At 38.0% G+C, this 288358-nt stretch overlaps 7 protein-coding genes and 2 non-coding genes across 13 annotated transcripts; 5 read left to right on the forward strand and 4 right to left on the reverse strand.

Annotated features, from left to right (window-relative positions):
* Positions 1-1779: 1779 nt before the first annotated feature.
* LOC117303350 (epidermal growth factor-like protein 7) lies at positions 1780-33003 on the reverse strand. 3 transcript variants are annotated; one of them, XR_004520501.1, is made up of 12 exons: positions 32288-33003; positions 20388-20519; positions 18731-18849; positions 18227-18322; positions 14416-14511; positions 13856-13951; positions 12504-12626; positions 10067-10128; positions 5636-5683; positions 4385-4535; positions 2255-3890; positions 1780-2222 (listed from the first exon to the last, which is right to left on the reverse strand). XR_004520501.1 is itself a non-coding variant. In XM_033787518.1 (11 exons), exons 1-11 carry the CDS (start codon positions 32404-32406, stop codon positions 3778-3780), a joined length of 1155 nt encoding a protein of 384 aa, XP_033643409.1. In that variant the 5' UTR covers positions 32407-33003; the 3' UTR covers positions 1780-3777. The 3 variants fall into 3 exon arrangements, 2 of the variants coding, with proteins under 2 accessions (XP_033643409.1, XP_033643410.1); XM_033787518.1 differs by having other exon boundaries at positions 1780-3890; XM_033787519.1 differs by lacking the exon at positions 5636-5683 and having other exon boundaries at positions 1780-3890; positions 32288-33000.
* Positions 33004-45197: 12194 nt separating this feature from the next.
* LOC117303239 (lysine-specific demethylase 8-like) lies at positions 45198-97997 on the reverse strand. The gene is made up of 9 exons (XM_033787388.1): positions 97464-97997; positions 95924-96178; positions 94697-94840; positions 93740-93927; positions 92560-92692; positions 91404-91463; positions 71116-71424; positions 58244-58459; positions 45198-45218 (listed from the first exon to the last, which is right to left on the reverse strand). Exons 1-8 carry the CDS (start codon positions 97536-97538, stop codon positions 58295-58297), a joined length of 1329 nt encoding a protein of 442 aa, XP_033643279.1. The 5' UTR covers positions 97539-97997; the 3' UTR covers positions 45198-45218; positions 58244-58294.
* A 3250-nt stretch (positions 97998-101247) lies between these two features.
* On the forward strand, positions 101248-125325 carry LOC117303185 (carboxypeptidase E-like). Its single transcript, XM_033787314.1, has 7 exons — positions 101248-102211; positions 116996-117204; positions 117414-117563; positions 121487-121781; positions 122112-122251; positions 123438-123543; positions 123845-125325. The coding sequence occupies exons 1-7, from the start codon at positions 101947-101949 to the stop codon at positions 124144-124146; spliced, it is 1467 nt and encodes a 488-aa protein (XP_033643205.1). The 5' UTR covers positions 101248-101946; the 3' UTR covers positions 124147-125325.
* On the forward strand, positions 118138-118237 carry Trnai-uau. Its single transcript has 2 exons — positions 118138-118175; positions 118202-118237. It is a non-coding gene; the product is annotated as a tRNA-Ile (tRNA).
* Positions 119530-119629, forward strand: Trnai-uau. Its single transcript has 2 exons — positions 119530-119567; positions 119594-119629. It is a non-coding gene; the product is annotated as a tRNA-Ile (tRNA).
* Positions 125326-127160: 1835 nt separating the features above from the next.
* LOC117302959 (multidrug resistance-associated protein 4-like) lies at positions 127161-176475 on the reverse strand. The gene is made up of 33 exons (XM_033786958.1): positions 172477-176475; positions 153487-153568; positions 152839-153046; positions 152157-152270; positions 151570-151687; positions 151000-151215; positions 150409-150498; positions 149490-149653; positions 148849-148974; positions 148154-148403; positions 147596-147706; positions 144150-144239; positions 143459-143650; positions 142328-142509; positions 141361-141457; positions 140606-140782; positions 140011-140169; positions 139224-139307; positions 138368-138617; positions 137509-137588; positions 136941-137091; positions 136447-136677; positions 135685-135785; positions 135035-135229; positions 134310-134465; positions 133745-133834; positions 132902-133074; positions 132500-132605; positions 131856-132067; positions 131277-131358; positions 129041-129193; positions 128465-128656; positions 127161-128036 (listed from the first exon to the last, which is right to left on the reverse strand). Exons 3-33 carry the CDS (start codon positions 152919-152921, stop codon positions 127809-127811), a joined length of 4653 nt encoding a protein of 1550 aa, XP_033642849.1. The 5' UTR covers positions 152922-153046; positions 153487-153568; positions 172477-176475; the 3' UTR covers positions 127161-127808.
* On the forward strand, positions 157728-171801 carry LOC117302958 (highly reducing polyketide synthase easB-like). Its single transcript, XM_033786957.1, has 4 exons — positions 157728-157757; positions 163239-163379; positions 163753-170603; positions 171208-171801. Exons 2-4 carry the CDS (start codon positions 163349-163351, stop codon positions 171535-171537), a joined length of 7212 nt encoding a protein of 2403 aa, XP_033642848.1. The 5' UTR covers positions 157728-157757; positions 163239-163348; the 3' UTR covers positions 171538-171801.
* Positions 176476-177208: 733 nt separating the features above from the next.
* On the reverse strand, positions 177209-205873 carry LOC117302961 (stomatin-4-like). 3 transcript variants are annotated; one of them, XM_033786961.1, is made up of 6 exons: positions 205567-205873; positions 189183-189280; positions 182537-182692; positions 180574-180833; positions 179458-179536; positions 177209-178689 (listed from the first exon to the last, which is right to left on the reverse strand). In XM_033786961.1, exons 1-6 carry the CDS (start codon positions 205643-205645, stop codon positions 178423-178425), a joined length of 939 nt encoding a protein of 312 aa, XP_033642852.1. In that variant the 5' UTR covers positions 205646-205873; the 3' UTR covers positions 177209-178422. The 3 variants fall into 3 exon arrangements, with proteins under 3 accessions (XP_033642852.1, XP_033642850.1, XP_033642851.1); XM_033786959.1 differs by having other exon boundaries at positions 205561-205873; XM_033786960.1 differs by lacking the exon at positions 205567-205873 and adding an exon at positions 194570-194780.
* Positions 205874-242741: 36868 nt separating this feature from the next.
* On the forward strand, positions 242742-261046 carry LOC117303314. Its single transcript, XM_033787481.1, has 5 exons — positions 242742-243202; positions 252672-252793; positions 254398-254596; positions 257751-257927; positions 260862-261046. Exons 1-5 carry the CDS (start codon positions 243115-243117, stop codon positions 261044-261046), a joined length of 771 nt encoding a protein of 256 aa, XP_033643372.1. The 5' UTR covers positions 242742-243114.
* Positions 261047-288358: the final 27312 nt, after the last annotated feature.

The raw sequence follows: 288358 nt of genomic DNA on the forward strand, positions 1-288358 counted from the left end.
TTCTAAGTATGATAATAGGGTAATTTTAATAGATTAAAAGCCGTTTTTCATGTTAAAACATTCGAAATGGAAGCGCATAGCTTACGCTTTGTTCTTTTCGTCATAACATTTCAATTGAGTGAGTCATTTTTTGTGTGCAATTACTAGGCCTATAAATTCCTCATTTGCGTTTGGGGTTCGATTAGTTTTTCCAAGCGGAAGTGGTCTCATTAATTAATATAATTTTTTCGAATATTTGGAGAATGTGGATGGATAAACCACAGAGCAAGGAATGGATAAACAAACAAAAAATCTCATAAACGGAAAAACGTTCATTGAGATGGGAAAAAGTAAGTGGCTCCACTTTTGTCAAACTCTTCTGTCGGCGAAATGGAGAGTTGTTTGTCTATCTTTATAATTTTGTTTATTAGGGCCGGCAGTATGAAGCTAAAGGTACTAAAGTTGGGAATAATATTTAATGCCTAGATCGATCAAATTACACAAGAGTCTATGAGCGCTGTCTGTACAGCGGAGTGGATGAGTTCCTTTTTATAAAGTGGTTTATATCATCAAAGATCGTATAGCGCAGCGTAGCGCGCGGCGCGGCGCTATACGATCTTTGGTTTATATCCTGTATCCCCCACAGAAATAACTAGCGCCCTCATGAACAAAACACCGCAAAATTTTCATATTGAGGGCGGTATAAAAGATTTACGGCTGGAAACTTATTTATTTCTGTACGAAAATTCTCAAACAGGTGCACCAGTGTTTGAATTGATGTTTACAAATTATTTCTTACAGGACGCCCTCTTGTGGTTCGGTAAAAACATGAAACCACTTTCAATTGGCACTTTTTCTGGCGAAATAATACTTTTAGTAGGCCTCAAAATAGAAAAAAATTTCCGACCGGATGCACTTTTATTAGGAATAAAAATGTCATTAAGAAAAACGCCAAACTGAAGAAATATCATAGGGCAATACTGACAACTAATTGATACCATATCACACTAAAGGCAATCATCACACTAAATTACCAAAAACTTTGTATTCTCCATCGTGTTTTGAAGAAGGCACAGAATCATTATGCACATTTATTTAGCGAAAAGAATAGTCTCCCTTCAAGGAAATCTTTACACATTGTATGTACAGCAAACAAATTAATTAAACTTGATGGCTTATTACCATATAACATGGTTTGTTCTAAAAAATACTACAACATTTATCTTGTTCAACTCCAATAATTTAACAGTCCAGTAAATAAGGCACTAATCTAAAAATCACAAAGTTGGAAGACAATTGGAAGACTTGTTCAGCTTAAAAAGAAGATATATACCTTTGGTAATTTTGCCACAATTAATTACAGTAACAAAGTTACTTGGTAAGAAAAACTGCAGCCGTTTTAAAATGAAAACATTGAGAAAACGATTCCCTTGAAAGGAAGGTGGCTTTAAAGACAGTGGACACTTTTGGTAATTGTCAAAGTCTTCTCACTTCTTTGAGTATCTAAACATATGCATAAAATAACACACCTGTGAAAATTTGAGCTCAATTGGTCGTCGAAGTTGCGAGTTATGAATGAAATAAAAAACACCCTTGTCACACGAAGTTGTGTGCTTTCTGGTGCTTGATTTCGAGACCTCAAATTCTAAATCCAAGGTCTCGAAATCAAATTCGTGGAAAATTACTTCTTTCTCGAAAACTATGTCACTTCAGAGGGAGCTGTTTCTCACAATGGTTTATATTATCAACCTCTCCCCATTACTCTTTACCAAGTGAGGTTTTATGCTGATAATTATTTTGAGTAATTACCAATAGTGTCCACTGCCTTTACAAAGAGGGATCCAAAAACATTTTAAGATGAAAAAACAAAACTTCTCTCAGACTGTGTTCCAATTTCAGATTATTCTTCCAGCTGAATTTGTTTGCGATATCTCAAAAACACTACCACCTTTTGATATGAAATTTTCACAGGTTAGTTTTATTGTACATTATCTACATTTATCTAGGATTAAATCAATCAAACAATTCCTAAAACCAAAGTAACACTTTGCCTTTCACGACAACTAAATATCTTTTAACTTTCACAATTATTGAATAAAAGAAATGCATTTTCCCCCATGGTGAATTCACCAATCCATTCACAATTTATAAACAATGAACACAAATCCTTCCTTTCCCCATACTTACATAATATCATCTGAAAAATACTTACGTATCAATGTTAGACTTAAATAATTTAAAACCTTGCTTCTGTGCTTTGGTGACTCCCTTAAACCTTGCTTCTGTGCTTTGGTGACTCCCTTAAACCTTGCTTCTGTGCTTTGGTGACTCCCTTAAACCTTGCTTCTGTGCTCTGGTGACTCCCTTAAACCTTGCTTCTGTGCTTTGGTGACTCCCTTAAACCTTGCTTCTGTGCTTTGGTGACTCCCTTAAACCTTGCTTCTGTGCTTTGGCGACTCCCTTAATCAGGCAAACACATTCAACCAAAACTTTTAAACTAAACTAGTTTTTTTAACAAAAATTATTATTTATTATTATTAGTTCAAAATTATTTGTACAAGTTACTAATTAAGTGATCCCTTTATACAACGCTCTTCAACCACTTAGGTAGAGCCCCAACATTCAAATAAACTTTGAAGCTTTAAAATCCTTTTGTACAAAGTTTTGAAATTGGCCATCAAATAGTAAACCTGGTAGTATTATTAAGCACAACACAATAAATTATGCTTTCCAGAATAAGGTTACCAGCCAATATTGTATAGTCTGTGACTGGTATCCTGCTATACTTGCTAAGAAGAAAAGATTTTAGCAATATTTTCTGCTTAAGCAACTCTATGAAATCAGTTCCTGGCCATAAAACTTAAAAAACACATTTTATTTACATTCAAAATTGCATAGTAACCCATTTATGTACAGTACATTCCTTCCACATAATACTGTCCTCTTACCGGTTGAACTCTTTCACATTTCAGTAAAAACTTTTACTGACAAAGTACGGATTGAAAATTGAGGAAAAAACCCAACATAACCAATCTGAAATTTGACTCAAACAGTACCAATCCACAAGAGAAAGTTTTCCATCTGCTTACTTCCAAAGCCTAGAAAATAGAATTTGAAAAAACTGTTGGCAGTTGCTTATTTCTATCTATGCAGTCCTACAGTGCACACAATTTTGAAAAACATTTAACAAAAATGTGTTGGTTAATTAAGTGTATACTATATTTACATATTTTTGTTTTTGTATGTCCTCCTGTTAGATAGAAGACTGTCAATGAAATAAATTTGAAATCTAATATTTGTTTACCTAAAACAAGTTCACATTTGGAGCGCATTTTTGCAATAAAGAATAGAAACCCAAATAAATATCAGTGATTTCTACCTCCATGATTTAACCAATAAGAAGTTGATATTCAAATCTTCATTTATTGACCAATTAGAATTAGTCAAGGCAATATGAAATTGTCCAATGCACATACCTGTTAATTGGTTATTACGATATTAAGGCTATGTTTGGTTCCTGTGATACAATTTACCAGAGCACCAGCCTGAACTCGTCTTAAACCCCACTTGCGAATCAGACTTTGAATAACGTTTGGTACCTTGACTTCTTAAGTCACAAATTGGCTTATTGTATTGGCTTATTGTACAAGAGTCCTTTAATGTTTGCAAACAAACAATCATTCATTTCATCTCAAAAACTTATAAGGCCAGTTGATAAAATGATAAAGGTTTAGACCCTGTGTGCAACAGCTTTGAAAGAAATGAAAACAGAAATAAAAGAAACAACAAATGATTCCATTAGATATTTGTATTCTCTGATTGTTTCCTTCGTCCTTCATCTGATCTTCTCTCTCTGTTTATTCTTCGTCTTGGGATCTGTCTTAGACCACTCCGGTAATCCTTACAAGTACCTGGAAGGATACAAATATAAACTAAGATAAAGATTTGCAGATATGAGGAGCTTCAGACAGGCGTTTGTAGGGTGAAGTTGTGGGGGTGGAGATGTGGGACGTTCAAGGTTTATTTAGTTTCCACAATATCAAATATTATACAGGCAATAATATGTGCGACATGTTTCAACAATAATACAGTTTAGCCAGGTAAATAAAACACTTTTGGGATACTGCAGGGGAGCTCACTAAGAGCCAAAGCTTATAAGCGTGAGCCCCAAACAGGTATGCTCATTGAGCCCAAACTAAGCACCCATGTTACTTCAAAAGTTGAACTGAAGGTTGAAACAACTTACACAGAATGTGCACAATATCATTGTAAGGTAGGTAAACTGGAATGTCATATTCACATTAAATATTTTCAATTCAGCTTAACTGTACGTTGGGTTGGCATATTTACAAAACTGTGCTATTTTCAGGCACAACTTGTTAACCTTTGACCTGTAGCTACTTACAGTCATCTAGTCTCTCTTCAAGCATTGATATCTGTTCACTGAGTGATGTGATGAGCTCAAGCTGTGATAACTGCATATCATTGAGTGGAAGACTACCTTGATCTGCTTGAGACGGTTGGCTCACATTCTTAGCCTGCATCACTCCCATGTCCTGAAGAAACCAAATTAAGAAGACAAGAATATTAACTTCGTTTATTAAATACTTTTATGAAATATAACACGTTTCTCTGTTGCAGTGATTTATTCCTAGCCATTTCAGGACAATCTAAATGACACTGGCTGATGCACAGCCACTTGGCCTACTGGTAACACAGAATTTTACATTCTCATATACCCCAGTATCTTTTGAAACCATGATCTTCCACGAGATGAAATTTTCATCCTGTTTTAAGACTGGTTTCATACAGGTATGTATCGACAAATTTGAAGCCAATATAATTAGAGGCAGTTAAAGCAGAAGCTCTAAGCAGAGGAGTTTAAAAGAATCTAAACATTTCCCACCATGGGGATACTCTTGGCTCAATCTAACAAAACTGTTAAGCAAAACAACAATGCAAAGCATCAAACTATACAGGACACCAGCTAAAACAGAGCGCCTGAAACGCGTTTTGCCTAGTTAACCATTTCTGCAAAGCAAGATGTATTGGTGCTAAGCAAGTTTCTGTGATCATCACCTTTGTGCCATTGGGATCAAGCTGGATTTATAAAGCAAGAAATGTGACACCAACTTCTGATTCACGGGTATGATCATTTTTCTGCATGTCCAAACACCTTTTACATTTTGATACAAAGCCCTGGCAGATTCCTTTTCATTATCTGTTATATAAAGCACCTCTTTCCCAGTATGAAATGTTAGTTCTATCATAAAGACCATTCTACTACAAAATCACAAACTCTGTGTGACATCTTTGCTAAAAAAAACCCTAAACATTTGCTTGGGTGCATTCATATTTCATGCATTGCCAACTTTCATGCATCCTACTTCACGGTTCAATGTGTTTGGAATGTTGGGTATATTTCCAACAAAAGTAAACATATGTTTCTATGGCGATGTATTTTGATTCGAGGTAAAACTTGAGTGAAATGAGCACAATGACCTGAAGGGAATTCATTTAATCATAATTCCTGAACAAAGCAAAGGTTGGAGTGTCATTTTGACACATTTTTTTCTACTTCTATCATAGCGATTTTGCAAGAGCTGTAATTTTCAAGACATTTTCAGCGTTTTTGAAATAAAACTGACTTACGTACAGTGTTTCTAAGAACCCTTTCATGGTAAGGAATCCCTGCATGTAATGCCTTCATATTGAGACACAAGTTTCAAGTTAGATCCAATTTTTAAACATTTGATTGAAAAGCTACTCAACTGCCACTATTGAATTTTCTTTAAACCCGACAAAATAAATGGTTACATCCTGATCAGCTCATAATCTCTTGAAGTTCAAAGAATTGTCATTGACCAGTTCTAAGTCTGGCAATCTTTCAAAATTACCCAATGAAGCACATTTTGTTGTAAAGTACGGTGAACCAGGCCTGATACTTCAACGATTGCCTCAATGCCTCCAGGGCCCAATTCGATGGCTCTGCTTGCCGCCGAATTCTGCGCTTACGATCCCGATCCCCCACTTACGTGCAAGCGCCAAATTTCTGCGCTAGCCTTGTAAGCGTAGAATGCCTAGTGATGTGGAGTATGCACGCGCAGAAGTAAAAAAATCGCTGCTAACTCGTGAAATACGCTTGCCGTAAGCACAGAATTCCCTCGTTCCGTTAGCGCCGATTCTGTGCTTACGGTAAGCTGAGCCATGAAATTGGGCCCTGATCATTGCCTTGGTGCCCTTGAAATGCTCCAGTAGAAATGTTCAATCTCCTCATAAGGTTTCTTTAAAGGAGAAAATGCCTTGGTGCCCCTGCCCTTTGAAAAATGGAGCACACAGGCTTTGTGTTCATTTTGAGGCAGAAGGGGTCAACAAGTACAGATTTATAGGTATCTATAACAAATGTCATCTTCATTAGCAAACAATAAGGACCAGGTAGGTTCCTTACTCAGTACTTCCTTAACCCAGTTACATAAATATCAGGGGTCTCCACCCAACAAGTTCGCACTTTGGAGACTCCCACTACTCAATCTTTGCATTGTATCTAAAGTACCGATGGCAACCCTAAACAAAAATATTTATTAACAGGGAAACCGAAAACGCTCTAATAATAGTAGTGATAATGAACAGTTTTTATATAGCGCAAAATAACAGCGAAGTCTAAAAATGCTTTTGGAGAGTCAATTTTGCTTTGTTTGAACCAACACAATGTATTATTGTAAAAGCAAACAGATTTGGGTGGAAATAAATTGAACTGAACAGGCAATTATAAATTGATCTTATCTTCAATTGCAGTAGTTTGATGACAGTTCATTCAGTTCAGGGTACAGCATACATCAAGAATGTTAATTGGTTTAGGTTTATAAGATAAAAACACTTGATCACATTTGTTTTTGATGAATTGTTTTGATCATTACATCTTAAGGATCACAGAGTGAGACCCCCTTTATACAAGGAATGTTGAAAGCTACATGAGGGAATGCGACAATAATAACATTGGTAACCCTTGTCCCTCATTAGTTGTTTGTATAAAAAGCACCGGTATGTAATTGTCCAGATTGATAAGTTTCAATCTGAAAGCTCAATGATTATTAAAAGTATTAAAGGGACACGTTGCCTTGGATCGGTCGCTTTGGTCCATGGTCCATGAAAAGCGTTTGAAACTTTTTTGTTATAAATATCGATATGATTGGAAAGATGTGTCAAAACTAGAATATAAATGATCCACACAAACATGCCACGAAATTGCGTTGTTTTCCTTTCACTTTGCGACATAACAAGGTCGGCCATTTTATGCAGTCAAAAAATTGACTCCACAAAATGGTGTGCCGTGTTAGTTTACGGTGTATAAGGAAAACCTTGCAATTTCGAGGCATATTTGTGTGGATCGTTCTATTCTACTTTTAAAACATCTTTCTAACCATATGCATTTTATTAAAAACGGTTTCAAACGCTTTGCAAGGCAATGTCCCTTTAAACAGGCGGTGAGGATAAAATATCATTGTTTACTTTGAGTCTGAAAGCTTTCTGATTATGACACTTTATACTAGAACAATGTATTTTGTGATGGTTTTTCCCACTGCAAAAAAACTGTATCTGCAAACCTAAACAAATGCTGTTGCTTATTTCGGTAGTTTCAAAATTGAAGGACAATTTCTTATGGTCTTTACATGCTGAAAATTGTGCATATTTTCTCACTATCATCTGCCGACTCACAAAATGGATTTGAGCCCCCAAGTTTTCACAGGTTTGAAGCATTAAAAAATCTGGGGCAATGGCTTTATGTTCGATCCCCCTCCCCAAGGCCCAAATTTAAATTTATTGTTTACAGGTTGGGGGTTGTGTTTATTGAAGTTTGAACACCAGAGGGAGGGGATGGATGTTGCATTAATATATCCAACATGTTTGTTTCTTAATGGTTTAACCTTGGTTTGTCTTGTGATGTGAATGACACATATCTGCCTGACTGGAGATGCCACTCCAGTTTACACATATCCAACTAGGGAATGTTCACTTCAATACAGTATTTACTCTATGGTCATCTTGACAGCTCAAGTCTTGAAGTAAAGATATTAGATAGACCATGGAGCAAGGATAGACAGGGATTGCGTTGGGTGTGCTGACCACAATACCAAATTTTAAACAGGTAGATTAGTCTTGCGAGTATTCAAACAACTCTGGGAGTACTTTTCTTAAGTTATGTCACTGTATAATACAAGCATGTGAGAAAATATCCATGAAAAAAAAGAGGAAAAGAGTAAACCGGGCAAGTAAAAACGAGGAAAAGATTATATTCCTATACTTTTGTACACAGAAAGTAAAGTAAAAAAAAGAGGAAAATCAAAACCAAAAAAGAGGAACTTAGCTGAAAAGAGGAAATCTCACATGCCTGATTATACATGTATGTAGATATTTTGCTCATAGAGAGGGGTGATTCAAGGCTTTTTCTTGAGTTATTTCAATGACTTTTAGAGCTTGAGGATTCCACTTTATTCATACTTTTAAATTCACTAAGTAAAATTGTTCCAGAAGAATAGTGAAAACACAGTTTACACCACAAGTTACCATGTAAATACAGTCCTAAAATATATGTTTTCCCCAAGCTACCTACCCTCTATCTTCCCTGCATGTAACGAAACAAACATATTTCTTTGGCTGATACCTTTGCACAAATTGAAGCGAAAATGATTGACGGCCACAGTAATTGATGATAATGATGACTGTTGTTGAAGAGACACAAAACTGACAAAAATCAGTTTGTTTTTTACCCACTCCACTCCTCATAATTGGTGCCGACTTGCCTCAGGGAATGCGGGCGAGTTATTCATTGCCCGTTATAAATTATTTCCCTTGAAAGGCTCAAGGAGTTCCTTGAAAATCCCTTTGTATTGTGTATGATTCTCTTTTACCTCTTGCAAATGATTGAGTAAGTATTCTGAGATACATACATAAAGTATATAACTTTTATTCTTGATAAAGAAATGCCATGAGAATTGGGAAAAGAAAAACGATGATTTCATCATAGATTCTGAAGAATGATAATTTACAATCACTTTGTAATGTTTCTTATTCCTTCCAGATGATTTTAATAAAGCATATAGAGGAAGGTATGCACCAGAAATGGGAAAAAAAAGAAAAAAATGATTTCATCACAGAACAGACTGGACAAACCGGCATGATGATTTTAAAGAAGGGTCAGTTACAGTCACTTTGTAACTTTCTAATTTCTTCCAGATGATTTAGCCCCAGGATTGGAACAAATTTCAGTCCAAGAAAACACACTCAGGCTACAAGATTTGGGGGGAACGGGATTGAGTTGAGGAGGTTTAAGCTAAAGTGGCCTTCAATTTAGCCATCAATAGAATAATTGGATGTCTGGTGAGAATGGACAAATTAGATGGCCCTGAGACATTGTTGTACAGTCAGTAATTGATCATCAATGACCATTGGTTGCCTTTAAGTGATTCCAGATTCAAGAATGTACCATATGAGGAATTTGTATCAGTTTCTCAGCAGTGTGTGGGAGAACATTCTTTCTTTTATAGAGAATCATTTCAGTCCTTTATCCTAATCAGATACATGTAGTCACAGCACTTTCCAGTTCTTTTATTAAAGTGTTTTTGAACTTTTACACAATTTCATACAAGAAATGCAAAATCTTTTAAAACCACTCTAGAAGAACTGCTTAGCTTTTAGACTTAAGCCGAACAACTGCTAGTTGCTATGTTCTTTTTCTTTGCTTACCCAAAAACTTATTAAAACTTTATTCTTTCTGATGCATTTGGTTTGTGCTATATCAAGGCATGATGTTTGGCTCTTGGGCAAAAACTAAAACACTTTGTACAAGGGCTGAACAAATGGTGTAGGCTTTTTATAGACCTTAAAGGCCATTTAATAAAATATTTTGCTGATTTTTCCAAGGGCAAACAAGTTGGAAATCAGATTTAAAAAAAAAAACATAAGAGGGAAATAGGAATATAAAAGCAATCAATCAAAAGAAATTGCCACAGCCAAAATAAAAAGAGTTGCTGTAAGGAACCGGAGGCAGAAAATAAAGATTAAGGTGAGAATCTAAGATATTACTAACCTGTTCAATTCGATTGACTTTATCTTGGAGTGCGACGTACTCAGGACTGCAGGCCAGACAAACTAGGAAGAGACATTAACAATACCATCAAAACTTCCCATAATAGTCCAATTAACTTATATCCTTCCCACCATGGTCTGAAACAGTGTTCCTGTCTTTCCTGTATTACTACATGTCTGTTACAATAACATGCATTATTGACTGCCTTGGAAATAGTCAGAAGGTGAACAATTCTGAAAATGGCTTTCTGGCCTGGGTTCCCCCTAGTTCTAGACCCAGAACCTCCCCGACATTACACTTCAGGAGGCTAAAAAGAATACGTGTCTCACTACAAACCTACAGGTTCGGACACAAAGTACACTGTTTCTTTCTCCCTTTGGTGACTGTTTAACTTCGTTCAAGAAAATTGGAAGGCTCAAAGAGATTAAAAGAAAATCCCCAAAACATGAAAATCCTGAGAAATCACGCGCCTGATGATCTTTTGCATTAATTTGATACACATTATGCTAAGTTCCTGTTCATCTACATGTTTCCTCATAATAAATAATTTACTTTGTGTGTGTGTTCAACAGAAAATCCCATAGGGTAAAACACTAGTGCAATTTCCTCAAGCAATTCAGTAGAAAATTTTCAAGCCACTTTAAGACAAAACACTTCCCCTTTTCATGGTCGGGAAGATTATGTCTCCATTATTAACTTTGTCATGAACAAACCTAAGACCAAAAGCCATAATCCAAAAGGATTATGTGCCTAGTAACCTTATCAGTACATCAGTGTTTGGTAATTTCTAATTTTTCATCCTGTCTCTTATCCCCCAGTGGAATGATTCAAACTTTAAATTTCTTAAGAAGTTTCTATTCCTTCATGAAAACATACTTATAGTTCTTTTAATTTACTTCTAGTATTTCTTGAGAAGTCTCTTGTGTTTAAACAAAATAAATAAAAAGTTCCTTGTATTTATTGACAACCTTTTTATAGCTTTTGAAAATTGTCTTTCTTAAGAACTTTTTTTGTATTTCTGAGGAATATTCTTGTATTTTTGGGCAACTTTCTTGTCTTTCTTGGGAACTTCCTTGGTTGTTCGGGGGAACTTATTTTGTCTTGTGACTCTCTTGTCTTCTTGTTATAATGTCTTCAGTACTTTCTTACATTGCTTCTACCTCTTATTACTTCTCTCTGGGTACGTTCAGACGTGGGGTTAAACTAGTCCTTAATCCAAAAGTGCTAAACTAACCCTGCGTGGGAACGCAATATTCTGGTCCCCGAGGGTTAATTTGACCCACTGAGCTGGGCTAAACTTAACCCCAAAAATTGGTGGACTAGCCTAACTTAGCCCAGGTTTTACGACCAACCCCCCGCTGCGAGGCCCAGTAAACCATCGTTGGAACGCAACTGACCTGCTACTTCCGGTCTATTTTAGCCCAAATGACCGCGGCAACAAAGGTGACGTCATTCCACGTGTATGGATGGATCGGCAGCGATCGGTGGTGTCTTCATGAATCTATGGAGCTATACTATAATATCTCCTTGCGTCTCTCCGCTGCCTTCCCTTTATGTTACCATTAAGTGTTGGGGTCCCGGTATTCACCTTCGCCGAAAATGTTTGAAATGGACGTCGCACAAAAACAAGTTCTCATTTTTAGTAGCACTATTTAGTTTTTAAATTCACTTCTTCTGTGTGCAACGCTACTTTATGATAACGAACGGGTTTTGCTTTGAAGAAAGTGGCATCTAATCACAGCTAAGCTACACACACGGGATCGACAATTAAGACCAAAGTTTGGGTTCGAAAACTGGGTTGTATCTGGTTCCTGCCCTCAACAACTTTACGTAACAGTTATACGAGTAGCAGACTAATGTTGAATTGAAAAACAATTTTTAACGTAACACATGAGAATGTGTGTAGGCTACGACTTCTCAATGACTAAGTTGTGATATATTTACAAAAGTTCACACTCGAAAATAATTTGAAGCTTTCAACAACAACGTGTAAATGTTTCGTTCATCGAGGGCAGTGCGGAACGGAAACTTCAGCGGGCACAATAGAATTGCGTTTGTGCTGGGGCCAAGCAAGGATATGAAGTGATTTAGCCGTCTTTAATGATGGAATACATGATGACCATGAGGTTCGTAGAGACGATAGCGGATCGAAACCCTGTGGAAAACGCATGGACAATGTAACAAACCGGAACCAGCAATGGTAAGGTTCGCCGATGCATGACCCAATAATCAACATCGTGGGCTAGTTTAGTCCGCTTGACCAGAATAAACTCACTGTGTGAACGCAAGCCAATTTTGGACTAAGTCATGTTTATCTTTTGGACACCCGCGGTGCTCGGATTAAGGACTAGTTTAACCTCACGTCTGAACGTACCCTCTGTATCACAACAATAACATCTCTTTCCTAATCCCTTTCTTAGGATAAAACAAGACTTACTTGAGCAGGATAATCCATCCGCATCGAGAGTAAATCCCGGATGGCATGAGCATGTATAAGAACCCTCAGCGTTCTTACAACGATGATGGCATCCATGAGCATCCGTCTGACATTCATTCACATCTAGGAATCACAAACCAAGATCACAATCAATTGTATAATTAAAGGAACACGTTGCCTTGGATCGGACGAGTTGGTCTACAAAAAGCGTTTGAAACCGTTTGTTATAAAATGCATATGATTAGCAAGATATTTTAAAAGTAGAATACAATGATCCACACAAGTATCACTCGAACACTGTTGGCCATATAATTGGCCGACCATGTTAGTTCGCAAAGTAAAAGGAAAACCACGCAATTTCAAGGCAAATATGTGTGGATCATTGTATTCTACTTTTAAAGCATCTTTCTAACCTTATGCATTTCATAACAAAAAGTTATAAACGCTTTTCAAAGAACAGCTCGACCGATCCAAGGCAATGTGTTCCTTTAAGTATTAAATATGATGTTTGAAATGCCTCTTTGGAAGTACAGTTTTGTAGTTTTAATGAGGTGATCCCCCGGCTACTGCTTCCCAGTAGTATCGTAAACTTGGGAGTGAGTGACCAATGGCTCCAGTTGCAAAATGTGTTAGATTTTCAAATTTTCCATCTGTAAAAGTTGAAGTTTTCTCTCAGATCTCAAAACTGAACATTTTAATTTGATGCCATCCTGTTATTGGTGATTGCATAAAATTGCTGGTGGATGTGTAATGAAATACATAAATAAATAAATAAATAAATAAATAAATAAATAAATAAATAAATAAATAAATAAATAAATAAATAAATAAATAAATAAATAAATAAATAAATAAATAAATAAATAAATAAATAAATAAATAAATAAATAAATAAATAAATAAATAAATAAATAAATAAATAAACAAATAAATAAATAAAATTCTTCACTTTCAAGGGAAAATTGAGGGGAATATTTGGTAAAATTTACAATAAGTTTTGAAATTATTTGTTGCTATTGAGGAATCCTTAGACGTACTGTAAGAGACATTTAAATGAAACAATAAAATAAAATAAAACAAACAAAGAGAAAAATCATTTGCAATGAATTTGAGTGTAAAATGTAAATGAACATATTCTAAATCTGAGTAGCTGCCAAAGAGACTTGGCATTAAAGTTTTATCTATTTGTCAATCACTGAGGATTCTTAAAAAATTTTTGGCAACAAATCCCTTAGGTATAAACCTAAGAATTCAATCAACAAGCTTTCCTTTGCATTAAAAGGGTCCCCCCTTGCTTAATCTCAGGACTAGGATTATCTTTAAGCTGGATTAGGGATGGATAAGAGTCTTACCATCTTGACAATACTGTCCGGACCATCCATTGGGGCAAGCACAGGAGTCTGGAGACACACATCTACCTCCATTCTCACACGGACGAAGACATAAGGCTAAAATAAATGGGGAAAAAGGGTCACAAACAGGTCAAAAATACTGTAGGAAAAGACAACATAGAATCTCAACTGCAAAATTTATTTTGAAAAGGAAAACAAGAGAGATCTGGAGTCTGGAGGGACACTACCGCCATTCTCACATGGACGAAGACATAAGGCTAATATAACGGGATGAAAAGGGTCATTAACTGGTCAGATATATCTTAGGAAAAGACCTAACAGAATATCAACTACAAAATGTATTTTGAAAGAGAGCACAAGGGCATACTTGACCCATTCAACATCATTATTTATTATTATTATTACTATATATTTCTGGTAAAGAAACCAAGGATGCCTCATAAGTGAACTTAATCACTCGCAAACCTGAAGCCTGTAAACAACACGGAAGATCTAAAACCCAACTCATTTGTGGAAAAGGACTTTTAATTTGTCCATGCATCTGCCGATCTTTGACTTACGTTCTTCGCATGTATCTCCCTGCCATCCTCCCGAACATGTACATGTATCTGGTGTTCGGCAGTATCCATCATTAGCGCATTCCACTGAACAACTAACTGAAATTGACACAAGAACAAATGATTGTTGGTATTTGATGTTGTAGTGAAATGTTGATTAAAGCGAATGGGTTTGTTTGGGTGGGGTAGGGAGGAGTTCTGCCCAATGCATGAGTGCTTTCAGTGGCTGATCTAAAGAATGAGTTATTACACCACCAGCTTTGATAAGAACCTTCATAATTACAGAGAGCGATCTTTATATTGTGTGACAGCAAGAATTGATTCGCCAACAAATCTTCTGAAAATCCAGGTCATGACAGGGCAGTCATCTCTCCCTGATTCTGCAGAAAGTTCCCCGAAAATAAACCAATTTTTCTGATGAATACAGATTATGGAAACTTTGTCCTTTTATTTATGTTGAATGTAACTCTAAATATCTCCCTTCCTTGATTGCTAACTACATGTAAATCCCCAATTTCAAGAACTGACTCCGCGATAATGCAGTTAATTACGATCCTATAAGCTAAAGTGTAGTAGTCTCAGCCAATTTTCTATACCTTCTGCCCGGGTAGTAGTTAAAAAGCAGGACAGTTCTTTTCAGAAGTCTCCCAAACATCCGACAAATCTACTCCGCGGTAGTAGAATACAGAAAGACAGTTCTCTAAGAACAAACTCTACCTGGCAAGTAGATACACACATGGTGTTACCGCAAACCATATATCAACTAAATCTCCCTGAATGCAAGATGCAAATGTTGGAAAGATGCAAATGTTGGAAAGATGCATTTGTTAAAGGAACACGTTGCCTTAGATCGGACGAGTTGGTCTTTGAAAGCATTTGGCCATTTATGGGAGTCAAAAATTGGACTCCCCTAAATGGCCGCTTGGCCGACCGGGTTTGTCGACGAGGTAACTAAAAGGAAAACCATGCAATTTCGAGGCATATTTGTGTGGATCATTGTATTCTACTTTTACAACATCTTTCCACCCATATGCATTTTATAACAAACGTTTACAAACGCTTTGAATAGACCAACTCTTCCGATCCAAGGCAACGTGTTCCTTTAACATCCCTGTCGTGACTTCGCATTTCACCCAGGCGGTCTCCACTGTACTATGACCATTCCGGCAGGCAAATCACCATGTACCTAGTGTGTACCTGGGACAACATGCTTCCTCTGATAACCCCCTTCACTCCCAATCCCCAATGGGAACCACTGACCCTAGAACTCTGCTACCATTGACTGGAAAACCACCACGTCTTATCTCTCTCAAGCTTGACTTATCCCCTGTCCCAAGTTATCTACCGATTACAACGACATCACCGACCAAAAATAGAAATGTAGACAATTGATGTGGAGCCTGAATTTATCTAAGAATCAGTGCAGAGTTTCAGTCGGTTAAGGTGACTGCGTGAATGAAACAAACAGTCTACTCCTGTCCAATGAATCGGTAAGAAGCCAAACATGTGGGGGAAATTAAGGCTAAGGGTAAAAATATAGTGACATGACAGACTTATATATGCCATAGGGACTGCACTGGAGGAGAGTTAAGGGGGGGGGGACTGGTTACTGGCACCAGGTACACAACAAAGAACTGAAAGTTACTAAGACTTCTCAGGTTTAATAGACCTTTATCATGTGAGGCCATCTTGATTTTCTCCCATTCAAATCAGCGTCACCAAACTGAGGCTTGAAGAATAAATAGTCTGGTTCCTTTTTGTAATTTGCATCCGTTGCCTTTACTGGATACAGGGAAAAAGACCAAGATGGTGGCAGTGTAATAAAGGTCTATTTGCCTGCATATTCATGATAATGTTTATCGTACAGCCACCACAATAATATCTAGTTCACTATCTTGGTCGTGTTCCCTTTTACAGTCCTAATGATAGATTCTCACTCTACCAAAATGACATCATACTATTTTCAGACTAATTAATAAACTTTGGGTTGAACAAAGAAAAACTAACCTTTCTCCCAATTTTGTCCGTATCTTCGCTCAGGATGACATACTCAACTAGCTTAGGATTTGAAACTTTGCATGGTGGAAATAGGATATGGAAAGGTTTGCTTTCTCGGGAAGACGATCAGAGCAAGTACTGATCGAAATGTCGAGTTGAAACCAACGGTTCTTTTCAGAACCACCCCAACTCATTTAGAGATAGTCAGACATAATTTGGTTACTTTGACTTAAATGGTAAAACAAAATGTCTGAACTCTGATAAAAAAAAAAAAAAATGGAATGTGACTTCCCTTGACCCCGGCTACTCTCAAACCTGTCTCTCTACCAGAAACTTAAAAATCCCCCAGTCCACATTCTTAATCCTTTATTGCTCCTACAGTAAGTCAAGTTGACAGTCACTCTGACAGATCTTTAAGAGCAATTGATAAGACCCGTCAACTCCCCTTACAGTTTCCCCTCCACTGGATAATACAAGGAAATCAGCGATTGAAAACTAAATGGATTGATGAAGGGAACTTGTAGTTGATGTTTCTGGAACAGTTTAAGGAGAGCACTTAAAAGGGGAAAGCGCTTCACCAGCCTGTAATTACACTGAGGCTACAGAGGCAGCGTGCCCCTTCAAAAGTTTCCAATAGACTTTCGAATGAAAGTACCCTATGCAAAATCAACAAAAACCTTGGCCCTATTAAAGATGAAATTCCATGCCTTGTAAGACAAATCAAAGTATATGAGAAACTTTTTAGTTTATTTTATTGTACAGATATAAAATAGGAGCAGCATTTCCAAAGGTTCTGCTTTGCAACTTTACAAACTAAGCAAGTATATATGCTAAGCAAATTTTAGCCTTTACAAAGAGGACCTCATTAATCCAGAAAGTCTTGGAAAAACTTCCAATATTTTGGGCCAGAATACCCCAGTTTTGGCAAAACCTGGGGAGAGCCCTGCCCGCAGCCTATTTCACGTAGTGCTAGGATTAAGCCTAGTTTGAGTTACAACGGTAACCCGTCCTAACTCAGGACGGGATCATTGCGTCGTAATGTCTTCGGATACGGAATTTAACTCATCCTAAGTCCTAAGATTAATCCTAAGTTAGGAAGAGTTTGTTGAAATCGACGGCTGGTCCTTTAATAGCTGAGTACATTTAGGCTTTCAAAGCTTCTTGTGCACTTTGAGATAAAACATGATCACAACAGCAATCTGCGCTAAGTGCAGACAGACATTCTTGGGAGGCATGAGGCCGGGGGAAAACAAAGTCAAGGAAAACAAGAATCGGTGAAGGGAGGGTTGGGGAGAGGAAATGTTTTGGAATGTTTAGTCTTTCAGTGGCCTGGATCTGGATGGCTTAATTGCATTAAGAAATAATGAATCGTTCAATCATTCTAGATTCACTCACAAATATTGAAATTCAATCGCAAATAATTGTTGAGCTTTTAAATTGTTGCTGTACCCTCTGTTTGCCTCTAGCTACAAGCAATCGCGGTGGTCTAGTGGTTACAGACATCTGCTCTTCAATGGCAAAGGTCGAGGGTTCCAATCACACCCGAGTAATATGCCTGCGGCTACAGTGCTGAGTAAACAGTGTTTATATTTACAAGATTGTACTCGGAATATCTTTTAGGATAGCGCCTATTGCCAGCCTGTTAGTTCACTAGTCCATCAGCTTTTTCAATAGTCTATTTGTTAAAATAAATATGGCTTTTCAACACTGAACTAGCCAGCGGGACTAGTCAATTAGAAAAGTCCTGTAGTGTTTGAACTGGTGTTTTAGCAGCTGAACAGTGTGGAAGGGTGAATGCAACTTTTTGGTTACTCACCTTTTTGGCAATATTGACCACTGTAACCACTTGGGCAGGCGCATGACTCTGGTGCTACACAACGTCCATTGTTACGGCAATCTATAGTGCAGACGGCTGTAAATAACAACAACAACGACAACAACAACAATAAATAACAATAACAACAATATTATAAAGAGACGTTCCAGTGTTCCTTTTCACAATGAAGCAGATACTTAAGAGAAATGTTTACAGTTTTCATCAACTTTTCAAAAAGTTTAAATTTTCAGCTAACTCCTTGACAGTAGAAGAGTTTTATATTGCTGTGATTAATTTCTCAGCTTTACAAAATTGAATTTTAAAAATTAATATTTGTTTTTTAATGCTTACTGTAATTGAACAATATTAAAATTAAGCTAAGAACAATCATCAAAAATGCAATGCAGTTATTGTACCATCTAAAGCTAACATAAAAAATTAATGTGTGTTGAGCTCACACAGATTGGTTTGGGTAGGGGTGTGGTTCAGGGGTGGGGCACTTACGTTCATTGCAAGATGTTGCTTGTTGGTTATGTTGCCTCCACCCTGGGCAGCATGTGTAGGCAGGGCCTGCATTTTCTTGAACCACATTTCTTGTTCGGTAAGCCATGCGGTAAAGAGTTCTGAAAAATAGAAGCAAAAATATTCAAGCTGTATGTATTCCCAAAAAGCTGTATGCCTTCCAATGGAATATGTAAATTGCTGTTTCAATCGGTCGAACACAGGGCAAAATTTTACATTATTATGCCTACAAGAATAAAGTCACCAGCTAAAATATCATTCACCTGTACCATTTGTGACTGGTGTCCTACCTATTTAATGTGTATCTAGTTGAGAAGAAATGTAAGCAATAGTTTCTGTAGTCTTGGTGCAAGACGTTTCTCGTTTTCCTTTTATGCACACCACCGCAACGACTCACCTGACTTAGTCCACACAATGCCCCGCTGTTGGTGAATTGGTCGCTGTATGCGTGAAAGGAAAACGAGAAACGTCTTGCACCAAGACTACAGTTTCTGCTGAAGCAACTTGATGATATTGGGCCTAGGGACCAATGGGTTTGTATCCAGGGATATGCCAAAATAATAATAATAATAATAACTTTCGATTTATATAGCGCCTAATAATTAACACTTAATTCTCTAAGCGCTTTACAAAGAAGTACACTATACAATCTACAACAACATAAATATAACACCACTACAAATAACACCACTACAGCATAACGACACAACAATACAAGAATGGTTAACTATTGTAAGAAAAGGTGTAGCTTTAAGGCACTCTTGAAATCATCAAGGGAAAAATACTTTTTTTTTTTCAAGTTCTCGAGGCTTATTTTTTGAAAGTTAGTCATGTGGATCTGGTATACCATCACCCTTCAAAACACAATGCTTGCCCAATTGGGACAGGTCTGACATTTTAAATAAAATCATTTCTCACTATGAATGCTAACTTGACATAATCAAACAGTTACTGAACTTCCTCTAAAAGGTCAAAATGTCTCGAGTTCAATACCACAGTTGCAGTGAGCCAGACAAGATTGAGATATGGGCCATTTCTTAAAATATACAGACCCAGACTAAGTCTTGTGTCTTTGCTTATTAAGGATAAGAATATAGACGAAAACTGAGTGGCATGGTGAAGAGAAAATACTTCAACCTTTAAACAGAGAAAAACTGCAATTTGTTTATAAAAATCACGATAAAATACAAGGCTTTGTATACACCCAGCTCCAGTAGTATGAACTTGTCTGTTACAAGGCTCAATACAAGGCTCAAATTGGTAACTGGAACACTAGTCACAATTTCATTTCACATGGTGATAGCAAAAAAAAAAACAGAGCGGTCACGCAGGAAGAATAATCCGTAGCTGAAATATATTGAATTTGTTTGAAAAACCCTTTTCTTAAACCACATTCCTTAGAAGGGAATAGTTTCTCAAAATGCTATATATTATCAAAAGCTGCAGTGCTTCGTACCGAGTAAGTTTTTAGTAGGAACATTTGATCGAGTACAAGGACTGACCTATCGCCTATATGCACATTTGGTGTAGCTTTTAAAAGAAATTTCAGGCTATTTAATAATATTTTTCAACTATTTCCATGGGCAAAGAAGAAATCATTAATAAGCTTTAAGTAGGAAAAATATAATGCCTGTCTTACGAGTATTTGGTGCAGAGGTAGCCCTGAGGCTGACATCTTGTGAAGAATGGTTTGAAGTACGGCTGGCAATATGACTCCATTCTGACACCACTAGTTGCATCGTTGGATGAACTCGAGCTACAAACATGACGTCTGTAAATTAAGAAAACAAATTTACAAAACAACCAATTATCTTTCAAGAAAAATACACGCTGTAAGAGTTATTTCATTCCTACTGAGTTGAACAATCAATTTGTGAAAGAAAATGACATCAACTTCCATCAGTCACTCTGTGGACATTTCTTTGTTTTGAACATTTAAAAACATCCTATTCCTCAACACTGTAAAAAAATAGTGTCCCTGTTCTTAAGTTTATAATCAGTGAACTTTCAATTCAAATTTAATATAATAAGGTTTATGAAATCATTATAACCAATCCCACACTTTGTCTTTTAAAACTTCTTTTTACAAATTGCAAAGAAAAAATAATTATTGATGTAAATGCAGTCAACCTTGACCCGATTTGATGTTGCCACAAAAAAAAAAAATTTGACCATGAAGAGATTGAAGTGTTAGACATCACTTCAAAAATGTAGTTTTATGTTTAAATCACTTGCTACATATTTGATTGCATGGTTACCACACTTGGCATGAACCAAGGTTTGTTGATTGAATACATGATGTGTTACCATGGGAACGGATAAAACTCAAGTACCCCAAACTGTTTAGCTTGTGAATAAACACAAATTAATGTTTGAATGTTCATGCATTTCGGAGTTAATGCATATTTGCATTGGGACAGTGGATAGAGGTAAAATGAATTTATAAACATTAATTATGAAGCTTATCTTGACATATTTATCTTACAAAGGAATGCTGTTTATCTTAAGGCCATTGAAGCTGATGGGGGTCACAAGGGCATACTCTGTGTTTCTTAAATTGATTAGTGGCCTAGCAGATATTCAATTGAGAAAACCATTACAAAAGACAGTGGGACTTGTCCGATTTTGACTTTTGTGGTGAAAAGCTTAAATCATTGGCTTACGATCCCGGCCAAATGCTTTAGGCAACCCATTCAACGTTGCATAAAACCATTTCCTGTACACTTCCCACTGACATTGACAATAATTATTCTCTCCCCAGTCCCGATACCCCCCGCTCATTGTTGACTATTACAGAGAAAACCGTGCAATCAGAACCAACATTGAAGTGGGGCAGGGGGCCAAACGAGATATGGCCTGGCCGGGATTGTAAGCCTGCAGTCCAGAGTTACTTCCGAGCCCATAGTAATACTGGATCAATTTGTCCATTCCAGAACACAATCACACCGAGTGTAAAATGTAAATAAGGAGCACAAACATTTGCCAGGATTTTCTTATAGACGTCTTGTGTTTGGGCAAGATTTACCAACAAAACCTACTAGTACTACATCCAGGAGCATGTGATGATAAAAGAACACTCCGGTCAAGCAACCCTAAATCCTCAGCAAACTTGAAGCCAACTACATTCATGGTACTAAAACTACATGAACCATCAAACTAAACGCTCCACACAAATGAAAACTGACTGTTGTAAACTTGATAACATTTCCCAAGTTAGCCCCCTCCCTTACAATGTCAAAACTCGGATTGATATAACCTCAGATTCAACCCTGAATAAAAACCACAAAGCAAACGGATGATTATATTTGGTGACAACCCCTAACTGGGAGGTTTAGTCCCCCCAGATGGTTGTGGTTATCTTGGTATGAGACCTCTGGGGAAGAAGGGTTTGGCAGGCAGATCTTCTCCATGAAGGTCAAATTAAGTTGTGCCATCTAATTGTTATTACCAAATGTGTTCTTGCCAACTGTGATTTGCCATTTCTTTATTTTTTTGCCATGTAGCGACTCCTAGTCTCATAAGTAATCATTGCTGTAACTTTAATGACAATTATATTGGTTTTTCTAAGTGAGCGATGGTTGGTTTTCTAATCTTATCAAATTGTTTTTGTGCTCTTTTTAAGTTTATACATTAATATTTTTAATAGTAATGTTTTTCAATGACTTTTTTGTAAACTGTGCATTTCGGCTTTTTAGCCGCTGTATTGCAGTGTTTTAATAAATAAACCATGAATAATAATACTCATTTGCCAATAAGTCCTTACGAAAATGAAAATCACATTACGAGTTTCTAAAGTGTAAAAATTAAGTATGGACAAGTGAAAAGAGTTTTGGGACGAGTGAAATGACAAGCTTACTGGTCCTGCCTGATAAAGAAAAGCTCTCCAGGGCATTTCCTGCTGGACATCCACCAGAAACACAAGCCATTTTATGAACTTAATTTTTGAGAGGTCAGAGAGGTTTTAAACAGGAATACTTATCAGTGGAGCTGAGAAACCTGCCACGAGGAACCTCCCCAAAGATTGGCCTACCTCATTTTCCATTAAGACACAAAGAGCAGTTTTGCAAAAGTAAGATAGCGAAACAGTGATATCTTAACACCGGAAACTCAGAATGTTTTTGTTCGTTAGATATTTTTTGTCAACCAATTTTACAAAACCTTGTTTATCTTAAAACATGAAAAATATCTCAACTTATATATATTTGTTATTTGAAGCCTGGCAGAGAAACCTATGAACTACCATGACTGATGAGTTGTGTGACCTTCAAGACACTTCATTGTCTCACTTGTAGATAATCAGGGTAGACAAGACAAAGTTTGCTCAACCAACCATGCTAAATAGCTTCCTTTTTACATAAATAGCACCCAGTGCTGATAACAATACCTGAATATAGCCATTAGGAAAAGGGACTCTATCCACAATGATATTATACCCTGCTTTAAAATGAAAGATAAACAACATGTCCTCCGAGAAACAAATTCTAAGCAGTGTTGATTGCCAACTGAAGTAAGGAAAACACTTTTTTTTCCGAAAAGAAACAATAGCAAAACTGTTTTGACTTCTTGTTGGTATAAATATGCATCAAACAACAAACAAGTCTATAAAAATAACATAGACCGCTTGAAAAACCTTTGCAAGCTACAGAAGCAAGGAAAACACTTTTTCAGGAAAGAAACAAAAACAAAACTGTTTTGACTCCTTGATTGTACACATCAGTAACTGCATCCTCCTCCAAAATACATCCACAAACAACAAACAAGCCCTTACACAAACCCAACCAGCCTGAAAAAACTAATAGGAAAACACAAACACACTGCAACCTCCCCCAAAATACACCCACAGTCAACAAACAAGCCTTTACACCCACCCAACCACCCTGAAAAGCACTGACCGCTTGAAAAAACTAATAGGAAAACACTTTTTCAGAAAGCAGAACTATTTTGACTCGATGTTGGTATCATCAGGAACTGCAACCTACTTAAAAATACATCCACAAACAAGCCTTTACACCCCCCTAAAAAAAACAAAAAAACACTGACAGCTTAAAAAATCCAAGCAAGCTACGGAAGTAAGGAAAAGAAACACACGCAAAACTATCTTGACTCCTTGTTGGTACACATCAGGAACTGCAACCATCCACAAACAACAAAAAAGCATTTACCCCCCCCCCCCCCCCAAAAAAAAAAAGCACCTGCAGCTTGAAAACTCTAAGCAAGCTATGGAAGTAAGGAAAAGAAACAAAAGCAAAACTCTTTTGACTCCTTGTTGTACACATCAGGTAAACTGCACCCTCCTTAATATACATCCACAAACACTAAACAACCAATGACACCCCCCCCCAAAAAAAAAAAAAAAAACCCAAACCCAACCCCCCCCCCCAAAAAAAAAAAAAAAACCCGAAACAAAACCAACCCCTTGAAAAAACCTGAGCAATCAAGGGACCACCATAAAGTCCCTTGCTTTTCACTTGTCATTCCAAGTTGACAAGTCCATCATTTTTGTTGAAGTGGACAACATGCAGCTTCCAAAACAAAACTCTCTGACAGGAAAAAATTACTGAGAATTCCAAAAAATTCTACCTCAAAAAGATCATGACCTCGTTTTTAATCTGGGTTATAGATTTGGCTATTGGTACCAAAACACGAGGTAAGAGCTCATTTGGACTAAAGAATTGACGGAAATGGTGGCTTGTGTGATACAAAAGAGGGCACAATTGCTGATGGATTGACCATAGGACCAACCCTGAAACAAGATATATAGGAATTAAAAAGGTGAAAAGGATACCATGTTAAATAAAATGATCGTTATGTTTGTATGGGGTTTGTGACTTGTGGTTTGTGCAATTTGGGCAAGGTGTTTGCAATTACCACCACAAGAATATGACTTGTTATCCTTTTATTGACCGTAACGTAGAAGAACTCGGTCACTATTTTTTAATATTATGGATAACAGTAGAATAGACGACGCAAACTTTTGAAAGAAAAATGAGATTTGGAGAAAAAAAATCATGAGATGAAAATGAATAGACGGTAGACATTTGTAGTTATATTTTCTGAGAAATCAACACAGACTAAAAACAATAATTGTGTTGTTACATTACAACACAAATAGGGTGGGTAACGAAGATCTGTGACTCTACCACCACTTAATAGCTGACTTTATCAACATCTCATCACATGTGGGTAAAAAGCACTTTACGATCTGGTGCAAAAACATTTTACGATCGTTATGCATGACGTGCGGGTTGTTGACACCGAAAATTGTTTTTTAATGACCATAAACAAAGAGCTTCTTCCGTGAAAAGAAAGAAAGAAGGAAAAAAAAAAAAAAAAAAAAAAAAAACTGCGTCCGGAAACTGGGCAACCTGCAATACGTTGTGGCACTCAACGTGAATTATTAAAACGTGAAATCTATAAAACGGGTGTTAAACGGTCGTAAAATAATGTAAAGAAGAGCCGCGAAATGTAAACTGTGTACACAAGAAAATGTGTGACTGACACGCGACAGCATTCAGCTGTTCTCATTACTCAGAAAACACCGCTCGTCTGACGGAAGTTTTGAATACTTCGGTCACTTTGAAATAAACAAATTAGTGTTGCTCGGAAGATGTGTATACTTTTGTGGAAACATTTATTTGAAGAGCAGACCCTATTTGATGACAGATGGTTTTTACTATTTAAAACTGAAACGACTTTCTATACGTGATCAAACTGAAGGTAAGCTCAAACCTATTCCAATTATCAGGCGATACCTTTTGAGTTCGACAAGTTCCAAGATTTCAAAAGGATTTCAAAAGGGTAATTCAATCTACAACTTTCCAAGGCAAACAATCTTAACATCGATCGTTTTGTTATAATTTAATGACAAAACTTATGCTTTCTTTTGAATTGATGTAAATAATTATCATTGTCCTGATTCTCATTATAGACCCATTTCTCATACCTTTTGAGGTCAACATCGCATGTTCAACCCACTCAAAGTTTCTGCGAGGACAACAGAATTTACAACCACGTGTCCAGGCAACAGAAAGCTCCGCAAAACATGTTGCAAAAATGTCAAGAGTAGAAATTCGAAGACTTGAAACAACCCACTAAGCTCTTGACAAGTTGTCCCCACCCCTTAAAAAAGGGTTTCCTGCTGCACGCACAGCATCCTCTTTATAAACAAATACCGCGCGGTATGGTGTAACCATGTTTACGTCCAACAGTTTAACTGTCAGAAATGGCGCGTAAATTATTAAGAAAACAACATGGGCCGTGCGGAATGTCTGACACCGACTCTCTTTTTGATGAGCTGCGTCACTGTGTGTTTGCTACCGGGTGAGCGCACCGACCGACACCCTGTATTGGCCAAAAAGTGGATGTCATAATTCATTTAGTGATAATGGAAAGTGATGTGGTGATAATAGGGTCCTTGCTGTCCTTGATAGGTTAATGCGTACCCCCTTCCACTTCTGATTGGATGACCTACTGGACGGTAAATTGAAACTTGTCGTCCGGCTTGCATTTTTTGTTGTACATGTACAGTATATAAGAAATTGCTGCTTTTTAAAATCGATCCAACAATGGAAATCCTGAAAAAAATATCAGGAAAATTGTTGAGGATTGCATTTCTTTACCACCGGATAAAATTTGCGTCAGTCTCAGTGGACAGTCGGATATGTATTCACGTCAGGACAATTTCAGTTCGGACTCAATCCGAATTTGTATTTTTAAACGAAAACGAGTCATACACAATGAGCGGGAATTTGAAATGATTTGAAATTCTTTTGAGACACGTGCTTACAATATCAACCTGATATTTAAAATAATGATGTTTAATCGTGAGGTTTTCAAGACCTAGCCATTATTTACCATAAATATATAATGAAAATCGTTAAGATTTGTTTACTCTAATCGAACAATTTGTCAGAACTTGGTGGAATCTTTACAATTTTCCTGAATTCCCGACAACGAAACTGTGGCTTTAATGAAATCGAAAGGGGATTCTTGTAAGACTCAAACTGCCGACCAAACTCATAATCGTATTCAAAATAATCCTCCAATAGTGGAAACCACGTGTCGACACAGAAACACGGTTCCCTTATGAGGTTCGGTCTATTGAAGAACTAATACCCCAAAATACAGAATGTCTGAAACAGATGTTGAAGTTGCCCCCGAAGAGAAACTTAACACGTCCCTCCGACCCGCGGGACTTTGAGCCTTCACCAGCTGATAACCTTGCCCGTGAAACTGAGCGATTCGACGGCCAAAACCCACATGGTAGATTCATCATTCTTAAAACCCCTATTCACTTCCCAACAACACCAATCATTGAAAGTAAATTATTTCTTGTCTGGAGGTCTGTGATTCCTGTATGAAAAGTTTACATGGCGCGGTCGGTGTTTTGTTTGAAGTAACGTTGCTTTATTGTCAATTTTTAGGGATACCAAAGTCATATTAAATGGTTGTCCCCTGGTGGTACGATGGCAATCGGTCGTTAACCACTAAAATTGGTTTTCAATCAATACGGCACTTCTGTCGATAAGATGCGATCAAACGTCGTTTTCTGACAGGCCTGTATGCTTCGTTTTTGAAAGGACAAGGGCACCAAGACATTTTCTTTTTGGTAAAGGGCTTACTATTACGAAATTCTAATTTCCAACTGGAATATTTCAAGGGCACCAGGGCAATGACCAGGGGGCACGGAGGCTATTGTCGTTGCTTCCGTGAAAATATCACCATGGGTTTTCTCCTTTGCTGATGGAATTTTGTCCGGCAAATTTGGCGCGAAGACCAACTCAACCGAAGAAAATTACCTATTAAACCCATCCAGACAAAACGTTTTTCACTGACGGCTAGTCTGGAGTCCCTTTACATACTTGGGTTATTTGCTTGTTTACCCATTAGTCACCTGATTAACGCAATGGTAGAAGTTAAATTGGATGCAGAGAAACACTAAGGGCACTAGGAGTCAACCCCGGCGGGCCATTCACCAAGAGAGGTTCCTTTGTAAGCCGTGATTGAATGCTTGAAAACCGAACATTCCTGGTTTTCTTTATAATTATAGGAACACGAATACTGAATTGTGATCTGAATTCGTTCATGACATCTGTTGACGTGTCTGAGATTCGAGGTGCTAACATTCTCAGCTAGAACATACCAATGTGTGTGTCTACAAACGACCTCTCTTGTTGTCAATATTTACCTTCTCGCACCCAATTTGTTAGGGCACCTCTTGTTATACACTTTCCTCTAAACGTCTGATGGTCTAAGGAATGTATTCTAACGGGTAAACAAACAAGACTGACTTCTTCGATGACACACTTTTGGCCCAACATGATGCACAAACCCCCATTGAGTTTCGAAAGCCATTATGGAAAATGCCAAACCCACGTCGGTTCCTATTTTCATTGGAGAGAACGATGGAATGCTTTCCTAGAAAATTGTACAGAGAAGCAAATATTCTGCATAGTTTCTTGTGATTATTCCCGATCAAAAAATCAAAAAAATTTGTTCAAGTCGTCATCGATCTTTCCCGTGATCAGTTGATATGCTCTTGTGTGTGTTTATATACGAAGACAAAAAAATCAACAGCAAACAAAGAATTGGAAAGCGATTGATAAACAAATTGTCAACACAAAACTAAGAACTGGAAAGTGATCGATAAACAAATTATCAACACAAAACATAGAACTGGTAAGTGATTGATAGACAAATTATCAACACAAAACAAAGAACTGGAAAGCTAATGGTTAACAAATTATCAACACAAAACTAAGAACTAGTAAACAATTGATAAACAAATTATCAACAAGAAACTAAGAACTTGAAAGCGATTGATAAACAAAAATAAATCCCAAGGTGTCTTAAATCATCAACATACCTATGGAAGGTCCATCTCTTATTAGAGAGGCATTTGGAAGTTTCTTAAACACTAACAGTCGCCTTGGGGAGTGTAAGATTTTTAACAACTCCCATATTTCAAGAAGTTCCATCCATATGGTAACTATACAATTTACTGATGCTCTGAGAACCTGGAATCACTGAATAGGTTTGGTTTGTGTGTTTATCATTTGCAATTTAACATTACCCAATATATATATCGGGTACGGCTATAAACACTCTTGTGAAGAGGTAATTGTTGAAATGGAAATTGAATGAAAGTTTATGTTCAGCAACCGATCCATCTTTATATGAATAACCGATAGAGATATTAATGATTGAATAACACTATCAAGCAGTTCTAGCAGGCGTTTGAATGCCTGGTGGAACCCTCAGTGCGCGTGCTCCTCATCCCACGGCGCGTTACAAGACCGTAGCGATACCAGGCACTTATTGGCGTAAGTATTTTGACTTCGAGAACTGTTGTATAAAGACCTCACCGACGCAACGAGTGATGAATTTTGCTACTGTCTGGTGCACACCACCAGTCAGGGATTATTTGTTAAGTACAAACATCTGTTTTGATAATCAAGAGAGATTTGGCAAATTTAGTCTCATTATTTGTGTTGTTTATGATTTTCTCGATATGAATCACCAGCTGAATCTATATAGGTCAGAATTGATTCGAATTTATTTTAAAGGTCCTCGAGGAAATGGGTCAATGGGACTTGGGTGAATGTCGTAAAGCATTGCTTATAGTAAGACATTATAGAAATAAATTTTCTCTATGGTGGTAAGACAAAAACCGATAGGAGGGGGGAATCCCGGTATTCCTGTTTTTAAAACTAGCATGCTAAACAGCCATTTTCCTGCTTACCAGTGCCCAATTTCATGGCGCTGCTGTGCTTACAGTTAAATCACCATGTAAAGCACACAATGCACCGTAAGCACATAATGCAGCGCTAAGCTGCAGTTTGCACCATGAAGTTGGGCCAAGCTTCAATTCTTTCGGAGTTGACTCTTTCCATATCATTGAAGTCTACATTATTTTCAGACCAAGGAGGGATTTCTGCTTGTGAGGTTTTGTGGCTCATCCATATTATTATTATAGCGCCACACCAACTGAATATCAGGTGGCATATCCCCTTCGCGGGGGTGCAAACAACAAGACCAATGCGACATCGACTGTCAGAACTGTCAATAAAGAGCTGAAAAGATGCTCCAGGCCTTAAGTGGTTCTTCAGAACATAATGTCAGTGAACTTTGTATGTATTTATTGACGCAGTGTCTATCGCATTACCGTGTATGTTCAATGCGTTGACATAATACTCATCTGACCCGATGGTGTTAGGCTACCAGTCAAGTAGCAAATGCATAACGGATCTCTTTTGCGTAAAAGCCATGGGGGAAGATCCGGTTTATTTTTATTGACCGCTTTTTTTATCTGAGACTTTACAAATTAACGACGTAATGAGAAAAGGAAATGTCCATTAGTTGTTACGCGCCCTACCTTTGCGTTGGGTACTATTTATTATTTTTATTTCAATTTAATAAGCAGTGGGTCTTAGTTTGCTCTATTTGTCAATGGAGAGCGGCGGGGGTATTGACTGAAAAGGTTGTTAATGTTGGGTGCCCCGCTAACCGAACACCAGGGGGTAGTATTATTTAACATTAATAAGAGATAAGGAGCATGACTGACGTGAGGTATCCTTGTTGATTTCTTTAATGGTTTTCAGATACGGGGCAGGAGCCAAGGACGACCTCGCGTAAAATGAAAACAAAAGTTCAGATTCAATGAGCCACAGTATAAGCAACAGTTTTGCTCATAACATAAAACTTGTCAACCTCTCAAAACATACAGTTACTGTATGTTTTCAGAAGGTTCCCCGTTACTTTCTGTAAACAAAAAATATATATTTGCCAAGAAATATGTAACAAAAATATTCTTCAACAGCTCGATAAAACTGAGAATATTGGTCTGTTATATTGGCAATCTTGTTATAGATGTATTCCATCCTAAAGTACAAGAACCAGTAGTAAGATTCAAATATCTTTTTTAATCTTCTTCAATCAGCGGCCATTTTGAATTTTACCAACTCAAGCAACCCATCCATGTATTAAATGCATTCAAGGAGGCCCATTATGAATTTAGAACAAATTGTAAGTTTTGACGGAAGCCCAGCTGCAAGGGTTCAATCATAAAACTTACCCCCATTTTGCGGAAATATTTACGTCTAACGGACAGTCCTGCTAATGATCTTCCGTTCCCAGCATGGATAGGACCCGTGTTTGAACTCTTTGGTCCCGGTAAAAAAGGGGGCACCAGGTCGCGTGTGTCATCTGGGTGGTCTATATAATGGGAAAAGACATTGTGGTATCACAATGAAGGGGGTATTAAATGGCACCGGAAACAGGGGAGGTAACGTCCGATGGTTCGAAACACTACGACAGGTGGATTGGCGTTCTGAAACAAATTGGGTTATGCCATAAGAGCTCCGTTCCACAGTTACGGCGTAATTACGTTGGGCGTAAATACGTTGGTCCGGAGCACTTGCCTCACCTCATTTTCTTAGGCAGAGAACACCCTACCTTTATAGAGCACATACATATGACAACTTGGTATAAACAATTACTCCACCGTTTTCACTTATTCAAAACAACTTTTAAAACGATGCAAAATAAATGACAACACAAATGAACAAGAAAACTACCCAAAGTGAGCAGGTAAAAAGGCTAGCGGTACCAGACCAGACGACCATTTTCACGGTACACTTTCTGGGACACAAAGAGCCCCGGACAATGAATTCCCTGGAAGTCAATGTGATGAAGTGCTGTTTTCTTTGTCAAGTCACCTGTACTTAAAGCAAATATCTTTGTATCATGCAAGCCTCACTGACCAGATCTGATAGGGTATGAGGGTCGAGGCAAGGCCAAATAAATATTAGTCAAAGTCTGCTGCTGATCGAGCGAGACTCGTCGTCCAGTTGCCCGATGAGAAAGTAACTCTGTTCAGCCAATGCAGATTCATTATCTAATATGCCCCAATGAATTCATTCAATGGGAAAGATAGGTAAAACCCATTCAGTCATGAAACACTTTTCTATTTCATTTCAGTGCGTCGTGTTGCCCTAATGTCGATCGTTTTGGCTGTTCACTCCAAGTTTTCATTGGAACTTCAGAAACCTAACTATTAGAAACCTAACTAACTGCAAATAATATCCAATTAAAAACAGAGTGTACTGAAATAAAAGTTCCAACAAAGCAATACAAATTCAAATAAAATTTAGAAAGTGTCCACAATGCTTTGTGTTCAATTCGATTCTTATACTATAGTGAATTCAACTTAAACTCAAGTTTATGTGTTTAATGTTCAAAATCTCTAAAAAGCTGTATTACAAAATCATCTCGATCTCCCCGGTCTATAAACAATCTTTTACTTCCCATTTTGGGGGAACGAGGTAGACAAGTTTAAGAAATGCAAATTGCACCTCAAAACAATTATTGCCAATACTGGATGACTACACCTTAGGTGAAGACAAAACAGGCATAATCGAAACGTCAACTTCTCTGATTTCACCTTCCATGCTGTTCCTTATGCCGGGTTTTCTGTTATCATAACCCGTTCCAATACACACACACACCCCCACATGTTCTAGATTTTATGAATGGACTTACCCATAGCGGTGAAGGTATGCATCCACACTGCACGGCCCAGCACACAGTTGGAGAGATATCAAGAGCCATGTAACCAGCATGGCATATCCTAAAGACTGAACTTGCATCAAACTTGTCATCTTGTCAGCGGTCTTCCAGTTATCTCTAATAAATAATGATCTTGTAGTAGCCAAGAGATGTCCAATAGCTCAAGTACAGTAGCTCTGAAGAGGCTCTGGAGAGAGAGAGAGAGAGGGGGAATGTTGAACTTTTTACGTCAGATCGGCGTAATTCAGTACGGATTACGGAAATTAACAACGGGGACCGCGTAAATGCTGACAGCCTTGCATGCTAACGTTTAAAATTCTTGCTTCTGGAAAGTATTGAGTAGGAATTTAAGATGCAACTCGAGGGAACCGGTTTGTAGGCTCCAAATTAACACATCATTGTTGGGTTCAAGTTGTATGTACGAGAAGCTTCCGAGTGAAAAAAATCCAGATCCAGTGTTTAGCTACAAGCGCTCTCCACTGACTTATTCAAATAATCTAAGCTCAATATTCCTCACTGCGATCGTTGAATGTACTGTTTACAAAAACTGGTTTTGTCAACGTAAAGGCAATGCTTCAACTTCAGACAATCTGGAGTTTATAAAGCCCAAGCAGACAGTGTTAAAGTCCTCGATCACGCTGCAGCTAAAGACTCGATGGGAAATTACAGTGACCCGTCTACCGTTGAATGACTATGTATAGCAGTCAGCCAATAAGAATTGATCCGTTTGACAGGCACTACATCAACTCAGTGGTTTACTTTTTTTTAATCTCTAGACCACTGTGTACGTGGTCCAGCGCGCTGAGCAACACATCCTAACTTCTTTTGATAGATTTTGCCATCCAGGCTTGTCATGAGATAGGGGTGCTGCTTTGTGAGCGGAGAAACCATACAGGTCCTTTCTCTATGGGGGGATGAATGGGTGGGTGCATTTTTTACTTTTCCAATGAAGAGAGAATTATGCACGCCGCAACAGAATTGATATCAGTGAATGGATATACCAAAATAATGGTTACTTATCCTCACTTCAATTATTGTATCATTGTGAACTTTCACAAAGACATGGTTGCTTTGGCCAAGCATATACAATTATACACCAAGCGAAGAAATATTTTGTCTTTGTTCACCATGGTTCACAAACTTACCCATTCAGTTTCCCTTGTGGTTTAATACTTGAATATTCATTTTGAAAGGGTGGTTCTTGTCAATTGCATTGATTTACCGAACTGTTAAGATTGAATGCGAGATTGAAGTGCACCTAAAACAGGGGATAACATTAAGGTTAACTTTGAAGGAAGTTATACTTTACGTTGTCAAGGTAACGATAGATGACAAATGCTAACATGTGGTTTATGAACGTTCACAGCTCTGTACTTCGAAATGATCGATCTGTGAGTTGTGTTCTAGGCTGGTGCACAAATCGGCGCTGTCTGGACGCTATAGCAGTCTAATATAATAAGGAAGTCTGGGTGAATAATGTCTTCATTAGTTACCAATCTTTTTGCACGTGTTCTTACTGATTTGTCTCGGCAGATTTCTCAAGTTGTTGTTTACAAAGGAGCAATCACTTTTTGCTTTTTCCAACCACAAAAGGTGTTTTTCCCAGCATGGAAATACTGACGTTTACGGTCTGAAATATTGTAATCTGATATTATTGTCGCAGTAATGGTTACTTTAGTACGGAGAATGGCAACTCTTATCTTCGATCGAGAATTAGTGGTCTGAGAGGGGGGGGGGGCCTATGAGTGGGCCAGTCGAACGGTCAAGGATGGGATCCAAACAATTGGTAAAGCCAATAAGCTGACAAGAGGTTAACTGATGGGGGGTATTGTGTTAAGCTATTGTTTGCATTGTTATGATACGGAGGTATTGTACTGATACCATACAATGTGTTGCTGCATGACTAACCTTCTTGACGTGTTTTATTACCAGAGGGGAGGAAAGTTACAACACCACCAAAAAGGTAAAAGGAATAAATCATTTTTGGAGGTGATCATATTTCTACTCTTTGGCTATCTTTGTATTCTGGTAATGTTTGGTTAGTATAAAAAAAAGAAGCAACAGGTAGTTTATAAGTTTTTGAAGGGATTTTGTGCAGGTTAATTAATGTAGATATTTCGATTGCATTGATCTAGAATGAGAAATTGGCGAAAGGATCTTGCTATTTTCTTGACTATGATTAGTATTTCGAACGGAATTCTCCCTTTAGGAAATTGGTAATGGTTGGTAGGCCAAATCAGTGAGCTTTCACAGTGGAACTATGACTAAAGAGTCCTGTGTCTTTTTTTCTGGTTCAATTGTGTTTACGTTCTGGCGCTACCGCCAGGTACCTTTGAAAACCACACAGCGTTCGAAACACCCAGCGATCTGTGAGACATACGCAAACATTCCCATGTTGTGTATATTGTGTTTTTATATTCGCATTATGTGCAGTTCCGGAGTTTGAAAACGTTTGCAATTGTCGGCAAGGTCCAAAAATCAACAACAAAAGTGCCACCCACAGCTCCTTGTAAAAGCAATTAAATTCTATTGTACCGATCAAGGTCTCCAAAATGTGTGCGTACGTAAACGCTGCAGTACAATAGAATCTTTACATTCAACAGACAGACCTAAGCCTAGACCACCCTCTCTCTCACCACCGAATTGTAAAGAGAAGAAGACATTGTAGCAAATCAAACTGCCTTTTCCTTTCACAGGGGTCCTTAATGCTTCCTTGATGTCCCTGTGTTTAACTAAAGACACTGGACACAATTGGTAATTGTCAAGGACCAGCTTCTCACTTGGTGTATCTCAACATTTGCATAAAATAACAAACCTGTGGAAATTTGAGCTTAGTTGGTCGTCTAAGTTGCGAGATAATAATGAAAGAAGAAAAAAACACCCTGTCACACAAAGTTGTGTGCCCTTATTAATAGATGCTTGATTTCGGGACCTCGGAATCTAACTCTGAGGTCTCGAAATCAAATTCGTGGAAAATTACTTCTTTCGCGAAAACTACGTTACTTCAGAGGGAGCTGCTTCTTACAATGTTTAATACTATCAACAACTCTCCATTGCTCGTTACCAAGTAAGTTTTTTATGCTAACAACTATTTTGAGTAACCTGTAAGGACACTATCCAAATGGTTTAATTTCTAGCAAGAAATCTCTCAAAGGAAAATGTTCAGGACTTAATGCAAACAATCTAAACATGAGTGTATACCAGTTGAACCATGTTAACATTTGCTAAAGTAAACATAAAAGTTTGACCTTTTTTTTGTCCGGTCCCAGTGTATATTCATTCTAAAAATACATCATGACATACAGGGAAATATTTAATTACAGGGGGGGTGGGGTGGGGGAAGGATATATAGTCGAACGGCTGACAAAGAAACCTAAACATCGAGAACAATCGTCTAATCATGATACAGGGATCTAAACTGACCTGCAAATGCATCGCAGATGCACTTTAGAAGTACTTTTAAAATCAAATTCAATAGTTTCAATATTGGTAACTGTTCTTTGAGCGTGATTTGGGGGCATTGCATGATGAGGTATCAATGCATTTGGTTTGAGTTGATATATCTATACAATTTGGTTTTTACCCATGCACCAATGTGTGTTAGCACTGTATACTCAGTACTTTCCCGAGTCATGTGAACAAAATATCACATGCATATTACTCGGGTGGGATTCGAACCCACGACCTTTGCAATTCTTGAGCAGTGTCATACACCAGCTATATAGACTACCGAGATTGCCCGGTAGCTGAGGCAGTTTGAATCTAAGGGGGTACCGCAACGACATAATATATTGCATCAGGGATAAGAAATATATATGTATATCTGCTTTGCTGTAGATTATGTTCTTCGAGAACTTTTCTTGATATTTATTCAACTGCGACGGAGTATACTTGTGGAATTCGGGAAACGTCTCAGTTCTGAAAAGAAACTTATCTGTTCTTAGTATTCTCATTTCGTGTGACATAAAACCATAAAATAAAACTTTTATTTTTGGGTTAATCCGGAGGTCGTTGGTTCGAATCCCACTCTAGTCAATTCTTTGTTCAACCCCAAAAATCATTTCAAAATTTACCCAGTCAGTTTTCACTGTGGTTTATATTGATAAAATAAAACTTTGTAACAATCATGACTATATGTTCCCAGACTGGTTCATATTGATCCTCCAGGTATACCGCCTGTCGGGTTATTTGACGGTTCAACACGGCCCTGGCAGGTGAACAAAGTAAACGGTATAAAAACATCAACGGAAACAGAGACTTGGTGGTTTCCGGTTTCTCCTTTGAAGAGCTTTCAAAGAAGACGGGGTTTTTGACGGACGAGCAGACACAATTGGAGAATGCTGACGTTCTTGGCTTGTTTTGAGGGAGGTCGACTCTGTGAATGGGCTGTATGAAGCATCCTAACATTTAATGGGTAATTGTGTTATTATTTCATGTTAGCTCAAGGTTCAAGTCTGCCAGTGGCATAGCCGATTGTGAGTCCATGGTCCATGAAACTATGAGTCACAATGTTTAAATAGAATTATAGCATGTATAGAGATGATGAATATTTTGCAAAAGGGAACGTGTATTATCACGACAGCCAGCTGTACTATACATGTTTCAAACGCATACAAATAATAGAAGTATCAAAGATGACAACAAAAAAGTGACTTTTTTTGTCATATTTTATACTTTTATTTTTTAAGAGTAACAAAAATAATTAAAACAGGGAACAACCCATAATATTGCTCTACTCTTTTTTTCTTCCTGTCATGAAATTGTTTAGTATATTTTCGAAGGCTGACCAGAATCAGATAGTACAAACGCAATATAATTTTTAACATGTGTTTATAGTGGTAAGGTATCAGCTCTATAATTAGTTATCAAAGTTGACACTGATTCGTATATTATTTGTTGACTCAGTTCAGATCCAGAGAATGTTCACGATCAATGGTCCTTGCTCTATGACCGAACCAACATATTTTAAATATCAACGAATTCCATTCAAAATCTCATATCTTCACGAAGTTACACCCTTATCTTTATAATAAGGCTTCAACAACATTGATACTACCCCTACCAGGGACTCCAGCATGAGGCAATGAGTGGCACCTGTTACCTTAAATTCGTTTGAAATTAACCCCATGTCCTACACCCCTGGCACCAAGCCCTCTGGCAGCCCCGAGGCAATCAAGACATGGACCACCGTTTACTGGGGAAGTGAGATAAAAGTAGAGAATGGGGAGACCAGTGGGCTAGAGGTGAGGGATCCAAGACAGGGATCCACGACGGGGAACAAGGCAACAGGTGTTGCGTCCAACAGCTTGATGGGGTTATTAGATAAAGCTTATCCAATTATTGCGACGCTCTTATCAATAACGAAATCATGGAGTCCATAGGTGGTATGAAGAGTGTGACGTCATCACAAAAGTTATAGATGGGATCTCATGAAAAAATACTTCAAAAGGTCTTTGATGCAACTCTTTCAATACTAAACCAATGACGTGACTGGTTTTACCATATAGAGCAAGGTTTAACTGTCATCTTTTACTCAGTTTTTAAGACACAATATGCAGCTTCGTAAAAGTAATACACAACAAATGTTTTGCTGGTGAAAGCCATGTGAATTGGAAAAAGTTTTGATTCGGAAAAAAAAACGAGAGCTGAGAAAAATGCCGAGTCGCCAAAATGGACACTTTGTTATAAGGACACATTGTGATACACAGCGACCGAAATAACACATCTCCTTTCATGGGTTTCTTTCGTTTGATAAAATCTTATTATTAATTTTTATCCCATACTCATCGCCAAAAAAAAAAAACATTTAAAGGTTAGCGTCAATTTTTATTTACCCGGTATCAGGTCTTGCTTGGAGATTTGTTTTCTTAGCCATTGTATTTCTTGGTGTTGGACTTAATTAGGGTAGTAAGCCTTTTCTCAGAAGAGATGAATTAAGAACGGATACCATCACCGCTAAGATAAAGAAATCGTCTCAGCATTTTGCACGAATTCACACCGTATAAAAATAGAAATATCCAAGCATCATTTCCGGAACCAATTTCCAGCTAGACAACCGCACGAGCCACTGTAGTTTTAAAAGAAAAACAGTTTCTACTCTCAAAGAGGAGAAAAATCTGTGCATTTCATCGTGATAATCCTCACGAGTCCCGACGGACGATCTTTACCTCATGCGAGACCCTTAATTTACTAATTGAGGGGTACAACAGGTGCATGTAGCAATGGGAACAACTTTCCCTCTTACGATGTCCTAAAGGTATTAATCAATTACATTGTGTGTTTATCCCATTTCAGGCAAAATGAAAACCTTCCAAGGGAAAGTCAAATCTCAAAGATTTGCCAATTTATTCATAATCCCTTTAAGTGGAGTCTGATTAAAATCAGAATCGCCAAAACATGATAAGGAGCAATTCAATTAAATGCACTTTTGAAATTATGAAATTAAACTTATAAAAGTTCACCACGGTGCACCCTGCGTAGAACCTTTGAATACAAACTATACTTTGGGTCAGAATTGACCCAGATTCCCAGGTCACAGGGCCTGTTCCATTTCTGGGTCAGGCTGACACGAAAATGGTTTTAAAGGCAGTGGACACTATCAGTAATTGTCGAATAGACAAGCCCTCACAGTTGATGTTACTCAACATATGCATAAAATAACAAACCTGTGAAAAGTTGAGCTCAATCGGTCATCGAACTTGAGAGATAATAACGAAAGAAAAAACACCCTAGTCACACGAGTTGTGTGCGTTAAGATGGTTGATTTCGAGACCTCAAGTTCTAAATCTGAGGTCTCGAAATCAAATTCGTGGAAAATTACTTCTTTCTCGCAAACTATGGCACTTCAGAGGGAGCCGTTTCTCACAATGTTTTATACCATTAACCTCTCCCATTACCCGTCCCCAAGAAAGGTTCTATGCTAATTATTATTTTGAGTAATTACCAATAGTGTCCACTGCCTTTAAAGTAAATTTAGATTCTGCGATATTTTGTCGTGTTTCTTGTGTCGCTTTTGCAGTGACAAGATGCCTCGTTGTAAATCCATCGCGCTAGAAATGCGTTGTGAAATCTTCTGAAGTATCTTGTAAAAAACAAGTTAAAATTGCTTTTTACGATTTGTCAAAAATGGCCGATCGAGTGGCTGAATCATGCAAGGAAAACACATCAGTTCTATCATTTTCCATAGAAAGATTTTCTTATCGTTAAAAATCCCTCAGAGCATTGAGATTCACCCAATAACACACCGTGCACCCGAATGTCACCGAAAAAGAAAAGAAGAAAAAAAACCACAAAAAAACAGCGGCTTTGCTGAAAGACTAACCCGGTATTATGAGTTGGCTAATGTTTGTTTTTATGGCTTAAGATGATTGGTTAGAATGAGGTGTAAATTATGCCAGGTATTTAGGCCTTCAAGGCTACCGTCACTACAGGTGCCAATTTGACATGAGATGACAAGTACAGACTCCCCATGCTAAGCGAGAATAGATCTGCTTTCTAGCAGACAAGGACAGGTGTCAATTGAGTTAGCTATGAGAATATAGAGTTTAATATAAAAAGCAGGGCAAACTACCTAACAGAAACAGAGTTGTAATTATTACATTCTTCCATCGTTTAAAGGCACTGTACACTATTGGTAATTACTCAAAATACATGTTAGCATAGAAACTTACTTGGTATAGCCTAAACAAGCAATGGAGAGATGTCGATAGTTTACAACGTTGTGAGAAACAGCTCCCTCTGAAGTAACATTTTGAAAAAAACTTTAAAGAGGTAATTTCTCACTCAAGTAATAAGATACCCCCGTAATTTCAGCTGAAACCTTTTATTATGCATCTAAAAGCATACAAAGTATGCAACAAGGGTGTTTTTTTTTCTTTAATTATGCTCTCGCAACTTCGATGACCAAACGAGCCCAAACTTTCACTAGTTTGGTTTCTTTTGGGATACACCAAGTGAGAATCCTGGTCTTTGACAAGCAAAGGTGTCCAGTGCGAGAACCGTGGCAAAACACACAACTTTCCCCCAAATCGCAATGCAAAAAGACTTGCTCTCAAGTGATGATGACCACTGATAAGAATGTGATATTGTTTTGATGTAAGTTGATATTTAACATAAATACATCAAGGCCTCCATGCAACCTTCCTGGAACGCCCAACCACAACACATTACAGTAAATGTAATTTAACATAAACAAAAGACAGCAAACACACACTGGAGACCAATCAGTTATCACCACTGGAGTACTTCTGCTGTTAACCATTAGTGAGATAAAACTGGGTCAACAAACTGGGTCGAGGGGCTTTCAAATATTACCTTTAAAGGCATGGAAACGATTTGTAAATACTCAAAATAATTGTTAGCACGCAAAAACTTAACGAGCAATGGAGAGCTCTTTATAGTATGAAACATCGTAAGAAAATGTTTCATCTGAAGTATGTAGTTTTTGAGAAAGAGGTAATTTCTCGCTCAAATATTAAAAGACTTCGGGACTTAAGCTTTGTTGGGACATCTGAAAGCACACAAACTTGTGCAACAAGGTTTTTTTTTCTCTTCGTTATTCTCTTGCGACTTCGATGACTGCCAATTGAGGTCAAATTTTCACAGATTTGTTATTTTATGCATATGTTGGGATATACCACGTGAGAGTACTGGTCTTTGAGAATATTACCAAAGGTCCAGTGCCTTTATACCTTTAAAGGCAGTGGTCACTATTGGTAATTGTCAAAGACTAGCCTTCACAGTTGGTGTATCTCAACATATGCATAAAATAACAAACCTGTGAAAGTTTGAGCTCAATCGGTCATGGAACTTGCGAGAAAATAATGAAAGAAAAAAACACCCTTGTCCCACGAAGTTGTGTGCGTTTACATGGTTGATTTCAAGACCTCAAGTTCTAAATTTGAGGTCTCGAAATCAAATTCGTGGAAAATTACTTCTTTCTCGAAAACTATGGCACTTCAGAGGGAGCCGTTTCTCACAATGTTTTATACCATCAACCTCTCCCCATTACCCGCCACCAAGAAAGGTTTTATGCCAATAATTATTTTGAGTAATTATCAATAGTGTCCACTGCCTTTAAATGCACATAAAGCACGGTACCAACTCACAGCTTTCCCCGATACCTCGTGACCCACATCAACCCCAGAACAAACAGTTTAGGCTTTTAAATTGCTGGCTGGGAGGGATCTGTAGTGACATCTTACAAGAAACAGAAAACAGAGTTGTTTTTGGTGAAGAAGTGTTTCTGGATTTTAAGCGATGGTAAAAGTGATTGGGAGCGGGTGGTGAGGAGTTTGTCAAAGTGAAAGAAATTCAAAGATAAAAGTGGCATTTGTTATAAGGCATACAGTGAGGAGTCTGCCGTATTCACCAGTCGTGACTTTATTAAACAACAAACTTAGTTAGTATCTTACATTAGAATGATCACAATCCGTATTCCAATTTTTATTTTTAGACGGTACATTTTGAGTTCAAGTTGTAATGCAAAGTTCACAAGTAAATTTTGTTCAAAATTCAAGTCTTCAATATACTCACATGTCCAATCATGTACCTCCACTTTCGTTTCAACAAACTCGGATAATTGCATACATTTGTATAGATCATTTAGGCCTACATTTTGAGATTAATTTTTAATGCAACAAGTCTAATTTTCACTCATCAAAACTTTCAACCAACTGTCAAAATTACATAGAAAGGTAACAAGTAGACCTATATCCCATTTTACGTGCTTAATTCAATTACCAGTTACGGCAATCGAAATAACCAAGAGTTATTTGGGGCCTTCAAATGCTATTTTCTCAAACTTTGGCAAACTTTTCTACCATATAGGAAATTTATAACATTTTGAACTGCATAATGGTGAGCTCCCTGATTGATGAAACGAAGAGCACTTTTATATTAACCTTTGAACAACTTAAGTCACCCTAGAAATTACTTTAAAAGTTATAAATCATAATTAAAGACCATGGCGCCATAAAAATTGATATTGATTTTTTGTTCTGAAAATATCGCGGAGTGAGGAGTGAAAATTGGCACATGTTGCAAAACAATGGGGGCAATGACACATGTAGCAGGTAAAGTACACATACTGTCATATCCGAAATACCGGCAGTTCCTTTAGTGCAACAAATGTTTCACTTCCTTCACTCCCCGAGGAAATAAAACCTCACCGATATACCACCAAAGTAAAAAAATCCTGGCGCCATGTTCCTCTTACAAAGCATGGATTTCCATAATATTTATATTTGATTAGAGTTTCTATTTGTATGTTTTCCCAGCAGATTGCCACTTAAGGTATGTACACAAAATAAGGAAACAAGGTTAATTTTAACCCTTCAGGCAGGATGTAAATGTGAAAGGCTTGATAAATACTCCAATAATTCTTGGCTAGACTCTGGAAAAAATTCTTGTTAACCGTGACCCGTTATTATTATTCATAATAATAGATTTGTAACTCAATTTTAGGGGTACTTCTAAAAGGTATATTGTGGCCCACATGATTATTCTTGGATTAAATGGGTTGAGTTTTATCCTTGAAATGGGTTTTATCCCCTCCAGGTATGGACTGGATCAAGTTGCTGAAAACTTTTCATCGGGACTTTTCAGTCAAGGGCTTAACATTCTTAAAGAAACAAGCAATTTACCTAGCTGTAGAAATCTTTGAAAACTTTGCTATTGTATCTAAGCTTCACCAATAAACAAAAATATCTTTAAAACAATATTCAAAATTTGCTTTTGTGAAGACTGTTTTTCTTCTCAATCATATAAAATTCAAGCTACAGAAGTGTTTGTACTTTTGTAGTTTCAGCAACACCACATGTCAGATGAAACAACAGTTTGTCGAAGAACAAAATCAACTCCCAATCCCCTCATCAAAGAAGTTTAAACTTTTACAACGGTGACTGCTCTAGATTCCGGCACCCCTATAGTTCAGAGAACCCCATGTACCAAAAACACCCATGTGATTTTCGCTAGGGTTAAATACGGTTATTTTTAGGGAAAAAAGGACAAAAAGATTATCGGAACATATAAGGGGTGTCTGAACAGAGGGCTGTAACTTTTACAACAGCAAGTAACGCCTGTATGGTTGCTCTTAAATCCAACAAATTATTGCGATATTTTCAAACCTTTTCATAATATTGCTTCTATAGTCTCTTCCATTTTATTGACAAGCTATCTCAAATTAAAATGGTGTGGTTTTCACTGTCTACAGTTGTGCTTTGGTTATTATTAGTAACAATGCTTTGCTGAATTGTATTGAAACAATTCTAAGGAAATGAGCGATCTTTACTCATTTGAAACTGAAAATGGTGTGACTGGTCAAACGGATTCTTTAAGGAAGTTCAGGGGTTGAGTTATCAAGAAAAGAAACAGAGGATGTCAAGGTCAAGGAATCCTTCTTTTCTACAGAAACAATGACTTTCTTATCTTAATGGTCTCGATTAATAGTCTTATAAGTGTATTGTCCATCCGAGGAATATAAACAAACGGGTCAATTCTCTGACAGAACACAATGGGCTGAAACACAAAACATGACTGTATGTTTTATTTTATTTATAAATAAGCTAAATAAGTGTGAGACCACAACTCAAAGACATACTTTGTTGAGAGGGGTTTGGGTTTAGGGGGTTTTGAGGTGTTGGACTGGATTGGTGAGGGGGTGTGGTGGGAAGTTGAGGGGTGTTGACGAGGGATTGTTAAGGGTGTTGACGAGGGGTTGTTAAGGGTTTGGTGAGGTTTTGTTTAAGGGGGTTGGTGAGGGTTGGTAGGGATTGGGAGTGTTTGTTATGGGGGGGGGGGGTTATGGAGGGGGTTGGTTTGGTTGGTGAGGGGTTAGCGAGGTGGTTGGTTAGCGGTTCGGGGTTGGGGGGGGGGGGGGGGTTGAAGAGGGATGGGTTGTCCCAAGACGTGCATTTGTGATTCCTTCATGGGTCAAGTTTTAGAGTGAGTTCCCCTTCTAGGATGTTGAGGGGTGTTGGCGAGGGGTTGTTAAGAGTTTGGTGAGAGGTTGGTAAGGGAATTGGTGAGGGGTTGGTGGGGATTGGGAGGGACTTGGAGTGTTTATTATGGGGGGTGGGGTTGTAGAGGGGATTGATTTGGCGAGGGATTTGCGAGAGGTTGGGGGTTTGCGGGGTAGGGGGGTGGGGTTGACAAGGGAAGGGATGTCCCAAGATGTCAAGATGTGCATTTGTGTTCCTTCATGGGTCAAGTTTGGAGGAGTCCCCCTCGCCGCTCCTAAGTACCTCCCAGTCTATGCCAAGCTCATAATGTTGCAGTTTATTTGGCATTAAATGCGGGTGAAACACTCAATTTGTTCTCACATAAGTTGCATAAAAGGTATTTCGATATTTAGCCTGACCCCATAAATAAACCTACCTGTCAGAATACATTAAATGTTCCCCAGATGGTACCAATGAATGACAGGAGGCAGATCACATTTACAGAAACAAAACGTCCATCGGGAATTTATTTTATTGTTTTACGAGAGCAGAGTTTTATATTGCCAAGTTTATGTTTGTTAATCATTTAAAGATGTAGTAACTACTGACTTATAAAGTCTCAAAGATTGCATGTGCATCACATGAGATTTTGGATGGCAAGCTCGGCACAATGCTGTCCTGATCATGGGAGTTGTTGACCATAGACAAGGAACATGAGATGAGGGTACATACCATGGTCTGAGCATAGACTGAAAGACCATTCTGAGATGGTCAACCCAAAATGATCATGCTGGGATGGTCAGCCTGAGATGGTCGTTCAAAGATGGTCAGTATAAGAGGGTCAGAATGAGTGGGTACAAGGTTGTTCTTCGACGGTCAGCTCCCTCTAGCCTTTCTGAGATGGTCAGCATGAGATGATTATTCTGAGAGGGACGATTAGAGAAGGTCAACTTGAGAGCTTCACTCTGAGATGGTCAGAAGGAGAGGGTAGATGGTCAATCATTCTGAGATGGTCAGCTCAGAATACCCATGCTGAGATGGTCAGCATAAGATGATTATTTATTCTGAGAATGACATTCAGAGATGGTCTACCTGAGAGTACCACTCTTAGTTGGTCAGAATCAGATGGTCAATGGTCAGCCTGAGATGATTATTCTGAGTTGGTCAGAATCAGATGGTCATTCCGAGATGGTCAGCCTGGGAAAATCTTTCCAAGATGGTCATTCTGAGATGATCATCCTATAATTGTAATTTTTAAATGACCAGCTTGAGAGGACCATTCTGAGCTGGTCAGCCCGGAATGGTTAGCCCAGGATGGTCAGCCCGTGAGGATCATTCCAAAAGGTCAGCCTATAACAGTCCTTCTAGGATGGCCAGATTGAAAGGACCACTCTGAGCTGGTCAGCCTGTGAGGGTCATTCTAAGATTGTCAGCCTAGAAGGGAGAGACAATCCCTTTAAACATCTGGGAATCCTAGAAGAATGTTCCACCTGTAGCGCCCATACACACTCCGGTAAGATAATAGCACTATACCAGACACCAAGGCGGCACCACCAACACACCTTTACAACTCCTCCAAGTCATTTCTACATATTTGCAACATGTGAAGGATATCAGTTCAGTACCAGAGGGTATCATAAAGATTTGGGTTTCTAGGATTGTTTTCAGAGAGGTCCTCTGGGAGGTATGGGGACGTTGGACGATGGGGTATGTTTGGGGTCCTTGGGGCTAGCAAGGGGAGGGACAGGGGAGGTACTTCTTGATGTGTGAGTTATGCTTGGGGTAGTTGAAAATGATTTAAAGATCTTGGAATTAAAAGATGAGGTATTTGGGTGATATTTCTTATAAGGAAAATATATGTGTTAAAAAGGAAAGTAGGAAGTGGCATGATATATGGTGTGGGGAGGTACTTCTTGAACTTCAAGATAAATTATGTGGAGTAAAAAGTGTCAGAGCTATAAAACTATTGGATCTTGTAATCAGGGAGATTTTGTACATAAAGGTTGCAGAGACTTATCATTGCATAGACTGGGTTGACATCACAGTCTCCAAGGTAGAAATCAAAAACCAATTGTATGGGAACAGGTTGAAGTACTTAATAATATACTCTAGCATTAACAGTCTTTAGTTCATTATTGAGCTCATGGTCACGACCTTAAAGTAAAACTGGCACACCCCCATCAACAATTGGCTTTTGTGAAATTGTTACGGAAATCTCGAACAGATTTGTTTGCAGCCTTGCCCTTTTTCAGAATAGTTGAATCAACTTCTAAATAATGAGTAAAGAAGTAGGTTAGTGGGGACATAAGTGGGTTGTATAATGACTAGGAAAAAGGCCATGTGATGCATGGCTGATTTGGTTAAATCGACTAGGTGTAGAATTGAATGGCAGACGAACCAGTAAATAGAAGGGATGAGATTTGGTTAAATTGACTATGTGTAAAATTGAATGGCAGACGAACCAGTAAATAGAAGGGATGAGATTTGGTTAAATTGACTATGTGTAAAATAGAATGGCAGACGAACCAGTAAATAGAAGGGGTGAGATTTGGTTAAATCGACTATGTGTAAAATAGAATGGCAGACGAACCAGTAAATAGAAGGGATGAGATTCGGTGAATGTGAAAGTTTTCACTGAATTCTTCCCTCTCTACAGACCAAGAACCTCCCAACGGTTTACAACTAAGTGTAACACGTATAGAATACACAACTAAGCTCAATTTCATTGCCCTGCTTACCATAGTGCAATTATGTGAGCTGTAAGCGCAATGTTCTGCAGTAAGCGAGCCATGAAATTGAGCCCAGGTTTTGACACAATGATGTGGGCTCTTACTTCATCCCTTGGTGAATGCTTTAGTTCTATCAAAATAATTTAAAGGCTCAAGGAGATTTGAACAAAATCTTGAAATCAGGAAAAATTCTGAGAAATAACATGCCTACAATAGTAAAGGGCATTATCATTTAAGTTTCTCAAGTGGATTACACATACCGACAAGAGAAGCAGTCAGATTATTTGGTGGAGTTAAATTAAAAGATATTATAATCAAGTTAAAGACATAATATTATTTTTTAAAGTTTACTTCACAAACTGTTTTTAACTGAATGGAGACTCTTGCACGAGACGTTCAGTGCAAACAGGGGTCAGGACCCTTTAGTTTTATAATGGACGACCAACAAACCAGACTGATGGGAGAGAATGTGTATAAATAGGTTAATAATCACAAACAGGGAGAGATGTCTGTGGAAAGAGCTCAAGTTAGGATGTGGAACTATATGTAGGGTACTTGGGGGTAAAAAGGGGTCAGACGCTGGTAAACAGGGGGAAAAGGGGTATGGGGGGGGGGGTTAGGACCTCTGTGGAAAGAGAGCACTTGTTAGGATATAAAAAGTAGGGTACTTGAAGTAAAGCAGTCAGAAGCTGAACAGGATGAAAGGGGTAAGGTGGGGATAGGAACTCTATAGACAGAGCACCCGTAAGGATGTAGGGTATTTTGGGGTAAAGCAGGGTCAGAAGCTGGTGAAAGGGGTAAGGTGGGGGATCGGAACTCTGTAGACAGAGCACCAGTAAGGATATATAGGGTACTTTGGGGTAAAGCAGGGTCAGAAGCTGGTGTAAACAGAATGAAAGGGGTAAGGTGGGGATAGGAACTCTGTAGACAGAGCACCGGTAAGGATATACAGGGTACTTTGGGGGTAAAGCAGGGTCAGAAGCTGGTGTAAACAGGATGAAAGGGGTAAGGTGGGGATAGTAGGAACTCTGTAGACAGAGCACCGGTAAGGATATACAGGGTACTTTGGGGGTAAAGCAGGGTCAGAAGCTGGTGTAAACAGAATGAAAGGGGTAAGGTGGGGGATCGGAACTCTGTAGACAGAGCACCGGTAAGGATATAGGGTACTTTGGGGGTAAAGCAGGGTTAGAAGCTGGTGTAAACAGGATGAAAGGGGGTAAGGTGGGGATAGGAACTCTGTAGACGGAGCACCGGTAAGGGGGGATGGTACTTTTGGGGTAAAGCAGGGTCAGAAGCTGGTGTAAACAGGATGAAAGGGGGTAAGGTGGGGATAGGAACTCTGTAGACAGAGCACCGGTAAGGGGGGATGGTACTTTGGGGGTAAAGCAGGGTCAGAAGCTGGTGTAAACAGAATGAAAGGGGTATGGTGGGGATAGGAACTCTGTAGACGGAGCACCGGTAAGGGGGGGGGGATGGTACTTTGGGGGTAAAGCAGGGTCAGAAGCTGGTGTAAACAGAATGAAAGGGGTATGGTGGGGATAGGAACTCTGTAGACAGAGCACCGGTAAGGGGGGGATGGTACTTTGGGGGTAAAGCAGGGTCAGAAGCTGGTGTAAACAGGATGAAAGGGGTCAGGTGGGGATAGGAACTCTGTAGACACAGCACCTGTAAGGATATATAGGGTACTTTGGGGGTAAAGCAGGGTCAGAAGCTGGTGTAAACAGAATGAAAGGGGTATGGTGGGGATAGGAACTCTGTAGACAGAGCACCTGTAAGGATATATAGGGTACTTTGGGGGTAAAGCAGGGTCAGAAGCTGGTGTAAACAGGATGAAAGGGGTAAGGTGGGGATAGGAACTCTGTAGACAGAGCACCGGTAAGGATATAGGGTACTTTGGGGGTAAAGCAGGGTTAGAAGCTGGTGTAAACAGGATGAAAGGGGGTAAGGTGGGGATAGGAACTCTGTAGACGGAGCACCGGTAAGGGGGGATGGTACTTTTGGGGTAAAGCAGGGTCAGAAGCTGGTGTAAACAGGATGAAAGGGGGTAAGGTGGGGATAGGAACTCTGTAGACAGAGCACCGGTAAGGATATAGGGTACTTTGGGGGTAAAGCAGGGTTAGAAGCTGGTGTAAACAGGATGAAAGGGGGTAAGGTGGGGATAGGAACTCTGTAGACGGAGCACCGGTAAGGGGGGATGGTACTTTTGGGGTAAAGCAGGGTCAGAAGCTGGTGTAAACAGGATGAAAGGGGGTAAGGTGGGGATAGGAACTCTGTAGACAGAGCACCGGTAAGGGGGGGATGGTACTTTGGGGGTAAAGCAGGGTCAGAAGCTGGTGTAAACAGAATGAAAGGGGTATGGTGGGGATAGGAACTCTGTAGACGGAGCACCGGTAAGGGGGGGATGGTACTTTGGGGGTAAAGCAGGGTCAGAAGCTGGTGTAAACAGAATGAAAGGGGTATGGTGGGGATAGGAACTCTGTAGACAGAGCACCGGTAAGGGGGGGATTGTACTTTGGGGGTAAAGCAGGGTCAGAAGCTGGTGTAAACAGGATGAAAGGGGTCAGGTGGGGATAGGAACTCTGTAGACACAGCACCTGTAAGGATATATAGGGTACTTTGGGGGTAAAGCAGGGTCAGAAGCTGGTGTAAACAGAATGAAAGGGGTATGGTGGGGATAGGAACTCTGTAGACAGAGCACCTGTAAGGATATATAGGGTACTTTGGGGGTAAAGCAGGGTCAGAAGCTGGTGTAAACAGAATGAAAGGGGTATTGTGGGGATAGGAACTCTGTAGACAGAGCACCTGTAAGGATATATAGGGTACTTTGGGGGTAAAGCAGGGTCAGAAGCTGGTGTAAACAGAATGAAAGGGGTATGGTGGGGATAGGAACTCTGTAGACGGAGCACCGGTAAGGATATATAGGGTACTTTGGGGGTAAAGCAGGGTCAGAAGCTGGTGTAAACAGAATGAAAGGGGTATGGTGGGGATAGGAACTCTGTAGACAGAGCACCTGTAAGGATATATAGGGTACTTTGGGGGTAAAGCAGGGTCAGAAGCTGGTGTAAACAGGATGAAAGGGGTAAGGTGGGGATAGGAACTCTGTAGACAGAGCACCGGTAAGGATATATAGGGTACTTTGGGGGTAAAGCAGGGTCAGAAGCTGGTGTTAACAGAATGAAAGGGGTAAGGTGGGGATAGGCACTCTGTAGACAGAGCACCTGTAAGGATATCCAGGGTACTTTGGGGGTAAAGCAGGGTTAGAAGCTGGTGTAAACAGGATGAAAGGGGTAAGGTGGGGATAGGAACTCTGTAGACAGAGCACCTGTAAGGATATCCAGGGTACTTTGGGGGTAAAGCAGGGTTAGAAGCTGGTGTAAACAGGATGAAAGGGGTATGGGGATAGGAACTCTGTAGACAGAGCACCAATAAGAATAGAGGGTACTTTGGGGGTAAAGCGGGGTCAGAAGCAGGTGTAAACAGGGGGAAAAGTTGGACAGAGCACCTAATAGAGGATATAGGGTACTAGGATTTGGGGTTAAAAGGGGTCAGAAGCCACTGATGGTGACATCTCACCATTCATGTGTGAATATAATTACGCAAACCTTTCAGAAGGACATAGGACTGACACAGGAGCAGGCAGGGTGCTACAATATAAGACAAGAAGCTGCTCAATACAAAAGCAAACAATTTAAAGAGGAGTTATTGTGTTGCCCTTGTCTTGACCGTGGTGCCCCATCAAAAGTTTCCAACAGACTTTAAGTTGTTCTCAACGGAAGTGCCTTTTTAAAAATGAAAATGGCTTTGCCCTTCTCAAAGATGAAATTCAACTTCTGTTAAACAACTATGAGAAACACTGTTTTACGTTAAATGTGCTTCTATTAAGTGATACAGGAAGATGTTGGACATGCTTGACCTTCGCTCAATCGACTGAAACATGAAATTGAAGACTGAAAGGAAGAGGGTGGTGTTCTAAGACATGTGATGTTGAGGATGTTATCGCTTATAAAGATTCGAAACAACAACTGAAGGAGGCAGGCTTAGTTGATAGAGCTTCCTGTTTTTATGTTCTTCCTCTAACATCAAATTAGGAATCGTTTAAACCCACGCAGATTACAAAATTATAACAAAGCTTATGACTTTTAAAAGAGTTTAATATTGTTAGGAAAATTATTTTGTGTGACTACTTTGGTTGACTCCATCCTCGGGTAAATTTGAATACAATTTTGTCTTTTTCTAGAAAATGAGAAAGGGGTGGTAATATATATATTTTTTTTTTTTTTTTTTTTATTAGGTTTGAAATTAAATATTCCATCTTTGATACGGCAAGGCCACACTTTGCAAAAGGTACTTGAACTTTGTTGATGGGTGCTAAGGCCAATACCAGGGGAAGTCAGGGCTCCACGAAATTCTAGGCCTGAAAATCTAAAAAATTCCAGATGTGAACATTTTTAATTTGAAAAGTAAAATCTGCCCCAACAACCTCTTTAAAAGACACTGAACACCTTTGGTAATTGTCAAAGACCAGTCTTCTCACGTGGTGTATCCCAACATATGCACACAATAACAAACTTGTGAACAATTGGACGACGAAGTTGCGAGATAATAATGGAAGAAAAAACACCCTTGTCACACAAACTCGTTTGATTTCGAGACCTCAGGCGTGAGGTCTACAACTCAAAAGAAATATTTTACTGAGAAACTACTTCCTTCTCAACAGCTCAACAGCAATGCCAATCCATTCTGACAATTGACAGGCAAGGTTCCATAAAGGCTTCACATCCGATCAAATCTAAGCATATCCAATGATTTCCCTACAGGTTCTTGATGTGACTCAACGATTCCTTCCTTCTTCTGTCCATCTACATTTCTGGATCATAGTAACTACTGCAAGAAAACATCAAGTGTTTTTTTTTAAGACATCTGCTGGAAGAGGAAGCACCATCATGGAGTCTTAATTCTTGGATAATGTTTTGCTATTGTTTGGGATCAATCGACTGCCTGCCTGGGACTAGTGAAGATTGGGTTACATAGTTTTAAAGTGAAGATACAACAGTCGCTTCTTTTAAATCTTAACACTCTTCTCAAGTTCTGTTGATATCACAGATTTAAATATCTGAAACTTGTATCTTTAGTTTTTTTCCTACAGCCCCTATAACTTGAAAAAAAAAAAACTTGATATACTCTGGTCTAACAATTCTTAAAATGTGTTTTGACTTGGCATTAATAAATTACTAAGAGAGTTTATGCACTCTAAAAGGGGGATTACTGGTCACATGGGGTGTTTTAAGATGTGGTATAAAGACGGCTCCGTGAAGTAGCGAATAAATGGGCCCTATAAAGCATTTTGTTGTGGAAAAGTTCTATAAAATGCACACTGAACTTTAGACCTTGGCTTTGTTAGCAGCTTTAGACCTTGGCTTTGGTTTGGTCCATTTACAGCGGCCAGCCACCCAGTCAATACCACCCAATGAAGACTGGCTGCTCACACTGTTATTTCCTAAGTTATACTGAAGTGAATGTTTTCCCCTTTTTGGTGGGACAGGGGCACTATAAAGTATCATATTTCACGGGTTGCAAGAATTGAAGAAACAAACATTCCAAGCAGTAATTCCCATTGACAGTTGTTTTTAGTGAGAAAACGTGGCGAGTTGGCAACATCTGATATGAATCTGGTGAATGCTGATCACGAATGGAAACAAAATATATCCAAAATGTAAACAGACCCTCCCTTTTCTCTTTAATGATACACCAAAACAATCTAGAACAGTTGCAACTGGGATGCTCTCTGTGTCTTGCATACCACTACATTAACATTTTAAGACATTTTTTTACAAACAAGTCTGCAAAACTGGAATGAGTGATAAAGTTTTAAGTCGGTCCAGAGATGGGAATAGAAGAAAATATCCATCAAAATTAGTTTAATCTGAAGAATATCCTGAAATCATAAGAAAGGGGTCACTGGGGATGACTCCACACAGTCCCATGTGAAGGGGAATAATTTGGAGTTCGGAAGTTCAATATTATTAAGAGGGTGAAGCTGCTTCGCTTGAACACATGTACAAGGGGCTTTACTCTTTATTGTCAGTCTCCTGACGATGACTAGAGCAAGCTAGTCGAAACGTTGAGACCAATTCAGAACTGACTCCGTGGCAGTACAGTTAATTACGATCCTATAAGCTAAAGTAGTAGTCCAGTCTATTTTCTATACCATCCGCCCTGGTAACAGTTAAAAAGCAGGACAGTTCTTTTCAGAACTGAGAAGTCTCCCGAGAAGTCTCCCGGATCTCCTGGCAAGTAGATACACACATGGTGTTACCGCAAACTAAATGCAATGCCTCAAATCATGGCTTTACTCTTCAACAAGAAAAGTTCTAAATTGAGCCCTGGGACTAATTTCATAGAGCTGCTTGAGCAGAAAATATTTTGCCTTTTTTTTTTTGCTAAGTAGAAATAAGCAGGATACCAGTGAAAAATGTGCATGATACATAGTGTTTTGGCTGGTAATTTTAACTGGTAAGTATGATGTTGATGTGCTTGGCTACTTTTTGAGCTTAAACTGCTCTATAAAATTGGGCCCAGTTATTGGCTCAGGATACACTGTAACTTGCAGTATTTTTTACTGAAGAGATAATATGTTAAATTGGACCCAGGTTGGAGGGCTTTCTTGCTCCAGACTTGGATTTAGCATCAAAGCTTGATTAAATTGAAGTTAGTGATTTGCAAAGCTGTCTTGGAAACACAATCAGAAGAAAAACTTGCTTTTAAAAACTCTTCTCAAACGCTGTACGATCATGAATTGGAGAATTGAACAAATTCCGAGTGTGTACAAATGTGCTTAAAGAAATACCGATGCTCCACTAGGGATGTATACAATGCAAAGAATGACGCTACCGCTGCATTTAAATTAGGACTAGGGTTTACTTGGGATTATCCGTCAAGGTAGCTCAGCGACCGCCTCAAGGGTCTCAAAATGATTCCCAGTTAACAACACAGAGGACCAGTTTGTTCCAAGATGCTCCGAGGTATGAAGGAGGCAAACAAAGAAGGAACTCTGAGGATCCATCAATCTTGAGGATTATTAGATGCCTTCAAGGGTACGGTAGGGACTAACAGGGGTTAGCTAGCTAACTAGATCAATATTTTGATGAGAGGGGAAACGGGTTGGAAGTGGGGCGTCAAGTAGGTCCTGTGAACCACTTTTCCAAAAATCAAGCCGAAAAGCTAATAGGAGTTGAAACCACAGCCTTTGTGTGTACGGCCATTGAAAGTCTTCTTTCAATTTTCAAAGGGTAAATTTACAGTTGATGACTTCTTGGGTCACTACTTTAAGGCTACCAAGTTTGTTCTGTAAAGGCAGACATGGTTTGTGTGACTAGTATCTTTGTGAATGGAGCTTTTATGTTTCTTACAAATATACAAGTCCACTGAAGAGTGTTGGATTAGCAACTCCCAAATTCAACGAGTTATATTAACCTGGGCCAGTGGTACTCTTGAGCCTTGAGGTTGTGTTCAAAAGAATAATATGTCCTGTTTCTTTCTTGACATTGAATCCTCAAAAGCTGAAAGACACTGGACACTATTGGTAATTGTCAAAGACCAGTCTTCTCACTTGATGTATCTCAACATATACATACAAAAACAAACCTGTGAAAATTTGAGCTCAGTCGGTCGTCGAAGTTGTGAGATATAATGAAAGAAAAAACTAGCTTGTCACACAAAGTTGTGTGCTTTCAGTTGCTTGATTTCGAGACCTCAAATTCTAAATCTGAGGACTAGTGAAGACTAGTCTTTGACAATTACCAATAGTGTCCTTTGCCTTTAAACAGCCTGGGCCAATCTAACTGCTGTTAAAAATCCCGCCATTCTTTTTCAGAATCAACACTACTCAAAAGAAATTACACATGGGGCTAGCGCAAACCTCACCTAATAATATTCTACTTTCGCTTCTTGAAATTGAAATCTAAAAAACTTAAGCGGCAGGTGCTCTGTGAAATATGATGCGGCTGATTACCTTGGATCAGTTTGTGTCGTGGCACATTTCACTAACCTTCTTTCAACATGGTTGAGTATTTCTAAATGTACATCAAATCCTGGTTGATTTAATTTGAAAATAGCGACAAAAATTGTCAGAAATAACTTGACACGTCCTACGAATGGAATACTAATCAAAAGAGAGTGTAATATCAAACGTCATAAAATTAATTGAATTGGCCAGTGTCTGTATTAATCTTATTCAACTGTCATCACTTTATGTCTAAAATCACGAGCAAAAACTAGTATAAAACACAGCATAAGACTTTTCTACAAGGAGGGTAAAGGCCCGGTCACACAGGCCCCGATAACGAGAACGATAACGAGAACGATAAAAATGCACGCCCTCGATTGGTTGAAATGCTCCACTCAGAATACGTCCACGCTCATTCAACCAATCGAGGGCGTGCATTTGTATCGTTCTCGTTATAGTTCTCGTTATCGGGGCCTGTGTGACCGGGCCTTTAGGCTTTCCACAATCAATTTCATCACAACCTAAAGAAAATAAAACCTTTAGAAAGAGTTCAACTTAAAGGCCATTTTAAAAGGTCTCCTCTTCTATATTTGGACAAAAACAAAAACTAAAATAACCTCCGGCATGAACTCTTGCCAATTGTTTTTCAACACAATATAAAATTATTTTATTTTCAAGCCAGCCGAACCCTTTTTAGAAACTCACCTAGGACTTGGCCAAAGAAAGATAACATGTTTCCCCTTCTGATTAAAGCTTTCAAATAAAAGTAAAATGACAGGCCTCTTTTTTGTTGGTGTTATGTTTATGAAATAAGTCTTCAACTTCCATGTGGGTGTTGCCTCAGGGATTCTACGCGGAACTAAACCATGTAAATAGAATCTGGTATCTCATGGGATTGTCAGCAGACATTACTTCCGACAGATTTCTGCTCCCAAGGAGCTGAGATTTTTCTTCAAGATTTTAAAGAAGCAGATCATGAAAACATGGAGCAGCGTCCGGGACCTGGGGGCCAAGGATGAGGATTCTGAGAGTTGGGTCCAAGGGTCAAGCTTGAGGGAGTTCATTTAGGATTTTAAAGATTGGAAACAGGTTTGAGTGTTGTCTTTTGAGCCTCACCCATTCCTTCAAATGGACTCAAATGGACAGATAAGGTGCTGAAACAGCTGAAAAATATAAAACTACAACTGATGTTGATGTTCCGTTGGAATATGGAAACTATCCAATTCCAAATGACGCACTTACACAACTTCATAATGAGGCCTTCTTTTAATCTTTAAATTTGTCTCTCTAGTAGTCATATGCATTTTCCCCTGGTCTCCTCCTCAAATTGCCCCCTGCCTGAATGCTCCCACCCCCAGCCTGTCTTTCAAGTGCTGCTTCTTGAAGATCCATGGTTTCACAAACTGACCATAAATATTATCCTATAATAATAAAGACATTTTTCAAAGAATGCAAGGAAACGTCAAATCTATAGGAGTCAAGGACATGCATCAATCAGCCAATTACCCAGGCAGTAAAATCAAACAGCCTTCAAATCACAGGTTTTTGTCTTCTCTGAATCCAGCGAGGTGTTAGAGGAAGTAGGTCATCACATCAAACCGTTCAAGGTGCACATAAATCAAGCAGCAGGACAAGACGATTCCCAACGCTACTTATTTACACCTCTTCAAGACTTAGATCAAGACACAAGAGGATCGTAAATTGGAACTTTCAAACACAGATTGAATCCTTTCAAATTAGGCACAACCCCCAGCTCAACAACCATCCCCCTCCCAAGTTCAACTCCATCTAGGGAGCTAGATCCAGCAGGGGAACAACGGATCAATTTAACACCCCTCACACTGCATGCCTACATCAAGATAAGAGAACCTGACTATCTTATCTGCTATGTAAGTCAGTTTGCTCTGAGAGGGAAGCCAGACTTCTTTCATGTTAGCCCCTAAGCTCCCGGGATCAAAATAAGGAGCTGCGGAGATTAGATGTTTTAAGAGGGACCAGAAGTGAATGGGAGGTGTTTGATCCTGGATGAGGAGAAAAACAGGAAGTATGGACTTCTTGGCGGTCGGGCGAAGGAAATGAAGTAAATAAAACATAACATGTGTTTTGTATATTGGCTGATTTTGAAATTGATATTTCAGTCTTGCCAACGGCATAGGACTGGGCAATTATTTAACCTTACATTGGTAATTTGTAAATAGGCATAATTTCTTTTCCGTTTGATCAGACACAAAAGTTTTACATGGTAAACATCTCATGAGAAAGGAGTAAGAAAAAGGATTTCAGCTAACTAGTGGTAGGTTGGCACATTAGACGTAGCAACTTTTCAATAATCCTTACACACCCCTGAGAGGAAAATGGAAGAGCCTGAGGTCAATGCCACTTTGTATTCATTGATTGCTTGGCCTGTATACAAAATCCAAACTGATGGCCATTTTAGATCCATCAATTATATAAATCAGGGCCATTTGTTACTGTACATTGTCCACATAATACATCTACCATGTACATCTTCTAAGGCTGTTTCACAAAATTTGAAGGGCGTGTGATCTGAAGGTTTTGTATTTCCTATGGTGGTTCAAGCCATCTTCAGTGACCGCATTGCTTAAGAAATCAAGGCAACATCCCTAGGGGTAATTTTAACAGTGGGTTCTCACAGTGTCCTTGTCAATGGGTTTGTTGTCATGACCTTGGTCAACCCTGCCAATAGTGACATAACACCTTTCATGCTTGACCCTAACCCCTGGTTTCTGGATGGGGATGTAAAGAATCAAGACTGAACCGCCTCTAAGATGGAATACCCGGGAGGATTTCTGAGGGGATTTGAACAGGAAGAAAGCGTTGAGAGGGTTCTACAGAGCGTGGACAATGTTAGGGTTTGTCTGCTTGTGCAGGGATTTGATCTTGGTCAATATTTGTATACTTGACATTCTCTGGGTTGACCTATCAGCTAGTCGGCCGTCTGTGACCGCAAAAGTTAGGATATTGACCAATGTTGAGTGACACATTCAAGTGGGCCTGGGACAGTACCAATCAAATAGTATTACTCTAATATTATGTCACCATTCATTGTCTTAATCACGTTTTGTTTAAACTGTTCACATTCCACAACTTACAAAAACAATTTTCAGAGATTTTAGTCCATTATGGATTTCTCCATTATTCTGCATATAAATCAGCTTTACGCTGATAAAAACCAAATTATGACATTTTAGTTTTAAGAAAATAAAATCCCTACATAAAGAAAAAAAAAACTTACCGTTTGTCATGAAGAGCACCTTATCCTGTGTCCTACAGTTCCTTGAAGCAGCTACATCCACCAGAAGCTAACAGAGAAACTTGTGCTGAGTGAGCGGACATAGTGCCAGCACCCACGAGGAATATATAACATCTCCCCAGGTCTTAGGATGGCTTCTTGATAGATGGCGGAGGGGAAGAGAGGAAATCTTAAGACGTCAGGGTTCTCTACATCCACCTGTCACGGAGGAACACAAAGATAGCAGTGTTAAATGTGGTTATGGGGTGAGAGGACTTATGCTCAACTTTGACTCAAGTTCAACATTGTTGTTTGACAAGGCAAAACGTATTCCCATTCAACGGTTTTCTCTGTGAAGACTTCATCAAATTTGGGAGGCCACAAGTACAAAGTTTGAAATATGCCTAATAGAAATAAATCAATATGTTTAGTAGAATCTTTCTCAAACTGAAATATGGTTGAATCCCTCTGACTCTAAAACTACATTCCTTTGAAGGGAATGTTTTTTAAAAGCTTTCACTTTGTGAAAAGCTGCAGTGCCTTACCAAGTAAGTTTTTATGGTCATACGATTGTTGGAGTAATTACCAAAGGTACATCTATAGGCAAGCTCTCCCTTAAAGCCATTGGACCCTTTCGGTTCAGAAAAAAAAATAAAAAGTTCACAGATTTACAAATAACTTGCAGGGTTTACAGAAGGCAATGGTGAAAGACTTCTCTTAAAATATTATTCCATGAAATGCTTTGCTTTTTGAGAAAACAGCAAAACAATATCAATTCTTGATATCGAGAATTACGGATTTATTTTAAACACATGTCATGACACGGCGAAACGCGCGGAAACAAGGGATGGGATTTTCCGTTGTTTTCTCCCGACTCCGATGACCGATTGAGCCTAAATTTTCACAGGTTTGTTATTTTGATATAGAAGTTGTGGTACACAAAGTGTGGGCCTTGGACAACACTGTTTACCGCAAGGGTCCAATGGCTTTAACAGACAGTGGACACTATTGGTAATTATCAAAGACTAGTCTTTAACAGTTTGTGTATCTCAACATGTGCATGAAATAACCAACCTGTGAAAATTTGAGCTCAATCGGTCGTCAAAGTTGTGAGATAACAATGAAAGAAAAAAAACACCCTTGTCACACGAAGTTGTGTGCTTTCAGATCGATACCTAAAATTCTAAACTTGAGGTCTCGAAAATCAAATTCAATGAAAATTACGTCACTTCAGAGGGAGCTGTTTCTCACATTGTTTTGTACTATCAACCTATACCCATTACTCATAATCAAGAAAGGTTTTATGATTATAATTATTTTGAGTAATTACCAATAGTGTCCACTGCCAAGGTTCAACTTGGATTTTGACCATCTCAGTGGAAAGTGAGAAGGTAGCCAGTCAATAACCTGCTTACAAGTGCTACTTATGGTTAGCAGCTTCAGAAATGTTAACATATCTGGTAAAATTCTCTACACCCTGATGGAGTGTAAAAAATATTGCTTAGCAATCAGTCTCGAAAACCCTTCTTAAACTCTGAGTAACCTTTTACTAAATTCTGGCTAGACCCTAGCTGGGTGGGCTCTGAGAATTCTTTCTCACTTCTCTGCACTATTCAAGAAACACACTTATGTCTGTCAGCAATAAATAACCACTCTTAATTTATGTAGGTGTCAGGACACTACTTTTTGACACCCTTGTCCCAGGGCAGTCTGTCTCCAGGACAACTGAATACAACCAAAAATGACCCTTGAAATTTGGAATCAAATGGTTCATTTCCTGAGATGAGATTTCCTGTTCTGGTGGATAGACTTTTACAATCAAGAGAGTCAAATCTCTTGTGGCAATTTTAGTTTCACAACCTGGAAATGAAATATAAATGACCATTCTGAAACTAAGTGTACTATTCTTGAGGTGGTTTAGATGAGAGTAGAAATTGCCTGGTGATGAAGAATAAGAGGGTCTCAGGATAACCATTAACTTTACAGCAGAGAAAATGCTTTGTTAAAAACGATTTCCTGAGGTGATAAATTAGAAAGCTTGAAAATGGTCCAACAGTTCTGAGGATTTACAGACTTTTTACGCCACAACAGTTTAGTTTGAACAATGTCTAGCACAAGTACTTTCTCACAATGTTTTATACTACCAACCTCTCCCCATTACTCGTTACCAAGTGAGGTTTTATGCTAATAATTATTTTGAGTAATTACCAATAGTGTCCACTGCCTTTAAATTTGAATTCCACAGACTTCAGAGACAGTTGCTATGTCACATGGGTTGGGGCAAGCTTCTGCGAAGTTATGTAAGAGACGGCAAACACTCAGTATATGATATGATATCGAAGTCTTATAAAAATAGCACACATATCTACCAAACAAGGTACTCAAGGCGCTGATTATATACAACCTTCCAGAAAGATAGGTTATTACAGTGATGAATTCTGAGACCCAATTATTTAGCACCTTCTAAGCACCTAACATTGTTCTACGGCGCATATAGCAGCCACAGCCAGGAACACCGGGGCGAACCCCTTCTGTTTTTGATAAGTGTACTGGGTTCTTTTACATGCACTACACAACACATGGGACCAGCGGCTTTACATCCCATCCGAAGGACGAAGCAATGTAAAAGTGTCTTGCTTTTAAAAGGACACAAGTGTCTCCGCCGGGGATTCGAACCCACACTCTGCTGATCAGAAACACCAGAGTTTAAATTCGATGCTCTTAACTGCTCAGCACCGACACTTCCACAGTGCACACTTTTAAATGAATGTGTATGGCACATAAGTAACAGGCTTTGCCTAGCAGGAGGTTGCTATACAAAAGCATGCCTGAACCATGTGACATAGCAACAATACTCTGATGAATGCTGTTTGATTATCATATATTTTTACTGTGTACAATAACTTTCTGTAATATAAGTGTGACATTTCCAGACTGGTTCCATTTAACTTATTGCCAGATCAATCCGACTGTTGGTTGAAATTCAAGCCAGATGTATGGTAAGTGTATGGACACACCATTGGGAGTTGACCACTACTCTGGACAACTACTGGATTACAACTAGTAGCACCTTTGGGAGCATCCGTTGACCTCAAAGACCTCAGGAGAGTAACAGTGTATAGAACAATAATCCTTACTCGCCGTCGCTTAAAGGCATTGGACACCTTTGGTAAATTGTCAAAGACCAGTATTCTCACTTTGTGTAGCTCAACATTTTGCATAAAATAACAAATCTTGGAAAAATTTGACTCAATAGCTCGGATATCAAAGTTGTAAAAGAACAATGAAAGAAAAAACAGCCTTGTTGCATTAGTTTGTGTGCTTTCAGATGCATAATAAAAGTCTTTAGCAAGAAATTTCCTCTTTCTCAAAAAATACATTACCACCGGAGCCGTTTCTCACATCGTTTGATACTGTCAACAATGCTCTCCATTGCGCGTTACAAAGTTTGCCAACAATTATTTTTAGCAGTTACCTAATGGGATCTTTGGTTTAATTCTGTACTGACAACAGTTCTATTATTATTAACTTGTTCTGGACAGCATAACAGCTGCGCAAGCACCACGGGGGAAATGAGTTTTGCAATTTGGATAAAAGACCTGAACTTTTTAGATGAAAGTTTTGACAGGTTTGGAAATTTGACTTGGTGCAGATGAATACACTGGTAGTAAAAACTGCATGCATGGTGGCTCACAGAAGAGCGCTTTTGCTGCTTTATAATAGTAATTCTTACAAATAAATTTCAGCATCAGCTTTCTTTGTGGATAAATTTGTTAAGTGTGAAAAGAGGAAAAGGGTGTTTTGGGTACCTTAAGAAGACTCAATTGTGAAGAACCATTTGCTGGAAATTTTCATTGAACTAAATACACCTGTAATATTTATAACCAATCAATCAGCCTTCGAGAATCTAATTTATATGAAGACAGGTCTTCCTCTAAGGGCCAGTATCCCATTCAAATTAACTGCAATACTTTTCAATGAATTATCATCCGGCGTGAATTTAAAAAAATCAGTGACAAAAGTAAACAACCTGGGATGTTATCAATCTTTGAGGGCTGTAAGTTTGAAGGAGTATGATCAACTCAAAACCATTTTGAAAATCCTCACAAAACAAACAATTTCCAATCACCCTTTCTGAAAAAAATCCCTAACAAAACCATCCACCCACTTCATCAAACTTTTCAACTTTTTGACAAAGCCATTCAAAAAAGTTGCTACCTGTAAGCCTAAAAAAAAATCTGTCTTTTCTGTCTGTATACAAAAGCGGAATTACCAAGTACAAAGTAAAACTGCCCACGGGCTTTGATGTTTTAACCATATTAAATAAAGTGCAGATCCCCAAACACACAAAAGTATTTGCAGAGTTGGACAGGTTTTTGGAATCGGAGCTTGACAAAAGTTTTTTTTGATACAGGGTTCAGAGACATTGAAAGGGTGTCAGGAACGTGAGTTATGGGATGTTTTTCTTGTCCAGTCTTGACAAGTCAGAGAAGGATTGTAGTTTTGGTTCGATTTATATGATCTGTGTTGAACCAAGAAGGAAAAGTAGGTTTAAGGTAAAACAAATAATACATTTTATTGTACTTGAACAGCTGTCTAAATATGTACTGCAGAGCTTAAACCTCAATTTTTGAGACAGAAGTTGTTTGGTTTAACCAGAAATTATGTAGACTACAAATGGCTGGGCTTGGGATTGGATGGGAGGGGGCATGTTTAACCCCCATATTTTGGCCAGGTGAGGGGTAGCCCATGGGATCCTTAGAATGTGACCAAACTATAACTGCCTCTAGCTACTGACTGGGATGGCTTCAGTGGTCTAGTGGTAAGAAATCTGTACGAGCATGGCAAAGGTCAGGGGTTCGAATACCAACCCGAGTAATATGTGAATTTTTGTCCACAGGTCTCAGGAAAGTAAGGTGCAACGTTCAATACGGTTCACTTTGATGATAAGGTTGCACCTGTGTCTACTTTTGTGTCTAGGAATCCGAACTGTGTACACTGTAACTATGTACAAGTACAGTACAGGTGTAGGCCTATATTACACACAGAAGGTAAACTTATGATTTACAGGTAACCTGGCCACTGTTGTGTCATATTCTCTTTGAATAAAAAAGGGTGAAAAAGGGCATTCGTCTGAAAGGGAAGAGGGGTATAGAATGAGTGATAAAAAAATTGTGCTAATAAATGAATGGTGATTTGTGTTTAGATTTGTCAAGCATACATGATGTACAAAAGTTTGTGTGAGGGACAGGGAGAAGAAGGGGGTAAAGAAAGGGGAGGAAGCCCCACCCCACTTATAAAACCTCCCAAATAACTGTTCATGTAGTAGGCCTATGTCTTTTAGGCGCTACATTACTGTTTTTCTGGGGCATTATTGGTTGTCAGGGATTTCAGTGCAACTACTGAATTTAACAAGAACATTGTGACTCTATTGTATTGCCCATTTCTAAAACTACAAGATTAACATTGTCAGCACACTTGTGAATTTAAAGCTAACACAAGTGTCAAAGATTTACATTACAAATCCCAGCACTTTACAGCATTCTTCCTGTAAAACCATTCACAATGTAACAACACCTCCCTTCAGGAATAACATGTTAATGTAGCAAAGTACATAACAGTCACTAACTTGCTGAACGTGCCAATGACAAGAAACTATGACGCATCCATTGTAAAACCAGCCACTGGAACTATAGTACTAAAGCAGACTTGTCATCGGGTCACAGCGCCCCTAGTTATACTTTGTCTCTATACCAAGTCTATACAACCACCATTTATTCCAGGTGTAACTATTGTGTCTGACTATCATCGGCCGACTGCGGACACGTTTTCTTTTCAGCGACAAAGCAAAGTCAATCTATACTCTGAAAACCACCCCCCTAAGTCAGACTTTACGTCCTCAGGATTTCAAACACTGCTTAATATAATTCTCACTTTCCAAAAAAGCAGGGGTTAAACTGTTCAAGAAATGGAAAGTAATTTGTTTTTTTGCTATGAGGTCGTCTCATGCGGTTGATCTGAACAAAGTGTTCAGTTGCCGTTTGGTAAATGTAGCAAACACACGGAATAATCCTGTTTGATCCAGGGATCAGTTTGCCATTAATATGTTGATTCCAACAACAAATATTCCAAAGAAACCTTTTCAGCTTTTGTTCAACTTGGCGATGATCACTGGAGGGGGGAATTTCTGACATTGTTGGGTGATGGCTTTTTGATGTGAGCTGGTGTTGTAACCCGAAGCGGAGCTCAAGAACTTGTTGTTATGGAAGCTGGAATAAGTTCTCGGATGTTTAAAGTTTACAGTGCTGTGTAGAGTTTCAAACATACTCTCAACATAGTATTTATTTATTTCTTAAGTATCAAACAGAACAATAAGCGGTGAAATGATTGTGAAACGAGAAGAAACATTCAGTTTACATGTTGGAGGAAAGCCCCAAATTGGGAAAACACATGAAATTGTAAAACCTGAAATGAAATTTAAACTGAAGGTAAAGAACTTTGTTTAAATTATATTGTTTTATTTTTTCGTTTCCAATTCTAATTTCTCGACAATGGTTTGCAATATTGGTGAACCGGTTGAAGTTTTCTAACTATTTAATTAATTAAACAAGTGACTCGTGACTCGGACCAAGTGACTCGGGACTCCCCCTCGGACTCGACCCAAGTGACTCGACTATAACACTGCATGAAGGTACTATTTGAAACTTTGCACGGTGGCAGTATTAACTAAGGGGGGTTTACTCATGGGAGATTTCACATAGCGTACTGCAAACATCTCTTAGTTTAAAAACCCATGCAACCAGTCAGTGACGACCAAATCCATATATGCAAGGCTTTGGTCTGAGATGGGATTCGAACGGGGGTCCACAGAAGTGAAAGGCAGGGACAGAAACCACTCAGCCCGTTGGTTTCTCTATCATGTATTTTATCACCATGCTGTTCCAACCCTCTCCAATCTGTGGTAAGGAAATAGGAGACTTTCCAACGCTAGGTGGCAGCAGACATACCGGGTAAATTTCAATTGTTTACGTAGTTCTGAACATGCGCATAATTCTGAGAACAATGGATTTACCCGGTAAGTCTGCTGCCCTCTATCGTCCCAGAAAGTCTCCCATTTGCCAATCAGGTCAAAGGGTGACTCAGAGAGAGAGAGCGAGACCAAGAGAGCAAGAAAGGGAAAGCGTCTTCTGAGAAACTTGCCGCCACTTCAGTCAGATGGTGGTCTGTAATCTGAAGTGACTTGAGATGCATCATTGAGGGTGTTTTTTATCTAAGATTGGATCAAGTAAAGAGGTATAATAACTGAGACATCAAAGCTGCTTCCAGAAATGATTTCAAAATCCCGGGGGGTCACTGACGAGTCAATAAACTTTCCCCCTCAGTCGTTACCAATGACCCGTTTGAAATAAATAATCTCAGTTAAATTTGCTGGCATCGGTCCGTCTCGAGAGACAATTGAATTGAATGCGCTAGTTGGGTTTTAGAGGTGCAGCGCCTTCTACGGCTGAACAATCCAATCCTGGAAAGGCATGTCTTGTTACAGTTGATGCAGATATATGTCACGTACTCATAATTTAGTTAAATTAATCACTTTGTAATCGTCTATTACGAACAAAGGGGATGGTTGACTGTATGTCAGAGATTTAATTAATAATGGTCAATGACTGTATCGTTTCTTTCTTCCCTGGATTTGGGTGATGAAAGTTTGACAAAGGGTCATAATTAAGAAAGTGACTTGCAAGATCTTAGTGGTTGGAAGCTAAGATTGACTTTTTGTAGAGTACTATTCTTTTATAGAATTTGGAAGAGTTCATTCATAACAGGTGGTAAACTATGGCCGGCCAAAAGGGCCAAAAGCTAAATAAAATAAAAACAAAAATATATTTTTGAAAACTAACATAACAAAAAAAACTCAAAGAACAATTACAAATATTAAAGATAAAAAATAAAACAAATAATAAATTAACAAAATATATGTGTTGTTCGTAAACACAGAGCATCAACAGTTTAAAATGAATAACATAACAAACAAAAACAGTATACTGTAAATTTAGACGAAAGGGAAAAGCTAAAGAATTAGTCAAAACTGGAAATATTGATCCATTAGAAAAAAATTACACTAAATAAAATAAAAATTTAACAATAAAAAAAATGTTTATCCCTTAAAATAATCCATTGGAAAGAAGATTACACTAAATTCAAAACAAGGTTATAATAAAAAAAAATGTCGTCCCTTAAAAATACATACACGAAATGTTTTTAAATTAACAATAAAAAAAAACAATAAAAATAAAATCCAATAAAATAATCCTTTAGAAAAAAAATACACTAAATAAAATAAAAAAAAAATAAAAAAATGTTTGTCCCTTAAAAATAATTACACGAAATTTAACAATTAAAAAAACCATATCCAATAAAATAATCCATTAGAAAAAAAAAATACTAAAAAAATGAAAAAAAATAAAAAGGTTTGTCCCTTAAAAATAATTACACGAAATGTTTTAAAATTAACATTAAAAAAAAACTATCCTTAAAAAAATTACATTAATTTACATAACAAATAAATTACATTAATTTTTTTAAAGTAACTCCACCTGAAAACCAACAACGTCAACTAAAATGCACAAGCTACGTTTAAAAATTTAAACAAACATTGAGGGGTTCAAACTAAAGACAAATTTTGTAAAGGACAAATTGTGTAAAGGACAAAAACAAATTGTGTAAAGGACAAATTTCAGAATTAACGAACAAAAGTTTTTACGAACTGACCATAAATGAACATAGAGGGCGCGTATAATGGCGAGTTGCGAATTTATTTCCCAGTGGTAAGGCCAAGATTTCCCATTGGCTGCAAGACAGCATCTTCATCGTACATCACTTCTCGCCGGTCCAGTGTTCCCCTATTATTAAAGCTATTATCATATAATTAGAACAGCTGTATGGGTTGAAACATGTGATTTCATGGAGCCATAATAATAAAAAACAATTTTATTTCACAGTTGACCGCCCCGCCTTTGCTTGCAGTGCATGGGTCCATGCATGATGGGTTCATGTACATGTATATGTACAGTCCATGCATGGTGGCGATCATTGATAAAAACCTGTGCTTTCATGGCTGATCATGTGTGTGCTATGGACCTGCAAAAAATGTTATAATGGGGGTTTTCATGTACACATCAGAGCACTGGAGCCCGCCCCCAATTCCATGGCTCTGTGTACTGTGCGTATCGACGCTTTCGGAAGCAGGGAATTCTGCACTATGTCAAGCGTGTATTCACAAGATAGCGGGGAATTTCGGCTCTTGCGCATTCGTACTCTACGTTAGCAGCTCCTCACCGTAAGCAAAGAATCAACACTTTGGAAAGCAGGAAATTCTTTGCTTACGTCAACATTTTCACAGGTTAGCGGGGGATTTTGTTGTGCCCGTGCGCACTTCACGAATTTGATCGCGACTACTTTCATAGTACGGTCTTAGTCGCACGACTAACCAAGTGGGTTGAATACCAATAGTCGCGACTCGACTAAGCAATCAAAATCCGCAATTTCCCATGAGTTGTTCCAAAAGATATGGTTAAGACTACGTTCCAAAAGATATTATGTATTATAGTGTTGTGATAATACTTACGAAGGACTTGTACAAGTCTACACTCATGCTTTTAATCTTTTGCTAGTAAGCCCATTGTATGTCACACAACCAGATCTACAGTTGCTCAATAAACCTTTGTGTTTCAACTTATAACAAAAAGTCTCCAACCTTATAACCATGGTTGTTCCTTGGCTACGCAGCTACTCAGATACGCTTACGTTCCAAGATACGCTTACTTTCCTTCAAGTTACGCTATACTATCAAAACGGTATACATTTTCAAGCCTGAGTCAAGCTACGCTTACGTTCCAAAATAGTAGCTACGTTTACGTTCCAAGATACCCAGCTATGCTTTACAAGCTACCCAGCTACGCTTTACATTCCAAGACACATTTAATGTAGGTTCCAAGTTACGCTATATTGTATCAAAAGGTCTCTTTCAATCCCTAGTCGATAGGCTCACGTTTCAAGATTTGCAGCATCACTTACGTTTCAAAAACCAAGGACGCTTTCGAATCCCTCAAGATTCCCTTCCCCCAAGATTAAAAAATCTTTCACTGTGAATACTAACAGGGCCCACCAGTTTCATTTGTTTAGCAAATCATACTGCTAACAAAATTTCTTCACTACCAAAAAATTTAATCGGGCACCAGCCAAAAGTCCAAAATTTCAACTGGTTTTCAGAGCAGACTGTATCACTGATTTTAATTTATTTTCATGTTATCCCTGATCGTAAGCCACCAGAGTAGGCCAGCTTTCAGCTGCTTATGGCAAAATGCTCCATATGGATCCTACCTCCATGGATACCAAACAATAGTTTTTAACTTTTAAGTCGTCTTGCAATTTCATGACCAGCATCTGAGACCATAGAGGAAATTATAGCTTTAATAATAGGGGAACACTGGCCCGGCGCGAAGTGATGTACGATGAAGATGCTGTCTTGCAGCCAATTGGAAAATCTTGGCCTTAACCTTAAAAACAACCAGGAAAATAAATTCGCGAGTCGCCATTATACGCGCCCTCTATGTTCATTTATGGTCAGTTCGTAAAAACTTTTGTTCGTTGATTCTGAAATTTGTCCTTTACACAATTTGTCCTTTACACAATTATTTTGTCCTTTACAAAATTTGTCTTTAGTTTGCGCCCTCAGTGTTTGTTTTAATTTTTCAACGTAGTTTGTGCACTTTAGTTTACATTGTTGGTTTTTAGGTAAGAATTAATTTTAAAAAAAGATTTTTTTTTTTTTACGGATAGTTTTTTTTATTGTTAATTTGAAAAACATTTCGTGTACTTATTTTTAAGGGACAAACATTTTTTTATTATAAATTTTTATTTTATTTAGTGTATTTTTTTTCTAATGAATTATTTTATTGGATAGTTTTTTTTATTGTTAATTTAGACACATATTTGGGACAAACGTTTTTTATTATAACCTTTTTTTTTTTTAATTAGTGTGTTTTTTTTCCAATGGATTATATTAAGGGATAAACATTTTTTTATTGTTAATTTTGTTTTCATTTAGTGTAATTTTTTCTAATGGATTAATATTTCCAGTTTTGATTAATTCTTCAACTTTTCCCTTTAGTCTAAATGTACAGTATACTGTTTTTTTTGTTTTTTTTAAACGATATTCATTATAACTTTTTGGTGCTCTGTGTTTACGATCAACACATATATTTCGTTAATTTATTATTCGTTTTATTTTATTTTATTTGATTTTCGTTTTTTATGTTAGTTTTCAAAAATATAGTTAGTTTTTATTTTATTTAGCTTTTGGCCCTTTTGGCCGCCCATAGTAAACGTGGTTGTAATAATGCAGGCTTAGAATAACTTGGAGGCCAAGGAGGCCCTGTTGCCCGATGTCTTTACCTTGGTGCCCCTTCAGTTTCCCATATACTTTAACATTTTCCACTGGAAGTGCCCCTTGCAAACTAGAAATGGCCTTGTACTCTTAAAGATTATCCAGGCCAGTAATGCTCGTCAGATTTGGGTCAAGAATTGAGTAAATGAGGGCTGGCATGGGACTGTGACTGGGATCAGTCACTGAGGGATGGGGTTGAAAGGGTGAGGAACCAGTACCAGACTAAAATGCCCATCAAGTCCAGAAGTGCCACAATCTAATAATTTAGTTATCTCAAAAACCTTGTTCTTATACTTTTCCTGTAACTTAATTTGCTTTTTAGAAATGTCTGTGAACTGTCAGGAAACCAATGGAAACAGTTCAACTCAGCCGTAGTCACTTCTCTGTAGGCACTTCCTTTAATAGGGTGTCAGATTTTACTTCAAGAAATCAGTGCAGACACTGGTTAGAGGGACAGAGGGAGTCATAAAACAGTCACCTGGTCATCACTCAGCTTGGGAACTGAGGAAGGGAAGGGGACATAAAACAGTCACCTGCACCAATGACATGTTTCCATCACACATTGAATTTACAAAGCCTCCTGAATCAAACTTTCAAAACTTCCAACACTACAGTTATCACAGAACTTACACGTACTCTTCAGACTAAGACTAGCCTGGTTAACGTCGTCTGGTAAAACATTTACAATGTATGGGCTAGTAAATGCCACTTCTCCATTTGCCACATGGTCTACTAAAAACTGTGCAACCTACTTGTTTAAAATTATCATAGTTCCTCCTTTTCAGATCAGAGGATGTGAATGTTAATAGATTGAAGATACCTTTATGGCAAAACATGCTTCTAAAATCTAGGCTACCCAAATTTCCTAGGGGAAGTAAAAAGTGCTTTGTTATTATCCCTGTTCATCAGGCATACTTTTAGAACATTCCTCTAACTTTCTACAACCTCAAGCTGCTTAAACTAGTGCTAATAATAATAATATGGATTTATAATGCGTACTTTTCCAGAAACCGATCAAGGCGCCTACACAAAATGCTAAGAAGTTAGTGCCATCACAGTACTGTCTCAGCCCTCACAGGTTCCCATTAATACACCTGGGTTAAGAGAAGCAATCATGGTTAAGTCCCTCGCTCAAGGACAAAAAATGTCATGACTAGGAATTGAACCCGGTCCCTGATGATCCAGCAATCAGAACATTTCGCCAGCAATTCCCTACGAGACACCACACCAGCCCTGTATGCTTAATTTTTGGTAGGGCAAGGGCACCAAGTATTTTTCTCCTTGGTAAAGGGCACCTTAAGGAAGTTGTAAGTTTCTACTGGATCATTTCAAAGGCACCAAGGTAATGATCGGGGGCATGAAGGCAATCGCCTTTGATGCATCTGTGAAGTATCAGGCCTGCCACAATACAAATTTGTGAAAGTCTTACCTGGCTAGTATTATGCAGAAGATGGCTTTGATGTGGGTAGACGCTAGGTGTCATATCTTCTCCATAAAGACGAATGTATTTCTCTCCAACCACCTGAGATAGACAGTTGTGTTTAGGGTCAGTGTGTAGAGGGGAGACGGTGCCAGCTGGTCCGAACCAAGCATTGATGTCTACTTCATCATCAAGATTCTCATCATCACTAGTGGCATCTTCAAGGTCATCTTCAGCAGAGATGGGGTTGGGATTGTCAGTGTTGTCATGGATACAGCAGTAATCTGGGACGCAGATGTCGTCTCGGAGCTCAGGGATCTGAAGATGATGAAACAGAAAAGTGTATTAATTCTTAGATTCTTGTGTTAAGAATATTGGTTTACATCACTGTAGAAATCAATTTGAGTATCATTCCAGTATCTTGTTATTAATGACAAAAGCAATAATGCAAACTAGTGCCCACATTAAAAATGGGCAACCTGCAGTTGTCATCCTATTGAAAAGATTCATATGTTCACTCACATTTCTTGAACATTGAGGCTTATTTCTGTATGCCTTTGATTTTATTGGTCTTTAAAGTTCTCTTTGGTGAAATAGTACACACTTTGTTTTCAATTTGTTTCAAAACATCAAAACAAATTGCACCGACTTGTCCAGAACATAAAGTTGCACTCATTCACGAGACCTCTCACCATATATGGCCATGAAATAAACCTCTTATGTAGAGCACACCTGTGATGTTCTTGTGCCTGTCAACCTGGTACAATTATCCAGTATTGAAGCCAAGGTTAAATCATTTTGAAGATTCAGAAGTCAATCTGTGCCCCTAGGCTTCATCGTGTTGATGGATCACTTTGACATCCAAACTATCCATCTGTCACCTTGGACAATGTTTTGATGGTTTGGCCATATTTTTGAATCCATTATAACTATAAGTTTTTCCCACTGATATTAGGATTCGCACCAGGATTTTTTGGGCAAAACTGTCCTGCATTCTGGACCAAATCTGGCCATAGCCAATGAACTGAAACTAGGTCCCCAGAACGTTTTCTACATGGTGTTTTTCTTTGGTTTAAAAAGCCCTTACTGTACAATGAGAGGGCATTCTAAATTGTTATGATTTTTTTTTTAATTTGATCTGAGATAAACAAATTTATTCATTTATGTTTCGAATCAACCACAGTTCCTGCAAATTGACCAATTATGCTAGCTTACGCAATAAAAACAAAATTCAAAAATAAAAATTTTAAATTTAAAAACGTTACTCAATCTAAGGCCCCCTAAATTGAGTATTTGCTTTGAGACAAGAAATAAACTACATAAAAATCCCCCTTTAAATCTCTTAAAAACATTGACCCCTTGAGGTCATAGTCTGGTGTTAAGTTAATTGGACAGACAAAGAAAACAAAACAAAAAAACATGTCACATGTTTATCGAGCCAATCAGAACAGGTCACAACCCAATTAGGATATTCCAATTAATCCAGCTTGTCTTCCCACTAATTGATCGTTAGTCCCTCTAACCACCCCTTGTCCACTATCTCAGGAACTTCTTGCTGTTCACAAGACGTTCAAGCCGAGGAGAGTCTTCATTAGGCGTAGTTGTTTCCCCGAGCATGCAGAAACTATGCAGCTTTTACCAGATATTGGTAATTAGATTAAGAAGTTTATAACACAATGATGCATCATCTAGATTCACAATCCCCTTTATTTTTTATTTTTTAAATTCTGTTTTTAAAATGTGTTGTTCAATGTCTGCAGACAAAATTTAAAGAGGTGCAGAGTTTGAGCATGGTTGGAGCAACTGCTAGAATGTTTTGACTTTTTATCAGATATCCACCAAAAATAAATCTTGCGACATGAGCTGAATGAAACCTTCCTATCAGCTGTTCGCTCTCAGACTTGGAGGAAGGGGGAGGGTCCCCCTGTACCCCCCCCCCACACACACACACTCTAATGTTGAATGATATGACTAATGGGGGTAAGGCCTACGTGTTGTTTGGACAGTCTGGTTTTACTACAGGTGTGTCAGGTAACATGGGGTAAGAGTTAATACAGAGGGTAAGAAAGTCTTCACTTGCAACCACTCCTCTCCCCTATTGAGGAATGGTATGACTCATTCTGACTGCCGGAGTTAATAAATTTCTGCTAAGCACACAAAACAAAACAGGAAACCAGAGGGTATGTGTGATTTGGTATTAATTTGGCTGTTTTATACCTCAGCCTGGTAAGCAATATTGTTTTTTAAGAGCACCGAATTTAAGCTCTGGTGATTCTGTTCAGCAGAGTGTGGGTTCGAATCCTGGTCGTGACACTTGGGTCCCTGAGCAAGACACTTAACTATAATTTTTTCTCTCCACCAAGGGGTAAATGGGTACCTGTGAGGGCAGAGTTGGTTCTTGTGATTGATTAACCTTGATTGCGCAACATATTTGGCAGGGAGCTGAGATGGTTTAAGGAATGATTTACATGTAAGGCCCAGTGACCAGGGGTAATAATGTTGAAGCGCCATGAGCGTCACTGCAAGACGGACCTGAGCGCTATAAAAGAAGCTCCACTATTATTCATATTTTTATATTTTATTATTAATTTGCATTGCAGAAAAAGAATATTATTTGGTCTTACCATGGTTTTACCCTGACACCGATGGCTGTGTGTAAGCACTGAATCTCAGTACTTTAAGAGTTATGTGACAAAAATTACATGCATATTCACTCAGGTAATTGTTTCGAGCTTAGCTACTTTTTGTGCCCGAGCAGCTCTATGAAATAAGACCCCGAGGGTCGACAACTTTTTATTGTCACTGTTCTTAAGTTCCCAAGCCCCCACAGAATCGGCAAATCTATTATTGATTTGGCTTGATGCTCCAGGGTTGGGTATCAATTTCAGATGATTTCATTATTTTCCAGTTCTAGAAATCATCTAAACGAAAATAATGCTTGTCATATTTATAAGTTGTGATTTACCCATTAAAAACAGATTCATTTTCACCTTTTATGTGATTTATTTTCAGATTAGTGCCAGTTAACTTCATATGAATTTAATATTTGACATTATTTTGTCAAGTTCACTTTATAAACCTGTCGAATTTCTAAACATTTAAATAATTCTCATAGTTGCCCCTCAGCAAAGTTGGACAAAAAGGTCCTTAGATATTCGAACTGAAACTCTTGTTAAATATCCCTTGATTGATGTATCCCTATTGTCAGCAACTATCTTTTTCTTGATCCCTGTGTCCAGCAGTAATAATGAATAATGATAATTTTTCTACCCCAAAGGGCACTTAAATATTTGGGCAGGCCTGGAATATGTATTAAGGTTTGAAAGGGCAAGGCCATTTCCATTTTGCAAAGAGAATTTCCAGTGTATTGGAATGCCTTGAAACGGCAACAAGGCAAAGACCAGGGCAACATATGCCATTGTCGCGGTGCATTTTTAGTCACATTACAGGCTGCTACATTCTTTGAATAAAAACCTTTTTACCTTAACTTTTTCATAAGAATACTTCGCTGTACCCAGTTATATACACTGCTTATTAACCACTGACTTCAGCGCATACGGCATCGGATTCTATAGGCCTAGCCCACCTTGTTGAGATGTTAATGGCTCCGCTTTTAACATCGGTCTCATCACTGTCGCCATTACAATAACATTGTAATGGCGACAGTGATGAGAGCGATGTTAAAAGCGGAGCCATTAACAGCTCAACAAGGTGGGCTACTATAGACCCTACCTAAGCAAAGAATTCTGCGGTTGGCAAGACTGGGATCTATCCTCAATCTGTACAGATAAATCTGATAAATGCTGGCTCAATTTATGACACTAATTACCACTGAATTCTGCGCTTACAACGCCCGCAGGATTCTATGGGCGCTAGGAGTAGAATTCCGTGCTAAGCGGCGCCAGGAAATTAGGCCATAATCTGTACAGACGAATCTGCTGAATTATTTGAATTCAGCGGTCAGCATCGCAATGACATTACATTCTAAGCACACATATTGTCAGGGGTATGACAGGGGAATGACCTGAGAAGAAAGGCGATAAAGGAAACCTGTTCTACTTCTCCGACTTGACCAGGTGTATCTTTTCACACATGGGTTAAGAATGTAAACCTCAATTCTTCTGGGACACTTGATGTAGTTTTTTTCTTGTTAGACTGAATTCAAGCTTACTGAATTATGGAATTCAAACCCTCCAAGTGGGGCAGGATCACAGAAATAAGGCCAGCAATTTTCCGTTTCAGCAAAATGCAAACCTTACTCATCCTCAGAGACCAACAGGCCTGGGAATTACCATGGCCTCAATTGCCCTGGTATTGGCCTTGGTGCCCCTTCAAATGTTACCCAAACGTAATGTGCCCTGCCTTCTGCAATATGAAAGTCCACGCCTGAGCAGAACCACTCTTTTTATATTGGTGGTACTAATGAGAAATTAATAAACAGTCTAACACCTTATTTCCAAAATAAGATGACAGACTTTTTAAATTGAAAAGACCTGAATATCTGCCAATTGGAGAAAAACCTATATATTCAGGGAGTTCAACAAAATGCATACAATTTGAAGGAGCTTAATTTTGACCTATTTCTCAGAGTGAAATTTGAATCTTCAGCAGATTCTAGAGCTCTAGTTTGGAGGCATTTTTCAAGTGTGTGTTACACTACAAAGCAAGCCGTAGCTTAAAAGTAAACATGTTCAAAGGTTTGTAACTCTGTAATAAGGTCTGTTGGGAATTAACATAGTGTTAGTGTCGGTGTACTGTGAACCTTCCATATCATCAACTAATTGGTCATTTTCAGTGCAGATTGGATACGCTAGAATCTGCTGAAGAGTGTGTGAAACCCTTCTATATTTGGTCTTTTTTTGTCAGTTTTTAAAATTTGTTTTAATGCACCAGGACAACAATTGCAAAAGTCAAAGGGGGACCCATGTTGTACCCAACGTGATACATTACAATAACAAACCTATGCAAGTTTAATCTCAATCAGACATCAGAGTCAAACTAAAAGGTTTTAACAAACCTATGAAAGTTTAATCTCAATCAGACATCAGAGTCAAACGAAAAGGTTTTAACAAACCTATGAAAGTTTAATCTCAATCAGACAACAGAGTCAAAAGAAAAAGTTATAACACATGATAATTTTTCACTTTTTTTTATTGTTATTTTTATTTAATAATATTGCTTTTGGACAAGATCTCACTTCTCAAAAACTGTAGCATTTCAGGCAACATTGTTTTGGACTCCATGTAGGGTATAGGCTAGGGTTAGGGTTAAGGAAAATTAAAAAATTTCTAGGATGGCCCTAACAAATTTAGATTGAGGTTTATTTACAATTTATAAATTGAATTGTATTTACCACATTACAAAAACCTGTAATATTGTGCAATTTTGCCACCATCTGTCATTCGTCTCACCAAAAAATGACTAGGAATTCCCGAGATAATAGGCACTTTCCGACTGTTTTGTTCAACGAACACTGATCAGGAAATTTAATCTTGCCACTGGGTCAATGTCTGGGGGCTATAGTCTGGTCTGGCAGCTTCTACTGGGGTTTGTTTCAATCATTGTCATGGGAACACGATGATGAAGTCACGTAATAATGTTACAACTGGTATTGTTTGAGAGAGTTACTGGGAAAAGTATCTCTTGCTTGACACCACTAAAACTAAAAGCAACTTGATGTCTTAGAGAGCCTCTTTAGATTCAAGTGTTAAATAGTCCATTGTGCGGGGAAATTGTGTCTTACTAAAGATAAGACACCTACAAATGAAACAATCCATTAGTGTGTTTCTTTGAAAAGAGATATAAAACACATTTCTTTTATCAATATTTGTTTTCAACAATTTAATTATTAAGTTGAAATTGTTATTAAAAGTCAATTGAACTTAAAGGAAAATATAAGAAAAACTAATAAAATAACAGTGTGTGCTTCAGATGCTTGATTTCGAGACCTCAAATTCTAAATCTGAGGTCTCGAAATCAAATTCGTGGAAAATTACTTCTTTTTTCAAAAATTACGTTACTTCAGAGGGAGCCGTTTCTCACAATGTTTAAACTATCAACCTCTCCCCCAATACTCGATACTAAGTAAGGTTTTATGCTGATAATTATTTTGAGTAATAACCAATAGTGTCCACTGCCTTTAAACCAATGGGAGTTAAAACAATGTTAGTTTAAGTAATGTAATTGGCTAATTTGTACCAGGGTGTTGTTTTGTTTTTGAGGTCGACAATCCTGTACCTCCAGCATGATTTGGGTGTAACCTTTACGGATAATTCATTTAAACAGGGAGATATATACCTAAAGACAAAATATTGTTTTAAACTTAGGGTCTTACATTGGTTATGGCCCCAGAAAGCTTATTTACAGATGGTAACAGTAGTAAGCATCCAGCAAAATTATCTTGTCTAAAGCCAATAAGTGACAAATACTTCAAAGCTTTCGGAAAGTTCTATCACAATGTTAGCCACAAGTAAAGGCTACACCTCCCTTTAAAGCATGCGTAATGCGTGTATGTCAGCTGCATGATCCATCTCAATTCATCTTATTTACCACACATGTTAAGATCCCTCTTACACTTGAGCATTAAAAGCTTACACATAAAGACCTGCCAGTCTCCGGTAAGCCAATAACAAATTCAGAGACACTTGTCACAACCGAAGAAACAACAACAATAAGACTTGGCTCATCTTTCTAGTAATATCATTAGAACATCTGTCAGGAATTCAACACTGAGAAGAGGATTAGTGGTCTACTTCAACAGCTGTAAAAATAGACTGGGAGGGACAGACGTATGGGACTTGGAGCAGCATGGAGTAAGGTTTGGGGACCCCCCTTTCTCTATGGGGCCCCCCTACACCAGTTCCAAACCCCATAGGGTGAGGGAAAGGGAGACAGTTTAAGGGGTTTTAAAGGTCTACTCTGCGACTCAAAAAACATCTGTGGAGAGAGTCATTTCCAGAGTTGACTTCATTCAGACTATTGTAAAAAAAAAAAAAAAAAAATAGAGTAGAGGGTTACAGATAGACAAATGGGGGGGGGGGGGGGGGGCGTGGGGGGGGGCCTTCCCATACCCAGCCCTGTAAGGGGAAGGGAAGGGGGCAGTTGAGGGTTGCAAATACTGAGTGCAGGAGTGAGGGGAACGCATTAGTTCGGAGTGGGGGAAGGTTTTAAGAATACTGATGTTTCAATTTAGAGGTATTTTCTTCAGACATAGGTTTGCAGTGCGGACGGAAAAGTTGTATCAGATTAAAAATAATCAGATTTTCTTTCAAAAGAATTGTAACGGAGTAGAAGGTTAAAGCACATAGCAGCTTGTGGACAGTCACACCAAGGCAGGAATGAAAAAGAAAAGGGGTCGGTTTCAGGTTTTCAACTTGTACGTATAGGCCTACACATCCGCTCCGACAAACATTTACAAAAATAACTCCTGGGACTACGGAGGGGAGGGGGGGCATTTGAATAAATCATTAGGCATATCCTGTGTTGTTGTATTTGTATAGCGTGTGAAGACTCGTTCCCTCAACGCATTGGGGTAAATTAAGATAATCAGACAAGGCTGTCGTCTCTCTTTCTGGCTACAGAGAGACAGAAGTTGTTTAAGTTTTAATGAAAACCAACACGGAAGATGCTTTTGACATGAGAAAGGTGATGATTAAATCACCAAAAGCCTGCAGAAATAGAATTGTAGAATTCAATAGTATCAATTTATTCAATCAGTGTTGACAGTTTTGTTGTGAGAGCGGAAGTATGCTGGTTGCGTGGCCTCTTTTTATGTCTCAAGGGCAGAAACTGACTCTTTGAGATCGAGAAAAAGGTGTCTTGACTTTTGTCAATGTAGAAAAGAAAGTTTGAACAAAAGGTGTTTTGACTTTTGTCAAAGAAATGAAAGTGTCTTGAGTTTTGTGAAAGAAGTAAAAGTGTCTTGACTTCTGTCAAAGTAGAAAAGAAAGTTTGACGATAAATTATCTTGACTTTTGTCACAGAAGAAAATGTGTCTTGACTCTTGCCAAAGAAGTAAATGTGTCATGACTTTTGTCAAAGAAGTAAAAGCATCTTGACTTTTGTCAAAGAAGAAGAGAAAGTTTAAAGAAAAAGTGTCTTTACTTTTGTCAAAGAAGGAAAGAAAGTTTGATAAAAAAAGTGTCTTGACTTTTGTCAAAGAAGTAAAGTGTCTTGACTTTTGTCAAAGAAGTAAAAGAGTGTTTTGACTCATGTCAAAGAAGAAGAAAAGAAAGTTTGATGAAAAAGTGTCTTTACTTTTGTCATAGGAGAAACAGTGTGCTTACATTTTTCAAAGAAGGAAAGAAAGTTTGATGAAAAAGTGCTTGACTTTTGTCAAAGGAGAAAAGGCTTCTCGACATCTGTCTAGGAAGAAAGGGAAGTTTGAAGTGCCGCAATAGAATTTGTGATTGATGAAGTGGTCACCATTAAAATTATTTTCAATACCCACTCCATAATTTCTGCTTATGGCTCGGGTTATTGTTATATCAGATGTTATTCAGTTTACCACATTCCAGTCTGTCTGAAGTGGAGGTACCAGGCCTAGCAAGGGACCAAAGTGCTCAAAGTTCGGTAATTTGTACTCAAATGTGTCTGATTTTCAATTAGACTAACCTGAGTCACAAACATTGGTTTTGTTTTGGGGGTCTCCCTCAAGGGAACTTCGGGATAATATCTTGGAAAGTTTTCGAAATGCCTCTGAGATTTGCCATTCGCACTTTTTAAGATGAAATGCATGCTGGCTCGTTGAACAAAACATTGCAAATTGATTACCATCATCAGCATCAACATTTCATTTCACTTCAACAGTCAACTTGTTGTATCAAATAAGTGATACTTTATACATAATTTGAAAATTTAACATCTATTACACCATTTTAACAAGAAATAGAAATTTGCAAATGGAGATGTGAAATGGAGATTTGCAATTTTTTCCTGTCATTCATGAGAACTCAATCTATTGAAAACTAAGTGCACCACAAAACTCAATTTGACCTTGAAGCCCCTCCCTAAATATCACACCAGGCACACCACAACCATCTTCAAAGTTTCCAAAACTCAAATCAATATTTTTAAGTTTCTTTCACAACTTTAAAACTAGGTGCGTGGTCCAAGAAATGAGGGGATTTGAGAGAGCACAGGGTGAAGCTTTGGAATTGAGTCCAATTTTGCCTCAAGCAAAATCAAACCCACTTGTTTTGAGAAACCTTTACAAATTTGTTCCTTATTATGTTCAAAATTGGGGTCTACAAGGTGATGTTTTGATCTCCATAAAGAGGCAGCGGTAAAGGAAACAAGCTCACATCTTAATCAATCTTTAATTGACTTTTCAGGAACTTCTTTACATCTGAAAGGGGAGTTGTACCCCAGGGGGGCTGGTGGGGGGAAATGGCCAATCCCCATGTCCTGATTCCAGTAATTGAATTAAATAGAAACAAAACAGACATACGTTGATGACTGAGTAAAATAAGAGGAATTCCTTCACATTGATTCGTGTCTGGACAAATTGTACCCAAGTTATTAAATGATTACAAAACAAATACTGGAAACTACTGGCTTTCTGGGCTTCAAATATTGTGGGGGTTTTTTCCTGTTACAATTTGTTGTTTTCTTTTCCTTTTTGAGCAAGAACTGGGCAAAATGTTTGTTAAAAAATAATCTCGGTAGTCAATTTAAAACAAAAATAGAATGACACATTCATATCTGACATCAATTTTAATCTTTGGTTAGACAAGTAAGACAATGAAAGTTTTGAGGGAAGGGAAACTATAACCACGGGAATTAGAGATTCCTTGTGATACTTAGTAATAGGAAACCTTGATAGGTTTGTAATTGGGATTTATAGTGTGCAACACTCCACATAATAGCACTGTCTGGTTTGTATTAAAATAAGACACAAGCACAGGCTGTTCTTATTTCATGTCTTTTGTTTGAAATTGAAGAAGGAAGGAGTGTGGAATTAAGGAGAAATTCTTGTGTTCTGGTTTCAGTTTAAAGATTTACATTTAAGACAGAGGCTTCGAGGATGTTCTGGTTTTAGTTTAAAGATTTACAAAGAAACTGTGGGGTAAAAACTGACGTGACTGACAAGTCTGACAAGTTAATATTTCTGCGTATTTCAGATTTAGGTTGCATTTTAAAGGACACATTTAAAGGCAGTGGACACAATTGGTTATTACTCAAAATAATTGTAGCATAAAACCTTACATTGTAACGAGTAATGGGGAGAGTTTGATAGTATAAAAACATTGTGAGAAACGGCTCCCTCTGAAGTAACAAAGTTTTTGAGAAAGAAGTAATTTTTCATTATTTTGATTTCAAGACCTCGGATTTAGAATTTGATGTGTCGAAATCAAGCATCTGAAAGAACACATTTCGTGTGACAAGGGTGTGTTTTCTTTCATTATTATCCTGCAACTTTGACGACTGATTGAGCTCAAATTTTCACAGGTTTGTTATTTTATGTACATGTTGAGATACACCAAGTGAGAAGACTGGTCTTTGACAATTACCAATAGTGTCCAGTGTCTTTAAGACTGGTTGATGGGTTCATCACTGACATGACTGAAAACTTAATTTCTCTGACAGATTTCAGAATTATGCTACATAAGGGAAAGATTGAAAGAAATTTGCATTTCATTTTAAAGATTTACATTTAAGACAGAGACTTTGTGGATGTTCTGGTTTTAGTTTAAAGATTTACAAAGACACAGACTATGTGGTAAAGACTGACAGATGGTTTCATCACTGACGTGACTGACAAGTCTGACAAGTTAACTTCTCTGACAGACTGGGGTCACAATCACATATTAGGAAAGATTAAACATGCCATCAAATTGAATTTGGCTTCCAATTATGACAATTGATGTCTAGTTTCCTGACACCAATAAAATGTAACCATTAAACAAAGTCAGTTTCTGATATGGGCAAGTTAAGCTCCAGGCTAAGTCATGGGATGGGAGCAGACTATCAAAGTGTAACCCAGGCCTGGAATTTTATCCAGAGCCTAATGGCATGGCCTCTGTTGGACTGGTCTTGGCCTTGGTGCCCCTTCAACAGTTTCCCATCAACAAGTTTAAGATTTTCAAATAGAAGCACCCTTTGCAAAATGTGGCCTTGCCTCTGTCATGTCATAGATGAAATTCTAAGCCTGGTAATCCCCTTTAAACTGTTTTTAATCACATCTCATTTGCAATCAAGGTAAAAGTGTTTTACCTTTTGTTAGGCTAAGTAAGTTGTCAGTCCCATGGTCATCTAGGGTGCTATCACTTTCAGATAATTATAGCTAATTTTGCTAAGCAAACTGTGGAGGGTTGGTGAGCAAACAAATTTTCAGGGATGTTATCTGGAACCCTGTCCCATGACAATTGAGAAGGAACAAGATAACCAGCTGGGGACCAGCTGAATGGCTAGCCAGAGGATGAACCAATCAATCAAAGAGTAAGTTATAAGAGAAAGGACATCCAACCACTTCCAAGACGAGAGTATCTAGCCCACAGGGAAGGAACCTGTCTGACCACTGACCACTGGACAGAGACACTACAAGGACATAAGGAGTGACCATGAGAGACTGGATAACCTGTTAGGTAAGTAGAGACATCTGGAGTTCTGGCAACCTCTTGACCAACACCTGATGGGTAAAATCATAGAGTAAGGACAGACCTTACTCTATGGTAAAATGTACTTTTTTTTTTTGCTGAACCGAAAGGGTCCAATGGCTTTGACTGCATTTGTCCCACAACGTAAAAATATAACAAAGATGGGGAGGTCGGACATTTGTAAAAAAAATGTTTCTACCTTGAATGCCGGCAATACTAAAAGACGGAATATGACTTTCTTCAAAGTCTCAAAGGCCCTAAAGAATTTCTTTGTGTACAATTATTCAGGCCGCCTTCCCTACTATCATTGAAGGTATTCATGCTAACCCATGCGTGAAGTTATTACACTACTTGTTGCGGGGACCTTCGTGTGGCCCCGCAAAACTTGCCATGGCATTTACCACCGCTCGCGTGGACCCCCTTCCGTCCCCGCAAAATCCCCGCGGGGGTGCGGGGGGGGGGGGGGTCCCCGTACCTGCCATGCAATTTACTCGCGGGTACCCGTTCCGTACTCGCTGAGGTTTGGAATTACTTACAGCTGGTACTGTACCATGTCCAAAAAAAAAATTGATCTTGGTGTCTTGCTCATTTCTGCTATAAAGCAGGAAATTCTAAAGCAACATTTTCTGAAAACACTATTTTATTAATCAAAATCTTCTAAAAACTCTTCACAAAATAAAACCTGCACACATGCCACCCGGTGCATTTTCATAAAGCTGATCTTTAAAGACACCGGACACTGTTGGTAAATGTCAAAGACTAGTCTTCTCACTAGGTGTATCCCAAAATATGCGGAGTTGCGAGATAACTATGAAAAAAAAAACCACTAAGATGTGTGCTTTCAGATGCTTGATTTCGAGACCTCAAATTCTAAACTTGAGGTCTCGAAATCAAATTCGTGGAAAATTACTTCTTTCTCAAAAACTTCATCACTTCAGAGGGAGTCGTTTCTCACAATGTTTTATACCATCAACCTCTCCCCATTACTCGATACCAAGTAAGGTTTTATGCTAATAATTATTCTGAGTAATTACCAATTTAGTGTCCACTGCCTTTAAAGCAGAAATAATAAAAGTTTTGTTAATAAAAAATTACCAGTAGTTTATCATTTTTACTTCTTGTTTAATACAGTCTTCTTTAACATCCCAACACTATTTCACTACAAATTAATTGAATCATGAGAAGATTCAGTCTTAATAAAGAACTTCCTCGCTCTTGTGGGAATTAACAAGGACGTTGATGTAAATAGCACGCAAAGAAGTTGAAAGAAGAGTAATCTTAACCCACATCTCACTGTGGTGATTCAGTACTAAGCCTTGGGACAGGCGTCTTACAATCATTGCAGCATTCTCTCCATGTTAACCTGGGCCCAATTTCATAGAGCTGCTTAAGCACAAAATTTTGCTTAAGCAAAAAATTCATTGCTTATTAAAATCAGATTACCGGCCAAGACTCCACTCAATTGTTAAATGCTAAGTAAACAACAGCTAAATACTAGTCATAAGCAATGTATATGGCATGACATTTTGGCCAGTAACATGTGTAAAATAAGCGAGCTATTTTCGTGCTTAAGCAAATCTTTTGCTTAAGCAGCTCTATGAAATTGGCCCCCTGTAGTCCGCTGGCAAAATGCCACTTGAAACACCCGAGGACCAGTCAGAATTCTCTCCAAGTGGTCCTGTCGGTACCGTGGCAGAGTGGATAAGAGCACCAAACTCAAGCTCTGATGCTTCTGTTCAGCAGAGTGTGGGTTCGAATCCCGGTCGTGACACTTGAGTAAGACACTTAACTATTACTGCTTCTCTCCACCCAGGGGTAAATGGGTACTTGTGAGGGCAGAGATGGTTCTTGTGATTGGTTTAGCCGAGTAGCGCATATTGTCACACAGGCTGTATACTCCCCAGGGAGTTGAGATTGTTTAAGGAATGATTTAAGGCCCAGTGACCAGGGGTAATAATGTCGGAAGCGTTTTGAGACACCCCTCGGACGTGAAAAGCGCTATATAAAAACAGGTTATTATTATTATTATTAATAATATTTTGTTTAGGGCAAACCGTGAATTGCACTTGAGAATCAAGCAATTAAAGAAAAGAGCTGTTTTGGTGACAGAAACTTATGAGCGTAACAACAAACACATAGGATCTGTTGGTAATCATTCACAAACTCATGGATAAATAAATCAGCACCATTAAGGTACATCAACATTTGACCATGGGTCCCAACTGGATAGGGCCTTCTGATAACAACCAAGTAAAAAGAGATTTGGATTAAGAAAAAAACAAAAACACACTTCTCTACTGAAGCGGAGCAGAGTAGGCTATACTGTTCGAAACGTTGAGACCTAACCCGCTATTTTCAGAGCCAACACACTCCAATACATGGTTGTTCACACAAGTTTTCTACTTATTTATGGTTAATTCTTAATAGTACAACACAGGATCTTAAGTGAGATGTAGATTGTCTTGATCCTGAACCTGACCTTGAACTTGAAGTCTTTTCCTGGGATTTCAAGATTTTATCTTCTAATCTTAAGACTTTACTGAAGATCCTTGACCGTGATTTATGATACAACATTAGCAGAAACAAACAGCTGCTTAAATCATTCCCTGAGAGCTAGTACATGGAACTCTTAGGAACTTAACAATTACCAACTCAACAGGTTTTCATTTAAATGAAAAAAAAACATGGGGGATTAATAGCTAGATTTTGTGGATAAAAAACACAGATAAGAAAAAGTAAAATTTTACAAAATACTGGGAAATAACAACCTATTCTGTTAAAGGCACTGTACATGTTTGGTAATTGTCAAAGACCAGTGCTCTCACGTGGTGTATCCCATCATATGCATAAAATAACAAGCATGTGAAAATTTGGGCTCAATTGGTCATTGAAGTTGAGAGAAAATGATGAAAGAAAAAACACCCTTGTTGAGAATTTCTGTGCTTTCAGATAGGAATGATTTTAGAGAGAAATTACCTCTTCCTCAAAAACTACAATACTCCAGAGGGAGTCGTTTCCCACAATGTTTTATACTATCAACAGCTCTCCAATGCTCGTTACCAAGTCAGTCTTTAAGTGAATATTTGTTTTGAGTAATTACCAAATGTGTACCTTCCCTTTAATCCCAAGGGTTCAAATGCAGATGGAGATGTTAAAAAGAGAGGCAAACTTCTCTTTCTGTATGATTTTAAGAAATCTTAAATCAGAATGTTATATGTGATGCAACCACAGTAGAGTCTTTCTTGAAGGCTAAATGATGTCATCAAAAGCCTTACCATGTATTCTTCCTATGAAACAGTATTCTTAGTTTTAAAACAAGATAAAAGGAGAAGTTCTCAATGAAATGGAGTAGGCCTATTACATGTCACAAGAAAACAGGGAAGTATAGACTCCCAGATGAACATTTTGCAAATTATCTTCTTACAAAAATGACACAAGTACTGTATAAAGGAAGTGATAAATTTGCCCGGTTTTTGTAAGTGTGCCTAACATGTATTGGAAGACATCCAACATTCACAAAGGGATGTACATATTTAAAGATATCAAGTTTGATGGGTTTCTGCCAAAAGGTGTGTGACTGATAACATCCATTAGGCAGAAGTAAAGACTTTAAAGGAAGGGTCGTATTGGCAACGACCCCAAAACAAAATTGTGTTTAACTTTTATTGTAGGCCTATCTGTCTTGATAATTTTGCCAAATAAGCTTTCTGTTGATGAAACCAATCTATGACCTTACCTTTACTAAGGATACTTTGCCTTGGCTTATGAAACATGTTACTCCGCCAGGCCCAGCAAGATTTGTAAAACACAACAATAAATGCCCAGGTAAATGCCCAGGTCAACAAAGAATTGACTAGGGTGGGATTCAAACCAACCTCCAGATTAGCGGGCCAGGTTTTAAGGGGAAGGTACACGTTTGGTAATTACTTAAAACAAATATTAACTTAAGAACTGACTTGGTAATGAGCATTGTAAAGCTGTTGATAGTATAAAACATTGTGAGAAACGGCTCCCTCTGAAGTAGTATAGATTTTGAGAAAGAGGTAATTTCTCACTAAAATAATAAAAGACTTCTAGCTAGAAGTCTTTTATTCCTATCTGAAAGCACACAAATTTGTCCAACAAGGGTGTTTTTTCTTTCATAATTTTCTCGCAACTTCGATGACCAATTGAGCCCAAATTTTCACAGGCTTGTTATTTTATGGTTATGATGGGATACACCAAGTGAGAACACTGGTCTTTAACAATTACCAAAAGTGTACAGTGCCTTTAAGGTTAGTTTTATGATACCGGATTGAAACAAGCAGTGGGTTCCAATTACCAAACCTGTACAATCCATTTAAATACAATGGACACTATTGGTAATTGTGAAAGACCAGTCTTCTCAATTGGTGTATCTCAACATGCATAAAATAACAAACCTGTGAAAAATTGAGCTCAATTGGCCGTCGAAAGTGCGAGATAATAATGAAAGAAAAAACACCCTTGTCACACAAAGTTGTGTGCTTTCAGATGATTGATTTCGAGACCTTAAATTCTAAATCTGAGGTCTCGAAATCAAATTTGTGAAAAAATACTTCTTTCTCGAAAACTACGTTACTTCAGAGGGAGCCGTTTCTCACAATGTTTTATACTATCAACAGCTCCCCATTACTCGTCACCAAGTAAGGTTTTATGCTAATAATTATTTTGAGTAATTACCAATAGTGTCCACTGCCTTTAAGAACACATGCATATTTGAGAACTCAGTATTTCTTTGCAATGATTTCATAGACAGATCTATCAGGCCACCCGGGATGTTGTTTATAACGGCTTCAATGATTGATTTTTATTCTTTTCCCAGTTTAACTTTTACAACTCTTGTTGATGTCATAGTGGAGGAATAGCACAAATGGATTACATCATCTTGGGCAAGTTGTCAAAATAAATTACAACAAATTTGTTTGACATTGAACAGAAGTCAAGTTTGGCGGCAATTTGGGGCTTTGATGTGAGCAGAAAGATCACGCCTTCGATATTTACAGACTAAAACAATTGCTGTCTGAGTTCTTGACAATGTCAGTGAGAAATAAACACTTGAAGCCCACAACGAGGAACTCAGGACATTCACTCTGTGACTAAGTAGGATTTGAAACTTTGCATGGTGGAAATACGATAGGTTTGCAGTAACACCATGTAATGACTACATGTATCTCTATTGAGTTGGGGTGGTTCTGAAAAGACCCGCTGGTTTCAACTCGACGTTTTTGATCAGTATGCTCTGATCAGCTTCTGGAAAGCAGAAGATGATCATAGCATACTGATCGAAACGTCGAGCAGAAGATTATCATAGCATACTGATCGAAACGTCGAGTTGAAACCAACGGTTCTTTTCAGAACCACCCCAACTCATTAGAGATAGTCATGGTGTTACCGCAAACCTTTCCACACTCATTGACTGTTATTTTTTTTTACAACAAGAAATTTTTGAATAAGGGAAAAAAAATAATCAAGTGTGTGTATTCATATACAATAGGATTATTGGTTCAATCAAGCGAAACATTTTCTTTAGTTAAAGACAGTAAACAGACTATTGGTAATTGTCAAAGACCAGTCTTCTCACTTGCTGTATGCATAAAATAACAAACCTGTGAAAATTTGAGCTAAATTGGTCGTTGAAGTTGCGAGATAATAATGAAAAAAAATAAACACTCTTGTCACACAAAGTTGTGTGCTTTCAGATGCTTGATTTCGAAACCTCAAATTCTAAATCTGAGGTCTCGAAATCAAATTCATGGTAAATTACTTCTTTCTCGAAAACTACGTTACTTCAGAGGGAGCCGTTTCTCAGAATGTTTTATACTATCAACCTCTCCCCATTACTTGTTACCAAGTAAGGTTTTATGCTAATAATTATTTTGAGTAATTACCAATAGTGTCCACTGCCTTTTAGGTGAGGTTTGCAGTAGCACCATGGTTAAATCTCTTTTCTGTGAATTTTGATATTCTCATTATCAACACTCTTATAATATTAGAGCCAAACGAGAAGAGAGAAGACAATAAAAACATTTTAGTTTTAGATGTGGGAGGAAAACCCAAGAGAATTATTCCAAGGAAAACCCTTGCAGTCAAGTAGGGACTGAAAACCCAAATCCACTTAAAGCCCCATGTGGGATTCGAACCGGGGTCCCAGAGGTGAAAGGCGAGACAAGACACCACTAAACCAACCTGACTGACAACTTTTTAGTTGTTTTTGCTCCGAAAAAAACCGGTGGTTGACAATTCAACGTTTTGATCAGTATGCTCGAATCATGCGCCTTTGCAGGAGAAGTTTTTGTATTTCCATGTAGTTAAAGGGAAGGTACACGTTTGGTAATTGTCAAAGACCAGTCTTCTCACTTGGTGTATCCCAACATAAGCATAAAATAACAAGCCTGTGAAAATTTGAGCTAAATTGCGAGAAAATGATGAGAGAAAAAACACCCTGGTTGAATGAATTTGTGTGCTTTCAGATAGGAATAAAAGACTTCCAGCTAGAAGTCTTTTGCTATTTTAGTGAGAAACTACCTCTTTCTCAAAATCTATGCTACTTCAGAGGGAGCCGTTTCTTACAATGTTTTATACTATCAATAGCTCTCCAATGCTCATTACCAAGTCAGTTCTTAAGTTAATATTTGTTTTGAGTAATTACCAAATGTGTACCTTCCCTTTAAGGAAAAGAAAGTTCATGGTTTTATACAGATTGGGAGTCTGTATCTGTATTTTAAATGTTTTGTGTCAGTAAAAAGATTGTTTAGGCCGACTACAACAAAATTCCCTATTGCATAAATCCAACAAGCTTTTCATTCAATCAGTTTGAACTAGGTCTACTTGTGTCAATGTAATTCCCTGTAACTCGACTCACAATAAAATGTAGAATCAAAGAGAAATCAGCGACCATTCAGTGTAGACCACAAAAAGAATTATAAATTTTCAAATTTGTGCATGCAACGCATGAGTGAAAGTCTAAATGCCTTTCTTCTGCCTTTTGTTGGGGGCAGTCGGTACAAGTCAGGAGGGCTTTACTTGTATTTAACAAAGCAAATTTTGGGGCTATTTATTGGTTTTTGTGGCATTTGAAAAGAGAAAAATTTGATTGATTATTGTGTAGACGAACACAGAGGCACCTTTGGTGCATAGTTGGACTTAGGGAAGGTACCCACTGCCTCAAAACCCCCTTTTGTTGAGTTGTAGGTGATTATGAATGGAGATTTCAGAAAGGACTTGTTTTTATAATATTTGGTAGGTAGAAACCTCTTCCTCCATGGTAGGACTAACTAAATAAAAAACTATAATGGCTGGAACGATAACATGGATTGTTTGTACTTCTGCAAGAGTTTGAAATGGGTAGGCCTACCCAAAGTCTCACATTTCCTTCAAAATCTAACAAAATCTTTACAATGTAATGAAACTTTAATTTCAATGTCAAATAGCACAGTTAAAAAAACAACAGCACAGGTAAAAAAAAACCCAGCAGCACACGTAAAAAAACAGCAGCACACGTAAAAAAAACAGATGCTCAGTGCGGCAAATGAAATGTAACTACCAATGTCTGTTCATGGTCTGTTGTTGACAAATATATTGCTTCACCATTCACTACATAACATCCCACCAAAATGTAGACAATCTACCCAGTATCAACATAATTACAACGTCATGCCTGGGGCTGTTGCCCATAATAATCAAGGTAATGTACCAATGCGCCAATGACCCAATGTACTGTTGATCAGAAACACCTCAGCTCGAGTCCAGTGCTCTTCTTATCGTTATGACCGCGAAACTCTAGCCACGTATATATTTTTTTTCACTGAGCAGTTTCATGAAACTTTCATCATTATAAACTGCTTCAGACACACAAGTGGCTGCAGAGCTGCTCACTACATTTTTATCCGTACAAGAAAGTACCCCCCTCTATTGTTGAAATCAGTTCAATCTTAGTTTAGTGCCATAACAGTCGAACCAAATGGCGCCCTCATGTAGTGTTCTTAGCTCTACTAACATTAATTACTGACGTGGCTTAAAGACAAAAATGTTTGATCAGGGCCCAATTTCATAGAGCTGCTAAGCACACAAATTTTCTAAGCATGAAATTTCTTCCTAGATAAAAAAAAGATTACCATCACAATTTCCATGTGATTTTCAGGATAAACAAACAACAGCTAAACACCAGTAACAAGCAATATATATACAACAAACTGACAAATGGAAATTTGGTAGGTAATCCTGTTTTTATCAAGGAAGACATTTCATGCTTAGCAAATTTTTGTGCTTAGCAGCTCTATGAACTTGGGCCCTGGAGAGGGCTATGTTGAAGCCTTAGTATACAAGACCTCAAAAAAACCAACGGCACCGAAAGCAGTTGCCGTTGTGCCCTGCAATTTTGCTCTAATACAAGCCGACATTTTTCCTAAGTGCCCCCAACCAGAGGAAAATTGACGTGCCCCTTTAAGAGTGGAGTTCAAGGCCTGGCACATGGACATGTACACTTAGAAGCTATAATGCTGGCTAACGCAGCAAGAAAAATGTGGACATTTTCATCATCAATAAAGAAACCTTTCAAGTACAAGTTGATATAAAAATATAAACGCTGAAAGATTGTTTCTAAGTAGTTGTCAACTTTGAGAAAAATTGAAATCACATTTAAAGTACGTCTTGAGGAAAGATAAGAAAAAGAACACTTACCTGATGGAAGAGTTGGTGTTGTGCCAAGTATCCAACTTTATCCTTCCCTTGGGTTAGTGCCTGGCAAAATAGAAATGCACAAGTACTTGGATGATAACTTAAAGGTAGGGTCATACATTGGTAACGTGTAAATTGTTTCCAAACGCTTACTTGTTATACAGATGATTTGGGGTTGAACAAAGAAGAATGAATGGGACTCGAACCAATGACCTCTGGATTAGCATGCCGGAGCTCTACCAACTGAGCTGTCTAGCCCTATGTTGGCGGTCTCCCTATTTTGTCAATATCTTTGTTTAGGTATGCCAGTCGGAAGCCATACAACTTTTAACTTGTGTAGGCAGGGATCACACCCAAATGATAAATATGGTAGAGGTTGTAAGCATCTGAAGTGCACCAATTGGACAGAAATCAATAAAAAGAACATAAAAGAATTCAAATCTCCAAAACTCACCTCAAGGCAAGTTTTGGAGGTCAAGTTTCAGTGGTGTCCGTTCGTGAATGCTGTGGCCAGAGATGTGGTTGATACTCACTGTAGCTGTACCGTCCCTTGATGTATGGATTGTATGCTCTTTATGAAAATACCGCACACAGTTTTTTCTTCTTCTGTTTTCTTATCAAATTAACTGTATTTATCCACCCAACCACTCAACCACAGGGACTTTTATTCCTCATATTGACTCTGGTCTTTAAAGGCAGTGGACACTATTGGTAATTACTCAAATTAATTATTAGCACTATACCTTACTTGGTAACGTGTAATGGGGAGAGGTTGACAGTATAAAACAATGTGAGAAACGGCTCCCTCTGAAGTGACGTAGTTTTCGAGAAGAAGTAATTTTCCCCGAATTTGATTTTGAGACCTCAGATTTAGAATTTGAGGTCTCGAAATCAAGCATCTGAAAGCACACAACTTCGTCTGACAAGGGTTTTTGTTTTTTCATAGTTACTCAAAACTTCGACGACCAATAGAGCTCAAATTTTCACAGGTTTGTTGATTTATACATATGTTGAGATACACCGAGGTGAGAAGACTGGTCTTCAGACTGGTGTCCAGTGTCTTTAAAAAAGAATTATGGCCCAGTGGATATTTTTAGCAACAAGCCCCAGGGGTCTTGTGGATTTCCCCCAAAAATTCAATCCTTGCTCAAACACGTACCTTTTCCTGGATGTACTTGGTGATAAAGTTTGACAACGTCATCAGAGATTGTGACCATGACTCGTCGGTGTATTTGGCTCCAAGCTCAATAGGGATAGTCCGCTGACCTGCCACTTCATGAAGATACCTCAAACTACAAGAAGATACAAAAGAAAGTAACCTCAGTTTCAATTAATGTAGTATTTTTGGGACACTAGGTGGCGGCAGACTAACGTGGTTGATCCACTATCTGAACTTTTGAAATGTACCTGGCATATCTGCTACCAACTAGCATTCTAAAGATTACCAATGTTTTCAAAGAACCTTTTTTAGAAATAAAGTGTTGACAAGTGTTCTCATGATGGATCAAGAGAATGATGATGATGATGATGATGATGAAGTGTTCTCATAAGATTTGTTTTCCTGTCTTAATGACAAGACTTTGATAAAATAATAATAGCAAAACTTTTGGAACAAGGCTCAATTGAGAAACCAAAGTGCTATTTATTTTCCTGAAAGCAAGTGTTAAATTAAAATATGATTTTTGGGGTTGAACAAAGAATTGACTAGAGTGGGATTCGAACCATTGACCTCCGGATTAACGTGCCGGCGCTCTACCAACTGAGCTATCTAGCCATACATTGGCAGTGTCCCTATTTTGTCAATATCTTTGTTCGGGGGGTGCCAGTCAGAAGCCATACAACCACACAACCGTTAACTGCCGTGTAGCCAGGGATAATAATAATAATAATAATAATGAAAGCATTTATATAGCGCCCCACAAAGAACGGAGCGCTTTACAATATACAAAGAAACAAACAATGCAAAGACAAAGATACAAACAAAAAACAGTACAAGCAAAAACAAAAAATGGCCAGATTAAACAAATAAATGGGTTTTGAGCATATTTTTGAACCGTTCCAGTGTGTTGGCTTCCCGGATGTTACGGGGAAGGGAATTCCAGAGCCGGGGAGCAGCGGCTTGAAAGGCATGATCTCCTGCGCGTGATCTAGTTTTGGTGATGTGAAAAAGTGTTTTCTCGTACGATGAGCGGGTGGCATAGGGGGATGATTTGAACGAAATGAGTTCTTGAAGATATGAAGGTGCTGTAGAGTGGATACATTTGGTGTTGATAGTAACATGGATCAAGGAAAAAAGCATTCGGAGATGGAACATGTGGCCTTACTGTCTCAATCCTTACCTCCACTGTCTGGCCCCCATCGCTGGCCAGTGGTCCATGGCTCCCTGGATGATAACAGGTGTCTTAGTCTCCATGAATTGGGAATAGAAGTGAAGTAGAGATGGACAGGTCACTCTGGGGATCTCATGCTGTTTTGAGATCACTGGGGCTTGGAGGAGAGATGGAAGCTCAACTGGTGCTTCTTGTAGCTAGAGAGAATAAAACCAACACTTCTTATAAGGAACAATAATATAAAGAAATTCTGCTTAAAGACAGTTATTGGTAATTTATTGGTAATTTGTCAAAGACCAGTCTCCTCACTTGGTGTATCTCAACATACATGTATGCATAAAATAACAAACCTGTGAAAATTTGAGCTCAATTGGTCGTCGAAGTTGCGAGATAATAATGAAAGAAAAAACACCCCTGTCACACGAAGTTGTGTGCATTCGGATACTTGATTTCGTGACCTCAAATTCTAAGTCTGAGGTCTCGAAATCAAATTCGTGGACTCTGACCGCAAATCAAGAAAGAGCACTAGACGGCGTATATACAAGAATGCTATGGATGGCCCTTGATGTGCACTGGAAGATCATATGCCAAACTCCCAGCTCTACGCTACCCTACCAAGGGTAACTGTTAAGATCAGGGAGTGAAGGATGAGGCTTGCTGGCCACTGTGTAGGCCATCCAGAGCTAGCTGTGAGCCCCCTAGTTCTCTGGGAACCCATTGACGGAATCAGAAATAAGGGCAGGAGAAGAACTTCATTCGTAGAACAGCTGAAGGAAGGACGCTACACAACAGGAAACATCTGAGCTTAGGACGCTGATGCTGGACCTCGATGCTTGGAAGACGACCATCAGAGTTTCCCGAGAAGGCATCGGCTGAAGACATCCTCTCGCTCAACTGATAATTCATCTTGGATATTTTACTCAGGGGACATTCTTTTTAATTGGAAGATAAATGGGAGTTACTTACAAGACATTTAGGATGAACTTCTCGATGATCAGTGGATGAAGTTGCTTTGAAGGATTTCTGTAAGGCTCTTGCTAAGTGGCTTAAGATGTTGTCAAGGATGGGAGCTCCCATGAGTAATCCCATGTCACATGCTTCCAGAGCTCTCTAGACCAAAAAGTAGATATTCAATTCATGAGGTTTAGTTAGTAATAAATAATACGTATGCAGTACTGAGTAATAGGTTGAGTGAACTGGAATTTGCAAAACAATTTTTTTTTAATTTGTTTAAATTTCCTTCCTCCAATGTTTGGTGAGTTATAAAAGACTTTTTACTGTCTTTGAATCTTTCTTTTATAACGGAACATTACAGAATTGGTTTTGCTAACAAAACTGTTGCTGGCAGTGTAAACATTTTATGTAATCCATCATAAACATAAACTGACAAACCTGTAGAAATATAGAAAGGTTTGCGATAACACCATGTAATGACTATCTCTAATGAGTTGGGGTGGTTCTGAAAAGAACCGTTGGTTTCAACTCGACAGTTCGATCAGTATGCTCTGATCGTCTTCTTCTACAGCTATCTCCAAAGACGCTCAGAGCATACTGATCGAAACGTTGAGTTGAAACCAACGGTTCTTTTCAGAACCACCCCACCCCAACTCATTAGAGATAGTCATTACATGGTGTTACCACAAACCTTTGTATATCGTATTTCCACCATGCAAAGTTTCAAATCCTACAAACCTGTAGAAGTTTGAGATCAATCGGCCAGCTGGGTCTCAAGAGAATAATGAAAAAACAGTTAAAAATTTTGCATTGCATCGATGCCAAAACAAAAATGAGTAAATGCTCACTGAGCGATAAACTCCACACGCGAAATTAGATTATTTATTTCTCATCAAATATGACATTTCAGACACAAATATTTCAAGGGATGTTTTCTCTTATCATCATTATTAGAGCGTGTAAGTTTTATAGTAAGTCTGTGATCTTCACGATTTATGTTTCTTACCAACTCCGTAACGTTCCTTAAAAAAAATACTAACGCTAGCTGCAGCAAAAATAAGTTCTGTAAAATAAAGAACGAGAAAGGTTTTGATTTTTGCTTGTTTTAGGCTTGCCTTTTGTTACTCCTAGAACTATGAGGTTGGTTCCGCTATCTTCTCATTGAGATCATAGCAGAACGTCGTAACAAACCTCATTGTTCTAGGAGTACATGGAGCAGTATGAGATCTACTATTTTACCTCTACTAATTGTGCCTGCAGTCCATCCCTGTCTTCATCCAGTTCACCATAAATGCTCATAACTTTGAGAAGAGATGCGTATGAATAGACATGTCTCCAGGCTATGTTGACATCCTTCCAGTGACCCGTGTTGAGCTTCTCCCAGCTGAAGTTCAGAAGATCCTCTGATTTAGCAGAGCTTTGTTGAAGATCACTTTGGAAGACATCTTCTGCACAGTCTTGGAGTAGAGAGTGGACATCATGACCAACTGTCTCCTGTTTATTAGGTTAGAGGAAATAAATTCAACTTTAGTAGGATTTGAAACGTTGCATGGTGGAAATATGATATGGAAAGGTTTGCTGTAACACATTGGCATGACTATCTCTACTAAATGAGTTGGGGTGGTTCTAAAAGAACTTTTCGATCAGTACGCTCCGAGTCTGATCGTCTTCTGGAGAAAGCTCAGGAGACGACTACTTAGTTAGAGCATACTGATTGAAACGTCCAGTAGAAACCAACGGTTCTTTTCAAAACCACCCCAACTCATAGAGATAGTCATTATGGTGTTGCCGCAAAATTCAACTTAGTAGCCTAAGTAACACTAACAATAATGGTAATTTATTCTTATTTAGCGTTTCACAATAAAAAATCTCAAAACGATGTACACTGGAGACAGTTTAAATATATTATTATTAACATTCAAGGAACACGTTGCCTTGGATCGGACGAGTTGGTCTATGAAAAGCGTTTGAAACCGTTTGTTATGAAATGCATATGGTTAGAAAGATGTTTTAAAAGTAGAATATAATGATCCACACAAGTATCACTCAAAATTGCACGGTTTTCATTTTACGTCGCAAACTAACATGGTCGGCCATTTTTTTATGGGAGTCAAAGTTTTGACGGACTCCCATAAATGGCCGACCATGTTTGTCAACGAGGTAAAACGAAAACCATGCCATTTCGAGGCATATTTGTGTAGATCATTGTATTCTACTTTTAAAACATCTTTCTAACCATATCGATGTTATAACAAACGGTTACAGGACGCTTTTCAAAGACCAACTCGACCGACCCAAGGCAACGTGTTCCTAAAAGCTAAAGAGAGATTAAGCAAAAATACAGCAAGAATCCAGACACAATTTGCACAGGAAAAATCAACACAAATTCACAATGTAATAAAAACCACAAGGGAAACTTGTGGAGGTCGTTGGTTCGAATCCCACTCCAGTCAATTCTTTGTTCTTTGTAATTTTGACAATTACAATTGTAATTATTAAAGTACTAACTAAGTAGGCCCAACCATCTCCATTTATGGCCCCACTTGTGTGGCCAAGGAAGAAGGATCTAGCTGACTCCTTAAGGATTCAGCTATCCTTGGCCACACAAGCGGGGCTACTCCCATGGCCTAACATAACATGTTTTCCAATAATATAATAATTAATAATTGAATTGAAGAAGAAAGGTAATTGAAATTTTGAAAATTAGTGAATACAAACATTATTAAAACAAAGTCGCTATAAATAATTAATAATGATGTCAATGAATTCGAACGTCTACCTTCAAAATGTCTTCCAAATGTAGTTCATTTATGTTTTTTGGGAGCAATGTTCTTACATGTGGTAATCTCTCCATTGCATCGTTTGTGGTTTAATAGACAAAACGTGTTGTTACCGTTTATTTTAAGACGACATTATTTTGTACCCCTGACTGCGCGCCGACATGTTTAACTCAAGTGCCAGCAAGAGAGGGCGCACTTTAAGAATAACCATAGAATTAGAAGAGAACACCCTTTCTATTTCTTCGCACTTGAATAACCATAGAATTAGAAGAGAACAACCTTTCTATTTCTATGAGAAAGTACTTTCTGCCAACAAAATAAAAGTAATTATTTAGAAAAGATTGTGTAAAATGTATTTTGCCAACCTACATAGTGAGATAATCAACTTCGGTAGCTCAGACGTCAGTAGGGACTTTTCGTTTTCGACGATGGATGGTTCTGCGACGGTTGTTCAGCTAAACGTTGTCGTTTTCAGCACAACGAAGATTCATCCCAAGTACTATCGTAGAAATTGAGACTTTTATTCAGCCATGGGTCAGGCCACAAGATTAGGGTTCGTTTTCGACGACGGATGGTTCTGCGACGGTAAAGATGACATTTGGCATCATCTGCGCATGCGTCGGCTTTGAGGACGGTCGTCCCTCAATTTCTACGACAGTACTATGAATCTTCGTTGTGCTGAAAACGACGTTTAGCTGAACAACCGTCGCAGAACCATCCGTCGTCGAAAACGAAAAGTCCCTATTGACGTAGACTGTGCGTGTATACAACGTATACAAAGACACGGCGCAGTCAGGATTCCAACCAACAATAAAGGGGTCATTCAAAAAATAGGCCCGGACAATTAAAAACTTTCAGCAACGCTCTGGAATAACTCTGGAACTAAAAAAGCTAGAGAGTTGCAGTTTGTACCTTAGTCATCCTGTCATGTCCCTGCATCCATTTTTTAAAGGTTTAGGGCGACTTGCACACTTCTTGATAGAAAAAAGCTCAAGTAAGCGGGGTTGCTCAGAAACGATTTCAACAGCCTCCACAACGAGAGTTTTGTGCACAGAGCTGTCGGAGAGAAAAACAAAATGTACAACGGGTAATTTCGATCCCAGTATCATGCTCAATCTTCAAAATTTTACCACCACAGGATTGCCATGTTCAAGGGCGATCCTCTCGTACAAAACTTAATGCTCTGACGATTTTTAAGGCGGGGCTAGATGCGACGGCGCGAGCAGGCACCCATTAGAAATTGACGTGGACTGTGCGTGTATACAACGTATACAAAGACACGGCGCAGTCAGGATTCCAACCAACAATAAAGGGGTCATTCAAAAAATAGGCCCGGACAATTAAAAACTTTCAGCAACGCTCTGGAATAACTCTGGAACAAAAAATGCTAGGGAGATGCAGTTTGTACCTTAGTCATTCTGGCATGTTCCTGCGTCCATTTTTTAAAGGTTTAGGGCGACTTGCACACTTCTTGATAGAAAAAAGCTCAAGTAGGCGGGGTTGCTCAGAAACGATTTCAACAACCTCCACTATGGGAGTTTGGTGCACAGAGCTGTCGGACAGAAATACAAAATGTACAACAGGTAATTTCGAACCCAGTATCATGCTCAATCTTCAACATTTTACCAACACAGGATTGCCATGTTCAAGGACTTTCCTCTCGTACAAAACTTAATGCTCTGACGATTTTTAAGGCGGGGCTAGATGCGACGGCGTGAGCAGGCGCCCATTAAAAATTGACGTACACTGTGCGTGTATACAATGTACACAACCACACGGCGCAGTCAGGAACTCAACCAAAAATCAAAGTCATTCAAAAAATACGCCCAGACAATTACAAAATTTCAGCAATGCTCTGGAATAACTCTGGAACTAAAAAAGCTAGAGAGTTGCAGTTTGTACCTTAGTCATCCTGTCATGTCCCTGCATCCATTTTTTAAAGGTTTAGGGCGACTTGCACACTTCTTGATAGAAAAAAGCTCAAGTAAGCGGGGTTGCTCAGAAACGATTTCAACAGCCTCCACAACGAGAGTTTTGTGCACAGAGCTGTCGGAGAGAAAAACAAAATGTACAACGGGTAATTTCGATCCCAGTATCATGCTCAATCTTCACCACAGGATTGCCATGTTCAAGGGCGATCCTCTCGTACAAAACTTAATGCTCTGACGATTTTTAAGGCGGGGCTAGATGCGACGGAGTGGGCTAGATGCGACGGAGTGAGCAGGCACACATTACACTGTGCGTGTATACAATGTACACAAACAGACGGCGCAGTCAGGAATCCAACCAAAAATAAAGGTCGCTCAAAAATAGGCCCGTACAATTAAAAATTTTCAGCAATGCTCTGGAATAACTCTGGGACTAAAAATGCTAGAGAGATGCAAAAACAACATTAGATCAAACATAACTATACTCGTTCTATTTCCAACCCCGGAGAATGTTAAGACTGCTAGACCAGAAAAGCAAAAAAATAAAATTAAAAAAATCTAGAATATTTATTTAATGTTCGTTTTTGCTATTTAATAGGAGTGTTTAGTATGCTTCTTTATTAATGTGGATTAAGTGATGTATGTTGTCGTTTGTATAATAAACGGAGTAGAATAACTCCAATCGAAAGAAGAAAAAAAACAATCTTAAAATTAATTACGTCATGTTCGTCAGGCTCCGTGAACCATGATGCGTCAGGGTCACCAAACCTTGACATAATGTTGTCCAAACATTGGTGTAACATCATCTAACTCTGACACACAGCCCATGACCTTGTCATCTCACCGTCATAACATCGACACGTGTCAAACACGACCACTGAAATGATCTCCCCCTCTCTCTGCCGTGCTTCGTTTGTATCCATGTATTTGATACCAACCTAAGTAAACAGACATTTCGATGGAGGGCAGAGGAGTTAGCTGAAACAACAACATTGGACTCCGTGCTTTGCTTGTGTAGTGCTGCGAGTGGTGATCGTCATGGGTAGGAAACCGACAACTATTTACTAAATTTTGTCAAAATTGATGTCAGGGTTGTGAAATCTGAAGCCCTGGGTTATTTTTGAAGAAATATACACCACTGGAATTTTCAAGCAAAAATGCCATTCACTTAAGATCACTGGACAATTATCGAGAACAAAAACCGAGCAGTGAATATTTCCTACAAGTTTCCAGTCAACAATGTTGAGTCTTTAACTTGTGCCTAAATTGCATACAAAATTCAAATGTTTTTTATAGGCTGGCTCCTTTCTCTCCCTTTCTCTGGAATAGCAGCGCTTGTTATTCCCATCGTTATTGACGGTCCTTCCTGGACTAGTATTGGTGTTTTATTAGTGGCAATAACTATTCTGTCAATCCATTCTCCACTAGCCGTAGGGGGCGTGTTTCCCCTCTGTCGTCACAGCAGTTACATCAACCTTGACTTCGTCAAATGGCCAATTACTACAGTGACATAAGGGGGAATAACTTCCACAATTATACCTCCAATAACAATCGACATCCGATATGAATTTGAAGATTATTCTAGTAAGATAAAAAAAAGCGACCACGCCCGAGCGACCAGCAAACACGTCTTTCCAGTTCCTAAACCCGAATTCTCAAGGGAGAAAAGTCTATCAACGTCTGGGGGTATTAAGGTTAATCCAGGGACCAGGTGAAGGTAACAGTTACAGTGTGTCCCAGGTAAGCCCTAGTTTCAAATGGTCTCATTGACACACGCGGAATCCAGTCACCAACAACCCGCATGGAGACTACACGCGCACTGAGCACCATTGAAAAGCTACCACTAGTCTCTGAATCGTTCACACAACAGTCACGAAGCAGAAACTGAAACATCAGACGCATGGAGACTACGTGAACCTCGCATGACCTGATCGTCGCGAGGTGTGGGTTCATATAAAACAACCCCTTGTAGAAAGTCTGCAGTGAGTTAAAGGAGGAGCTTCAATGACTCCACATTGGTCTCTGTCGATACCTCTGGTCATGCCATCCCCTCGACAGCTCACGGGGAAATCAGATGAAATCCACGGTATGGTATTTATTTCCAGCTAAGCCGTCCCCCTTAGTGGATATCACCCACTCATCATACCTCACACCACTTTAAAATATCAATGACTGTTCTGAGAAATCCGAAGAGAGTATATTTGTTTCTTGCCGAAGTTTCTTGAGTTTGCGGTTAACCAGCGGATGTCCCGTGTGATATAACAGCGTGTCATCATCATCAGATCTCTCGGGAAAGTCAATGGAACTAGACCGGGAATCGTCGGGAGTGAGAGGAACTTCCAACCTGGGATAACTAGCGAGTAGTGAGGACCAGAACCTGATATCAAGTTTATGTGTGATCTAAGACCTTCAAGTATTAACCTCATTGAGTTTAACTTTTCTTCGACACCTGTATTTGCTGCACCTGTTTTATAATTGAAGGGGAACTTCTCTACATATACTCTCAGGCAGGTGTTTTTGATTAAGTAAGGAGTAGTGGAATTTGTGGTGCATCATGTCATCTCACCGGTCCACCCTACCATCTTTGGTAGTCAGTCTAACTTTACTGACTCTATTCTGGAGCGTTGCTACGGATTCACAACAGCATGGAGACGAAATCAACTTTGTCTACCACAATCATAATCAAATGGTTGTTCACCTGCACAGCATAGCCTGGAAATGCCGAAACATCATGAGATTGTATGACATCGGCAAGAGCGTTCGAGATCGTACGCTGTACGTGCTTGAGATATCTGATAACCCAGGGGTACACGAAGTAGGTAAGAACCAGGTTTGATTTATGATGGTACTTTTATTACATTGGTACAAAAAGTTAACCCCACATCTACCCCTGCGTTATAATTATCGTCAAAATAAAAAACTGGGGGTCAGTGGAGTTAACTATGCGGAAAACCCCACGTGGACAGAGTTTCTATTTCAATACAGAGACGGTAAAGACTGATTTGTGGTGTTTTTTTGGTAGAAGTAAACATGAATTCTCAAAGGTCTAGTTAAAATGAAAATTGCTTTCGCGGCATCCCAGTGAGACACCTTGATCCAGCATCAAGGTGTAAGTAATTTCACTCTAAGAAGTGCAACTTTTATTTGAGTTGTCTCAACACGTCTAGAAGAGTCAATGGCGACTCGTCATCACCACAAGGGGCACAATGTCATATAATCGGTATAAACTTGCAAATTTTGGCGAGACAGGGATGTGATTATATTTAAATTGCCATTTGATATTGGCTGTTTCTGATATTCTTGATTAAAGGCACGTATTGGTAACTACTCAAAACAACTGATTTGTGTTAGCATAATAACAAAACGTAATGTAGGACTGTCGAGTTCAAATTGTCACAGATTTGTTATTCTATGCATGTTCCGAGCTGTTACTTGTTATTATAGGCATTTCATTCTCGTTTGACAGCCTTAATATGCTTTCCTTTGAGGGTCCCCGACCGGCGAGTCGTGGGGCGCGCGGAATGGGTGAGTTGGGTGGGGTGGGCGAGGGTCGGTATAGGCACACGTGCGTTTAATAAGGAAATCATTTCGTATACTTGCCGTTCCCATGTCTGTTTATCATTTCTCATAAAGCATTCAACGCCCGTTTTTCTAGAAGTTGGCCCTTGCTTCCTTCAATGTCAATGATTGAACGGTTCACTACGTGTAACCACTTGACCTTCAGGTCATAATAAATCAAATCACAATTTCGAATCGATAAAACCTTAATTATATGGGATTTGAGACATTGCATGGCCATGTATATGTATCAACCCGAGTATATAGTGCTAACACACATCGGTGTATGGGTAAAAAAAAAATAATAATAACAATAATAATAATAATATCGATATATTATTTTTTTTGGGTTAGCGGTAACACCATATGTGTATCTACTTGTCAGGTAGAATTTGTTCTTTTGAGAACCGTCTACCAAGGAGTATACCTTAAGGGGAAGGTACACGTTTGGTAATTACTCGAAGAAGAAAAAAACTTACTTAGTAGCGAGCATTGGAGAGCTAGTGATAGTATAAAACATTTTGGGAAACGACTCCCGCTGAAGTATTGTTGTTTTTGAGAAAGAGGTAACTTCTCACTAAAATATAAAAAGACTTATAGCCAGAAGTCTTTTATTCCATCTGAATGCACACAAATTCGTCCAACAAAGGTGTTTTTTCTTTCATCATTTTCTTGCCACTTTGATGACCAATTGAGCCCTAATTTTCACAGGTTTGTTATTGTATGCTTATGTTGGGATACACTAAGTGAGAACACTGGTCTTTGACAATTACCAAACATGTTCAATGCCTTTTAATTGTACTTTCAATTTTTCAACCGAAAACTTCCCGACAGAAATCTTTATCACTAACCAACATGACGAGACGTGCAGAGGGTTAATACCAGGTCGTTAAGTGTCTGTCAGAAAAATTTCGGGGTCACTGTGGTTATTGAACGACGTATGTTGAGCAGGGACAGTCACATGGATGATGTGACACATGACATCTATGGTAACCCTTTGAGCTTTTCGGGTCACGCCGTGTCATCAAAAACTGCAGTGTAGTCAGTTGTATACTTTCCAATTTATATGGAATGTCAACGAAACATATTTTTTATGAATTTAAGGGTCCATTGTTCATTATTTAGGTCAGCATTTTTGCGGTATCGAAGATGTAGAGTTAATAACTAAAAAATCAAAACATTTTACTTTCAACCTGCAGCTTAAGGTAAACAGTGCTACACGGGGTTGGTAGAGCTAACACAATAGTGTCAGGCTGTGTCCATATGTGATCAACAATATATCGTGAACAAAAACTGTGGAAATTCGTTGTGCGATTCAGAAGATAACAGTGAAAAACTCTGCACAATTTTCAGCATGTCAAACACATTAATGTCCTTAATTTGGGGGTAACAACCGAAATTAGTTGTGTGTGTTTAGGCTTTTAGATGCAGTTTTATTTCAGGGGGAAATATTTCACAGAAAACACATTAATGTCCTTAATTTGGGGGCAACAACCGAAATTAGTTGTGTGTGTTTAGGCTTTTAGATGCAGTTTTATTTCAGGGGGAAATATTTCACAGAAAAAAACGGTTCTAGTAGGAGTTTTATTATCCGTAAGCTTGCAGACTAAAGTTGGCTATCCTTACCATTCATGTATAGACCTTTCAACGCAAGATTAGAAATGGAATGATGTATCAATTTTCAAGGGAAGAACTTGGTCTTGTAGATAACCAAAATGTTAAAACCAGGCGACATCTGACATACTTTCTTCCATTTCCTTCTTATTTTGAGACAAGTCAACTTTCCCTGCTCTGGGATTTAAAGAGTAACTCTCAATAATGTGAATTAGGAAAAAATGGAGTCTGTTGGGTGTAAAATAAATAAATAATGCACTTACAGATGGCAGACTGTTTGCTGTCATAACTCGTAGAGAGACGTGAAGGCTGGTCAGAGTGGCCATTGGTTGATCAAATCTATCAGACAAAAATGGAACAACAAACATAATATGAGAAGAATCTTTACGGTGCTCCAAAAAAATGTTTTTGGAAACGAAACAATATATTGATATTAAAAATTAAAGTGCAAGGCAAAGCTAATAAAAAAAGTAACAGTGTTGACATCATGATGAGTAAACAAAACATCATAAACATTATTCAGATTTAATTAACTGAAACGCAAAATGTAATTTGATACATATGGAAGTGTTAGTCAAGATAAATATTAAACAAGGAACAGGGCGCCGCAAGAGGCGTATACTCTGTAAACAATTGTGGGTCATAACATTGTCCCGGATCCGGAATCACCGCAACATAACTGGTTAAATTGAAGCAGAGTTCATGTTGAAATCCTATCCTTTAACTACTTTCTTGGTCAGCCTGACCCGAAATGGATAAGGCCCCCTCGGATCAGGATACTGGATCAATGTTGACCTTGAAGTGTTTCCAAGAGAAAGGACTCTTCTCTGATCTAATCGGACATGTTTGCACATCACCGCCCCTTGAAAGACAAGTGGATCTCTGGTTTGCAGACAGAGAGAGGAACCCGTAGGAAATCTGCTTTGCACAATGAAGACAGACTCGAGTGGGAAAAACACCTCCGGTTACTTTGGCGAGAGAGGTCGAGAATCAGGAATGCGTAAATTAACAAATAATCTCTGAAGGTCTTTCTGATTATTTCTTGATAACAATTTGTTTTAAATGACTTTGTATTGTGGTCAAACAGTGGTACCGTTTGGTGACACCGAAGGTGATAATACAATGGAGGTAAAGAATGATTACATCAAACTATAACGGAACCACCGTTACAGAAACAAATCTTCTATGAAAAATTACCAAAAGAAGAAGTTGTAATGGCAGGTAAAAATATAAAAAATGTATACAACCTAGTGCAACATTAGCACGTGTATTGCTGATTTGCATGACGCGCGGGGGGGGGGGGGTGTTTCTGTGCATCAAAATTGCCACAGTCGTAGTGCTGTCCGCGTCATAACGTTCAATATAGGAGAGCCCACATGTTAACCCACCCCCTATCCCAGCGCATACGATAGGGCCCCCTCTCTCTAGCCCCCCTCTCCCCACGTCAATTGAGTATGAAGCAATCTTAACTGAACATCTGTCGAAGATTTGTTTACCACGCAGGTTACTTGAACTCCTTTAATTGGGAAAAAAAGTTCTTCCCTCAATTGGAACGGAGGCGTTAATGGGTTGTTTTGGGTGAAAAGATGTCCGTGTAACCATGATGTAACCTTGCCAACGGACACTTTAAAAGCAGCAGGTGACTGTCACATTGCGATCAACAAGAGTTTGTTTTGGTTACCATTCAGCAATCTTATGAATCGTTAAGCCGTAACACTCAATCAACTGGGTATTTGCGTTTTTACTGCTGCAGTATGACGTCATGCTACGGTATGTGGGAGGTTAATCCATGGCTTGAACATAGAAACTCTTGTTGACAAAAATAGTGACTTTGTACTCTCCGTGGCCTTTCTGGCAGGCAAGATATTACACTGGACATGGGAATTGTACGTTTCATGTCTTGATTCCCACATAGCGTGTATTAATTACAGCTGAATTAGTTTCAATACGTAATTACGGATAATTTGTAAAGAACATGAAATCGTAAATAAAAAAATTATAAACCCATTATCCGATCTCGAAATAATGTATTTTTAATACCCTTCTGCCGTACTTGCAGCAGTAAAACGACGTTACCAACTGCGTATCCGATTTACGATAATATGTACGAACAGAACAATGTAATATTTTACGTGTAATAATGTGCGAGAAGCAGTAATGCTTTGTGACACTGAATGACTGAACGAATTTCCAGTATGTTACTGAACCCAGCGTGAGTAGGTTAAACGAAGGGCATGATCGATGTGTGAACTTATGAGGGCAAAACCCCCCTGAGCATTCTTCATCAATGTTGGACGATAACCAATACTTTCTTATCCATGATTGTGATCAATTTGCTGAGGTACGGAAGCAAGCTGAGTGGATAATTCAAGCATCAATAATGGAATGTTTGACGAGAAGAGAGTCATTGGAACATGAACATGTGTAAATGCATAGAACATTCGAGCTATTTTCAAGATGAAAGTAAATTCTTCATAAATTTATTTGATAAATCAAATTTATGATTTGGGCGAAAAAATAACAATAAAAACGGTACAAAATCCTTACATCAAAGAATTAAACATATTGTGTTTAGCTGAAGCTTTTACAGGTGACTTTTTAACAATCTTTTTTGATGATTTGGTTTATAGATCAGCAACGTTGACAAAACGTTGACAACAAAAACACTCTCTAACATTACAGGGCTTAACTTGGCGCATCCAATTTTTCTTTTTACCGATTCTCCTCAGGAAAATCTGTTAAACTTCTTTAAAGTTAACTCCCTGATTATAAATCATAGTTCTGTAATGTGTCAAATCTTTCAATGAAGTCATATATTGCGGGTCCAGTGTTATATAATAATAATTATATTGCTGACTAGTTAAACGATTTGGAATATGGTTTCAAAAATTCCAATACCATAAGACGGCGCGCCGTGGCCGTCTGGCCTTCATCATTTTCCCTATGTTTCTCCTTTCGGGCTTGTGTACAGTGGCGACTTTTTTAGCAGGCGTCTAGACTTGTGTCAAGCCTGGTCTCACGTTAATGATCCCGTGCGTACGCTACAAAGGTTTTGACATGGGAAGTCCGACTTGAATCAAGTTAACGAGGCACCCCTCTCCGTCAGCCCTGGAGGGATCCCGCGGGCTGGGCTTAAGGAATTAGATTTCATTCACACACATTCGCTATTTCTCATATTGAGAGAGTATAATGTTTACGGTAGCGACTGATCCATCCCAACAAAACCCAAGAAAGCTGCTGAATCAGCATTTTTTGTAGCTGTCAAAACAGGTGACTGTGTCAAGATTTATAATCTGGGATTGGTGGTGGAATTTTCTTAAGACTACCGATGACGAGAGCCTTGTTTACCCCTGGAACAAATTCTACTTATCTGCTCTTTAGCACCTTAGCTGAGGAGTTTAAAGACCTTTTGAATCATTCATTAGCGAAATTTGCGTCAGGAAACTGCCCGGGGTGGGGTAAATGAAGGTGGGTCATATTTTAAAGACCCTCTTCCACGAACGTAGTTCCCTTCTTTATTGATGGAAATTGGAGAAAATGTCACCAGCGTTAGGATGGCGACAGGAAGGGTAAATGAGGATTGGGCGTCTCTTTAAAAGATTACATATTTACCTTTAAGTTCACAGCCCAAGATGGGGGATACATCTCAAGAGGAATAAGGAAGCTTTAAAATCGTAAAGTGAAACTTTTAAAACGACAAATCAATAAAGTAGCGTCAAAAGTGGCAATAGAGTCAAGTATCTTGGAAAATTGCAAAGGGAACTGGACCCGAACATCACAGTTTTCATCCCTTCTACAACATATTCATTATTTTTTCAGCCACAAAACAGAGTTGACACATCATTAATCATCTTTCAAAACAAACAATCAGGAACATACGCGTGCTACTTGAGATTGCATAAATATTTATTTGAAAAGATAAATGTGGAATGTTAATTTGTATTAATGGTGATTGAAGCATAGATTATAAGGTCCTTGATGTATGATTCGAGCTCGTGTTTGTGTTAAGTAAAGGTGCCATTCAACTCAAACATCCCTTGTACCCAGTCAGTGCCCCCTATATCATTAATGTTAGGACACGTATGATTTATGTACGGTTTGAATGGTAGGCTTAAGCAAACCCGGGAGAGATGAGGGTCACGCTTCCCCTACCCTTCCTGAACAAACCATTCTCTGGGGTGCATCTCACAATCAAATTGCATCAGAACCACGTGTAAATGAGAAAACCCCTAAAAACCCTGCTATCTGAGTTCAATACAAAAAAGCTGCGTAACTTTAAAAAAAAATGGCGGTCCTTGTTGTACGTGCCCACCCCCCCCCAAAAAAAAAACACTTGATGTTCTCCCTATTTTAAATCTGGAATTTCGGGATTAAACAGTTATCATAGAAAAAGGTTACATATCTTTAGAACCTTCAATTTGATAATTTCAATGCTTTTTAAGTACTTGTCAATCTTTACGTCAGATTATCTTATTTTAGTCGGCCAGAAGTGCCCAACACCATACAAAATGGTGCACCCCTTGTGCCACTTAAAATGTCGCCCTAGTATCGACACTGAATCCCTATAGGAGACCATTCTTACTATAAATGTTGATGCTACCAAAATGATTGAAGATTTTACTCATATTTTATAAAGCTTCAAGGTTGTACTTGCATTAAAATAATTTACATGAGACCAACACATAATAGTGAATCATGATTCAAGTATAATAACATCGTTAAGGGATTCAAGGTTTAAAGGGAATTGGCTCACAAACAAGATATTATTTAATACTACTGAAGTAGGCGATAGTGTCCATCCTCTTTAAAGGTGGTTAGATAGACGGTAACAGGCGGGCCGGATAAAGCAATTAAATATTGAATGATTCAAAACCCATTCACCAATGCACAACTTGAAGATACAAATCTGCAATGTTCTTTTTGTACTATTTTGTAAAAATAAGCTGCACTTTTTCCCCAAAAGAAACTTACATTAGAGGGAGCCCCTCCCTATATAACTCTCCGCAGCTCTAGGCTTCAACGCACTCCTTTCCTCCTGAGCTGAAGTATAAATCTCCATTGTTAAAAACTGGATCACTTCTACTATAGTGCACAATTTAAAGATACAAATCTTCGATGGGATTTTTAGCGTTGTTGAAATGTGCTTCACTCTTACAACAGAAACTTTGTTTGGAAGGTACCTCAAAATGTCCGCCAGCTCTGTGCCTTAACATATGCCGTATGCTCTGTGCCTTACGTAACGCTATAGCATACCATCTATACATTGAATACCTGTGATAAAACAACAAGGGTTTAGCGCCTAAAATGTCAACTTCAAAAGAACTAATAGCACAATGCTGTGCATGAACCATGCAGGCAAAAGTCAGCTCTTTTTCTCTTAAACAGATGTGCCCAATCGAAATCTTTAAAAGAATTCCTGAGATTCCAAGAGCACAATGAAGTCACAAAAGGAGGGGGTACACCAAATGCACCAAATGGAAACTTGAGCGAGTAAAATCATGTACAGCGTTTCAACTCTTTCCGGTACTTGCTCTCACAGGCACTGTACACATATTGGTAATTGTCAAAGACCAGTGTTCTCACTTGGTGTATCCCATCATAACCATAAAGTAACAAGCCTGTGAAAATTTGGGCTCAATTTATTGGTCATCGAAGTTGCGAGCAAATGATGAAAGAAAAAACATCCTTATTGGACGAATTTGTGTGCTTTCAGATAGGAATAAAAGACTTCTAGCTAGAAGTCTTTTTATATTTTAGTGAGAAATTACCTCTTTCTCAAAAACTACGTTGCGTCAGAGGGAGCTGTTTCTCACAATGTTTTACACTATCAACAGCTCTCCAATACTCCTTACCAAATCAGTTTTCAAGTTAATACTTGTTTTGAGTAATTACCAAACGTGTACCATCCCTTTAAAACATTCATGATCATAAATGCTTCATGACTCCACAACTTATCGCCAATAATTCATTGCCTTCAGACTACATCATTATTGAATCAAATATGATTTCATGGGCTTGGCCAAGATAAACCGCTTTGTGACATTAATTTGATAAGAAGTGTGTTTGGAAATGTGTCAGACTGTGATATTTAAAGACCATTGCGGTGGAGAACTCTGGAGGTTCGCTGGGGTCCCTATGGGTACCTGAAATATGTCTTAGAATAAGACTCCTCCTGAATACCGCAATTTGCCCGTCTTTATGACCTTCTTTATCAGGTGTTTGGAGCAGAACACCAATCAAATTACACTTAGAAACTTTATATTCTAGTCAATTACCGCTCATGAGAGTCATTCAATCATATGTGAATTATAATCCGATCACTAAATATTATATACGCGACCTCCAGTCGTAATGAAGCTTTGTTTTAAGAATGTTACTTTTAACTTTTAATATATATTTCGCCATTCGGACAGCCAGCCGCCAGCTGACTTTACCCAACCAAACCCCAGTAGATTTCAAGAGTCTATAAATGTCAACAGTTATCATGTTATTTATATCCTAAATATTTGACCTTGCGTGTTTGATCACGTGTTCCAAACTAAGTCTCTCGTCTAAAGCAATAGTATGATTGGGGGAAAAACACGTTTGTTTTTTCGTTTAATGAATAAAAACATGAAAACTCGCGGAATAATGGACCTGAATAACTTTAACTTTGTTGTTATACTTTCCGATTTACAAAGTTAAAAACTGCTTGACAATTTCTTTTTTTCGAAACTATCGACAAATTAATGGGAAATTGACAACATTATGACTAGGTAGCCATCATAAGTCTACGTTAATCTGCAATTCATAGGTTCGAATCTCGTTCTTGTCCATTTTCTCGGTCCAACTAAGTTTTGGTTTCTTTGGCGAATTTTGTTCATTTTCTATTTCCATTTATGTGGCATTGAGGCACTGTACCTGTTGTTATCGTCACAGTTACGTATCTTGATTGTTGTTGACTGTCGTATGATCGTTTTAACACACAGGGGGCGAATGTTAGTGAACGCTTACCACATCGCCTTCACATCCAATTAGAGTCCGACTCAAAAGTTACAAACCCCAGGGAATGTTGCTAACCAAATATATTATTGTGGTTTGAAAAACTTTTCTTTTGCGAAAAATTTCTGGAATCTATATTAAAATTAATAAGTCTGGCAAAGGATATCTTTTGGGATTGGGGGGGGGGGGCTTTTAAATTGGTAGTGGCAAACCTCATGACACACACCCAGGGGTTCAAATAGTGTCTTGATCGTTTCAATGAAGAAGTTCGAGACAACATCTGGCGTTATGGAAAGAACATTTCCCAATAAAGATGTTAAGCAGAAAATATATTTATTTTATATTAGTGTTTATTAAATATTTCTGGTGTTAAATGAAACCAGAGAGTCATCCAAAGTGCTTTGATCTGTGATCCGTAGACCATGATGATACCTGTGAAGAGGAGATGATGAAGAAATATCATCAGTTTTAGATGTGGGAGGAAACTCTCAACTGAAGAAAACGTACGCAATTAGGAAGAGACAGAAACCCTGCCTAATCAGGTACAGACACTGAAAACCTGCCAAACTAGGTAGACCTGCCCAATAGGGAATGTAAACCTGCCCATATAAGTTTAGTAAACAGAAAACCTGCCAAAATCAGTTAAGGACTGGAAAACCTAACCAACTAAGTAGAGACTGAAAACATAAACCTGCCCAATCAGGTATGGGACTGAAAACCTGCCCATCATATATAAGTTTAGAGACAAAAAACTGGCCCAATCAGGTATATGGACTGAAAACATGCCCAATCAGAATAGGGACTGAAAGCCTGCCCAAGTAGTTAGGGACGTAAACCTGCCCGATTAGGAATAGACCTGCACAATCATAAAGGGCCGAAAACCTGCCCAATCGGAATAGAGTAAAAAATCTGCCCGATCAGGTATATAGGGACTGAAAACCTGCCCAATCTGTTAGGGACTGAAAATATGCCCAATTAGGTATAGAATGAAAATCGGCCAAATCAGGTATAAGGACTGAAAGCCACAACTGAGGAAACCCCGCGCAGTTCATAAACTCTGTGGCCTCTTTGTGATTCCTTGCCTGAAACACATGTCTAAATTTTGATTTAAATCAAGGTGACTGGTAGGGAGAAATTAAATGAAACTGTCACTTTGGTAAGCTGTAACTCAATCGGTAAAATTACAACCAAAATATTTGTCTACCTCCAGGTGCAACGTTGCAGGGCCCGGAAAGGTAAACTCATGAAGGAGGATTAGAATATACTCGGAAAAATAATTCCGGTGATCGGGTTCCAGATATATCTGACTCATACTATTATGAGGAGGTAATATGTTATTGAAAGGGGGAAATATGGTTTAGATACCACTGTTGATGGACAAATTTCATTAAATATTTTCTGAAGATTAAGAATATGGCACTATGAATAGTTGGTAATTGGGCAGCAAGATTAAATATTAAAGACACTGGAAACTATTGGTAATTGTGTCAAAGACCACTATTTTTCTCACTTGGTGGATCTCTGCATAAAATAACAAACCTGTGAAAACTTGAACTTGACATAATAATGAAAGAAAAAGCATCCCGGTCTCACGAAGTTGTGTGCATTCAGATGCTTGATTTCGAAATATGAGGTCTCTAAATCAAATTCGTGGAAAATTGCTTTTTCTCGAAAACTGCGCCACTTCAGAGGGAGCCGTTTCTCACAATGTTTTATACTATCAACCTCTCCCCATTACTCGATACCAAGTGAGGTTTTATGCTAATTATTATTTTGAGTAATTACCAATAGTGTCCACTGCCTTTAAAGGGTTGCTGTAAATAAGTCACACACCTGCAATAGTGGCCGGCAAGCATGCCTAAACATTCTGATGTATAAAGGGCACGGGCAAGAATGAAGCCTTTTACTCAGAAGAATGTAGTGGGCGAAATTCAGATGGAAGGTTTTTTTTTCTTCTGCATGAAGCACAAAAAAAGTTACTAAGAACACACAACATGGAATAGGCTACATCATGCCCCTTAATATGAAGCACAAAATTTAGTATAATCCTTTGTAGCCTGATCCCTGCAGTACAAATCCCAAATGGTTTAAATCTATAGGTCCGCCCCCTCCCCTTCCTTCCAGGCCCCCTCATTTGCCACAAACATCCATAACCATAAAGCACAAGTTATGATGGCTCATTCATAGCATAAGTTACGGCTTCCACATTTTTTAAATTCTAGTGTAAATTGATTGTCCTATGAGACAGAACGTAGACCTTGGTGTTCATTAAAAGCAATATAATTTGCTCTGCTGCTGACCTGGCTAAAAGTTTGCCGGACATCGGACTGTCGCTGGGTAGCGTGAGTGTTCATGTCAACCCCAATCAAAATAGTCGTCAAATTATTAGATATAAGGAGCCAGAAAGTCTTGAACAACAACATGTTCAGTTACTAAGATGGGGAAAGAAATTCCCAGATGGTGCAACCACGTTGACCAGTACTGGAACTGGCTTGTCGCTGAGTGTGCGTGAGTGTTCACATCAGTCAACCCCCATACAAAATAGTCATCAAATTAGATAATAATATCAGTAGCCGGTTAGTCTTGAACAACACCATGTTCAGTCACTAAATAAATTCCTAGTTGGGGCAACCACGTTGACCAGATACGAACTGGGTCTCTGGTTCCGGTTTGAGTCAGAGTACGAACCAGGGTACGTGTATAAGACTGGTCCCCTGTACATATATTGGTTAGTATGTAAACTCATGTACGTCGGATTTAACTGCAAATCTCCACAACCATGAAGGCCATGTGAAATTATGCGAGGTCAAAGGTGATTAATGACGCGGGCTCAACAGCATACTATGTAGGGTAATTCTTAAGCCTCAAGTTTGACATTAAATGTTCGGGCCGGAACAGGGCCCAATTTCATAGAGCTGCTTAACGGCTGATGTTGTGCTTATTGTGAACTATATCCATTTTATCTAGCGCTGGTAACCGTAAGCACACGAAAATGCATCTCCTGGTGCTTTACTGCACAAAAATGAATGACGTAACAATGGAAATCCGTGATGAACGCACAAGATGGCCGTCTAATTTTGTTGCTAACCTGTAAAATACGTTTACACCTTAGCAAAATTGTCTCCTACAGTAAGCAGGGCCTATTAGGTCCACAGAAAAGGTGATCGGCAGGGCAAGTGTCACTGTATTGCAACCTGATCCGACCCAAGTCAGCCATTCACACCTCGCCCCCTCCCCGTCACTCCGTGGGTTCTTCCTCCATGGTGATATAGTGCGCCGCATGCCAGAATGTGTCCGTGGAAGTCATGTTCAAGCGCCGACACAGGAAGCTCGGTGTCATGCCCCCTCGCGGACCTCGAGACCAAGGCGCGGATTGCATGGTTCCGGTGTCATTAATCCCGGTCTCAGTGATCACGTCCCATGTCTTAGCAACGCATCCTCTCATTTTCCAGGGTTTCCTTTCGATTCCTGCAGGAGCAAATCTTCAGACACTGATGATTCACTGCCTCTGGTGAGGACGATGCTTCAAGTTCTCAAGAGATTACGCTTAAAGCTGGCCGATAGCCAGATAAGACCAAGCCCAATGACCAAGCCCATGGTCCAAGACCAAGCCCAAATCACAGATAAATCCTCATGGATGACCCAAATAAGACCATGACCAAGCCCAGGTGCAAGACCAAGCCCAAATCACAGATAAATCTTCATGGATGACCCAAATAAGACCAAGTGTCGAGCACATCCTCTCGATATACAGATTTTCTGTCTTCTTTATAATATGATTGATCACAGAAATTCTGAAATTTCATGGCGCGAACGGTTAGGGCGCGATACTTATAAACAGTGCACCGAGGCAGTTGAAGTCATGGTCGAGGTTGTGAGGATGACATTTATTGTTCTAGTTCATCAAGAGATTATATTTTTAAAACGGCTAATGCATGAAATACGTTCTGGAAGGTGGATTACGAAAAAATTTGTGCTCGACATTAATCTCAGCGTTGATTTCAATGGAAAACGTATTTGGCTTTTTGGCTGTAATTTTAGAATGATGATTCTGAGAGCTGTTGGCGTTTCTAATTGTTGGAGAAGATATTTAATTTAGATATTAATAATGATTTCAATAGTCTTTATGGCAATTGCAACAATGAAAAACACAAAATTTACCCAGCATCTTTAAGGAATAAAAGGATAAGTCTGAATTCTGGAGATTTGAGAAGGTCACCACTGACAAATGTCTACCTTCGCAACCGAGCAGAGGAAGCTGCTGTCTCGTCTGATAATGAAATTACGTCATCCCCTTACGTCATCACCTTGGTCATTCCCTTACTTTGGCACAATTTCTTGCAGCAGACGAGACATATGCCTAAAATGATTTTTCCTTGAACGAAATTGGACATACAAAAATGTTCAAACCGGAAAACAAGAAATACCTCAGAATCGGATCCCGCCAAAAATTAAGCCATGAATTGGCTCGGGAAGTATTCAACTAAAGAAGATAATTTGTTGACCTCTCTAAAATTGGTGCGAAATGCAGTCACAACGCAGGTTGAGTGTGTTATGTGACAGTTACAGACTTGGTTATTTACCATTTTTCTGACTACAGTACAAGAAATTTGAACTCACCCTCGGATGCAGCTGACCAGATGTTACGGTTCTTGTAATTGAATAACATCTGGAAGGACGATGTTGTTGTGTGTTAATCTTGGGAACGAGTTTGTACGATGTTCTGGAAAAAAAACCAGGACATTAACACATATTTTCAAAACTTGGTCCTTTTCCAACAAAAATATGTTAAGAATAATTGGGAGATTTCTCCACCATTTCCTGGCACCGTGTGGGTGGTTATGCGATCTGATCTTGTACAGTTATTCAATTGGCAAGAGACGCCTGAAAAATTAACGTCAAATCCAGCAGTTAGTAGGAAATATTTCACCGGCAGGTGACATTTTGGAGATATGTTGGTATCCATTTGTCACCCTAAATCCCGCCCAACCCCCCTCTCCTTGGGAGAGATACCCTGGTACGGTGGACCCCAGGAGTGTGAATCGATGTGAAGGCATCATGGACAATTTATGCATGTGTTTTTTCCTATGGTTTGACTTGATCACATTTAGTTGTATAGTGGAGTTGTCGAGTGGTTTCATCGGCCAGGTGATGTACAAAAAAGAAGTGACCCCTGTCCTTCATGCATTATTTCATATGTTGTCATAAAGCCAATGTCCCTGCGTATATGTCCATATGGGTCTGGTCGATCATTGACACGGGAAGGGGTGGGGCGGCAAACGTTATTGAATGATTTTTCCTCCACGTTTGAACGTCTCAATTTCATTTCAAACTGTTCAAAAAAATGTCTACAAATGTGATGTGAAAGTCTTTAATTTTAATTGTGCCTACTTTAAAGAAGACAATGAAACAAACAATCACCAAAACTTTGCTATTTCTCATGTATCCAGGTGAGCCAGAATTCAAATATGTAGCCAACATGCATGGCAACGAGGTCACAGGTCGTCAGCTCCTACTCTACCTTGCACAATACCTCTGCGATGAGTACAAAAAGAAGAACAAACGAATCCAACGGTTAATTAACGAGACCCGGATTCACCTGTTACCAACCTTGAACCCAGATGGATTCGAACTCGCCTATCAAAGATACCTTCTTCAGGTAAGGTACCTAGGATGGTGCTCTCGAGGATCAATGTGGCTGTTTCAAATTTTTGTCTCAAACGTAAAAATCCTAAAGAACCGAACTAAAAAAAATCAGATTCTGAAAGAACTTATCCCATAAGACCATTACGTTTTCAATTTATCTTGGTTAGGAATAGGAAACGAAATTAATGATTTTATTTGCATGTCTTCATTTTATTTTACCAGGGACGTGTACCATCTGGATACGGTCGTGGCAACGCCAACAATGTGGATCTAAACCGCGATTTCCCAGACCTGAGCGGAATCATGTACGAGCATGAGCAAACAGGCGGACCAAACAATCACCTCCTACGGGCAGTACAGGAGAGTAGAGAGGTAGGTTGACTGGGCCTGGAATAAGTCCAAGCATAGAGCATTGGGGAACCTCCCAAAGGCAATTAGGACCAATCGTCGAGCATTGGGGAACCTCAAGGGCCTAAAATAAGACCAAGAACCTCCCTCCCAATGGACTTAAACAGCCCAAAGCATCTAACACTGGGGAACCTCTCGACAGTGTAACGATTTCTTTCTTCTTTATTGATTTATTGGCCAAAGAAGCTCTGAAGTTCATGGGAAAACTTTCCCATTAGTTGCGCAATCGTTTAGTGAGAGCGCGGGACTTCAAAGTACACCGAGGTTGTTCAAGATATGTTGAGGTTGTGAGTTCACATCTTAAATGAAAAAGCCAAAATAGTCCTGAAACACGGGTTATCTGCTGAGGAGAATGCATGTTTCGTTTCTTCTGGTAAAACAGAACACTTCTTCTAAAAGGGGTCACAACAGACAGTCAAGAAATACCTTTTAAGGTATCCATAACTCGTTGGGTCTTTCATCTTCAGTTTGGCAAAGTGAGAAAAGAATGAAAGGATTTTGATGCACTTTGAGAGAGTTTAAATACTAAAAGCCAAGATCCCCAGTGGCGCAATTGGTTAGCGCGCGGTACTTATGAACAGTGCGCTGAGGCTGTTCGAGGCATGCCGAGGTTGTGAGTTCGAGCCTCACCTGGGGGAATCAAATTTGTTTTGTCAAATCTTATAAGGTTCTAAAAGTAACATCATTTGTATTTACAAATCGTGAGTGTTCAGTAATGAAGTGTCTGGTCCAATCGAATATTTTGATAATGTTGTTGAAAAATTAATTTTACATGTTCAGGAATGATATAGGCTACACATCAGTATAAGGGTAAAACCAATAGAATTCTTTTTCCCCGATGCAAATTTTCATCTATATATTAGGGGCCTATGTTATATATTTGCATTCCGCAGACAAAATTAAGAATTGCAAGTGACTCGCACTGGTGGTTTGTCATAGTTGGAAACAGATTTCTGCTTAGCGAGAGTTTTGCTAAGCAGGACAAATTCTGCTAAAAGCTTCGATGGAATTGGGTAGGCCCTGATCGATCTGCCTGTTCGTGTACACAGGGAACATGACTTGCTCTTCGCAATTTATTCTCCAAGGGTCTATTATAGCAATCTTCTGTTTTATCTTTAGTAACTTTAAGGATGACAAATGATGAGAATACAGTGTCTTGAGACTCCTACCTGTCCCTTAAGGGGGTTCCATCTTGCCCCATCTTGTACCGTCACGAAGCGACCCCTTTCACTCTCAAGACTTTGATTGATTCTCCGAGATTGATGTTGTAGTTTCTGAAACAATAATTGAGGAGAGTCAAGTATACATCATTCCACAGTGGCCTTCTCCGTTAACATACGGTACTTAAGAATTGTATCTTGAGGATATTCTAGAAAAGGTTGTAAGATCGAGCTTCACCTGTGCAAGTCAATTTCGTCTCTTCCTAACACCGTCAACGTTTCATATATAAGATCACTGGTCGAGGTCTTCAGCAAAAGGCAATCGTAACATCTACAAAATTATCAACGGTGAAGTGCACACTGCAATAATTGCTTTGCTTCAGCCGTGTTATCATTAATGCCATTCCGTCTTCCATCTTTAAGATGGTTTTCAGAAAAAGGCAATTTTAACAAAATACAACTCAGGTAACATCCTATTTTACTTTAAATTGAAGATCGATGAAGAAGTGCGCACTGCAAGAAAGTGATCACTTTGGGTATACCAAAGGTATTGCGTTCCCTTAGCCATGTTATACCAAATAATGCTATTGCTAAATCTCTTGTTTTCAACAATAAGAACTTTACAATCTGTCATTCAATGGCCCGGTATACGGGGACACCTTCACTACATTCCAATGGTTGATTTATTTGGATAACACAACTGGAATTTTTGTTTCCCCAAGTGTTACTTTTGCGTTTGTGATTTTTCATTTGGGGAAAGTGAGCAGAGTTCCCCAGTGGCGCAATTGGTTAGCGCGCGGTACTTATAAACAGTACACTGAGGCTGTTCAAGGCATGCCGAGGTTGTGAGTTCGAGCCTCACCTGGGGAAACAGAGTTTTAGGCTTAAGTTTTCTAAAAACCTTCCTCATGTTTTTTTTTTTTGTCATATAGGCCTAATGTACGGCAGGAGTATTGTGAGCCTTTTGTGATATATGGCACACTATCGGAGTTTGCCATGAGCCAGATATTTTTTCTATAGGGCCGTTGTATATTTGTTCTTTGAACGGTAGCCATTTTGCAATTTTTTAAATGTTGCTTTCTTACTTCCAAATTGTTGTCAAAAGTCACATCTGCAATGGCACTTCAGCCAAATATCTTTGAGTTTCTGACGATATTATCAGACTGTGTGTGAAATTTCGTTAATGTTTCATCATGGGCACAACTTCCTAAAACTTTCCCTATGTGCCCGGCCCCAGACCAGCTATTAATCAAATTGTGATTTATTGCATAAATATGAAATGGAAATAATGCTTTTGAACAACTTGCTTGTGCGGAACAAATAGAGAACGAGAGAAAAAATCGACCTCAGGTCAATTTGGTATCCGTTTTTAATTACATCATTTTCGTCAGTCCAATTTAAACTGAGTCATGGCACATTTAACTTTCTTTCAAAATGCAAGTTGAAATGGAATGAAAAACGACAGCATGACATTCAGTTTTACTTGAAGCACTTTGTCAAACATTGGAACAATTTGGTTCTTATCCAGACCATCGTGTTCAAATCTAAAAAGACAACTTAGGGTCATTCATAAGTCTTTCTTCAACAGTCAGCAAAGCGCCAGAGAGTCACGCAAATGGCAAATAAATCAAGAGTTGACACAGAGAATGGGATTTATCCTTTTCCCTGTAGGTAGTTAGACATTTATAAGTAATAGCATTATTAAAGAGGTCAACGATAGTGTAGAGCTGACAGTGACCTGAGATTTCTCATACCTCCATAGGCATGTAGAATCCCCTTGAAGGAAATAATTCGATGATTAAAGAAAAAAAGGAGGGTGATCGAGTGATTTGTTCCTGTTAATAGTGAAGAGTAAAAAGTATACCTGTGGCCCAAATTGGATAAAAATGCTGGACTTACCCCTTGTGTTTTTCTTAGTTTTTGGCCTAAACTTGATAACAAATGTTGGACTTACCCCTTGTAAATGTTAAAAATGTTGGCCTAAATTGGGGAAAATGTTTCCCCTTTTGATTTTGTCAATTCGGGTTCAAATTAACTTCTAAATTCACCCTGATGACTCTCGGGTCAGAATTGGATCAGTATTACCCCCAAATTAGTTCGTGAAAGAGAAGGGCTTCGTAGAATCAGGAAGGAAAACCTTTTCAGGCGGTCGACTTTGGTTTCTGTGCATGCTCTTAATTGGCGAAAATGAAATTGTTACTTAAAACATATTTCATGGCCATTACCTTCAAGCTGGCTCCAGAACCCCTGGAGCGGTCTGTTTTTGGTAATTTACTTATAAGGGAGTGAAGGAACTGACTGAGTGTTTGTTTCAGAAAATGGACTCTTTTAAATCATCTCTGACAGGCTAACCCATAATGCAGTTCACAAATATTTTCCCCTAAAGGACTGAGGGAGGGGATTAAGAAAGGTGTGGTTGAAAGATTGCGAGTTGGGCTTTTTTGATTTTCTTCCACTTGAATTTTTTTAACATGTCTGCCAATGTGAATTCTCCAGTTTCCAATGCTAGCCTATAGCAGTCTACGATATTGTTCGTATAGCGGACATGCTCCATATACAGCTTTAAAGCTATTAAGTGCAACACAATAAAGCATAATCATCACTTATGCACATGCTACATATTTGAAGGGTAGAGGATGGGCTCGAAAGAAGAATTCCTGCGACAAACCTTCATTTAAATAAGAAACTGTTCATAATGTGATGTCAATCTTGTCCGTTTCATTTTAGAATCGCCAGCCAGAGACCCAAGCCGCCATGAAATGGATGGCCGAGTACTCGTTCGTTCTATCGGCCAACATGCACGACGGAGACCTGGTGGCCAACTACCCTTACGATAAATCCCGTAACAATCGTAAGATGTATACAGCTACTCCAGATGACGTCTTGTTCAGAGAGCTGGCTCTCACCTACTCATTAAACCATATGAGCATGGCAACGAGGTGGCAACCATGCAGGTTCCAGGGAGCCAAACTATTTCGAGATGGCGTGACCAATGGGGCTGATTGGTACATTGTGTCCGGAGGTAAACAGAGAACGCATTGTACTTGCGTAGAAAGTAGACCAAACATGGAGCAATGGGGAACCTCCCAAGGGTCTCAAATTAGACCGAGCACAGATCACTGGGGAACCTCCCATAAAGGGCTTATGCTCTATGGAAAAAAAAGCTAAACTTGAAAGTATAGTCAGTATTGTCACCTTATCGAGAAAATCATCCGTACATTTTGTTTTTCAAACTTATGTATCGTGGGTTCATTTCAGGGAAGCAGGGGCTTGCAGCGCTCTTGTAGACCTGTTTTATAAGAATTAAAAATCAATTAATATTATTTAAATAATATTGTTATTTATTGTTTAGGAATGCAAGATTATAGCTACCTCTCCAGTAACTGCTTCGATATCACCTTGGAGCTTGGGTGCGAGAAGTTTCCTCGAGAATCGGAGCTGAAGAGAAAGTGGGAATCTAATAAAGAATCACTCATCGCTTATATGGAACTGGTAGGCCTTATGCTCTTAAACATGACTACAGATCGTGCACGCTTATTAAAGTGCGCAAGTTTGTGACTACAGATCGTGGCGCTTATCAAAGTGCGCAAGTCTGTGACTACAGATCGTGCACGCTTGTTATAGTGCGCACTGTTCCCTTTGCGCATTGTAAATGTAGGGTCAACTTGGACCTAAATTGAAATATTTACAAACATTAACGAACATGTTTGAATACGCACAATACTTTCTGCATGGTCTAGAACCACTAATGGTCGCGAAACAATCTGGCCGGGACTGGGGCAGTGGTGCTTTGGAGTTCAGATTATTAAACTTAGTGATGGACCAAGTTTGTATGTTAAAAGTAACGATTTTTGGAAGTTAACGTGAGACAGGAAATCTGCAGCAATCAGGCTAGAGCGTCTAACAGAAGTTCATGGATGATTAATATTTCCAGACACCAAAGATTTATTTTAAGCGCCAAGACTCGTGACAAGGTCACATTTCATTGAGCAGAACTATGACAGCCCCATTACTCTAGATGTGCATTAATAATATTAACAATGATAGTAAAATATTTATAGAGCGCCTTATGCAAGGGCCTTAAGGCGCTCCACATGTTATAAAGAAAAAAGAAGCAAAAGCTAAGTTAGCAGCAAAGGGTATATAAGCCAAACAACGAGTCACAAGAGACAAGTCAGTAAAAATCTAAAAGTAAAAAAAAAAGTACTTGAAACAATTTGTTAACTAAGCCAAGAGACAATTAGCGACAGAATACAACAGTCAATATAATGTGTATGAGTAAGGTCATAGGATACCAGCATGTACACCATCGGCATACGATCTTCAGCATCTGGCCGTTATAGTAAAACGATAGCATTACGTCATCACAGGAAAAACAGAAAGATTAAGCTATGACCCTTTTTGAAACCACGGCTTCGGCTTTGGATTCGGCTCAGGCTAGCTTTGCCCCGCGGTTGTTTAAACAATTGCACATGATTTGCGTACGCGCTAGCGTCTTCATGCGGGAGGACGGAGCCTGCAGCCGAATCCAATGCCGAAGCCATGGTTTCGAAAAGGGCCTATGTATTCGCAGCACATGGAGAATTTTTTGTTTTGGTAAAACCTCTATGAGGGCGCCCTTCTCCAGTGACGTAACATGCAGAATTTGATATTGGTATTTCTTTGATTTTATTACTAGGTACATATAGGAATCAGAGGTCAAGTCACTGACATTGATAAGAACCCTATACCCGATGCAGTCATCCGGATTACAGGGCCAAGTATAGCACATGACGTCACTTCGGGTAAGAAAGAAGATATAATAACATGAGGAAATGTTGAATTTATTGTCTTAATCATATAGTCGGTCCCTCGGTAGTTAAAAAAGACAGTCTGCCTAGGAAGGTTAAATTTAAAATGTACCAAAGAAAATCAACGTCAACAAGATAACAACAACAAGATAATAAACAACGAAATAATTGTTAGTTAAGATTTGGAAGAAAGTAACAACTTGAAAAACAAACAAGAACAACATGCTAAATCATTCGCAAGGAAAATTTATTTGAGGAAAAATCATTAATCAAAATAATTTCTTTTAAATTGAAGCACCTGACGGCGACTACTGGAGGCTTCTTATGCCAGGAGTGTACACTGTCACCGTCCACGCCCATGGGTACAAGTCTAAAACAATGGTCATCTCGGTCCGAAGACACCGTCCATCAAGGGTCAACTTCGTTCTCAAACGGAGCACTGATATACCCGGAGAGTTGGAGGAAGAGGGTTACCTCATAGGAGGAGTTCGTGCTGCTTTGAGACAGTTTGGGATCCTTGGAGAATGCGAGACCCTTATGAAGAACCGAGATTTCCTACCGCAAGGAAACAGAGATGACATCAGAGCTTTCCCTTGAACTACACACGTACACCTTAAATCATTGTATGTCTTGACCTCATTTAAGCATCTTTCTTCAAAGAAGGAAGTTTATTCTCCATATTTTAAGTGTTGTAAATTTGTGACCTCATTCTTCCAAGGAGGAACAATAAGGTTATTTGAGGTCAGAGGTCAGAAGGAAATGTATTCACCATTTTAATTGTGTAAAATTTTGACCTCATTCTTTGAAGGACCAAAGTGTTCTCTTTGGGTCAGCATTCTCAAGTTTTGATGTTGCAAGTTGGGACCTCTTTCTTCTAAGGAGGAACCATATGTTCTATTGGGGTCAGAGATCAAATAGGTCATGACCTCAGTTGATTGTTTAGACGGCAGTCATTGGCTGAGAGGGGAGATTGCGAGAAATGGACACGGATCAAAGGTGATCTGTCAGGTCATTTTGTTGCGCTACTCTGATTTATGTGTGTAAAATTGTTCATGTAAAAACTGTTAAGTCACCCACTCCCTTTGTACTCTGACCTTAATTTCATAAAGTAAAGAGTTACCGCCTCTTGTCAAAAAAACAATTGTATTAGATTTGTCTGGAAATCACACCACTCAAAAGTAGTCTCTCTTGACAAATTGTTCTCAAATGATATCGAAACATCCCTTTCTAACTTAACATTTTGGTCCTACGTTTTTTATGAGAGAAATAAACACCAACAAATTCTGTAAAAACAATAATTATTTATTGTATCAAAATTGCTTTCATCTATTAATTCTATCAACAATATGCATAGATATGTTGGTTACTTAAAATTGTCACAGAAAACTGTAGGCAGTTTTTCACTTAGGTTAATTTACAAGATGTCATAGGAAACTAAATATTTCTCTTTTACAAGAACTGAATTTTCTGTGATTTTATGAAACTGTTTACCTCAGTTTTTGAGTTGGTTTTGTACAATAGACGTTTTCACAAGGTATTCGATACAAATATTTGAGTTGATTAGTCTTTTTAAGATGAGTCATGTTTAAAAGAAAACTCTTTCAGTTTGAAGTAATAAATATTAAAAGTTCCACTCCACCATTTAAACAAATTGCAGTAGTCATCTTTAAACAAGACAATCAGTCTGATCTAATACTTAAAAATTTATAAAAAGAAATGCATACAACTATATTATGTCATATCCTAACCATATCTATTAAATATATTGTCAAACCACATTTTTATGTTTATTGGACAAATCTAAGTAGTTAAAACTAAATAATTTAATACTTTTTTTCTGAAGGAAAAACTGTGTAAACACAAGGTGGTCATTCTGAACCAACAGGTGATGAAACAATTGCATCAGGTTAAATAATTGGTTTTTTTTTTATCCCGCACCAATGTGTGATAAGCACTGTACTCGTCCTTCCCGAATTCTGGGATAAAAATAATGTCATCTGACTGAAGTTGGATTCGAACCCATCAACCCTGCGTTTTAGACTTAATATAACCAAGCTTTCCTTTGATGGCGAAGCATACCTTTGGTTTTTGAAACCGTTCGACTGTTTCAATCTTTCACAAAATGTAAAATATACAATAAGACTAACTTGTGAAAATTTAATTTCAATAGTGGTAGTGTCTTTCAGATATCGCCGCGAATCTGAAAGTTGTTACGTCCATGCACAAAGAATAGTCCGAAATTGGAAAACATAATTGGAGAAACATTTTATGCATAAAACATTTCTCAGATAGTCAGTTTTTTAAAAATCCCTTTCTCTAAAACCACATTCCCTCAAAGGGAATCTTTTCACAAAACATTTTTATTAACAGATGCAGTGCTTCTTACGAAGGTTTAATGGTTAAGTTTTGGAGTCATTACCAAAGGTATTGACCCCTTGCACGCGCGTCACACGCGTCGACTGATGCTACGCTCTCCATGTTGGTGGGCAATTAGGTTTACGTGTATTAACGCCGCGTCGCCTTAAACGCACACTTCACTGCATATCGCACGGCATAGAGTTATATATGAAAACGCACAGTGAAATTTCCCACCACTATGGCGCATTCAAGATTTTTCTGATTATGACGTCAGGTGAAATGGGTCAATACCCTAGTTTTAAACATGTCAAGTTCACTGCAATGTGTTACTAAATAAGAAAAGCAAGTGATTTAATACGTTATTAAGCACAGCCTTCAGCTCTTGCACACTAATATAACAAGCACTCTCTAAAATCAGCTTGCAAAATTTAAGAAAGTTTATGACATACTACATTTTCGTTGGTACCAAATATTATGAGATGTTCCCTCAAGAAATTTTCAAGAATTGTTTTCGTAAAGTTTCCTTTGTAAGGTAAACGAACAAACTTACTATCACATAAATGTAGAGAAAGTTATGTTTGTTTACAATCTTCTTAATTATTGGAACTTCTATTATAATTTAGGATCATGTGAAATTTATCAAAGAATTAACAAATTATTTCAGAGATTGAAATTCAAGAAACTTCAACTCAATAGAAATATCAACATAACTTTGTATTTAAATTAGTACAAAATGAACAATAACAAAACACTTCTCTTATAATGAAATACAATATGAGCCTCAAAAACAAGTCAGCAAAATATGGGATGTTTTGAAAAAGTAGGCATGCATTTTAAAAACACTAAAACCTAACTTGAACAAAGAACAAAGAATAACATGAATGGCAAACTATGGCACTGCTTACCAAATGAAGAAAAATCAACGCCAAACGAACTTGAAAACTTTCTGCTTAAAGGGAAGGTACACGTTTGGTAATTTTCAAAGACCAGTGTCCTCACTTGGTGTATCCCATTATAAGCATAAAATAACAAACTTGTGAAAATTTGAGCTCAATTGGTCATCGGAGTTGCGAGAAAATGATGAAAGAAAAAACACCCTTGTTGGAAAATTTGTGTGCTTTCAGATAGGAATAAAAGACATCTAGCTAGAAGTCTTTTTCTATTTAAGTGAGAAATTACCTCTTTCTCAAAAACTACGTTACTTCAGAGGGAGTCGTTTCCCACAATGTTTTATACTACCAACAGCTCCCCAATGCTCGTTACCAAGTCAGTTTTTAAGTTAATATTTGTTTTGAGTAATGACCAAACGTGTACCTTCCCTTTAAAAGCATGTTTTATGGGCTAATGCTTAAAGTAATTTCTTGTACAGAATCGCTTTGACTTTGCAGGCCTGGAATTATATATACTTCAAAGATGGGTGTGAGATTCACTTCTGACGAAAAATGTCTAGAAGTTAGAGTTTAAATTTTCCACATTTTTGTAACCCTTGGAGTTATAGATTTCAAGGAGCTTCTGGGAAGTTCCTTTAAAAAAGAGAGCGGTATTTCTTTAAATCTGGAGAAAGTACCACCTTGTTTCAGTACACAGGAACTCAACAAGTCTGAACTCAAATTTAAGTCCATTTTAACTTTCACAATGTCTATGGGAATCTGTGTAATTCCAGACCTGGGGTGATTTCACAAAGAGTTAAGACTAGTCAAATCTCAAGTTAGGACGAGTTACTCATCCCAAGGTAAGACTAGCCTTTAGGTTTTTAATATCTACTAAGACTAGTCCTAAGTTAGAACTAGTCCTAAGTTCTTTGTGAAATTGACCCCTGATTTCATTTAGTAAATAAGTGCCATGAGTTGAAGTCCTTATTATTGCAACAAACATGAATTAAAAAAACTGAACAAAAGTCTTCACAGCTTTGTATCAAAATCAACACTTGAAGAGTCAACTGACGTGGGTCTTACTTGAATATCAGAGGGACTGATATTGTCTGTTGACTCCCCTACTGCTGAAAGTGATGTCCCCTCAAATCCCTCATTGACAAATGCCATAGAGGATCTACCACTGGAAGCTGAGTCATTGGGTTGTTCCATCTTATCTTGGGTGGGGCTGTGTTTCCTTTGAGAAGGGGGACTTCCCTAGGGTGTAAAAAGAGGCAATAAGTTAGTTTCTACAAAACACACACATTTGTTCGTCCTATAAAACTATTGATATAAGAAACCCTCCAAACTCTGAAACTTCTCATTGCATTGCCTATCAAGAGAGAGTTTTGTTGGAGATGATTTCATTGGCACTTCAATCATACAAAGGGGAATCCCCTGTTAAAAAAGAAGAAGATAAAATCAAACATCAATTTTTTGTTATACTTTAAAGAGAGGCTCTAATTCAGATTTGTGATTCACTCATTTTCCAATAGAGAGAGTCCTCGTGAAGGTGTAAAAACAGTTACACGTTTGATGAAAAAAACAAAAAAACACTGAATTTGACCCTAGAGCCAATCTATCAATTAAGTTCCATTAAGATTTCAGTAGATATATTAGAAAGCCTCCATTAACAAATTACTTACTTCAAATCCGTTGTTGTCCAATCCATTACTTTCACCGTCTCCCTTCTCCTCTTTCTGGGAGGGTGCGGCACTTTTACGTCGTCTGACCAGTAGCTGGACTCTGTCCTTACTGTCTTTTATCATCTGGCAGACTTCTGCATAGGTCAGCTTGGCTCGATCCTCACCGTTAACTGCCAAAATTTCATCATTAACCTGAAGTGAAAATCAAATGACAAAATTCAGTTAAAGTTCACTTATGGATCGTCAAGCAGTTCGTCAGAATTTTGTATCTTTAAAACATGAGTTTAAAATGCTAACACCAACTCAAAATGTCTAATTTGATCACATTAAAATCATTAAACTAATATTCCTGGTGTAAGCAATAACATTTCCATTGGCGCTCCATTTTATATATTTATGATTATTAATTTACCCTTTTCTTTATGTTATCCTTCATATTGAACAATTTCAGAAATAGTCCAGCGCGTTTATGACTGCATGAGATTCAAATTCACTTTTGAAAAAGACCCCCTAAGCAATGAAGTTTATGTTGCAAAACACCACACGTGATACAGTAAGTACATTGGTCCACCTTACCTGAAGAGCATAAGGAAAGCTGGCTGGGGAGTCCGGTACAACCTGAGCAACAATAATAGGCATGTTAGGCTTGTCTGTACTTCCTGCAACTGAGAAGCCAAAACCTTCGGCCGTGATTGGAAGAAGAACCACATGATGCTCACAGGAATCAGTCTGCAAGATGAAAAAAAATCAATTATTAATTGACAGTGGACACTATTGGTAATTACTCAAACAAATTATTAGCATTAAACCTTTCTTGGTAACGAGTAACGGGGAGAGGTTGATGGTATAAAACATTGTGAGAAACGGCTCCCTCTGAAATAATGTAGTTTTCGAGAAAGAAGTAAGTTCCAAGAATTTGATTTCGAGACCTCAGATTTAGAACTTGAAGTCTCGAAATGAACCATCTAAACGCACAAAACTTCGTGTGACAAGGGTGTTTTTTTCTTTCATTATTATCTCGCAAGTTTGATGACCGATTGAGCTCAAATTTAAACAGGTTTGTTATTTTATGCATATGTTGAGATGCACCAACTGTGAAGGCTAGTCTTTGACAATTACAAATAGTGTCCACTGCCTTTAATTGACAGTTAAATAGTTGACTATTACTTTTAAAGCACATTATAACAGTGCGCTTTACAGTGTCCTGGGGTGGATTTCACCAGGACTACTAAGAGTAACTATAAATATAAATATGAATAGTAAACTGGCGGGTACAACCATGAGAACAATCTCTTTTGAAGGAGTGATGGCTCTGAAAAGAGCCGGTTTGGTCTTGACGTTTCCAACAGTATACTCTGCTCATCTACAGAAAGAAAAGACTAGTCTAATCTCGAATTAGGACGAGTTACTCATCCTAACTTAGGACTAGCGTTACGGTTTTAATAAAGTTACTAAGGAGTCCTAGAACTAGTTCTAAGGTAAATCTTTGTAAAATCCACCCCTGGTCGTTGGTCCATTAACAGTCCTTCAATTCTCAGCTCCCTGAGAGTATACACAACCCTGGGCTACTGTGGCGCTCCAAAAGCTTTTTCAGACACAATATCAACCTCTACCCTCGCAGGTACCAATTTGTACCCTTGCGTGAAGAGAAGCAATTATAGTAAAGCCTCTTGCTCAAGTAGACGAGTCATGACTGGGGTACTAACCTCCGATGACTAAACCACCTGATGCTCTAAACTGCTCGGCCATGACAACCCATACAAAAATATAACATCAGTTGAGGGTAGACAGCAAATAAGCTCCATGAAATATCCCAAAATGACAGACTAAAGCTATATTTATTGAGCTTTAATTGTCTGGGACAAATCCTTAAAATGACTTGTATATATATTAAATAAATGTTTTCAAAACATTAACTTGACAGATCAAAATGTGATGTTCAACAATCCATCATCACATGATGAACTCCGTCGTTTCTTAAAAAAAACTCCACAATCAAACATCCCTGCCCTTTTCCTACCCTATAAAAATATCCCCAAACCACAAAAATAGCACAACTACACACCACATAATCACTCTGTAATTTAACATGACCTTTCCTCACATATTGGTGTCAGAGATTTCTTTACTCGTTTCTAAAACATTTCCCACTGGCCCTTAAAGGCTCAACACTTCCCTCCAGTTCCAGCGTATGTTGTTTCCTTATCATCCATCATTGGCTGCATTGAATTTCCTTTTTTCTTTCCTTTCATCCATCAAGGAACTCAAGCAGAAAATTATGCTTAACATATTTCTGCTAAGCCAAAATAAGCAGAATACCAGTAACAGATTCTACATGTGACACTACACTTTGACTGGTAACCTTGTTCTGATAAGCATAGTTTTGTTGTGCTAAGCTACTCTTTGTGCTTAAAGACAATGGACACTATTGGTAATTGTCAAAGACCAGTCTTCTCAACATATGCATAGTATAACAAACCTGTGAAAATTTTAACTCAATCGATCGTCGAAGTTGCAAGATAATAATGGAAAAAACACCTTTGTCACACAAAGTTGTGTGCTTTCAGATGCTTGATTTTGGGACCTCAAAATCCAATTCTCAGGTCTCGAAATCAAATTCGTGAAAAATTACTTCTTTCTTGACAACTACTTTACTTCAGAGGGAGCCTTTTCTCACAATCAACAGCTCTCCATTGCTCGTGACCAAGTAAGTTTTTATGCTAATGATTATTTTTGAGTAATTACCAGTAGTGTCCACTGCCCTTAAGCACTTCTAAGAAATTGGGCAGATGTTTCCCTAAGATGTACTAACCTGTATTCCTTTGGATTCGGTAGATATGGCTGATGCACCTGCTGCTCCTGTCAGACCCCACTGCTGAATCTGTTGCTGATATCTTTAATTGACAAGGAAATAACGAACATGAGAAAGTGCATTCTAATGACAAATTGTGTGTTACGTTGATGTCATAAGATTGTAATTAACAGAATGTAGGTTCAAGTCCTGGCCTAGCCAAACATGACACTTGTTTCTAATTAATTAAGTGCTCCACTCCCAACTGAAGGCTGTACCTACATGTATCTCCTTGCCTAGCAAGTCGTTCTGGTAAATGTGACATTTTTGTATTATTCTACACAAAATATATATTTTTTTACTGTAGATGCTGGTGTAGAGGCTATAACATACCATAGCATAACATAACAAACAACATTTATAAGGGGCTATTCCATCAAGATCACAGCAGAATAGGTTTATACCCCTACCCCCCCCCCCCCCACCCCTTATATTCATTCAATAAGGAACAACACACTTTGCCTGTGCAACAATGTTTGCTTGCAAATGAAAATAAAACCAAAATGAACTTTAAAGAAAATGTCGAAATAACTCTCTTACCCATCCACAGTTAACTCCTCTGGGCTAGCGAATGTCACATGACCATCGGCACCAGATATTCGTCTCTGCTTGAAGTGTTTCTTGGCAATCTCAATCAGTTGTGCTGCTTCAGTCTTTCCTGTTTGCTCAACTAGCTTACTCAGCATGCCCTCAGGTCTCTGCAGTAAGGCATGGGGTTGATCAAATTCAAGCAACTCTCCAGAATCCAGAACCTGGAATAAGAAAAATACAACAAGACCCTGCGTTAACTTTGGGGCAGTCAAGTTGGTTGACGTAGTGGTTTCTTCCCTCACATTCAATCTTTTGGACCCTGGTTTGAATCCCACCAGGGTCACTACGTAGATTGGGTTTCAGTCTCTACCTGACTGCAAGTGTTTTCCCGTGAACTATCCTCTAGGCTTTTCCTCCCACACCTAAAATAACAGTTCATTCCTTGTCTTCTGTTCATGAGGGGTTCTTGGCTAGTAGTATAATGATCAGACCCCCGTGCAACAGTAAACATAAAACACTGACAATGACTTGGGCATTTGTATGCAGTATTTTCTTGAAATTTGACACTAGTTTACAAAATGCCAGTTTCTGTGTCACTGTGTATCACTACGTCTGTCACTGTATGTTTCAGTATATTTCACTGCTAGACTTACCATGATGCGGTCGCTGTCCATGATTGTGTTGAGTCGATGCGCTATTGTTAACACTGTGCAGTCCTGGAATTTAGTACGAATCGTCTTCTGAATCAAAGCATCAGTCCTGTCAAATAAAACAAAGTGTTTAAGACTTTTACAAAGGTGATAGGTAATTTAACAGGAATTCATAAATACCTCAGACAGTTTCCCTATTACTACATGTATTGGTGGAGAGCGCGTAACGTGGGGGTGTTTAAACGGCTGATATTAACCAGCTGGAGCTTGGTTTATAACTGGTTGTTTTCGGATACTACGCGCTAGTCTTGGTGCAAGACGTTTCTGGTTACGGCGATGTCATTCAGCAATTTGTTTATTCGGCACCCAGAATGAAAACTGAGTGATTTTGTTTCGCTAGCTCACCTTGGGTCTACATTAGCTGTAGCCTCATCCATGATAAGAACACGGTTTTGTCTTAGTATAGCCCTTGCAAGACAGATGAGCTGTCGTTGACCAACGCTGAAGTTGGATCCTGACTCCCCAACCTCCATGTTGAGTTTATCTGGTGAATCCTGCACAACAGATCGCAACTGGACCTACACGATAAAACAAATAACGTCAAATCACTCAATCACTAAACTGTCTAATTGACTCTCTCTCTCTCTTTAGTTCATTAGGGCAACCGCCGACCTGTTGTGGTACGAGAAACAAACTCCCTCCAAGCCTTCCTGTCCAGAGCTGATATTGTTAACTCATGTATGCTACTTGTCTTAAGTTGTTATTAGTCCATCTGGCTTTCGGTCTTCCTCTTCCAGCGCGATCAGCAATTCACCTTCCATGCACTACCATCTCAAGATTTCCCCCCCGTCTCTCCTTGCAATATGCCCAAAATACTCCAGCTTCTTCTTTAGTATGATGTTAACTAAGCTTTTGACACGATAAATGTTTGGGTTGGCAAGCAATATGTATCAGCTAATTTTTGATTTTGTTCAAGCAGTATACAAGTTACAATTGACAAAGATCAGCAATTCACCTTCCATGCACTACCATCTCAAGATTTCCCCCCCCCCCCGTCTCTCCTTGCAATATGCCCAAAATACTCCAGCTTCTTCTTTAGTATGATGTTAACTAAGCTTTTGACACGATAAATGTTTGGGTTGGCAAGCAATATGTATCAGCTAATTTTTGATTTTGTTCAAGCAGTATACAAGTTACAATTGACAAAATTGAAACACAAATCGTGAAGGAGATAATATTCTGACTTACATCGTCTAAGGAATTCCACAGTTCCACGTCCGAGTGACGACTGAAAGGGTCAAGATTATAACGAAGATTTCCCGTGAAGAGAACAGGATCCTGAGGTGGTAAAAAAAAACATAGATTTTTTCATAATTAATTACCGGGGTAATTTTATCAAACTCAAATAACCAAACCTTGATTCTAAATTTACTTACAAATTAACTTCAAAAATGAAATCTTCACAAGACTAGAATAATAACTACACCCACCAGAGTAAGAATAAAAATATTTGCACTTCAAAATTCTGATTGGTCTAAGTGATATAGGCCACACCCACCAGAGTAAAAATGTAAATATTTAAGCATTTCAAGCTTCTGATTGGCCTCAAGTAGTCTAAGCCACACCCACCAGAGTAAGAATTAAAATGTTTAAGCATTTCATACTTCTGATTGGCCTAAATTAGTCAAGGCCACACCCACCAGGTTCGGTTGCTGACTGAACATGTGGCGATTGTCTATTAATTATTCAAGCCACACGTACCATCGGATGTGAGATGTTGTGATTGGCTGATAGTTATTAAGACCACACCCACCTGAGGAATGATTGACAGTTTCGTCCTGAGGTCATGGAGACCCAGTTCCGTTGTCGTTATTCCATCCAGCATTATGATGCCGCTAGGTTCAGTAAGTCTGAAGAGGGCTGTGATTAACGAGCTTTTACCTGCACCTGTCCGCCCAACGATACCAACCTGTCAAAAGAAATTCAAAAACTTGTTGAAATCATCGTTTGTTTCAAAAAACGTAACAAAAAGATGTCCTTTCTACAATTTTTACATCTGAAATAAAGTAGATTAAAATTCATTTGATTTGATCACCTTGATTGTTCTTTTAAACTGATTACCATATTTATGTGCTTTGTATTGATTTGCTTGGATATAAATGATTAATCGATTATTGTTTGATTGACTTTTGTTTACTTTTCAAAATAAACTCTTTATTCATTCACAAAATGTACAGAATTTTACAAAAACATCAAAAGCAAAAAAGTTACATTAATAGACGATAAATATCTGTTACAAACAATAGTTGGTAGCTGGGATTGAAATTACATCCAAATTGATTGATTGATTGATTGATTGACTGCTTAATTTATTGAATAATTGATAATTGAACCCATCTTGAAAAGCCTCCAAGGCCAGATCTGACTGGCTTTTGGCGTAAAGTTAGAACAAATATGGTTTTAAAAACTGACCTTAAAATACAATTTTAATCAAAGGTAAATGAAGGGTGAAGTTTTTCCTCAATGAATATTAATTACCTTCTCCTTCGGCATGATGTTGCAGGATAAATTCTTCAAAACTCTTGGGCTCTCAGTTGAGTAATTCAATGACAAACTGTTGAAGGTGAGTGCACCAAACTGAGGCCATGTTGGTGGCGGCTTTTTCTTTGGGTTTGTTAGCGGAGCTTCAGATTCAAGTTTTGTGTACTCAATCACCCTTTCCACAGATGTCATCTATACAGAAAAAAAAGGCACATTATTTAAGCGATATTACCTGAGTGATATTTTATTTGGATTTGTTTTCACAGGACTCTTGGAAGTAGACAATGCTTTATAACCAAATAATATTCTTTATCCCTAGCAAAATGAAAACTTACTAAAAAAAAAATTTCTCCAGAATCTATGTCAGCATTATCAACCGCTAGAAAGTTAAGAACAAACATCTTCTGTTAGCCCCAGGTATCACAAATACTTCCTATTTTGCATCTTTGAAAGAGTTTAACACACAATGTTAAACAGGCTCAAACTACTGATCGATTTAAAACCCGGTTAAAACACAATGTTATCACAGTTAGTTTTATTCTTTTCTGCCTTTTCCAAAAGATTTCTTTCTCTCTTTGAAACGCATAGGGACCTTACGGTGATATGCGCTGTACAAAAACTGTCTATGAATTATCATTTTTGTTTACCTGGTTCTCTACTAATGCACTTTGTCTGACGACGAACTGGAAGATAGTTGTAAGAGACAGGGCGTTGCTGAGAATCAAAGCAATCAGACCTGGGTCTGTAGCTAGAAAGTCAAACATAATCAATTAAACTGTTACTATAGCTGATGGATATAAAGGAACCGCAAAATAAATTAAGAACTATTTATTTACTGGGTTTTTTGTAATGAAAAAAATAAAATTGTCATCATAGTATTTCTAATCCAAAAGAAATATAATAAAATACAGCAGCTGATTGAGCCAAATAATAACTTAATTTTTTTTTTTTTAATCAAGTCAAAGACCAGGGCAACAGATACCATAGCCTCTGTAGTATCTGGGTAATTCCAGGCCGGTATGGTTATCAGAATGAGGTTAATAATTACCAGCCAAAATACCAAGTCATATGACTGGTAGCCAGCTTACTTTTACTTAGCAGATAATTGCCAAGCAATATTTTCTGCTTAAATGGCTCTATGAATTTAGGCACAGGGCCCAATTCCATAGAGCTGATCAAGCAGAAAATATTCCCTAAATTTGGAGCAGAATACCAGTCACATATTGTACGTACATGTGACATGGTATTTTGTCTGGTAACCTTATTCTGGTAAGCACAATTTTGTTGTGCTAAGCTACTTTTTGTACTCAAGTAGCTCTATGAAAATGGGCCCTTGTCTTGTTCTCAGACTCTCAAGTCTTGACTACTACAATTAAGGAAGATTAAAAAAAGGTGAAGTGTTTTCTTACTATTTACGAGGGGAACGGACACAAATGTAACTCCAGCTGTAAACACGACCATGATGAGATCAAGCCGTAGACCAAACCATCGATTAGCTGCAAGGAACGCAAACCATGCCGCTGAATGCTGGTCTTGGCGTCGGTTGAAATCTTCAATGAATTGTTTCTGTTTGTTGTAGGCTCGGATTGTTACGAGACCCTGGAAGGAAGTGGTGTTGTGGGAGAAGATTGGACTTCGAGCTGCAGAGATGAAATAAAAAGGGGTCAGTGGAGGAAAATAATTATATACGAAAACAAAAATTATTTTTTCAATTACACTACAAGATCATATACTGTATATTCAGAGATTTGGGTTAATATAACATTTTTCCCCCGCCTTTTATTATTCGTGGGCTGTCCGAAGAACAATGCAAATATAGTAAAGCATCTTGCTCAAGGACACAACTGCCACAACCAGGATTTGAATCCACACTCTGTGTGGTGCTCTTTCAATATCTACTCACTGATTCCATCAAGACGTTTGATTGCCCTCGTCGCTGACAAGGCGTACCTCCTCAGAAAGACGAAGATAACACTTAGAGGTGCAACAAGGATGAAGACGTACACATTCACAATGATAGTTAAGATGACAGTGCCCAGAATATGAAGTGAGATCTAGGAAAAGACACAAAGGAGGTTAAAATTGATACCAACTATCAGCTGTCTTCTGTTAAACTATATTTTCAAAAAGTGTTTTTAAAAAATGGCCTCTGCATAGTTTTAAAATCCAATTTATGTCTCATTCCATTGATTTACCAAACTTATCTTGAAAAGAACTTGTACACAAAAACTTTGGTGGAAACCCTATTTTTTATACTTACTGTTGTCATCTGTCTCCAGTAGGTACTAAATATGAGGACCTCACAAACCATCATTAATGGCTACTTCTGCCTTATGCCACCCTAATCCCCACCCCCTGTAATTCCTCTTATTGGAGTGAAATTATGTGGGTTTGGTGGTTTGTGGTAAGGTCAGGAGTTTACAGCCAACTGAAATTGTCTTAATAAATAAAAAGTAAATATTAAGGTTTACCTGTAGGAAGTCAAAGAATGTTTGAGGGAGTTGGTCATCCATTGTACCGATATCTTTGGTGAATCGATTCAAGATGCGACCTGTTTAAAAAGGAAAACACAATTAAAGTTTACAAAAATCTAGGAACCACAATTTCATAGGAATAGATCAACAAGAAAATAACAGAATTACTGTCAAAAAAGTTTATAAATTAGAAGTCTGAATAATCTGTAATAGTTTTTCAATTATACCACAAAGCTAATTCTATTTTGAAATATAAACCTGAGAAATCTTTACTTCACGGGCCATTTAAAAAAGGCAGACCTTAGAATATTATATTCTGAGTAACAATTCCTATTTGAAGGCAGTGGACACTATCGGTAATTACTCAAAATAATTATTAGCATAAAACCTTTCTTGGTGACGACTAATGGGGAGAGGTTGATAGTATAAAACATTGTGAGAAACGGCCCCCTCTGAAGTGCCATAGTTTTTGAGAAAGAAGTAATTTTGAGACCTCAGATTTAGAACTTGAGGTCTCGAAATCAACCATAGAGACAAACAACTTCGTGTAACAAGGGTGTTTATTCTTTCATTATTATCTCGCAAGTTCGATGACCGATTGAGCTCAAATTTTCACAGGTTTGTTATTTTATGCATATGTTGAGATATACCAACTGTGAAGGCTAGTCTTTGACAGTTACCAATAGTGTCCACTGCCTTTAAGCAGGAGACCCTGGTGTCTTTCCTTTTAAATTTTGTTGGTGGTGTAAGATGTATTAATTGGGTTTTTTTTTTAAGTACAATTTTTGTATTGAGGGCCATCATGGAAGGTAGTGCTGGGCGCCGATTGAGAGAAGGACCCATCTTTAAAACTCACCTGCCGGGTTGGTATCAAAGAAAATCGTGGGCGACTTGATGATAGTCCTGAACATCCGATCATGGAGATTACGCGATGATTTGATCATAATTTTGAAGGATAGAATTGAGCGACAAATGGCCATTAGGAAGAGGATGATTACAAGTCCTCCATAGATGTATGCACTCTCGATTGTTGTGAAGGTAAGACTGAAATTTAATAAACTACTTCTGAAGTCATCTTCGTCATGGTCTGTTAATTCCTGTATTGGCTGTTCAAGATACAAACAAGAAAAAAAGTTCTATTCAATTCAACTCAATAAACATTTATTTCATGATGGCAGTTACAAAGACAAGTACAGGTTAATTGCAAGTACATTATTGTGTAGGTGTGAATAATTAATGTTACATAATTAACAGGGTAACAAAACGCACATGTTTGAAAATATCAAGAACCATTAAATAATACCGCATTACACAATCATAGCCAACATGTAGGACAACATTTGAAGGATTGGTGATAAAAAATATCAAGCATTATGCAGTTTTTTCCAAATATACACAGAACTGTTTGCTTGTTGTTTCAGACAGTGATCAAATTCTTAGTTTTGGTGGTAATAAGATCAAACACTATGAGGTTTTTGTCCATATGTGTTGAAAACTTTTCGCTTCGTAGATTCAGACAGGAATCAAATATTAAGGTTTGGTGGTTTAAAGATTATGATTTGCAAAGATTTTTACAGATATAAAAAAATGTTTGTTTGTGGTTTCAAATGTTAAGGTATGGCAGTAACAAGATCTTGCATTGTAAGGTTTTTTCAGAAATACATTGTTTTCGGTTTTGGGTCTAGCTTGACAAGATCCTTGCTCAAACTTACCATATCGGTTAAATTCATGAATTGTTTCTTCTCTTCTTCTTCAGTCCAATAAGCAAGCCAAAGGTCGGTAAAGATGTACGCTACCTATAAGTGAAAAAGATAAACAGTCGTATTGTGTTTGTGGCAACACCATGTGTGTGTCTACTTTCCAGGTAGATTTTGTTCTTTTGAGAACTGTCATGCTATATATATTACTGATTTCGGGAGACTTCTCAGTTCTAAAAAGAACTGTCCTGCTTTTTAACTACTACCTGGGCGGATGGTAAAAAAATTGACTGGGACTAATACTTTTGCTTGTAGAGGATTGATTAACTTCACTTCGACGAAGTAAGTTCTAATTAATCGGTCTTAACGTTTCGGCTAGCTTGCTCTAGTCATCCTCAGGATTTTTATTTGCTATTCTTTTTGCAAACATCGGGAAATACTTCCTTGTTAGTTTTGCTTTTATTCACTTCCGAAACAAACATCTTTTTCCTGTTACCCATGAAGGATTATTTTCAGTCAAAAATCAAGTGAGCTTTCTAGCCCCATAGGGATACTGCCAACATTAGGGCTCAGCTGATAGAGTAGCGGCACATTAATCCAGAGGTCCCAGGTTCAATCCTTGGGTTGATTTCATAAAGCACTAAGATTTATCTTAAGATGAGTTTGCCATTATCACCATAGTGATTTGTTTTGTGACATCACACATTGCTTAGCAAGATTGACTCGTACTTAAGATCAATCTATGTCAAATCGACCACAGGTCTAGTTTTCGTTCAAACCCAAAATTACATTTTTTGTGTACCTGTGTTCCGATTAAAAATAGCAAGAGGAGGAGCAATAAGCAACAGTTAGCTCCTGACTTGAAGTACTTGAAGTAAACTCGTAGTGAGACATCTCCTTTCTTACTCTTCTCATCCTTGAAGGCTTTTGGTGGACCTGACTTGTTCTCTTTGATGAAGCTCTAAAGTAAAAAGAAAATAACAAATTAAGGATTGGTTTAGCTGACAAAAATACTGACAGTGTTCATGTTTTTGTGATCAACCATAATTTATTTATAAATGAATCTGTGAAAATTTTGACTTGGTCCGCTGTAAAATACTTTGCACAACTTTCTGCTTGTAAACACATTATCCTTACACTCCCTCAAAGGAGAAATATTACATGGCTGTACCTACAAATTTTCTATTATTTATAGGTAATCCTACACAACATGCAAAGCCTCAAACATCACTAATATCAATACTTGCTAAAATAAAACATACCGTGAACAAAACAATTTAAGAAAATATTGACATTACATAGAACCAACCTACAATTACAGGTAAATTTTTTTTCTTTTACAAAGTTTAAATCAGTAATTTAAAAGTATCCACAACAAGGTTTCTGAATAGACTTACTCTCTGTGTCTTAAGACTCTTCCTTGTGCTGGATCGTTTCCTCAGACCAGGATGTTCAGCAACTGCTCCTTCTTCAAGTTCTTCATCCTCTTCCTCCTCTTCCACTTTCATCAATGAGGCAAAGTCAATGTTCTTCTCATGCAGCTCATTCAGAGGACCTACGGCTTCCATGTTACCCTAAAGAGGCAAACATTCAGCAAAACTCTGTAGCCGATTTCACATAACAGTGGGATAAGGACGAGTAACTCATCCTAACTTAGGATGGGATTAATGGTTACAGAACTAAACTCGTTTTAAGTCCTTAGATGAATCCTAAGTTAAGAAAAGTTTGGTACTGCTTGTTTTTTTTAATAAAGAATCTACATGTAGTTGAGCACTTAGTAACACCAAACTTAAGCTCTGGTGTGTCTGATCAGCAAAGTGTGGGTTCGAGTCCCAGTCTTGATACTTGTGCTTTTAAGAAAGACACTATACCTTCCTTAGGATGGGAAGTAAAGCTGTTGGTCCTATGTGTGTTGTGTAATGCACGCAAAAGTACCAAGTTACACTAAGGAGAAGCGGTTTGCACCTGTGTTTCAGTGGTTGCCAAGTGCACCGCAGCACCTGGTAAACCGTTCTAAGGTGCTACATAAATGGTTCTCATATAATTCAAAACAATTTGTTAAAGCGCATTGATGAGCACCTCATAGGTGCAATAAGTTAGATTAAAAATTACTTCTGAGATAAAAGGGAAGATAAATAATTCAGATACTTACCTCTTTCAGAACAAGGATTTTGTTGGCAGTATTCAAGAACTGTAGCTGATGGGTGATTAGAATACGAGGTTTATCTGCAAGGTACTGCATGATGCACCTGTTAAAAGTCAATCAAAAGAAAACACTCAATTACAAATCATTGGGGTTTAACAAAACAAGTGCATTTCAATATTTTTGAATATGACCTGCTAGACTTAATCACAGCCCAATTTTATAAAGCTGTTGTGGAGGAATACTTGCTTCTGAATTTCGCTTATTTTGAAAAAATTATCCCAGAATCCTTCTCAAAAGGCAACATTTGGTTGTTTGTCGCATTCAGGAAGCTTGAATATCACCACATTTTATTTATAAAACTTAAAACTTTAAGACGGTGGACACTATTGGTAATTGTCAAAGACCAGTCTTCTCACTTAGTGTATCTCAACATATGCATAAAATAACAAACCTGTGAAAATTTTAGCTCAATCGGTCGCCGAAGATGCGAGATAATAATGGAAGAAAAAAACACCCTTGTCTCACAAAGTTGTGCGCTTTCATATGCTTGATTTCGAGACCTCAAATTCTAAATCTGAGGTCTCGAAATCAAATTGGTGGAAAATTACTTCTTTCTTGAAAACTACATCACTTCAGAGAGAGCTGTTTCTCACAATGTTTTATACTATCCGTCTCTTTCCCATTACTCGTAACCAAGTAAGAAATCATGCTTATTAAATGTGAAATATTGTAGACTGTCATGGCCTTGTCACATGAGGCAACTTTAACAGGCAATTTGAAGGCAACCAACTACAGTGCATGATTCAGGACCACTTCAGTAGCACATGACTAATTTGTTAACAAAATATTGTTTTCATTCCATAAGAAAAATCATTCAAATGTGGATGCCTTTTCTTCTTGGAGTTTGCCTGGAACTGGCTGACTGTAAGTTGCCTCGTGTGACATGGCCCTTAAGATTTAAACATTTCCTTACTCATCAAAGATATGTCTCCCCACTTCGCTATCAACAGCGCTCAATGGATCGTCCAAAATGTAGATATCTGCATCATCGTATAAAGATCGAGCCAAATTGACCCTTGCCTTTTGACCTCCGCTTAAGGTCACTCCTCGTTCACCAACTATGGTCAGGTCACCATTTGAAAAGCTTTTTATATCCTGTGAAAACAAAGTATGTTTTATTTAGTGATTTCTTAACAAGTAAGTAGACTTTTTTGTTGATGCAAAATTATCAGTCAAGACATCAGCTACTCTAATATAACTAGTTCTTATAAAGTGGATTTCATGTTTCCGTGCGCTTTACATAAGTGCCCTGGACATTGGGCCAATAACATTCCTTTAATCTCTCTCAGCTCCCTGGGGAGTACAACACCTTGGCAACCTAGAGCTCTAAAGTTTATTCAACCACAATAATAACCTCTAAACTAGCACGTATCCCCATTCATAGCCCCTGTGTGAAGAGAAGGCTTTATAATAAAGTGTCACAACGGGAACCCAATCCCACACTCTGGTAACTTAAAGGAACACGTTGCCTTGAATCAGTCGAGTTGGTCTTTGAAAAGCGTTCTAAACCATTAGTTAATACATGCATCCATGGGTTAGAAATAGGAGTAAAATACAACGATTCACACGAGTATCACTCGAAATTGCGTGATTTTCATTTTACCTCGTTGACTAACACGGTCAGCCATTTATGAAAATGGCCGACTGTCTTAGTTTGCAAAGTAAAAGAAAAACCACGTACTTTTGAGGCGAATTTGTGTGGATCATTGTATTCTACTTTAAAAACATCTTTCCAACCATGTGCATTATACAACAAACTATTACAAATGCTTTTCAAAGACCAACTCACCAATCCAAGGCAACGTGTTCCTTTAACCACCATAACTTGAATTCGATACTCTAAGCCACTCGGTCATGACACCCCTCTAGAAGGCAAAGGCCATGGTTTCAAATGCCATCAAAGTAATAAACATGTGAATTGTTCACTAGGATTTGAACAGGTACTGAGTATTCAGTCTTTAACACACATAAAAGTATGGGTACTCACAAATTTAATCGCTATCCCTTTTTTTTCAATCCCGAAATATAAACTTAACCAACCTACCTTGTCCAAGGAACACACGTTGAGAATTTTATCAAATTTTCTTTGGTTAAACTCTTTGCCGAATGTGATGTTTTGGCGTATAGTACCACTGAACACCCAGGGTTCTTGGCTGGCATAAGAAATCCGTCCATTAATGTTAATATCTCCAGAGATTGTGGGTAGCTCCTTCAGAAGAGCCATAAGGAGCGTTGACTGCAGGGAAAACAATGAAAATATATTTAAGGCAAGGATTTGGATTTCTACAATTGACTAAAATGAGCTCAGAATTCAGAGAAATTTTAACTGTAGATGCAGTGATTGTAATATCTTTAGCCCACAAAGTTACCACTATTGAACCACGTTGTCTTTGACAAAGACTCTGCTAGGCCGGAAATATAAGAACATTAACTGTTTTTTTTGCATTTATACCATAGGTCCTTCTTGGTTGGTAAGCAGTTTGCAACGGCTAGTTATGTTTTCTGGCAATGTAGCTACAATCCTAAATTCATTGTGCTTGTTAATTGATTGGGCACCTGTTTTGTGGTGTCTTTACATAGTACTGTAGTTATACTTAATCATATTGATCTGAACTTAATTATCGTAAATATATCAATGTTTGGCTGCAGTTGTGTTTCTCAGATTTAAAAAATATCTCAAAACACTTTTGAGCTTACAAATTCAGTTTTGAATAATCCTGAGATATTTGACTAACCTTGCCTGACCCCACGGGACCAATCACAGCGAGCAGTTCATCTTGTCCAACATCAAAGGTTACATTTGTAAGAGCTGGGTTAGTCAGATTCTGTCCACAAATTAAATCAAATACAATTTAAAACTCAGGGATAGAGCACAAATTGATGTACCCTCCAGTGATTAAGTCATGATAAACACTACACATTATGTGTATTATTTATTTGTTTGTATTTATATTAAACAGTCGGAACAATACAAATTTTCCAACCCACATTTAATACTTCAGGGGAATCCTTTTTCAATATTGACTATACTGCTGCAGCTGCAAGAAAGTTTTTATGGTGATACTTTTTGGAGTATTTACCTTTAAGATGTTTTTCAGTTTTTTTATGGGCATGGGCTGGTTTTCAAAAAGGTCAGTTTTTCAAACAGACAGAAAAAAAAAAACATATCAGACTTTGAGACTCTGCGACCTTTAGCTGTTTTTTTCCCGCTTTTTATGGTTGGTTTGTATATAGAAAAAGTTTTCCAAACAGACAGAAACAGGATTTTGTCATACTAGACTTTGACCTTGAGCTGTTTTTTTGTTTTTTCTATGGTTGGTTTGTGTATAAAAAAAAGGTTTTCCAAAAAGACAGAAACAGGATTTAAGCTATGTTTTTGCTTTGACCACTACAGTCATTGTGGGTTGGTTTACAAAAGGATAAGTTTTCCGAACAAACAATCATGGACAGAAATATGATTGTGTCAGACTAGACTCAGCGTGAAGTCTTCTTGGAATAAAGGATCTCAATCGTGAACTAGGTTATGCGTATCAAATGACAAATCACCCAAAAGGTACCAAATACCATGTGATGGAAGCTGTATGTCTTCATACCCCAAGTAAGCCTACACAATAATTCAAGCAGCTTTACAACAATTTTGAATTTTAAAGCTTGACGCAGAAAAACAAATTTGGACTCTGTGCCTTTCTGATTACATTCTTTATACATTTCCCTGAGTATCAACAAAAAAAGGACCCCAAAAGCATCAAATACCATAGAAGATTTACTCCCAAGTATATAATATATCAGGCAACTTTTTAAAACATTAAAGGCACTGTACACTATTGATTATTATAAGAAATGGCTCCCTCTGAAGTAACATAGTTTTTGAGAAAGGGATTATTTTTCACTCAAATATATGTTTACTTATAAAAAATACCAGTTGATCGTCCCCGCCCGCATCCCTTTTTTTATATTTGTTTTATCCATATTTTCCAAAGGACTGGCCTAGGAGCTTTTCCCGAATCTAACATTAAGCTCTCGAACACTTGTAACCGTCTGTTTCATAAAACAATATTACTGAATGCCTAACAGCAAATCTTTTTAATGATATGAACACCCAGCAGGGTGGATATGTGCGCATTACAAGTCTTATTATTATAATTATTATTTTTATTATTATCCGACCCTGTTTAGGTGTTAGTGTTATTAAACACAGGTCCTCATGCAACTAATAAAGGTATAAAATAAGTTTTCGGTGTATTCAAACTAAAGAATTGGTGGCCTGTTTGATTTTAAATACTAAGCGTCCATCTTGAAAAAAAATAGTAAATAGTAAATAATCAGGCCCTCATCCTCCTCTTTTTTTGAAAAATCCGGACAATAAACTGGGTGTTTTTTTTGGGGGGGCCCAATATAGGTATCTAAAAGCACACAAATGTGTGCACCAATTTAGTGTTTCTTGCAAATTTGATGACCAATAAGCCCAAATTTGCACAAATTTGTTGGTTATTGTATGCAAATGCTGGAATACACCAAGTGAGACTACTGGTGTTTGATATTAATTTTTACCAAAGGTGTCCAGTGCCCTTTAAACAGTCTAGGCCAACATGGCAAAATGGAGAGAAAAAAACGTTGGACTCTGACCCCAACTGATTACATTACTTATGGCCACATCACCACTGGCAGGTAAACCAGCATGTGATCCAGAGCCCCTTTTGTGAACAGTCTGTTAAAATCAATCAATTTCTATGAATAGGATTGTTTGCACACTGGTAACAACATGACCAGGATATGACCTACATGGGGAATTCCCTTTTGTTATAGCCTAAAAGCCACAAAGACCACAGTATGGAATTCATTTCACATAAGGGCATGGAGACAACAATAGGGGCTACTTGTACTTATACAGTGCACTTATCCTGTCCCCTCAAGGTGCTTTAACCATTATAAAGTATTTTCCTGCATGATGTGGGACTATGTTCGACATAGTGAGATCTACATGTACTCCTTTTACAATGACAAGCAGCCAGGGGGATTTCACAAATTTCACAATGAATGTATAACACCACTATGTTGCAAATAACCCACGTAGGCCCTAGTTTTAGGCCTACACCATTATGTCATTGCTTCAAACCCTTGCTCTCGTTGTTGCTTCAAATTTATTTTTTCTTATTAGATATTTATTATTTACTATTGGTTGTATAATTATCTGCTTTTATTATTGCTTTGTGTACTAATTATATTAAATCTATATTAACTTTATTGTGTACCCCGGATGTGGGGCAACAGATCTACGGATCATAGTATGTATTTGCTTTTGTTGTCCCTTGCCAATCTCGGGGTATATTGTCAATGTATTTTGTTTTGTACTGTTATGGCAAATAAAATAATAATAATAATAAAAAACCCGGGCTCTATGTTTAAACTAAGAATTTAAATTTATAATTGTTAACAACTTCGAACAATGAAAGTTCCTCACAGTGGCACTTTGTTTATTTTGAAAATCAGTTCGTTTAGTTTGACATATAAATGAACAAAATAAACAATCTTATGTATGGTAATTAAGCTTTTGAGAAAGAATCCACTGAGGTTGAAATGTTAGGACATATACTATTTTTTTTTTCAATAGATAACATTTCCACTAGATAAGTCTGACGTATTTAACCAAAGGCCACTCCAGCATTTCACATCAAATCCAAACTAGACCACAAATTCATATTTACAGAGAGACACACTTCTTGTTCGAAAAAAATACAATTATTTGTCCGACAAGAAGACAGTCAAAGCACACTGACCGAAACATCAAGCAGTACAAGTCGGCTCTTCTCTTCCTCCATGCTCGGGTGGATTTCACAAAGAGTTAGGACTAGTCCTAACTTAGGACTAGTCCAAAGCAAAGATATATCAAAAACGTACAGCTAGTCCTTAGTTAGGACTAGTAACTCGTCCTAACTCAAGATAAGACTAGTCCTAACTCTTTGTGAAATCCACCCCAGAGCCACCATTAATCACAAATCGCTTTGACATGGTGGCACTACAAACCCTCTACCCACTTTGCTGATCTATTGTTCTTCGTATTTGGTGCTGTTGACCTGGTTTACTACAGTTTTCAAGGACACCACCATGCGCTTATAAATTTAAGTTATGTAGCATTATTATTAAAAATCAAACCAAAACATGAATTCCTGAGGATACTCACATTATCCCAAGAGCCACTCATTCCTTTGACATGGATACCTGGGTTGACAACAAGACCATCGTCTGAAGGCTGAACTGAAGGTGCAGATATCTCATCTAGTAACAAGAACTCCTTCATTGAGAGTTACAGAAAAACGTGTTTATCTTGGGGGAAACATTGTTTTTTAAAGGCACAAAACAATAACAGACATTCAATTGTAAACAACAACAAAACTGTACTGTATGGGAGAAATTGTACAAAGGTTTACAGAGAATAAAAAAAACCAGAAAGTAAGGCAAGGTTGATACTGGGCCAGCACGGAGAGTTAAATTGGCAAGCCAAGTAAAAAAGTGTCAAACAGGGTGCAAAATTCAACAATATATTTTAAACATCATAGCACTATACCATAATATTGAAACTAGGTATCGTGCTTAAAGTATAAGATTTACTTTCTTCAAACCCCTCCTCCTTCAAAAAAATAAGTAATAAAGAAAAAAAGAAAAAAATGTTTTTCAAGAATACAAAATATACGACACAAATTTTAAAATCTTTGATTTGCTATGATTTTTTGTTATTTACCTGTATTCTTTTGATTGACACCAGACACTCTGAGCGTAGTTGAATTCCTCGTGGAAAGAACCTCATGAAGGAGGACCTGAGGGTCAGACAGTAAGTCACCACTACAAATATTGTTGAGACTCGGATCTCAGTTGCGATGAATGCATAGGTGACGATCATACAAACATCGATCAGGCGATTTCCATAGACGGACAGCATTAGGTTAACTCCGAGGGGGTACGAAGCTTGAATTATTTTGCGCACCTCAGACCTTAGTGGAATCAAAGAGAACAAAAACTGTCAATAGTTCAAAATGTTTTTCCTAATTTTGTACAAAGAAAAATTAACAACTGGCAATGGATAATTCTTACGATGGCCAAGGCTTTGACTAAAGCTGTCGATATGGCTTAATTTTGTTTACACATTTTTTGGGGGAAAAAGAAAAATTTACAATAACAGGGTGTGGATATTTGCTTACTATGGTCAAAACTTTGGCCTCGGATGTCGCTATTAATTTGCCTTATGGCTAGCCGTTGAAATAGCCATAGCCAAATAATATACTACTTAGATGACTCAGCTTTTAGGGCCATCAACATGATCAAGATGCCAAATATTCTCAAATGAAAACTCCATAAGAGTAATTGGCACATTGAAAATGTTTGGAATAAATTATAATATCAACTTCTAAAAAGTTTTCAAAAATGAGATGAACTTACTTTCTTATTTTCTGGATGACATCTCCGAAGGGATGTTCCCATGCGTACATCTTAATGACTCTTATAGCATTGATGATCTCAGTCATAGTACCGACTCGTTTATCTGTAAAGGATGCAGTCTTTCTCCTACAGTAAGAACAAGAAACACCCAAATATTGTGAACAAATAATTTTATTACATTAACTTTTAACATGTTATAGATTTTAAGAATAGCACTAAGGTTGAAGTATCTGCTACAAACATTACAAACAAACAGCAGCCACTTATTGCAGGGTTTTCAAAAGACAGATTATTTTTGCTCAGGAAGAGGTTAAGTCAATCAAACCATGGAGGAAGAAAATAGATCAAACAAATCAATTCAAACAAGCTGAAGATAACTTGACATGAAACACAGGAAATGAATTCCTGTTACTTTGTCTGCCAAGGTTTGACAGGAAGTTAAACGAAGAAAGCTCTTCCTGTCTTAGTCTATGAAACCTCAAAATAGTTACAAACGCATGGATAAACATTTTTGTCTTTAGCATTGCAAAATATTTTTACTTTACAATTGATAATATTTTTCATACCCTAACATTGGGTTTTGTAAGGCAAGACCATACATTTTTTTGTAGAAAAGACAAAAAATAACGAAACTGTTTTACCTGAGACTACCAAAGAGCTTGCTCAAGACGGCTTGGAGTGGCATAAGGAGGAACAGAACAATGTATCCTGGGACGCAAGCCCAACCAATCTCAAACCACAGAAGCACAAAGACTGCAGACGCTTGTAGTGGACCCAACCACAGATAATGTAAAAAGATAAAGACCTGTAAGCAAGGAGGAAATAATATAAGCGAGGACTATATTTTTTCTAAACTTAGTAGCCTAAACTTGGTCCGAATAATTTGGAGATTAGTGGAGTTTAGAAGATCATTTTTGTCTTGTAACCAAACACAGCACAGTCTTAAGTAGTTTGTCAATTAAAATAAGAGGTGGGCTACTACCTCAAGAATTTGGCAGCTAATTTCTTGCCATAAATACTTTCTAGACGGAGGCACTTTTTATAAGTAGATAAGGTATGCAGGGGAGTGTGTTTCCAGTAGATTTGACCATTTATAGGATAAAATGAGCCTGTTTGAAGTATAGGTGGTCTTGGAAGGCCATGAGTTGACATCTTGACAAACTTAGCTTAGGGTACTCTTAAGATCACGAGGCCCTGCTACGAGAGGGAGTTAGTTTGTTCTCAGAAGTTCATGTTCTCTTTTTTTCACATTTTGTTTAAAGTTTTGTTTCACCTCTCGAGAAAAAAACAGCCCTGCTTTTTCTGTGTGTTTTCTACCTCTCTCCATTTTCATCTCTTGCCATTTTATTACCTTATTTATGTGTTGTGTTAGCCTTTGAGAAAGACTCTGCTAGGCTCGAAAATGTCAGGCTACTGAAAAATTTTGTAGGTTTTAATACACAACCTATAAACATTTTTGTTTAATTTTGAAAACCTTTTACCACCTAATCCCTTAACGGAACTGAGCTGATGAATTTGTTTGATGACTTTAAAGTAAGAACATATTAATGTGAAACCAACCTGCTCAAATCTGCTGACATCATTCGTCATAAGGTTATTCACTTTCCCGCTTGAAGACTTACGCATCGAGATGTTATCAAGACACAACATCTACAGGAATTAAAAACAATATGTCATGGTCAAGGGCATGAGTCTTGAGACCCTTAAGGGGTATCAAGTCAAGGAAGGGAGGAAGTAACAAACACCTCTGTTTCTTCTCCGACATTACTTGCATATAAAGAGTAAAAAATAAGACTAGGGAGGTACTAAAAAAAGAATCAGCTATGATTACAACACGGACCCACAAGCACAATAAAAGTATGGTTACCAAAATATGGTTACCAGCTAAAATTAAATTACCTATGCACAGACTGTAACAGGTATCCTGCTCTTAAAACTGTTAAGTAACATTTTCTGCTTAAGCAGCTCAACGAAATTGGGCAATGGTTACATTTTTTTTTGTGGATCAACTTGACCAAATTGAAACATTCTCAAATGGCTTTGAACCAATATAAAAAAAGCATACTCCTTTGGAACTTTTAATTTTGAAATAAGAAACAGAAATGAATTCAATTTGTCGGAAATGAATATCTAAAAATCAATTGTTCTTACCTTGTGGTAAACTAGCGTACACAAGGATACACGAACCCTCATGCCTATGCACTGAATCTGGAAGAAGTAAGGGCTATGCACAAAAGCAAGAAGGATAGAAGACAATGTAATTGCGCCTGCATATGTGTAGGCCTGCCATGTCGGAACATTGAGTGTGGGGGAGAAGTAGTCTATGAGACGGCCCAAGATGAAGGGTTGAACGATGCGTAGAGCTTCCTATGGATTCAAGAAATTGCACGTTTATTTATCACTTATATAAATTAAAATTAAGACTTATGAAAATTACACTGTTTTTGAAAGGAAAGTGTTACATTTAGTTCTTACAAGTTAAAGTCAATATATCTCTTACATTTATTCAAACACTTTAAAAAAAACAAAAAAAACAATGATTTCATTATAATGATCTCGAAAGTTCCTCCATGTATGTTGAGTCAGTGATAGCAGCCAAACTTTCTTTTTGCTCGCAAAACAACAACTAAGATCAGGTGACCGAAGCTTCCTCTGCGGTTAGAGAGTATATTTGATTCTACATTAAGAAGAATGCAACAATGTTGGACTAGGTTTTCTTACCTCCGTAAAAGCACAAATGCCAAAGAGTGCGTAAGTTGGCCCAAATACTCTCGTCAAAGCTGCAGTGAGACTAGCCTTCTTTCCCAATTTGACTTTCTCTAATTCTTTACTCCACTCTCTGATGGTAATGTCAAACAAAATTTTAAATAAACAACTTGAAAACTATTCAAGATACAAAACAACAATCAAAAGTATGGTCTGTTTGTTTTAAGAAAATAACTATAACTATCACAATATTCAGGCGAAAAATGAAAGAACCTTAAAGTAAACTTGATACAAAACAATATCATAACAATAACAATACAATGTATTCATATAGCGCTCTAACCAACAAAGGAAAGTACCACAGCACTGTAGGCCTACACACAATTAACAAAAAGCAAAGATAAATAAACAAGCAAGCAAACAATTGAACAAGTGGGTTTTTATAGATTTATTGAAGACTACTAGTGAGTTAGAGTGGCAGATGCTGTATGGTAAACAGTTCCAGAGTTTGGGGGCAGCAGATAGCAGAGAATATAGCATTTGGTTGGAACTTTTACTAATGGTTTTTGAGATTATGTTTTGTTAGATTATACATTGCCTACCTTTCCAGTTTGTCTCCCAAATGGCAGGATTCGTCTGATGGTACTACATCATCCAAATCTTTTGGGGAAAGTTTCTTCTCTTTGTTAGCAAGACTAAAAAGAGCCCCAATCCAGCTGGGAAAAAAATTGAATTTTCATAAATATCAACATAAATACCAAATTTCACACATTTATTGTCAATATTTGATTACTTTTTCACTAACTACTTCTAGAGCATAACTTATTTTCACATTGATTCTAAAGGAAGTACTTTTCAAATTTAATTTAATTAAAATTTTAATTTATTTTCAGGGGGAAAAACAAAATACTAAATTGCTGGTGAAAGTATTAATTTTCTAATCCAAATCTTTTGGGGAAAGTTTCTTCTCTTTGTTAGCAAGACTAAAAAGAGCCCCAATCCAGCTGGAAAAAAATTGAATTTTCATAAATATCAACATAAATAACAAATTTCACACATTTATTGTCAATATTTGATTACTTTTTCACTAACTACTTTCAGAGCATAACTTATTTTCACATTGATTCTAAAGGAAGTACTTTTCAAATTTAATTCAATAAAAATTTTAATTTATTTTCGGGGGGAAAACAAAATACTAAATTGCTGGTGAAAGTATTGATTTTCTAATCTCTTTTGAAGAATTCCTAAACATACAAAAAGAACATAAAAATGACAAATTCTTACGTGAAAAACAGTTTGGAAAGAGGATTTGCTGTGAGATAGGGGCTTGGCTTCTTCTGCGCTTCACCTGTACCCATGGCAACCATTTTGATTGCCAATGCTCAATGGAATCCTGGTGGTAAACTTCGCTGAGCAAATGTCTTTGAATCTTTAATCCTTTTTTGTTGGTCCTCCACTTTGTAACAACTTACTTTCAAATACTTATACTTTCCTGTTAAAGAAAATATAGAAATAGCTATAAAAGCCTGTATGACAAAACTTGCAACCAATTAAATATTAATTAAAAAGCACTTAACTCTCTACCTAGTCATTAAACTCACCAATATGGCAATTCCCTCAAATCCCATACATTAAGAAACAATGTTTAGTTTAGTAAGAAAGATTTGTCTACACTTTAGAATATTAGAACTACAGAGGCAAAAGTAAGTATTCACAATTATTTACAAAAGTCAAGTAAATTTGTCTCATTTAAAAAACAACATTCATTTCCACACCTGCATTTCATAGCCGGCCCTAGAGCATGCCCCATGCAGCATGCCCTAACATTTCCAGTGTTGTTGTATTGTTTGATACTCATATACATTATTTTATAAATAAGACGATGATAATTTGATAAACTTATTGTTCTAAATATTAATTTGTCAAACTTACAATGTTGTTGCACACACAAAGTTCGCCTCTTCTTCGGTCTTTGAATTGCCGTTCCACCAGTCGTTTTTCGGGAGTTGCTACCCTAAAGTCGCAAACAGAAATGATTCTTTAACTTGCAAATTCGTTCCAGGATCTCCCATTGTTTACTGTTGTACAATAAAAGCTACTCGCATCCGTTTGTACAGTACGGCAGCATTCTGCGAAACACTGCGTGGGCCGGGTGCGGTGGTGGTGCGTGCAGTAGAGAACGTTGCTATATTTACACAACTACGTAATTGATAAGACTGGGTCAAAGTGCACCATACACTTTTGGGGGAATCCAAGATGATCCCGGATGCTGCCCCGTTGTGGTTATAGTGTGGTCGTGGTGCGGCGTGCTTCGTAAAACCATAGAGTAAGGACAAAAACCCGGATATAGCTAGATCATAGGGAAAGATACAACGACAGTGGATTCAAAGTCAACGGTTGAATAGTTATTCTTTCCAGTTGGTTTCCCAGCCGTATATCCTGTTAACTAACAGTATTTCGTAAGGGTCGAAGGTCGCGGCTTGCAAATAGACCTAGGCCTATTTAATTACAAGTATTTGGCAAACAATTGTCGTTATACTTTTCTCTACGACCACACGGTTATGATTGTTTCCAGGGAAAATCATGGGGCTGGCTATACCCAAACCATTTCTTGAACACTGATGGGGATGTGCCAATAATTGGAACATGAATATTTATGAAATTGAAGTTTCGTAGTGTTCATGTCAACACGGACCCACTCTCTGGTGTATCCTCCAAAATTATTCATAATGTAATAATTCTGTGAATATTGTATTTTGGTCATCGAAGTTGCAGGGGTAGTATTGAAAGAAGAAAAAACCTTGCTGCATAATGTGCGCTTCAATATGCAAGGGACAGGCCTCATGGAGTATTTAACAATATTAGAGTGAACAATTAGCCCTTTCTTAAAAACTGCATTAATTCAGAGCATGGATGAATTTTATTTATTCCTCCAGGTTCAGAGGTAGCCGTTTATCACAATGTTTTAAACTATCAACAGCTCCCCAATTGCTCTACGTTACAAAGTTTTATGCAAACAATTATTTTTAGTAATTACCCATACAGTCAAGTAGCGGTTCACTCACAATATTTTTATTTGCATTCTTTTCAACAACATGATGGTAGCTGAGTTTAAAACATATACAAATATGTCTTCCCTAACTGGGCTTTCACTCAAGCACTCATCCTTTCTCTATGCTCCGATCCAACAATTCAGTGGGGTGGGGGGGGGGGGGAGGCGAACTTCTCCATCAGTAACAACAGAGGGCGCAGTGTCGTATTATTGTAATGCGGGTGACAAGGACTCGGAGACCCTTTTCCAAACCACGGCTTCGGCTTTGGATTCGGCTTCAAACTCCATCCTCGCGTCTCAAGCCCTCAGCGAGTAGGGAAAAACAAGTGCAATTGTCAAAACGACCGCGGGGTCAAACTGGACTGAGTCGAATCCATAGCCGAAGCATTCGAAAGGGTTGCAGAGGCGCCATAAGAACACAAAGTTATACAGCTTACCGTTATAAAGTTACCAGCCAAAATAAATATCATTATTCCATATGTAACTGGGTTCCTTAGCAGGCAAAAATGTTTAACAATATTTCTGCATATATCCAGCACCATGAAAGTTATCAGATCATTCACGTCATTTTACGACTAACGCATGTGAACAAAATGTGTTTCGGAGTCAAATTTTGTTCCACCAAATGGCGAACCTAGTAATAGATTCACCAAGTGATAAGAAAACCATATAAATCTCGAGGGATATTTGAGTGAATCATTACACTATTACAATATCTTTCAAACCATTACTCGTCCTATATCAAACGCTTTGTATCGGAGGGAACGTGTCCTTTTTGGCAACAAACAGTGGAACTGTGCCGAGGTGACTCCTGGAACTGCGCCCATGCAAACTTCGCATTTATATATAGGATCAGCCACGATTATTAAAAAAAACGGAATCTGCAAAATGAAATGAAGGACAGGTCACTAGAGGAAGCAGACCTTGCCCAAGGCAATTTGTTACACCTCTGAAGGTTGACCAAGCAGAAACTTGTGACCACGAAAATATAATCGCTGTAAACAGGGGGCGGGAGTTTACACTGAGTGACACATGTCTAAATCTCGAGGGATATTTGAGTGAATCATTACACTATTACAATATCTTTCAAACCATTACTCGTCCTATATCAAACGCTTTGTATCGGAGGGAACGTGTCCTTTTTGGCAACAAACAGTGGAACTGTGCCGAGGTGACTCCTGGAACTGCGCCCATGCAAACTTCGCATTTATATATAGGATCAGCCACGATTATTAAAAAAAACGGAATCTGCAAAATGAAATGAAGGACAGGTCACTAGAGGAAGCAGACCTTGCCCAAGGCAATTTGTTACACCTCTGAAGGTTGACCAAGCAGAAACTTGTGACCACGAAAATATAATCGCTGTAAACAGGGGGCGGGAGTTTACACTGAGTGACACATGTCTAAACATTTGAAGAGAGTGCACTTCAGAGAGAGCGGATTATTAACAAAGTAAAAGATGAACGCTTTTGAACGTTGGGTGGCAGCAAACACACTTTCCCTTAAAAGTACTGTTTAAAGCTTTGCGTTGTGTGGATACTGGATAAATAGGTAGAAACTTAAAATAAATAATAAACTTGCGGGTACATGAGATCTCTTAAGTGAGAGTGTTGGCTTTGAAAGAGCCGGTGTTTCCAATCGTTAATGAGCCAATAAAGTAAAACAAAAATGCCGTATACCATGCCAGAGAAGGGTTATCAAACATAGTAACATCCTTTAACATGTAGCATTTGTTACTACATCCTGCCCTTGCTCATTTATCCTGTTGCTAGCAAAATAAGTGTAAGCAATAGTTTCTGCTTGAGCAGCTCTTATGAAACTTCACCCAGGTCTTTGCTCAACCGTGGTGGTAGAAATAGCTACCTCCGTGGCTCAACCACACCGGTCTCAGCACCCTTTGGAACCTTGGGCATTTTGGGCAAAGCCATTCGCCTGGATCCGATGCAGCCCCATTATGCCCATACTGAAGACGTGCTTGAGCTATCGAGGCTGATTGTGGCCAGGATTCAATCAATAGGCATTACATTCCAAAGATTGATTGATAATATGGGTCAATATCTTAAAAGACACCAGCTGAATTACACGTATAGGATGCCTCATTATCTTACTATTGTGTTTCATTATTTTTCTGTATTGCTTATTCTCTGCTGGTCAAACCTTCCTTATAATTATTTATAAAAATATAAAAAAATAAGTTATTGACCAATCCCTATAACAAAATACTAAGAACTTCACAATAAAGTCCTGCAACCCACCCGTTCAGAAGAGCCTAAATGCCAAAGCACGATTTAACACCTCCAACCCCAACGAGACACGGCATGGGCGGTACGTGATATTCCACAAGGCTTATTTCACGTTCCGATTGCTCCACGCCGTGGGGCCATACAAGCGTCCGTTACACGGACTCTCTGAATGCTAATCTTACGTTCGATTTTTGACCATTATTTACGATTTCAAATCGTCACGTATCCATAATCTGAATAGGTAGTCTATACTTAAAATTTCACTGTTTTCCTTTTAATAGGCCTATAATGACCACGGAATTACTCTTTGAGCAAAGATTATAAAATAGAGCGCCGATCATATTGACTTTTGACTCGATCTAGTTTGAATAGTCATCTTCAATTCGTCACGTGATATGAATATTGCATACATTAAAAGTAATTTACATATTCTGGCCACGCCTTCAAATGCAAATGTCCTAGACCTTGGTGAGCACAGGACATGGTGAGATCCGGAAATCTCCGCCCACCGCACACGTGAGCAAGAAACGTGTACGAACACTACCAATGACATGCTGCACGATTCCGCCGCGTGACAAATATACGCGCACGCATGACCGAGTTTGTCCGACCACAATCATTGCTGTGATTGGTCAAATGGGTGAACGCGCACAGTTTGATTGATAGGCCGATGTACCCTACATCCTTAAGACCGGTTTATAGTTGGTCGCGCGATGGAAATCTTGACGCGCAATCGTAAAAAGACACAGTTTTTAGGCCTCAGTCTTAGGATTGCGCGCAAGATTTCCATCGCGCGACCATCACGCGACCGACTATAAACCGGCCTTTAGGGTGTACATTAAGCCGCTACGACCAACGAACCATTTCAAAAGAGGTACGCAGCCCCCAGATCAACACGTAGGCACTTGGTAAGACCTTTTTTGAATTTTTTCAATTTTCTACAAATTTTAGACTCTTTTGTTTTGCAGGCGTTTTCCTTGAGTCTTACAAGCCTCGTGCTTTCACGGGAGTCGCAACTTTTATTTAATTTTCATTCATAATGCATTTGCCTGCAGATCACAACTAATATTCAATCCCAATCCGAAGTACTACTCTCTAAAAAGTATATTAGTCAAAACAACGCTAATTAGTCGTATAAGACATGATTTTGACTATTAAACTTGCATCAAAATCATGCCCCTTATGACCAATTAGCGTTGTTTTGACTAATATATTTTTACAGTGTATTTTACTGTTGACTATGATTATACAAAATAGGTAGCTCCGTTTGACGTCACACATTGTAATACTGGTCATCTTTACAAGAACATTTTGTTTTAACTATGAGTATATGCATCGCGTGAAGAGAGTTTATGACGCAGCTCAAAGCTGAAACACAAGTAGTCCGTACAAATAGCGTCTTAGGAACTATATCCTGAAGGTCGAAGATACAACACTTGACTTTCTTACTTTCTTAAAGGCAGTGGACACTATTGGTAATTACTCAAAACAATTATTAGCATAAAACCTTACTTGGTGACGAGTAATGGGGAGAGGTTGATGGTATAAAACATTGTGAGAAACGGCTCCCTCTGAAGTGCCATAGTTTTCGAGAAAGAAGTAATTTTCGAATTTGATTTCGAGACCTCAGATTTAGAACTTGAGGTCTCGAAATCAACCATCTAAACGCACACAACTTTGTGTGACAAGGGTGTTTTTTCTTCCATTATTATCACGCAACTTCGATGACCGATTGAGCTAAAAATTTTCACAGGTTAGTTATTTTTTGCATGTTGAGATACACCAACTGTGAAGGCTAGTCGTTGACAATTACCAATAGTGTCCACTGCCTTTAACTTCCATTTGTAATTTTGCCTTAAAAATAACACCAGAGGAATCATAATAGATGTTAAGTTTGCATCGGGGTAAAGAGTATATAAAAACAATTCTTACTACCGAGATTGCGCGGTAGCCGATGTCAAAAAATAGTTGGTGAGACACTGCCCTAGAATTCCAAGGTTCGAATCCCATCCGAGTATAAATTTGTCACAGGACTCAGGAAAGTACTATAGTATACAGTGCTAACACACAACGGTGTAGGCCTATGGGTAAACAAAATAACCAGACAAACTATTTCATATAAACAAATCTGTCCCGAAAGTTGTTTTCCCACATCGTTTCAAAAGGCATTAGACCCCAATGAAAACATAACATTAGTATAGTATTTTAATCTTCAACATTGAGGTAGAATGTTTGAACCGATGATTGTTTGTATATAAAGTTCTCCAACCACGAATTGTGCGGTCATATGTTGTTGAAAATTAAGTTCCATAGTTCATAATATTACATCATGTTTACTTTTCTTCTCTATGTGAACCCAAACTAATCTAAAGCTCTAACTCAACGGGATCAACAAAGCGTACGATACCATAACTTTATAAAGAAGAATTTACAGGGAACCAGTCAGAAAATATCATTGTAGACTTTACCATTTAATTGGTGTCCTGTTTCGCGCTCAACTTAGCAATTTCGCTCGCCTGATAAGTTTCTTTGACTTTTGTGGTATTACTGAACCAGTTTTGTCCAAGGTGTCAAAAAAGCCAATAATTTTCTTCTATTTATCAAAGAGACAATCGGCTTATAATAACACGCATGATGAAGCAAGCCCCGACCATTAGAATGCTGTCAGTAACCCCCTTTTTGTGACTCAGAATAACCGGGGTTAACAAACTGAGAAGTACAACCCTTTTCGTACCGTATTTTTTACTGAATTTTCACATTTAAGTCAGAATACTGACTTACAATTACTGACAAATTGAATCCGTTGGATTAATTTAGAATCAGTAAATCAGTAAATCAAAATACAAATAAATACATGAATGAATAAACAAATAAGTAAAAAAATATATATATATATATATATATATCAAATAATAAACCACAAGGGAAACTGACTGGGAACATTTTTAAATGATTTTGGATTGAACAAAGAAAAATTGACTAGAGCGGGATTTGAACCAACGACCTCCGGTTTAACGTGCCGGCGCTCTACCAACTGAGCTATCTAGCCCTATGTTGGTGGTCTCCCAATTTTGTCAATATCTTTGTTCGTGGGTGCCTGTCAGAAGCCATTAAACCGCAAACTGCCGTGTAGCCAGGGATCACACCCGGGTAACGATACAACCTGGGAAGCGGCAATAAACTGCGCCAATAAAGTATCTAAACACTTACATTTGGTCAGATTTATCGGAACCTGAAATAGTATACAAAAATTTAATTGTTCGTTTCTATTCACCGTTAATTTCTGCACGTTTTGACACATCTTGTGTTGCGCTACGATGTTGTTTGGTGGATTTAAGGACACTTGAGTGGCTTAAGGTCGAATTTCAAAAGTTGCAAAAGCCCCTATTCACCCCAATTCCAAAAGGGAACTCACATAAGCATCACACTCAGACAAAATCAAGACAAAAGACACAAACTCGTTTCGTTTACATGACCATGAAATTAATTGCCGTATCTTTAACTCTAAAACTGTTGTTATCCTGTCCTCCATTCTTGGTGTGTCCTCCATCATTGTCCTGAACGGCAAAGGGTCGTCGTTTGAATTACGAACGAGACTTGCACGGTCTATGCACAAATAATGCAGAAATGCAACCCATAATAGGCTATCTGGCTCTGTTGTGAACATAGGTCAGCCGTCGATTTCACAAAACTCTTCCTATAACTTAAGACTAATCTTAGAACTTAGGCCGAGTCCCAGAATACTCGTCCTAACTCGAGATAAGACGAATCTTAACTCTTTGTGAAATCGACCCCAGAGGTTATAAGTTGTTCAAATAACTAGTTTTGTATAATGACTCCTTGCACTTAAATCACATGTGGGCTACTTTCGACCAATGGTCTGCCATTTTGGGAGTCAAAAGTTAATACTTAATTGCATTTAAAAATAAACGCCAGTGACGTGTCCTGGCCGAGCGGTTAAGGTTGTCAGAGCAGAATGTGGATCATCGGGCACTTTTGCCCTTGAGCAAGGCACTATAACCATAATTGCTTCTCCCAAAAAACATTCATACGTGCTCTGCCGTAATAGCTATGCTCCTAAGTGGATGATACCCATGTCTATCCAAACGGACTGTGAAGTGGGTAACCCTGTTTCATACCCTGGAGTATGTGGCAATGTGCCCATGTTGACGTTGATTTGGGTCGGGAGTAGTGTGTTACCCTCATCATGAAAGAGCTGTCCATTCTTGTGATATTTAGGAGATATCTCATTAAAAAAACTCATAAAATTCTCAAATCACCTGCTATACCTCTATACTCATTATATACCAACAATGTGTGGCGATCTATAATTTAAAAAAAAACATAAAACCGCCTGAAATACGCACAGGATCACAATATGTTCTAATTGCGGTGATGACGTCAGATGAAAAGGACCCAAATATAATGGCATGCGTTGAATGCAAATCTTATAAGAGATCACCTCTTAATGTGCTCCAATAACCAATTTAGGTTAACAGTTTAAATCAGGATATGACGACTTGGGAATTCTGTTCATATTGTCAGGCAGTATGACATGTCTCACTTCATTTTCGCCACAGGGTATCCAACCCGAAAGAAAATGGAAGCTACATCACGTTTTTCCTACAACAGAATTCTTGGCGCTTTTATTCAGAATTATGTTTTCAATAGAGAGCGGATCGTGCTTTTGGACGCACATTATTGCGCAGTAAAACTTTTCATTTGAATTGAACACTACGGGACGCCACAACCAACCATGACAAAAAACACAATTTCGCTCACAACCGACTAATATACAAATAAACAAGACTTTCTATCAAAATAAATATTCAGAGTCCCATGTGCCTTTACTCACGAACCGGGTTTTCAACCAAGTGGTTTACGTGCATACCTGAGTATTATTTCACACTTTTGACTTGATTGTATAGTTGTCACTTCTTACATTTTCAATGGGGACACACCGCAGGGATCCTCTGCACCCGTGGTTACAAAGCAAGAAAACCAAGAGTATTTTCACTTCTACCCTTTCATTTTATCAACGCATGGTTGGATGAAAATATTTACAGACACTAAAAAGTGGCTAAAGGGATTGTGTCTTGCAAAATATTACAACTGTGCGTTTTTTTATTTGAAAGATCAATTTGTGAGGTTTCTTAAGTGTCAATCATCCACAAGAAGTTTCAACTTCACCACCTCTTCAGAATATATTAAAAAAGGATACCACACTTCTTGATCCTTGTGATTGGTGCAACACGCATCAAGTGCACAATTATACCATGACACGTGTACACAATAAAGGCTGTCATTGGCTGAAAGTCTTGCCCAGCGCGTACATGCGTGCATTTTTCCATTATTTGTCATCAAATATGGCGGTCAATGACGTCATGACTAATGTTTTGAGCCATTAACACGTTGGCACGAACGCCCCGAACGCCGTTTAAGCCAAACTTCCAAGTGTGTTCACAGACACGACGAAAGTAAAAAGGTTAAGTACCTTTAGTTGGGCTAAACTACCACAGCCTAGTTTCAGCGACAAAAGAGGTCAACATGACCATTATTTATGCACATTATGAAAGGACTTGTTTAACCTCAGCTCGGGTTGCACCAAGACTGGATGTCACAGAAGAATAACTTTGAAACATGAGGTTGGAATTCTGAGCAGTATGCTGAATCAATGATAATTTCTTTTTCAGCTTGAAAACTACAGCAAACATTTACAGAATTTTCACTTCATTTCATTTTATACTGTCTATCTCTTCAATGATCGGCCCAATTTATACCATTCATTACTTTCAGCTAAGATGTTTGATATAATTCATTTTCAGCTTTGTGGGTGTGTAACTATAATGTGTGTTTAAAATTATGCAAGGAAATTGACCTGCATGATAGGACCAATACAATTGATTGATAGATTTAGTTTTAACTATTACTTCTAGTTGTGAAGCCAATTAGTTAGGACTGCCAAAACAGCGGATCCTTGTAAGCCTTTCTAGCCAAGAACCCTGTGGACAGAAGACCTAAAAATATTAAGCAATAAGGCGTTGTCTGTTTTGGGTGAACAATACTCATGGCCAACCCATACTTAGACATTTGACCTCACATTCCAGAGCTTTTTGTACTTGCTCCGTAAGTTATGATTTGTTGGGTAGTAAGCCTTGGTTTTCTTAGTTGAAATATTGAATAATGATAAAATATGCAAGGATTTCTGTCTACTTTTGCATTTGTCAAAAGAAACCGCACCCTTGACGGCAACAAACAACTAGTCACTTCTCCTGAGGGACAATAGTGTTCGAAACAGGTCTCCGATAAGGGAAGAAATTTAAGGCATCTTATCACTATATGCCAAAAATTTATGTTTTGCGTTGGTCGTATTGTTTTAATTTCTAAAGGAGCATTGTGATTGATAAATGAAGGCGCTGTTCAATTCGGTTACACTCCAAGACTGTTGAAACGACACAAGGAATAATCGACAAGTTTGACACGACGTTGGGAAGTCGCCATGCACAAGCCCATTGCAATCGTGGGAATTGGTAAGTTAATAACGCGTTTCGGAAGGATAAACGATACAACATTTCCGGTAAATGAGATTCATTTGTATACAACAACAGTGATCGCCCCCCCCCCCCAAAAAAAAAAAACCATTGTGAATAACATTGTGATGATTTATCTGTTCAAATTTATATGCATGTTCATCATTGCAGATATGAAATTTCCTATAATCGTGACCTATAGTTTCTGAGCAGATAAAGTTGTCCTCCTGTTCTTAATAATTGCAATGCAATATTTTATCTTTTAACTTGTACTTTGAATCCACTTTCACCCATGGGCACCTGTTTCAGTTCTAATGTATTGATATAAATATACCAGAAATATTAATGACAATTCCTCGATCGTTTTCTTTAGGTTGTCGCATGCCAGGTGGTGTCAGATCAACTGATGATTTCTGGCAGGTCATTCGAGATGGCAAAGACACAATCACCGATGTCCCTGCGGAAAGATGGTCCAATGAACACTTCTACCACCCGGATAAATCAATACAAGGTAGGATCGTATCTAAGAGGGGAGGATTCATTGACGATGTGGATGTGTTTGATAATACTTTCTTTAGGATATCACCCAAGGAGGCTTCATCTATGGACCCCCAACAGCGCCACCTCTTGGAGGTGGTACACGAAGCTTTTGAAGATGCTGGGATTCTTACAGCTGAGGTTGGTGAAGACACTGGGGTCTATGTAGGTATCGGGTTGTCAGATTACCGCTTTCAGTCAACGGAGAGGTCTCTGATTGATGCATATACCCTGACAGGCAGTTCACATAGTGTGGCAGCAAATAGGATATCCTACGTCTTTGATTTGAAGGGACCGAGTTGTGCTGTTGATACGGCTTGTGCATCATCCATCACAGCTATGCATTTTGCTTGTTGTGGGCTCACACAAGACGAGTGTAAAGTCGCTGTGGTTGCTGGATGCAACAACATCCTCATGCCAGAGATGAGCATTGGATTCAGCGCATTAGGTGTGATGTCATCGGATGGGAGATGCTGCCCTTTCTCAAGCTCTGCTAAGGGGTACGTAAGAAGCGAAGGGTGTGGTGCCCTCATCCTCAAGACTCTCTCAAGTGCGCTCAAAGATGGCGATCATGTCTACGCTGTTATCAGAAGTACTGCTATCGCAGCTAATGGTTCATTCAGAAGTCTTACAATGCCTTCAGGTGAAGCTCAAGAGAACGTCATCAGAAAGGCATATTCTCGCTGTGAGATATCCATGACGGATGTACAATATGTTGAGGCTCATGGTACTGGCACACCTGTTGGGGATCCGATCGAAGCTGAAGCAATTGGGAAAGCCTTTGCTCCTTCTCGCCAGTCAGCACTCAAAATAGGTTCGGTTAAGGGGAACTTTGGTCACAACGAGTACGCCGCTGGGGTTACTGCGAGTATCAAAGTGGCTTTGATGTTACATAGAAGAGAACTTTGTGCGAATATCAACTACATCGATCCAAATCCAGCGATTGATATGAAGAAATGGAAACTTGAAGTCCAAACAAAATCCGAACCCCTAACCACCGAAAGAAAGGCCGTCTTTGGTTTGAATAGCTTCGGTTTTGGAGGCGCAGTTGCTCACGCCATTTTTGAAGAATCCCCAAGAATAGTTACTTCTATCTCAATGAATGACTTAAACGCAAGCTGGAAGTTTAGCTCAGATGACCAGGGAGAAAATATCATAATCCCGCTTTCAGCTCACACAACGAAGGCTCTTGTTTCCGTCGTGGATGACTGGAAGATGTTTAAGTGCGACAAAGATGCACAGGTTGTTGTTTCTTGGCTTGCCTCTCGTCGTGTACATCATGACTGTAGACTTGCTGTCATTGCTAGCTCTGGGAAAGAGTTCACAGAAAAGCTGATTAAGTTTTCAGAAGAAGACTGTGACGATGAAATGCTTATGACAGGAACTGCTCGTTCAAAACAACCGAAAGTGTGTATGGTGTTTCCAGGTCAGGGTCAGCAGTGGAAAGACATGGGTCGCAAGTTGTACGCTACAGAAGACGTTTTCAAAAGCACCGTTAACTCATGTGACGTCATATTTCAGAAGCTCAGTGGTTGGTCACTTCTCCATAGGACGTTGCTCTTTGTCGATCTTGATCTGTACGCAAACGATGACGCACCGAATGTAGACATCAACGACACGCTGATATCCCAACCCGCCATTTTGTTTTTCCAGATTGCGTTATATCACTTATGGTGTCACTGGGGCGTTACTCCTGCAGTCGTTGTTGGTCATAGCCTTGGAGAGGTTGCTGCTGCGTACGCATGTGGCGGTCTTTCACTTGAAGAAGCTGTTCAAGTTATTTACCACCGAAGCAACGAGCAGACCAAGTTGAAAGGAAACGGGAGTATGGTCGCCGTCAGATTGTCGTTGTTAGCCGCAAAGGAGCTTTGCTCAAGCCAGGACAATCTCCACGTTGCTGCTGTTAATTCACCAACGGCAATAACCATCGCTGGGTCGACTGGAAGCATTGAGAATATATCAGACTTTACCAATCATGGAGTAAGTGTTGTAAAGCGGCTGCGAGTGGAGAGTGCGTACCATACACCAAACATGGACACTATCAGGGAGCCCTTTAAAGCCGCTATGGCAGGAGTTATCAAGAGTGAATCTCGTCACCAGGATATCAAGTTGTACTCTACCGTCACTGGACAACTGTACACGGGTAATTTTGACACCGAGTACTGGTGGGACAACATTAGAAACCCAGTTGACTTCCAGACAGCTGTAGAGGAAATCTTGCAGGATGAGCAACCGGATGTTTTTCTTGAGTGTGGGGCATCTGTAACTCTGCTTTCTCCCATAAAGCAGATAGCAAAGAAGATGGAAAAAGAATCTTCCGTCGTCACAATACCGAGTGGAATGAGAAAACAAGATGCCCGAGTCTCGGTCCTTCGTGCTCTTGGTGTTCTCTACACGGTCGGCCTCGATGTCAACTGGCGAAATATTACCAAGGATTGCGCCGAGTGGGTTTCCATGCCGACTTACCCCTGGCAACACCAACCATTTTGGGTCGAATCTAACACAAGACGGAACCAGAGGCTAGGACGAGACGATCGCACTTTTCATAGCCAGGGAGGCAGAATTTCAGTTGATGTTTTCCCCTTCCTTGCAGATCATGTTCTTGAAGGAAATATTGTGTTTCCAGGAGCTGGTTACGTTGAGTACGTAATCGAGACAAGCATACCGTTGACGAAAAACCCATGTATTAAACTCATCACCTTTAAGAAGATGCTTCTTTTGTCGATAGGCGTGACGGGAAATACTTCAAACACAAACCAGCTCCACCTTGCTTGTGATAAAGACGGTCCAAAGATCAACATCACTGCTGAGAACACGGTGTACAGCTCGGCATTGCTGGACGAGTCGATAGTCAACTCCACATGCAAACCGATCTCGCTTGACGCCATTTTGTCCAGATGCAGGAACAAAATCTCCTCCGATGTCTTTTATGAAGATCTATCGACTGTTGGTCTTCAGTACGGACCAACCTTCCAAGTGGTTGAGGAGGCTTTTCTAGGAGACGGTGAGATTGTTGGTTTCCTTCGCCCAACACCAGCTAACAAACAGCGTCTTCAAATCACCCATCTTGATGGCTGCTTCCAGCTGCTCCTCACTGCCACCAGATCCCATTTGAGTCTGTTCGCCCCCGTTGCTATTGAGTGTATTCGTATGCATGTAGCATCTGTACCTTCAGGAGAATATCTTGTAGCTCATGCAACAATCACAGACTACGAGATGCAGATGCTGAAAGGAGATATTGTTCTCGCCACGAGGGACGGTAAGGTGTTGGTAGATCTAAAAGGATGCCAGTGTGCAGCCATAGGCATAAAGAGGGCAAAATGCCACCCGGATCAGTGGCTGTATACGACAAAATACCAAGGTATCAACTCAGGTCTTCCAAGTACACAGGTTGTGGCAGAAATCTTCAGCGAGGAAAAGTTACTGAAATCTACCCTTGAAGATGTAGATGTAGTTATGAGAGCCGGCTCTGCCTTTCCAGTTCTTAAGACAATCTTGTCTTCTTACGTCTTGGATGCACTTAACACCGTCCCTCAGCACGAACGAGATCTATCAAGACAACGATATCTGGGCCGTCTTGAAAAGATTGCTCAAGATGAGAGCATTCCTACAATACCTCCTGAAGATATCATCGCCACGGCTCTAAATCTCAAGGCAGGAAACCCTGATCTTAGAACAGAAATAAGATTGGTTGAAAAATTTGGAAAAAGCCTTCCAGAAACACTTCGAGGACAGTCATCTGCAAAATTGAGTGAATATGGATTTTTAGACTACATCTCAGAATCTAAAATTATGCAGTTGTTCTGCAAGGCTGGCTCAGAGGCTATAGTAAACGCCATTTTGGAAGCCTCCAAACGTCAGCATGTAGTACGTGTGCTGGAAATAGGAAGTAGAAATGGTGTATTTACAAAGGATGTTGCTGGACATCTTCAAGATCTGGGACAGCAGGGTCGGCTGGAATACACATGTTTGGAGAGCGACTTGTCTGTTTCTTCACATCCTCGTCTGAATCTTGAGATGTTTCCTTTTCTCAAGTTCAAACAGTTTGACATTGAAAAAGATCCTGAAGCATTTGGACTTGTGCATGATTCTACTGATTTCATCATCTGTGTAGATGTCCTCCAAAAGGTTGTTGACTTGGAGAGAAAGATAAGCAAACTCAGAAACCTCTTATGCCAAGATGGTTGGCTTCTTATTGTTGGGATAACGGGCATGCACTGTGTCGCAGAGGTGATGCTGGGAACTCAAGTTGGAAATACGAGTCAAGACACCTGCTGGCTTTCACACAGTGATTTGGTAATCATGATGAGAAATCAGGGGTTCCAAGACGTCAGAGCAGTCTCAATTCCAAAGGAGTTTTGGTGCAGCATCATTGTTGGTCGCAAGACACAAAGTGTTGAACAAAAACATAAAATTCTCCAAACCCTATCTCCAGTCTCAAAACCCAAATGGATTTTGATCTCAGAGAATGAAATAACTGGTCTTAAAGAAAACCTTCTCAGTAATAATCTTGACGCAATGACATACACTCCTTTCAAGTTCCATGAAGTGATACCCGACAACGATACACCCAAGACGGCAGATAAGAAAGTCGTGTACGTGTGGGACAAGAGTGATGTAAATGCAAACATGCTGGTTCGATTCCTTCAAGATGTCCTATCTACAGAAGTTGGGGTTTATACAAGAGTTTTCATCATTTTAAGAGGGAGTGGAGTCGAAGTTGCGGCAGCAGGAGGAGTTATCAGCACAGTTAGCAATAAGAGCAGGACACCAATCGTCTCAATCCACTTGGAAGACACTACAGAAGAATCCACAGATGCACTCTTGGGATTATTGACAACATCTTCTGAGACTCCAGACAGAGAACTCTTGATTACATCTGGAAAAGTTTGCGCACCGAGAGTGTTGAGACTTGGTGTTCAAGAAATTCGAGCCGAACCCTCTGATTATTGGCAGCTAGTTTCAAGCCGTGATCCGACCAAAAAGCCATCTCTTAATGACCTCGTTTTCACCCGTACTCCTGAAGTGGTACCTCATGACAATGATGTGGTAGTGAGTGTTCGAGCAGCATCCATCAACTTTAAAGACATTATGCTTGCTCTTGGTATGCTGGATGGACTACAAGATGACGATGAGGGGGTACACTTAGGCTTAGAGTGTAGCGGTGTCGTCGTTAAAACAGGTGCACGGGTGACGACGTTGCATGTAGATGATGAAGTGATTGGTTTCGGACAACATTGCTTCGCGTCTCACACTACAGCTCACGCAGAGTTACTTGTTTCAAAGCCCAAAGAACTCAGCTGGACCGATTGCGCTGGAATTAGTGTTACATTCTCCACTGCGTATTACAGCCTCGTCGAGAGGGCGAACCTACAAAGTGGCGAAACTGTTTTGATTCATTCAGCTTGTGGTGGGGTTGGATTAGCAGCGATCCAAGTTGCTAGAATGATCGGCTGTAAAATAATCTGCAGCGCTGGGACTGAGGAGAAGCGACAATTTCTTGTAGAGGAAATGAGAGTAGAGATGGTCACAGATTCCCGCTCGGGAAAATTTTACGATGATGTCATGGCCTGGACTGAGAAGAGAGGAGTAGATGTTGTGCTTAACTCGTTGCACGGTGAGCTGTTGGTGAAAGGTATTGAACTTCTTGCACCAGGAGGAAGATTCTGTGAGATTGGAAAGCGAGACATTCTTGAAAATTCTCATCTTCAAATGAATCTTTGGCTGGAAAACAAGTCCCTCCTGTCTTGCCAGATTGATCGATTAATGAAGCTAAAACCCCAAAAGGCTCGTGATTTACTACAAAAAGTTGTCTCCTTATTTGAAAAGGGTATCCTACGACCAACAATCACCACAGTCTGCTCCATTGAAAACTACCAGGTAGCGTTTCCAACAGTAGCAAAAGGAAATCAAATTGGAAAAATTGTCTTTGAGATTCCTAGTGGCTTCAAGCCATCAGCAGTTGAACCGTCCCCTGTCCTCTTCAATGAAAGTGCTACCTATATTATCACAGGAGGACATGGTGGTTTAGGACTTGTGCTAGCCCGATGGTTGTGTGATAAGGGTGCTCGACATATAGCCCTCGTGTCCCGCAGTGGTTGCGAGTCTGCGTCGGCTAAGCGCACTGTATCCCATCTGAGGAAGAACAACACCAAGGTGTATAACTTTGCCATTGATATATCAGAAGAAGTCAAAGTGAAGAAGATGTTCGATGATCTGAGAAGTGAGTTCCAGGCTCCAGCTTGTTACGGAATATTTCATCTAGCTGGTGTGATCGCTGACGAATCCTTACAAAGCCTCAACCCTGACTTGATGGAGCGATTCATGGGAGCAAAGGCGAGAGGGGCACATCATCTGCACACTCGATCTCTTCAAGAACCTATCGATGTCTTCTTCATGATGTCTTCGTCAGCGGCACTATGGAGCAACTCTGCCCAGCCGGGGTATGTTGCGGCTAACAGGTACCTGGATGCCCTTGCTGAAGAACGAAGAGCTATGGGTCTCCCTGCATTGAGTCTACAAATGGGATCTGTGACAGGTGCCGGTTATTTGGAGAGGAACTCTGCAACGTTGAGGGCGCTAGAGAAGAAAGGACAACTTCACCTCAACATTGATGAGATTTTACGATGCTTGACACATCTTATGCAGAGGAAGTGGCTACCACCTGTGGTCTGCCTAACAAACCAGGTAATTTCAACATGCCAAAGACAGTTATAAACTTCGATTTACAGTAGCTTCAAAATGTGTTCATATTACATTTTAAATTTGGCAAAATGATCTTTCTTCTCTCAAAAAGCACCACAAGAAGTGTAAACTAATTTGTTGAGATAAACTGATAGTCACAAACTAAATTTGTTAAAGCAGTAAGGTCACCACAAAAAAAATCATGCAGTTACATCAAACAGTGAAAGCCTGAGTAATGTCAAAAGCTCGGTTTACAAAAACAGTTTTTCATTAAAAAGTGTACAGATTGTTAAAGTGTATAAAAAGTAATTGATTATCACAAATTTATTCAAGAAAACAGATAAAAGTTTCACCTCCCATAGAAATAAATATATAAAATAAAGTGGGTGAAACACCCTAACATTTTAATACATTACACTTAGTTTAAATCAGTGAAAATGGTGTCAACAGCTCAATAACAAAAAGTGTTTTTAACAGTACAGATTGGTGCATAAGAATAATCTTCAGAGGCACCAAGTTGCGCATTCACAATTATTCCTTTTAAAAAACCTATGAATCTGCTTCTTGCTGTGACTAAATGCAGCAATGAATTTTTGTCACCATGTAGGACTGGGACTTGAATCTTAAATTCTGCTACCCCAACTCCTTAAAGTTTCGACACCTGACCATCGGCGACAGAGCCATGAGTCGACAAACAACCAAGATGACCACCTCATCAGAGGATAAAGAGCGCCAGATAAGAAGGAAGATGGGAGAAATTCTCAGTATGAACCCTCAAGACATCAACCTCAAGAAGCCAATGGTTAACTACGGAGTCGATTCAATGATGGCTGTTGAGATGGTTTCTTGGGCCTCGAACGAACTTGGGTTGGCTATTACGCAAATGGAGGTTTTCAGTGGGATAACGGCAGAGGGCGTTTTAGAAAGAGCGACCTAAAAAGTTCTCACTATTTCCGTCTCCAAAGCTGACAGTGTATTTTTACAAAAACTTGCTCATTCCATCTCACTGAATTTTTTTTGACAAGACCCCTAACTCTTTTGAAATTAATAATGTAAAAGCCAAGCCCGACAAATAACTTCTCATTTGTAAATCCATATACATTAAAACTAGCTCAAGGGGTAACGATACTTTGATAGGGCACACGCCTGTGCATAGACCTTATCGCAAATACCAATGCGCAAGCGCAGACTGTTGAATGAGGTGCATTGTGGGATAGATATGGATCAAATTTGGATACCAGCAAGACCACAATGCACCTAATTCCAAGCTTTACGCGCGCGCCCCGGTATTTGCGAAAAGGTCTATTGTGCTTCTGATAGCGCCCTCTTTTGAATCTACTTCCTTTTATTTTTACATGTCATACGATGTAAACATTGCATCTGCAACGGTATGCGATATCTTCACCGGAAAAAAAACGGCCCAGTTTGAACCTAAAATGCCGGCTCTTCTGTTCACAAATGGGCTCAATTAGAGCAAATCATTGCTCATTTTGAGCAAATCTTTTGAGCAATTTTGGCGACTGTGGTAAGACGGAAGATCACAGCCCGACAAGGATCATGGGCTAGGATGGGGCAGGGGTCGGCATTTTTTATTGAGCCGGTTTGTCCAGTGAACAATGGAGGTAGGAAAAAGTATTTGTAATGTAGCTTTAGATAACCTTGTAAACAAAATAAGTGTCAAAAAGACAGTGAAATGAAGAATGGACAAAATACACAATGTCACAAACGGTACCGAGCTCGAGCGACCGAAGCCCGTGCATTCGTCGGCCATCCTCCACACTGCAAGAGTTAGGGATTTAACACACACTACGGATTATAGTCTGACATTTTCACATTATACTTGCAGTTCGTTGATAATAAATGTTGTTTCACTTACCAACATTAATTCTTCTCTCACATGAGAGAACCCAACATGTTTTCCCGTCCAACTGTGGAAGCCAAGTTTACGCAGACGACTTTCTCCATTTTATGTGAAAGTTTCGTTTCGAGCATGCCGCTCAGCCTCGTTCAAGATTTGACAATTTCAAAATCGTCAAACATAAACTTAAAAAATCTATTTACTTTTCTGGTTGAATAAAATCTTTAAAACGTCACTGTATTTATTGTGTACGATGTTATACTCAGTTTCTTGTAAAATATACAAAAATGCCGAGATAATAACCCTTTTGTTATGCAAATTAGGACACTTTAATAACCGGCTTTATGTTGTGTTGTATACGAGATATCTGCCGATACAACTAAAATAGCTGTATCTTATTTTGATTTCTAAGACAAAGCTTACTTTGTGGCAGGTTTTACGATCTTTCTAATTGTTCTTTTCTGTATTAGAAACTTTATTAGCAACCCTTATAATACGTAGTTGAAAAATCATTTGTAATCAATTGTAACATTTGCAATGTAATTTTTTGTTAAAGTGGCTTTAAACATTCTTTTTTAATGGATACCTTTGCTTTATTTCTGATTATGATTGATTGATTGAGTGATTGATTGATTTATTGGTTTTGAGTGATTGATTGATTGAAAGAAAACCTTACAGTTGAGGGCAGCAAACATTTTTGGGTTTTTTTTAAATAAAATTTAATAACATTCTTTTTGTGCAGCGAAGTGCACATTTAAAATTTCAATACACAGTGAAACCAAACAAATACACATCACCAAGAAGCAATGTTTACGATTAATATATTTAATAAATTAATCAATCAATTACGGCCAAACTAAATCATTCTTTATGACATGTCAATATTAACTCTTAACACTACAGTCTAATTCTACTTTCGTACAAATACATAAATTATATTTACAGTATTATGTCATCAATATTTGGAATTGTCATTTCTACCAGAAAGTACACATTAATTGTTTTAAAATTAAAAATGATTTACATGATATGTTGATGCGATTAGATTTGACGATGCCTTAGGAGAGAAAAAATTGTTACAAATTTCAACTTAAATAATAATATGATCAGATCTTGCATTTAATTGAATTGTATTTAGTACAAGTGAAACTAAACTTTGAAACCAGAACAAATATCATTACCTAAGAAAGGGTCAATTTATTGAAATATTCAATCAGTAGAGACATGTCAAGATACTTTCAAATTTTTTTTAATTCTTGAAATATTACAAGGGAAATTTTTTTTTTGTTTTTAAACAATTGCACATAACCGCACAGACACTTATGAACAGTGAACTTAATAGCATTTGACCTCAAATGAGGAAATTAGATTTGTGAAAGTAAAAAAAAAAGAAGAGTAAAAAGATGATTCCCTTTTGATAATTTGTTTTGTAATATTCATTGGCAATTTCTTGTTAAATATCTATTCCCTAAATATATTAATCGTTTTAAGCACAAAATTAATATTTAAACACATATAATAGTGAAGTATAAAGTATACATAGACGATGAACTAAAATAAGTTTTTTTAAAGGTTTCGCATATATTTTAAATATTCTTTAAAAACTACAACCTTACCTTATTGTACTATCTCGTTTTTTCTTTCAAAGATTTACCTTTGACCATGGCCCAGTGTCATAAAGTGTTTACGCAGAAAATACTGCTAAGCAAAGCAATTGTTGGGAACCGGTGACAATATTGTCAACTCTACAAAATGTTGGCTGGTAACCCAATTCAGCTAATAAAGCATGGTTTGTTTGTGCTTAGCAAAGTTGTATGCTTTCAGGCTTTGTAATGACATTGGGTCCACGACTTTACATGCAGCTTGACTCCTAAGATGACAAGTCATATGGAGATAGTGATATGTGACACCATTGTAAGGTGGAATAAATCTTAATTCACAAGAAAATCAAAAGATTTGGTTTTAAACACAAATTTATCAAGGAGGGTAAAACCAGAAAGCACCATAACTGGTTCTGAAACACTAGGAGCAACTTAATTTAGGTTCGCTTAAAGCTAGACACATTGCACTTAAAATGTAAGAATAATTCTAGAAAATAGGAGTTAGAAATATACAAAATATACCCATCCATATATTAATCCATATATCTCTAATTGAAATTATAACCAAACTATTCAACGATTTCTTATTTATGCGACTGAAAATGTACTCATTAAGCTGATTGTGGGTTTTTTTGGCGGCAACAGTTACAAGCAAAAGGGATGGGATCCTTAAATCAAATATTTAAAACATATATTTGAGTTGATGGAAGCTTCACTCCAGATTAAGTGTTGCCGAGATCCGACAAGTTATGTGAACCAATATTTGGATACCACCCAAAACACAAGAGGTCTGTAGACTAGACATAAAAATGTACAATTAATAATATTTGCTTAAAAAGGTATATTCTGAAGATAAATCTGATTAGAGACAAGTAAACTCAAATAAACTTTCAAATGTACGCGACTTACTTTTAAAGTGTGAACCTCACCTTAATAAATAATAAATTGAGTGAATACTCTACTTTTTGTGTAATAATTATTCACATATTGCTTTGAATTTAATAGACTCATGTTATAGAACAGTGGGGCGGCCATTTTGCTTTCCCGAAAATGAGAAAAAGGTTGGAAGGGAAACAGCATGGCGCTTTGTATGCATTATAATTCAGTATTCATGATTGGGATAGTAGACAGCGAACAAGACATACATGTTGGCATGATAAATGATAGAGGTCTACTGTTCCCATGGAAACAACCAATCAGGAGAACGCTGTGCTTGGTACGCCATCTAGGTTGCATCGAACAGATATTATAAAAGCATATTGCAAACTGTGCCAGACAGACCAATTAGAAAGTGGATACACGCAATACAGCCAAAATGTGGGCATGAATTCAAATTCCCAAATGACAGCTTTCTCCAACGAAGGCTCAGTGCAAGAATGTGTTGTTCTTTATCACTCGATAATCGCAACTCCCCCTAACCGAACCATCGAACAATACCCAAAGCATTGAACGAAAACTTAAATTATTGAAACTTTCAAAATTGTTGTGCTGCGTATGCAGCACTGAATCACTAATAACAATGGGCCTTTATCATACTGCCACCATCTTTAGTCATGTTCCCATTATCCAAGTACAGTAATGGATGCTGATATTCATTGCACTGAAAAAGGAACCAGACTATTTCTCCTTCCAGCCTCTGTTTGGTTACATTGATTTTAACGGAAGAAAATCAAGATGGCCGCACCATGATATAGGTCTATAAAGTCTTGCACCAAGACTTGCTCCAAAACTGACCTATTCATCATTCTCCATATTCAACTTCTATGATTAATTTAAAACGGAATAAATATTATTTGATTGTGTGTACAGAACATTCAAGTTATAGTTTTGAATCAGTTGCACCTAAAATATTAATAAATAATATATTTAATACATATATTACTATACAGACAAGAAACATGGATTTATATACAATTTTTTGTGATACAAGTACCTTTAAAAAGTTTCTTTAAAAAAGTACAAGGTAAGTTGCTGGTTTAATACAAATGGCCTTAAGGTTGAATACAGTTTTAAAATGACAAGAACAGATGCAGGAAATTTTGTATTTTTTCCACAATATTTTTTTTTAGCGATATGAAGGAAAGTACATGTATTGCTTGACAAACTGGGATTAAGTGGGTCTTCCGATAAATTCCTTAATATTTGTTACAAATTTGTCAGAGTTTTGTGGTAGAGATTATGGTTCAATTTATAACTCCATGTACACACACTAGGCAAGTTTACAAAGATTAGAGATCTTTGTAGAACGGGAGGAAATGAAACTAAGTGATTTCAAAAGTCAGCAAATTGTAATATTTTGAAATAAACTTAATCTGACCAGATAAAGGAAAATTTCTCTCTTTCGTTAAAAAAATAAATATCCATCATAAAAACTTTGTGTGACCATGGTGCGGCAAGGGTGTTTTTTCTTTCATTAATATCTCACAACTTCGCCGACCAATTGAGCTCAAATTTTCACAGGTTTGTTGTTTTATGCATATGTTGAAATACACTAACTGTGAAGACTAGTCTTTGACAATTACCAATAGTGTCCATTATTTCAGAACGGAGAACTCTTTCCATCAGGTTTGTCCTTTTTATCCAACTTGGATTTTCGTGATGATGTCTTGGGACAAAAATTGGTGGAATATCAAACTTCATTAACAACAATCTACATGTATAATCCTGGAAATGCTTCACAAAACTTAGTTCTACGTCACAATCAACCTTGTGTGTGCCTTTCAACAACTTAAAGGCAGTGGACACTATTGGTAATTGTCAAAGACTAGCCTTCACAGTTGGTGTATCTCAACATATGCATAAAATAACTAACTTGTGAAAATTTGAGCTCAATCGGTCATCGAAGTTGCGAGATAATAATGAAAGAAAAAAACACCCTTGTCACACGAAGTTGTGTACGTTTTGATGGTTGATTTCGAGACCTCAAATTCTAAATCTGAGGTCTCGAAATCAAATTCGTGGAAAATTTATTTTTTCTCGAAAACTATGGCACTTCAGAGGGAGCCGTTTCTCACAATGTTTTATACCATCAACCTCTCTCCATTACTCGTCGCCAAGAAAGGTTTTATGATAATAATTATTTTGAGCAATCACCAATAGTGTCCACTGCCTTTAAAGGAAAGGTACAACTTTAGAGATCTTTCCTGTAATCTTTTCCTGTTATTTCACAGCTATAGTGTTAAGTTTCTTAAAGAACTGTCTTAATTAATTTGTTTCCATTGTTGTACCTTTCCTCTCAACAGTAATTTCACTTCAGATTTTCAAAAGTAAAAATTGAAGTATAATGGCACTTAAGCAAGAAAGAAAACTTTCTTTTGAAGCACATGATCTACACATACCTAACCATGACTGTCCTGGCAAGACTCGTTTCTTTACTTAAAAATTTGAATGCACAATTAAGATCATCAAAAAAGAAAACTGTAAAAAGAGAAAGGCAGGCTCCAAAATATTACTATCACATTGTTTGTATCTCAATAGCACAGTCTGCTGATGGTGTACCCAACTCAGTCAAAATGGTGATTTTTGTTCCTTGGATGTATCTATAGACCCCTTGCATATGACGTCATACTTTCAAAAAAGCACCCTCACTAAGGCCAAAAAAGTGCCAAAACTGAGGTTAATGGAGGCAAATCATTGGACAATACCTGTTATCTGTGCGTAAAAGCGTGCACGTCACCTCAGCACCCTGTAGCATTTTGTAGGGATCGATTGAGGATCAATTGTTGCATTGTACAGACCATCAAGGGAACCCTAGCACCGATGGGGTAATGAAAAAATCAAGTTGCTTTAAGTTTTTATAAAAAATGACACTTTATCAAAAATTACAGGATCAATAGGAACACCCCCCCCCCCCCAAAAAAAAAGGCCTGCTGCAAAGATTGAGCTGAACAAAACCAACACAATAATCCCTAAATAAAAATAAGTTTTTCTTTCTGTGAATTTTATATTGCCAGCTGATGACATAAGTTATTGACTGTTGAGTCCCTCTTCAGATTAACAAGTCACCTTATTCAAAAATTAACTTCCACCTTGCACAAACTTAACTTCAGAGGTGGGAGTCAGACAACATTTTAGCACACAAATATGACGTTAAATTTACACGTTTCTTTTTGCACTGTTTTCAAATAGCACAAAAGAATAAAATATCATATTCTAGAGTACTGTGTAACTTTGCTTTAATAATGAGCTTCATATCAAATTGCATCTGGCTTCTGCATAAACGACAGACCAAATCTGAACTGAGGTAAAAATTGAAATGAAAATCTCATGAAACGAAATGAGCCAAGCCCTTCTCAAGCCAAAACCCAATTGAACTTAATCCCAAACAAAGAATATTTCATCGAAAAATTCAAGTCAAACTCGCTCAAACTGTCGTTGGTTCGTCGTCCGTGTCTTCATCAATTTCAAGTTCTCTTTTCTTCTTCCGACTTGACCTTTTGTAACCTCCTCCAAGAAATCCTGTAAGGAGGTCGATTGGTAAGGGGAAGATGATGGTAGAGTTCTTCTCCGCTGAGATGGTATTGAGAGTCTGGAGGTATCTCAGTTGGAGGGCAGAAGGAGACTCTGCTAAGACATCCGCAGCTTCCTTGAGAGCCCTGGATGCATTCTGTTCTCCTTCAGCTGCCACAACCTGATTGCAAACAAGAGAGGACAATGAGGTTTAGTTCTTTGTTTGGATGACATGAAACTGCATTGCTGTGGTCGCTACCAGAGTATGCTAGCCTTGAGTGTCACTGAGTGATAGATATGTGCGCTATATAAGAAGCCACTATTGTGATTATTAACACGATGATGAAAAGGTAACTAACTATAAATTAGTAAAGAAATTATGCTCATAACAAGCTGGAAAACTGTATTAAAACAAATTTTAAGAGAATTTTCTGTGGCATAAAAAGATCAAAGTTTTTTTCCTTAACTATTTTTAATAGCAACTCTCTGTTCTTGCATTCTTAACTGTGCCTGCTTACACGTAGGCCCCCTATATTTGAATATATGCGACCTATAAATAGTTTAAAATCGTTTCATTTTGCGTGAAAGCATTGTTTATCAGACTTGCACGCTTAAATGGAATGACTTTAAAACACAAGGCAAACATCTCTCCTTTAAAAATCTACGCTGAAGTGGGTATGGAGTACAAAGCCTTTAAGACGGGGATTAAAGCTCACTTTAGACATTACCACAAGGTCATTGGTCAGGTCATAAAACTCTGATGCGATGCGGGTATCCGTTTTTATCGGAGTATAATATCCAGATCCAGAGAGTACGACATGGCCTAAAAAAGGGTCTTTAACTTGAAGGTTTTAAACTTGATCAAGTGAACAATCTGATGGTAAAGTTCTTCAAAGGTTGCAAGTCTTTGACTTTAGCTGATGAAGGAAGTGTAAAAACTAAAACCCACTTTTGCTCTGGCCTCTCTGGCAGCCTCAGCCTCTGCTGCCATAGCTCTCTGTAACTGCACTGGTAAACGTACATCCTTACTGTAAGTGGGAAAACAAAATGATGAAAATCATGAAAATAACTCCACAGAAGAAATCCTGTTCCATGTAACTTTGTTTCTCATATGACTTAAAGCCATTAGACACTTTCGGTACAGAAAAAAAAAAAAAAAGTTCACAGATTTACAAATAATTTACAGGGTTTACAGAAGGTAATGGTGAAAGACTTCTCTTGAAATATTAGTCTATGAAATACTTTACTTTTTGAGAAAACAGTAAAACAATATCAATTCTCGATAGCGAGAATTACGGATTTATTTTAAACACATGTCATGACACGGTCATCAGAGAAAACAACCTGCCCTCTCAGAGCCATCATCCACTACTCACAAAAAAAAAGACTTTGACGCGGTGTCAATGCAACCCTTACTTACTTTACTTTGTTAATCATGATAGATATCTTTGAATGGCTTGGGAAGGAGACTGGGAGGAGCTAGAAAAATGGTCCATCTTAGAAGGGGGGTGGTAAAGGCCCTTCACATTCTTATGTCAGCATGTGTTCATGACAGGATAATTTCTACAGATTGCATGGGGGTTGAAGTTAGACATGAAAAGAAATAAAGGCAAAAACAGACGCAGTACTTTTTGTTTGTCTTGGACAAAGTTCACAGAAAATCCATGCAAAGTTACTCCGCGCAAAAGTGTCAAAGTTAGCACGTGTTACTTACCAACCAAATTGCCTGGAAATGTGCAATGTCTTTGACTGGTTTCTAATTTGTTTTTAAATTTTAAATTGACCAGAGTGGGACTTGAACCTATGACCCCTGGATTAACCTCTACCAATTGGCTACCTAGCCTTATTTTGGCGGTCTCCCTATTTTGTCAATATCTTTGTTCTGGTTTGCCAAGAAGCCATTCAACCTGTAACTGCCGTATTAAGACCAGTTTAAGACCTGGCGCGATCACCTTAAAGAGATGCAGCTTTTTATTTCCAATATCAAGTAATAACCCACAAGGGAAACTGATTGATAAAATAAATTGATTTAGCAATTTGTTCACACTGATACGTCTGGACTCACATTTCAACTCTCTCCACCTTAACACCCCATGGGTCCGTAGCCTCGTCCAAAACAGACTGCATTTGACTGCTGATTATGTCCCTGTCTATGAGCATATCTCCCAGGGTTTTTGTCCCCAAAACATTCCGTAGCGTTGTAGCAGCGAGGAGTCTTGTGGAGCGTTGTGCATCTTCAACGTTGGTGATGGAGATGGTTGGGTTGTGGACTCTGTAGTACACCACTGCGTCTACAGCCACTGTTACGCTGTCCTTTGACAAAATCTGAGAGAGTAAAGAACAAAATTTTATGCCAGATGAGAAATATTAATTTTGGGTTGAACAAAGAAACATTGACTAGAGTTAAATTTGAACCAATGACATGAGAGTCAATGTACCGGGCTCTGCCAACTGATCTTGCCCTATATTGGCGGTCTTCCCTATATAGACGGCCTGTCAATACTAATAACATGGGCTGGGGGAAGTTGGGTTTAAAAAAGTCATTTGGGGCTTTTATTTGTAAACTATCATCTATTGAAAAAAAATGAAGGTGGTGACGGGGAAGGTCAAAATACAAAACTTTCAATAAGTACAAGAAAATTTGATCATTAGGCCATAATTTCTGCACAAAAACTTATTTTGTTTGTTCCCATTCCCATTGTTCATGTAACTACCTTCAGAATTGTTTTACAGCATGGCGCCAGCGACCCTCATAACAATTATGTAAACTTCAAAAAAAAAGAAAATTTACATCACACTAGGACTACAAGAAACTTTAAACCTTGCGCCCACTGACAGGAGGTGGGGGTGAGGGGGCGGGGGCAGTAGGTCGTTTATTTTGAACATGTTGATTATCCGGTTGAATTCCATGTAATTTAATCAAAGAAGACAACATCTATATCAAGTGAGTTGAGTTACAGACCAGATGTGGAATGTAAGACCTCTTCAAGAAGTCATGTCTTTTGATTAAGATGCGGAAGTTGTAAACTAAGTTGTTTATAGCAACTTAATACATGTATCGCTATTACAGTTCACTACAAAACAAGATCGTCAGGACAGAAAGCTCTCTTCGGATTTATGCCTGCCGATTATTTCTGTTCACCCCTGTCAGTGGAACTTGTGCTGCGGTGTTTTGTCTGTGATGTATTATTCAACACGTACTTGAAGAGTGGAGTGTTAGACAGGGTTTCATGTGACATGGACTACTCTACAGAATCCCAAGATGAATGTCATGATGAATAAACAAGTTGAGTGGAATAACCCATCTTGGAATCATTAAACCATAGTTGCAAGATAGGTCAACTTTAGAAGCGCAGAATTTCATTTATATTGTCACAACAGAGAAAAACATTATTTTTGAGCTGCAAATTTCTTTTAAATAAATTTATCTAAAATAGTTTTAAATTTACTTAGAGCACAAGGGAACGTTCAAACATACTTTGAAATTTGGATATGTAACACTTGTCTTTATCAGGTAGTTGTATGTTGTGGCGATGGATTTGACCTCTTGACATTTTGGTCAAAGGGCGTTGTTGTAGGGAGAGCAAACTCCCATCCTTGGGCAATGTTTATGTTTAGTGATGGTTTTGACTGTACAATGAATGACCGCTTCCTGCCAAATTTCTACAAAACCTCAAAGGATTTCTTCTGGTGAAGACTTGTGTCCAAAACTCAAGGTATATTTGCATTTTCCTTTGTGCTAAGTCAGTTTAAAACTATTCTTGTATTCCTAAGTGCGCATGAGCAACAGTTAATTTACTTGGCAAGAATCTTACAGGGCATCAGTTACGGATAGTATACATCAATGGCACTTTGGCTGGTAACCCATTTTGGCTAGGCAAATATTTGTGTGAGGATGAATAGCTCTTGACACAAGGCCCTTGAAGCTTTTATGAAGATTCTTTGATTTATGGGTCAGGGGTTGGGGAACGGGCGGAGTCAGGGGTTGGGGAACGGGCGGGGTCAGGAAAGGGGCGGGGCCTACTCACCTCCTGAGGGGGTACATCAAATGATATGGTTCTCAAGTCGACTTTCACGTAGTTATCAATACAAGGAAGGATAAAGAATATACCAGGTCCCTTAGCACCACCGGGTAGCAGGCGTCCCATACGGAATATAACAGCACGCTCATACTCTGCAACAACCTATGTAAACAAAAATCAAAAAAATGTCTGAAAGTTACAGAAGAAGGACCTACAGTAAAAACATTGACGAGTAAATGATTGTACTGTAGCACACAGTTTGTAGGACAACACACTTGTCTTAAGGCCCTCTAGTTATATTGTAAAAACTAATACAGGAGCCTGGCAACCTTTTGAAATTTTGACCATCAAAGGCAAATCAATTATTTGACAAATTTCTAACATTTTGAAAGAACAACAACCAAATACCACACAACAGAAGACGTTTTGCAATGCGCCATATCTGTCAGAAAGACACTCCTACTGGCACATACAAAAGGAACTCCGCTAATGACGGTACTTAAAACCAAGAGTGAACAAGTTAATTTTAAAATTAGTTTCAAAGCTTTCTAAAAAAGCTTTATCTCCCAAAGTGTGTTTAGAACGAGGGATGTTGTGGAGCATGGTGTTTGTAGAGTGAAGCAACTTGTTTAGACACTCAGCTGTATTGATTCCTGAATGTATCTACATGTTGGAGATGTGTCGTGTACTGAATGATAGAAGTTTTATGAAATTTTCAATAACTGTACAATAGCAAAAAATAAATGTCATGCAACAACAGAATCCATCAGAATTAGTTTTAATCGTCTCTTTAACAGAGGGGGTTCCAGGCGACTGATTACATCCAGAAGAGCCAATGAATGAACTACCCATTAGATTCCTACCATACCACCACTCAGTCAAGATGTGTGGATGACAGGTGCATTGGCAGTGACGTCAGTCAAAGGTCAATCCGCTATACAAAGGTCAGCTATATGCAAATGAGGCGCTGTTACTTTTAAATTTACAGGGTTTTACGTGACTTTTCATACTGGTGCATCGGGCTTTTGTATGGCTATGGCTTTGCAGTTGCTGTCAAAGCCAAAGACTCAATGGCTTCACCTAGCAAAATTTGATGCAGCAATTTGGCAAAGAGAGGGCTGGAAATTTTTACACCGGACCGAAGCATCGGGGGCAGTAAACTCATGATCAGACAAGTCAACATTCTTAAGTTTTTCAACTTGATATGTTTATTTTCAAAGGAAAGATGTTCAAAATGTTGACATTGAGTCTGATAAATGTCTTTCAATTCTGTTAAGTAAAGTTTACTTACATGCAGCCAATAAGACAAATGAGATCAATCAAATTTGAGGTCTGAATGATATGCAAGGAATCACAAACAATGATATCTTTATAAGGTTTGAATTTCATCTTTATAGGAGCAAGGCCATTTTTATTTTTTTACAGGCAGTTGGACAAATCTAACATTCTAAGGAAATTGTGTTACGATGTACCAAGGCTGTTTCATAACTCTAAGAGTGTATTTTCAATGTCTTGATTTGAAATCATGTTTATTTCTTGTAAACTTTTTATGCTTTACATGATTTCAATTATTGTGTGAAGGTTTTTCAGACGTAAGGGTAAGAAGGCCGTCCAATATGTCAGTTAAAAAAAGTTAACTAGACGGAATGAACGATGATTAACCTATTAGTGACATTGTCTCAAGACGGCGTAAATGACCACAGGCTCTCAGCCAAAAATAAAAACAAATGACCCACCCACTAAGTCCAGGTACAAATTATTACTGTCACTAATTGCTTAACATGATCCGAGGTCATCTAATGTCAGCGAGAGATTTAAACCAATTTCTCTGTCTCTCACTTTTCAATAAAATCACTGCTTAATATTCAGCTCCATGCCCGCTGCGAGATGACCAAATCACATCTCGTATAATATTCACCAATTTCAATCTAATAAGCGACTATACGTTCGGCAACGGAGTGTGAAATTAGTTGAGTTACATTGCCCAGTCTGCTAGTCTCTCCACAAGACTGAGAAGATGTTGGGTTGATATTCTTCCCAGCATGTTCCTCAACATGGGTCCTCTAACCCCCCATGGGTCAACTTTACCACCGCAATTTTAGCAAATGGTGTAGTTTCGACGGCGCATTGTCGCGAGGCAAGAGGACCCAACGATCAATGGTTCGACCACGGAGCAAGGAATCAGTATGGTGAACATGATTTGACATGCTAATAAATTTATCTCTGTGCATAATGAAAATGAACTAAAAGTACACCATGCCCCGTCGTATGTGACAAGCTTTCACATAGCACATTAACCTGGACTTAAATTATCATACACAATGCTGCGTTCAATGCTGCTTTTAACATTACTTGACAACTTCCCATATTCACATAGAATATCCTTTCTTCTTAATTTCTACTTTGAAATAAAAATTAACACTAAGCTGACTTGACTAACTCCAAGATAAGGACCTCTAGGTCTTGACCATACACAGATTTTAAAGGGACACGTCGCTTTGGATCGAGCAAGTTGGTCTTTGAAAAAACGTTTGAAACCGTTTGTTATGAAATGCATACATGGTTAGATTGATAATTTAAAAGTAGAATATAATGATCCACACAAACATGCTTAAAAATTGCATGATTGTTTCTTTACGTCGTGAACTAACACGGTCTGCCATTTTATGGAGTAAAAATTTTGACTCCACAAGGAAAACCGTTCAATTTGAGGCATGTTTGTGTGGATTATCTATCTAACCATTATATGCATTTCAAAACAAACGGTTTCAAACACTTTTTAAAGACCAACTCGGCCGATCCAAGGTGACGTGTTCCTTTAGTTATAACTTAAACTCACCATCAGAATGAATGAAAGCAAATTTGAAGGAGAAATAAACATGACTGGAAAAGGAGAATGTTGTTCTTCTTTTGTTTCTTGGTTTAAATTGTCAACATTGCCCATTTAATCTGTTGTGGCACACCAGACATAATATTTGGGCCAACTTCATTCAGTATTGATGAAGATTAAAAGGAAGGAAACACTTATGAGAAACTACTCCGTTAAACAAAGAAAACATCTGACCAGACAGGCGTGATACGTCTGTGCATCTTAGAGATTTTAAGATTATCCTCAATGATTTACTGCACGACCAATGGAACTTCAGGCTGACGGGTCTTAAAGGAAGATACAGTTTTGCTTCTTCAAGACGTTGCATTTGCCTTCTGATTCTTTCTTCTCATTTTCAGAAATGTGTCACAAAAACTTATTTCTGTTTATTGACGTCATTTGCTAGTTTGGACAAGCTGGGTTATTGTAAAACCAACTGGATTTCTTTCTCTCAGATATAGTTGTGTTATGGCCAAGCGGCCTAATGGTCGCACTGGCTGTAAGCTCTGTAGTGGTTTTATCTGGACTGCTAGGCGCCTTGATCGCTTTTCTGGGGAAGTGTCCATTATAAATCCATATTATTATTATTATCATTAAAGCCAGTGGACACTATTGGTAATTGTCAAAGAGCAGTCTTCTCACCTGCTGTATCTCAAAATATGCATAAAATAACAAAGTTTCAAAATAACAAAGGTTCAAAGGCATTCTATGTGATTTGTGAGAATAATTATGTCCTATCTTGGCGTCTTTCTATAATTTTTGACTGTTTTTATGGCAAACAGATTATCTCTGTACTACTTTTCTAAAATTGTATCTTTTCAAGTAGTTCTTGGCTGTCTTGCTATGGAAGGGCCAATGGAGTGGGTTTGAGTTTGTTGCTTCGGTGATTAGATGATGGGACTAAAAGCTGTTAGTCATGCGTGCTGTGTCCTAGCAAGATGCTGCATCAAGTTTGCGCCACATCACCTTGTAAACCATTACAAGGTGCTATACGTATATTCATGTAAAATGGGTCTTCTAGATTCCATATATAGCTCTGAGTACTTGTATAAAACATAATGAGTGCTTTGGGACACCCTTAGGGTGGGAAAATTGCTACACAGGAACTGCATATTATTATCAAACTGTTTTTCTGTGTAAATAAGTTTTTTATTATCGTTTTTATCACTGCACTAGTGCACTTAGTATTTATACCTGTGAAATTGACAAAATAAAAATGTACATATATAATGTCAATGCCTAACAGGCAATCTCCAAATTATGTTTTATTCGTCTTTTTACTTAAAAGCATTTCAAATATTTAATATTGAGCATCCTTTGTAAATTGAAAATGTCAATTTTGAGGCATTTGAATCTAAAAAAAGGCGGGAAAACCTTGTCGAGTACATTCATTTACCTACATTAATACTGAACCATTTCCACAAACTGACTGTGCCAAGCTGTCATTTTGAGAGTGCAAATACAGAGAGCCTGTAAACGCTGACTAACATACAATGCACACTTCACTGTTCAACACGACACAACAACAACTCCCAAAATAGCGCAACTCAAGATTATTATGATGGCGGCAGGTGAATTGGGTCAATAGGCTATTAAATAACACTCTCATTAGTTTTCCGAAGGTACAATGTACAACATTGGAATCAGATAAGAATTTGAAGAATATCATCCTGATGTATTTTAAAATACTTTGAGAATCATTGGAACAGATGCTTCACATTCAATATAAACAAAGGGTGATACATCATCAATTTGTTCTTTCATACGCCACTTTGTTCTTCATACAGCAAAATATTTGTCAGTAGAGCACATCTAATACTTTCACTTCTCAAAAAAAAAAAAATTAAAAAACCTTTGGGCTGAAACACTGTACTGTTACTTTTGCAGGTTTTACATTAAAGGCAGTGGAGACTAATGGATTTACTCAAAATAATCATCAGCATAAAGGCTTACTTGGTAATGAGCAATGGAGAGCTGTTAATAGTATAAACTATTGTATAAAAACAAATGGCTCCCGACAAAGTAGTGTAGTTTTTGAGAAAGGGGTAATTTCTCACTAGAATATTTAAAGACCTCAGGCCTGCACCTTTTTTTAGGCATCTGAAAGCACACAAATTTGTGCAACAAGGGTGTGTTTCTCTTACAACTTTGATGACCGATTGAGTAAAAAAAAGTCACAGCTTTGTTATTTAATGCATATTATGTTAGGATACACCAAGTGAGAATACAAGTTTTTGACAGTTAACTAAGATGCCCGTTGCTTTAATGCAGGGTAAAACATAGAGAGGAAATGAAACAGCTAGCTCCAAGTCCGTAGGGTGTGTCCAAAAATATTTCAGGTTTGACATTTTTCGTGAGGAGCGAAGACAACACTCCAGGGAAGATAAACACAGCTTTTACTCATCATCAAAATACGTAACCGAATTTCAGACGGGCGATAAGAAATCTTCTATAATTCAGAATAGAAGAGGTTGTCTCTTAGGAAACCCCTTTTTTTCTCTACTCAGCTGAAGATACAGTAAACACCTCCTCGTGTCCACCCTCAGAAGATAAAATATGACACCTTGATTGTCAGTGTGATCACCTTCGCCTGCAGTCAAAACAACTGGAGTAAGGCATTTTTTCCATGTGCTCAACGATGAGCTCCAAAAATATTCTTAGACAAACACAGCCTTTCCCTGTTCTCAAAAAAATTGATTTCCTGCTATGCAAATATGATAATGTCTCAATTAAGTACCCACGGTTGATAATAACACTCTAAGTTCAGGATATCTCAGGATATTTTAAAGTATCGAGAAAAACAAGCTATATGATTACTTTTTCATTTTTTTAATGTAAAGATAAGTTTAAGGGAAACGTTGCATTGAATCGCTCGAGTTGGTCTATGAAACGCATTCAAAACATGTTGTTATGAAATTGATTCGGTTAGAAAGATGTTTTTAGATAAAAGTATAATATAAAGATCCACACAAACATGCCTCAAAATTGCATGGTTTTCCTTTTACTTTGCGAACTAACAGGGTCGGCCATTTCATGGAGTAAAAAACTTGACTCCACATAATGGCGTGCCGTGTTAGTTCATAACGTATAGGGAAAACCACGCAGTTTTGAGGCATATTTGTGTGGATCAATGTATTCTACTTTTAGAACATCTTTTTAACCATATACATTTTATAACAAACTGTTTCAAATGCTTTTCATAGACAAACACACCTGATCTAAGGCAACCTGTCCCTTTAATGTAGCATTGTATAATGCAGTAAAAATTTACTAAACCTCCCTTCACTGTTTTTCCTCCAAAAAACAAGTTCCGAACTCTTATTTTCAATTTTCTTTTTCAAGACCCTGGACACTATTGGTAAATGTCAAAGACTAGTAGTCTTCACACTTGGTGTATCTCAACATATTATGCATAATATAACAAACCTGTGAAAATTTGAGCTTGATTGGTCGTCATTGCGAGATACAATGTAACTATGAAAGAAAAAACACCCTTGTAACACGAAGTTGTGTGCTTTCAGATGAGTGAATTCGAGACCTCAAATTCTAAACTTGAGGTCTCGAAATCAAATTCGTGGAAAATTACTTCCTTCTCGAAAACTACGTCACTTCAGAGGGATCCGTTTCTCACAATGTTTTATACTACATATCTACCTCTCCCCATTACTCATACCAAGTAAGGTTTTATGCTAATAATTATTTTGAGTAATTACCAATAGTGTCCACTGCCTATAAACTATATTGTTTGATTAATAAATAAACAGGTTTGAGAGTTCTATTTACCTTGAGACAGAAGAATAAGGACACAGGCAGGGTGAAAAATACAATAAGATATGAGCAGCCCATCAGAAGATAGACGCAAACGCCCAAAGACTTGTCCCCTGCAACAGAAAAGAAATTGAGGAAAGATTGTCAAAAATTATCTGAATTTATGACCTCTTAAGTGTAAACATTTAACAAGAAAAGAACCAATTTAAAACAGTTGTGATAATAAATCATTCTAGTAACCCTCCATCCTCCCTTGGTTGGTTTAACAGCAGAGAATTGTGATGAACTATAGGTTGACATTTGGCAAATTTTGTTTGACTTTTTTTTTCTCACTAATGGTCTAAATGTAAACAATCAGATACATGTTAGGAATTTTAGTTTGTTTGAAAAATTAGCCTAACTTTTAGCACAAAGTTTGTTATAGCTCATTAGATTTAAGTAGCATGACCTAAGGTTATTGCATATTAACGTCATCGTCTGAGTTGTCACGAAGAGAAACTTTGTACGATCTAGATAAATTAAAAGTTTCTCAAACAGACACTCACATTGGTTTGTACACAAAATTTTGTTGGTATTTTGTTGGTCTGTGAAAGTCGCTCATTTGCCAGCCATGGTTGGCAAAACTTACAGCTGTGTCTTTGCAAAGAAAGGTCTATATATCTTTCTTTTGACCTATCTAAACCGATTTACAAGAGGTTGCCCTCGTCCAGTGTTATCACAACGTCTATAAGAAGACAAATTGTGCCTCTCGCTGCATTGAGCTTCTGCATTGCTATGGAATATTCCCTTCTCTCAACACAACCAACGTGCTTCTTGCCCATTAAGCTCGGACGACAAGATGATAAGATAGTATCCAGGGACTTATAGCAGTTCTTGGAGTCTTAGATGTACAGCGCTTCTTATGAAGTCGTGCAGAAAGCCTTACGGTGGATTGTTTACAAAATCATCTGAGTGTGAAAAGCGTTAGAGTACACCCTCAGCAAACAAAATTAAAGACGTGCTTGTAGCAATCTTTTCAAGATCCTTTCTATTAAAATTAAATTTGTTTTAAATCAAATTCTTCCAAGGCAATCAATAAATTTGTTTCCTGCTGATTTGTCGGAGTGTGTAAGTGCTGGGAGGGGGGGGGGGGGGTTAGCTTGTACCCAAGAACAATCTTGCTGTAATTTACAACCACATAATCTTGCAAGATCTTCATCTTAAATTAGTCATAGTTGCAAGTAAATGTAATTTGTTTCAAATCAAATTTTTGCAAGGCTATTGATAAACTCTTTGTTAGTTGATTTGTTGGAGTGTGTTTGTGTGTTGGGGATGGGGGATAGCTTGTAGCCAAGAACAATCTTGCTGTAATTTAAACCACATATGATCTTGCAAGATCTACATCTTAAATTAGTCATAGATGCAAGAGATCCTTCCTTAACCCTCTTGTGGAAGCTACTTCTTGTCATCTTTAATTAAAGCGTCATTTGATCGTTGCAGATGCGACGCCATTCATTTTTTCAATTTAGAATCAGTCGCTCCCGTGGGCATGATGTATGATTCGGTGTTTGGGTTCGAGCGTTGAGGCTTGCATTTGGGCTATGCAAAGTGGCTCATGTTTAGGTGACTGGCTAATGTCCACTTAGCAGAAACACGGTGCAAATTCATGAAGCTGTGAAGAAGAAAGTGTTGCTAAGCAAAGTAAAATCAGGGCACTACTCAGGCAGTGCAAATTACATGGCATCTTTGGTAGGTGTCTGTTTTTCTAAGTAAAATGTATAAGTGCTAAGCAATTTTGAGGTTATCAAGTTTATGCAGCTTCAATGAGCCATAATGCTTTAAGAACTGTAATTAAAACTGGTTAACCGTAAAGCTTACTTTCACACGTTTGAAGAAGCTTGTATACACACCTAATCAAGGTGCATTCCTTATTTTTCTTTCTCACTTTCGAACTATAACAAAATGTGGGGTAAAAAGAGTCAGATCCCAATTTAATTTAAAGACTGTGGACATTATTGGTAATTGTCAAAGACTAGCCTTCACAGTTGGTGTATCTCAACATATGCATAAAATAACAAACCTGTGAAAATTTGAGCTCAATAGGTCATCGAACTTGCGAGATAATAATGAAAGAAAAAACACCCCTGTAACACGAAGTTGTGTGCGTTTAGATGGTTGATTTCGAGACCTCAAGTTCTTAATCTGAGGTCTTGAAATCAAATTCGAGGAAAATTACTTCTTTCTCAAAAACTACGTTACTTCAGAGGGAGCCGTTTCTCACAATGTTTTATACCATCAACCTCTCCCCATTACTTGTCACTAAGTAAGGTTTTATTCAAATAATTATTTTGAGTAATTACAACAGAATTTGAGCAGAAATGAGCAGGACACCAGTCAAAAATTATACATATGACATGATAGTTTGGCTGATAACCTTATTCTGGTAAGCAAAATTGTATTGTGTTTATAGCTACTTTAGGTGCTTTAAAATAGCTCTAAGAACTTGGGCCCAAGTGTCAGCCATAGCAAGTGTGTCAGCCACAGTCAGTATTATAGGCCACACCCATTTTAACTCCAAGGTTCCATACATGTATAATAATCTCACTGTTTCACAAATCATCTCATAAAAAGATAATCTTCTTGATCAAGCATCTTGTATAATCCTCCGGAATTCTTATTTCATACATAAATTCCTTCGTAAGATCCTAGTTGCTTGGCAACACTAAAAGCCTCCGGTTGAGTGCAAACAATTCAGCTTTAGTGAACGCCAGTTTGAAAAATTAACACGGGTATCTGCGTTAATGTATTCCGAAAGGGAACAGTAATTTGCATTTGGTTTATCCAAAGCTTGGAGTCTGGAACATCCACATATCCAAAATTCCAAAAGAAAAGTAATACCCAGCAAGATACATTTAAAGACATTGGACACTATTGGTAATTGTCAAAGACCTGTCTTCTCAATTGTTGTATCTCAACATTTGGTAATTGTCAAAGACCAGTCTTCTCAATTGGTGTATCTTAACATATGCATAAAATAACAAAACTGTGAAAATTTGAGCTTGATTGGTCGTCGAAGTTGCGAGATGACTAAGAAAGACAAAACACACTCGTCACACGAAGTTGTGTGCTTTCAGATGCTTGATTTTGAGACCTCAAATTCTAAATCTGAGGTTTTGAAATCAAATTCATGTAAAATTACTTCTTTCTCAAAAACTACTTCACTTCAGAGGGAGCCATTCTCACAATGTTTTATGCTATCAACCTCTCCCCATTACTCGTTTACCAAGTGAGGTTTTATGCTACATAATAATTATTTTGAGTAATTACCAATAGTGTCCACTGCCTTTAAATTCTGTAAAAGAAGCACAGTTAGATTTGCATCCCTAGAACCATTAAATTCACCGCGGAAACTAAAACATAAATAAATTATTTCATGGCTCACCTCCAGATATCCATTTGAACAGACTTAAATACAAAGTAAATATTTCCCTTTCATATAACAACTCATAAACGTGTTTGGACTGCAAATACTTGGCATGTAATATTCAATTAAACAATTTACATCTACGTCAAATAAATCTGTTACTTTATTTATACTGTGTGTGTAATGCCATACTACAAGTTGTTGTTGGTCATGGTGTTTAAGCAATGCATAATTTAAAAGAATATATGAATAAACACAAGAAAAATCCCAAATCAAAAGCTGACTGAGACAAAACCTGCTGAATGTACACTAAATTTGCTACTAACTATAGTATAGTTTACCAACCATGTTAACCCCCATGTAACTTGGAGCAAGTTCGAGTGCGCACATTTGGTCCACCAGTGGTCAACCACAGACTAGCAATGCACATGCGCAGTGACGTACTCACCCGAACGACTCGTTTGGTAGACTAGTCAACCTTCCACCTTTTCGCTAAAGTGTCACTGGTTCCCCTCAGCGCTTACACATGTTAGAATGGAACATGCTGTTGGGACCAGTGAAGAAACCATGGGATCGAGGCTGGTTCCAAATGGTCGACCACAGTAGTCAACCAATGGTCGACCAGCCTGGGTTCGAGTCAAAATGGTCAACCTTTAGTTAACCATTGTGCACACTCGAACTAACTCTTGAATGACCCGACTGGTTCCCTTCAAAATAAAACTGCTACTTGCTAGAAAAATACTGTGCGTTTTGATACGCCCCTTTAGGGGTGTGATAAAGCGCTATATAGGAACCAAGTATTATTATTATTACTTTGATTAATTTGTTAGCTGTACCAAGTTTAACAGGAATGACCACAAATGTCTTCCAAGGGAGTGTTAATTTTTAATAAAACTTTCAAGTAAATAGGGAGACCGCCAACAAAGGGCTCGAGCTCAGTTGGTAGAGCAATATGGAGGTTGCAGGTTCAATTCCTGCTCTAGTAAATTTGTCTTTGTTCAACTCAAAATCATTTAATAGAACTATTACAGTACATTCACAAACAATTCCTTAGCATGAACATTACAATTCGTCGTCGCTTTACCACTAAGTGACCTACAATGTATCTGTCGAATAAATTATCTTTTTTAATACAAATTATTAATACACTCATTACCGATAACCTTTTTCTGCAGGTGTCAGTAACTACTATGCAATAGTTTTGTAATTTTACACTAATTTATATATAGTGCAACTTCAATCACAATTTTCTTCAAACACGATTGTGGCAGTATAGGTCACCTCGTTGTACAACCAATGGATTTACTAAAAAAGAAATGTTTTGTAAAAAAGATCTATATGACGCATGCAGATTTCTGAGAGCGTGATACAGAGAAAAAAATAGCAGCATTTCCCAAGAAGATCAATGCCTCAAATCCCATATAAGTTCAATGTCATCATTCATCCGTGAAAATCACATCAACGCCTAAACATTAGACTCTTCCATTCCTCTTCCCAATATCACACACAAAAAACCTCCGTAATCTTTAAAAACATCATTTGATTCCAAAAACGCTCACCCATCAGTAGATTCATAAAACAGATGCCAGCATTTCCATAGACACAGATGTTCATCTATGCCTATTAATTCACATAAATGATTAATAAACATATCTGCGGAAAAATCTTATTACCTACATTTTTCAATGACTATCTTCTATTTTTCCTATAATTTATTCTGATCAACAATATTCTTAGAAACAGGGAATTCTAAACATCCCAACAAACATCAAATTCATCTCATCCCATGTGACTCTCCTTAGAAACCAAGACCACAAAATTTTCCCATGGAAACCAATGTTCTTCTTCATCATCCACCATCATCGAAACCCAAACGCATTTCTTCCTCTCTTCTGAGCTCAAAAACAACACTAGGACATCGCCTTCAAGACATCTTAACCTTTCACTACTCAAAACCCAAGGAAAAACTCTGCCTCCTAGAGACATTTTCCAAACCTACCTCCGATGCCCAAATCGTCTTCTTCTTCATCCTTTATAGGTGAGATTCCGTTACTTCCTGCTCGTCTACTTCCCTCCATGATGTTGTTGCTTTCCTCCTAGACTCCAGAGATGATGTGAATGAGTACATCAATGCATGCAACCTATCGTCACGGTGATTGCATTTAATAGAGTGATGCGTTGCCGTGTAGCGACATCAGGGGATGCAGGAGTGTAGTATTGTTCTTTGGATGGAGTCCCACCTCATTGGCTTTGTGTAGTAGTGCTTCAATGAATTCCCATAAGAGAAATACCCCGTTCGACCCTAGGAAGATTGCGCTGATGGTTATAGAAATGAATTAATCAAGCTACGAGCTAAAAAACCTCCAGAGGAATATTGCGTTTACATAATTTGACTTCATTAGGGCAATTCTTGCTGCTGATCAACATGTCAAATCTGATAACTCATCGAATATTGTAAAAACCTAGTTAAAAAGGTGGTATAATTTAACTGTTGATAATGGTTTGAATTATATGCTATCATTCCATAATATCTGAATTATTTCAAATCACATCTTCATATTGAAATTTTATAAACTTTTGTTTACAAAATTCTCTAAACTGAACTCCCCCTATAAGAAAAAAAAAAAAGAAAAAAAATGAAATAAAAGAAAAGAAAAGAAAAAAAAAAAAAAAAAAAAATAACAAATAAATAAACAAATAAAGTTCAACAAACTATATACAAAAGTTGTACGAAGGAAGAGTTATCATTTTTGCTTACTTGATCTAAACATTATTTGCAAAATATGTTCTCTAAATCCAAGCAGCTATAAAATTTACAAGTAAAGGCAAATAACCTTTGCTTAATCTTCATAGCCTTCCCAAGTTGTTGATGCATTCAGTCATAAACCGCACATCAGTTTGCAACACAATACAACTCAGAAAACTTACATGAAATATTACCACTTAATTCAATCTTATCCAACTTCGATCTGCTTGTCAAATCTGATGACGTTAATGATATATTAAACAAGACTATCCAAATGTCTCTAAATTAGAGTAAACGAGAGTCCATTAAATTATAATTAACGTCATACTTGAGTCTTATCTATGAGACTAGACTGGAGCCAGTATGGGTACAAATTCATGATAAATTCACAATTACGGGATTTAATGTGTAACGATAAATCCCTGGAGATGTCCTAACGGGTCCATTTGAATTGTAATGAATTACCTCCCAAGTGCATCTGCTTAAGCTCATCAAGAACGAGAAATGCACATGAATTATTCTCCCAGCACTGAACGTTTCGTGCCTGAAACTTTCCCCCACCATCCTCCGCTTGAAAGGTAACTGCTCTTACTTGTATAAAAATATCGGAGCAAATCTTTAAAAACCATGTCCAGAGAGATCCCCTTTCCTCCTCAAAGGGTGTTAAAGGCAGGGTGTTATATTGCCAATGAATTTAACATGTCATTGCCACTTCAAGCATAACTAATGCTGTCTACTCAACCAAAATATTCTGAAGTGTTTTTGTTTTTGGGGGGCGATGACTCATTTAATAATTTGTACAGAATACTCTACAAGTTCAAGTCTTGTCCCTTTTGGAATTGAACATTCCCCCGACAGACTAAAATAATACATTCATCACTTAACGCCTGGATGGTTATAAGGAACTGGGAGTAAGACATTTTTTAAAGGTGCAGACATTTTTGTTCCTTTATGTGAGTATGTGCAGTTGAACAGTGACTTGTGCAGACCTATGCAGTCAAACCATAGAAAAAGAACCTGGAGAACGCTGAGTGCATCACTGTGCATGCGAATTTTGTGAGACCAATTTTATGGACGCGCCTTTGCCATTCCGTGGAGTTTTCCGTGTAAACAGTCTGGTGCTTTATGGTTTTAAACCCCATTCTAAGGCCGAGTCAGAAGCGGCTACTTTGGCTACAGCTACGGCTAAATCGTGCGCGTCTGCCTATTCTTCAACACTGGCAGACGCGCTGACCTAGCCGTAGCCGTAGCCAAATTTGCCGCTTTGGACACGGCCTGACAACTACAACACCCTCAGATTAATAACTGATGAGTCTAGTTTAGAACGAAACGGAACAGCCACACAAATTAAAAAACCTTGGCATAGAATCAAAAGACTGCAAGGGGTTATAATAATGCACGAACATGCTTTAATAATAATAATAATAATAATAAGACTTGTAATGCGCACATATCCACCCTGCTGGGTGTTCAAGGCGCAGTAAAACCAAAAACAAAACAAAAACAAAAACACAACACAAAGAAAAAAACAGACACAACAAAATTAGTCATTGAAAATCTGTGACATAAGATAAGTTTTGAGAAGAGACTTGAATTTTGCAGTACAAAGACAAGATCGAAGATTAAGTGGTAGAGAGTTCCAGATGCGTGGCGCGGCTGAAGAGAAAAAAAAAAAAAAAAAAAAAAGACCTGTCATAAGTCATAGGAGAAAATTATCTAGGTCAGCTGTACTTCTCCCTGAAAAACAACCAAAATGTGGTTCCTAGCCATAATCTTGTAATAATTAAACCTTTATTCTGCAATAGAAGAGAGCAACAAGGAGAACAATTTTTGCCAACGATAATATCCATGACGATACAGTGCACTAGCAGCCAACATGACTATTTTGATACTCTTTCTATGATAACAAGCCTGACATTTCTAGACGCTCTCGAACAGCATCCCCAGCTCCGACCCAGCTTGAGGATAAAAGTCAATTCCAAATGATGTTACAAGTAGAAGGATATCTTAATACTCGGTGGTGATATTTGCTGCTCGTTGATTCAACAATTATGGCCGCTTCACGAGCGGTCGGAAACATCTGTGACTAGTTTTTAATGTCAGCGAGTTTGTCTGTCATCAATGCATCAATGCTTTATCAAACGTGGAGCGACATTACTTGATATTAGATGTAATTGGTGGGTCGTAAGGTGAACTTGGACTAATTATGCATGTAACACAAGACAGTTGAAGAGCTTGGCCTGCTAGAAAATAATAGAACATTCCGTTGGGGGTAAACGATGAACTGATCTTAACTGCTTCCTTTTGTTTGGTGCTTTATGGAGACTGAGGACAATAGAACAAGGGTCTCCAAAGGGGAATTCTTAAGAGAGGGATGTTCCACAAGGGATAACAGAAAAAACAGTTTTAATCTCCAAAGAATTTAATATTTTAGATAAGTCTTTGGAATCCTTTTGTCTTCCTGACTAAGGCAATAGGAGCCAAAGAATTCCAAAGGGGAATTCTAGAGAGAGGGTTGCTCCACAAGGAATGTTATGTACAGAGTCGTAGTGTGGTACAGGGATAAAGGAAAGAACAATAGCAATCGTCAAAGGAATTAGTAAAGTATTTGGCATTCCATGGTCTTCGTGACTACACTCTCTGTTCTAATCAATTCCCTTCCCACTCCCAATAACACTTTACGATTCATAGCTACATGTACATGTAGGTGAAATTTGACTTATCATGTACATGTAGGTACATGTAACACAAATCATTTGTCTGCTTACAAAGGCTGTTTGTTGTTGTTGTTTGTTGTTGTTGTTTTGGGGGTTTTGTTTTTTTGTTTTTTTTGTAAGAAACCCATTGAAAATAAGTTATTGGCTGAGATGCTCAAATCTCTCATGAAAACCATTTTTATATTTCTGCTGTCAAGAGTACACGTGACTACATGTGAGGTGACTGACAACAACAAAGAAAGAGCAGCATGCCAAAGAGCCTGCCCTACTGATGCTGTCATTTAGACTGCTACAAAGCATCACAACTTCAAATATATGTCTGCTGACATCAAAGTTGGATAAATTCTTCCGCTATAACTGTTTCTATGTAACACCGCCACAGGGTCATATGAGTAGGGCTATCACAATGTTACAAAAGTAGAAAAGAACATAGTCTGGTACCTTTCAAACTTGTAGACAAAATCATGTTATAATTGTATAACTGTAAACAGGGAGACCTAACATTGGTGCTCAAAGCCTTCCAAATCCTATAATATGCATTTGCTGGCGTCTTTAGATCTGTTTATCTGGGTCACAGCCGCGGGAAGAAATGCATATTTGTCAATAAGTCCTCTACATTGAAGCACATACAAAATGTTACACCTGTATTCTTTATGGACCATGTTTCACATTTTCAATCCCCAGTGGGGGGGGGGGGGTGTCAGTTACCAATTACTGGCCCAGATACATGTAGATTTGAGCTGATTTATTCTTAATATAAATCAATCTCCGCTATTTTGCGCCGGGGTTTGCATACAGCAAAGCAATGCAACACTTTTTACGACTCGTCTCAAATGCCAAGGACGCCAAAATGCTTTCTTCTCGATCGAGTCGTGGATGTGTTTACACTTCAAGTCTTTTCATAATCTAAGATATTGAAAGGTATGGCAAGACCCCTAAAAACAATGCGTTTGATTCTTTTTGAATGACTGGTAATAGAACAAAAGTGAAAGAACTTTCAAATATAACTGACACACACAAATATTGGCATAAATCAGTATTTTTTTTGTTTTATTAAGATAATATAGTTTTTTTGTTTAGAAAGCAAACAAACTCTCAATTGTTCATGTTTTTAATGAGCCCATCCCAAATGCATACAAAAAATGGTACAAAAAACAAACAACAAAATGCAAATATGGGAGTAAAACTGAAATAAGTGCATTAATTTGTTCGGTTCTGAACAAAAATATGCATTATCCATGTTATCCAATGACTTAGTTGAAATATCTCAAGCACTAAAGGAATCTCATATTTCATATCTTCGAGTATCAATCTAGATTTTTTTCAAGGGCATATCGTTTCTGGTGTCAATTTGTCTGGCACCCGTTTTGAACATGAGAATGGACCAAAAAAATGAAAAATCTTGGAAAACAACACTGGGGCTCAATTCCAAGGCTCTGCTCACCTGCTTATGGAACTGTCCTTGTGTTTGGCTTGAACTATTTACATTTGTTCCCAGTCCATGACCATCATCTGTCTGATAACCTGGATCCAACACATCGTCTAAACACTTAAGGGCCACTTTCAACACTTTATTACATAATTTCAGGACATATTTTTTATCATGTCAAAATAAGCAAAACACCCAGCAGAGTTTGCAATTATCAACCTCTGTGATAACCTCCGGTAGTAATGATGCAAATACTCTGTGTTTTCTTACAAGAAATCTACCTTTACCCTCATGTCCTTTTGGCCGAGTAATATCCGTTTTCCTTAGATCTTTTCTCGTCTGACTCTGAAGTCTTTACTAGCGTCCACAGCTGTCGCTGCGAGTTAGCGGATCGGGTATAATGAAAATTTGTCGTCATAATACGGGTCCTGAAAGATAAGGCTGAGTCAGTAAGCACCGGTAGGCTTTTTATGCTTGACTGATTTACTAGATAACCCGGCCAATTACTGCGTGATTTTCATCGATTCCAGACAAAATGTAAAGCATACTGAAAGGTGTCACAATATGTGGCAATGGAATTTCAACAAGAAGATCAGCAAGAGGATCTGACTAATGGCTAAATAGCAGGCCCGATACTTAACAACAGAGGCAATGAAGGCGATTGCCTCCATGCCCCTTGGTCATTGCATTGGTGCCCTTGAAATGCTCCAGTAGAAATTTACAATTTCCTCATAGGGTGTGCCCTTTACCAAGGAGAAAAATGCGTTTTAATGGTGCCCTTGCCCTTTCAACAACAAAGCATACAGGCCTGAAATGTTGCAAGCTTTTACGATTTGAAAGTGCAGAGACATGTTAGTTACAGGGTTTGCCTTACAGGGGTGAGAGTCATTACTAACGAAAAAGTCTGAAACTTGGACACAAATTCAAAGGTATGTTGAAATGATGCCATTTCTACTGTTTGGTAACCCCTGGGGTAATAGATTCCAAGGAGCTTTTGGAAACGGTATCCAAAGCACAAGAGAAGTTGACCAATGAGCAGGATTTCTTTGTTTGTGGGAAAGAATATTGTCTGATTTTCTTCACCAGGGCGACATTACAAGTCTGAATTCAGCCATAAGTCTGAACAATCTCATCCCTGGTCTTATCATGATTGGTCTCATCTCTCATGAGCGTCTTGTGCCGGAACTCACTGTCTCATGAGCTCTTTACCTTCTTTTAGTGCATCAGTTGTTTGATCTTACATAAGCACTTCATTGTCCTTATCGCTTCCTTATCGCTTAGCGATAGACAGCCTGCATGTCTTATCATGATCTTTGCAAAGTTCCATTACAAATTTACATTTCCCTCATACATGTATAAGTGCATCTTACCAAAGGAAAATTGCTGTGCCCCTTCAATAGTGAAGTCATGGCCCGCTTACCCAAAGCCGAAACCGCTTCTTTAGCAAATTATTTCTCGACTAAGTCCAATACAATCTTAATTTTGGTTTTTACCCATACGCTGTAAGCACTGTATACTCAGGACTTTCCCGAGTCCTGTGAAAAAAATATCACAGGCATGTTACTCAGGTGGGATTCGAACCCACGACTCTTGCAATTCTAGAGCAGTGTCTTACCAACTAAACTAGATTACTGAGATTGCCCGGTAGCTAGAGGCAGTTCGATTCCTATGTTTTGGCAGACGGTACCGCAAGGATATAATAGATGTTCGGGGATAAAGAATATTGTCCACTACAATCAATAACACCTCCCTACAGGAACCCGAGTCTGCACATCTAACATTTTTTAAAGAAATGCCGGCTGGGTTATACCATTATTAAAAAATAGATGTTCCAAACATCACTCCATACAAAAATGACAAATGAGATAAACTGGCATCTTGAAACTCACTCCCTTTTTGAAATATTTCATCTTTGAAATTGGCCCAAACTCGAAAGTATAGAAAACCATTGTGACTTCACTCCTTAGGCCCCGACAATCCTTACATGCTCCTTAACAACGACACCCTTCATGCTCCTCACCACTCAACTTAGAACTGAATCATCGCTAAAACCTTTTACAGAAACTAATTAACAAGATTATAAACATTTATAGCCTAAGCATGTAATTCAAACCCCTTCACTAAAACTTTACACTATGTCAGCCAAAAGACCCTTGATTCAATAAAGACTATGTAGTATTCCCACAGTTTGAAATCACAAGGCTCGCCGTGCAAGAGTCTGGTATCTGCCTCCCATTGAGATGTCTCATGCTAAACATGTCTATTGACGTCAGTGATGGAATTAGTCGGGCTATTTTAAGATGAGAACACCCCAGGCCTCCAAAATCATTGGTTACAAGCGAGCTTTACTTAGCTGTGGAAACATTTTTAACTGCGCGATATTTATTCCTTTTGTCACAGACTGTTTTACATGAGAGATTTTTTTGTTAAAATAAACTTGCCAGGTTCAGATAGCTGGAAGAAAACCAGGTTTGTTTTATTCTCAACATTTGTCGGGGAAAATGGAGGACAAAAAGGTCTATAACAGTCTAAATAAAATAAATAAAAAACAGAAGACAGTACCTTCAATAAATAAGACCTCCCATCAACAGAATTCAGCACCATCACATAAATAAAGTTTTATGAGAAATCTGACGAGAATAAAAATGATACAACTATTGGTAGGTCAAATATTCACCATGAATTCACACTGGGATTTCAACAACAAAGTCTCCACAAACTATCTCTATTATTGTCCAACAAACTGAAATTATTTGTGGAATCTTGAATTTTTTGCTGCGTCCCAAATGTGTAGTTCTGCAAATTATTTATAGATCAGAAGTTGGAGAATATGCACTCAATCAAAGGAATGGAGGTGACAGAAACTGCAGGTCATTCATTTTGGTTTTGTTCACACACAATCTTGAGAATTAAGCCATGTGAGAATTGATAACTTCGGGAATGGCTAGTCTGCAATGGCAACAGCCATAGCCGAAGGCCCTTTTGGCTGTGGCTAGCTAGATCACTGCATATGCCTGTTTAGCCACAGGCCTCGAAAACAACCCACGGCACCCACAGCAATTGTGGTGTCCTGCTGCACTTTTGCTGTGGTGCCCTTTGCAAAGTTCCAATACAAATTTACGTTTTCTTCTAGAAGTGCCCCTTCCTAATGGGAAATTGCTGTGCCCATTCAATAGTAAAGTGATGGCCTAATGTACATTGCCCAAAGCTACTACGACAAAACCTTTATATAGAGCTAACGTTCAAAATAGTCTGGTACAATTTATTTCTTGACTAACTCCATTACAATCATTAGTAGAGGAACCCGACTCTGTACATCTAAAATAATGTACATCTAAGATAATGCCCCTCAAGTTGTTTTGACGCTACAGAAAGCAACTTCTCCTTAGAAACTGCAGAAAACCAATTTCAAAAAATAAAAAAAATGAAATTCCGACGCTAGCCTCTCCAACTTCTTGATCTGCACGATCTAAACCATCTATCAGCGAACGGAGACAGACCACATTCGTTCCCTATCCTAAGCTTCCCAAGGGGAGGAGACTACAGTAAGAGTGATGTTTACTGCTGCTGTAATTCTCCTCTCACCTTCCGAAAACCAGCTGTCTTCACTGACAGAACTCAAAAGTCTCAGAAAAATTGAAGTTCAATACCCAAGAAGATTGCAGCTATCGGGCCATTTTTGGTGATCGGGAAGGGGGGATTGAGGCGGTTTGGTTCTGCTTAACCAATTTGAATTCCTTCCATTATTTGAGACAATTTTTTTTTATTTTGGGGTAAGAATGTTTCGAGACACACTTCTGTCACACCTTATTTGTAACCCAAGTCTCTGAGACATTGGCTTCATCAATATGTTTTCAGATCCGTTGATGTTGACGATTCGTGTTCCCACGCTTTTATGTCTTGATGGATTATGAAAGACAGGACGGGGAGGAAGGAGATAAGGTCAAAGGTCACAAGAGCCAGATAAACATGGAAGAGGTGGAGGGGTTTTAAGAAAGAAGGGGATGCACTTCCATAACTCTATGAATACCTCAATGTGTTTTCATCCTAGAACAAAAACTCAACTGCAACACTTGTAGTGATATGGAATTATCAGTAAATACAGTATTTTGGGCTGAACAAAGCAAAAAAATACTAGAGTAGGATTTCAACCAACAACCTCCAGTTTATTGCGCCAGCGCTCTAGCAACTCGCTTTTGACGGGTTGTCTTTTCATACATTTAAACGGTTTTACTAGGTTTTGCCATTGATTTCGTTGACTGTTACAATTTTTTTCTTTTATACAACTTTGGTTGGTAAACAATTTTTCTGAAATACATATCACATTCCTAGTACACATATAAAATCTCAGCGAAATCATTCACTTCTCCAAAAGCAAAATTACTGGATAAAGTAGTTAAAACAGAATCCCTCAAATATGTCATCTACTCAATCTCTAGATCATAACAGTTAACCCAAAGCCTGTATTCCATCCAACATATCACGTATGAGATCAACGGACCTCCACAAACCATAATTCTTGCGGATTATACAGCAAGCTTCTTATCATCAGCAACTGCCCAAGACATGAAATAAATATGACGCCTTAGCGCTTTTGGCAAAGACAAGACGTGATGCGGAGGGCCACCAAACCAATCTAATTGGGAAAATAAACACCCGGTGGAGCTGATCAGATAAAGAAAACTGGTGTTAAATTCTGGCAACTTTTCGTATCAATAGCTCTGGGGTTAGCGGTTTGCAGGGGTCTTGGGACAGTCCAGCAGTGAGTGGAGGGTATTGGTTACATGAAGCAGTCATTGGCCATTTTAAATTTCATTACAGATATGTCAGTGGAGTTCAAAGAGAAGCTTTAAAAAGATTGGGCCCGATTTCATAGAGAAGCTTAAGCACAAAACAAATTTGCTTAAGCCGCTTAAGCAAAAAAAATCCTTGCTTAGTAGAATCAGATTAGCGGCCAAGACTCCACTCAATTGTTATGCTTAGTAAACAACAGCTAAATACCAGTCACAAGCAATGTATATGGCATGAAATTTAGGCCAGTGACATGTGTAAAATAAGCAAGCTATTTTTGTGCTTAAGCAAATTTTTTGCCTAAGCAGCTCTATGAAATTGGCCCCTGGTGCTTATTTAAACACATATCTCTGGTTTTGTTTTAACCGACTTGTGTGATGTGTGACTAGTAACATTTTTGTATGAACTCTCACAATTTTATTTAATAACCTGCAAGAGAAACAGACTTGGTAAATATCAAATAATATTGGGTTGAACAAAGACAAATTTGCTTGAGAGGGACTGGAACCTGCGACCTCTAGATTAATGTAACAGCACTCTAAAATAGGGAGACCACCACCATTGGAGCTAGATGGCTCACTTGGTGGAAAATCGGCTTGTTAACCCAAAGGTCGCAGCTTCAACTCCTGCTCTCTCATAATACTTAAAATTAACCCAAAATTATAATACTTTTCCATTTAATTAGGAAACTTTCTAAGTTTACCGTTTAACAATCGATGGAGTAAGTTGGACTGTAATTCTAAAAAAAGTTTCATATAAATTCAAAGCACTTGCCATTAAGTGAGACTGATCACAAAAGGGCATGCCAAGCTGGCACAGCAGACAGAACCGTATGAACTAAGAGACAATACAGTGGCGTTACATACTAATTTTACAAACTCAGTACAGTAAAATTTAAGTCCACCAATCCCTTACAAAGTTAAAAGAGTTTTCAAAAAGACTATTTTACAAGAATGTAACAGGAATATCAACATAATAAACTGTGGAAACACATAGGAAGTGTTCTTTAAAAGTTGAAGTGAGCAAATGGGGACTTTACCAAGACCAGCAGTGTGAAAAGTTTGCAGTTTTAACAATATCTCTCCATAAGAATACTTTCTCCATAAAAATCTTTACATCAAAAACTGCAAATGTGGGTGGTAAATATTTGTGTTTTTGTAAATACCACTTCAAACAGAATTGGAAGTTTCTCTGGAGAAGCCAAGAAAAAAAAGATGTAAACTTTACAAACTTGCTTCACAACTTATGACTTAAGTAAAATTTTCTTTTTTTACCATAAAAAGAAAGAAAGAAAAGTTCGTATTTACCGGTACCTGGAACGAAAAACAACGACGATGAAGTTTTCCTCTCTCCTTTGCGGGTAAAACTAAGGTGCTCGCTTCGCCCTCTCATCTTGTCTCAATTAGAAAGAAAAACAACGCCTCGATAATCTAACTCAATAAATAAAATCCCCTGGATCTTAAGACATAGGGGTGGCCGGAGAATATGAGAGTGTGAGAGAGGAGAACTTTGACAAGGATGTCATATTTGTAAGATGGCCAAATGAGGTAAAATCTTGTTTGCGGCCATGTATCTGAGTGTGTTGACACGCGCTCTGCTGGAAAGGCTGGTGTGGCTTGAGACTCCACGACTCCAGATTTGATTCCAATTTGATTAGGGTGAAGAAGAGTTGGTCTCAGACTGTACCATTAACCTCGAGAGGGGTGGTACTACCAGTCCGTCATGTCAAAAACCATTATATTGCAAACTCTCTGCTAACTTTAATGTCATTTCCACATGGGATATCTGACAGACATGATCTCAGATAAGTAGGGCGGTTATCACGTAAGTCACAATTGATAAAAAAGTTGTTTAATTTTACTTAGGTGATGAAAGCCTGAACTTGATTTACTACCGTCGTTACCTGCTCTCGTAATGGTAAGGATCTATGTGTTTACAATGTTGAATATTACATACGCTAATACTTTATCACTTGGCTTACATCTGTGCTGCCATAATTTCTGCCCCTAGCTTCTTAACCTTAGCAACACTGTTACAATGAGTCTTCTAGGGATGTTCACGTTGACGACTTTCTTTTGTCTGCTCTTCATTTAGCTTCCGGGTCTAACATTTTGTACTAATACTCAAGGAATTCCGAAAGAGTTGGATAAATGTAACACAGAAAAAGAGGCATTTCTTTTTGAATTTCTTGAAGAGTCTGTCAAAGAGAAAGACAATGTTGGGTCTCAGAAAGAACCCCCTGGTAAGAAAAAAACAAACAACAATGTTTACTTATTACAAAAAAATTTCAACTTAATTAAACTTAGTTTTTTGGAAATCAATGCAAAACATTAGAAGAGTTGTTCCTTTTCAAAGTCAAGATCTGTTCACAGCATCTGAGAACTCATCAGTAAACACGAAAAAAATGTATTCAAACCCAAGTTCAATTTGCATAACGGTTTGAGAATTGAGTTCTTTGAAGTGGATCTAGAATCATCCATCGGGGAATTCAAGAATTAACATGACAATGCCGACAGCACGGGGGCCATTTTGCCCTCGTCAAAACCTTGAATAAATTGCTCTTTAGAGATCGTGGATTCTGATGGGGTTTATCTGAATGGTATGCCGCTCCCCCTTCACCCCCTATGAGACAGGAATTTGGACAACGTAAGCGGGTATGACCTTATGCCAACATCTTAAAGGAAGAGTATCACATTTTAAGGAAGAGTGCCTCATAAGGAAGAGTATCTGATTAAAAGAGAGTGTCTGGTTCAGAGGAAGAGTATCTTATGTAAATGAAGACTCTAGTATCTGATTTAAAGTAAGAGTGTCTGATTTAAAGGAAGAGTGTCTGATTTAAAGGAAGAGTGTCTGATTTAAAGGAAGAGTGTCTCTAATGGAAGAGTGTCTGATGTAAAGGAAGAGTGTTTCTTATGTCAACATCTTAAAGGAAAAATGTATGATTTAAAGGAAGTGTCTGATTTCAAGGAAGAGTGTCTGATTTCAAGGAAGAGTGTCTGAGGAAAAGAAAACATCAGGGGAAAAGAAATTAATTTGGTTTTACCTTTACACTGAGAAGGAGTTTTTGATTTTGGACTGATTGTCCGATTACAGAAAGAGTTTCTGATTTAAAGGAAGGGTTGTTCGGTTTTAAGAAAGAGTGTCTCATTTAAAAGAAGGGTTGTTTAAAGTAAGATTGCCTCATTTAAAAGAAGTGTTGTCCAGTTTAAAGTAAGATTGTTAGATTTAAACAAAAAAGAGTGTTTGATTCAAAGGAATGTCATAAGTAAATACTTTGACTATTTGGTTAACAATGTTCTTTAATACTTAGCTTCTCTTTAAAGTCTAAGGCAGTTTTCCCGCATGCAGTTTGAAATCATACTGATGAAGATTGAAGACTGGGCTAAAGTCACCTTGGACAACTCCATCTCTACAATTTGTTTTAATTTGGAGAAAGTGAAACGAGAAATGATCTGCCCAAGTGCACAACAATCTGCTGCTTATAAATACTGAACGAAACACAGCAGGCAACCATTTTTAGTAGTGCTGTTCAATTATTATTTGGACAACTGAACCATACCACAGTTTACTTTTAGACTCCCTGCGCTCAGCGCACTATTGAGACTGATCTGTCATAAAGTCATGTACTTTTATTTGACATTCAATGTTAAAGGATTCGGGTACTTTTTCAAAATGTCCACAGATTTACAGGGTTTGAAGATAATGATAGTGGAAAGCTTCCCTTCAAATATTACTAACTAAGGTTGTGTAGTTTTTGAGAAATGAGTAAAACAAGTCGCAAAATAATTTTGGTCTCATGAGATCAAAATTATTTTAGCATGTAAAATCCCCTTAACCTGACCAGTTATGATATTATACCAAAACCATAGCATAACTGGTTAATACGTTTTTACATGCTAAAACTGAGACGAAAATTATTACTTTTACTCATTTCTCAAAAACTACAGCACCTCAGTAAGTAAAATTTCAAGGGAAGCTTTCTACTATCACAATCTTCAAACTGTGTAAGTTTAGTGTAAATCTGTGGACATTGTGTTTTTTGTTAGGAAAAGACCCTTTAAAGCCAATGGACCCTTTCGGTACAGAAAAAAAAAAAGTTCACAGATTTACAAATAACTTACAGGGTTTACAGAAGATAGTGGCGAAATACTTCTCTTGAAATATTATTTCATGAAATGCTTTATTTTTTGAGAAAACAGTAAAACAATATCAATTCTCGTTAACGAGAATTACGGATTTATTTTAAACACATGTCATGACACGGCAAAACGCGCGGATACAAGGGTGGGTTTTCCCGTTATTTTCTCCGGACTCCGATGACCGATTAAGCCCAAATGTTCACAGGTTTGTTATTTGATATAGAAGTTGTGATACACGAAGTGTGGGCCTTGGACAATAATGTTTACCGAAAGGGTCGACCAATGGCTTTAAGTTACAGTTTTGCGGTTTGGAAATGTCGTTAACCTATTTTCCTGTGTCATTGTTCTTTTATGTAGCCTTTGACGCCAGGTCCCATAGTTGTGTTTTTGGTGTGGTTTTGGGTTGGGTTTTTTCAAAGGACGGAAACCTATTTTCACTCTATGCTTTGTGCAAAAAATGTACAACATACAGACCTACCCAGATCTAACGAAGTGGAAACGTCTGTTCTTGGGGAAAATGCTTCAAAGAAATATATGGGTATTATATTTTTAACCTAATAATAATAATAATAATAATGGAATTTTATAGAGTGCACATATCCACGAAAGTGCCCAGGGCGCTATTTCAAAGAAAAATAATAACTCCTTTACACACATTGTTAAAAAAAAAATATTATATAGTTCATAAGCACTTTATCGAACTGAAATGCATCAAAGTGCTTTTTTTTTTTTTTTTTTTTTTTTTTTTTTTTACAATATTATTGTTGTAAAGAATATTGTGTGAATGTGTGTAGTAAGCACTGTACACTAAGTACTTTCCAGAGTTCTGTTAAACCGCCATATTTCTCAGGTGGGATTCGAACCCACGACCTTTGCCAATCTAGAGTAGATGTCTTACAAACTAGACCACCGAGATTCCACGGTAACAAAAATATTATTAAATTTTTTTCTCACAAATTAATATGCTCCAACCCTTCACAATGGGATTTTAATTTTTCTACAAATTGTTGCTCGAGAGTCTTTTTGTTCCTAGGTTTACTGTTTACAAGAAAGTACATGTCCCTTGACTTTAAAATTGCATTGACCCAGACATGCGTTACAGTAACGTCAACCATGCCCTCGATCCTTAAACCACTTCTGAATAGTATCTCTAAGCGACATTATCATCGACACACAAGAGTATACTAGCTAGGCTTTCACTGTTCACTTTATCTCTGAAGGACCCAAAAGCTCAATGTGTGACGCCTGCTGAGGAGAAACACACTGCATCAATTACGGGATAATGGTTTAATAGCAGAATTTTAATCAAATTTAAAAGGGGGGTCATAGATTGGTTGTTCTAGTCGTGTTTATTTATAGGCAAATAATAAAGAGTTACACAATGAAAGTCAAAAGTGAAAGTTTCAGCTGGATACAGTGTGCACTTACTGAGAAAACAGCCAAAAACTTTAATTTTAGTTGGTTACACCGTACCTTGAATCCATCCATGTTTATCGAGGTGACAGCGGAAACCGAACACATTTCTGGCCGCAGCATTGTCGGACGCACACTAACCCCTCAAAAATCTAAGAAACAGTTGATGCATGAATCGTTTCTCAGAGTCAAAATTTAAAAAGTGGATTATATACTCAATGGGCAGGTTTTTAATAATATTACTGTAGTGAGCCCTCTGTTGGTCAGTTTATGAAATGATTCACTTCTTTAAAATAAGGATAGGCCTGGAGTTTTCTTTATGAGAGGGCAAGGCCATTTGCCTTTGTTATCGGAAAAACAAATGAGACCACGTGGTGCTTGAATTTCACCTCTTGTCCTTGATCTATGATTTCAACTATAACGAGGAACGAGTAGTAACAGTATCCCCCCCCCCCACCCAAACACAGTGAAAATAAGCGAGGTGTCTAGGTGTCTGTCTCATAGACGCCATGTGTTTAATTTGGTCAGGTCCCCTTCGCAGTATAAGTAAACTATTTGGACACCATGTGTTTGAGTTAAAATTGCATGGCCTCATTTTTTTCTCAGGATGAATTTTGACAGATGATGTTGTTTCAAAACAAAAAAAACATATTTAATTGTTAGTTTCACGTTTCACAGCCTTGCACAATAAATGAAAATCTCATTATCCTATAATAGCTATTCCAAATTGTTAATAATATTTTTGAGTCAAATCAGCCGTAAATTCTAAAATTCAAACACAACATTTGTTGGTTCTGATACGATTACAACCTAATCATACAGATAATATAGAAAGGTTTGCGGTAAAACCGGGTAATAACTATCTCTAATGTGTTGGGGTGGTTTTGAAAAGAACCGTTGGTTTCAACTTGACGTATGCTCTGATCGTCTTGGCAGTCACATCTCCCCCCAAAATTTGTACGTGAAAAAATGGAAAACAAGTCACAAAAACACGGCAAATGTTCCCGTTATGAACGTCGGCAACAGTCCCCAACAGTCTCCATTTTGAAAGCCATTTTTCACGAACAAATTTCTCTTTTTAAAAATTGACAGACATGCTCTTCGTTTCAGTTTGGAAACCTTGCCCCCACTTCAGCAACCTTGCCCTGTAGACTTCCAACAAAATTTGGCTTATTGCCAAGCACTAAAACTGGTCTAGCTACAACACTGCCCTGACAAAACAATCTCTTTTGCCTACACCCCCTTTTGGAGAAATTATTTACCCCTTACTTTTGAACCCTTGCCAAGCATAACATGCAACCTCAACACACAACAACGTCTGGCAAAAACAAATGCAGTGAGCCTTGAAATAATTAACTGTCAAATTTGAGAAAAACTACATCTATCAACCCTCTAAAAATGAAACCAAAACACATTATTGACAAAGTTTGTTCCTCTGACGTACAATGAGAAATATTGACAGCATGAGCGATGATATTGACAGTTATGCGTTAGGAAATCAACACTGCTTCCCAAACATAAATGTCAAGGCAACATATTCGAGTAGAACTGTCCAGACATTGAGAGGGCTACTATACTTTAAAGGGGCACCATGATAAAGACCAGGGCAACAACTGGCTATGGCCTCTGTGGTCCCCATGTTATTTTTAACCTGAACATTAGAAAGAAAAAAAAATCATGACAGTGCAAATGGTTAGATGAATAGTTTTATGTTGAGGTCATTATTCATCAAAATTCTCTTGAGTTTTGAGGTACCCTACATCTAAGAACAGAACAATGTCTCCTTAGCATGTAAGGAGGGATCTGAGAACGCATCTTAATACTCAAAGTCTCCCCAGCATCCCATCTTCTTTCATTCTATCCATCTCCTTGGCTCCTCTTTGCACAGCTCTATCAATAAACTTATCAACTCGGAGAGGAGATTGAAATCTAAGCCCAGCAGATGTGGCAAATGTAGCGAGAGCCATAATATCTAAGATACAGCGAACATGACTGCTAGATGCTTCTAAGGATATTGGGCCAAGAACATCACAAGGAACAAACATTTTGATTTATCGAAGACTGCGTATCAAGTGTCGGCAAAGAAGGTGTTTGAAATGTCAACAATGGTTCGGTGTCATGTGAATTATATGTTGAGTAAAGTACTTCAGCATGGTTTTTGTAATCCAAGACGATAAAAATCTAAGATGGAAGTCTTGCACTATTCTTCTGTATCAATTATCTCCTTTGAGACGGAAGTATCAAGGAACGAGTATAACAAAAATATTTGCATCTTGAAATTTAATATGTCTCAATATTAGTTTTGCATGCCTCTCAAGTGTTATCTTGAAGATTAAAAAAAATATGAAACTAAAAATATCACAAAACAATTTTTTTACTCTTTGATGGGGTTGGGTGGACCGTAGATATTTTTATCTTCGATTCTAGCAACAAACAACCTACTAGTACTTTTTTATATCTAGGTCCAGACAAATTTCCAAAGCGATATGTTTAAAGGCAGTGGACACTATTGGTAACTGTAAAAGACTAGCCTTCACAGTTGGTGTATCTCATCAAATGCATAACACAACTAACCTGTGAAAAATTGAGCTCACTCGGTCATAGAAGTTGCGAGATAATAAGGAAAGAAAAAACACCCTTGTCTCACCAAGTTGTGTGTTTAGATGGTTGATTTCGAGACCTCAAGTTCTAAATCTGAGGTCTCTAAATCAAATTTGTGGAAAATTACTTCTTTCTCGAAAACTATGGCTCTTCAGAGGGAGCCGTTCTTTTTAAATAATTTATACCATTAACCTCTCCCGATTACTTGTCACCAAGAAGCGTTTTATGCTAATAATTATTTTGAGTAATTACCAATAGTGACCAATGCCTTTAATCATCAGCCTTTTATTGGATTGTACAATGTAGTAGTACACAGAGCAAGTTTTCACACCATGTGTACACGCCCCCCACCTGACTAGTCTTATGACCAATCAGAGTGCATAGGCCCTATACACTCTTTGAGCTATATATATGTTTTTTTCCAGTCCAGACTAAATTATGTTCCACACCACGTGTATTGGACTGTAATGGGAGTGGGGGGGGGGGGGGGCTGGCGTAGCGATGCAGTAATTGCGTAGGAGGGGGGCTGGCGCAGCGATGCAGTAATTGCGTAGGAGGTAATGGAAAGTGTGTCTGAGATCTGGGTATTTTTAGTGAAAAGTGACATTATTAGTGCTGAGTGCTATTCCATAGTAAGAAGTGCTTAGAAATTTTAGCCTGTTCAAAAGTCATGCCCTGATCAAAATTGTCAACAAAAAAAACAATATAAAAAGCTACACTTTTGGGCATGATCATTCTGAGACTTCCAACCACGTAACATAGTAACACCATAGAGCTAGGATAGTAACACATTATGGCCACTGCAAGATACAAATCTCAAAATAGGATGCGAGAACTCGAAACCCTTAACACTGAATCTTCTCTGATCATCTCAAGTTCTTCATGCTTTCAAAACTCCTCTAGCGTCTACACAGTGATCTTCTTGCATCATCTCTTGCAAAATCACTTGAGCCTGTTTTAAAGACCTTTTGTAATTGTCAAAGACCAGTTTTCACACGTATATCAACATATTTGCACAAAATAACAAATCTATAAAAATTTGAACTCATGAACTCAACTGGTCGTCGAAGTTGCGAGATAACAATGAAAGAAAAAACACCCTTGTCACACGAAGTTGTGAGCTTTCAGATGCTTGATTTAAATCAGTTTGAGTATTTTAGTGAGAAATAACTTCTTTCTCAAAAACTACATTACTTCAAAAGGGAGCCGCTTTTCACAATGTTTTATGCTATCAAAAGCACTCCAATGCTCGGCACCAAGTAAGTTTTTATGCTCACAATTTGTTTAGTAATTACCAATAGTGTCCAGTACCTTTACGTATTTTGTTCACGCAGATTGTGTTACTGAACACTCTCAAACATCTTGATGAAACATCATTTTTATTTCCATGTGTCCTTTTTATCGCGGTTGATAAATACAGAGACTGAGAAACTAATCCGGAAAACGGCTTTACCGTCAACTGTCATGTACTGATACTTAAGTACATTTAGTAGGTTAAAGGCAGCGGACACTATTGGTAAGTGTCAAAGACTAGCCTTCACAGTTGGTGTATCTCAACATATGCATAAAATAACAAACCTGTGAAAATTTGAGCTCAATCGGTCATCGAACTTGCAAGATAATAATGAAAGAAAAAAACACCCCTGTCACACGAAGTTGTGTGCGTTTAGATGCTTGATTTCGAGACCTCAAGTTCTAAATCTGAGGTCTCGAAATCAAATTTGTGAAAAATTATTTCTTTCTCGAAAACTATGTCACTTCAGAGGGAGCCGTTTCTCACAGTGTTTTTTTCCATCAACCTCTCCCCATTACTCGTTACCAAGAAAGGTTTTATGCCAATAATTATTTGGAATAATTACCAATAGTGTCCACTGCCTAAGAAGCCAGGTGGAAAAACAAAAAGAAATAATACAATATTGTTTCACCTTATTAAAACAAATAACCATTCCCAATCATTCCCTCTTTTTTTTTAATTACAGTTTGTTAGACACAAATAGTTTACGTCTAAAGCCATGTCTGAATTAGCGGCTACAGACACGGCTTAGGCTAGATTTACGGGTCATCATGCATCGAATACGACTAACTGTTGCCGCCAGTTCGGATACAGACTTATTTGTGGGTGTGAGTTCTAGCATGTCTAGTAGAGTCCATCCCTGTAGCTGGAAGAAAATCATCAACTACAAGTTGGTTATTCATGATGTTAAATAACACTAACAACAGACACGATGAAGTGAGCCCTCTTGTGTTGTGGATCAGTCAACATTCTTTTATTTATAGGCAATTTGTATAAAGTACATCTGTACACGTCCTCAGCAGTGAGCACATTGTATCAGTAAATAACTAACCGTGGCAGTACATCACAAATTGACATGATCTACACATAAAATTAGCATATTGTTTTATTCCCAAGGTTACTGTATGTACACCGCTGTTTTCTCAGTAAATTTCATAGAGAAGTCAAAGGTACCAGACTAATCTCCTCTTAGCCTTATTTCAGGGACATATAATATTGGAATATTATATTTATTTGAATAAGCAGCAAGCAGAACAATGAAATCTTTCATAAAAAATACCTCAGTGGTTTGTAACTGTAAGTCAACGACATCTAACATAATAATTCATACCCTACCATAAATTTTAAATCCCAATCATGAATATTTAAATCTGATTGCATCTCATGAATATTCATAAGATGACTCACTTTTACGACTCTCAGATGACATTGTTAATCCATAACTTCCAGAGAAAATACAGTTATTAATTTTGAAAGCATTTCGAGGGAAATATTTAAGGACTGTGTTGATAAGTCTGCGACATCGTGCTTAATTAAAATATTGTGCATTTAAAATTATTTTGAAGAACTTTAAAGGCAGTGGACACTATTGGTAATTACTCAAAATAATTATTAGCATAAAACCTTACTTGGTGACGAATAACGAGGAGAGGTTGAAAGTATAAAAAATTGTGAGAAACAGCTCCCTCTGAAGTGACATAGTTGTCGAGAAAGAAGTAATTTTCCACGAATTTGATTTTGAGACCATCAACCATCTAAAAGCACACAACTTCATGTGACAAGGGTGCTTTTTTCTTTCGTTGTTGTCTCGCAACCTCGATGACCAATTGAGCTCAAATTTTCACAGTTTGTTATTTAATGCATACGTTGAGATACACCAAGTGAGAAGACTGGTCTTTGACAATTACCAATAGTGTCCAGTGTCTTTAAAGACAGTGGACACTATTGGTAATTGCAAAATTATCCTTGTCACACAAAGTTGTGTACGTTTAGATGGTTGATTTCGAGACCTCAACTTCTAAATCTGAGGTCTCGAAATCAAATTCCTGGAAAATGACTTCTTTCTCGAAAACTATGGCACTTTAGAGGGAGCCGTTTCTCACAATGTTTTATACCATCAACCTCTCCCCATTACTCGTCACCAAGAAAGATTTTATGCCAATCATTATTTTGAGTAATTACCAATAGTGTCCACTGCCTTTAAAGGTAAGGTGACCATACATGTAGATTAGTAAATACTACACAAAAAGAATGACCATAAAAGCTTCACTTGGTGAGAAGCAATACATCTGATATTATCAACTATTTTGAGAAGGGATTCCCTCCGTAGATATGCTATGATTGTATAGTTTATCACTCATTTGAATCTGAGAATGGCGTATTTCTCCAGTTTCTGATGGCTGGTGTCTGTTTGCGAATGCAGTAGTTGTTGCTATGAAAGCTCATGCAGACATTTATCTAACACAATTGCTGCACATCTTAAGATCAACCTTAGCTCTTTAAGAAATCCAGCTCTGGATTAGAAAACTAAACAAACTAATTTGTCAACATTTCTTTACTTCTTTAAAGCCATTATACACTTTCGGTACAGGGAAAAAAAAAAAGTTCACAGATTTACAAATAATTTACAGGGTTTACAGAAGGTAATGGTGAAAGACTTCTCTTGAAATATTGTTCCATGAAATGCTTTACTTTTTGAGAAAACATTAAAACAATATCAATTCTCGATAGCGAGAATTACGGATTTATTATAAACACATGTCATGACCATCGAAACGCGCGAAAACAGGAGTGGGTTTTCCCGTTATTTTTTCCCGACTCCGATGACCGATTGAGCCTAAATTTTCACAGGTTTGTTATTTTATATATAAGTTGTGATACACGAAGTGTGGGACTTGGACAATGCTTTTTACCAAAAGTGTATAATGGCTTTAAATCTTACTTGCACTACTTTACCCAAATGAAGAAAAACAAATGAAGAAAAAAAACAATCCAGCAACAAAAAGTACATTTTGTATTGATGAACATAAATTCAGGCATGTGAGTTTTCTACCTCCATGGAGTAAAATATCCATGAAAAAAAGTGGAAAAGAGAAAACTGGGCAAGAAAAAAAGAGGAAAATATAGTATTCCTATACTTTTGTACACACAAAGTGAAGAAAAAAAAAGAGGAAAATCAAAACCAAAAAAGAGCAAATCAGCTGAAAAGAGGAAGTCTCACAATATGCCTGATAATAACATGTACATGTCAATTGCTAACCTGTTGTTTTATAGCATCCAACCCAGATAATAAAGAGCCGCCCTTTAAGACAAGTAAAAAATCAATTTCCTGTCAGCGTAAGATTCTCTCGCTGATAACAATCTCAAGTAATGACAAGTCTTCAGGTCCTAAACTCCTTATTCCATTCCCCTCTTTTCATCTTCATAATGATTTTCCCCCTTCGTTCGCACAGAAAGAACATCCAGCATCTAAGATGCATGTAAATGCCACGAAGACAACATCTTTGGCTTCGGAGCTTGCCAGAGGGACAAACACAAAAGATGCTATTTTTCTCGCCTTTACACAGCTTCATTTTCGCTGATCAGTATCACGAAGAGTTGGTCAGGATGCCAAGTGTTAACATTGGGCCACAAGAGATTACTAATGTTGGCAAAAAAAACGTGTTTTTCTTTTTCTTCGACTGAAAATTGGTAGGAGACGAACAAAGAAAACATCCTGAGGATTTACATTTATGTTTATAAGGAATTTCACTATGATGCAAGATGCTATATAAATCATTTGTATGAAAAAAATGAATATGATATCTATTTTTCACAGGTCTCGGGAAAGTACTGAGTATACAGTGCTACACACATCGGTGTATATCAGTGGTGGTGTATACGGGTAAAAAACAAAATTAATAAAATTAATATGGCTGATCAAACAGACAATATAATTTTTGGTTTGGAAAATTAGTGATTTAACTTTGTTTGTGATTTTTAATTTGATAAATGTAATTGTAGACCTATTCAAAGTATTGATATCTATTCTGCAAATATTAACATCAAATTAATATTTAAGTTATTTTTCTTCTTGTATGCAATTAAACTTGTTTATGTTATAGTTGCTTCTCTTTCCTTATTGATTCTCGTTAGTGGGAAACACTGTGAAAAGTTCATCAACTGGGATCAATAAATTCCTAGCTAGTTAGTTCTCTTCAGCGTGGTGGATCCCCCACTACTGCAATAAACATCAGTCAAACCTGGTCTAAGGTTACCGTAATGTCCACCCACAAGGGGCAAACTTCTCTAAAATTGAATGAGATATTGATTCCAATTCCTCTGACTTTCAGGTTCACACAATGTAGCCTACAGGTCTTTTCACGTTCATGCCTGACGACAAACCCAAAAACGTCGATGATTTTGCAAGTGGACAATCAGTAACTTCTGAATTTGAGCTCGCGCTAGACACTATGTACAAATCACATAGTGTAATCCCATCTCAGTCGCCACTAAAATTACAAGATATTTATTACAAATACAGAATACATGTATCTCACTGCTCGCGCAATAAGCTTGTTTTTATCTGCAGACAGTTGTCACGGTTACAGCATGCTAAAGCATCCATTAGGGCACACCAATCCCTGTTCTTTGGGGCTTGTACATATATTTTCTTGCCTGTGTGTCCACAGATTAGATCCAGCTCGCCTAAGGCTTTTGGAATTCGATGCATTTTTTCAGCGGTTATCTGATTTGGCGCTTTTTATTAGTATTGGCCAAATGTACATCTGTTTGTTTGTGGCTCTCTATACGTACCACACGTTTCTTGCAAAATTTAAAAACAAAATCTCAGCAATTTACAGTGATGGTACAAGATTCAGAAACTACAATCATTATCTTCACAAATACCTTTCTTTCTAAATTAAGGAGGTTGCTTGCTTGATTCTACCCAAAGCACTGTGTATTTGTTGCACAATAGAACCACAACCAGATACTTCTGCTGAAGCAAAAAATTAGTTTGGAACCAGTGTCGACAATGTAAACTTTATGACATTTTGGCTGGTAACCTGTTTCTGCTAAGCAAGACCTTTCTATCTATGCTTTAGCAAGCTTTTGTGCTCAAAGGCTTTACGAAACTGGGCCAAGGTTCATTGCGTTAACATTGTTGCAGTTCAGTTGCAAAGAAACTTATACAAAATTGACACAACAAGCCGACTTTAAATGGACGATGGGCAGAGACAGAATTAATTGGCATAAGGCGTCTCGTGTCAACCTTCGCTTGTTGCCTTCAAAACACAAACACATCAGAGCATTCACAAGTGACCTTTACTGCAATGACATTTCACATTGTTTTTCAGAATAAAAAAAACAGCACTGATGTGATGAGTTCAACACTAATCCTCTATTTATTACCTGTAAATTTTCATTTACCGGTAGTAGACTTTTAAGAGCCTATTCTTTTACTATCATGGATAATATATAAATGGTGAGTAATTATAGAAGTATTTAAGGAGCAAACTTGTTGCATTTTCCCCCAAAAATAATAGCTTCAAAAGCTAGCTTGTGTTTTCTAGTAGACAGGTTGACATCATACATATTGTGACACAGTGTACTGATGAGTTTTGTATGGTTGGTTTGCCCTACACAGCACATTAGTGTGTACAGGCCTGTGTGCTTTGTTTTATTAAGGGCAGGGGCACCAATGCATTTTATCCTTCATAAAGGGCACCCTAAGATGAAATTACAAATTACTGCTGGAGCATTTCAAGGGCACTAAGGCAATGACCATTGGGCAGGGAAGTATCAGGCCTGCGTGTAGTGGTCACTGAAATGTTGTGAGTTTGTTCTCCGTTTTACATCCATATATTGAAATTGGTAAAATGAATAGCTTAATACTGAACAGCACATATTATAATGAACTCTGTACTGTACACTCTAATTCTTTAGAGTCAATAGTAAAGAGGGCCAGCATGGCAGACATTAAAGATAATCTCGCTCACAGTCTATTCATCAGTTCCATTTCTGAGAACAATTACACCTTCAGCCCATGTAATCGTCAATGTACTTTCCAGATACATATTGCAAAGACGTGACAAGTTCACAGGAAATGATTTTCGTTCACTGCCTCTAGAATGCAACGGTTTTATTACAAAATACAACGTCTTACCTTTCAATTTTGGGCCAGGAATCAATAAAGACGAATCTCGGTTTTCACTCGCTGTGTAATGTCTAAATGTTTACTATTTGTGACTACGTTTAATTTTGGTGCAACGTTATCCACAGTAAACAGGGTGAGTGGGTGAACCAATCGCCTAAATAACTCTCCAGGTGCCCCGACAGTTACATGTATGTCTTAAATTTGCCAATTTGGTTCTAAACTAATCGATGGTCACGAAACATTATTAAACACAAAGATCCGATAACCATGACGATGATTCAGTCGGAAAGACAGATGCCGACAAGGCCGAAGATAATGACAATACGTGGACAAATCATTGTAAACAAAATAGGCTCTTCCAGACCGCCAAGAAGCTATAACACACATTTCATTGCTCTCTGATGCAAAAAGATAACACTGGATGAAAGGCAATCGATAAAATCTCCCTTGCATCAACTAGGCTCTGAAGCACCTGGAATCCATAACCCTACGCCGAAACAGAGCAAATTGTCAGATTTTTTTTTCTTTTTTGAGGGAGAAGAAAGAGGATTGAGGAGGGGTTTGTGGGATTGGGAAGTCTTGGGTTGCTGATCGGAATTTTTCAAATATTTATTTCAAGCTTTTCAATTTGCCACAATACCCCTTCAAGGAAAGGCACATTGATACACTTGTTTGTACAGTGTACATCGTAGGATTTGAAACTTTGCATGGTGGAAGTAAGATATAGAAAAGTTTGCGGTAACACCACGTAATAACAATCTCTCAATGAGTTGGGGTGGTTCTGAAAAGAACCGTTGGATTAACCGTTGGATTAACCGTTGGAGTTAATCCAACGGTTCTTTTCAGAACCCCCCCAACTCATTGAGAGATTGTTATTACATGGTGTTACTGCAAACTTTTCTATATAGCGTACATCATATTCTTCTCACAGCTTTTCTAGTTTGATTCCCTTATTCTAGAGCAGATGTCTTACAGACCAGAGATTGCCCAATAGCAAAAGGTAGTTTAAATCCTCTATTCATAAATACCCCAGACAGTTTCTCTACTCCTATTGGTGGAGAGTGCGTCACGTGGGTGTGCATAAACCTTTTGTTAATGACTGGCGGTAAAAAGTGTTAATTCATGAGCGTGACACGCGACCTTGCACCTGTTCTTATAAGACAGTTTCTTCATTCCTATTGGTCGAGAGCAACGGCTGAAACAGTTGTGCCACATCACGCGATACGCGCGACGCCCACAGCATTTCCTTATAAGGAGTTGTTTACGCGAGGGCAGCGGAGGGCTCTACCATTTCATAGCTGGAGGGGTGTTGTGTTGAAAAAAATCATTTAACAATTATAATTTGTGCATTTATTTCACCTTTTGACCAAAAAGTGTTGATGTTTTTTGACCGAAAAGGTATGTATGAATGGGAATCAAAGTGTGTTGAATCGGTTTTCAACTAGTGGTTTAAACCCGCCGAGGCCTGGTTCTTGATAATTTACCTCGACTCCGTCTCGGTAAAATTATCACGTCCAGGCCTCGGCGCGGGTTTAAAACCACTAGTTGAAAACCTCTTCACCACACATTGATTCCCTTATTCTAGAGCAGATGTCTAACAGACCAGAGATTGCCCGGTAGCAAGAGGTAGTTTAAATCCTCTATTTTAGCAGCAGGTACAACAACAATTTAATAGTTGTTAAATGTGCATCCCGGATAAAGAATATTTGGTTATCACAATGTACCGATATTGTGCAGAAACATGATCTTAAAGAGTAACCTAAATAAACCAAGCTGTTAAAGGCAGTGGACACTATTGGTAATTACTCAAAATAGTTATTATCACGAAACCTTTCTTGATTACGAGTAATGGGGAGAGGTTGATAGTATAAAACATTGTGAGAAACAGCTCCCTCTGAAGTGACGTAGTTTTTGAGAAAGAAGTAATTTTCCTCGAATTTGATTTGAGATCTCATATTTAGAATCTGAGGTCTCGAAATCAAGTCCTAAAAGCACACAATTTCGTGTGGCAAGGGTGTTTTTTTCTTCCATTATTATCTCACAACTTCGAAGACTAATTGAGCACAAATTTTCAGAGGTTTGTTAGTGTATGTTGAGATACATTAAGTGAGAAGACTGGTCTTTGACAATTACTAATAGTGTGCAGTGTCTTTAAGTGTTTGCAGACATTTACGGTGATCTGTTTAAAATCTTTTTATTAAAAGTTGTTTTGCCCGACACATGAGTAAGGAACTTCACGCAAGGGCAATTTTTAAGATCCCAAACTCTCTTCAAAGATACACCGTGCCATCCCACATGGTAGCCACCGACAACAACACAACCATAATGTCTCCTTAGCATTCCCCAGAGACCACATGATCCCCACAGCGACAACTCGAGAAAATGAGACTGTTAATATTTCATCTAAACTCCGCTGCTTCCGATGGCAAAGTTGTGAGTTTAGTAAATCACCAGAGATTGCTTAATAAATAATGCTGGGGTGTCACGTCCGAGTACATAGGTCTGCACGTCCAAACACTTCACAAGTTCACATCTGCGAGTCATTTGGGAGTGTCACTGTCGGGTTTGTGTGAAGTCACGAGAATGAAATAGACAACAAAACGATCTTTAGATTAAAGGGCAAAACTGATTGAGTATTTTTGTGAGTCTGTGTGAAGGGAAGGAGATATGCTAAGAGTTGCTCTTATAAGTATGGTTCTTCCCCTTATTGTTCAGACAAAGTTTTCTTGGAAAAATGGTAAATTTAACACAAATTATTTTAAAGGTTTACCTCAACTAAGGAAAAAAAGGAATACAAAAGAGCAGCACAACAAAAATAATAACAATGGATGTAAACATACCAAAAAGATATATCAGGCAAGTATAAAAAGGCTGTTCAGAACTGAAGTTTTGATTTTCTTCATTTAATAATTCTGGTTGTGAAGCCAATGACTCTCAGAAAGTGAACTAAATCACCGTACTATTCAAGAACCAATGAAGAGAAGACAAAGAAGGACGTTTTGGTTTCAGATGTGAAAGGAAAACCATAGAGAATTATTACAGGGAAAACCCATCCATCGAGTAGTGATCATGAAACCCAATCCACATAATACCCTAGTGGGATTCGAACCAGACCTTTATCACGGTGTGGCCATCTTAAGTTTACCCCATTCCAACTCATTGTAACCAAACAGAGGCTGGACGAAATATAGTCTGGTGCCTTGTTTGCACAATGAATGTTAGCATTCATTACTAATTTGGAAACAGGGAACATGACCAAGATGGTGACAGCGTGATAAAGGTCTATACCAACCGGACCATCTTTGAAGTTTTTGAAGAAAGAAGAAAAAAGAGAGCAATTAAGATGCTTGTATAGTTTCCAAGATGTATGGCGATCAGCCTGTAATGCTGTCTCCTTGGCAAAAAGCAATCTCCGAACCCCGGTACTTTCTTAATGGGAGCTCTTTGGAATCACTGAGTCGGAAAGCTAATTAATACACCTTCCTCATTAAGATTCAACCTCAGCCTCATTCCAAGACTTGTTATTCAGAACACTCGGTTTTATGTATTTGATTTGAATTCAATAATATGTTCGTCGTGAATGAAACATGACTCTATGCAAACAATCAGATGGCTGGGATTCCCGCAAAGTGTGAAAGAAAACAATCTGAGCTTTAGCGCATTTTTTATGAGCAGTGTGAGGATTATTTTATAAATACGGGGTGTTTTTCTATTCTCTACCTCGTGGATGCAGAAGACAAAACATAAAAAGGGATAATAAGGTTCTCCATTGGGGAATTCTAAAGACTGCGCTGCATCGCAAGGAATTTCATGTACAAAGAAAATAGGGGATTTTAAGTTCAGGGGATAGAAAAAAAACAAAGATGGCTCCACAGGGATGTAAAAAATAGAATGGGTGCACCCTCTCAAACCTACAAGTAGAAAAACATGCACACTTAGAGCCTGAAAGTATAGCGACTTTTGAAATTGACCCTTGTTGGTCTTCTAAAGCCTTTTTAGTTACTTCCCTTAAAGGCAGTGGACACTATTGGTAATTACTCAAAACAGTTATTAGCGTAAAACCTTTCTTGGTGACGAGTAATAGGGAGAGGTTGATGGTATAACACATTGTGAGAAATGGCTCCCTCTGAAGTGCCATAGTTTTCGAGAGAGAAGTAATTTTCCACGAATTTGATTTCGAGACCTCAAGTTTAGAACTTGAGGTCTCGAAACTATCTAAATGCACACAACTTCGTGTGACAAGGGTATTTTTTCTTTCATTATCATCTCGCAAGTTCGATGACTGATTGAGCTCAAATGTTCACAGGTTTGTTATTTTATGCATTTGTTGAGATACACCAACTGTGAAGGCTAGTCTTTGACAATTTTTTATACCAAAAGTGTCCACTGCCTTTAAACTTGAAATGAGAACCAGCTCTCTAGGTGCTGTACATCTTGAGATATGGGGGTTTTAATTCGCAAGGTATTGCTGATTAGCTAAAAGTTTGTTAGCATGTACATGTATCTCCAAGAGCAAAAACAAATCAATTTCTCAAGGGTCTGCAATCGATTTCTATAATTTGAAAAAAAATCTGAGAGGTCAAGGGATATACTTGGTTGATTTGACATGGAATGACCCTTTTGTGTTTAGTTGAATAGACTGGGACCTGACATGTGTCATGCAAAGGCATTGAACTTTGCTCTTCAAGGAGCAAGAAAGTTTTCCTCTTTTAACGGGCACTTCTAAGAGGAAAATGTATTTTGTGGTCTTTTGAACTTTGCAAACGACACTGCTGCACAAGTACACTGCAGAATTGCTTTGGGTATCGTAGGTTAATTGGAGACACGACACAAGTTAACTAGTCGTTAGTGTGTACTATGCATTAAGGAACAGTTGCAAGACGAGCATACAGTGACCATTAAAAAAAGCTTTTTGAAGTTTTTAAATTTGCATGGCGAAAATGGCTAATGCATGCACTAACTATAACGATTTTTGGAGCGTGTGTAAAGGACGTTTCTCTTCCTAAAAGGTTCTCCAGCTTGTGTCTTAAAAATGTTCACATTTTCCTTGTTGTATAAAATATCTTATGTCATAACGTAGAATAGATGTAGACATGGCTTACGTAGGTCGTTAGGAAAAGATTCCCTATTTGTAAAAAAAACTCCCCTATTTGGACAAAAGGAATTAATCTCTGCAGAGGGGATTATGTCTTAATCTGGTCAAAACTATCGTTACGAAAAGAGGATTAAATTGATCTAAGATTGTATCAAAGAAGGACAGGAGGAAACAGGGAAGTAACTTGGAAGTAAAACAAATTATGCAAGTTTGCCCCCAACAAGGCAAATGCCACTGTTCTTAAGGGGCTTACCAGTAGGAAACAATTTAGATGAAAACAACTCAGGGGAGCTGTCAAAGATAGTAAACAAATAACAAAGCGTAGGCCTACAATTTTTAATTGTGAAATTACACCCGTTTCTTTTAATTGGGTCGGCCTGTTTAACAATGTGCCTTCTGTAGGGCCCTATAGCTTTTTTGAGACACGCAGACGCCGAATGTAGTATGTGCCTTGCAGTAATACCGCTGCGTTACCAAAGACACGCGCACACAGTGATGTTTTTTACTCAGCGTGCAACAGTACTTTTATTTGCTAACACGTGACGGACAATGCTCCAACCAAATGGCAATGATCTACTTGCAAAAACATGTTATTGAAGGTTGCCTGCTCCTCTTAAAACAATGTAGAAACAATTAATTAATGATGAAAAAAACAATTAACATTCCTCTATTAATGAAAATGTCAAGCACTCATTCTTAGTTGTAATTAAAAACATTCATTATTCCCCACAACACATTTCAAATATATATTTTGTTTTCAGTTGATTCATGAATTCCGATGATAATCAATTGGAACAACATTGACATTTGTCTGGCGCAAAAATTTCTCTTTGGAATGTACACGCAATGTTTTTTTTATTTGAAAGAGTATCTAATAAAATGCCATTTTAACATGAAGTTAGAGATGTGTAATTTTCCCCCACTTTCATGAGAACTCTACCGATTGTAAAATAGGTGTGCATCAATAAACTTGATTTAAACATGGAGGAATAAATTATTTTAAATTATCTAATTTATTCCTCCATGATTTAAACTTGGAACCACAGTCTTTTGGACACCCTGTATTAAATTTAAACACCCTATTTGTATCTGTCATTAGCATGTTAAATGAATTGTAAGTGAATAAAATTTAGACCTTTTTAAAATGTCCAGCATATTTGGACACCTTTTAACCAAAACCTAGCTAAACCCTTGCTTGGAACACCTCTTTAACTGTAAAAAACAAACATTGTATTCAATTCTTTCCTAAACAAATTTGAGCAGGTTTATCCCAATAAATTAATAAACCACCTTCATCGGAGCCTTAGTTAATGATATGACACGTACGGTTGGCAAATTGATGGCAAAATGTGTGCAATATTATCTGCATGAATAACCGCGGCCGCCAGAGCAAATTACTTATTAAAAAAGATATGCTCACACTTGCCAAGGTCGACTGCAAGTGAACATGCAAGAAGCCAGGCGAGTGACTTCTAGAATCTAGAGATGTCATGCGTGGATGTACACCGTCTTCTGTTATTGTTGTGGGCACTTACGGTTAGATCAGAGAAAGATGATGCAGTGAGAAGGAGTTGAGATCATAGAGAGGTGTCTTAGTTTGTTTTGAGACGCTGTTAAATATTTCAAAAGAAACATGGATTCCCAGTTTTTGAATATATCAATATAGGACTCCTTATTTCAATACAAGTATCCATATGGGATGGTGGCCATTCCAAAGTGTAGACCCTTTGATGTTTAGTCATCATTGAGATTTTAACAATGGAAACATGCATACATGTATCACCAACCCGGGCGCGCACCCGGCGCACAAGTGTTGAGCACCGCGCGCCATTTCCTGCGGTGTCTTCAGTGTCTAGATTTATGCACAAAAACACAGCAGTTGTAAAAAAAATTCAATAGAGGGCACTACTAACTTTGTTTCGTTGGATTGGTCTATACGCAACACACAAAAACTTTCTGCCTTCACATGCTATTGATATCCTTCAGATGACACTCAGTCAGTTTTTCTTCTAGCTTTCCTTTTTAAACAGTGAATTCGTACCGGTTGCTTCGATTTCCAATACCCCTCTTCCAAAACCTCTGCTTGGGATCCAGCTTTGGGCTCCGTCATCAATTTTAGAGCAGCGTTTGCACAGTGAAGCCCAGAGAGACGGAGCCTAAGACGAGGTTTGGTATTAAGAAACCCTGGAAACCCAAACCCCCAAATGGCGTCCTGGTTACAGATCTATGCCTGACGTTCATGTACACAATTATAGCTTAGAATCAATTGCCCCGGGGCAGCATTTCAACATTGCAGCTGACAGCTGCAGGCTTGTGAAATAATCGACACAGGAAAAAAAAGTACATTTTAATATCAAACTTGGAATATTTTATTTGATGTTCAGTTAATTATTAAACCAGCTACTGCTGGAATGGAAGGCAATTAATTAATTCTCATGCAAAAACGACCGTATAGGCCATAGGGTTAACATTCAGGTATACATGTGTGCATAGTACCATGGAGGATTCCTTCCTCCATGGTATACATTGTTGTTCATAGAGCTGCCTAAGCACAAAAAGTAGCCAAGCACAGCAAGGTTATGTTTACTAGCATTTAGGTTACCAACCAAAATACCAAATTTTTTAAGCAATGGTTTATAAAAAGCTCTAGGGCCTTAATTTACAGCGCTCTGTATAAGCAACAAAAGTGGATGAGCACAACAAAAGTATGCTTACTAGATTAACCATTAAAAACACCAAATCTTTTATAGCGCATGTATCTACCAAACAAGGTGCTCAAGGCGCTGAGATATACAAACTTTCAAAAAGAATAGGTTATTGAAGGGGTGAATTTTTGAGACCCAATTATGCTCACCTTATAAGGGTTTACAAGGTGCTATGGCGCATACAGCAGCCACAGCCAGGAACACCGGGGCGAACCCCTTCTCTTTTCGATAAGTGCACTGGGTTCTTTTACATGTTACACAACACATGGGACCAACGGCTTTACGTCCCTTCCAAAGGACGAAGCAATGGTTAAGTGTCTTGCTTAAGAGTCAGTTCAAGTTAACTGTTTATTCACATTCCACTCATCAAAACACATATATTAGTGACAAAAGCTTTATTTTGAAAAAATACCACTTCCAGGTGACTTTAAAAGGCATTTTTCACGTTTTTGGGAAAAAAGTCTAGTTTTGAGGCAATACTGTCACAACAGGATACAATTGCCCAAGTTTTTGACACCAGATATGGAAAGACCAATGTTGGCCCTAATCACAGCCGAAAGGAAAATTTTCTGAGACCCCTGGCAAGTTGATATTTTGGGGTCCAAAAATAGGGTAAAAATGTCGATTTTGCAAGTTCTAAAAACATACTGTAATGCATGATGCAAAAATAGCACAAGGGTGATATTTAAAGCAATAATTTGTTTTTCTCAAGGAAGGCCAAGGATGATACTTTGTAGTGATATACTAGGTTTTTTGAAATAATTTTGCATTTTGGTGGGGTGGAGGTGTAAATATGAGCTAAAAACCAGTTTTTCAGACCCCCAAATCGGCCTAAAATGGCCAAAAAACAAAATGAGCCGTTACCATGGCAACGGGCTATATATATAAAATTGAAAATGCAATTTTGTTTACTTGCACCCCAAGGCCCTTCCACCCACAAAGTATTAAAAAAAAATCATTTTTTTACCGTGAGCAACTTTGTCAATTATTTACCTGAACTGACTCTTAAGGACACAAGTGTCGTGGCTTGGGATTCGAACCCACACTCTGCTGATCAAACACAGGAGTTTGAATTCGGTGCTCTTAACCGTTCGGCCACAACACTTCCACAAAGTGACTGGTCTCTGCTAATTTTGGCTTAGCAGTAACTTATTCAGCAATATTTTCTGCTTTAAAACAATTTCTTTACTATAAGCAGTATTTATAAATATTAACAACTGATTTAAGAATTTAATCTTACCAAAAAAATTGCAATCTGGTGCCTTTAAACTCAAGGTTAAATTGCTTTGTAAAATAACTCAATGTTGGTTTAAAACCATTAAAAATTAATGTGCGAAATATTGTGGCTGAGTTCAATGCACATTTCTTAATGACACTGTACTTGATGGGTGCACGTGACACTACTCTTCATTTTTTCTCCATCAGACTAAGAAATCAAGGTTCAAATTACAAATTGGTTTGGACTGCTGACTTATAATTAGTCAGAATAAGTTATTAAACACTGTTCTGGAGTTGTGTTTGTGATTCTACCAAGATATTTTTGTCTCCATATTTATAAGTAATTCATCAATTGTTCACAAGACTCTGGAAAGTACTGACTATACAGTCTGTACAACCATTAATCGCAATCGGTTGACCTCAGCAACCGCAACTTGTTTTCTTCAAAATGATTTTGTGACTATATATAAATAAAACATTTTAACATTAAAACTTTTATAAATAAGTCAAAATTTCATGAAGAACTTGGCACAATTCTACGAAATTTGTTTTAACATTTTACTCATAAACCTCATGCTGAATGAATTAAGAAGTGGAGACCATAAAACTAAAAGTTCCCAGCCTCCATCTCGGAATTTCGTTGTTAATGGCCGTCTTCCTTGAAAAATCAAAGATTTATTTTTATTTATTTATTTATTTATAGGCCTATTAGTTTTGACCTGATGTGGCCTACGAATGGTCTGAACCAAATGCCCTGAAATCCTGTGAATTTTTTTTTTCAGAGAACGAACAACGAATAAATAATTATTAAGAATTCCTGGACTTAATTAAATCAGACAAGAATAATGAGGCAGTAATGCAGGCAGCAATTAAGCGAGAAAATATGAGCATCAAAGCTTCGGCCATGCACAAAATTGTCTTCATCACACTGGACAAACACAACCCCCCAAAACTAGGGCATCGCATCAGGGAGATGCAAAGAGGCAGAAGATTTCTTCAGGATTAATTAAAGATTAGGGATTAGTTCCGCGAACGGCAGAACCCTAGTCAAAGATTTTGCTGCGCATACTATCTTTGATTTCTCGGCTTATGGATCCCTTAATAGCTGATCCTATTAAGTAATTGGGTTGTTGAGATGTCCATTTGCATCAGCCTTAGACCGCATCTTCGCATTCTTCTTCTTCATCTTCGGCTACTCTGACGAGATCTCCGATGAAGGTTCAGGCCTATTTGCTTCGTTTTGGAAAGGGCAAGGGCGCCAAGGAATTTTCTCTTTGATAAAGGCTACCCTATGAGGAAATTGTAAACGTCTCCTGTAGCATTTAAAATGCACCAATGGCAATGACCGGGGAGCATGGGGCCAATCACAACCTTGCTGGACAAAGTCATTCCTGGTTCTCTATAACAATGCTTCAACTTGTTTTTATAGAACTCAAACTCAAATTGCTCATCTTTGATCCAAGAAAAAAATAATTACGAGGCACTTGTAATAAAAACTGTTCAACCTTGCTTTAATACAAGACGATGATTATAGCATCAGCTGTAGTAGATTGTTAACGTTGTGACGTGGTCGCAAGAGTCAAATCTCACCACCTGACAATCCGTATCAAGAACCAACCAACACCTCGTTAATTTACAATCACTGCACAGCCATCGAGTCTTTCCCTTACTCTACCCCCTTCCCTTCTTAAAGGCACTGGACACGTTTGGTAATTGTCAAAGACCAGAATTCTCACTTGGTGTATCCCGACATAAAATGCATACAATAACAAACCTGTGAGAATTTTTGCTAAATTGGTCATTAAATTTGCAAGGGAATAATGACATAGAAAAAAACCTTGATGCACAACTTTGTGTGCTTTCAGATGCATAATAAAAGGCTTCAGCTGAAGTCTTTTATTATTTTGAGAGAGAAATTACCTCTTTCTAAAAAACTACTGTACATTACTTCAGGGGGAGTTGTTATTTCTCACAATGTTTTATACTATCAACAGCTCTCCATTGCACGCTACCAAGTAAGTTTTTATACTAAACATTACTTTGCGCAATTACCAATAGTGTCCAGTGCCTTTAACATGGCCAGAAGAGCGTGGATAAGGGGGCCTAGTCACAACCAATTACCTTAACTGCCTAAGTCAATCGCCTTCACTGTGTTAAGTTGTGAGCAGTTAATTTTCAAAGGCTCAATCGGTTTGCGGAGAGAGTCGTGGTTAGCGTTATGTGAAAGGGACTGGCTGATTGTTCCCTGCATGCGATCACACAGGGGAAATTAATTCACTTGCTTGTTTTTTATTCTCACCGCGGGTACACTGCCTTTGAGATAACCTGCCATTCATAATTAATGTACGAGAAAATAACAATTATGAAGCCAGAGATGTTGATACTCTTTTTGAAATAATTAACCTGAGACTAATAAAGTGGTACAGCAAGATTTGAATTTACATTGGACTGCAGCAGCCAATTCCTCGAAACTTTATGCAACTGCGTAAGTCCACTTGCGCAACGTTTATGGCGCAATTTGCGCAAGTGGAAAAGCGCAGTTGCGTAAAGTTTTGGCTGTAGGCCTGAGGTCTGTTAATTTTAGCAAGGGGTCAATAAACTCATGATTTGACAAGTCCAGCCATCGGGGGGGGGGGGGGGGGGGGGGGGGGAGGGTTCTTGTGTTTCTGTTGAATCCAATGCTGTTTGAGTAGTGGAGAATGCTCCCCATGTAATACAAATAAGATCAATCTCTTCTTCGTGCACATTCAAACAGTTCAAATGTAAAACTGTGTAGTTTGTGGGCATTTTTTCTCTCTGTAATTTCAATTCTGGTCCAGGGCCCAATTTCATAGAGCTGCTAAGCACAAAAATTTGCTTAGCATGAAATTTCTTCCTTGAAAAAAAACATGATTACCAACAAAATTTTCAGTTGTTGCATATTTCTTGTATACTGGTAGTTAGCTGTTGTTTGTTTATCTTGAAAATCATGTGGAAACTTGGTTGGAAATACTGTTTTTAACAAGGAACAAATTTCATGCTAAGCAAATGTTTGTGCTTAGCAGCTCTATAAAATTGGGCCCAGTACAAGCCCTGCGATTAATTCAATGAAAAAATTAAAAAGGGGGTAATGCACTCTGTCCCTCTGAGTCTAATAAAAATGCAGACAAGTTGTGGAAATAGCATTTGCAGATCTTACAAATCACAGGCACTTATTTAAATTGCCCAAATCAAAATACAAGGGAGCCGAATATGAATAAGACTGAAATCCCTGACAAAACACACACCAAATTTGATGAAATGTTGTCGCCTGTCCATGGATATAAAATATGTTTTCACGATTGAAAACGAGAAGCTGGGATTTACAATTCATTACTCGTCCCCAAACAATGAAATGAACTTGTACTTTCTCTTGCAACCTAAGAAGAGCGGTAAATGTGACGGTGATCATGTTACATGATTAACGTTTGACCCAGATGGCTTCATTAGGAGAGGTAGCTAAGTGTCTAGGATTCGTAGAGCACCCTCGTGTGGCAACAAATTCCAAATGGTTAGGACGACGTGAAATCCAATCTGATTGCGTTTTTATTCAGCAGGGATGGTATAGAGTGAGTCAGAGATGTAACACCAAATTGAATAATTTTACCTACATCTCACTCTGATTTGCTGTTATTTAATGGAGGTCTACCGATAAGCATAATTGTTGGATGAACAGTTGAGTGGACAGCGACCTGCAAATGTATGGAATGCACAATGTATATATGTAGCGATGAAATAGAATGGTCTATTTAGTCTCAAATAAATTGACCAAATTTTATATTTTGTTTTTCTCCATACAAAAATTTCCTGTAAAGGGTTTTCAGGCATAGCATGGTGAGGCATCATTGTATATTCAGCTTGCGGTAACATGTGTATTTTTTTAATCTTCTTTGCGATGTAGCTTTGTCTTTGACAACTTGTCATTGCTATTTATTTCACAGTCTGCAGAACAAAACTCAGAAATCAGGAGACTACTTAGTTAATTGCCATTTAAAAGACAAAGATCCACATACATCAAACGTGAGTTTTCATCAAGCTGGTTCTAATTTGGACAGCGCATTTTTCAACAACAAGCCCTAATTAGCGGCGATCCAACCTAATTGTTCTTTCTAAATGGAGAACAGACAGTATTATTATGATAATGATGTCAGTGGAGCAAATTTTTACTTCATTATTGAGGGAACAAAAACTTATCATGTCAAGAAACACCAGGGACCATTGAATTGTGAAGGCAGCTGACTACACAGTGTACTGTACAACATAATCACCTAGCGGCCATCTTGTACAAATTTCTCTTAATGAACCGTAGATGGCAGTGCCTAATACAATGTCTTCCGCTACAGCTACGGCTAGATCACATGCGTCTGCCTATTCTTCAACACTTGCAGATGCACTGATTTAGCGCTGATCTAGCTGTAGCTGTAGCCGAAGTTGCCATTTTCTGACATAGCCTGTGTCACCAAAAATGAGGATAAAAGGTCAAGTTAGTCAGGTCCCCCTTTTAAAAAATGGGGATAAGAAAACCTACAATTGTCAATACGTACCCAGGTAACCTGACCAGGATATCTATAGCATTTAATGACAGGTCTCTGAGATGAACTTTCATTCGATCATTTATAATGAAATGGAAGTCAAAAGGCAGTGATATAGGTACGGGCATGTTTACCTGACTATAATACAAGCACAGAGGCATTGAATTTCGTTGAAGAGGCACATCTGGCAAGGGGCAATTCGAAGAGGAAACCTTACATTTTTAACGCAAGCACAGGACACCAGGGCATTATCATGCTGCCTCCATCTCTGTCCTTACTCTATGCTCCATCTTGGTCATGTTCCTCGTATCGAATAATAATAATGCATGCTAACAATCATCTTGCCATTAGGAACCAGACTTGTTTGTTCTTCCAGCCTCGGTTTGGTCACATTGATATAAATAGGAGAAATTCAAGATGGCCGCTGCTGCAGTGTAGGTGCTGTGGGTTATTTCTATTCAGTTATTTTGAGGTCTGAATATATGATGCCCTCATCTATAGCTTGCGCCATCTCCATGGAATCATTCTACCTCCATGATGGAATCAAGTCTAGTTCACTATTATTTGCACACATGCACAAAATGCATGGTTTTTTTGTCAAACTGACCCTAAGAGACTGCAAATTACCCGCATGGTGAGACCCAAATCTTGCTAATAAAACCCCCCAAAACACTGTACAAACAGAACAGAGAGACTGGTGTATCAACAACATTCCTGCGTCCACATTTTGCATCCAACAAAAATGAACGTTTGCGAATCAATTCATTATGTAGTTAGCTGGATTGATGGATATTATTATAATGAGTACGACCTCATGAATTGCCTCAATAGTAGGCAGAACGGTTTAACAAGGCAATTACTGTACTACCATCTATCTAGTTGTGTAAACTGTGCTGCGTACAATCCCAACATGTATGAATATTGCTGTGTCTATGCAAATAGGTCCAGAGGGAGTAGGCAGTCGCCTGCATAGTGTCCAATTACACCAGTTACAGGTAATATACCATAGCCCTTCAGGGAAAGATGAGAACACATTCCACGCTGGTTTGAACATGAAAAATATATGATTCTATAAATCATTGATATATTTTTACAGTCACTTTTTTTACATGAATGAACATACAGTGTATGTTACACTCAAATCAAAATGTTTTAACTTAACATCAATTAACGTGAAATTTAATATTACCAATCTCAAAGAATTTAAAGACAAGAATAAAATTCACATCACATTGATAGGGCGGCCGATATTTGGGTTCGACAAATTTCTTGGTTTCAAAATCAACTTAGACCAATTTCATAACGCAGGTATTTTTTTTCTAACAAGAAAATATTGTTCACCACGTTGGCCACATTTTATGGCGCTGCTTACTACAGAATTATTTGACATGAAGATGGCGTCCAATGCAAGGAGGGTTTCAGTTACTTAGTAACTCACCAAACCTTTAAAGCTATCAGGTGGATTTTACAGTACAGACTAGGCTCAGCAGTAAAAACAACTATTGCTTAGTAGACATAGGCTACAAGCCATTAACCTTTAAACCTACAGAAAAAAGGAAAACTTTTTTTTGGGGGTATCTAGGCAATTTTTTTTTTTTAATAACAGCTGCAATTCATACATTTCGACAGGCAATTACCGCTAGATACATGTAAGCAGACAATTTGCACGTATAACAGCACAATACACTAGCGTGGAGAGAACCCTCACCATTGATTGGTTTGATATTAAGGCCTCTTCTTTATAAATGACAAATTTCCTCATTTGAACGTGTGAGTTTTTTTTCTTCTCCAATTTACAGCGAGTACCGACACTGCTTTTGAATTCTTGCCAAGGGTATTGTTTTATTTAGACTTAATTGGCCCGACAGTACACTGCTAGACTATGATGTAGTGCAGGTGTGCTAGCTTGTCAGTAGCTAGCTTTGGTTTTTATCACAGGCAAGCATTTCAACACAGGGAGTAATTTCCTGTTTGGAAAGGCTGCGTTAGTGCTCAGGTAATAAAACAGATGCTATCCGACATAGACGCTTGAATATGTGCGTAACGATCTTTGGTGTACAGGGATGACATTGACCAAGGGAATGCATCAGTGATGTGTCTTTTGCTTTTTGATCAACCATGTACGACCTAATTATGTACACAACTCGAATTTTGTAAGTATAGCAGCAAGGGTAACAATAATCAGAATGGTGCAATGCACTGCATTTTAAAATTGTTGGAGATATAAAGACAGGAAACATCTTTACAAATACTCTCTTAAAAACTCGCCCCCACCCCGCCATTTTCTTTGTCAGACAGGATCAGTTAAATTTGTTAATCAGTATCCAAGTACGTTTCATTCTACTAACAATACTTAATATCCAGTCCGTTTCGCTTGTGACTTGATGGTAAAAATAAAGAGTTGAACCCCTTCAGATGGTCCCCTTGCTGCCATTTCCCAGGTTTATAAAAAATATATATATCCACAGGCAAATCACTCGTGGGTGGGATTCGAACCCACAACCTTTGAATTGCTAGGGCAGATGCAACAGTCATGGGTTTGAATCCCACCCGTTTAATTTGTCTGTGGATTTTTTTCGGAGAACTCAACAATGATTCAAGGGTACAAACCATATTACAGAAGTTGCCAAATAATATTCAACTGAAGACAACTGTACAAAAATGTTTTACCTGCCACAAATTTATCCAAAATGGCAAGAAAACAGCGTTGTTTTACCTCACCCAATACAAATGGTATGTAATCTAGAACCTTATCGTTACTGTTAGTATGAAGTTTTGATAAATTGGTTTGGCTGGGATACGACTGAGTAAACAAACCTCTTCAATCTCTGACATTTTTCCTACCGCAAATGAAAAGCAAACAACTCGCCATCCAAACTGGAGCGGTACGATTGAGTTAGGGTGTACTATACAATGATTATTTCTTACTAGAAATGGGGTACAGTTTTCTACATTAAGACAAAGTCCAAAGCCCTGAAGAAGCTCTACAATCTTAAAGTGGCTGCCTCCTGTCCGTACAAAAATCCCAAGTAATTATATTATGGCAAATTGAAAAGAATTACAAAAGGCCCAATGGCAATTAGTGTTTAAATTGAAAACACTCAGTTTTTGTCTTCGTAAGGTACTAAGGGTACGTTCAGACGCAGGGTTAAACTAGTCCTTAATCCAAAAGTGCTAAACTAACCCTGCGTGGGAACGCAATATTCTGGTCCGCGAGGGTTAATTTGACCCACTGAGCAGGGCTAAACTAAACCAAAAAAATTGGTGGACTAGCCTAACTTAGCCCAGGTTTTACGACCAACCCCCCGCTGCGAGGCCCAGTAAACCATCGTTGGAACGCAACTGACCTGCTACTTCTGGTCTATTTTAGCCCAAATGACCGCGGCAACAAAGGTGACGTCATTCCACGTGCATGGATGGATCGGCAGCGAGTATTGGGTGGTGTCTGCATGAATCCATGGAGCTATACTATAATATCTCCTTGCGTCTCTCCGCTGCCTTCCCTTTATGTTACCATTAAGTGTTGGGGCCCCGGTATTCCCCTTCGCCGAAAATGTTTGAAATGGACGTCGCACGAAAACAAGTTCTCGTTTTTAGTAGCACTATTTAGTTTTTAGATTCACTTCTTCTGTGCGCAACGCTACTTTACGATAACGAACGGGTTTTGCTTTGAAGAAAGTGGCATCTAATCACAGCTAAGCTACACACACGGGATCGCCAATTAAGACCAAAGTTTGGGTTCTCAAACTAGGTTGTATCTGGTTCCTGCCCTCAACAACTTTATGTAACAGTTATACGAGTACCAGACTAATGTTGAATTGAAAAACAGTTTTTAACGTAACATGAGAATGTGTGTAGGCTACGACTTCTCAATGACTAAGTTGTGATATATTTACAAAAGTTCACACTCGAAAATAATTTGAAGCTTTCAACAACAACGTGTAATTGTTTCGTTCATCGAGGGCAGTGCGGAACCGAAACTTCAGCGGGCACAATAGAATTGCGTTTGTGCTGGGGCCAAGCAAGGATATGAAGTGATTTTGCCGTCTTTAAAGATGGAATACATGATGACCATGAGGTTTGTACAGACGATAGCGGATCGAAACCCTGTGGAAAACGCATGGACAATGTAACAAACCGGAACCAGCAATGGTAAGGTTCGCCGATGCATGACCCAATAATCACTATCGTGGGCTAGTTTAGTCCGCTTGACCAGAATAAACTCACTGTGTGAACACAAGCCAATTTTGGACTAAGTCATGTTTATCTTTTGGACACCCGCGGTGCTCGGATTAAGGACTAGTTTAACCCCACGTCTGAACATACCCTAAGATAAACTAACCCTTACAGTGAAAACATTGTAAAAATGTTCTTTTGGTCTTTGCCTTGTTCTATACAACAGTTTCCAAAAGCATTCTCAACTCCTTTAAAGACACTGGACACTATTGGTAATTGTCAAAGACTAGTCTTCACAGTTGGTGTATCTCAACATATGCATTAAATAACAAACCTGTGAAAATTTGAGATCAATCGGTCGTTGAAGCTGCGAGATATTAAAGAAATTTTAAAAACACTTGCCGCACCATGGTCACACGAAGTTGTGCGCTTTCAGATGCTTGAGTTCGAGACCTCAAATTCTAAACCTGAGGTCTCGAAATCAAATTCATGGAAAATTACTCCTTTCTTGAAAACTACATCACTTCAGAGGGAGCCGTTTCTCACAATGTTTTATAAATCAACCTCTCCCCATTACTCGTTACCAAGTAAGGTTTTATGCTGATATTTATTTTGAGTAATAACCAATAGTGCCCACTGTCTTTAAGCCATGTTTTGTTTTGTGAGAACAATTTTTTACAGAGTGCCTAGCAACATCACTTTCACAGCGGAACGTTAAAAGCAATCTTTACTGTTTGCTTTGCATTTTGTCTAATAAGTAACAGGATTTATTTATCCCACAAAGAGGAATTTAAATTCAACAAATTAAATTCTTTTTTAAATGGTTTGAGAACAGAAGTATCACAAGTAATATTTAAATTAAACAAAATGATATTTGTCACAATATTTTGTCACGTATTCAATGTCAATCCCTAAAATGTAGTAAAGAAATTAGTCATTTTAGAACAGGACTGGAATCCTGTATCCTGTTGCCCTTGGGTTGGTGTCGCCCCCTTTAAACAAGAAAATAGCCAGTGCCCTCTGAAAGATGAATACAGGCCTGTACAAATACTTTTATATTTAAACATTAGGCAGAAAATTTCAGAAAGCACTTAGCTGACTAAATAGAAAAAAATATCTGCATAATAAGCTTTCATAACAACATTGCTATGAGATGCAAAGAAGAAGAAGAAAAAAAAAAATGTTCAATAAAATAAATTGACAATAACTCCAGAACAAGAAACACAATTTGCACATGGCTCTGCATTACAATATATTCCTGCATCTGAAAGTCAGACTTCCAAGGGACACAACTTGTGGTATAATTTCTATGCAAGATAATTTAAACCGAGTTTATAATAAACTGAGTACACTAAACTTTATAGAGGATCTACACGCACTGTACATTTTGACAGCAAGCAAAACACAGTAGACATTTCAAAGACAATTTAGAAGACTGCCTGTTGTCGTAACATAATGTGCACATCAGTAAACACTGTGCGCACCATCATAAAGCCATGCCATGTCACAATTACTGCCGTTAATTTCAAACTCACAGCCAATTATCCACAGACCACCTGCCATTGAAGTTAGATCGTCTGTCGTCTGCCTCCGAGTAAAATATCATCGATTTGGAAGAATAATAACCTGGAGATTTTCATCATTTAAACCAGGAAATGAGCTGTTTTCACAGTCAAGGATCATAGCTGAGGTGGGCTGGACTAATCAGGTGATTCATACGTGTTTATTAAACTGTGTTTTGTTTTTCTTCACATAGTTTTTTAATTGTTTTGGTGAACAGGTGATTATTTTGTCGGCTTGGTATTTTTAGCTGATGGCTTTATTCCTTTCTTTACAGTTTTAATTAGTGACCCAGGGCTGTATGCTTCGTTTTGAAAGGGCAAGGGCACCAAGGCATTTTCTTCTTGGTAAAGGGCACCCTATGATGAAATTGCACACTTGTACTGGAGCATTTCAAAGGCACCAAGGCAATGACCAGGGGACACGGAGGCAATCGCCTTCGGTGCCTCCGTGAAGTATCAGACCTGAGTGACCCTTAGAGGCTGTTTTTGAAATCACAGCTCTGGCTTTGGCGTTGGCTTAGGCTAATTGAAGCCCGTTGGGAGAGCACACCAACTTTATTGTGATGATGGCATCAGGTGAATGGGATCAATACAGGAAATCTGACTAAAAACTGTAGTAGTTTCATTCTACTACTAAATATAAATTTGGGTTATATTATGTATATAGGGTTTACCACTTTAGAATTTAACCATTAACTAAATTAATGCCCTGACGATGTTTTAGCTAAACTTTTCAAAACTGTATGAACAGTGGTTGTTTTTGAACAACGTTGGGCCCTCTTTTGGTTGAGGTCCAGAGGACAATCCATTTTGTTATACCTCGGTAACAAGCTGTGAAGTTTGATTTTTCGAGAACCAATCATGTAACGTGCAACGAAAACGCAAGTTACATGGCTCAGGGGTCCGGTAACATGAAAAGTGATGTACACCGGTGTGCATCACCTTGATCGTTCCTAGTGTTCCTAGTGTTAGTCGATTTCCAGCGCTGTGTACGAAACACCGGCGGGTTTGAGGGAACAGTCTGGAATTGTTTCTTGTTCGTCTGCTTATTAAACAATTAATAATAACAACTTTCCGTATGGCGCCACCACTTTTTTACTAATTTTTACCCCAAAAAGGGATATCTCATTGAGGTAAATTAGATACTATATTATTTCATATCGAGTGAAAAAGTGGTGGCGCCATACGGACACTTTTCCGACAAATTTGCAGTTGGACACGGACATTTTACTCATATTTTATGTATCCTTAGCCCATGTTGAGCTGTTAATGGCTCTGCTTTTAACATCGGCCTCATGACAGTGATGAGACAGCCATTAACAGCTCAACAAGGTGGGCTAATGTATCCTGAAGAACAAGAATTAGCATTCCTACAGTGTTGTACCAATGGAGGTAGAAATAAAAACACACAGCAATCCTAACAGTAACACCATGTAAACCATGGTTCCTTACCTCCGCCCGCAATCCCGTCTTCTTGTTCATTCTTGTGACATTCATCGTCTTGCTGGCCGAGCGGTTGGAAATCTTTATTCGATGGACGACCACTGTCAGACATCTTGTCTTTTCTCTGTTGTAATTCCATCTCCATAGCATTGACTTTATGATATCATGCCGTTTTAATGTCCAACCCCCTAAAGAACACGGGCAGTGTGTTTGTATACAGAGAGGAAACCTTCGTTAGACCTCTCGCGTGCAACTTTCTTAATTTGCAAGTGAAGCATGCATCAGTCAGTGTGTAATGTGTACTGTGTACGTAGAATTCTAGAGCAAAATAACATCCGTTACGCGTTTGATCGAACGTCTTCTATCTGTCCGTCCAGATAATCGCTGCAACTGGAGGAAAAGGTTGCTAACGACCCTCTAGGTTATCATTTCATCTCTGGATGCACAAATGATCAATTTGTTTGAGATTTTAAAGTACATTACATTACAATCTATGCGATTAGCTGTCATCTATTTCCTGAATAACATTGGCCAGAGGATGGCGCGCTACTCGGCGCGCGCAAAAACACAAAATCAATCTCGCTGCCTCGCTCGGCGGCTATTTCATTTACGAACGAGTAGTTGGAAACATTGGGCAGTGAAAGTGATGTGGGCGGGGCTATGGGGGACCAAAAGTGGACAATTATTATTCTTATTCCCAAAAGTCTTCTGAAAGAGTGATTTTATGTAATACAGTCCCTTTTCAAACTTTTCATTTTCTGCCATCAGAAATTTTGAGTTTTACATTCAAATTCTGTTTTTACTCCGTACCAGATTAGGGGGATTATCAGTCCCTTTAACAACAAAAAACATTTTCGGCCATCATAAATTTTGATTTGTACATTTTCATCATAGACCGTATTATAATGTTTTTACTCCGTACTACCAGATTTGGGGGAACATACAGTCACTTTTCCCGAAAAAATATTTTCCGCCATCAGAAAGTTCGATTTTTACATGTCATCATGTAAAATTCTGTAAAATTCTGTAAAATTCTGTTTTACTCCGTACTAGATTTGGGGGGGGGGGGACAGTCCCTTTTCACAAAAAAAAAAATCTGCCGTCAGTTGGATTTTCACACCATACACTGTATTTGAGCAGAAACAAAATTCTGTTTTACTCGACTATACCAGTTTTTTGGGAAATTTGTCCACTTTTGGTCCTCCTTTCTGATTGTGAAGGTCACGTAATGGCTTACAAGAAACTTTGTTTCCTCGTCTGCGTTGAGATTAAGTATTTTATACCGCCCCACTCCTGCCAGCCCAATCATCCCCCTATCTATTATTTTTAGCAAAAAATAGTGTGTGTGTGTGTGTGAAACGTCAACCACCTATTATGCATTACCATTCTGTGGTAAGATTGTTCTAAACAATGTGTTTACTCAGGTTTTATTCAGAGTTTATCCACTTATTCAGGTTTTATTAAGATTTTATTCGGGTTATTCAGATTTGATTCCAGGTGTATTCAGGTTTTTTTTAAAGGTTTTATTCAGTATTTACAGATTTTATTCCAGGTTTGTTCATCAGGCTTTATTTTAGGTTTTATTTGGGTTTTATTAAGATTTTATTTAGGTTTTACAGGTTTTATTCCAGGTCAGGTTTTATTCAGATTTGATTCCACTTACTCGGGTTTTATTCAGATTGTATTCAGGTTATATTTAGGTTTTACAGGTTTATTCCCGGTCAGGTTTTATTTAGGTTTTATTCAGATTTTTCCAGGTTTTCTCAATTAATTGTATTCATATTTTTTTTCAAGTTTTATTCAGGTTTCATTCATGGTTTAATTAATTTCCACCCATTTTTCAGGTTTTAAAACGTCGTGCTGTAAATTATGATACATTATCATAAATCAAACGAAACTGAAACTTTTCAAGAAGATGAAAATAATTAGCAAATCATATTTTCATCTATCTTGAACAGTTGAAAACATTATTATTATTATTTTTTGCCCTGGAGCGCGCGGCGGGGACAGATTTCCCTAGCCCCGCGATCTATCGATCCCACGTGTATCTTATTGAGCGCCCTCTATTGGCAACAGAACTTTTCACCATTCTGATCTTGCACGCGCATGAGCATTGCATAAAAAATAGTGCTCAGAGACTAGACACTGACGTAGTTTTTGTGTTGTGTCCTCTGACGCATGGTCTGACGACAGTTGTTTACATGATTAAAATGAAAACGGGGAAACTTTCTGTATGATTTTGATCAAACAGGTATCTCCAAAAGTCACTCTAGAGCACATTAGTAATGCTGGTCGTCTGAATTAGATTAAGCCTTGAAAATTGACAACGCGACAATTGTTTGAAACTTTTACAGTTTGTTTGGTGACACATCAGGTTTCTCCACCTTACCGTACCGTACAGCGCGTTCAGAGTTTCGCCGAGTTTCTCCAGTCAGTGAACGGGTCGCAAGTGGACAATGTTGGTGTTGTAGACCGGTCTGGGATCGCGACAGCTGTTTCTTTTGGAGTGATTATTTTTGTCGTGTAGCAATGAATCCCCTCAGTGGATCTAGAGACAGTGTTTTTAGAGATGATGGCCAACCACCTGCCAGGGTTGAGGGATGGATTAAAGTTGTTGGTAAGTTTTTGTTAATTTGTATGGCTGCTGTCATTAAATAAACTAGTATATAAACCACTGCGGTGACATTCACACGTCTGCAAGAAATGCAGTTTTAAAACTTAATTGGTAATTCATTAGTAGGCCCACATTTGTTGTTTTCTTTGAACAAACATGAACTTGAAAAAGAGAAAACTGATCATGATAATCTTGATATGATTAAATGTGGTAGCGTAATTAAACTGTAAAATGAGATAATGAGCAGAATTTTAATATGGCAAAAAGTACACTAAGTTTACTATCCAACAATCCATCCATTGTTTATTTTAGTAACAGACCCTTTTTAAAATAGCCATCATTTTCAAGATGGCTGCGAGCAAGTTATTTATCACAAGATCATGACTTCCTCATCCTGTCTATCAAAATAACTGTCTGCTTGCCTTGTGTTATAAATAGTCAAGTGTCCACTTATCATGCTTATAGTTTCAGATTCAAGTTTTAGTTAGGCCTATATTAAGGGAATAAAAGGGTAGCGACGAGTTCTTCAACAAACATTTAAAGCCGGCAGGGTCGGCGGCCATGTGATAAAGGCCCGAGCTGAAGGCATCGACCCTGCAAGGTTTTAAACGGACGTTGAAGAACGAGTCACTACTCTTTTATTCCCATTCATAAATGAGCTTTTGTTAAAAAACGTAAACAAATACAGTTATAGACACTTTAACAATTGAAAATTCGAGGTTTGAAATATTTTTTTCCTAAACTTTGTGAAGAATCTGATCGAGGCGCGTGGGTTGTGTGTACGCGAGCGCGCTTAGATTACGCGCTGATAGCTATGATTTGCACGTTCCGCATGATAATCTTGCGCGCCCAACAAGCGGAAGCCAGCTCAGTGTGCATAAACAGAGCTCCAGTGTGCATTAACAAAAGGTTTATGCACACCCACGTGACGCGCTCTCCACCAATAGGAGTAGAGAAACTGTCTGGGGTATTTATGAATATATTTATAACTAAAGACTTCACATTATCAAACAAAACAATTACTGACAAGTTTTACTTTAAGACTAAGTGAACAGCCTGGCCCAGTTTCAAAAAGCCTGTCAGCACCAAAAACTTGCTAAGCACAGAAAAGTAGGCCTATTAGAAAAGGTTTACTGGACAAAATCACATTGCTGTGACTCAAGGTGCCCCACTACATTTTTGCTATCAAATTTGTCAAGCATTTTTGTGTGCTTTTAAACAGCTTTCTGGATGCTACACAAGAAGCTTATTTTGCTTGGCCTTGTTACAATAGCAAGATGATGAGGCAAATGAGACAAAGTGAACAATAAGATTGCAAATGAACAACGTGATAATTAACCACAGGTTGTTGAACTTCAATATTTTTTGGTATCAATTAATTCGGCTGAGTTTGATTAATCCTGGTTGAGAAAAGTTTCACTTTGTATCTTTTCTGAAAAGTAACACTTTCTATTTCATAAAAACTAGTTTTTCAGGACACAGTTGTTCCCAGGAATCCTCTTATTTACACTGATAATGTATAGATGAACATTCCTTTCATTGTTGAATACATTGTTAGGAAACTATTGAAGGTCACGCCACTAGAATATTAAAATAACGGGATTATCCCAGAAGATTTGTACACAATTATCCTCAAGGTTAGAAGATTTGAGATTTGGAAGTTGATAATGATTGGATGGGAACAAGCTTAGATGGGAATCACGCTATTCAGAAGTTCACAGGGCTTGTTGGATTTGGGGTGTTGATTCATTCATAAATAATTGGCTTTAAAACATCATTTTGTGACATTACTTTCTGTATGACATTTTCATAGAAAAGTAGAAAAGTAGCATAGGCCTATTTGTTTCTTTTACAATACAAATGTGTTAGGTCAATACTGGGTAAAACTCGTAAGCCCCTGTTTTTTTTCAGGGTAAAGCATCGAATAAGCTTTGAAGGTTCTATGTAACTTTTTTAGGACAAAAAACACAATGTCCACAGATTTACACTAAACTTACACAGTTTGAAGATAATGATAGTAGAAAGCTTCCCTGAAAATATTACGTGCTGATGTGCTGTAGTTTTGGGGAAATGAGTAAAACAATGTCATGAAAATAATTGTTGTCTCATGAGACGAAAATTATTTTAATAATTTACAAACGTATTTTCATGACATTTTCTCTCATTTCTCAAAAACTACAGCACCTCAGTAAGTAATATTTGAAGGGAAGCTTTCCACTATCATTATCTTCAAACCCTGTAAGTTTAATGTAAATCTATGGAAATTTTGAAAAAGTACCCAAATCCTTTAAAACAGACTACTCAAAAATCATTGTTTGCTAGACTAAAATTATATCATATTTTTCTACAATTAGCATTCAGTGTGCACAAAACTTGTGTGCACAAAAATCAATCCTTGTCAGTTATCAGACTGACATAATATTATTAAAAATACAGCTCATTCATTATTGACTGATTTTACCTTGAGCCACAGTCTACTGCTCCAGAAATGTTTTTGGAATCTTAATATTATAAAAATAGTATACTAGAAAACACCCAGACAGAAGGACTATTCACAAACAACTTTTTGAAAGCAGTAAAAACGACACATTTGAAACAGTTATTTAAGCTGAAGTTGTAACACAAACACTAAGGCCTAAGCCTATGAGAAAACTTGCAGGGAGTTTCTCTCCATGAGGCAAAACTCTGGATTTCACCCCAAGTTCACAAACTCACAGCGTAAATAATAACCACAACTTGGCCTTGGAACAAACTAAATAAAGAACCTCATAAAGCCTTGTTCTCACATGCAATCATTAATTTTAATAATTTGTTGTAGTAACCTGAAAAACCTATTCAACAAACATTCCCAAGCTTATATTCCAGTTCACAAAACCATCTTGGCCAATTTTTTCTTCCACTCAAATTCTTTGGGATTAATTTTACCGGGTGGGGTTGAAGTATAAGTTCTGAATGGAGGAAAATTCTGAGCTTGTGTGTCCGTAATCTGCAAAAATCCTTTGAAAAGTACCATTACGAACCTGCAGGGTTTTTACCCGATTGAATACATTTAACAGTGGCTGCTGTGCCGACAGAATGGTTTAGGAAAATACCTCCCACGACAATGGAACATGAACTCGACCAACCCAGGTTTACAATCCTTTGTAAATTTACTCTTGAATTCTTTCTCGTAGCCACCAATATAGTTTAATTTCACCTGACAGAAAGTTTCTCAGGTGGATGTTGTTGTGGTGAAAGTAGAACATATTATTCGAGCGGTTTTTGCAAGTGGAAAAGAAAACACACACAATTGGTGGTGTTGACAATCCTGCAATAATACAGGACCAGACAAACCAAACAACAGTAAAAAGTTATTAAAGTGCATATTTTCAAAACACCAACTGGAAAACAAACTACACAATATTTTGTCATGTGGCATTAATTTTATTTCATTTTTGATTGGGTGAAAATCAATGGTGGTTTGACATTCATGTCTGGTACCTGTACTTCGTTTATGAGGGATGAGGCAGTTTGATAAAGGGCACCGCTATAAGAGAATATAAAGTATTTTTTTAGTGACTCTAGTTTTTGTATTACTATTAGTCACTGGTAGATTGTGCACTATTGACTGACTTTGAGGGACTTGGGCAAGTCTACCAATCTGAATTAGTTCATTTTGACCCAGATTGTGTTTGATAGGTATCTCTTATCAGTGTTTTATATGATGCGAAATCGCCCTTCTGTTAAAAAAAGATCTATTTCTGCTAGAACATTTCCAGGGGCACCAAGGCATTATAGAGGCAATTGCTCCCACTATGAACCAATGCGTGATATAACAGGCCTGGTTTCTCATTCAGGGAAAGTCAAAAATAAATGCTATTATCATCATTTTAGTTTCAGGCTTTCCATGGTGTCTGCATCGGTAGAGATCCAATTATGTTGTCTCCGTTATACTTCGATCCAAGAAATGAATCTCCCAGGTCTGAGCCTGGTCTCCAGTGGTGAATCAGAAATTAAAATGTTCTAGTCTGTTTGCTTGGCAACCTTCGTATTTAATCAGAAACAGTGTCCTCTTTAATTTAAAGGGAAGATATTCTCTCAGGGGGCCTAATGTAAAAGAGTGAAAATTTCACTCTCTTGTCTGAGTGGCGTCAGTTTCGCTCTGTGAAAGTAAAAGTCAATTTGTGTCACTCTTTTTGAGTGTAACTGGAAAGAAATTCCCTCAAAAAAAAAAAGAAGAGTTTTCCCGCCATATATGGATCTTTGCAAGAGTGGTATGGCGGACAAAACTGGTGGTTTTTCACTCTTTTACATCAAAAGAGTAGGCATTATGAGGGTTTCCCGCGTTAGTTTGAATGATTCCCTAAATACGGCCAGAAATGCGATTGGTTCCCGCTAATTGTTGACGGATGTGAAATTCTGGATGGAAATACTGTCCAAAACAACTTTTTATTTTTAAAGGAGACACATATTCAAATAAACTTTCACAGGTGACTTCATCTTTCTTGATAACATTGCCATACAGGCCTAAAGCAACATTATATTGACAAAAAACAAATGACCACCCTGTAGGGCCTAAGCAGGGAAAAACACTTCACAACATTTGGGATGTCAATTATGTGAGTAAAATCACCTTAATGTAAAACCAAGACAGCATTTCTGAAATCAGGGGGAAAGAGTTTTTTAATTATGGTTTCTAACACTTAGAAAGAATAAAAACTTTTAAAAGTCTGTTCCTGTGTGTTGAACTTCTGAACTCGAAAATCTTTCCCAGCTGTCTGCAATTTAGAACAGAAATTTAACATTAAATCCTCAATTTAAGCCTTTAATGCCAAATCGAAACAAATTTATTTTGTGAATTTCTCGTGACGACGAAAGCTTTACCTATTAGACTGTGTGTAATTGCAACAAGATTAAGTCCACTTGGAACACTTTGTTGTTGATGTCAGACATAAAATAACTCAACCAAATAGTCAAATTTATTGAGTATGTTTTCTGTTGTTAACAGATTTGTTTCACACGGTGATTTTGAAGGCTGTTTTCTTTGGTTGAATGGCGTGCTGATAGTGTGGGTGGTTGAGTCAATTGTGTGTCCTGTGTACACCTTCAATAATATCTGAATCATAATAGTTCAATGAATTTATATTCTGCTTGTTGTGTTGTAAATTTAGTCTAATTTATAAAGAAATTGCTAGTAAAAAATTGAGGCCATTTCTGTTTTATATCCAATTTCAGCGATGACGACGACGACGAAGGTGCTGCGACGCACTCCGCAGCCACAGAAAAACTGGGGCAAACCCAGGTTTCACTTTGCAAAATAAATGTAACTGGGTTCTTTTTTCAGGCATTACACAACAGACAGAAACTGCAGCCTTTTTAAATGAACTCTAAAACTATGCTATGAAATAACATCCTGTAATGTTGTTTGTGACATCCATGAATTAATCAATACCCAAAACCCTACAGATTGGATGTGAGGTGATCCTAGTATTATCTTTCTGAAACAATAACCTTTATTTCCTACCGTGTGTGTGAGTCAGGAAGGTGTAGATATCATACAATATGAGACCAAAACATTTTTTTTTTTAAATATATTCAATCAAATCTCTTTTCAATTTTTGCAAAATTTTGTTTCTGTGGTTTTTTTTATACTAAGGAAAACAGTGACATACTTTTTTTTTTAATGAAGGCCGTATCAAAATGGGGGCTACAGCTGGATTGAAGAGTCATCGAGGGTTGAAGTGTAGACAGGCAAGGCCTGGCCACTGGATCGGATATGACATAACTCTCAACAACTATAAACAATTCCACAAAACAAAGATTGTTATTGAGTGCGTTTATAAAAAAATTAAAAATAAAAACTCCCAAAATATAACCTACTCGAGCGTTAAAACTCGAAAAACAAAACCTGGTCCATTGAATTGGAAACTTTTTAGCAGAGTGGAACCTCGTTCTAATAATAATTACTGTTGGAATTTGTTCTTTTGTTGTTTTGTTTTGGTTCATGGTGATCAGGGACTGTGGATTGTGGTTTGACTACACTGTTTTTATGAACTTTGACCTCTTTATCAGGAAAGTCTATGATGAACAAAACATTATTACTGTCACTTCCCTGAGAAAATCATCACGTATCAATATTTGTTTTTTGTAATTTGACACTTCTTCCCAAAATAAAGCGATTCTCGGAAATAGTGACAATCAAAATTGCATCGAAGACATACATTTTAAGTCATTATCAATGTGATGTGATGTCTTGTGTGGAGACCAACTGCCAGGCAATAAATGGGTTTTATTTAAGTTATTCGTATCTATTTGATAAGAAAATACAAATACTGGTGTCTGAGTTCGGGCAGGGCTTTCATGAGGGACAATGGGTGCTAAAGATTTGAGATACTGTATGTAATTTTACTTTAAAGCCATTGGACACTTTCGGTAAACAGTATTGTCCAAGTCCCACACTTCGTGTATCACAACTTATAAAATGACAAACCTGTGAAAATTTAGGCTCAAAAAAAAAAATAATAAGATTCTTTATCCCCGATGCAAATTTAACATCTGTTATTATTTTTTTTTATGATGAGATATCGCCTAGGCGAGGGCTACCTTTAACTGATTCAGGCTATCAACCAAAATCAACTCATACCATTCGCTTGTTGCCATCTACTCCTGGGGGCCGCCAGGGTTACCCCCTTCACAGTCTGTAAGGATTAAGCATGGGTATTATCCACTAATGAGCCTGGCTGGTAGTGCAGAATGTACTACCTTCTAAACCCAACTAAACTTTTTAACACATACCATTTCCTAGTCGTACATACTTCGTGACAAGGAAGTGACGACTTTATATTGACAAAGCCAATGTGTATTAACTCAACCTTTGAATAGGTTCATAGAAGTACACAATAGTTGATGATGACTAATGACGAAAAGTACCTGCATTACTTTACAAAAACTTAGATACTAAAAAAAGTATTTGTACGCCTACATGGTTTTTATTGTTGCACACATTCCCTGCTCTTCAGTGTGTAGACTTTACACATGTTTGCCTATTATTAAAGCTATGTCACTGTATTTTTATGTTAAAAGTTTCTTTACAGTTTTGTAGTTTCAAAAAGCTTTTCTTGTTTTACTAAACATATATATTTAGCCATGATAGCATTGTGTTTCAATTATGTAGACTGTATAATGCTTGAATTACATTTGATGTTTTTGTTGTTGTTGCCAATATTGAAATAAATGTCTAAAACTAAAACAAATTAGTGGACTAATTTCCTGGAATAACTTAAATAAACAATTTTTGTAGTTTCAAAAACATATTCTAGTTTTACTAAAAACATTTTTTTTTTTACTAGTTTCCAGAAACGAAAACAAGATGTACACAGGGAAAATATTGAAACATTCCTGGATTCCATTTCACACACATAAACTACCCGGGCACAACAACATTATGCTTGTAAGCTAAAGTACCATTTCACGTCTTGCGTTTGTGACTGATATACTGCTAGTTGTTGCTTAGCAGTAATCTTTAATTCTTATAAGCAAGAGAATTTAAGCAATAATTTCTGCTAGGCTGCTGCTCTAAATCGGGCCCTCTGGACCCAAAGCCACAGAGGGCCCAAAGCTGTTGTGTGTATGAAATACACATGTTGTATCACATCACACAATTGGAGAAAATTAAAATGCCTCCTATACTCAGTCAATAATAATGAGGAAACCACAGTGGTTTGTTGAAAGACATCTGGATAAGATTAAAATATAAATTTATTGTAATAAATACATATCTGAGTGAGAAATATAATTATTAACAAATTGTGTTTTCCCCACTATCAGGGAGAATTTTACTGTTATTACTTCTTTAAATATTCTTTGCTAAATGTGAATTTTGAGTAATCTTTTTCACAGAAAATATCAGATCAAATTTAACAGAATTTTAAAACACAGCTTGGTACATATTGTATTAACACATGATTTGACTTATGCAGTAAACTTATTAGAACGCCATGTGGTAAAATCCTTGACCTTTTATTCACCCTGTGTTCTCATATCACAAAAGCTAAGCAGGAAATCTTGCTTATAGGAATTTTTTTTACAGCCAACAACAATATTCCTTTACTTTTGAGTTGTCCGCGCCCCCTGCTTACTTTAGCTTTGCAAATGAAGATTTGTTTAATTTTTCTGGTAATTAGAAATTAGTTAATATCAAAATGAAATTGGGTGATGAGGTTTCCTGTGCCAACACAGTTTTTTGAAAAGTGTTGTGAGGAAACAGAGTAAAACAATATATAAAGGTTAAAATGTGAATCGTCTTGGAAAATCCCCCCCCCCCCCACAAAGTGTAAAATTATTGTTAGCCATATATTGAGTATACCTCCCTCTATTGGTGAAAGTAAACTGCACTTCACTTTATCTTTGCATACTGCCCTCTATTGGAAAAATTTGTCCAATAAAATTTTTTGTACCAAAGTCCATCCCTCCCCTCCCATATAAAAGGCATGTTACTTTGTATTTTCAGGTGTAAGAGTTGGGTTATGTGTACAGATGTTTCGGTTATTTTAGTAGAAGGACGAATAACACTGCAATGGAGTCTTAAAAACAAACTTAAACCCACTTCAAATAAGGGAATCAATGTGTGGTGAAGAGGTTTTCAACTAGTGGTTTAATCCCAACGAGGCCTTGTTCTTGATATTTTTATCGAGACGAAGTTACAAAGAACCAGGCCTTGGCGGGTTTAAACCACTAGTTGAAAACCGATTCAACAACACTTTGATTCCATTCATAAATATCTTTTCAGTCAAAAACATCATCACTTTTTGGTCAAAAAGTAAAATAAATGCAAAATTATAATTGTTAAATGATTTCTTTCAACACAACACCCCTCCAGCTATAAAATGGTAAAGCCCTCCGCCGCCCTCGGGTAAACAACTCCTTATAAGGGAATGCTGTGGGCGTCGCGCGTATCGCGTGATGTGGCACAACTGTTTCAGCCGTTGCTCTCGACCAATAGGAATGAAGAAACTGTCTTATAAGAACAGGTGCTAGGTCGCGTGTCACGCCCATGAATTAACACTTTTTACCGGTCATAAACAAAGGTTTATACACACCCACGTGATGCGCTCTCCACCAATAGGAATAGCGAAACTGTCTGAGGTATTTATGAATAGTTTGTTAGGATAAATTGTTAAAACTCCATTATTTTCTTCATGAAATTGATTAACAAAATCGACTTAGGTAGTCGGGTTGGCGTAGTGTTTTCTTTACTTGCCTTTGACCTCTAGGTTTGAAACATGCTGGGGTACAATAATTCGCTAGGGGTTTTCCTCCCACATCTAAAACTGAAACTTCCTTCCTTGTCTTCTCTCCATGGGGTTCTTGGCTAGTACAATGATTAAATTAACTTTTCTGAGAGTCCTTGTCTTCAGTTTACTACCAGAATCAATCAATGAAATAAAGTGAATGATTACAAATTTGCTTTCTTCTTTTTCTTTTTTTAAAACAGAGAGGGGAGTTAAGTTCTCTCACCGTGGCAACAGCAACCATTACAGTTCACTCCGATGGAGACTTCAGTACTGTGTGCTGGACTTTAAATCCAGAAAACTGCATCATTTTAGCAATGAACTGGTGAGTGTCTTTTAGGTTACATTAAATTGAAAGCTGATGAAAAGTCTGCAAAAAGAAACCTGGCATGAGAATATGGCTTCTCAAGATGAGTGTACAGTTTATTTAACATGAAAGGCTTGGCATCATCAACATTTCGACACTGTAAGCAAATCGTAGAGGGTCTAATAACATGTTCTGTATAAGACCAAATGGTAGACCTTATAATTTTTTTCAACAGTTTTCATTACAAGTGAAGTAAGTGCGATAGGTCTAATGTCATTGAGTTGTTTAGGCTTGTCTCTCTTCGGTATGGGAATAGTTGTCGACTTCATACCAGGGCCCAATTTCATAGCGCTGCTTAACGGTAAGCAAATTTGCATGCTTACTGTAGCAGAAAAATTTGCTTAAGCCTTAGCGTATTTCACAGGTTAGCAGAAAAATTGCGTGTTTACCGTGGATTTGGATTGTGACGTCATTTATTTTCGTGCGGTAAGCACCGGAAGGTTAGCATGCCTTTTCGTGTGGTTACGGTTAGCAGAGCTATAAAATGGAAATCGCACAGTAAGCAAAAAATCTGCCGTTAAGCAGCGCTATGAAATTTTGGCCCTGCAGTCCACAAGAACATTTTCTGTATGATAGTGAAAGCCCTAGGGATAAGCATTTGGAGACTCAACAAATCACTATTGTTTATTTTGATTAAGTCTCAGTCGATTCACAAACTCACTGACAAGTGCTGAAACAGCTCAAACTATTGTTAATTATAGGTCTACATTGGTTCCACAAAAACATGACCACTGGAAAACATTTGAAGATATTTTCATAGTTTGGTTTGTATGGTGTGATTGTTCAAAACCACAGGTCTGACCTATATTTGTGTTATAGCAATGGTGAACCTTTTTCCCTTGTGAACAGTAGACAAGATTTTGATTTGTTGGGGGGGGGGGGGCAGGCGTTTCCAAAGTCTGAAAAAATGACCCCCATATGATTGATATAATCTGTACTGAACAACAGTAGAATACTTTGTCTGGTTTTCTGGGTGGTCTTTCAGTGCACCATTTAGTTATTGACTGATTTGACATTCATGGATGATAACGTCTAATTTCAACCTTTTCCCACAAACGACCAACTTCAATGGCAGAACAACATTGGCTCTGTGAACGCAATCCGTTCATTGAAACTCACAATAATGATAATTCAGTTACCATGCTGTGGGTAAATGGAGGCCTCACTTGTCAAAAGCATTCCAAACTTTTCTTGTTTCGTTGCCTTAGGGCCTTGAAAACAGACTGGCTGTACACAAGCCTTGAATGGTAAAGCAAACAATAACTTGTTATTACCCCTGTGTAAAAAAGCTATGATCTGTTGAAAGTTGCGCCCCAACAATTTATAGGCAGTCAGGTTTGTACTAAACATAAGCAGAGGATTGTCCCAATAGAATTGGGTTGATGAAAATTGAAGTGGTGTCAAGACCACTTCCCTATGAAGTCAAAAGAGTTTCTGTTTTTCCTATCTCGCAAGGACACCATTTGTGAAAATAAGCTGTTGTCAGTGCAAGTGCTGCAAGGTTGCTACATCCTTGGCGAGCTAAAGTAAACTTTCCTTATCATCCTTTATTTCTGCCGCAGGAGGCGAGATCGGTTCAAACAAGTGGAAGTCATGTTTTGAAGATGTCTCGATTTAACACGGAGTACTACAGCATGAAATGGAACCATAGTTATTGCGCACCAAGGCATGGATTGGCAACACCCAAAGCTAAAAACAAGGCAGACTTAAGCTCAACATTACCAAGGAAACTGCCCAAGTACACTGCTGCATCTCTGACATGTAAGTTGAACACATTTCTTGATTGGAAGTGTCGTGGCCGAGCGGTTAAGAGCATCAAATTCAAACTCTGGTGTTTCTGATCAGCAGAGTGTGGGTTCGAATCCCCAGCCGTGACACGTGTGTCCTTAAGCAAGACACTTTACCATTGCTTCGTCCTTTGGATGGGACGTAAAGCCGTTGGTCCCATGTGTTGTGTAACGCATGTAAAAGAACCCAGTGCACTTATCGAAAAGAGAAGGGGTTCGCCCTGGTGTTCCTGGTTGTGGCTGCTTAATGCGCCGTAGCACCTTGTAAACCCTAAGTGCTACATAATTGGGTCTCAGAATCCATCACTGCAATAATCTATCTTTCTGAAAGTTTGTATACTCGGCGCCTTGAGTACCTTGTTTGGTAGATTTGTGCGCTATATAAGACTTTGATATTGTATTATTATTATTGTGTAGTTGGAATTCAAGGTGCTTATACCATAGTACCCGAATGTTGTTTGCCTTTGAAAACAGGGTTGATGCTTTGTTTATTCTTGAGATCAATTTAAAAAAATCCCTGGATGCGCTGCAATTGTTTAGTGAGAAAGTTGATTATTGCAAAGAGCCATTTACTGATCGTAACAGTTGTAGAAAAAGCTAATATTGTAATATTAGTGTAATATTGACAGCGTTTTGTTGTGTTTAACTACAGTGAATAATATGTGAGATTTCAAAGGTGTTAAGTGACTTTTACCTCCTTCACAGAAAATGACAAGTAGAAAAACAATTTAAGTCGTGATGTTTTTATTACGAAATACAAGTTGTGTGAAACTGGAAGGAGATCCTTCTCTCAGTGTGAATATGTCAAACCCCAAGTCTACACCCCAACCCCTCAGCTGACATTGGATCACTTAATCCCTCCATTACCCACGGGTCCTCTCACAGACCCTCCAGGTACCTAGTAATTATCAACTGAATAAACAAGTCTGCAGTGAAATTGACATCTTAAGGATCTTAGATGTCAAGTTAGTTGACTCCATGCAGTGATTAAAGTGCCTGTTCTTAAGTTTCAGGTTTTTGACAGATCTCAGTTTTGAATATTACGATAATTGTTGACTGAGACAGGAAAGAAGCCCTTTTCAAAACCACAGCTTGGGCTTCGGGTTTCGCGCAGGCCCACAGTTGTTTGGCAGTTGCGCTTGCTTTGCGTAGGTACAGGGCTTCAGCCGAATCCAAACTCAAATCCTTGCAAAAGGTGTGTGGTTTGCAAGTCAGCTGGACTTAGGCGAGAGACTAGGTACTGCATGTGACGCATGCAACATGCCCCTATGTGTGCACCTATGCTTCAAGAGTTACCACACCCAGAGAGACTATTAAACTTTATTATATTAAAAAAAAATGGCAGATGATCATACATTACAACATTACATTGTACTGAATATTGCTCATATTTGACCCTGGCAGTGTCCGATGCAACAACTTTGGCTACAGCTACAGCTAAATCACGCGTCTTACTATTCTTCAATTGGTCGTGGAAGTTGCAAGATAATAATGAGAACACCCTTGTCATACGAAGTTGTGTGCTTTCAGATGCTTGATTTCGAGACCTCAAATTCTAAATCTGAGGTCTCGTGGAAAATTACTTCTTTCTCGAAAACTACATCACTTCAGAGGGAGCCGTTTCTCACAGTGTTTTACACCATCAACCTCTCCCTATTACTCGTTTATACCAAGTAAGGTTTTATGCTACTAATTGTTTTGAGAATTACCAATTGAGTAATTACCAATAGTAAATACCACTGCCTTCAAATCCGAAAAGAAAATTACCTCATGGCACCAGGTATTGAATACTATTAATCAATTAACCACTTCATGTCATTTTTTTTACAAATTTCTTTAACTGCAAATTTCTTTACAAATATTTGTGAAAATATTGTGTGATATCACAATTTTTGTTGTTGAAAACTTATGGCATGAAACACAGAAACCTTTTGATCATCAAAATTGGAAGAACTCTCAAATGGTTGACTTTTAGAAATGTTTTATTGCAATAACTTAATTTTTTTTAAGGAAATACTGAATTTTTCTAGACACAAATTTGTGCACCAAAATTGTAGGACATTAAACTTGCAGAGATGGTATCTACGGACCTTAAGAGACCTTTTCCAATGTTAAAGAAAGCTTGTCATAGGGCCCAAGGTTATTGGCATTGTGCCAGTCGAGGATCATGTTTCATCACAGCTGTGCATTTCGTTGAACATAGAACTCGATTGAAAAGGGAAACTACTGCAATGACAGCCAAACCAAGAATGATGATCACTTTAACAGCTTTCCCGTTTAAATTCGCTCTTTTTATTCTTTTCAAAAGAAGCGATAACTTAATTTAGAGACTCGATGACGAGTCACGGAAGGAAATCTGTTCAAGTCGGAAAGACGGAACATTTCAACTGATACACCATGTTGGTATGCTAGTTCCTGCCAAATATGGGTGCAAGCTTTGGCTGAAAATATTAGTAACAGTAAAGTTGGTTTCTGCAGTTAAATATTATAAGATTAATATTTATGAACTTGAGTTAAGTTGTGAGTCTGGAAACTGCATTGTGCAACAGACTCCTTTTGGCGAAAAGAAAAGAGAAAAAGGACATGTAATTAAATTAACCCCACATTGGGGTCAGATTTGTTGTGAAAAGATTCACAAATTCAACTGTCAAGATAAGTGTTTCTTGAAGTTGTTATGATTTTTTTGTATACAAATGTTAATGTTTATGTTTCAGTTCATCTGTACTCCACTGGTATCAAAAAGAAAGTTAAGCATTTGGTGGAAGAACATATTTGCCTATGATTTAGTTCTTTTTATAGTTTTTACTAATAAGCCTTAAAACAAAAGTTACATTTCCAGAGGTTTTACAGATTTGTAACCATTCTATATTAAGGAAGGACCCACCAACAGCAACCCATATATTCCCCGTATTGTAAATGTACCTGGAACGACCATTAAACTGTTTGTAGCCCCAAGAGACCCATTTGTGTATAGTTTAATTTCATTGTTCCAAACTTCTTGAATGATTTCAACATGTCTACTCCCTGGGGGGAGTCCACCGGAACTCACTTCCATTACACTTTTTGATAAAATGATGTCCTGTGGAGTATAAGTCATATATTTTTTAACGACAACTTCACTTTGATAGTGCGAGATTATTCATCCGCAATCCTAAGGTCCCACGTCATCCCCTCGGCCCCTCAGGGTCGTCTCAGGAATATTAGCCCAGTTTCTTATGGAACAACCATAAGCTTGACAGGAATTTACGAAGAGGGCCTGAAACGGATCTTGTTCACTGACGGACTTAGCGGGTGGGTGAAACACGGTAGATCTGCCACGATTTTCCCTCCCACTTTGTTTTTGAAAGTGCGTAAAGTTTTTTAAGTTGAGAAGTTTTATTTGAGGAGTGGAACTTGAAATATGATAACTTCTGAAATGATGTGAGCCGAAGGATGAATGAAGGGAACTTTGTCTGGTGTTCGAGGTGATTTCTTGAGGTGATGATGGGGTGGTGATAAATCAGGGAGGAATTGGACGAATGAAGGATGTATTCTCGATTTACGATAGGTAAGATCATTTTTCTCTGTTTTGTTTTGTCATGGCTTGTTGCATCAGGAAGTTCTAGGACGAATGTGATGTTGGAAATGTGTGGGATATTTTGGAAAGAAAGTAGTTGAGGATTTGGATTGCTTGTGAAAAAGAACCAAATGTTCTATGTAGATCTCATTAGTTTAGACAAGTTTGTTGATGTAATTTTTCAGAGGATTTGGAATTCGGAAAGAAGAATTAAAAATGTTGGTAGTATATTCACAGAAACACTACTTTTGTTTCACTTTGGTGTATTCATTCAAGTTTTCAAAGGAAATTTTAAGGTGTAAAGGTTGGATTTTCTGATGAGATAAAAGTTTGCAGTGTGCAATGAAATTATTTGTTCGTAAGTTTGTTTGTGTAGATCACATTTTTTAGAGGATTGGGAATGTGGAAGAAGAAATGAAAATGTAGTGATAATCACAGAAACGAAAGGAATTCTGAAGGCATAAAGTTGAACTTTCTGAAGTGATAAATGTTTGCAATGTGCAATGAAATTATTTTCCAGAAGATTGGGAAGGTGGAATTTCGAAGAAATGAAAATGTAAACAATTATCTTTTTTGTGATTAGGATGATAATTGTTTTCACTTTTTTTTTTTTCATATTCAAGTTTCAAAGAAATGTTGAAGTCATAAGGTTCATAAGGACTTCCTGAAATGATAAAGGTTTGCAGTGTGCAATGAAATTATTTTTTCGTAAGTTAGTTTAGGTAGGTCAAGAAATGAAAATATAGTATACTCACAAAAAGGATAATTATTGTTTTCACTTTGAGCTTTCCATTCAAGTTTTCAAAGGAATTTTAAAGGCCTAAAAGTCAGACTTTCTGAAGTGATAAACGTTTGCAGTGTGCATTGAAAGTCTAGGTTTACCCAGCTGTTAAGGTGGAGGGTCATCAAACACAGATTACGAGATTTGTAGAAACCACTGACCCTGCTTGCTTCCATAGGATGGGGAATTACAGTCGTTGCCATAGAAACATAATTTGTGGTTTCCATTTGGAAACCGCCAAAGAGGGGGGAAAAGAGTTTAGGTTTTGCAGGCAGTCTTCCAACAAGGAAGGGAGTGGGCTCATGGATAATTGTATATTACATTTAATTAACTCAATTACTTGCAACTTTACATCCATCCTTGGCACTAAAACTTAAAGCCATTGGACCCTTTCGGTACAGAAAAAAAAAAAGTTCGCAGATTTACAAATAACTTACAGGGTTTACAGAAGGTAGTGGTGAAAGACTTCTCTTGAAATATTATTCCATGAAATGCTTTACTTTTTGAGAAAACAGTAAAACAATATCAATTCTCGATAGCGAGAATTACAGATTTATTTTAAACACATGTCATGACACGGCGAAACGCGCGGATACACGGGTGGTTTTTTCCCGTTATTTTCTCCTGACTCCGATGACCGATTGAGCCTAAATTTTCACAGGTTTGTTATTTGATATAGAAGTTGCGATACACGAAGTGTGGGCCTTGGACAATACTGTTTACTGAAAGGGTCCAATGGCTTTAAATTAGACTTGTCTTGAGTTCATAACAGAGGTATTGTACAATATGAAACAGTGCATTACTGAGTCCCAATGCGCTGCATAGTAGAAAAATTAGTCCATTTAGGACTAATGGGTTTTGAGAAGGTCAAAACCATCCTGAGTTTGAGCATCTGATGTTTTAGGGGAATTTGTTCCATAGAGTGGGAGATGACTTTGGGAGAAAAACAACCTTGTGGCAGTGTAACCTTTGACCTTTTCAAGTAGGATGAACAGGTACTTGTAGGAGGGGATGATTAGTGGAAGCTCCTGTGCGTTTATCGTTGTTCAAATCATTGGTTCAAATTGTTTGACAGTCTTTAAATAACTGAACCATAATTCATCTAATTCGTACTTTAAACCTTTCCACCTCGAAAGGGATGTTTTTGGCACTCTGTCATTATTGTTAGAAAGAGCACAATTTCTGGAGTAAGGGATTGGGAACATGTGTATATGTGGAAATTAAATTAGAGGTAGGGGAAGGAGGTTGTTTGGTGTTGGTTGAATGATGTTAAGATGGTTGTAGCTACATGTGAAATCTTATTTATTTAGGCAGTTCTCACTGACCCTAAATTGGCAACTAGGATAGTCTTCTTTATCAAAAATTCCATTCTTGCCAATTTTTTAACTCCTGCACTTTCCAAACCCCAACACCCCCACCTCATGAAAAGTAAAAACTAAACTCTATTTGAAAAACAAAAAACACAACATGTTTTGAGAATGTAATTTTAGTCTTGAGGTAGTCCTAAAAAATGTAGTGATCCAGTCTTTCTTTTTGTTAACAACAAATGTATCTTGCGACATCTTTGGTAAATAAAATAAAATAAATAAGTTTATTGCACTCTAATCAATACGTTTTAAAGATTCGCTCAAGACTAAGTGACATTCTCAAAACCCATTTCCTGCCATTTCAGTGCTCCCCTCTCCCCCAACTTGGTGATCTTTTTTCCTCTCAATTCATAAGCCATTCTTGCATTCTTATGATTTCAAGATTTCTTTCACCGATCAGTTTCTCCTGCTGTATCCTGAAACATAAACATAAACAATAGGGAGCAAGGAAAATTGGAGACAGACAACTAAAGTTTTGAGTTGGCTGTCTCCACCTTGTCTTGCTCCCTATAGCCAATAATCTTAACCCTTGCAGATAATTTAAAGACACCCACTCCATCCCCCAATTCGTCTGCTATCCTCCCACCCCACCCCAAGACACCCACAACTCCAATTTCTCTAGCCTCATTGGTAATTTCAAGCTCCAGATGTGAGGCCAATAAATCCTCCTCCATCTTACCCTTCGGCCAAGACGAAGATGAAGACGGCAACAAGAGATAACAACTGCCGTCTCCCACTGCCGTCTCCTTTTCTCTTTTTCCTCTGGTGATTTAGACCGAGAGGTATTTGGGGAATGAGATGCACTTCGTGCCCAAGATCCACATCGTTGGCATTCATAGAATCTGAATTTCAAGACCAGGCCAACTGTCTTGTCTCCTGAGAGTTTATAGATTTTTTCTCCTCTGTATTTACTCTGGGATTCTTCGCCTCTCTCTAAAGCAATGTCCCTGGTTAGAAGTCTTGAAGATGCATTAAAGACATCTTCAATTTATTCTGGGTGAATCTTTCATCCATTATTCAATTAAATCGAAAACTCAGCAAGGTTAAATTTCATTCATGGGAAAATAACCTGACCCAGTGAGGCAACATTTCAAAAAGCTAATTTGAAGTAAACTTGCTTAGTATAATTAGATGGTACTAGGCACAAGCATTGTATATTATACATAACTTTGACTGGTACACATATATTGTGTTAGGAAATAGGGGCTCCATGGATTTGATAATAAAGTTTATAAAATGTCCTTAAGTCAATTAAAAACAACAATGGCCTTTATATCTATAACCTGATTGGCAGCCTATATAATTTTTGGTAGAAAAACCAGTATAGGAATTCTTTTAAAATTTTCCCACCTCAAATGTGTTTAAAGGGAAGGTACACGTTTGGTAGTTACTCAAAACAAATATTAACTTAAAAACTGACTTGGTAAGGAGCATTGGAAAGCTGTTGAAGTATAAAACATTGCAGGAAACGACTCCTTCTGAAGTAACGCAGTTTTTTTTTAAAAGAGGTAATAATTCTAGCTAAAAGTCTTTTTTTCCTATCTGAAAGCACACAGATTTGTCCAACAAGGATTTTTTTTCTTCATAATTTTCTCGCAACTTCGATGACCAATTGGGCCCAAATGTTCACAGGCTCGTTATTTTATGCTTATGATGGGATACACCAAGTGAGAACACTGGTCTTTGACAATTACCAAACATGTTCAGTGCCTTTAATGGTACCATAGATACCATAGATGTGTTTTTCATCGAAATTTATTTCTTAAATTGGAATTATGACAGCTTCTGCTAGATGTGGTGAAGGTTTTAATTTGAAAACAAAATAAATCATGATTTATTTCTTGGCCCCACCACCTCAACTGACAACAGACCTGTCATAACCTGTTGTCTACTATCATAACCTACAACAGATGAAAAAAATGTTCCAAGGGTTACACTGGCTGGCCAATATGTAAACTGTTTTCCATCATGGTTTGGTTCCTCAAGGGTTGATTTATTCTGGCATATCACAATACTTTCAGATAAAACATACTCAGAGAAATATAGAATAAAAATGCATTTAGCATAAAATAAAATAATTTTTGAAAACCCAATATTGGACAACAACCAAGGAGCAACAGACAAAACAAAAATCGGGCTGCCTGAAAAATCAAAAAGTGAAATAAATCTGATCACCACAGCAATGTGTTGCTCTGATATGGCTCCTACATGAATAATGAATAAAGAGACAGTCAGATATCATATATTGACCCAATTCACATGACATCATCTTCACAATATTCTTAGTTGCACCATTTTCAAAGTTAATGTCTGTGTGTGAGTGTAAACTTGGTAACACTGCGTTTTCCTTCTTCAGCGTTTGCAACTTCCCCTTTAAGCAAACGCGTTTAGTCTGCACCTTTAAGGTAAGTATCCACCTTTTGAGTCATCCTTTGTGCTGTTAGCCTGAGGTAAACAGAGGCAGTCTGCTTGTAATTAGATCATGGAGAGTGAATTAGATCTAGACAATAAAAGTATTTACTGGGACCATAAACGATGACCCCTTCCAACCTCATCCTACTTGCTCTTCAATGAATTCAAATAACCTTGTTCATAATTAACCAACACATCTTCTCTGGCCTCTTATTTGCTGTCATTGGAAGATTTAATAAGCTTGATTGTTTAAAAAGAAATGGTTTAATTTCACTCTGAAAGCTCGCTGGTTATAAGTTCCCCACCAGTAGGCCTATCATTCTTTGAGCTGTGCCATCCACTGTCAAATTCAATGATAATCGTTGAAGACTCCACAAAGCACTTTTGCAAATTTCTAATACTGCAGTTGGAATAAGTCTGTATTGTGGGGCTTGTGATTTGCTCAGGATTTTCCTGATTTTTTTTCACAATCTCCTTAAGTCATAAAATTGTCTACATTGTGTCAAAAGCTGTAGGGTTACAGTGGTGATGCACCGAGTCTGTAGACCTCCTGAATTATAACGTTTGGTAGGTTCTGGGTCTAAAACAAGGGGGAACTCGGGTTCGCTTTAAAACTTATGTGAAAGCTATTTTGGGGAATTTTAAATTTTGTCCGTTCTCATCATCTCTGATTGTGCACACAATAACATAACATTGTCACTGAAACGTTGTTTTCACTTTGACAATATTCATTGGTTGATGTCTTTATTGCAAACTAGACAATGTAAATGCTGGATATTTCTCTTCATAAAATCAACAATATCATTCCTTTAAGAAGACTCTCTGGAGGGCATGGAGGTATATTTTGAGACTCAATAGATTTCTTATGATGACGATGCGGGCGTCTCGTTCTGGTTGCTGGAGGCTGTTGTCAGGTCAGATTGTCTTGGGAGGATGTATAGATCAGACTTGACAAAGACCATCATTGGGAGTATAGGGCCATGGTCAATACTAGTTTCAATATTCGTAGACTGGTGAAATGATTCAGATGTAGTTAGATATGTGATGGTGCATGGCAGAACTAGGTAGGCCTTGCCAGAACTCAACACTGGGTCTAACTGATCAATGGAAGTATAGGGCCGTGTTCAATACTAGTTTCAATATTCGTAGACTGGTGAAATGATTCAGATGTAGTTAGATATGTGATGGTGCATGGCAGAACTAGGTAGGCCTTGCCAGAACTCAACACTGGGTCTAACTGATCAATGGAAGTATAGGGCCGTGTTCAATACTAGTTTCAATATTCGTAGACTGGTGAAATGATTCAGATGTAGTTAGATATGTGATGGTGTATGGCAGAACTAGGTAGGCCTTGCCAGAACTCAATACTGGGTCTAACTGATCAATGGAAGTATAGGGCCGTGTTCAATACTAGTTTCAATATTCGTAGACTGGTGAAATGATTCAGATGTAGTTAGATATGTGATGGTGTATGGCAGAACTAGGTAGGCCTTGCCAGAACTCAACACTGGGTCTAACTGATCAATGGAAGTATAGGGCCGTGTTCAATACTAGTTTCAATATTCGTAGACTGGTGAAATGATTCAGATGTAGTTAGATATGTGATGGTGTATGGCAGAACTAGGTAGGCCTTGCCAGAACTCAACACTGGGTCTAACTGATCAATGGAAGTATAGGGCCGTGTTCAATACTAGTTTCAATATTCGTAGACTGGTGAAATGATTCAGATGTAGTTAGATATGTGATGGTGTATGGCAGAACTAGGTAGGCCTTGCCAGAACTCAATACTGGGTCTAACTGATCAATGGAAGTATAGGGCCGTGTTCAATACTAGTTTCAATATTCGTAGACTGGTGAAATGATTCAGATGTAGTTAGATATGTGATGGTGTATGGCAGAACTAGGTAGGCCTTGCCAGAACTCAACACTGGGTCTAACTGATCATTGGGAGTATATATAGGGCCATGGTCAATGTATTTAAGGCTGCATAGCAAACCAATTGTGTAAAACAGTTTAATTACAAACAAACATTGTTTTGTGTTATTTTTTGCTGTATGCATTATACCTTTCACTGTACTTTTATTTCATCAATCAACATTGTTATTGGTATAAACTAAAACCAATTAATTTATATTATAAAGGGTCCAGGCTCTGTGTACAAGCCTGGGCTTTTTCCTGGTGCCCTCCTCTTATCACCCTTTGTTCTTTTGTCTTGTATGTTTTATGATTATTTTTTGTGATATTTGGGAAAAAAAGAAAAAAAAAAACACAAACAAACAATACTTAGTTTCAATATTCGTAGAGTGGAGAAATGCTTCAGGCATAGATTAATGGGACCATTCGTGCAAAACAAAAAATTTGGTAGATTTGATCATCCAAAAATGTTGAGAATAAGAGCTTTGAAATGACAGGTAATTTAGGTCTTTAATGTAAGATGTGTCACCATAATGACATCATATCAAATTGATGTAATAGCTGATGTTTTAGTTGCTTTTAGTTGCATTATTTCTGAGAGGTGCCCGATATTTTTGTGGGGTGTATTTGTTGTTTATAAATGCAGAGGTGCTTGAGTGGATAATTAGTAGTAAATTTTTCATTCATCTTCCGTCCGTTATATTTTCCATGAACAATAAGACAGGATGATGGCTTGTCTGCTTTTTAATGGTGTGGCCATTTGTTGGGAGGGGAGGGGGAGGGGGAGGGTGGCATTAAATCTCCCCTCCAGCCCCCCCCCCCACCTGTTTAATTCATAAGGATTCGGTACTATAGGCCTATACCTGCTGTGTTTATTTGTTTCGCTCAGATGCGCTCTTTTGTTCAGTTAAATCATTAATTGATATTCCTCATATTCTCCTTAATTCTGCCAATCCATTAATTTTCACCCAGTGTCTACCATTTGCCTTTTCATATTCCTTACTGAGTATTGCAAGACAGTTATTTATAGAATCCTCAGTCCATCTTGAAGACCCCAGAGCACTCCTTCATCGGTCTTAGCGCCTTCTTGTCCCGCATCCAACATCCATTTTTAAAAATCCTCATAAAATGTCCTCTTTCCATATTAGTGACCTCCCACAAGTGAGTTGCTTTGCCATTGATTTCAGTTTTACTGAATGCCCAACACACTGTTGTGTTTTAACCTGGATTTATCCAATTGTTTGGAAGGTGTCCCTTGTTACATAACACCTGAAAACCCTCAAATCCCTGAAAAACCCCAAATCCGCTGAACAAGACACCCTTTTGTTGTCTGAATACCTGGTCCAGATCACTTGTAACAAAACCTGTTTATCTGCCCACTTGCAGTGACCCTCTCTGTAACAAATCCCTCCCCCCTCTGTAGATAATGGACAATGCCGATTTGTGTAATGTGCTCATGCACTGTACTACATTGCATGCGCAATCAAAAGACTGTTGCTACACTATACACACAGCAGTGTGTCTGTACGAAGGATCACTTGAATCCTCATAGACTTGAATGGTATAAAGACTGGAATTTTGCTAAATTATAGTGGATATTTTTGCCTGGTGAGGTGACAACCATTCTCTGTGACTGTGTTGAGTATTTACTGAGGATTTTTTGACTGCAAAGACTATTTCTGAGCTGGAAGTTGTTTCTCAACAGGTGAGTGTCTTTTTCTCAAAATGGTATTCTTTGATTACCTGCTGATCCAAATCTTGCTTTGATTTCTGGACTGTACTCATTGATGTATGTAGTGGAGGAGTAGAGCTCTTGGAATCCTTTTGTGGACTGGGATTTCCTCTGGGGGTGGGGAGGTACGCGGGGTGGGGATGAAGGATAACATTCCGTATGGCGCCACCACTTTTTCACTCATTTTTACAAAAAGGGATAAATCAATCAGGTAAATTAGATACTATATTATTTAATTTCGAATGAAAAAGTGGTGGCGCCATACGAAAACTTTTCCGGGATGAAGGTGGGTGGGGGTGGTAGGGGAATCCAGTATGTGAACTTGCTGACTACCTATAATGTCCTCTGCATTATTTCAAAACTAGAATTTAGGAATGCTCAGTATGCAAACCCACTTTATCTGTCCCCATAGTGAGCTAGCTCCATGGTCTACTCAAACCTCAAATTATTTAGTTTAGTTGCGACAATCATAATCCTCCTCCTGATAGGCGTCGGGGGGAGGGTAACGCGTCGAAATAAGGGTTACGATATATCGCAACTACAATACAGACACAAAAGTATTTTTAAGCTTTTTCCAAAACAGAACGATTTCATAACAAGCCACAAGTTGCAGGTTTATGAATACTCAAACTAGCATGACATCAACGCATAAAAACATAAACGCAAATTGTGTTTTGTGTTTTTTTGCACTTTGCTGCCATTTGACTTATTTAAAAGCTTGTTGTGCTGGTTGGCTTGTTTGTTTTGGAGAAATTATAAATAATTTGTTTTCCCATCAATTTTGGGAGTTGTAGTGTAGGGACTATTGACTTAATAGCCACATGCATGTACGCTTTGATCGTATGTACATATGTACTTCATCCGATGGTCTACTTTTATTAATTGGTTGTGTGAATTAAAGTCATTGAAAATCCACTCTGATGCAAACATATGTTCAGGAAGTGAGTTTTCTCACTAAGCTCGCTCGTTGTGAATTTGCATAAGTCTTGATGGATAAAGCAACAGATGTAAGGATTCTAAACCTTAGAATTTGTCATGGAAATTAAAGGCAGGGTGCACCAGGCGTTGTATAAATAAATATCCTTTCGGCCCTTCTATGATATTTGTTATTATTATTAGGATGGCGTTTGTTAGTGTTTCAAAGGCAGTTTGTAATTTAAAATTGCTACGCATCTGCCTGTTTTATCAACCTTCACAGAAGGTAACAGGTAATGAAGAAATTTAGCACCCAGTCAACCTTCAAGTTTACATAAACATGGATCTACGCTAATCATTGAGCATCCCCTTAAAACCCCGCTAAGCTATAAATAGTGTTCCCCACCTTCCCCAGTGTGGGTGTATAGCTGGGGGTTAATTCAGACTAGTGCCTCTTATGCTGCTTGGGTTAATTGAAAAATGTCTTTAGAGCTTCTTAAAGATTTATCCCCATGAGTCTTAAGGGTTTGTCAGTTGGGGATCTAAGATCTTAAAGACTTGACGCATGCACTGGGAATAAGATTGATTGATCAAAGAGGTTCTTGATACTACTGTACACATGTAGGCCTACGTGCTTACCGAAATGCTAAATACCATCTGTTGCCTCAGACTTTTGGGGTGTTAGGGTCATGAAATTCTCCCGATGGACGATTTTGTTGTTTTCCTTGACTGATCGTAGTTTCTGATGAACACTGAGCAAGAAATGTTGAGTTGCAAAAAAGAAGGGGATTTGGACCCATAGGGGTATCGGACCCGGAAAGAATATCAGAAACTGAAGGGGGTAAATATGGGGGAAGGGATGTGCCATGATTTGTGACTTTTTAATCGGCGGTTTATTTTCAGAGATCATGATCCCTTTGGCTATGTGAAGTATACTTTGATGTGGTGTTTGTTTTTGTTTGTGTCATCTTTAATTGCTTGTTTGCAGTTTTTCTTTCCTATCAATGTGGGGGTGTTAGTGGTTGGGGGAGAAGACAATGTTTACCTTTGACCCAAAACCAATGATCTTTGGCCTGACTGGGTGACATTAATGGAAACAAGCAAGTTTTGCTTTATTGGTCTTGGAAAGCTATGATTCAACTTGTCAAAACTTTGACATTAGACAAAAGGTTTTGTATTTTGAATCTGTCATCACAACTACCCGTTGAGTCACACGGGCTGGTACAGCTTGCTCCATGATAGACCTTTTTTATCTTTTTTCCATGTTACTTTAAGAGTCCTAGACTGTCTGTAAGCAAGACTTGTTCTTTTATGGAAAGCAAAATGGTGTAGGGATCTTCCTCCATGGTGAAACTGTGCCCTAGAAAATTACTAACCAAACAATTTTATTTCTTAGTTTCCATTTCCCTTTAGTCGGGTGTATGTCATAAGGGACAGTTATGCTAAAAATCACCACAACAAATATTTAACGACTTGTGTACAAGTCTACCATTCTACTTTTATGATTATGATATCAAACTGACCACAAACGCAAATAAACCCATGATAAACCAATCAGCCCAGGCAAGATAAAGAAGCAGATCTGTGACAACTTTTTTGAAATGAAAGATAAAATTGAGCTGAAGGACAAACAACAGCAGTTTATTTTGATGTACATGTACATTTAGGGGAAAATTTTGTCTCCAGCAACATTTTATCAAAGTAGTGGAAAGGTGTTCTGTAGCCTACATACTGAAATATCCAAGGGTTTAGCAAAAATTACTTTGGACACTCAGGGCTTGAAATTTAGGGAAAATCCACAAGTCTGCAGGGCTTGTACGAAGCTCAAAATCTCTACTGGACCAAAATACTTGTCAAAAGACCAGGTTTAAATCTACACAGTGTCAAGGAACACGTTGCCTTGGATCGGACGAGTTAGTCTATAAAAAGCGTTTGAAACAGTTTGTTATAAAATGCACTATGGTTAGAATATGTTTTTAAAGTAGAATATAATGATCCACACAAGTATCACTCAAAATTGCACGGTTTTCCTTTTACGTCGCGAAGGGAGTCAAAAGGTGTCATAAGTTTACATTCATTGTTTCTTATACTGTTATATTTCTTTAGTATGGTAATATTGTATCTTGTACTGTTTGTTGAAATCTTGGCCGAATAAATAATAATAATAATAAAAATTTGACTTCCATAAATGGCCGACCGTGTTAGTCGACGAGGTAAAAAGAAACCACACAATTTCGAGGCATATTTGTGTAGATCAATTCATTGTATTCTACTTTTACAACATCTTTCTACCCATATGCATTTTATAACAAACGTTTACAGAACGCTTTTCGAAGACCAACTCGACCGATCCAAGGCAGCGTGTTCCTTTAAACTTTCTGCGTTCATGGTCTACTGTGAAAGTAGTTGACACTGAACTCTAGAGGTGACTTCTGGTACATCAACTCACTTTACGAAACTCAAATCGTCTGTAAGAGAAACTCTGTTACAAAATGTGAAACAGATAATAAATTTGTAGAGTTTCATTTTTCTTTTGGGCAAAAAATGAAACGGAGAAAGGAACAGATAGATAGTCTTAGGCTCTATAGCCTAAATATAAATTATTATCAACCAAATGTATGTTACTTTCAGTCTCATTCAGTTAAGTCGAACTAATATTGAAATTTAATACAGCTACAGATGAGACTTGCTCTGGCAAATCGTAAAACTTCTCAGCATTTACTGTAAAAGCACTGTTAAAAATTGCGTCAAAAAATGCGTTAAAGTAATTGTGTCCAGAGTCGGTTACAAATGTTTACATGGGTTCTCCCCATGCATTTAGCTAGCGTGTTGGGCTGATACACTCGAATTGCATACCGATGCTTGCTAAATAGGGTCGATATATGTAAGGGGAAAAATACTCCCTTTTTTCAGGGGGAAGGGGGAGGGGACACAACTAAAGATCTAATTCATAAAAATCATCAAGATAGAATCTATAGAAAGCCCAGTATGCCAAGTAGTAAAATATTCAGATGACCTTGTTTACAGTTCTGCAAAAGGCTTTCTACTACTAAGGCAAAACAAGTTGGGTCCAGAATGCCCACAGCTTTGATAAATACTTAAGAGAACCCTGGTTTTTCACAAACGGTAAGCTGCTGATGGTAGTTTGGTTCAATGCTGCTAAGATAGAGTTCTCCAAGTGGAAGAGACGCTTAGCTCTGAATGCTAATCCACAGATCCTGGTTAATCTTAAAATCTGGTCTCCAATCCCCGGTGTAACCTTCACAGCTCCTAACCTTGAAGTCTGAAATTCCTGATCATTGGTGCCCACTAAATGTTAGAAAAGATCATCACCAATTGTTTAGCTGTGGTGCTTTTCTTCGGGTCATTCATGTGAACATAATAAGTCTCCCAATTCTCCTTTTGAAGATTTGCCTCAATCCACTCCATTAGATTTGATTGTTTTTACTAGCAGGTCTGACAAAGCCATTATTTAGGTATTTAGGGTTGATGTAGTTGCTGTTGTGACCCAGCACTGCTTCGCTGGTGTTTGTGGTTATTGTGTGTACACAGCAAGCAGTTCAAAGTTTTCTTTTCCTTATGTTCCCACAAAACACACAGGGCAACTTGTGTACATTGCCAAGCTAGCTGCAATTAAGATGTCACCTACATGTATTGACCGTAAATCAATAATGTTTAATCATTGGTGAAAAAAAAAACATAACATTAATGTCAGTAGTATGCGAATGTTGGGCCTTGTTTACCTTAATGGTTGAGGCAAGCAATTCTGTCTTCATGTGTTAAAATTTCTGTCGTGGGATTTTGTGGTTTCTCAAAATATTTGCTAGCATAGTTACTTTCAATAATTCAATGTTGTGGCGTGCTAGGCTGTGGCCAAGCGGTGAAGAGCACTGGGATCAGCAGAGTTTGGGTGTCATGGCACTTGTGTCTTTCCTTGAGCAAGATGTTTTACTATTATTACTGTGTCCTTCGGATGGGACCATTATGTAGCCCTGTTCAATTATGGGTAGTGTTCATAAAAGAACACAGAACACAGGAAGAGTTTCTGGTTCACACAATAGCTAGCACCCCTTGTTTACAGGTTTCCTCAGGCTGGCAAGCTACAGTTATTTAAGTTCACTTATGAGGCATCCTTGGTTACCAACAAATATACAAAACAATAACAAATAAGACAGTTATTTGCGTGTCACCATTAATACATAAATTTTTAGCTCTTCAAAGAGTTTCAGGCTTCTGTTGCCATTGTTTTTTGGTCTTAGTGGCTTGCAAACGTAACCATGGATATTGTGTTATTTTAATGGAAGTTCCCTTTTTGACAGGAAAAGCTGTTTGCCTTGTACAATCAATCAAACTCCAGGTCTTATGTTTACCGATTACATGTGAAGTGTGTATGTGAACACTTATTAAAATATACTTATCATTCACAGCATTCTCCCTTAAAGCCATTGGACCCTTTCGGTAAACACTATTGTCCAAGGCCTACGCTTCGTGTATCACAACTTATATATCAAATAACAAACCTGTGAAAATTTAGGCTCAATCGGTCACGGAGTCTGGAGAAAATAACGGGAAAACCCACCCGTGTATCCGCGCGTTTCGCCGTGTCATGACATGTGTTTAAAATAATTCCGTAATTATCGCTAACGAGAATTGATATTGTTTTACTGTTTTCTCAAAAAGTAAAGCATTTCATGGAATAATATTTCAAGGGAAGTCTTTCACCACTACCTTCTGTAAACCCTGTAAGTTATTTGTAAATCTGTGAACCTTTTTTTTTTTCTGTACCGAAAGGGTCCAATGGCTTTAACGCTGTAGTCCGCTGGCCAGATGCCAGTTAAAACACCCGAGGACCAGTCAAACTGAACTGTAAGTCTGGCTGTCTAGTTCAGTGTTCGAAAGCATTTTTGTGAAATTAGAAGCTTTATGTGTTTACTTCTCCTACAGGCTGGTCTCTAAATAACCGTGTGTTTATAAGACAAACACTGCATTGGAGTGTATGCTTTAAATAAGGGAATCAATGTGTGGTGAAGAGGTTTTCAACTAGTGGTTTAATCCCAACGAGGCCTGGTTCTTGATAATTTTACCGAGACGAAGTTGAGGTAAATTATCAAGAACCAGGCCTCGGCAGGTTTAAACCATTAGTTGAAAACCGATTCGACACACTTTGATTCCCATTCATAAATACCTTTTCGGTCAAAAACATCAACATGCAAAAATTATAATTGTTCAATGATTTCTTTCAACACAACACCCCTCCAGCTATGAAATGGTAAGGCCCTCCGCCGCCCTCGGGTAAACAACTTTTTGGAATGCTGTGCACGTCGCGTGACGCGCGTAGCGCGTGATGTGGCACAACTGTTTCAGCCGTTGCTCTCGACCAATAAGAATGAAGAAACTGTCTTATAAAAACAGGTGCAAGCTCGCGTGTCACGCCCATGTTTCAACACTTTTTACTGGTCATAAACAAAGGTTTATACACACCCACGTGGCGCGCTCTCCACCAATAGGAATAGCGAAACTGTCTGAGGTATTTATGAATGGTTGAGTTGAATTCATGATGTACTGATGTTTCAATCTGAACAACAAACCACGCTGATGTCTGAGAATGTGTCAACAATTTGCAATGTTTTTAAAGCATGCACAAGTACAGTGACCATGACCAGTGTGTATAAATAAATGTCTTGAGGTCAGTAGGACAACAATAAAGGAAGCTCATACATGTTTTAAGAGGAAGTATGACATAACCATCCAACTGTTGCAAGTTGTTTCCCCTTTTGAAACCTAGACAACAACAATAAACCAGGGCCCAATTGCATGGAGCTGCATAGCTGCAAAAGTATGCTTAATAGAGTAAGGTTGCCAGCTAAACTACCATGTCACATGTACCATTTCTGACTGGTATCCTGCTTATTTCTGCTAAGCAGGAATTTGTTAAGCATTATGGTCTGCTTTAAGCAGCTCTGTGAAATTGGGCCCTGGAGTCACCACAGAGAAAAACCCATCCTAAAACCACATCAAGCGAATGACTATCCTGTGTGGAATTCAGCTCCTACTGTTGATTGTCCTATCTCACTCACCCTCCCCCTTCAAACCACCAATTCAACCCTTTCATAGAAAAGCAATCCTACCACAGATCAGCTTTACGCAGTCTTTTACATGGTGGTGGTATTAGGGGCATGGAGTTATGACCTTTTCTAGTGCTGTGTACTTATGAAATGATCAGACCATCTGACACAGTGTACAGTATAAACCAATAACCTTCCATCTTTGATAGAGGCAATACATCAAGTAGTGACTTTATTAACCTGATCGGACACTCATCTGCTCGGATGGTCAGCTTTATTAACCATTTACTCCAGTCCATGAATACTGTCATCTTATTATTTACCAATCTTATTCGTCATCATGTACGTGAGTAGTTGGTGAATATACATATAACATGTAACTGTGATGCATGGTGTGGGTGGATGTTTAGCACTGTGCCTCAATTTCCATCTGTCCATCCACCACGCAAAGATTCCCAGTTATCTGAGGAATTCGGGGCCAACTCGTCGTGTGCAGTTGGAGCTAAACTTGTAGGGGACGGATCTTAGATGTCATTGTGTTGGATGTCAGCTCGTGGAATAACTGTGCGTTTAGTGTGTGTTAATTGAGTTGTAAAGCTTGATTAGTTTTAATTTTGGACTGGTGCTGGAAGGGGAATTTATCTCTGTTGGATTCTCCACTGGTTTTCGAGGCTGAAGCGGTGCTTGATTTTTTTTTTCATCAAATAAGGTAAGATGATTTGCCACCAATGTCACCAGGGAGTTACACTTAATTGCTTGTTGGTACTTCCAGTAAAACCAAAATGGTCTTTAAAATTGTGTGTTAAGACTTGAGGGCCTAATACTTTTTTGTTTGGGGGGGGAGGGAGAAGACCTTTCAATACAAAATACTTATTCAAAAAGTTCCATAATATTTTGTTTGCGAATTCAGACTTCTTTACTCATTTATTTAATTTAGGCTAGGCTGTAGACTCTCAGATTTCAAGGAATGTTTTCATGACATTTATCATTTAAAGTTCATAGTTAGATTTAATTTATTTCAGTACAAGATAAAGTTCATATTTACTGAAAATTGTGGGAATGTTCTACCCAATATTTGTTAACTCGGCGCCCTTTCTCAAGGAAATATTCTGTAAGGAAATATTTGTTTTGTTCAAAGTTGGATAGTATCACTGTACCCAGTGTTTGATCAATGATTGTTTGGTTTGTGGATTGAGGATGAAATTAATATGAAAAATATTTGCTCAACATTCCTTCATCTAATCTATAAATATCTGACATTATGTAGGAAGCAAAAGCCTTGTAAATAACCTTGTCATATGACTACAATTTTAATTCATTTTTAACACCCCTCCCTTGGTAGCTTCCGTGACCTTTCACCTTTGACCTCTGTGTCATTTTGTAAAACTTGTTGACTGACACTGCATGTAAATTGTAATGTTTGTTGTGAAAAATAATAAAGACTTGTAAATGCGCACATAGGCTATCCACTGGGTGTTCAAGGCATAGTAAAACCAAAAACAAAGCGAAAGAAAACATACACCAAAATTAAGTCCTTAACAACCTGTGACATAATTAGATAAGTTTTGAAGACAAGATCTAAGATTAAATGGTAGCGAGGAGTTTTCGTTTTCGACGACGGATGTTTTCTGCGACAGTTTTGATTACATTTGGCGTCATCTGCGCATGCGTCGGCTTTGAGGATGGTCGTCTTTCAATTTCTTTGACAGTACTTGGGATAATTCTGCAGTGTGCTGAAAACGACACTGTATGGCTGAAAACTACATACAGTCACAGAACAATTTGTTGTCGGAAACAAAACTCCTTGTTAACTGTTTTTAAAAGATAACTAGACAGAGAAAAACAGTGCGGGTAAAATTACATGGACAGAGAATTGGATATTCATGTTATCCTGTGTTGTGGGATCGGGTAGATATGCAGGGTGATGGCATAATGAATGGGCCAGCTTATATTCACAAGGTCAGGTGTACTTTCACATGCACCTGTGAAAGGCCTTGAAGTGAATGGAGTGTTGCATTAGAATCCATAATGCGATATTAAGATGTTAATTTTCCCTGCATTTACTACATCCTGATTGAAATTATTTCATGGGTGAAATGGTGTTTGGTTGGTTGGTTCCAATCTGACGTGAACCGCAAAATTAATAACGACAGGCGGACTCATGCCAGTCATGAGGTCAGCTTAGGATTTGAGAAGCCGAGAAGTGGATATTTGGGAAAAGAGTTGGGTACCCTCATCTTTCATTGGAATGTGAAATGAATATTGTTTTAAATTTGACGACTTCCAGTAAACAACAGCTGGCGCAGTTTTGACATTTAAAACAGAGAAATTAATAATATTTATTCAAATTTATTTTGACGCAGCAATACTGTATGTCCACAAGCTATCTTAACAGACAATTAAATGCTTGCAGAAGTTAGCAGGGAACCATTTGCAAATGGTATAACTCACATGGTACTGTATCTTGGCCGGCTGGTGACCTTATTCTTCTAAGCAAATCTATTTCTTAGTATGTAGAACTCTTTTTTTAGTAGGACCCTGGTCTGTATAATAGAGGACCCATTCTTCATGTGAACATGAGTGTTTTCTAACCTAGGGTTTTTTATAACCAACATTGATAAGATAAGGTCTTCCATATGGTACATACCACAACCCATACTAGAGATAAAAATCAAGGGCCACTTCTGACCTTCATGGTTCATTTTGATTGAACGCTGGAGGTCAAAGGTTAAGTGTAAAGTCTACTTGCATTTCGGTGCGCTGTACAGACTCGCAGTAAACAAACAGTCAATCTATACATGCAGACATGTATATGCAAAGTTTTATACGAATTGCCGTTGGGAGCGTTCAGTTTATTGGAGCATTGGACTCTGGAGTTGAAAGAAATTTACTTAAAACTCGCAAAAAATATTCATGTTTCTTCTTTTTCTTTTTTTAAGAGGAAAAAAATTGATATAAGAGTCATTAATTTTGCTGGCTCTACAAGGAATACGAATTTGTGAGTTTGCAAAGCACCTTCTTCTGTAGGTTCCTGAATAACTGTCTTGAAGATGTTGAAAACCTACTTGTTGAAGATGTATTGTCTGCCTAAATGTACACGTGGCACCCACAGCAACTGTCAGGGTGCCCTGTGATTTTGCTGCGGTGCCCTTTGTGCAAAGTTCCAATGCTAATTTTCCTCATAAAAGTGCCCCTAATCAGAGAATAACTACTGTGCCCCTTCAAGAATGGAGTTCAAGGCCTGCCAGCATTTCTTCAATCTGAATAATGCTGTATGTGATTGAGTCCTGACGTCATTTTTACCTTGTTGGTTATTCAGAGTGAATCACAATCTTCTCATTAATTACTTATTAGGACAGATGCGATCAACAAAGTATGACTCTGTTTTAAGCAAACTATAACTCACGCTAAAATGTGACAGGAGTTGATCTTGAGCCATCTGCATACCAAATAATAACATATTGGAGGATGGGGTAGTTTACTATTATTCAAAACCACAATGGATGATATTAAATGGTCAGACAGTAGGAGGGTTGACTATTTACTGTGTAGATGTATGCACAACCAGATATTTGGTCGCATTGCAGGCTGGCATATCATTCATAACCACAATTGATGATTTTAAATGGTCAGACAGTAGGAGGGTTGACAAGTGGAGAAGTACATGTATTCATCACCAGATATCACATTGAAGGCTAGCATAGTTACTATTATTCAAAACCAAAATGGATGATATTAGCTGGTCATAGAAAAGTAGGAGGGGTGACTATTTACTGTGTAGATGTCACCACCAGATATCACATTGGCAAGGGACGATTTTAAACAGCTACCTGAGCGGAATGTTTTCAACAGAAATGGTATTTTTACTTGTTTATAATGCACTTGTTCACCATTTTAATGTATTTTTGATATATGTACACTTCTGAACTTTTCGTAATTATCGAGTAAAAAATCAGGCCCCTACCTAAAGGTTTTTTGAAAAACTAAAAAAACTTCTGCCGTTGAGAGTGGGCGTCAAAGGACAATGCCGCTGACGTCATTTGTGGGAGTTTGCTTTGTTATACATCCACGCTGCAACAAAGCGGCTTTATCTACTTATGACGTTTTGAGAGTGAATACGTAACGGGGCTTTTCGCAAATCTTGCAGAAAAGCTCTGGACAGGGGCATACAAAATGATTGTTTTTTTACACAATTGAAACCTATTTATAATCATATGACTCGATTTCCTTATTCATCGAAAATATTTTAAGTGGAACTCAGCAAAGTTCACGACTTGACATTTTCGTTCAAGCAGGTCTTTAAATGATCAAACAGTGGGAGGGTTGACTGTGGTTGATGTACATGTAGTCACCACCATATATCACATAGTTTATCTATCATTAAAAACCATGATGGATGTTATTTTGGTCAGACAGTAGGAGGGTTGACTATGTGCTTGGTTTTCACCACAATATATCACATTGCAGGCTACATGTAGCTTAGTTTACATTTATCCACAGAGCAAAGATGTTTGTTTTGTTCAAAATCACGATGACTGATCAGTGATATTCAATAGTTTAACAGCAGGAGGTTTAATTAAATTATAGATGCAGGCATCAACAGATGTCTTTAATTGTTCAACCATGAAATACAATTTCCAGAAATGGCTCTAATGTTGGGTTTTTGATGGAATTCTATGCAAGTGCCAAAAGCAACTCAGAATGGTCTTAATATAGATGGTGCTCTACAAATGCTTTTATAATATTATTGTGAATAATATTTTTCTGTGGCCTGCTGACTTTTTTTGTAAAGCTTTGCCCTGGCAAAAATAACACAGCCCAAGAGATCTGTATTCACCTTAGGGGTGGGAATAATATGAAATGTCAGATGACAATTAATTTCTGAAAGTAAATTTTTGGGGTGGAAGTTAAAAACACCACAAAAACATGTTAAGGTTATGCAAATATGAACACTAGTTGTTAATGAAAATCTGCAAAGGTTAACATAAGAACTTTCATGTAAACAAGAAAGTTGAACTTTTATAGTAAGTGTAATGATATTTTTGTAAGTTTTGAACAAAACATTTGATTCACAGAGTAGGCTTATTTGTTTACCACCACGACTATGACCAACCATGGGCTAACCTGTGGAAGCTGGTCCTTTATATGTCAAGGACGTTGATAAAAGGGGATTTATTTTGTCTAGAAATACTCCAGGCTTGACTTGGGTCTCTTTGAACCCTGGAGTGGGACTGCATGTAAACAAACACACATCAAACCTGTGAACTTGTTGATCAAGTGTTAATAATTCATCGAAAAGAATTGATGTTTATCTGGAAGTTCAAATGAAATTTAACATGTAACGTACCAGCATGGTGCTTAAAAAGTTGTGCATAGACATGTTTTATGACAATGTTTATTTGGACGCTGCTGAAGTAACGTTTACGGTTACATTTTTCAGTTGTCTTTTGCTGCAGTTGGTATACGTGGAGGAACGTAATAAAAAGCTACTAAGCAATTAATGAGCAAAATTGTGTTGAAAAAAAAAAAAAAATGATTTGGTAATTATAAATAATTTTAGGTCATAAAAAGAACTTATTATAAACTGACAGTTCTTTTCAGACACCAAAATCTTCCTTGGGCAGTAGAATAATAGCAAGACAAGTTCCCATGAGCAAATCTACACAGCAAGGAAGATACACCTAAATGGTGGTGTCACAAACTGAAGGTACATTGAAACCTCCCTTGCAATGCCCCAAACTCATTATGCAAAAGTTTTGCGAGTTTTGTTTTAAAACTTTCAGTTCAGTTCCGTTCTTTCTGACAGGTGAAAAAAAAGTTTCTTGTTATAGTTTCCATCAGATTTATTTATTTGCAATTGTACTTTGATATTATCCAGCGTTCCTACTTGACATGTTAACCATGACCTCTTGAGGTCAAGGATTGTTTGATCTTAAGATTTATTGTTTCTCATCAATGTCTTCTTACCTCTTGGTAAGATATTACCTTACAGGATCAAGGCACATTCCAATCCTACAGGAAGAGGAAGATATCAGAACAATACACAAGGACTTTTAATTTTGCACTTGCATTCCAAGACTTATTGCTTGAAACACAAATAAATGTTACAAAAATGTGCATTATTATTTGGTTTCACCCTATACACCGATGTGTGATTTCACTGTAAACTAGTACTTCCCCGATACGAGTTCTTTTAGAGAAAAATCATTATAGGCATATTACTCGGGTTGGATTCATAACCTTTGCCATTGTAAAAAAAGAATGTGTTGATGAAGAGAGTGTTAAGTTAAATCCTATAAAGTAATGTTTATGAGGTGATCTGGTTTTCTCCTTTCTGCTAATGATGAAGGGCAGTGGAGGAGGCAGGGAAGGGGGCGGAGGAAGGGGAGGAGAAGGGATTTTAAAAGGGGCGTTGAAGTGATGACAACACTAACCATCAGTTGCTGGTCACTATTTTCCCCCAAAAGTGCAATAGGTATTCCAGAAATTCCAGAATTGAAGTCAAAAGTTAATCTTTTAAACGGCAGCAATATTTATGTACAGGTCGTTTGGAAAGTTAAGTATCCTCGATCAACACAAATTCCAGCTGTCCTGATCAACCTGTTATTTGACTCTAAGAACGTGAGCAACCACCATGACCTCTTACTACCTTCTTGACCCTAGGGTGAACACCATGGAGGGGAAAGAATTGATGATAAATGGACCCATAGAGGGGTGTCAATTGGAAAAGGAGCAAAAGTAACACAATCTCCAAAATTTGTTTGATTTTTTGAGACAGCAGTACAAATAAAGCATGCAAAGCTGATAATCTTACAATTCCCTAAACCGGACTCAGGTCTGTGAAGACTTTTTTAGTACTAATACAAAAATAGTAGTCATAGTTGTGGTGTTTTTCTATGAAGTGAGTGAGTTAGTGAGCAAGTGGGACAGGTACATAAGCTTAAAGACTTGAGCTTACTGATACTTGGTTAATTAATCCCTTTACAGCCCCATTTGGGCTAAACTGGGATTGTGGGAAAGTGACGATGAATTTAATAAAAAAATTAAGATCCGATAAAATGTAAAACAGTAATAAAAACAAGAATCAAAGGTTAAGAAAGAGTCACAAAGAGAGGTTGGTTTCATTGTTGGTCTTATAAATTGCCGTTTTGTGTAAACGAGTCAGACATGTTTATCTAGAAGTTTGTTTCATTTATTATTTGATTCCTGTTCCTTTATTTTATTTTTTATTTTTTACAATTCTTTCTATTGAATTTCCTGTTGCACTTTGAAACAATATGAACGGAAGTGATATTTTCAAAAAACTGTTGTAGTACAATATTGAGTAAATAGAATTAGCTAAATTGCAAACTGCTTACAAACTAAAAGACCTGTGGTACATAAATGAAACAAAACAATAGGTAATGGCCTGAAATAGTTCGTCCCTAGCAGAGTCTTGTTTGAAGCATTCGTGTAAAAAACCTATGCACCTGTTCATAATGATTTCAAATTTTCAGTAATTTGGATTTGTTGATATTGCTGCAAAGAAATTCTTTTTCTCTAAGGCTGAAGAATTCAACAAAAGTTTATTTGGTCAAAGATAATTAAAATATTTTTTGTTTTGTGTTCAATCAGGGCATTAAATTAATTTCCTGATCCTCAATAATTCCCCCATTTAATCATCATTTCTTGATGATCATTTCTTGATGTTGTTACTTTCTTGAATATGCTCTCATCCAATTGGAAGTCCCATCTCCAAGACGGAGCGAATAACCCTCGAGTCTCCTCAAACAGCCGGCCGAGTGGCGAGTAAATTGACTAAATGCGTGAGTCACAACTGGGCAGGCCTTGTCATTCTCAAGAATCTCTTTGCCCTGTTTCCATCTGCGTTTTTTTTCCTCGTTTTTCATTCATAATTTGAGCCAGGTCACACAAGGGTATTTTCATCAGGCAACTTAGATGCAACTTACTACACTATTTGAAATTTAAAAAGGAACATTTCAGCAGCTCAAGAGATGCCCGCCAATATCTTACTATCCCTAGAACTCAAATTAAATGTGATCTGATGTGATTTTGAGAGATCAAAACTGGTTACCAGTAAATCGTTCTGACATGGCCCTCGCTCGGTGTAATCACCATATTAGGTTGTCTGACTCATGCCGAAATTGATACTTGCGATGTGGTTTTTCTGGTTGCCATGGTTACTCGGTAGGAGAGATGGAGATTATGCATTTGTCGAGACATTTTGTGGATGTTGTGAGATATTTGAACCTGAAGCTGTTTGCTTTTTATAAGGACTCAGTGCAAGCTGATCTGGATATCCGATTGTCTCTATGACACATTGTGTAAAGTTGTTGCTAAAAATGTACAGTAATAGTAGGTTTTTAATGTTAATTTGTGCATCAGAATAGTATTTGGTTTTAACCCTTACACCGAAACAAAGTGTATCAGGCACTTGAATACTCACTATTTTACTTATATGAGAAATATATCAGCAGACAAATCACTCTGGTGGGATATGCCTTTGGATTTGATTTGATTTAAAAAAAAAAAAAAAAAATTCTTAAGAACTTAATCATTGTTCGAAAGTACTGAGTCAGTATACTGTGCTTAATACACAACTGAGTATAAATCCTGCATTGTAAACTAAATGTGATGGTTTGTGTTCCGTTCACTAAATGATTTAATGTCTAGTTGCATCGTGCACTATCAGCAAGTTGAAGACAATTTAGGTTAGAGGGATAGCCTGGTGACACCCTCTTTCATACCATACTAAAGCATGAGGCTGTGCGTCTATTATCATTGAGGCTCTACCCAGGCTACCCTGAGATTGGTAGAGAGAAAAGCCAAGCGCAGAAAAAAAAAAACGATTTCGCTCGGAGATATTTATCAACACACCCAAGGACTTGTGGCATGTAAATCCTTTAACGAAACTCCAAGTTGAACAGTACTTTATAGCTCCGGCAAATTGCAGAAAATGAAAATAAACAAACGGCCATGCCACAGAATATAATTAGTTTACCCAGAGGGTCCACAAATTCCAGCAATTTTCTGCAGACGTGTAGCTGCATTATTGCCTACACATGTATGATATTTATATTTAGAGTATGTTATTGCGATTAGTGTGGTAAGAGATTTTGTGGTTTTGGATTCCCGAATGGTAAAGGCGTGTTTACTTGAAGTAAACTCTACTCCTGGCTTAAGGTCCTTAGTGAATAATCAGTGATGAAGTTATTACAAATCCAGGTTTATTTGGGTCTGGTTTGATCGTGAGTTCCATGGTTGGGTTTGTCACCTGTGTAGCAAGATGAAGGATGATGAGAAAATGTCTGTATTTCACAAGCGGCAAAAAGTACAACAATTTAACGAGAACATTATCAGATAGTCAGACAGTGCATTTGGTCTTTATTTATTTCTTTATCTATATATTATTAAAAAAAAGTATGTAAAGCTGTGCTGGGCACTGCGTGATTGGAGTTTACCCTACTTAGAGATGATGAAATTAAATAAATAAATACACATTCCATATTACAATTTTTTTGTAAAATTTGTTGGCACTTAATTTGTTAACACTAATTCTGTACGTTATGTTCCAAATTTATTGTGCTAAGTTTGTTAGTACCGAAACTTTCCTAGTATGCTCTTGGTTGAAATTAAACAATTTTTTTTAGTACTGACCCTACCATATGTGCTATGAATAATATGGGTTTTAAACATTTGAGTGTAGATCATTTAAACTAAAAAATATGCAGGTAACCGTCCTTTAAAATGCATTCTGATATAAACTATTGTAACTCATTCCACCCGAATGTATGAACATAGTACCTGAAGATTATACAGAGTGATGGGACCCCTCGACAGTCGAGTGTCTAGGTGTTGCCAAAGGTGCTAAGAATTGAAATCATATCCCTCCTTCATGACGTCTCTCGGTCACATCCTCCAAGAAGGAGCGCCAAGAATGAGACACTTGAAGATAAAGGGCATCATTAATGCAAGACTCTTCTGTAATTTGAATCTTGGCTTTATGAAGATGATTTACATGAAGCAAGGCAATCAAAACAGCCCGAGGTGGAAGGGAGTCTCATAAATTATTGGGAGGTGATAAACATTTTTTTTATGGGGATCGTTAGGAGTTGTGGCTGAATAGGATGGTTTTTATTAGCATTGTAATTGACGGTACAGCTTGTACAAATGCATGATGCTTTCTAAAGGGTGTTGCCTTGGATTGGGTGCTTTGGGCTATATAATAAGCGTTTGAAAGCATTCGTTATGAAATGATCTTGGTTCGAAAGTTTTTTAAAAGTAAAATATAATGGTCCACACAAATTTTCCTCAAAGTTGTGTGTTTCCCCTTTACATGAACCCACATGGTTGACCATTTTGTGGAGTCAAATATTTTGTTCTAGTATAAAACATTTGGTCCAGTAAACTTTGTTAATTTTGCATCGGGATAAAGAATATTAAGTGTGTTAGGCACTGAGTAATCACTACTTTCATGAGTCATGTGAGAACAAAATCAACAGGCAAATTTTGTTTAGTAAAATATTTTAAAACATGTAGTAAACATTTGGTTCAGTAAACATTTGAACATTCAATATTTAGCTATGTGAATTTTCCCCTCAAATTTGAATCCCGATCAGTTTGAAACATTCAAAAACAGAACAAAGCAACCATGCAGACTTAGGTTTGAGTAAAGCCAAAGGTACAAGTCGTGTACTTACAGAGATACTACCAAATTGTACAAAGATTATACCCAACGAAAAACCCAAAGATTAAACCAAAAGTTATTTCTGTCATCGTTATATCCCGGTCGTTGAGTTTGAGCCTTCACCCCCAAATTAATTCAAGAGAACCATCCTTGTGTCGTAATCATTGACTCAGACGCCTTTCCTGTGACAACGCCAGCGAGGGAAATCAAGAAAGTGTAATATTCGGACAACCCTCGGTGTAGCGAGATCACGGACAATTGCTTTGGAATTACCTCAAGCAGTCCCAACCCATGTTCCGTTTTCAAGAGCTATTTTTAGAGTTATGAGTCATCTTTTTAAAGGGACGGTTATGACGAGAAGTTTAAGTGGCTACTTGTTATGGATAGGGTAGCATAATCTACCTTGAGGCTTCAACATGGCAACCAGAAGCCGTACCTCAATTTTCTATCCTTGACTTGCAAAGACATGGGCCAAATTTTATAGAGGTTCAAATCCCACCCGAGTATTATTAATATGCCTGTGATTTGTTTTCTTCACAGAGCTCGGAAAAGTACACAGTGCTACTTACATCAGTTTTTATTGGTAAAACCAAAAATAATATGAGGTTTAAATTATTCTGCAAATATCGCTCCATAAATAATCCTACTTAGCAAAAGCAATAACTGAGTATCAGTCACAACAATGTGAATATCATAGCATTTTGGCTGGTAATCTATAAACGGTAAGCACAGCCATGAAATTGGGCTTTGATCTTGGCTTTAGTGCCCCCTTAAATATTTCCCACAGACTTTAAGATTCTCCAATGGAAGTGCCCTTTATAAAACAAAAATGGCCTTGCCTTCTCAAAGATAAAATTCCAGGCCTGTTCAACCATGGAGCTATGGTTCAACCATCCAGAAATGCCTCAACATACCAATTCATGCTAAGCAAACCTTCCACGCTTAGCACCTACATGTGTACTTAGTAATAATGACATTGCCACTGTGGTCTTTTGTAATGTAATCTTATCAACTACCAAGGACGTTGATAAAACCCATGGCCTTCCTCAAACACTTTGACATTTAGGTCAAGTCAGACACATCTCCTGAAGATGGTACGAATTACATTGAGGTCAGGACTGATCCTGAAGAGGAAACATTCCTCTGTGCTGGTCTGTAATTCAAGGAAACTAGTTCCTGTAATCAGAAACATGTATCAGGGACACCTTAGCAGTTAGTAACATAGCTGGTCTTCATTGGAACTTTGAGGGTTAGGTGGGCTCTAATTTATGTGAAAACACACAAAACTGCAGGGCTAGTAGCTCAGCATTTTTACTGGATCAATATTCTGTTGACGACCAAAATCAAAATGGGAAAAGGCTGTGTTTTAGAAACTGCTTTTATTTGAAGATGTTAAATTTGCATCTAGGATAAAGAATATTCATTTTGGTTTTTACCCATAAACACTGATGTGTGTTAGCACTGTATGCTCAGTACTTACCCGAGTTCTTTTACATCTTTAAATCGTTTGCAGTACGCGCTGCTAAAACATCTATGATTCGAACTGCATCTAGCCACGTGGCAATCTCAGTGGTCTAGTTGGTATGACACTGCTCTAGATTTGCAAAGGTCGCGGGTTCGAATCCCACCCAAGTAATATGCCTGTTATTTTTCACAGATTTTTTCACAGAACTCGGGTAAGTACCGAGTATACAGTACATGTATATGGGTAAAAACCAAAACGAATATGCTTTTATTTGAACAACACCAAGAGACAATCTCATTTGTCTTATGTCTATGGTACTCAGCAGAATTGAATTATGTATCAGATATTTGATCAGCAATTATTTTAAATGAAAGTTATTTCACAGTGAGGAATTATTACTCAACTGTAAAGCACAATACCACTAGACTTGTCCAGTCTAAAATAACTGGTCTCGAGCCGACAGTCCATTTAAAAGTTAGAGCCCTGGTTAAAAAAATTATGTACGTACATGTAAGTACTCAAAGTAATTTTTAGCATAAAACCTTACTTGGTAACGAGTAATGGAGAGCTGTTGATAGTATAAAACATTGTGAGAAACGGCTCCCTCTGAAGTAACGATTTTGAGACCTCAGAATTAGATTTTGAGGTCTCAAAATCAAGTATTTGAAAGCACACAACTTCGTGTGACAAGGGTGTTTTTTTTTTTTATTATTATCTTGCAATTTCAACGACCAATTGAGCTCAAATTTTCACAGGTTTTTTATTTTATGCATATGTTGAATACATGAATTGGGAAGACTGGTCTTTGACAATTACCTATAGTGTCTAGTGTCTTTAAGGAAATTAAAATTTAGAGTATCAAAATGGTTATTAGTTAAAATTAGACAAACCCGACTTTAAAGTTTTGAAATGGAGGCAAATAGCACTGAATCATGCCTGATGCTTTATTCTGAAAGGGCATGGCAGTTGTTTTTTTCAGGGCGCTTACGAGGAAGATAAAAACATCTCGTTCAATATCAGAGTCACTCTGTTTAAACAGAGTCCGAGATTTGTGTTACTGACGTCGGTCGGTACGCCACTGAAATGTCCCTCTCGGGTTCACTTTAGATGTTTCTTCCAGCGGAGATTGAACACTAAGTTAATTGGCTGCTTGTTCCAGCATCCCCTTTTCCTTCCCCCGTTGCTTCCGCAGTATTTATTTGTCTTGAAAAGGTCGGGGATTTCATTAACCGTCTTATTTGTTTTTCGGCTCTTCTTGGTTGTTGGTCTCGTGAGGTTGTCAAGTGATGATGAGAACTGGCCAGGAACATTGGGTAAAGTTTTCCAATTATTTATTTATTTCAAGGCTGGATGGCTGGAAAGATTTGACCAAGAGATAAACTACAGGAAGTATCTGTGTGTACAGAGGGATGGTTTAACTAAAAAGAAACTTGTGATTTAGAATTTAATGAGAATTTTTCAATCATTTTAATTTGTTTGGTTATGAGCTGTGTGTATTTATTAAGGAAATAGAGTTGGTGAACCTTTCGTATTACAATAATCTGCTTGGGGTGGCTTGGTTGGCATGTGGGTGAAGTGCTTGCCTCTTTCCACTGTGTCCTTGGTTCGATTCCCAGCAAAGGCCACGCATTGCTTGTCTCCTATCCCATAGGGATTTTTCTCAGGGACCCCATGTTTTCCTCCCTGTAGAAAAATCAACACTTTGGTATCAGGCTGTGTTCCGTGGTCATATATGGGTCGTTGTGGCTGGCTGCCAGAGGTGCCCTTGCATGCCAGTCACTCGAACTTGTTGTAGCAAAGTCCTTCACAATTTGCATGCCAGTCACTCGAACTTGTTGTAGCAAAGTCCTTCACAATTCAGCTTCTCAGCTGAGCATTATGTAATACAGTATCTGAGATATTTAGAAAAATAAACAAGGACGTAATATCTTCACTAACAATACTTCCCCTCCTTAAGTCAGAATTCTTGGAATACAAAAATAACAGGGAGATTTCAAAGAGTTGAAATCATATGACAGGATAAAAATACATCTCTGTGAGGGAAACTTCTTTTAAAGGGGGGTTTTAAAGAATCTCATCTTGTTTTGAGTCAAAATATTTCTCTACCGCGAACGGTTTCACTTTTCGTCTCAAACTTTTAGAATCTCTCAGGATCTTGTTGACTCTCATCCCAGGTTTATTTTTTATCCGAATCCTGCGTCCGGAAAGCGGAAGATACCTTGACCGTCCCAGGGACGTTGATTTCATTCGAGCTACTGAGGGGCGTCTTCTTGACAAAAAGAAAGGACGACAAGAGTGTTCATTTACAATCAATAACTTCTTGGGTTACAGACGGGAAGGAACGGATAAAACGCAGTCCCTCACAGAACCTAGAAGCATGTTTATTGAAATCTACGTGAAACGGAAACCTACCTTCCTTAAGATTGCTTTTATTTGAGAGGAGAAAAAGACAAGGGACATTGGATATGACAGTCCAGTTTGACGCAGTGTGGTGCTGGGGATGAATACAGCTTGTTGGTTTGATAATCGAAGTATACGTAGATGACGTACGTCCAGTGGACGTGCAATAAAAGAGAAACCAGAGACTAGATTCTTTAGTTGGAAAGATTTGATCCAAGTCGATGGCAGTTTATTTGATCTGTCGTGAATTTGGTTTAAATAGGGTTGTATCTTATTTCCATGGTGGGGTATTGTCATGACAAATACAATTAGTGCCTAGAATGGGGTGGGTCTATTGACTCGCTGCTAGGGATCTTGAATAATTGTGGAATGCCTACATGGAGTTTGAGAACCCCTTTCTTAAAGGAACACGTTGCCCTGGATCGGTCGAGTTGGTCTTTGA

Source organism: Asterias rubens, chromosome 19 (assembly GCF_902459465.1).
Source record: "Asterias rubens chromosome 19, eAstRub1.3, whole genome shotgun sequence".
Lineage (NCBI taxonomy): Eukaryota > Metazoa > Echinodermata > Asteroidea > Forcipulatida > Asteriidae > Asterias > Asterias rubens.

Excerpts from the sequence above, each read along its gene's own strand:
- LOC117302959 (XM_033786958.1), bottom strand. The coding sequence starts at position 152,921 with ATGGTTGCCATGGGTACAGGTGAAGCGCAGAAGAAGCCAAGCCCCTAT. Across the intron at positions 134,466-135,034 it reads ACATCATGCCGAAGGAGAAG|GTTGGTATCGTTGGGCGGAC; the intron begins GTAATTAATATT and ends TTCTTTTGACAG. Across the intron at positions 129,194-131,276 it reads CCGAATCCAAAGGAATACAG|ACTGATTCCTGTGAGCATCA; the intron begins GTTAGTACATCT and ends TTCATCTTGCAG.
- LOC117303314 (XM_033787481.1), top strand. The coding sequence starts at position 243,115 with ATGAATCCCCTCAGTGGATCTAGAGACAGTGTTTTTAGAGATGATGGC. Across the intron at positions 243,203-252,671 it reads GGGATGGATTAAAGTTGTTG|AGAGGGGAGTTAAGTTCTCT; the intron begins GTAAGTTTTTGT and ends TTTTTAAAACAG. Across the intron at positions 257,928-260,861 it reads TAGCGGGTGGGTGAAACACG|ATAATTTAAAGACACCCACT; the intron begins GTAGATCTGCCA and ends TAACCCTTGCAG.
- LOC117303239 (XM_033787388.1), bottom strand. The coding sequence starts at position 97,538 with ATGGAGAGATTACCACATGTAAGAACATTGCTCCCAAAAAACATAAAT. Across the intron at positions 93,928-94,696 it reads AAGTTCATCCTAAATGTCTT|CTACAAGAAGCACCAGTTGA; the intron begins GTAAGTAACTCC and ends TATTCTCTCTAG. Across the intron at positions 58,460-71,115 it reads TTCTGCATAATACTAGCCAG|GTGGATGTAGAGAACCCTGA; the intron begins GTAAGACTTTCA and ends CCTCCGTGACAG.
- LOC117303350 (XM_033787518.1), bottom strand. The coding sequence starts at position 32,406 with ATGACAAGTTTGATGCAAGTTCAGTCTTTAGGATATGCCATGCTGGTT. Across the intron at positions 13,952-14,415 it reads GGGAGATACATGCGAAGAAC|CCTTATGTCTTCGTCCGTGT; the intron begins GTAAGTCAAAGA and ends CATTTATTTTAG. Across the intron at positions 10,129-12,503 it reads GGATGGATTATCCTGCTCAA|TTTGTCTGGCCTGCAGTCCT; the intron begins GTAAGTCTTGTT and ends GTCTCTTCCTAG.
- LOC117302961 (XM_033786959.1), bottom strand. The coding sequence starts at position 205,645 with ATGAGAGGGCGAAGCGAGCACCTTAGTTTTACCCGCAAAGGAGAGAGG. Across the intron at positions 189,281-205,560 it reads GTTTTTCGTTCCAGGTACCG|GGGACAAGTCTTTGGGCGTT; the intron begins GTAAATACGAAC and ends TTTCTGTTGCAG. Across the intron at positions 180,834-182,536 it reads TTGATGTACCCCCTCAGGAG|ATTTTGTCAAAGGACAGCGT; the intron begins GTGAGTAGGCCC and ends TTACTCTCTCAG.
- LOC117303185 (XM_033787314.1), top strand. The coding sequence starts at position 101,947 with ATGTCATCTCACCGGTCCACCCTACCATCTTTGGTAGTCAGTCTAACT. Across the intron at positions 102,212-116,995 it reads CCCAGGGGTACACGAAGTAG|GTGAGCCAGAATTCAAATAT; the intron begins GTAAGAACCAGG and ends TCATGTATCCAG. Across the intron at positions 117,205-117,413 it reads ATCAAAGATACCTTCTTCAG|GGACGTGTACCATCTGGATA; the intron begins GTAAGGTACCTA and ends TTATTTTACCAG.
- LOC117302958 (XM_033786957.1), top strand. The coding sequence starts at position 163,349 with ATGCACAAGCCCATTGCAATCGTGGGAATTG. Across the intron at positions 163,380-163,752 it reads CATTGCAATCGTGGGAATTG|GTTGTCGCATGCCAGGTGGT; the intron begins GTAAGTTAATAA and ends CGTTTTCTTTAG. Across the intron at positions 170,604-171,207 it reads TGGTCTGCCTAACAAACCAG|GACTGGGACTTGAATCTTAA; the intron begins GTAATTTCAACA and ends GTCACCATGTAG.